Genomic DNA, 249,114 nt, shown 5'->3' with positions numbered 1-249,114 from the left:
TATTTGGCACCAGCTCTTTCCTTATCGTAATTATTCCCCCTTAATCTGCGCCTGGTTTTCAAAGTCTGACTCCCCATGTTCTCTCGGTTAACCAAGCAGGATCTTTCGGGTTGGTTGCATTAATATAAACATATGGGCAATTTCCACTCCATAGTCCTGTTTGGCTTCCATCCCAACCATGTGAAGGAGGTGTACATCCATGAGGCTCCCACCTTACAGATAGGAATTTATCTGGACCTCCCCTAGGAATCCAATCAGAAGCTATAGTTTTGCAACCCCAATAAGCATAATAGTAAGAGTCGGGATGGTTGCAATACCCCTTTCCAGGGTTAGAACTGGGACAAAACTAAAAGCCTAAGTTATGTAGACATGGGTTCCTGGGTATGATTTGACATAAGGATTGATTAAAGCTTGGGGCCCCGGCAGCAATTACTTGCTGTAGTATCTTTTGATCCTCCCACCTATAAAGCGTCTATTTGTAAGGTTGGTGGGGGTTCCCTTTGTCTTGGGTTGTCTCCATTAGCATTAGTAACAGTCCTATCATTCAAGTGTTTAATCTCAAGTTTGAGAAAAGTGGTGTCCCTTTACCCTTGCGACAGGTATTCCAAGGGTGCTGATAATCATTTTGATTTTTGTCTTCATCCCTGGTGAGAGATGGGAGACTTTGGGGAAGCTCTGAGGATGTTTTATTTGGGAGTAATAAGTCAAGAGGCTCCGTGAGCCTTCTCTGGAGGTAGTTCATCAACCTTAATCCCCACAGCAGTACGTCTCTGCCCTCTTCTCTGCCTACTCTGTTGCTTAGAGCAGCGAGGTATACTATCTTCTCAGCAGCAGTCGTATTCTTCAGGGGAACCTCCTTTATATTTACTTTGTTTTGACTTATATGCGTCCCAGTTTGTATCCTTCACTTCCCAAGCTCCCCACCCCACTCTGACCACTGTTCGTCTGCGGGATACTTGCACTATTTCAGTCTTCGTTGGGCATAACTCATTTACATAAAGACAACACCTCTCAGGGTTTATGCCTTTAGCAAAAATATCCCACCATTCTTTGGAGCCTTTTATAATTTTTCCAGTTGATATTCCCATACATAATGCTTGCTCAATTAATTCCTGTTCGTAATTATAACATTCGTGGCAAATGTCACTAGGGGAATACCCATAGGAGCAATGTGTCCACCACTTTTCTCTACAAAGTTTACACCTGTAACATATAAAGATAACATATACAGTGAGGATTTTTACAAAAGACAGTCTCACTCCTCCACTTTTCTTCGGAGCTTGATTTTCAAGCTGTCAGGGTCTTTGGTCACTTCTCAATGAGAACTCCGAATTGGTCCTTTGATCCTGCTTGCATGAGTCTATCCTCGTTCTGTAGTTCGGACAGCAGTTTCTGTGGTAAGTAAAACAAGAAAGGGCCCCTCCCACCTAGGAGTGAGAGAGGATTTTTTCCAGGCTCTTATTAATACCATATCACCTGGCTTTACTGAATTTCAGGGGTTGTTTTTCTTTGGTGTCCCTTAACATGTACCACAGTTATTCGCTTGGGCCCTCTTATTGCTTGTCTTGACTTCCTTTTCCCTGTTATTACTCGAGATGACCCATCAGCGAATAACTTTTCTCCCTCTCTCAATTTTACCTCTTCCAGATCTAGCCTAATTTTTGTTTGTTCTTCAATGGTCTGAAGGCAATTATGTGTTAATTCTTCTTCAGGACCCCCATACAAAAATTGCGCCAGATTTTTTAAGTTCGTTGTTCCGATCTCCAATTTAGGGGAATGGATTAGGATCCCCTTATATTTTAAAAGCCTAGCATCGGTGATCCATTTTTCAGCCTTTTGTTGGAGAACTCCTCGAATATTATGGGAGAACACCCTTAATTCACTTCTAAACGTTATCTTATTTGCTTCTTCCACTATCAGGGTTACAGCAACAACTGCTTGTAAACAGGTGGGCCACCCTCTACTGACGGGGTCTAATAATTTGGAAATATACCCTACAGGTTTCTTTTTTCCCTGTCCACTCCTGGGTTAAAACTCCGTATGCTGTCCCCTCCTCAGTGGCCACAAATAAATAAAAGGGTCTCCTCACATCAGGCAGACTCAAGACAGGGGCGTTAACTAGATCAGCCTTGAGACTCTCTAATCTCTCTTCATCCTCCGGGGTCCATTTAAGCAACCCATCCATAGTTAACTTTTGATACAAAAATCGTGCTTTCGCACTAAAGTTTTCAATCTACTGTCTACAATACCCAAATAGCCCCAACAATTGTCTAATCTGTTGTTTACTCCTCGGGGCTTTCAGTGATAAAATTCCATTTACTCGTTCGGGGTCTAACTTCTTAGTCCCCTTGCTTATCCAGTGTCCTAAATATTTCACCTCCTTTTCCACAAACTGTAGTTTTGGCCATGATACCTTGAGGCCTTGAAGGCCCAAGAAATTTAACAACCGTATGCTTTCTTTTCTGACTGTTTCTTGATTTTCTCCTGCTAACAATAAGTCATCCACATACTGTATTAGTACGACCCCATCCTGCAGTTGGTATTCCCGTAGAACCCGTTCTAGGGCTTGTCCAAATAAGTTTGGGGATTCTGTAAACTCCTGGGGGAGTACAGTCCACCTTAACTGCTGTCTCCTATGAGTGTCTGGGTCTTCCCACTCGAAGGCAAAATAATCTCTACATTCCTCCTTTAGAGGGCATGACTAGAATGCATCCTTAAGATCTATTACGCTATACCATTGGTTCTCGGGTCCCAATTGACTCAGCAGGGTGTGTGGGTTTGCCACTACCGGGAACCGGTTGACAGTCCATTTATTGATTTCCCTTAGGTCATGCACCAACCGATAGCTACTATCGGATTTTTTTTTTTTTTACTGGTAAAATCGGGGTATTAAAAGGGGACATGCAGGGTTCGAGTACCCCCTTTCCCAATAGTCTTTTAATCTCAGGTTTTAGTCCCCTTCTCCCTTCATTAGATAAGGGATATTGTTTAACTCTCACTGGAATCTCTGGGTTCTTAATAACCACCTCAAATGGTTCAATCAAGCCATTCCATTGGGGTCTCATCTTTTTCCTGTGAGCCGGATCCTGATTATTCCAGTTTGGCCGATTTAAGGGCCATTTTTGATCCGTCGCTGGGCCAGCCTGATGTTGCTGGTCCCACAGTCTCATCCCAGCCCCCCTAATCTTGTCCCTTTCTTCTACGGTAAATAATATGCCCAGGATAGACTGTAATTCATCCCACGTGTACAAATTCAGTCCCAAGAATTGATCCAACCTTTTGGCTACGCCCAGGGGATCATCTAACAGATTCCCCATTTCCTTCTTAAATTTTCTTACATCCCCTGTATTAAGGGGGACTGCCACATACCCCGTTCCCGGTCCCCCCTGTTCATCCTCACCAGGCACCAACATTTCCCGAAAAAGGAACAATCTTTCCTTTCTTCGTATTATTTTATTACGTGCAGACCTTCTGGGAGGGGGTGCCGGGGCTGAGGAATTAGGTTCCGAATCTGACCCTTCCTGGGCCTGGGCTATTTCCTGGCCTTGGAGTGGGTCCTGAGGAGGAGGGGCCTGAGGGGCATAGGGAGGGGGCCAAAGGGGGTCCTCATCATCTTTTCGAGGTTTATCTGGTCTGTTTTCTCTTAAGGCAAAGAGGAATGACATTTCCCAGGATTGGGAAATCCATAAGGCAGCATATTCACTTTCCTCTGGGCTGGCTGGTGGTCTCTTATTGTTTACCCATATATTTAATTGTTGACACACCCAATCCTCAGAGGACCCGAACACAGGCGAGAGTATATAAGGATTGCTGAGAGGTTTTCCACCCCAAATCTCAATACAATAACTAATCATCTTTTTCCTTAGACCTATCCTTTCTCCTTGGTGAACTGTCTCAATATCTTAACATCAGGCTTAGGGGACTGTCCGGGGGTATGTCTGGTAACTTATTTCCCTTCCCCATCCCCATGGGTCCAGAGGGCTTGCTTTTCCTCTGTCCCATCTTCCGAGGTGCCCTTATCCACACACACACTCACTTCCCCTCGGTCGTGACTCGCTCCCTCGCGGGCTACGAGAACTGCACTACTGGAGGGTCCGCACTCGTGTGATCTCAGAGAAACCTCTCACACAATTGCACCTCGGGATAACCACCCCAACCAAACGGCTCACGCTTTATATACTCACCCGCTCCCGGGGTCTTCGTTTGGTCTTCGTGCACAAAATTTAAGGGGTCCTGCAGGTTCTTTTGCTCAGTTATCATAATTTAGAGGGGTTCGTGGGTCCAGGGTATGGCGGCGGCACCTCTTCAAGACGGGGCTATCCGGGGATAGGGCGCCTCCCCGCTTGCAAGGGTCCGCACCAAAGAACCTGGATCCGAGTCACGGCACCAAGTTTGTTATAGACGCTCGTGACAAATTGGAGGAGCCAATTTGTATTAAATAAAAGATCGAATTTATTAGCAAGCGATAAAAGAGCAAAACAGCGCTGGGCGGCCGGGGAGACAGTGCTCCGCCACAAGCTCGCACCCAAACAGGGGAAGAGCCTCTTTATTTATACAGTCTTTTTAGTCCCTGATACATGAAGGCTGGCTGGTATCTTCGGTATCTTGTGCCATCAGGTGTTAAGTGGTCGTAATTTGCCTTCTGGTGGTTGTTGGGATGAAGGCCGAAGTCTTCCTCAGCTGTTCTTTAGGTGACTCAAGTCCCATTCATGCTCTGTAAACGTTTCTCTACATATGCTAATCATCGGTACTCATGGTCTTAGATAAGTGAAGAATATCCCTACCTCCACATGCGATTTCATGAACAAAGTTAACCCGTTCATTACAACATCACTACGTCTCCTGATATACTGGGGTACTAGGGAAAGGAGATGCTTGATCTCGAATAGGGGTGACCCTATCCTTTCCCCCATCCCTCTTCACCCTCCCCATGCACATTCCCACTTCCCCAGCCCCATGTCCCTAGCGACATATAATTTCCCTGTGCCACCGGTTTGTGTGCCTGTCTGAATGCAAAACTACTGAACGAGTTGCTGCAAATTTAGCTAAGCCTTGGATTTACTACTAGGTCTGCTAGTATGTAGATGTGGCCCAGGTTTCCTAATCCTGAGGAGCGAGGTACCTCACATCTCAGTGAAAGTGAGCTGGCAATGCTGCATGTAATATGGGATAGGAGAGCAGGCATGTGGGGAAAATCCCTCACGTGCCCCTGCTTGCTTTGTGGTGAGTGTTTTTTTGTCACCATGTCCTCAGATAAATTCTTGGATGCATTTTTCTCCAGCTTGTGGTTGTTCTGCTCCCACCACTGAGGTTTGCTCTTGTAAGGACTGATTTTTTCCTTAATGATGGAGCCGGCTAACTCAAGTTTCTCTCTGGACAGAAACACATGTTGCGTGAGATATCTCTATTCACTCCAGCTTTTGTGGATGAGTCTCAGTTTCACTGCCTTTAAAGGAGTTTGTGCTCTGGCAGTGTTTGTTTATTTTTGGTGTTTCTATGTTGAGATTTTTATTTAAATTACTCCACATGTTGCACTCTCACAGAGTCTGACCTTTTTCCTGCATTGCATTCAGGCTAATTTTAAAGGCTGATATGAATTCTATTTTTCATACTTACGTAATGATTCAGTTTGCTTTCATTTACAGATGTGTATCTATGCATTATCTATCTAAATGGCATTAATTTGTATTAATAAGTAAAATGAAAAGTCTCTCTGACACAGACAGACAGGAATGTTAAAAGTTTCACTTAAAGAAGGAAGATACCCAGCAAACAGGTGAGTAAAAATGCATGCAGCAAATGGAGCATGCTGAAATGGACTTGCTGAAAGAGCTGTGCCCTGAGCAGGCTCTGGAGGCATCTCCTTTTGTTCTGGGGCTATCAGCAAGCGCTTGTCTAGACAAATGTCTGGGAGAGGAAGATGGGGCAGGAAGGAGGGAGCCTCTTCAGGTGTCTCTGACTCAACACAGTGTAAACTTCACGTAATCCACCATAAATGGCAGTCAGAGTATGTTTTAAAGGTTATTACAGTACTCCTCATCTAGGAAAATTTGTCTTGATACCAAAATAGCGCCCTTGCCTCATCCATAACGGAGTCCTGCAGTGGTGGTGGAGAGAGAGGCTGTGTGCACGGTGGGGTGCTGGTCCCCGTGGCTCTTTGGTGCACATGCAGGCACGCATGCTCTTTCTCTGATGCTGAATCTTCTGAAAACGGGAAAAAGCTGCATCCGTTCAAGCAGGAAGAGTTTTGCTGCCACAGGTCTGGTCCAGAAATGGTCTTCAAGAACCCCGTGTTTGTTCCTAAAGTGCATGGGAGTGCACGTTGGTAACAAATGAGTGTCAGTGGTGATTACTTATCTGGATGGTGCAGTGCAGTGATTCAGGCTGTAGCAATGCATGAGAACTGGCTTCCTATTAGCAAATCCCAGCGTGTTAGTCAGCCCTCAGGGACAAGGAGCCTGTAATTTGGGCCTGTTTCGTGTGGACCGGCTATTATGTTGGCCCCGACCGACAGGAATGTGTGCCAGAGGGCACTGGGATGCTGACCTGCCTGGCAGCAGGCGGGCACTCAGCCTGCCCATGGGTCTGGATTTAATGTCCCACTCAGGATTGCGGGTGATGGAAGCACGAAACAAGCATCAGAGCTTTTGCTGAAAAAGGGAGAAGTGGGAGAGAAGCCAAGGGAACTTGCTAAACTGTCAGAAAAGAAATACTAAAAAAATATGTGAGTACTTTGGCGGCGGGTAGGAGCTGGGGCTGGAGCAGTCAGCGTGTCTGGCTGTTAAAGGTGACAATGCTGCTGCCATCTCCTGGCATGGCCCTGGTGGGCTGAACGGGCCCTGGCATGCTGGGGCCAGGCTGGGCTGCCCAGGACCTCCCAGAAACACACCTGGAAGGCCAGGAGTGGGGCCATGCTATGCTGCTGAGAGCAGCAGATCTGTAGCACTCTGGGTCCCCAGATGATGCACGGGCATCCTGCCCACAGCCCCAGGATGCTCCCTCACTGGTCCCAGTTAGCTTTGCCGGTGTATGTCTGCTGCTTGGCTGCATCCTGGAGCTAATGAGTGCCGCAGGCACCCCCAGCCACGAAGAGCATTTTCTGAGGAGCTTTATTTGGGATTTTGGTGCCCAGAACCTGCTGCATGCTCAGGATAACAGGCAGTGCCAGCAGTCACACAGGACTGGCTGAGCGCTGGTGGGTATGGGTGGATGGCTCCTGCAGAACTGTCCCCAGCCTCCGACCCAGCTCAGCGCCTGAGCCCGCAGCATGACTTACATGTTAGTGTAAAAGGGACAGCCAGTGTAACACGTACCACACCAGTACACATTGTGTTTCCATTTTGCAGGTGAGCCTGGAGTCAGATTACCGACGCTGAATTTTGTCCTGTATCTCCCGGTTGGGTCATTTGTGCTCAGAGCCTCCCTGGCTGAGACGGGAATTTCCTAGCTATTTGTAGGGGGTGGGAGGGCTATTTTGGCTCTGCTAGTTATTTCATGGAAGTTGGACACTGCTGGGAAGACAGGAAGGCACTGGATTACTCTACCATGCACAGCACAAATGCCTGGAAAATATATGCAAGATGCTTTTGCAGAGAGGTTAAATGTTACTGTGATTATCAGCAGTCAAAATGAAGCCGTTAATTCCCCAGCAGCCCTCCAAACACATGGCCCTGCGAGGTACACAGGGCTGGCAGGGCTCCTGTGCATCTGTGGCCCTGAGGCTGTTGCACTGTGTTGCTGCCCAGTGCCTGTCCTGGCTGGACAAACCAGGCTGCCCCAAGGGTGGCATGTGGTTAGGCATGTCCCCAGCTCCTCTGCGGGCTGTGCTGGCCCCCAGCCACGGGGACAGCGAGCTGGCGGCTTCTGGCCTTCTGATGTGTACACTGTGCAAGTATGCGTTTCCTGCGGCAAGCAGGGCATTCCCGTCATTTACTGTCCAGCCTCATTTCATTTATTTAAACAGTTCCAGGAAGCAATCTTGCTCTGCTATTGGTGAAGCAGACTATGAAGATGACGCTGCTGCCTCCTCTTCTACACGCACTTCACTCTGCAGTTGTAAAGCACAACTGTGCTGATGCTCAGCAGCTACGATCTCAGGTGAGGAGGACATACAAAAAACCCATGCTCCTCTAGAAACTGCAGGGGCCTTACATGGAACAGTGGTCAGGGAACTACTGTGCAGCAGACTAACATTTTGGAAAAGCAGTCTAGTGTTATATTTGCACCTAATTTAACACCAGGTGCTAACTAGCATAACAGTGACATAGCATTAACTAGTTTTAACTAGTTACTAATTAACTGACTAGCATTAACTAGTGACAGAAACAATTTTTGGTGCTGGGGGTGATGCATAATGTAACACCCCCACCCCCTCACTTTTACATCAGTCTGAGTCTGCTTACACAAATCAGAACTTTAGCCAAGAAGGGGAAGTTGTCTTTCCTCAGCTGCCACCCTTGAAGACTTTTGCAGGTGTGACCACCACTAGAAGATCCAGCTGTGCTTTTTCCATACTGAGCTGTAAGTTCACTGAAGCCCTGTGAGGGTCCTCCACCCATTAAAAACAAAAACCCCAAACCCTGGTGAGACTAAGGGTAATGTCAGACACAGCCAGGTCTGTGACTCCTTTCTTGGAAATGGGTCTGTGTGAGTAGACAGCATTACACCCTGCTCCTCGCTCGCGCAGTGTTCCTTAGAACTGTATTTTTGGACACTCTTCTTCCCCTTTTCAACAGACCTAAACAAGCCTGCCTGGAGCACCAGTCCCACATCTTCAGAGCACAGAGCCTCAGGCAGACACAGTCACCCCTTCCCTGGCGAGATCCCGGAGTACAGAACATGCACAGCCCTAGCCAGCAGTGGGAACAGAGCCAGGTCCCTGGGAGGGTAAGCTGTCTCACCACCAAGGTCAGCCAGTCACAGCTGACACCTATTTACAGGAGCAATTACAAAGGGAGCACTGAAGAACATTCACCTCCTGCTGAACTTGCCCATAGACCCAGCTCGGTAGCCTTCTGTCCTGGTATACCACAGTCATGTCTCTCTCAGGGAATGTGTCTCCATTTCTTGCCTATTACATACTGCCCAGACTCTTCTCCTTCTGTGGTTACTACTTAAGTCAGCCTTACAAAACACCAACTCCAGCACACAAGGTAGGTATAGAATTTTGTTTTGTTTTCTTTTCGCATATTATGTACTAGACAAATGCAACATTCAGGCTCAGTTGGGTAACAGAGGAAGACATTCAAACTGACCATAAAGTAAATTGTAGAAAGCAGAGTTTATATGACAATAAGCATGCAGCTTGCAAAAGAATGAAGATAGTGTACTGGTATTAAAACACATTTCCATACAGAGACAGCTTATGCAGCAATTTACAAGTTTAACCTCTGGCTGGAGTATGCAAGCCCTTTAAAGCTGGCATTCAAATTACCAGTAGCTTAATCAGCCATACTTACTTTAAATACATAGTAAAATTTGACTTAATGTTTACATTCACTAGCCATCCAATCCAGCATCAAGGCACTTTCCTTGTTAGTATGTCTGTCCCTGTGTCCCATGCCTCCGCCTACGTAGATGCATATATCAGCACAGCAACATTCGGTGACCAGTAACCTTGACCACAGACTCCTTAACCCCAAATAAAAGCATGTGGTTACTAGACAATCCATCGCTGCATCGAAGTGTCAGGCTGTATGTGACACTGTAAACAAGACTGGTGTGTTAAAAAAACGCGGCAAGTCGACTGGATCCATTAACGAATGTGCTTTGATATGAAGAAAAGCAATAGGTGCTACCAGTTTCAACACTGCAGAGAATGCTCATCCACCACGCCTGCAGTTGCCGGAGAAGAACAGCTGGTGCGGAGCACAGAAGACGCTTTGGTCTGAGCAGGAGGACATGGAGCTTTCCAGCCATCCGTCGACAGTTGTGCCATACGTGTTTTTCATCTATTGTTACAGAAGTGTGCTTCTGCAGAGTATCAGTGACTTTATTGCATATATCCCCTTCATGGTTGTCTTTGCAAATGAACACAAGTACTGGCTAAGGCTGCATTCTGGGAGGAACTTACTGCCCACCCACTCTCTGCGCTAAAATTATGGGGTGGGTGGAAGTGGACAATTGTTGAGATCTGGCCCTTAGTCATTGATTTTAAATTTGTTTGTATCAAATCTTGTGGCCTTAAAAACGCATCCTTGAGCATTAAGTCAGCACTGCTTTCATTTTTAGGAATGGCTCAGATTGCACAAATACTACAAAGGAAACAACAGTGAAAGCAAACACACATGCTTTTTTTTTTTTTTTTTTTTTTAACTGACCCTTTCACTTCTAAGGAAGAGGGAAGAGAAATGGGAATTTGTGAGTCCAGTGGAAGATACTTAATTTTACCCTTCTCCAGACTTTTGCACTTATACCTCCACTTTACTGCAGTTTTCTGGATCAAGAGCTAAGCTGAAGACTGTGGGGTTGGCTGTAATTCCCGAATAGCTGTTTCATGACAAAAGACTCAACATATTTGTTATAAACTGCTTCCAGAGAACATTAAATGCAACTCCTGGAATTTAAAATGCTATATGTATCCATCCTAGCAACCAGATGAGGTTACAAGGGATTAATGAAGTTTTACAATTCATCAGTCAGCAGAACTTTTAAACATAGTTAAAGGAATGTAACCAAGTAACAGTTAATCTCAATTACAACAACTGTCCCAGGGAAAATAAACTAGTATATTTAGTCCCATTTAACACACAAATTAGAATTTAAAATGTGTATGTCCTGGAGCAGGGGCTGACTATTAACAATTTTACAGTCTTTGGAGTTTCAGATCCCACTGTTAAGTCAATACTACAACAGCATATATTGATGTGAGTCTTGGATATTCAAGACCTGGCACTAATGAAACAAATTCAGTTACTGAAGTTTAATCAGCATGCTGATTCCCATATACTAGGCACGCTAATGAAAGTTTTAACCATCTGCCCATGCTCCTCCAGTGCCCAAGAACAGGACTTGGCCCTCACATGCAAACTCCCTCCTCCTCCCAGGGCCAAAGTTTTTTCCAGTCCTGATAATAAGCATTTTGCTAGGATGCTGTAGCACAGGCAGGCACATGCTTGTCACAAACACTCCAGAGCAAAGTTTAGAAAACCTTTTGCTCTGCTGTGCTTTGCACTGCCAGGTTAAGGCTTTAGTTTACTACAGTAGGGCATATGAAACATAATGCCAAGACTTTCACTACTGTGAGAGAGGACAGTCCCAGACTAACTGCCCTGAAAGCAAGCCAACACACCTCAGAAAACCACCACAACAGAACTACAGAGATAAAAATATTCACTTTCCTTGTAAACAGAGGAGCAGTTAGCCTGCCTGCACTTAAGAGATATTTCAAATATGCTAATACAGGAAAAATACTTTATATTTCTACTGGCTTCCCTTTCCTGCCACCAAAGTAACAAGGTCTTTACAAGTATTCTCCCACCCCTACCTGAAAAATTCCAGTCCAGGAAAACAACATGGACATGAAAGTATCAATAGTGAAGTGTGATTTTATTTTAATAATGCCTTTATTTTGTAAAGTGCACCACAATTATTGGGGCGGGGGGGGGGCGGGGAGGAGAGAGCTTTTTCTTTAATGACTGTGTTAGGGTCAAGTTCAGCGAATTTCAGTGGATTGCTCTAATTACATTACAGACACTCTAAAAACCTGTATGCAACTGTTTGATACAATTAGATAGTTATGATCCAAAGTACAAAATCAAGTTAAACTCTGAACACTGCATGATATAATATTTGGCACACAGGTTTATGAACAAGCTGTAAACCTGTTCTTTATATGTATTGTGGCTTCTACAAGCTGTTCACCCACCAGTATCTCCTGCTTAGTCTTTAATGTTTTAGCCCTAGATAAATGCACAAGCCTTAAAGACAGGGTACAACTCTACCAGACAGACAGAATTCTCTCTAGGCTACACTCCTGTACAACTCTGTGAGTTTATTACCACTGGCCCACAAAGAAAGAAAGATGCCAGAAGTGACAGGCCAGAACTCTTGTTAGCACAGACCTTTAAAAATACAAATCTGTTCATGCTGTTTAACATTGGAAATGGTCCATGATTAACAGCAACAGAGAGAACAAAATGCCTTCCCTTTACACAACAGAAAGGGAAATAGCAACTTCAGGAACAACTGAAGTTGTCCCTCAAATATGATATATACTATACTATCAAAAGTTACTATCACTGGATCACAAAACAACAATAAAAAAAAATCCCCAAAACTAAATCATCAGTGTGTTTTTGAAAACATTCAGGCATTTGAAGCAATGTTCATACTTAGTAGCCAGGTTGTGGCCCACAGTATTTCAGAGATGAGCCAGAGGTGGATTAGATGCACATGACTGCAGGGCAGTTCTAATATGCATGCAAACCACTCAGAGACTTCCCTTTTACTTATGGTTTCTACAGGCACTATGAAGTTTGCATAGAGAAGACAACTCATTCCCCAGTAAAGTAACTATTATTTTCCAAGAGGAATGTGTTCTGACAAAGGAATGCTCCTTCAGCCTCTGAAAAAACAAAAGACAGTCTCTGCTGTCTCATGACAACATGCTCTTCATTATGCCCTTGCCCTGTGAGACGGAGTTTGAAGGTGCTGGGGTGGAGTGGGGAGAAAAGGAAGGGGACTGATTTGAAGAAAGGTGTAGTTATAGTAAGCTGCAACATAGCCTTTTAGTTTAAAAAAGTGCCAATACAAAAAATACTGTTGGGAGAAAGGAACTGTAGAATACTGAAATGTTATTAAAGATTCTGCATTCTTTATCTGTTTTAAATAGTCCAGACTTCAAGAGGTAATCTTATGAATTTACTTTAGCATTGAATTTTTTTTTTAACAGAAGCAGAAGACACATGTGGACATTTATACGTATACCTGTCCTTCCATGCAAGCTGGCAGACAAGGACAAGGGAAGTTGAAATGATAGACACCTGCCTTTCCAGGGCCTTTAGCAACTGCTCTGCAGAACAGCAGCACCAGAGGTCACAGCAAAAAAGGTTTCAGGTGGTCTTAAATACATAGTTCTTTGCTGAAGGAGAAATAAAACCTTTGTTTTATTCTCACAACACAGCATTTAGTGTTTCAAATTAAGGTCTTACTAGTGTCAGATTAGAAAGCTGACTAGACTAAGTTAAGGTTAAAAAAAAAAAATCTTTACAAGAGTGCCATAAAATTTCTAGTTATCATTGGAGAAGGGGTTTATTTTAATGTAATTTCATTTTTCTTTAAACCCTGGTAGAGACAGTCTCCAAGAAATGTATCTTCTTCAATAAAATGCAAAGTCTATGAACAGGGGAAAATTGAGACGTAAGGAAAAAAGTACAGAATTTTAACAACCACTTAAGTGTCATTTGTGGCTCATGATTGCTAATACATACATACTACCAGTAACATTCAAATTCAGGGTATAGGTTTTGTTTTTTCTTCTGAGACCTTCAATGACTTCAGTGCTTTGGTTTTTTACTGCTTTCAGTTTCAAGGAGGTCCTGCGGCATGAGCAGTGACATTACAGCACACTAATCATTGTAGTCAAGGTAGGATGAAGGTCATACTCCCTTTCTTCTGAGCAGTTAGAAAAAAGATAAAAACTTACAGCTCATTACTTGCCTCTCAAGACGTATACAGCAAAGGTGCACGTATTAAACAGAGGCAATTTATATGAGCAGAGAGGTATGGTATAATCAGACAGCGATTTGGGTAAAAAAAGACTTTAAATAATCTGTTTTTTCATCTGGATTTTTAAACTTTTGAACATGAGACTGAACTGCTGTGCATCAAGTTGCAAGGCACATTTTTAGGTCAAATTATTATATAGTTCATGTGCACACATATCTAAATGTAGGCAGAATATCAATTACTATAGTAGTATTCAGAGTCAAGCAATCATGTCTTCTTATTTGCACACCATAGCAAGTTCTATTTCATTTTTGTAATTTTTAAACTGGGGTGAACATGATTTGCATGTCTAATAAGCTGGAAACTTGAGACACTGGGCCAAGTCAAAATTCAGAAAGTCAGTCAAGCTACTGAAAAGTATATGACAAGTATTCTTCCATGTTAGAATACTAAGCTTCAGTCTTACACGAAGATGCTCCAAGCAACTAAAGCTGGCTTTTTAGGCTTGTACGCTGTCACAAATCAAAGTATTTCTTCTAGGAGGTCTATTGGCCAATGTGATTAATTGAAACTTGCCATTTTCAATCATGTGTAAATCTGATAATACACAAAAAATCCAAGGTAGCACAAAGGCCTTGTTCAGCTATTCAGACATAAGATTTTATGTAGTGCATAAAAGTAAGTCTCCAGTAGGTCTGGACTGCAAATTTTCCACAAAAACACAGTCCTTATTGTACTTTGTCAAATTACTCTTCACTTGAATTTCAATATTTCTATCTGCATTCAGATAAATATACCTAGCTTAATTTATCAGAAACACAGGAGAAAGTGTGAACAGGCACTAATGAAGGCCTAAATAGAGCCAGTCTCTTCTCTCACTGAGGCATATAGCCCCCTTGTCTCTCAGTCTGTGGGAGGTAACTTTTTGGCATTTCATCAACTGACAGTGGATTTCCTTCCACTGTTTCAGGTCTCACAGTTTGTCCTTCAGTACTTGTCTGTAAAACACCTAAGAGAGCAGCTTCCTGGGTATTTTTTTCCAGCCCAAGGCCCAACAGCTGTGAACTCTGACCTGAGATCTGCAGTTGTGCAAATCCAACAAGATCCCCCTCATTAGCAGGAGTAATTTGCTTTGTTCTTTCAAAGCATGGCCTGTCTGTGTTGGTTTCATCCTGACCCCCATTTTGTTTGAAATACTGCTGCCTCTGTGTTGTACTGTCACTTCCTCCAGCATGATCCTCTGACCTCTCTTCTGAATCTAGCAGTGGCTGAGTTGACTCAGACCTTGAAAAGACTTGTACAGGTGTTTGGTCTCTGTAGCCATTAAGTACTACAGTTGAATACTGTACAGTGCTTGAAGTGTTTTGTGTAGTTTCACCTTCGTCACTGTCAGAGACACTTTGCCTAGGAGAAGACATGCACGAGGATCCTCCAATACCACTGCTGTGCCCTTCTGAAGTACTTTTTTCCTTTTTAAGCAAGTCAAAGGGTTTTAGATCTTGTTCTGAAAAAGACTTCTTGTCATCAGCTTCTATTTCTACGACGCTTACATCTGTAAAGCTGCCTTCTGGGTACATCTGATCTTTGGAACTAAAGTTATGCTGAAAGAAAGAGATGGATGTTGCCTAAGAGGAAGGTTATGTTAAAAATCAAAACCCCATTAAATATCTGCATTTTTATTCTGTAATTGTTTTGAATTTATTCATGTAAGTCTTCTTACTGAGTTTGGCAATATCTCCAAAGTATCTGTTAAAAAATGAAGGATGTAGCTTTGTTTCCATTATGAAGTCTTAATTATGCAGCTGCTCTAGAACCATAGTGGGTGTGCAAGCTTTGCTCTAATTTTAATTATTCTTAAGAGCCGTAAACACAGAACCATTTGCTATGCAGCACAGGAGCATTCTATATTGAGAGCCATACATACGTTACTCCAATAACGTATTCAACATCACAGCACTTCTTCATAGAAGTTAGCCACAGTTTATCAAACAGAATTTGCTATGTCATTCACCGCACATGGGGCATAGATCTCCTCACCCATGAGGAACTCTTAGAGCTTTCCCTCTCATTCATGACTTAACTGTACAAACAAGTCACTTCAGGGTTTTAAGAATGGGAATCATGAATTCTGTTTACTTACTCCCGATCTCCCATGAATAAGTAAAATAATTAGGACTTGACATTTCCAATTAGTAAACTGAAGGTAATTCACAATATTAAAGCCTGCTCTATGCTGTGAAATTGTGCTAAGGGCCATGTATTTCTAATGCTGAATCTATTGATGCAATAAAGTCTTCTAAATATATCGTATCACAGTGTCATGAAACTGTTTTTTTTCCAGGTTTTTTTTCCTTGAAATCCATGTGTGCTAGAAGACAGAAGTCTCCCACTGGTTGGTTTATTGGGAACCTTGTGGACTAGGAAGATACAAGATGCAGAAGGATGAGTATTACCTTAGCTGGAACTTGAGGAGACCACTGGGCAATGTTACTCTTGGATGGATCAGGGACAATAGGCCAGATATGCTTTTTAATTCTGTAAAGGATTAAAAACAGAATAAAATTGCAAGATGCACTCCCCAAATTCCTAAGTTGATAGGAAGTACTGCATAATCCAGGACACCACTCCCTTACATAGGAATTCTGCAAGAGTATTTATTTCCAAATAGGAATGCTTCCTGCACTTCTTTATATCTTTGTAGAAAGCTGTACTACTTAGCCAAACACAGCACTGTACTTACAGCTCTTCCACACATCAGACGTAGCCATCCAACACAAGGCAAACCAACCAATGGTAACTGTTAGTGAGGGATTTTCAAATTTACAGCACTCTAGAATCTACACAGCAATTATTTAGGTAAAGTCTATGATGCATGTCAGTATAAAAATACACTGTTGTTTCTTGAAGATAACTATATCACAGCTGTCAAAATCTAAGCCAACTTCACAGATAAAAATAAAGTGAAAATATTTGAAGAAAAACTTGCTTGGTCTTTTCTAACTCTGAACTCTTAAAAATGTAGTAACTGTTACTTAACAATAGAAGTTTCTGTAGATAAATCACATCCAACCAAACTAACTTCGGAACTGATACATCTATCCTGCTTTTTACAAAGAGGCTCCAACACCAGATCCTCTGTAGAAGAACTGTGAAGAAGGTTGCAAGATGGGCTTTTCAACTGATGTCCATTAAGAACTGATTTTAGGAGCAGCAGGGAGATCAGAAGGAAAAGGGCACAAAATAATGTCTTTAATTAGAAAGAAAAGATAGTTGACTGCAGGGGGTATGGACATGGGAGAGGTGCTACTCCTTGCCAGGGAAAACACTTCAGCAATACGCTCTCAGCTAAAGCCACACAAGAGCTCTGGCATAGAGGGAACAGGAGGAGGCACGATGTTTCCCAGCAGACAGTAAATAGGCACGAAGTTTGACTGAGGTTATGCAAGGTAAGTAAGATGTTAGCCTAATCTTTTTGGCTGTGAAGTGTAGAGTTTGCTAACACTAATTAAATAGCTCAAATACAGCCAGAAAAGAGATCCTCTGTGCTTCACAAACTAGGGACCATCATTTCACACTCATATGACAACTTAGAAAACAACACAGACAGTATGTCCCAATCAAAACCCAACAAACCTAATCCTGACCAAGTCTAACAAGAAAAGCAGGAATTTCCTTGCAGGATTGAGTCATGGAACATTTAGTTTGAGTGCTAATCCTTAACAGCAAGAAATTAGTACCAGAAGATGCCCTGATTTCTCAAGGAAAACACAAAAATGTTTATCAGCAATCAATGTATGCATGTTTTACCTTCTTTTTCTGATCTAACTGCAGAATATTTACTTGTTTGTATTGAATTATTGCCACATCTGTTATGCCCAAAAATATCAGAAGTATAAGAGAAAGACTACATTTATACTTACAAGTCACGTTTGTTGAAGCAGAACAAAACTCCAAGGAGCACAATCAACAGGAATGCTAGACACACAGGTACAACTATGGCTTCAATTTCTCCTTTCCCTGAAGAAAATGAAGAGAAGCAGTTATAGCCCACTTTGGCATTTAAGGAACTCAGCAGCAGCATACATTCCCAAAGTGACAGGGAGAATCTGAAACTGAACACACCCACAGGGCTCAGTCTTAAGCTTCACCTTCAGAAGAACCTTTTCACCATATGAAGACAGCCTGTTGGTGAAAACATGAAAAGCTCTCTCCCAACAGTCTAATGCCTTGCACCAACAAAAACCACACGTTGCTCTAGAAGCTGTAATACTGATGGAGCAAGTAATTTTACAGTTTGAACAGATATGACAGTAACATCTATCTGAATTAATCTGTGGTCCAGGTGTTTCAGTGGCCTCCTGGCTGCCATAACAACATCATGGTCAAGTAAGTAATGTAAGCAAAGTCACTAGTCATCCATCAGTTTATTCTGTACATGGAAACATCCTCTGCCTGCACTTAAGGCTGCATTACTGTTATGTATTCCTTCCAATGCTATACACATTAAGTAAACCTTACAGAATGCTTAGAGAAGAGCAACATCATACAGAAAAAAACCCCAAACCCGCTGAACCTAAAGAAGTGCTTTCCACAGCTAAGTTTGGTTAATGTTTTTGCTCTCACCATTACAAACAGGAAGCACTCTCTGAAGCTGAACATACAATAAATTTAACTCTTCAAAATGAGTCTCAGTAGAGAACTGTAGCAACCTTAATAGTGATATTAATGAGTATGTGGAACCTGAGGAAGGGCTGTAAGAATGGCACGTGCTGACTGGCACCTAGATTAGCACATCAAGATCCCAGCACACCTCTGCAGCTTCTCATGACACCCATGTATCAGGATAATAAAGGCCAACCTACTTTCAGATTAAAACAAAGACTCTGGACTCTTTAAGACCATGGTAGGAGCCATCAGACACCAGAGGAGAAGACAAGGGCACTGAGTAAATCCCAAAGACTCACACAAAGTTGGGGCAAAAGAATACTTCAACCTAAAGTATACACAAAACACTTCCCAAACCAGCATGTTTGCCAACATAAAAGAGCAATCCAGGGGACCTGCAGAGGACAGCTTGTCCTCTGTACAGTCAGAAGAAATCCTGACTAAACTACCTCTTTGTGATTGAGTACTAGATAGGCTACGTGGATATCACACACCTTGTGAGTATGACTGTGACTGAAACTTTTTTCTTTTAAATTAAATCATCTTCCCCTCCTATCAGATCTTACACACAGCCTTGCTATACTGTTGCAACATTACTTCTCTGCCTTACCAAATTTTTGTGTAGTAAATGTAAAATCGGGACCACTCCTGCCTCCTTCATCTGTGTATGCCATCATCCGCACCGTATACAGTGTGTCACTGGTTAGAGAAGAAAGGGTATACTCTGTCTTGGAAGGATCCACTGTCACAGCTAAAGAGAAGAAAAAATTTATACTACTTTTCCATACAATTTATTAGATCTCCACAAACACAGTAGCATTAGGACATCATGTCTTCAGTTGTACAAGATAGTTTTACTAGAACGCATGGCTGTATGGAAAATAGAGCTGACAGAAAGACTAAACTTGTACAAGAAATGCTGAGATTCATTTGCTTCTGTTCAAATGTTTGAATTTAGTCTCTTTCTTGATGGTATTTTATGTGCTAATTTCCTGTGGTTTTTTTTTTTTTTCCTCAGAGCATAGCTACCAACTGAACTAGTAGTGAAGTTGAAGCTTAAAGGTCTCCAATAAGCAGAATACGTGGCTAACTAGAAATAGCTAGCCACTAACTAGAAAAAACATGGTTAACTAGAAACAACAAGAAGTAGGGTAGGCATAAGTAAACGGGCCTTCCAATTTAAGCAAATCTAAAGAGTATAAGCTTTTGATAGTGCTAGCTCCCAGTCTTATGCCTGCAAGTCATACACACTACTGAGAACTAAAATGCACTTCAAACGATATGTTTTACATCAGTAATGCATTGATCTAGAGCTCCAGGAGGATTACCCCCCCACACACACTTTTTTTTAAGGCTTTATCATAGTTGAATGCAATCAATTCCTTTACAGCTCGAATGGTCTAGCTTAATCTTGCAACACCACCATCTTATCCTGTATTTAGGTAGAAAGATGGGAGCACAATACCCACAAATCAGCTTTCAGAAACTAAACTCAGTGCCCTGTTACACACAGACTGAATGTTCTGAATTCTTTATTAGTGACTTTTCTGTTCAGTATGGAGGAGAGCTATGCCTCAAACATCAGCTTTATGTCATCAGAACAGACTATCAGCCACACTTGATTCTGTATCTTTTTTTCAGGAACATGTATTAGGAAGGAGACAGATGGAATACTTCAATGCCACAAAACACTGCTCTGCTTTGTTACCTGTTTCATTTCCATCAATAGTTTTGTAAAATATGGTGTAACTTCTGATAAATCCATTTTGTTCATCCACTGTGAGATGGTTCCATGTCAGAACAGCTTCAGCTTTTCCTACTTTTTTTGTCTGAACGGTTGGTCCTTTTGAAGGACCTGTAATGGGAGGTGAAGATTAGTTTCTGTTGGGCACCTTCACATCCACAGAACCAGTGTATTAATGAGCACCAAGTTGCTCCTGCATAAAAACTTAAATGGAATAGCTAGACTAACTCATCTGCAAAGCATTATTTTCAGACAACACAGCAACTCCAAAGGTGTTTTAAAAGAGAAACCTCCAGGAAAAAAAGATATGAAAAACAGTAATCAGCAGATCACGTGAAATTGTCATCTGAAGTTAATTAGTCTTGGCTTTATACTTGGAATTTAAAATAAGTCAGTATGGAAATATTAGTATACCAATAAAATAACAAACTCAAGCCAAATTATCTGATAAAGGTTGGAAAAAGGGAAGGAGTCAGCCACAGATGTCTGTGTGTCATGGTTTAACCCCAGCCAGCAAACTAAGCACCACACAGCTGCTCACTCACTCCCCCCCACCCAGTGGGATGGGGGAGAAAAATCAGGAAAAGTAAAACTCATGGGTTGAGATAAGAATGGTTTAATAGAACAGAAAAGAAGAAACTAATAATGATAATGATAACACTAATAAAATGACAACAGCAATAATAAAAGGATTGGACTGTACAAATGACACGCAGTGCAATTGCTTACCACCTGTCGATCGACACCCAGTTAATCCCTGAGCAGCGATCCCCTGCCCCCACTCCCCCCAGTTCCTATACTAGACATGACACCACATGGTATGGAATACCCCGTTGGCCACTTTGGGTCAGCTGCCCTGGCTGTGTCTTGTGCCAACTTCTTGTGCCCCTCCAGCTTTCTTGCTGGCTGGGCATGAGAAGCTGAAAAATCCTTGACTTTAGTCTAAACACTACTTAGCAACAACTGAGATCATCAGTGTTATCAACATTCTTCGCATACTGAACTCAAAACATAGCACCATACCAGCTACTAGGAAGACAATTAACTCTATCCCAGCTGAAACCAGGACACTGTTAAATACTGTAAAGAAGCAGAATGGATGTTAATAGAAGGGACAAGATCAATTACGTCAGATGACCCTCAAGTGGAAGACCATTTTTCACTACATAGTCCACATTAAAGCAAAGGTCTCATTATTTTTAGTCAAGAAAGTCAGTTTATGTGCTCCAAGATAACCATTTTGTACTTACGATCCTGCTGAAGATAAGCCTTCACAGACTGTCCACTTCCTTGACCATCAGCATATAGAGGGTAAACAGTTATCAAGTAACACTTGAATGGCTTTATATCACCTAATAAAGGAAATTTAAAATGTGTTGTTTCACAGACAGTCAAATTCTTCACCATCCTTCTCATTTACTTCAGATACAGGGTTCTGGGTTTTGGCTGTTTTATTAAATGCACTCGTATCTAATGCAGCTGACTTTCTAGAGTTCATTGATATACTGCTCCAAAATATTAACTAAAGGAACAATATAATGGTTCACTTTCAAATGTTAAATTTAATAAACGGACTTCACAAAAGTTCATCCCTCCCTTTGAGAATACTTATTAGGTTTTTAAAGTGTTCTACAAAGTATTTGTAGACTTACGAGCTAAATACCTTTTAAATATGTTCCTTGAATATTTCCTGGTTCGTTCTGCCATTCTATAGTGCAGTCTGAGCTGTTGGACACCAGACACCATTCGATCACATATTTAAGAATATAACTGTTAGGAGCAGTCCACCCTACCCACAACTTGCCATCTTTAGGTAGTGTTCTAACATTCTTCACAGGAGCTGTGATGCAAGAAAACAGAAAAGTGATAAATACTGACAGTTCGTCCACTAGATATTCATAACAATAGCTATTTTGTCAAATGTGGATACTTCTGTGCTATTGTAATGGTGACAATTTGACAGAACCTAAGTAAATGTAAAAGCCATTTTCTGAAATTTGGAAGCTTACATCTGAATCTTTATATCAGAGATCCAAAATAAGCAGTATTAAGCTACTTGAAAACTGGAAATTAGCCTCACAGTAAGTTGCCTTATTGGACAGTAAAGAGATATTATGTTTCTTCCAAAAGAAGGGGTCAAGGTATTTCAGAGACAAATCAAACCTTGAGACACTTCTAAATTCCCATTCTAATCCTCACACTCATGTACCTTACCAAATGCTTCTCACTGCAATGCTACTCTGTTTGGAACATACCCTTAATTAGTTCACCTAATAGTTTTAGAACCTGTGGCTCTCCCTTGGTGTTTACACTAAAAGCAGCATCTGTCTATATACTTATTTTTTGCTTCCTGTCCTGCTTGTGTTCAGATTGTCTAAGAGGAGGCTGGAAGTAAGGAGAAACCAGCCTGTAGTTACTGCTACTGCACAGTGAAAGGAACTTAAAAAGGAACATGAACAGTAGGGAAACAGGGGAAGCAGATAAGGCAACTGGGCAAGATACTGGAACTGTGAGAAAGACAGGGACAAGAGAAGAAAGGGGGGGGGGGTGTGATCAGAAAGCAGAAGGGAGAGCAATGGTGAGATGGTATATACATGAAGTAAAGGATGCTTGCTTCCCCAACCCTCTGATTTTTTAAAGAGAAAACAAAAATGCCCACTATACTAAGAAAAGAAACAACAGGGACTATAGTGCACAGTAGGTCTAAGGATCAAAAAGAACAGCAAAATAGCACACATAACTTCAAATGAGGCTGTGGGTATATAAACCCGCACGTTCCCTAGTATACAAGTGGTGGCATAATTTTAAGGTGTTAAGACTGCAGATACATTCAGTAATACTTTAATTATGTGTCCACGTAAATGGTATAATTTTACAACACTGAAGATTTTTTACAACAAAAGCGATGCAGATGCATTTGAAACAGATATTGCTAGGACACTAACCTTTTGTATTACTTGCTGGGATAAGTAAAACTGATGGAGGGGATGCCCCAACTCTGTTATGGGCAATCACAGTCACTTCATAAGTTCCATTTGGCAGCTTTAATGTAAGGTTGGTGGTATTGACATTGTATTTCTCTGGTGGACTGGAGAGAGATGATTTAGCTCTGACAGTCACTTCATAGTACAAGATTACTCCACTGGCTTCAAATGGCTCCAATGCCTGTTAGAAACACATCTTTGATTATACTGGTAGTGAATAAATGTGACTTAACTTTTATTGTCTTTGATGCGTAATTTAAAATCAGAGAGCAAGACAAGTTACGTAGATCAAACAGCTGTATATTTAAGGAAAGCGCAAATAACCCATGTTCATTTCTAGAAAGCAGTAACTTCCAGAATGATTTCTGGTTTAAATCCTCTTTTTCTTGGCTCACAATCCTACCTAATAGTTTAATAAAAGCTATTCAGTAAAGACTGCAGAACACGTGTTGATAAAACCGCCATTTCATGTGACTTTACAACACAATGACATAAAAGGAATCTCACATCTTAAGCTGTGTTGAACCCGAATTCAAAACAGCCTGAGTAGTTCTCTTATTACACATGGTAAAATACTTGTTTCTGTTATCTAATAACACAGAAAAATAATATGTCTGTGTAAAAGTATTAGTTTTCAGATAACTTAGGAGAAAACTGTTGAAACTGTGAAGTAGCACCAGTTCTCCAGTTCCAAACTAAATAATGTCAGAAGTGGCACGTGGCATACGAGTTACATCAGAAAATGATGCCATATCAATATACATGTAACTTCACATAAGAAACCTAGTAATAGGGGAAAAGTAATAATAAAGAGACAGCTAGATCAAATGCGTCAGTTCATGGACCAAAAGAAAGCAGGAGATGGGGACTGACCATAATTGCATTCACTTTCTCAGCTTTGGACTAATCAGCCAATGAGACACAGCAGCCTACTGCATGCAAATGTACGGTGCTGTATTTAATAAGTTTGGCCTCTGGAATGTCTCTAGGCTTAATGGATTTTGCAGCTGGAGTATCCCCATCCAGACAGTGTTACCAGTTTTAGAATACAGCAGGAGGCATAACATGAAGGTTTACTTTGCTCAAGTGAAAGTTTCCAATTCCACAGACTCCTCAGGACAGCAAGTCAGGAATCTGGAAGTGGATTCTGTATACTCTGGATCACAGATGTGTGTCAGTTAACTGATGGCCTTTACATCTATGCTGTTATTATAATAATACTGAAGTCACTTCTTGTATCAGTAAAACCTGTATTATCCCAGCTATCTACTCGAGTTTGTTGAGGTAAATTTTGCCACTTAAAAACTCATGTTTTTAAAAGAATGCTCAATTCCTGCAGTTTATAATGTTGCTTTACCTTCCACATCAGATGCACAGTCCAGGAAGCTGGTGAGCGAGATGCATCAATGATCCTCCATATGGCTGGTCCTTTAGATGGTTCTGATGAAAGAAGCAATGCTTAACAGTAGAAGTATTTTTATTTAATCCGTTTGAATTAATCCTTTGACTATCATTAGAAGGTTATGCCCCCCCCCCCTTTTTTTTATTAAAAACATATACCAAAAGCGTTTCTTTAGTTCCTCAAATCAAGTAATGCTTGGTATATTACATGGAACACCTGCATGGAAAGATTTCCTGAAGGGATGAACAAAACACCAGTTCTGCTCTAAGTGTACAGTACCAAAATAACTGAGAGTCACCATGCTGAGCTTCTGCCACAATGGGCTGAAGGTGACAGTGCTGAGTGAAGCATGACCAAACCTACACCATGCAGCCTGTGTTCAGAGGCACAGCCCTGAATACCTGTATGCTGCAAATCCTGCTATGGTCTGTAACTCCAACACTCTCCCTACCACCCCAATATCAAGTCACCGAAAAAAGGAAAGTGCAGGAAAGTTAAAAAGGAGACAGATTTCTCCTGCCAGAATTCCCCGAGTTTCCTATATCCTTTATGCTAAAAAGGGTAACAGAACTGCAGTACTTTTGTATAATACTACAATACTTTCTGGTGTCAGTACTGTAAAAAAATTCAAGTGGTGTTTCCACTGCAAGTTTCACTTCAAAGTAGTGAATCAATCTATTACAGTGCATAAAGCAATAAAAAGTGGCCAATCCTTTGTTAGGGCCTTAGCCCTAACAGAAAGATGATCTTAAAATGAATTTACATTTATAATCTTGCTAGACTGTATTTTCTCTGGGAGTTTTTATTGCATTTTTTAATATTAATCAGTATGAGTTTTTGGCTGTTTTACCTCCAAAACCCAGTATCAAGTCTATAGTGTGCCTCTTGTCTCTTATGCTTTACATCAAGAGGGAAGGAGAACTGCGAACTGAGGCAAAGGGAGCTTGCTCTTAATCTTGAGTACCCTGATTTGATTCATATGAAACAGAAGCAATTATACATCTTGCCTGATATAGATCATGAATGCACCATGATCTGCCTTATGTTCATTTCCACTGTAACACCTTTGTTCTGAGGTTAAAATAAAGCCTGGGTACTTGATCACTAATAGCAGTATTTTTGCAAAGCCAGTCACCACAGCAGAACAGCAAGGCAGTCTAAATACATAGGCAGTCCTGAAATCCTCATTGCTCAGGTTGAGATAGTAACCACAGAAAACAAAACCATACCGTCCTTAGGAGTTGAAAAGAAGTGACTAGAATATCGAAAGAATATTTGACAGTATTTCCCCCAGAGAAAGTAAATTTTGCATAGAGCTGAAGCAATGCCACTATGTACACAAATTCCATTTTGTTTAAACAGGCAGGGTATATACTGTAATCTTTTTCTTACTTCTCCAATATAAGATGACATGTGAATTCAGTCCAAACTCATTATTGGGAGCTCAATTAGGATTAATAAGGAAGGATTTATGATTCAGTGCAGTTAGTTAAGCTCCAAGCACAAAGTGGTGTTTTGACAATGAAACTTGCATTAGTTTAACTCTGTTTAAACACATGCACTGAAATGCTGTGCTAAGTAGGACTGCTTAAGAGGGTGCCTTTGAAGGCACTAAGGAACAGATAGCATACTACAGAAAGGAGACCAGGAAGAACACAAGCAGGAAAGGCTAAAGCACATTTAAAAAAAAAAAAAATCAGGCTGACTTAGAAGCTAAACAGATATCACAAAGTATTTGTAGTAGTCAGAAGGAAGAATAGAGTCCCTGCTGGGTATCAAGCACACAACCAGAAGGTCCATTCATTGGCTCCATATGGGGTAGGACAAGTACAGGCCAGAAACAAAGCCAGTCTTCCAGGCTATCAAAGTAGAAATTAAATGGAAATGGGACAAAGCTAAAGTAGTTTCACTCCTCATAACCCTAGAATTGAAAGAGAAGAGTTTCTAACTGATAATAACTGAGGTCCTGGAAAAACAAGACAAAATCCCCACATCGTTTAAGTCTCTTTAAAGTCAGAAATCAGCAAGTGATTCCCAATGCTGTTGCTACTGATGATTCAGGAGGAAAACAAAAAAGCTTTTAAAAACAAATCCCTTTGAGGGTGATTTACTAATTCTAGAATCCCCAGAAATCACAGTGCATGTTATTGTAACATACACAGCTATGCAGCAACCTTGGTCTGCTGGATATAAAGACCCTTGGCTACAGCCACTATTTGGAGGTAAAAAGTAGATGTTTCCTGATAAGGATTACGTAGTAAAACAATTGCCAAAGACTTCAAAATTGCCAGAATGCTTACATTAGTCTTCAGCATTATGGTTGTATATTTGTGCCCTTGCATTTAAGGATTCTGCTGAAATTTCACTTGATAGTTACAGTACTTAACACTTGGAAACATAATCAAGTGGAAATATAGAAGTATACCTTTCTGAATATTGTAGTGGTAAATACACCCATACCTTGGTAGCTTGCTACTGAGACAAACACCAAATCTTTTGAATGCAGCAGGCAAGCGGATGTAGAATCTTCTGAGATACAGGTCTAACAGTCTCAGACAAAGCACAACATCTAAAAGTTGGTTTTATAATTGAGGGCAATAATAAAGGTATAAGTAACTTAAGTGTCCCCCGTCTGCTTGTTTCATTTGCAATAGGCAACTGTACAGTAAAAATTGATTAATAAAATTTTGATACAGGTTTTGCCAAAATTGTAACCTGAAGTCCCTTGTTTGAGCCTGACACTTGCTAGAAAAAGGATCAGGGAACTACGGACCTCATGAGCTCCTTTCCAACTTAAGTTATCCCACTATCCTATAAATTTGCAACTGTATCTAGGCATTTGCAAGAGGTGACCACACCTCTGAAGTTGTCTGTAAGCAAATTCAGAATAGGAAATTATTTTACTGTCAACTTATAGCTACAATAGCAAACTGATTAACAAGCAATGCAGAAAAAGTGTGACTATTTTGTTATCACTAGGAAGCATAGCTACAACAATTTGTTAAAATGCCGTTCTACCAGCAGAAGACAGACGGTATTTACATTTGCAGTGTATCACAACTAACAGCACAGGTATTGCTCAACAGCTTACTGCACACTGAAATTAGTTCCTTACCTTTAGCAAGAAGCAAGACACTAATGTAGGGTGTTCTGATACCAGTAGAGGTTCAGATTCAAGAAGATACCAGTTAGTACCTCTCAAGCATCTATTAAAGATGTTAAATTAGTTCCAGTTCAGTCTAAGGGTACTATTCAGATGAATGACAAAAGGAACATAGACCACAGAAAGTTATATATCAAAGCCTGGGGTTTTTATTTGGAGAGCAAATTAAAGGGCCAAATGCATAGGTCTAGGTTGTGTTTGTATACACTGCATGTATTTTTGTTCTGTTAATGGAAAATGTAAGAATCCACTATCTGAGAACAGGATTTTTCATACTGTAACAAATGCATGGGTATGATTTTAATGTCAGTTTTCCAATAATTACTGCTCAGTTATTGTGCAACTTTATTTTCTATGGGTTTACAGCTGCTGCAGCAATTGCTAAGTCATGAAATGCTGCAAAACAAAACAGCCAAAAAAAAAAAATCAGTAACAGAAAACACTAAACATACTCAACTAATGGTTTTGGCACAACTCAGTGGCAGAAGGCACAGTCTCTACTTAAGAACAAACTTGCAGGACAGCCTCTCTAGTGGGGAAATACTTTCATGAGCTGTGAAGTATATTAAATTCATAACACAGTGAGTTGTAGTTACTTTAATGTCACAGCACATTTCAAGCAATGCATGTGTTCATGAGCAACTGGAAGCAGTCAATGAAGTTAAAAAACATGCTGTTGAATAGAATGGACACAGATCTTAGAAGAGACCAAGTGCAGTAACAGCCACAGTGCCACTGTCCTGAAGGAATATGAAGGAGTCCAGGGCAACACAGCACACCTGCAGAACATACAGTTCAATGGAAACAGACAATGCCATAACAGCTGACTGGGGCATCAGAAGGAGTTCAAAGGCCAGTCAAGTCGATGAGCTGGTTGTAGTGCGAACAGATTTGGTACATGGCAGCAACTTTGCCATGCTGAGGATTTGCTCCAGAAAGCAGCGAAGGCTGATACTTGACTGAGGCTCTTCAGCAGTAATTTTTCCCCAGGGCTGTGAACCTAAATCTTAACCTAGTGGTTTGCTATCTTTTGCACATTGTAAGTAGTAATTGGTTTATACTTTGAAGTTGTATATATCCTGCTTGCAAAGTCCTTTTGTGCAAGACTAAACATGATCCAAATACTGCCCCCAACGAGCTGATGCTGGTAAAAGTTTTCCTCATTACATCACGATAGCAGTAATTCAGCATTCACCCCTATGGCAAAGGGACAGGATATTACAAGTCCAGATTTATAAGATGACAGCTCCAATGATTATGTCATCAAGACAGAAAATTGTAAGGAAACAGTGACTTTTGTGATTAAATACAGCTAAAATAAAACCATTTTTCACAGAGACTCAACCTTGCTTGAAGTCAGCAGTTAACAGATGGCATTCTCTTTCTTCTGCCTCCCACAGTGACAACTGGATCAGCAATAAGCAGCAAGACTCTTGATTACTGTGTGCAGCATATTGTAAACAAGTGGGTACAAGACCATGCAGAGACAGCTGTGACAAGCAAGAAAGTGTTGTGGACGCAAGATGTAACTTGGGAAAAGTTAAGAGTAAACCAGAGTGTTTAGATGCTTTGGTGCATAAAAGGCTAAACTTCCCATATGACATTATTTCATATCACAGCTTCACTAAATTTGTGAAGAAGTTTATGTACACTGTATGATTAATATCTTCTGCTTCATACTTATTGATGCTTGTTCACCTATGACTTTATCTAACGGTCTCCTAAACACTGAGTTGTTCATAAACTAAGGCAGTCTGTCTACCAAAAAAAAAATATCCTTTCACATAGGCAGACTAGCTTTATGGGAAGCTATTATCATGCTCCTTTGAATGCATGGGTCAAGTTGGTCAGTACTGAAAGTAACTCAGGAGAGCTTTGTTGCATGTGTAATCAAATAGCTCAAGCGAGGATACACAATTCAGCTGGCTATTGCCAAATTGCTGAGCACTCACACATTTTGAAAGTCAGTGACTTACTTTCATATATTACTTACTATCTTCAGTTGTGACCCCAGTTTTTTCTTCACTCCAGTCACTCCAGTAGCCCACTCCATCTTCCTTCATGCAACGAATTGAAAAGACATACTCTGTGTAGGGTCTGAGCCCTTGAACACTGAACGAAGTTCTCGGTGAAGCTGTATCTTCAGGAGGAACCTATAAATGGAAGAAAGATTTGAGAGGCACTGATCAAAAGTTGTAAAGCTGAGTTTTGTGCTACTACAGCTCCCATCCAAGAGGGCTCCCTACAGCACACACACCCAGTACAAACAACATAGTTTTTCTTCCCTATTTCCAAAAGCTTCAATTCTCAACCATGGTTTTGTAAGGGACCAGAGTTGTGTGTATTTACCAGGTATAATACAATACATACACTAGAATAGGTAAGCAGCTCAGGACAGTGTCTCATATTGTTTTCTTTTTTAATTAGTTCATGTCTACTTCTCTGTCCTTCCTATATAATTCCTCTACTTACTGATCTACAATATCCCCCCTCACATTTCAGAACTTTGTTACGTTATCTGCTTGATTGTTGATTGTAAAATACCTGTGCTAGAAACCTCCTATAAAGCTAGAGAATCCACAATTATTGCTTCCACTGATACACAACAGTGTTTCTTAACTGACATTGGACATAGTTTGTTTTAGAGTAGTTTATACTTTTGCTAATAAATGAGTTTATTTTCATAAGCTCTTCCCTCTATCTTAGATTAGCAACTGAATGCCAGAAAATATTCTTATTGTATATGTACAGGAACAGATGTGTGATGCAGATAATAGATATATGTAGGTCACACATACTGACTCATCCCATGTTATTTCACTTGCAATTAAGGGGTTTTTATAGTGAGCAACCCTGCAAGAGGAATGACTGCAGATTAAACACACATGCAGTACACTCAAAAGGGTAATCCTAAGTGTAAACAACTGTCAAAGTAGTCAAATTTTACCACAGCTACACAAGCTCAGTTGTTTTAAAAATTACTATTTCAATGGTCTTATGCATATGTTGAAAGGGCAAGACAAATTAAAATGACTTAATAGGACAACATGTCAATAGATCCTGGAGTTGCAGAATAAGCTGTGCAGGGCAGTGCTCTTTAAAATACCAATACAGGTGACCTTAATAATTAATGTCTGCATCTAATACTTGAAAAGTTCCTCCAAAGGAATACACTACATTAGTCACAAGTAGCTGTGTTATGCTACCTGCTTCAAACACCATATTTTGGTTAAGTCAGAAGCAGTCTTCCTTCCAACAAGTCATGAAATTCAGAATACTTTTGGCCATCTGTACTGAAACAAAAAATGGGAAGATCTTGATAAGAGTGTTCCTGGAATACTGCTGCTGTGAGAGAAGGCTTAAAGAGAGGCAGAACTGAGAAGCTATTGAAAATATGTCCATAGGCTGATGTAGAAGAAAAAAAACCCCAAAACTCTGGATGATATGAACATATTATAGTGTACTACAGGTAAGGCATATGCCTTACTCTCTTCCAGTTCCTTGACTGCATCAGGCTTAAGGCATGCATGCAGGACAACCATACTGTATAGAATCATAGAATCATTCAGGTTGGAAAAGACATGTAAGATCAAGTCCAACTGTAAACATAACACTGCCAAGTCCACCACTAAACCATGTCCTTAAGTGCCACATCTACACATCTTTTAAATACCTCCAGGGATGGTGACTCAACTATTTCCCTGGGCAGCCTGGTCCGATGCTTGATAACCCTTTCAATGAAGAAATTTTCCTAATATCCAATCTAAACCTCACCTGGCACAACTTGAGGCCATTTTCTCTCATCCTATCACTTGTTACCTGGGAGAAGAGACTGGCACCCACCTCGCTACAACCTCCTCTCAGGTAGTTGTAGAGAGCAATAAGGTGTCCCCTCAGCCTCCTTTTCTCCAGGCTAAACAACCCCAGTTCCCTCAGCCACTCCTCATAGGACTTGTTCTCTAGACCCTTCACCAGCTTCACTGCTCTACTCTGGACACGCTCCAGCACCTCAATGTCTTTCCTGTAGTGAGGGGCCCAAAACTGAACACAGTACTCGAGGTGCGGCCTCACCAGTGCCGAGTACAGGGGGACAATCACTTCCCTAGTCCTGCTGGCCACAGTATTTCTGGTACAAGCCAGGATGCTACCGGCCTTCCTGGCCACCTGGGCACACCACTGGCTCATATTCAGCCAGTGGTCAACCAACACTCCCTTTTCCGCCAGGCAGCTTTCCAGCCACTCTTCCCCAAGCCTGTAGCATTGCATGGGGTTGTTGTGACCCAAGTACAGGTGCAGCAAGTTCAAAAAAGCATCCCAGCACTGTACAGTGTTTGCCCAAGCTTTAAATGATATTTAGATCAGTAGTTTTGCATGTGCATGGGAAGTTCATGAATGTTCTAGATGTTGCATGTAGAGAACAAAAATTCAGAATAAACATACTGCAACATGATGGGGAAGGACAGCAGAGAAGTCCAAAGAAAAAACCAAGGTCAATGTACTCTAGATTGTGCCCAAAACCCCTAGATCATAGCCTGTATGAACAGGCCAGATAAACTACCTTGGGAGGCCACATGAGGCCTAAGGATAATAAAGCAAATCCTCTGAACTGCAGCAGTGAGGGAACTTTTGCAGTTTGACAAATGGCTGGGTTACAGCAGAAGAGTGGCAAGGGACATTAGTGGGATTACCTGCATCCAGTTTGTGTCACCAATGATCCTATAGCGAATATTGAATTTCAGCTTCATCACAGCTATAGAAATCCGATTCTCCCAGGAAAGCTTCAGAACAGTTGGTAGTATTCCTGAGTTGACTGATAAGTTGTGTGGAGACAGAGGTTTAACTAGAAGAGAAGGAGTTAGAGTCAACTCTACAGCTGTAATTTATCATGCCTCTAGCAGTTGGTACACTATGTTGTAACACTACTATTAAAGCCTTTCACAAGCTCAAATGGCTGTATTTCACACCAGTTTCTAAAGCAGACTACTCAACAAGAACTTGCTATCTGAATTGTGATCAAATCTCTCACCTTCCCTACCTTTGTCCAGCACAGTTCAAGTTCTAGTCACCAATATTTTGGCAGTGTTAAATTTTTATAGTAAAGAAACATGAACATACCAATTCAGCAATATGCACAGAAGCAGCAGTTATGTACTACTAAAGCTTTATTAAGAGGCATATAGTTACCAATCTCAATGGGATCAATAACAAGAGGATCAGATTCAGCCTTCCCAAGAGCATTTGCTGCTTCTACCCAGACCTCCAGGTTAACAAAGAACTGCACATCAGCAATCGTACAAGAATTGTTTACATCTTTTGGTATACAGTCAGGAAAGTTCTCTTGTGGCCTAAATAAAAGAAAAAACAAGGTACAAAGCAGTAAGTTCGATTTCCTTTATAGAGAATCTCTAAGTAAAAGAGAGTGATCCATCAGTTTAGCTCACGTCTCCCCTCTGCCATTATCTTTGTAAGCAGAGGCATGGGAAGAAAAGGTGAAGCGATTACAATGGCTTGTTCAGCCACAAATGCATGTTTGCATTAGAATAGAAACTAGAATAAAATCTCTTGACTTCAAGTCACATATTTTCAAAAGCACATGCCACGGTATTGTAATTATAAAGTTGTACAAAACCCTAACTTAACTTAAAAAGTAAAGATCAAGAATTGATACATTTAATCAAAAGCACTATGGCTAGTAACTAGAAGCATATTCATGCAGTAAAAGATGTAGTTGGTATTACCTGCATACCCTTCAAGCGTACAGTATTACAGCTACAACACATTATCACTTCTGTTCACCATCTTCTACTACACTAACAGCAGATAGTTCCAGGGGCATCAGGAGATTGGCAAAGCATTAAGGTTTTCTATCTTTCCATACTTTCTACTACACTTGTTATCAAAACAGTGTAGCAGAATGGGGTATATGGAAAGCTGTTGGCAAGTCGTTCCTGTTTCCAGAGCAGAGGAACAATTCTGTCCATTTTAAACTACAAGAGACCATTTGAAGAGTTTGAAAAATACTTAAGTTGATTTGCTTTTACAGGAGAAATACTTTTTCCAAAGCTTTCATGTTAGGATTAATTGTGGACAAAAACCAGAGTTCTTCAAAAGTACAGAGTAGATAATACCTGTACAAAATCCAGTCACTATATGTTGGTTTCTCTACTTAGAATCATAGAATAGTTTGGGTTGGAAAGGAAATTTAAAGGTCATCTAGTCCAACCCTCCTGCAATGAGCAGGGACATCTATCTGTTTAGAATGGGATAGAACATTCACCACAGAAAGAAGTGAAACATATAATTTGGGTCCAGCCACCTAATGATTAGGTGTATTGTACTCATGCCACACTACTCATGTATTTGAAGCATGGAAAAATACTAGAGAGCTGTTACTCCAAAACAAGTGCAGCAACAAAATTTCAAGTCTGACTTAGAATTACTTTAAATGTGAACTTCTTTAACTCTTCCCTTCCCTCCAAAATAGAGAGTAATACTCTAGGAAACTGGATTTATCAAAGAACTCTTCCAAAGTATCAAGGAATTTCAAGCCTACAAATATTCTTCAAAATTATTTAGATATTCTATAAAGGACTACTTACCATCTGTATTTCAACCTAAAGTGAGTGTCCAGGAACGTATGCCTGCCAGGGTTCCAGGTACAAGTCATAGGATATGTGAGTTTTGACACCTGATGCACAATGCAACTTAAGTTCTTGGGCTTCTCTGGGGGCACTGTACAGAAAAAGTTAGCAATAATTAATCTATATACACATTTCAATCCAGTAAGAATCATGCTAAGTGTCCCATCAGAGCAATTTCAGTGAACATCAGAAGTATTTATAGTCAGATTTATTTCTAAAGGAGGGGGCAAAAGTGCTGGATGCCATCCAGCAATGGAAGTTAAGATGCTTAACAAGCTGCTCTGAGAAACAGTAGGCTGCATAAGCAACAAGCACCTGACAGTAAGGAACAGCACAGAATATTTCTCATTCTTTGAGGCAGAAAACCTGATATCAACAATCTCTCATCTAAATCTATTTTAATTCACACAGAAAAAAAATGTTAGTGAGCACTAAGGTGGATTGGCATATGCTGACTTTGCCAATAACCTGAGCTCTAAGGCAACTGTGATAGGTCTATTCTCCCCCATCTGAGCTAGGAAAGAAGGATAATTTAGCTGCAAACACCTACAAGAAAGAGAAAGGATCTTCATTAATGCACATTAGTAGTGTGTAAGAAACTTTTTCAGAGTGCAGCTGAACTATTTTTTTTCCTCCTTAAATTGAAGTGACCGCATACAAAGAGTTTGTTTCTAGCTTTTAGAATGCCACTATTTAAAAGAGTATAATGCACTTGAAGAATCTTATTTCCTTTCAAGCAGAATGCTATTTTCAACAGAACTATGCTATGAACCTTACAGTTTTGTTCTTGAATAGCTGTATTCTTCTTAAACCTGTTGCTGCTCTCACTGTTTACAGAATTTTCCTTTAATTGACAGTATGAAAATACAGTATCTTTAAATACAAATGCATCTCAAGATCCATATGTGAATTACAGCTGTAGAATGTTATCTGTACTGTCATTCAGTTTATCATCTTAGGATATTGTATCTGTCCTCAACTTTCCATATATTTTGCCTGTCTTTTCCGGTAAAAAATTTACTCCTCAGAAGTTGAAATAGAAAAGATTGTTCTTCTGTCAACGCACGTTGTAACTCATGCTAGAACCACATTAGTTTAAATGGTGAACTCAAGCCAGCCTTTTGTACACAGACCTTGCAACAACTGCAATGCCTTTTGCCAACACTAGGAGGCAACATAATTCATCAGCCACTTATTTTATAAACAGGCCACCAACTAATTAAGTAGTAGTATATTAAGTTATTCATATTACTTTCTCAAAACCTCAGTCTTGCCTCAAAGTGCACTTGTTCAGAACTATGCAAGTGCTATCATGCTTGAACAAGGGAAGTTTATAATCAGTTAAAAGTATTTTCTTACATATAGTGGCAGAGTAATCCAAATAGCATGTTCTATCCTTAAGGCAGTTCAGGTTAGCTTTAGTGATACAGATGGACTAAATGTTTCTCAGTCCATTAATGAAGAAAACATCAATTTCATAGTGTTGTTATGAAAGCAGGACATATGACCTTGTGGTATTTCCTTGAACACTGAACAGAAGCAAGAAGTAAGGAAAAGTTAGTCTATTTCCTAGATCTATTTCAGTTGAATTCACATTTTCTTTTTGTAATTTAAATCTTCCTGCTTCAGCTTTTTTCTATTGTTTTCTGTTTTCTTCCCATTTCAACACTGAAATACTCCAGAGTATTTTCTATTTTTTGGAAAACTTTATTCTGTGCCTATTTACCAGAGCTTTGACGGCATGTAATTTGACAATGTTTTTATACAGTTATCCAGGAACCGAGGGAACGGAAATAAGCATCTCAAGAGATGCACACTTTCCATTGTTTGTATTCTCCTCCCTGTTTCTCAGAAGCAATTTTCTTAAGACCAGAATAAAAGGCAAGAAAAATGGTACTTACAGCCTATTGTAACTGTAATTCCATAAATGTTCTGCTCAATCTGTCCATCTGCTAAAATGTTGCATGTCAGAGGAGTAGCTAGTGAAGAAGTGTCATTAAACGTGACACTGGAAACTGTTCTGTTTATTTCACGATACTGTTCTTTAGGTACCACTTTATTTTTAATTTTCCAGATGATTTGATTAGCATAGATATTGCCAAAGTCAAGACAACTCTCATTCAAAATGCACAATGCTGTGAAATTGGAACCAAGGGCCAATACAGGAGACTCTGGGATGATGTGACCACATGACTGTACAAGTCCACCTGAAACTAAAAAGAAAAAGAATTGCATCTTTATTAAAAGCTACAGAGCATTCCATAATCAATATTGCTGATACAACACTAGTGTAATGTTAAAAATACTACATGTGTCTAAGCAGCACATGAATTAGTTACTTGACAGTTATAAAACTGAAATGCATTAGTGGACCACCAAGCAAATTTAAGGGGCAAAACCAGTGTAGTGCTCCCCAGGCTTTGCAAAAGCATTTTACCAAGCAAGAAAGCTCTATTAACAACAGGGGCCTTTACAGAGAGAGTACAGTCAAGGACTGAATGTTTAGTATATTTTGAAGGAAGAAGGTAATATAGTTGAGGTTACTTTTGTGGTTAAAAATGCATTTTCTGTAGAGAAAGTTAACAAAAAATTGGGATAAGTGTGCACCTTTGTTGTGGTGGACTAGTTTTAGAAGAATTGCATGCAAACAGTTGAATACTTGAGTTATCCATTTCAAAAGCTTCAGTGTGTACACTATAAGCATATTTAGGAATTATAGTGAACTCTGCACCTTTGACAGTATTTTTTTTTTTTTTTTTTTTTTTACAAAGGAACTTGAACACAACAATAAAATTGCGACTATCACTATAGAGCCACATAAAGAGAAAAGCATCAAGTGTTAAAGAAGAAATAGGTGACTGAAATACTGCCTTGAATCAATAGCCATACTAAACATCTTGAGGATGATTATTTGCTACACAACAGCAGTGGCCCACAGCTGTAACTTGATCACAAAGCCCACTACACTAGTTCACTGGTAGCTTATTGCTTTAACAGCATTTAGACTAAGATATGCTTTCATTTAGATACTGTTTGGCATATGTGAAATTAAACTTCAGTTTGCTACAGTGACCAGCTCCAGTAATGTCAGTGGAAGCAAAGCAAAATTCCACTGACCAGTCACTCTTCACCATCTCTGTACACACACGAGCAATGAATAGAAGCAGAAGTGAGTATTGGTTTAACATAATTTTACCATAGTATTAAGAGCATAGACTAGGTCTCTCTATCCTAATACACCTTGCTTTCTGCCCCCACCCCATAAGTATCTAGACAAAAAGCAAGTATGTAGTTCAAGCGCCTGATTAAAATAGTTGTACAAGTCTCTTCTGTTTGAGACACAGAAGTCTTACCTTCAAGAGAACAAATATTCAAAAGCAGATACAAGCAATGGGCCACCCAGTTCCACCCAGAAAACATGCTGCACAGAATTCCTGTAACAGAGGCAGATTATTTTTTAAATTTAAACTATTACTCTTTACCTTAGATCACTGTCAAATTCAGATTTGCATTCGATCTATGACAATTTCTCAGGTATGCACATTTACTTTCCTGAAACAGTATCTTCTCACTCTAGAGAAAGAACTGGCATATTGTTTCCATTTTACTCACTGCTATAACAAAATCCAAAGTCTACGTGAGACAACTGATGCAGTTTAAAGCCTCTTTAGTTACAAATTTGAGAAATGCAACAGCTTAAGGTTTTCATGTCATATATGGAAAGAAATTTCACTGGTACTTCTGTGGCAGGTTCAGTTAGAACAGAGAGCATAACATGGTGGTTCAGGTTTTAAAACAGAACCCTATGAATTTGATTATGGTTACCATTCTTACCTAGCTTTCAAGGGCACTGATATAAGTGCTTTGCACAAGGTTCAGAAGAACTCACCACAAAAACATGTCTCAATCACAAGAGTGACTTAGAATACATTTAAGAATTACGAAGCACACCACTTCCATATCAAGAACTGTTAGACTACTACAGAAAAAGCATTAACTAATTCTTCAAAACCTTACAAGGGAGTTTGTAATTCCTCAAAAGTTGGAGAGTTTTTTTAACATCTTATGTTCTTTATTTCTGTATTGCAGCAGAGCTCACTTGTTCTCCGTTTGGACAATTCTGCAAAACAGTTTAGAGAAAGTGAAGCATTCACAGAGTAGCTTTCACTCCAGTTGTTTTGAAGTCACACGGTCTCTTCTGAATTTCTCAACCTGCACTTATAAAGCAGCCCTAAATCACCAAAAGCAAGTGACCATTCCATTCTAAGCATATGAACATATTGTTCTTACAGTTAGAAACTAAACATAGAGTTTCTAGGTTTACTAAGATTTGAGATGAGATTGCCTGTAGCAATCCTGCTTCTTAAGTTTTATTTTCACTGACTTGGCAAAACTTCTTTGGAAACTGGTATTCTGAGCTTTACCCCTATAAAAGGCAGCTCACTAAGAAGTTTAATGGAATTCCACAGTATTCCATAGAAAGGAAAATTTAAAAGCTACATTTACTATTATCAAAAAGGAAAAGAAACTGCAATTTATGACCAGAAATACTCCTTTGCTTTGACTGCATGTAGTTTACTTTATAATAATGACAGAAAGACACAAGGCATTTCATACAGATCAATAAAACCAGACAACACATGTAAGCACCAATGTATCAATACCAAGCTACAACCTCACTCCTTAGGCATCAGCACACCTAAGCCTCCTCCCCCCCTTTTTTTTTTAAACAAATCAAGGTAAGCAGTATAATATAAAGAAAATATCTATTCATAAGAATTAGAAACCAACAACTAAATGAAAGCCAATCTCAAACCTTTACAGCAGAGTCTCTGTAAGGCTCACCAATGTAGATGTGTTTCAGTTAGGACTAAAATAATAGCCATCAGAATCACTCAGCAGTATCTTTATTTGCATCTATACTTGTTTGTGAGTTCATTACTCAAAGCCCACCAAAATTTCCTATATAGAAATTCTGTACTAGAAATACTGCTGATTAGGAGACTTGACAATTATATTAACAGGCATTTATATTTGTCACCAGAGGTTGTTTTTTTAAACTAAATAATGAGACTTATTTATAATCAGACTGTAGTTGTAGGGAGTTGAGAACCAAAAAGCTATTCATTTTTTTTATGTTACACTCAAGTACTCTCACTGGGCTAGATATGAAAACCATTATAGAGTTTTAAGTGCAATACATCTTTAGATATTTATTACAAGCATACAGTAACTAAACCAATTGATTTTTGCTTATTATGGACATAAAGTCTTCCAATATCTGAAAATTAAGGTTTCTACCCACCCCTGCCTTTCTGCATTTTAAAAACCCCAACTGGTTTCACAAATTTTAATAAATTCTCACAGTGAATACAACCAAACTCAAGAAGAGTATCCTCTTTTGATTTAGGTCTTTAGACAGTGAATAAAACCAGCATATAGGAATCTATTTTAGTGTCTTGACTTACTAACATTTATCAGAAATACTGCTTGCTACCTTGTTGTGCTCTATTAAGGATAGATCTTAAGATGCATTATTTTAAACAAGATTCATTTAAAGCTATTTAAGTTGAACAGCTTGCATTGCAGAAGATCTGAAACTCAGGAGAACCCTGAGGGCAACTACAAGCTAGGTGGAAAGAAGCAGCAGCTCCACTTCCCTGCTCATTGCCAAAAGCTGCAGAACAGCAGCAGAAACAGCTTCCACACTGAAGAGGAAAGTGTGAAGCAGATGTAAAAAGGCAAAAAGTAAAGTTTTTAAAAAGAAATGTTCAATATAGCATTTCTCTTCCATTTTGTATCACAATTGGTGCAACATTAGCATAATGGCAATGTCAGCTAAGATAAGTATTAGATCATTACAAAGTTATTGGTTTTCTTTTTGGTAATGATTTATTTCAGGTTAAACAATATTTCCACAAAACTATTCAAGAACTGCTGGTATTAAAGTCATTAAGTATGGCTGAGGTTAATAAAAAAAATACTATGAAGCACCTGAAGGAACATAAAAGCCAACACTTAAAAAGCAATAACGAACTCAACAGAAGTAAACAATAATACAGAATTATCACATATTTTGCTGGTAAGAAATCAAAATAAGATGACTTCACCTTTTTAAATAAATGCCATTTCTGTATTCAACTGTCTTCCAGACCTGGAATACAACATTTCAGTTGTCCTGAGCAGATTCATTTACACATGGGAAACTGAGGTCCAAATTTCTACTACTCTGCACTTTGGAAAGTTTAATAGCTGTTTTGAGGGAGCAAAGAAACCCTCCACAGTTTATAGTACTTATTCCACCACACTCAGCTCCTGAAAGGCAAGATAACTGAGACTCATGCTCCATCACCTGCAATGGAAAGTTAAGTGGGAAAGCCCACTCACCTACCGTACGGGAAACAAGCAGTTGTGACTGTAGTGTCAAAATCAGGCTACAGTTCAGCATGTATCTGCTTTTAGGCTGTTCTGATGTATTTTACTTTTTCCCCCTGCTGATCAATGCAGTTTGAAGAAGATTGAAGCTACACACCTCTGAACCCACAAAGGGGCTATTGCAATCCCTTCTAATGTGTGCTATTTTTTAAAACATTAGTCTCTCTACCTTTCACAAGACTGATTCTTAATCGAAATTTAGTTCTAGGGAAAAGAATCAGAGTTACACTAAGCACTTCCATCCATCTTGCGTAGATAAAAGCCATAAAAAAAAAGAAAAAAATATGGTGGGGCCTATAACTAACAAAACAGGGAGCCATACTTCAGATCAGAGCAAGGAAGATACTTCAATGGAAACTAGCATTTTCTAATCTGAGCATATAAACATGCTGAGGTGCAGACAGTGCAGAAACCCTGCATATTAGCTATACCAAAACTTTAAAACATAGTGCTATCATTCAAAAGAAATGCTGCTAAACACCAATTGTTCACCATTAACAACTTGAAGTCAGACTAAGTTGCAAGTCTGGACACCAGAAAATTCAATAGTTTCTGTGATTATGCAACACAGCCCAAAATCTTCTGTTTTACAGACTGGTGTAGTGTATTAGGAATCTAAGGTGAAAGTTCAACCTGATGCTGAACTAACATTGAAGCAGCTAGTCATTTCAGAAGCTTTTTTTTTTTTTCCTCCTCAAAAAAAAAAGCCAAATCAACATTTTATCTATACTATGTAGTTGTTGTGGACCACTAAGTGAAGAGGAAAGGGAGACAGAGAAAAAAACTGATGTTAGAAGTTTGTCAGGTTACCTCCATAGTTAAGTCTGCCAAAGTGCAAAAGGATCAAAGTCCATCTAAATACTACACAGTAAAAACAACATGTTCAATTTAGAACTGCTGCTTTTGACAGTCCTTAACTTGGAGCACGTAAGTTACCTTAAAGAGGAAAAAAACCTGTTAAAATGCTATGATTACTTCAGTAAAGACAGACATATGAAACTTTTATGTCATAAGATCACCCCATTTAACTCTAAATCATATGGGACTTCTATTATCCTTCACATCCTGCTGCCATTTTGAAAGAAAAGCATTAAGCCTTTAGGCCTGAACCTTCAACTGATGCTTCAGGCAGTGTCCTATGAAAAACTAATAACGACCCTATAGTCAAGCTTTATATGCACAAAGTAGCAACAGCATTGAGTTTTATGACTAACGTGTGAATAACAGCTTTTGAAGAAATGTCAGGCATTCATGCAAAATGGCAATCACTACTTATTCTGAGCAACAGAGAGAAGTCTTACAAATTAATCTTATTTCATAAATCATGAGAACTACCCCAAAATGAATTCAGGTATATGTCATATGATGAATTATCACCTCTCTATTTCAGGTCCAAGTAAACTTAAGTTGTCATTTGTAGGTCAAGACTCTATAGCCAAAATAACATGTTCTTGCCAGCAAAGCCAGCTTGCAAGTCAAGAAGTATAGGTAACATCATGACCACCACAGGAAGGTGTTAGGTCTATTAAGGCTCATCATCACATCAATTATGAAACCCCAAAGGTTGCTGGCAAATTGTTTTCCAGAAATTCCTCAAAAAAATAAGAGCTAAACTTACAGCTTCAAATGGTAATCTCTTACTAATAATCCACATAGCTCAGGAAGACAGAGCAAGTGATACTGCACATAGCAGCTACTGCTTGAGGTTTTATAACAAGCCAGGTAGTACTTAAAGCCCATCTAAAAGCTGTAACTATCCTCAAGGAATTTTGATTACTCACACTGTAAGTGCTTTCTAATTAAGACTACTTAATCTGCAAGCTTCCTTCCTTCTTGGAAATATCTGAGACTCAAAAACCCCCCAAACACCTCTAAGAAAATAACTTTAAAAATCTTATATAACATTATATGCACAGAATATTCTGAAAATTTTTCATATTTAAAATACCTATACACAAATGATACCTCTATCCCTCTCACCAAATAGATAAGTCATTTCTCCACATTACTCATTCTTTTGCCTCTAGAAGGAGGCTTCTCCCTGCCTCCGGGGTTTTAGTACAGCACTCAGAATAAAAAACCCAAACAAATGGCCACAGAGTAAAAAGATCGAAATACCTCATTACAGGCACCAAATATTTGCTTGCAAGAATTAAATTCTTCTTTCTGGTACCTTCTTAAATTGCCAATCACTTTCTCTGAAATACTTCAGATTTTTTTTTGCAGCTAGCAAGTAGCTTTAGTCAAAAAAGCAAGTGAATTTATACAAAATAATATCTTAGCATTCCATGTTCTCATCTTAAAGTCAAACCTTCAAGACTGACAACCACCAATGCTGGTTCTCTAATTTAGACAGTTCTTGCTAATCTAAGAATCATTCTAAAAAAAATGCCCAAGAGGTTTATTTATTTTCATACAACTGTGCTAGTGCTAATCCTCCAGAGAAGCAGCATGGGAGACTGCGTGTCTCCATTTTGTGTACAGACTTACGAATGTGCATGTATCTTACCCCCACCCCCCAAAAATGTATATATAGGCTTTACTTGAAGAGATCACATTTCTAGACATGTAAACAAGAACCAAGTATTTATTTTTCATGCTTAACATCTAGGAAGTAATCTCAAATTTTCATCACCCTCTTCTACTTTCCTATTGTGATACATCAACATATAGATTAAAGTTTAAGTTCAGAAGTTACATGCTTTCGACAGATAGCTTTTACATACTGTTATTCCTCTGAAAGTAACAGTATTTAGAAAGAGAAGTATAAATTTTAAGTTCTATAAGGGAAAAGAGGGTGTAAGAAAAAAGCCTCTAACTCCCAAAAGTATCCAACCTCTTCAGGTTGTGGACCCTTTTTTTCTCCTCTTCTCAGTGACAGGACAGGTCACTAGTGACAAAAGTATAACCCCACATAATTCTATTACCAGGTTTCTCTTTCAGAAATGCCTCAGAAGTAACAAGCAGCCACCAGCTGGCCATCACCTAATCAGCCTAAAACAGGGATGAAAACTGAGACTGGGATTTATTCTCCTCTGCACTGCCAACACACTTGGCAGACTGCTTTCCTTTGTGCCTCAGTTTCATCATCTGCAAGATGAAAATAATGACACCGTTTTTCTCTAGGAAGAGCGTCAGAGACCCACTGCAAGGAGGACTGGAGCTCAGGAGCACATTGGAAGTTAGCAGACAACCCGGGCTGCTTACTGAACCCACTCCTCCCTAATTCCTCGCGGAATCCCTCCGGTAGTTGGATCAGGTGTAAAACAAAGTGTGCCTTTCTTTCAAGGCCAGCAGTCTTCTACCTTCTTGGTGTACAGCCAACAAGAACAGACCACTTGTGGTGAAGGCAACAAAATGGAACGCTTTCCAACAAGAAAACGCCTGCCGACAGTATGGCCAAGCTTATCGGAGAGTTGAAAAAGCCCGCAAGACAGGAGTCTAGTGAGGGTCTCAGCACCTTTATTAACTAAGACTACCGGCTTTAACAGCCGCCGCACTAGAGAAAAACCCGGATACTCTTCAGTCTTACCCTCCGCGCCACGACAGCAGGTCAGTAAAACCGCATCAAAACAGGGGAAGGGTTGCAGAGGGGGCACCCCCAGCAGCTGGTACTACGCACACCGGCAAGAAAAGGGCCTCGACGGCCTCCCCGGCCCCTACACCGAGGAGGCCCCGGGCGGCCCGGCAGCGGGCGAGGCCATATTGCATTTTAAGCGCCACCGCCGGGCCAGCTCCGTCAGCGCCCGCCGAGGGGAGGCGAGACGCCGCTGCGGGGAGCGGGCGGCGGCACCCGCGCCCCCTCCCAGCCCGCCGGGCCGGGCCGGGCCCGGCCCCGCTCGCGGAGGACCGCTCACGGCCGCGGGCGGGGAAGACTGCCGCCGGACGCCCCCGCCGCCGCGGGGAAGGCGAGGGGTCGGCTCGGGAAGCGAGTGGCGCAGGGCTGGCGTCCTCCCCTCCGTCTCCCAGCCAGCCCTGGCCGAGCGCCCACCCGCCCGCCCGCCCGCCCCGGCGTCCCCGCCCGCGGCGCACGGCCCGGCCTGCCGAGCCCAGCTACGGCCCGCAGGGGAAGAACGGGCCAACGCGGCCGCCGCCGGACGCCCCTCGCGGGGGGGAGAGAGAGGGGCGCACAGAGGCGGCGAGGAAGCTGAGGGGGGACCCTCAAGAGAAGGGGAAAACCGCCTGAGGCGGCCAGCCTCCCGGTCCTTACCTGCCGCTGCGGCGCTGCCGCCGCCGCCGCCACCTCACGGCGCCCCACGCCCCACCGACAAGCCCCTAAATAACGGCTCCGCCGCGCCGCGCCATCGCGCCGCCGTCCCGCACGCGCAGCCCCACGCCCTGTCACGCCCCGTCACGCTCCCTCACCCCTCCCCACTCCCCCACCCCGCGCCCTTCCCTCCTCGACTCGCGCCGCCATTGGCGCTCGGCGGGCGTGACGTCGCCGAAAGGGGGCGGGGGGCGGAGCTTCCCGTAACGAGCCGACCGGTGCCAGGATCCCGGGCGCGAGGGGCGCGCGCGGCCGGCGGGGAGCGGGAAGGGCGGCGGCGGTGGTCTGTGAGGGGAGGCGGGTTCCCCCCCCCCTCCTCCCCCCCGCCGCCTGCCCGGCGCTCCTCGCCCTCCTCCCCTCGGAGAAACGCTCCCCGCAGGGTTTTCCCCTCAAGGTGTGTTACAGGGTGTGTAAGAACAGAAGACGGGCTGGAGAAGCCCCGCTTCCCGGGGAGGGGGGCGGGAGCGCAGTCGTCTCCGTCGCCCCCTGCGGCTCTTACCTGCGAGGTGCGCGGCAGCCGCGGGACCCCTAGCTGAGGCGAGCCGGCCTCTGCCCGGGCCGCCGGCGGCGAGGCCTCTGGAAGCTTCTCCCGGCCTTCAGCCGGCCGGGCCTGCGCCGGCTGTGCGGTGGGGGTGTCCTCCCGGGCAGGCCTGAGGAGCGAGCAGCCTTCCCAGCGTTTCGCAAGGCTCCCCTGGGAGCAAGGGCGGCTGGAGAATATTATCAACAGCAGCGGTGTTGGCAAAACGCTGTTACCGAGAGCAGTTCCCTAGAAAAGGTGTTTGTGGAAGGCTGGGTTGCTAGGAAATGGTCCTTAATATAGATCGTTCATGTGATCAGGATCCAGGGAAGCCTTTGGGTTCCCTCCATGGTTATGCTTGTACGTTTCTTCATTTGGTAACCCTGAAAAATTACTTTTGTAGATGAGACACAGTCATGTGCTCTAAGATGTCCTCTTCATTCCAGATTAATTTTTTCCAGCTCACGAGTGAGAAGGAGCACATTTCAGTGCCACATCCACTAACTTGCACTGTGCTAAGAGTGTCAAAGTAGGCTGTTTCTAGCCAGGAAAGTACCAGACATCAGTGATGCGTGCCCAAGTTGCTTCCTGCCATATGCTGCTTTATGCTTTTGCCCATTTACTTCTTAGATTATCTTTGGGCTTGAGTGGGATATGAGCTATATTATATTTTTAGTTACATCTTAGAGGAATAGGCAGATTAGCTACACAAGTAGGGCATCTACTCCCAATATCCTGTTTCAAACAGTGGCTAGCATGAGCTGCTAATGAGAAAAGACTAAGAACTTTGGAAAAAGATAGTGGACAATAACCTGTTTCTCACATGTTTAGTACCACTCTCTGATTATGTTTGGTTTACTTTCTGAGGTGGCTTAATATCCCCAACAAAAATACTGTTGTTGCTGACTCTGAGAATGTCGTATATTTTATACGTAACAATAAATCTGGATGGCCACTTCAGAGGTCATTTCCTCTGCTTTCCTCAAGACAAAATCGGCCATACTTAAATAGTTTCTGACAGATATTTATCTAACCTGCAGATTAAATTTATTACTTCATGTCCCTGCTTACAGCTGATGCTCCTTCTAGCAACCTTAGATGCTTGTTGTGTTGCTGTTTCTCCCATTGGTGGTCTCTACATTTAATAGACCCAGTCCTTTCTGTCTTCTTTCACAGGGTTTTTCATGTTCAAACCCTTCTTAATGTATCAGGACAACTGACATCTGGGCAATAAGTTTCACAGTTTTTTTATTATGAAAAAAAGTACTCAGCATTACAATTTGTCTCTTTTGCTTTCTCTTCAGATTATGGTTGGTGTGTTTGTTCTTAACGTTGATGTAAGATTACAGTTTGAGAATCATGTATAATTTGTAGATTTTCAGTTCATGTGGATATCCCTGCTTCAGTACCCTCAAAAAAATCTGTGTTTGGCAACAAAAGGTTAAGTGGAAGCAGGCTCCAACTAGAGGGACTGCAAAAATAATTGTTTTTTTTTCTCTTGTTTTAGCATATCGTCTGTGCCCTGTAAGATCATTAGTGTTCTGCTGCTAAACAGACATTCCAGGAGTAGACGCTCAACTCTTCCCCTCCTTCCCCCAGCCAACAGAAAGCCTCTTGTGACATTCTCATTCCGAAATCCGATAGCCTGAAGCGATTCCTGGTTTATTGCCAGAACTTGTAGAACAACACCCCCCCCTTCAAAACCAATCCCGTCTCAGGCCTCAGTTACATATGACATGTATTGTAACTCTTCAAATAAGCAAGAGCTCTTGTATTTCACAGACTATTTATAGACTCAATGTAAAACTATTTCCACATAGCTGAAGTTCCACAGAAGAACAAAACAATTTATTTGCAATTGCAGTTAATTTTTCTGTGTTGGCACAAAATATCATTACTATAGTAACAGTTTAGTTGCTGTATTCAGTATTGTGTGAACTGTCCTTCTAGGATGATTGGCTTTCCCAAAGATTATTTGTAGGTTTGGAAAGTGATGATAGCATGCTTGCCTATATACCTTATCTCCCCTTCATAACCTTTTGCAAACTCTGGATGCATGGAAAGATACCTCAGAAGTGTAAAGAAATAGCCTTATGGACAGACTGAGTCCCATTTCTCTATGGTATCAGTCAGCGGGTACAAGTCACTCCTGTATTTTCCACCAGCCCTAGCTGCAATGGTGACATGGATGGTGGGGTAGCCACTGTCGTTGTGGGTGACCTGAAGACAGTTGTAATAGCCCTGTTGATCACTTAGTTGATCTTGTTGATCCTGTTAGTCCAGTAATTTGCAGTCAGGGCTGCTGTTTGGCTTGCCTTATGTTACTCAGAGGAAATAATTTGACATCTGTGTTGCAAATGGAAGTAAGTGGAATTAAATGTGGTAAGATATATTTTTCTTAAATGATCACCATCTACCCCAAATGTGGTTTGTGTTAATCTTTTCCTTCTTTCACAGGCAGGACTGAATGTTTTGGGCAATTATGTTACATCATACATCAGGCTGAGTTTTGTTTTTATTCTTATGAAACCTAGGGTTTTAATCTGACAGGAGGATTGTTCATGTTACAGTGATTTCTAGTTCTGTGTCAGCATCTTCTCTAATGATAAATGCTTCATTTTGAATCTTGTTGGTGAAGGTGAAACTCATCTGTGGTCACAAACACTGGGCCAAAACCTCTGCTGGCGTAAACAACATAGTCCATGGGAGCTGTAAATGCTTACATTCTGGCATGGCATCTTGTAGCCTGGAGTATAAAATAAATTGTCTCGACTGTGGCCTTTTAAAATATACAGACTGTACTTTCAATGACACACCAAAAATTTGACTTTTTACACCATCATTAGACATTTTCTGGTGCAAGCAGGTAAAAAGTTAATAGCGTTATCACTGCCATTGGATAGAATCAGGACGTTTGGGATCCCAGGTAAAGAAAACAATTAAGTCCTTCAAGCATGTTGTGAAGTGCCTTTTCTGCACATGGATGATTTCCTGAAAGACTTTAGTTTGATTTACTGCATTATGTTCTTCCCTACTGATACACATTACACTGCTGTATACTGTACTGTATATACAGTACAGCACTGATATAGTATAAACACCAGTAATTTAAAGTTTCAACTGCTCAGAGACATTCAAAATTCTGGCCACATTTTAAAAATCTTCCTGCAAACCAGCATTTTAATATGCACATTGAATTAAGCATTATATGAAATAAGTTAGGCTATTGAATTCACTAAATATGTGAGGCAAGAATAAAAGGAAGTTAATTGTCAGGAATTGGAAGGTCTTTGAGATGAATTATCTATCTCTGCACACGGCAATTTGTGTTCAACACAGTGCTCAGATCAGGGCTATATAGGACGTTTCCAAACTCCCATCTTCCACAGCTAGGATATAAGTAGGTGGAGCATGCCTTCCCACCCTCTGTTTTTTCAACCCCAGGAAGAAGAGGATAGCCTGGGAATATGGAGATGGGCAATAACACTTGGAAAACATTCAGTGATTGGCAAAAGTTTCTGGGTAGCTGCTTGACTGTGGGAGCAGAGATATTTTTAGAGATGCTGTTAGAGATTGCCTAGGAACAAACTTGTACCACTTTTTATGGATCGTTTCAGCAGTTTTGTAACAAGTTGTGATGAAGTCTGCAGTCAATGCAAAATCTACTGAATCCAACCAAGTTGGTGAGGGGCCTGGAGCATAAGTCTTATGAGGAGTGGCTGAATGAGCTGGGGCTGTTTAGTCTGGAAAAGAGGAGGCTGCGGGGAGACCTTATCGCTCTCTACAACTACCTGAAGGGGGTTGTAGTGAGGTGGGTGCTGGTCTCTTCTGTCAGGTGGCTGGTGATAGGACGAGAGGAAATGGCCTCAAGTTGCGGCAAGAGAGATTTAGGTTGGATATTAGGAAAAATTTCTTTACTGAGAGGGTTGTCAGACATTGGAATAGGCTGCCCAGGGAAGTGGTTGAGTCACCATCCCTGGAGGTATTCAAAAAGCACATAGACAAGGTACTCCAGAACATGGTTTAGTGGGCATGGGTGATGGCTGGACTCGATGATCTTGAAGGTCTTTTCCAACCTAAATGATTCTATGATTCTGTGATTCTATATGCCACAGAGAGGAAAAGATCTTTCTGGAATGTATTGTTATTTTGGTATAAGAACATGAAGCATCACATAGATACATCAGGGGTGTGAAAAGATTCCTCAGTCCTGGATGCATGTGGTTTTGCTGGAGATGGGTCACTGTCAGAACAGGGATTTGGGGGAAGATTTTCAAAGTCATGAAGGAGCTGAACAACAAGACCCTTTAATGGAAATGTTCTGACCCATCACAAGTCAAAGACATTTTCTGTGAGATGGCTGAATCACTATATGTAACTATTTGTCTGGGAGGTTCAGTGACACATCCAAACCTCTTGCTGAAGTGATGATGTTATCTCAGCTTGTATCACTGTCCTGAACTTGAACTTATGAATATGGGTGTCAGTGTCCTTACACTCAAGATGGATCTCTGTTTTCTGACATTCTTTAACAGTAAGAAGAGTCACTTTTTTTTTCCCCCAAGAGTAGAGAGGAGTAGTCCTTTGACCTGAGCGGCCAGAACAGTGGCAGACATTTGTGTTGAAGCCATAGTCTTGTAGGTCATGAAGTCATGGTAAAGTGCCCTGAAGAAGAAGGCAGGAGGCAGGCTGGGAGGCAGCAAGGAAAAAATGGATGATGTAACTGTTGGAAATGATTTAGTGAGGGTTACAGCATTTCCCAGCTTTATAACTTACCAAACATGAGCTGCTCAGTGGCAGCAAAAAAACAGGCTTGGCAATTCATTACTTCCTTTTGAGGGAGATTGGAGGATACTGCTTTTTCCCTAGACTAGTAGGTGTTTGCAATCCCTGGACAAAGGGGAAAAGTTCACTGAGCCAGCCAGCCACTGTTGCAGCCAACCAAATACTTACAACCTAGGCAAAAGTAAGTCCACTTGATACTTGATGGCACTTGTTGCACCAAGCAATGAATGATGCATATGGCAACAGGGCTGTCCTCATTCTTTAGCATCACTGTGCCCAGTAGGTTGCTAAAATCTGAGACTTGGGACAAGGTCTTGCAAAATTCAGTCAGGGTGTGTAAAGCTTTAACTGGGCTTCAGCAGTTAGAAAAATCTTGTGCTCATTGGAAGAAGTTAGAAATGGGGACAGTTGACTCCTCCACACATGATAAGCTTGACAGGGAAGCATTGGGTTGTTGAAGAGGACTTGACCCAATTCTTCTGCTGTGATTCTCAGGAAGAGGAATGGCAACAATATGAAGCTGCGGGCACATGGAACAGAAACAAGATTGGTTATAGCCCACTGAAAAATAACAGCACATCTGACAGAGCGGTGTGGAACCTAGCAATCTGCTTGTTTTTCTGGGGTGGAAATTGTACAGCTAATGCCATTTTAGACCTAGGCTGGAAGCTTTGACAGATGGAACATATTGCTAGGTGGTGTTTTTTCCCAAAAGATAGTGAGCAGGACAATGAGAAAAAAAGGGGTCTGACCTTCACTGGGGGAATAAGGCCAAAGATGAGACCAGAAAAATGAAAAGGCTTCTAAATGTAAGCAAGCAAATATGAAATATCAGTGAAGATAAAATAAAAATACTGAAAAGGATGAAATTAATCAAACATAGAAGATGCTTAAGTTAGAATGAGTAATGGAGTGAAATTGCAGTTCACTGCAAGGAAGTGCTGATTCAGACTGGTAGCTAAGATGAGCTGAAGGTGTTGTGACACGCTGCAGTTGCCTACACCACGTGTGAGCTGCCCATGAGTTTAGTATACTTTTGGCAGCTGCTAGAGCTAAAAAGCCTTTGGAGTGGTTCTGCATACACAGCCCAAAGTGTAGATGTGTCCTTGGACAAATGCTTAACGCAGAACTCTCAGACAGTGGACAACAAGACCCAATGAGGAGTAGTGAAAGACAATTAAAAAGGAGAGGAAGATGTCCTCAGAATGAGTGGGATTGTCTTTCCTACCTGGCCACAAAGACTTTCATGAGCAGTGTGGCCAACAACAAATATGCCAGAAAATATAAGTCAGTCCTTCATTGCCCAGGTAATCTAGTATTTGAAAAAAATAAGGTCATGTGTGAAGAACAGCTGAGCTGAGCCTGAGTATGGGCTAACAAAAGTGATACTAGCAATAGAAAAAGGCATTCTGAAAACTCAAGGCCATGGTTCAGTCTCCTTTGTTATAGGATGTATATTCACAGCCAATCTGTGTTATATACATGTAATTGTGGATTCCTTTCTGATGTTGACCTGTTAAAAAACACATATAAGTGGCACTTTCTGTCCTTTTCAGTGAGCAAGGGAAGAGTCCTACTCAAACTGTGACTGGCCATAGTTATTCAGCCTTTCTCGTGTTTTGGACAGGCTGTAACAATGTTGCAGTTAGTGCAGAAAAAAATCATGACATGCCTCTTCAGGTTGTATGGTAATGCGCTAACAAGGCACAGAATTTCAAATGGAGCTCATGCTCTGGGTCCTCATCTGCAGAGCGTAGCAGGGAGAGCACAGGGGGAGTCTGACTCCAGGCTACACACTGTGGTTGCTCCACTGCAGAGTGGAGCTTTCCGTACTAAGGCTGAAACTTGTCTGTGTGAGGGCTGGTCTTAGGTAGTGGAATGACTCTAAACATGAAGAGCTAGTGCTGACCTCTTCATCCTTCCTCTGAGTGCCAGGTGTACTTCTTAATTTATGTAGGGAAAGCAGGATCACAGAACAACACAACACTAAAAAAGTTGCCGTAACTTAAACAGCGGGGTACCAGCTAGCACATTCCTGTGCACAAAGAGAAGCTGTAATAACGAACAACAGCTTTGTGCTTTAAGATGCTGTGTTTCATAACTGCTAGTCATGCTGTCTGATACTGGAAAGTACTCAGCAGAGTGGTTGTGGTATAAGAAACTGTATGCAGTAAAAAATAGTTCAGCTTGACTTTCTTTAACAACCATAAATTTGCTTCCTGTCAATTCACGTGTCAGGGCGCCGCCCAGCTTCTGAAGACCTATTCTGTTGTAGCATGCTGTGTATGAATTAAGCTGTTGTTACAGTTGAAACATTGGCGTTCTGATGCTACAGCTTGTGGCTTCTCGCTATAGGATGGTAGAGACCAAACAAACAGTGTATATGGAGCTTACAGAGATGAAATCTGCTACAGGCGAACTACTGACAAATCCTTCTTGTATTTTTCCACGCTACACCTACTGTTAGACAGAAATCAATACAGTGAGATACCACTTGATTTCCAGGAAGAGAGCTATCAGCAATGATACATAGTTAATTGCCTTAAAGTGACACATTTTAAAAAAGGGATCTTGACAGCTTTGTGCTTGAAGTTTTCTGCTTGAGCTGTTCCAAAACACTAAAGGCTGGAGCCTGCTGCTACAAGTAAAGGCTGTGGGACTCATGGGGAGGTACATTCTCGTCAGTAAAACTGAATCCAAGTTCTGTATTACAGAACCCCTCATTCACTGCTGCCTTATAGTTAAATTGAGTGATGCTATTCAGAGCAGTTAAGGCTGTGCATAGAAAAATATATTCAGTTCTGAGTATTTTACTGTTAGAGTAATATCGCCAAAAGTGAGTGCATTCATGAGAAAGAGTCACAACTTCATACCATGAAGGAATGAAGACTTGAGAATAGGAACAACTGAAAAAACAGTAACAAAATTCAGCATGCCAGGTAAATTTGTGTGTGAATGTGGAGAATATAGGCTTTTGGTAATAATTTCCCATTGCTAAGACATACTAGACTGTGGTATAGCTTCCATCAGCTACGGGTCTTAAATAATTTATATCTGGAGTGAACTATATATTTAGGTACCTAGGAAACCTATGCATTTACTGGAAAATAAAAGAAAATAATGATTTGTATTAGCCAGTTCATACTGCAACTTTATATGTGGTACGAAGATACAGATAAAGATCTTTGCCCCATATGCTTCACCACCTTTGAGGATCTGCTTTGCATTTTACATTTCTGGTCTCGCTGATCTATATTCTCTTCTCCTTCCTCTACTTCACTATTAAGAGGTCTTCCTTTCTTTTATCTCCTTGTGCTCGTTGTCTCCTCTTCATTGCCAACCTACTTTCTTATCTTTTCCTTTTTTTCTCTGCTCCCTTTAGCATTACCTTAAATACAGCTGTTATATTTACAACTTGCCCAGAATCCGTCTGTCAGAATAATGCCTTCTAAGGGTCGTCTTAGGGAGAAGGTTAATTGGATAAGAGTATTTGTGTGCTGTATTTATACTATCACTCAACTGTATAACAAACCAAATTCTGCCAAAAAATCTGAAATTACACCGAGTTCCTTTTTGTCTTGTCTCACCACTTGCAGTAACAAGTGCTTTGCAGTCAGAATTTAGCAAACAAAAATGATGTGGTCATGCATAAGGCATAGCAAAATCAAGGGCAGTTTCTTAGTACTGAAACTCCTCTGTAGTGCCAACAGCAGTGAAATCTTGCTTTAAGAGATAAGCCAGAGTTATGAATCATAGCCTGAAAGGATCTCCTACACTGAGCTGTGAAGCATTCTTTCTAGAGCCAAGGCCTCAATTTAGAAATTGTCATTGTTACTTGAAATTCTGATATGAATATTTGTAATCAAGCTTTAACCTTGAAGAACAGAATTTTGTAGGTTTTGTTATTTCTTTTTGGTTTTCTTGCAGCACTCAAATTTCCCAGACGGGACTAGGAGCTCATTGTCTTGCTGGTGTATAAATGTGTGGTAAAATGCAGACCTTCTCCCAGGATCAGGGATCCCAAAAGATTATATAAAATGGCAGACAAACGTTAGTGGTAAGAGGTGTAACATACAAACCAAATCGTTATTGTAATCGTAGACTAATGCTCCCTCATTCTTTACATTATCATTGTCTATTCCTTGTCACTTTCCTCCCTCTTTTCTTTTGCCCTTCCTTTCTTCTGTAATTAGGGCCACTTTTCATTCAGCCTGTAAATGTTGACTTTAATATACTTTGTCTATAGTTAATTAAGCAGTGGGAGAATCTTCTTGCAGATATATATATATACTCAAGATTGGGTTCAAGTCATGTCAATATCAATATATCCTGAAACACATAGGCTGCTCCTGTTCATATTTTAGTGCCTTTTCTGAATAGATCCCTTATGAAACTGCTTGCTAGTATTTGCTCCAAGTTGTAGTTCATAAAGTATTACTTTAATTTTATTATATGACTGTCTGTGATAATCAAGATCAACTAAAGGAATAATTAATTCACTAATGATAGTTTGTTGAACAAGAGGCATTAACATTTTCACTATCCTGGTATTTTATATGCAGTCCTTAGCAACGTGAATAAATGTATTTCAGAAATGCTTACAAATCTTCTGTCACTCATTAATTGCCTGATGAGCTTGAAACAAAAGGAGCCATTAACAAATTACTTTTAATGCACTGGATTTGATGAAAATTCTCAGATTATGATGACATTCTCCTGGTAGGTTCCTGTGGGCAGCTTCATACTGTATATTACATACATGTCAACATTTAACAGCAGTAGTATATGTAGGTTCTTCTAAATTAAATGTTTGAAAAACGTGAGTGTGAAGTTGGGTAATCTCATCTTTGGATGTGTTGAGTGCACTGTTCTCCCCTGAGCTGATGGTGGATAATATGAGCTTTGAGAGGAGGGCTGGACCACAGTGCCTTCAGAGCTTTCTTTCTGAATTATTTCCTAAATTATTTTACAATTCTATGGTAATCATTAGCTTATCACTGAAGATCAGGCTATTAGTCCATGTACTGTCCAATGCATACTATTTATAGGGTTATTGGAGTATATTCAACATGTCTTTTTAGATTTTTTTTTAATACTACATTTATGCATACCTTATTACAAGTTTAATTGTGCATCACTGAGAATATGCATACTTTATAGAGACTCAGATGACCATTAATGCCTGGAAATACAGCAATACATTCAGAATAAGCACCCATCTATTTTGGAGTGATTACATGTTTGGTGTAAAGATGTATTCCATATCTCATTTTGAAAAAAGCTGGCCTATAGTGCCTTTGTGTACTGCTCTGACCCCTGGGAAAGGTCCTCAAATGTTGTGTAAGTTATGGTCTAAAGTTGCTCTGCAGGTTATTTGTAGCCCAGTGTTTCTTAGACCATTCACTGTTCTCAGGAATGAGCTGGTAGTTGCTGTCTGCTCTCTTGCGGTGTTTTAGGTGTCAGGCTCTCCTTTTCCTGCCTTTTCTTCCTTTAGAGCTTTTTAATTTTATTTTTTCCTTGCTTGTTCCACTACATTTCCTTCTGCTGACTTTTCATCTGGCTTTATTTAGTGTTGTCCAGGGCATGTCTCAGTGTCAGGAGGCAAATTTGGTAAGGTGGGCTGGTATCACAGCCTGTGATCTATGGGAACCCTTGCCACAGGCAGAGGTACTAGGAGCAGATAAATACAGGGAAGAAAAGGAAGGTGTGATTAACAAGCTACTGCCCTCACTGCCTGAGTTAGGGCTTGGTGGCAGCCAGAAACTAGTACCTTACTGTGGACACATATTTAGCTAACGGTGGCAAGAGCATTCCAGAGGCCTTTAGAAGACCTTGAACAGAATAAACAAGAAGACAAAAAAAGAAAGATGCCAATTAGAAGAACACAGGTGTGCATTCCACGATAAAGGGAACTTGGCACAAAGAACCTCAATTCGGCAGTTTATCTTGACCAATTAGACTGAGACAAGTTTCGCATGTTTTAGTTGGTATAACCAATTATGTCCTATGTTTATGCGCATGTACAGAGTTGATAAAACCAATCATATTTTATGCTTGTGCGCGTGTACAGTGACTTTGCAGAATATGTGATTATAAATATGTGTGTGTTTTAGCAATAAACATCGTCTGCTTTCAACTTTACAGGCATCCGTTTATTTCTACCTCCTGCACCTTACATAAAGATGAGCTATTGACTGTATGGTGATGGGATCTTGCCTCTTGGGAAGCAGCAGTTCCTGGCTCTTGCTAAGTTCCTTCCAGCAAGTTCAACCACTGACTTAGAAAAGAAAAATACAATCTGACATATAATCCTTGACAAGTTGCTGACCCTTGTATCTGAGGGATGAGAGGAAACTATTCTCAGTGTTCACATAGTTCTTTTCTCTAGAAGCAGTAATTCTTTGTCCACAGCCTTAAAAAAAAAAAAAAAAAAAAGTCTGGGTTGAAGACAGAAAGTTCGGTCTCATTTCTGTGTGTAAGAAGTCCCTTTTACAGATGATTGAATTCAGCTGTGTCTGGGGTGAATGTAACAATTGTTTAATAATGTGAAGCCTGAAATTATATCCAGCTGATTCTGTAGGGGGATTTTGCAGGCAGGAGGAAGTTAATTATCCAAAGCTGGATCCATATCAATATTAGTCTTATTGGCTCACACACTGCAAGCTTGATAGCTCTAAAGTGGTAACTGACTTTTTTTTATATCATTTGTGAGTATATGCTATACTATAAGAAGGTACTTTTCCAGCCAGCTAAAGAAACAACTTTTTGCCTGCTCATTAATCAATTATGCTTTTCTTGAGAAAAAGAATGTAACCTAACATAATACTCCAACAGTTACTGCAAAAACAAATTTAAGTAGAAGCTTTTCAGGTCATGATACAGGATTTCGGAATGCCTTTTCATATCATGGATGCTGCCTCTTAGATGAAAAAGTTTTGTTGGTAATAATCTTACAACTGGTTTTTTTTTTTCCCCTCAAAACTAGTGAGAGTCACCAGGACCAGTATGTTTTCAGTGTTCTCATTGGTAGTAACGTGAAGTCATCTTGATGGTATGAATATAATGAAGAATCATAGCTAGGTTTTCATCATATTAAGGGCTAGCTGATTTGGTTCCTGAACTGTGAAGTGAAACTTACTGATAAAATTCTAGACCAGCAAAGCTAACGAGTGTTTTATAATTGACGCTGTAGGGTAAGCATGTTCTCTGAGGAATTAAATCTTCAGCCACTATTAGAAAGTTAAGCATGAGCATGAATGTATATTAATCCTAATTCTGATTTCATTTACATTAATAGAAATTTTCTGTTGAGTTAAATAACAGTTGGACTGGGCTCCTGTTGTCAAATACTGTAGGGTTCTGCTGACCTCTACTAACCCCTCTTGTTTATATGGAACCTAAGTGATCAGTACCATGAATTTGTAATGATTTACAGGAAAACGCTCAAGAATATGGATTGTCATAAAAATTACCTTATTTCATCTTTAACTTACAACTTAACACACCAGTTAAAAGATTTTAGAAGTTATAGCCCATACTTAAAGTGAAGTTGGTGTCCCCTTCTAAAGTCACGTCAGGGAGGATGAAGCTCAGACTCATGAAGGAGTGGAAATAAACCTGTCACTATGCTCTTAAGACAGGTTGCTGCTCGGAAATTAATAAGAAGAAAATACTTATTTGCAATTATAACAGGCAAGAAGTTTTGAATTACCTACAGACATATGGGATCATTGTGAAAGTATCTTGAACTATTCGGAAACTTTATAAAATACTGCTATACAAAAGTGAAGTCATTCCAAGATCCAGCAGTATCCTTTTTGTTTTTTTCCCATGATGTTAACTGAGGAGAAAAAGTGTTCTAGGATATATAAAGCCTATATCTGGTAAAATAAATCCTTACTTCAGCAGCAACTGTCTTATCCTTTATGAGACTTTTTACTGTTAATGCAGTGTATCTGTGTTAAATGAGGTTGATCTATATGTGCTAGTTTTGTAGAACTAATTTTTTTGCAGATGAGTCTAAAATGCAGACAAAAAAATGACATCCCTCTGGCAGACAGAATTCTTTTTGTGCAGGGGAATTTAATCTGTTGTGTTTACGCACAAAATACGTAATGACCAAATAATGTTTTGAGAAAGTTGCCCATGTACAAATGGAGGCTGAAAAACAAAGTTTCCTTGGAAAACTTTAATGTATAAAAGAAGAAGTAGAGGGAAATTCTGATCTCACTGAAGATAAATTTTTTCCATTGTCTTTTACAAGGTCAGTTTTCATCTTCAGTTTTCCAAGAATAGGCTACCTAAGTGAGTAAGTGAGATCTAACCAAAAATGTAAAGAAAAGTCATGGTAACAGAGGTCTTCCACATTTTGAGCCTTTAACAGTACTTTTTTTACAGTGCATATCTTTTCAGTTACTGTAGATTTTTGAAACATATCTTGATTTTTGAAACATTGATGACAGCACTAGTGTCAATTCCTTTATGAAATGAAGCTCCAGTATAATGGAGAAGTGAAATGGAAAAACAAGAAAACAAGGACAGGATACTTACTGCTTGACTGGCTGACATACACATGGCTTGAAAGGAAAGGAAACACAGCAAATCCACTTCCTATTCGAGTCAAACCCTAGTGCTAAAAAAAGCACTAGGGATAGTAACAGCAAAGTAAGTTGTCTGAAAAGGGCCCCATATTGTCAAGGTAAAAAGGAGGAAAAGGCAAGTAAGTAGATTATTGAAGAGATACAGAGCACATTGTGGCTCTGTCAACCATATTTTGGGTAGTGTATAAATTTTAGCTTCTGCAAGAAAAAGAAAAAATTTCTTTTATTATTTACCTTACACAAAGAATTATAAATTGCTTACAGTTAGCTTCTTTGAGCAATAGATTGCTTTAAAACCCCACCAGATTTCAACATTTCAGTCTTCTCTATTTCTTGCACTAAAACCTCTGGGGTTTCTGGCAGTTTTTGATTACATTTGTAAAATGGGCATACAACTCACTCTCCTGTGAAAAACAAATGTATTTCACTAATTATTGTTAATACGTTATATTTCCTAGGTCACTTCTTTGAATTTTGCTGATGATAGTACTTGTCTACTTTTGAAGAGTATATAAAGACCTGAGGTGATGACAGCAGGTACAGCAAACATTGTGTTGTCTAATGTTGGTATGGGAAATGCCTCCTAGCCTAGCAACTAATAACACAAGAATGAGATTTGATAATTTTATCACCTTAGTCTAATGTTAGTGGTGGTATACGAGTAGTAGAGTCAAACCCTGCACTGTTCCCCTCAGATACAAGTTTGTTAAGGCTTTGCCTTGCAGCCTATATTTCCTAGGCAACAATCAACTTTTAAGTGGGATCTGACATGCATTTAGACGAATGGTTTGAATTTGTGTGCCAGACTGTATAAATTTACTGACTCCAGACCTTTCAGAATCCGTAAAATTTTCATTTTTTTGGGACATCTGTTATTTTGCTAAGCCCGATCACCAAGCAAAGCCCTTTGTGTTCTCCACTAACCATGATTAACCATCTGGCAGCTATCTGTAGATTTAGTGTCCCAAACCATAATTTCTTTCCAGTGCTAAGCCTAGGAGGACGACTAGGGGCCTCCATTGGCGTCTGCTTTTTTGTTATTTTAAAAAATTACTTCCAGTATTTCTGCCCAGTACTTAGCATCCTTATTTACTTTAGAGTATTTCCAGCAGATGGAGAGGAATGTTCCATTTTCCTCACATTCAGCACATTTCCAAAGAATGCTGATTTCTTTTTTTGGGCTATAATGGAACAAGATACCACTGGAATAATATGTTTCATAAGGGGTTTCTTTGATGGTTGCACTTCTTGATGATCCCAGAGATCTCTTAGATGCTACTGTTCATCCTCTTATCTTGTGTTGCTTTGACTATGCCATAAAAGCAGAATCGTAGTCTGGAGAGCCAGTCTGCTCTGAAGAAGTGCTCCAAGTCTTCTCTACTGTGTCTTACAGCACTGCATTCATGAAAACCATGCTAACCATGTCTGACAATTACAATTTAGAAAACAAACAACTGCTCCAGCTTACAGGAAGAGCAAAATAGTGCTCAATTCCAAGATAATAAGAATTGTTAGAAAAGCAAAACAAAACATTGTTATCTGCTGTTTTTCTCCTGGTTTGGAAGAGTGCCAAATTTGCATGCTGTGGGGGCTTGTAGAAGCTTTAAATTATAAAGACTAACTCTACATTTTTAGTAGTGCTTTGTGTCAGTGACGTGGCTTCCACACCCTTTGCTACAATATACAGGATTTATATTCTAAATATATGAATCAATACCATTGCAAGGCTGGAAAGCACAAACTTTCCATGAACTTAACAGTGTTGTGAAACCAGTGAAGCTATGTTGAAGTTATGTTGCATTGAAGTGGTTTACTGTTACGGGTGATGTGGATGGTGATGTACTTTACCTTTGTAATGTCATGCCAGAAAGAAGAAAAACAGCTGCTTTCCACTACACATTTTGCGGCCCACTTGCAAGTTGTACATAGGTAAGATTATTTTGAGGAGTCTTCTCAGCAGCCAGATTACTACATTTGCAGTGAAACAATTCTGTTCTAAGCCTAGGAGGTACAGATAAGAATTAAAATAGAAACATTAATCTAAACTTTGTGGTTAAATAATTATTGGTAGCAGGAAGTCTGCCTTCCCAGTTTTTTCATCAGCTGATTCATCCAGATCAGGTCTTGTATCAGTTCTGAATAGGCTGAATTCAGTATAGTTTAGAAAGTGTCATAGGGGGTTTCTGAACTTTTTCAATGTATGGTAAGAGAGGCTGTGGGTAGTGTAGCTACATGATAGTCTTCTCTGTATGTGCATAGAGAATTATTATGCAGGACACAGAATAGGCTTAAATAACATTAGTAGAAAGTCGAAGGAAGGACCATGGGAATAGGTCATGGTTTCTAATCTTTATAGGCTGCAACAGAGGCAGAAGCTGTTTCAGAGTGTGTTCTGGGAGAGAGGGTGTGGAAGGTTGTGCAGTCCTCAGGGAACTCATGATTTGGCAGGTGAATTCTGCCTTCACAAACATGCTTATAGCCTGTAGCTCCTGGCATCTTGCCTGTTTTTCTGGTTTGAAAAGGGAGGGGTCAATGTCCATGTATAAAAGTACCTCTGTCTACAGTTCACCTCAAATAGTTTTTGAGTAGCTGCTACACTTTCTAGCAGTTTGAGGCCTTAAGCCTCAAAGTCTGTGATGGAGAAACTTTTTTTCTAAAAGCACCAGGGAACATAAAATATATATTTTTTGTGTGTGTGTGGTTTTTTTTTTTGGTTTTTTTTTTTAATATAAACACTTGAACTACATTGGAAATATTGTTCTGATACAAACTGGAGTTTGTCCTAAAGAGTATGAGAAATTTTTGGGCAAAAAGATGTTTGTCTTTCTATTTTCACTTTCCACATTAAATCATTCAAAGCTTGTGGGTGCTGATTATACTATTTCCTCTTCTTGTAATGCTCTTCTTTAATACACTCATGTAAGCATTACTGCAAATGGGTCTTGTATTTCTTTTTTCTTTTCACTTCAGGAGTGTAAATGAGTCTAAAGAAAGAGTTTTAAAATTCTAAAAATCTCAACTATTTAGAAAAATGCTTTAAATGCTTTATAATACTAAGAAAACATCAAGTATTTATACTAAATATATCTGGAGGCTCTTGTGACATGAGACAAAAAGCGTTCTGAAAGCCCTACTGCCCTTATCTGCTGGTATGTTTTGCAGTCCAACAGCATCCCAGAGCTCTACAGATGTTATTTTAAAACTGACTGGAACATTTGAAGCTAAATCACTTGGTTCTGACTGGCCCAATGTGACTCTACAGTGATTTCACACTAACATATGCAAGAATCCAAGCAGCTGTATTTTTCAACTGGCCTTTTTGTATCTGTCCTACACCAAATCCAATCTTCCATTTTAGAGAATACGTTTAAATCTCTGGCTACTAAAAATAGTAATGGGAATGAGGTAAGGGGTGAGAGATGGTCTGCAGGAGGATTAAAGGGCACTCTGTGTAAAAGATCCTTCAAAAGAGTGAAGCTATCTAACTGTTGCAAGAATGTGGATTTCCTAGTTTATATACAATGCTGACATGTTTGGAGGAGCACAGACTGTTATCATTAATTTTAAAATATCTAATCCTTAGAGAAAGCCTAAGGAATTATGCATATGTGATGATTATATTCTATCCAATGCTAAAATGCAGCCACTCCCTAGGGTGGAACACAGTGACTGTTAAAAAGGGCTTATCAGCACTACAAGGGTTGTATGTATCTGTGTTAATAAATCCATCCTGTCATTTCACAGTGAGAAAGGTGAAGTTCTATGCACAGTGCATAACTAGGAAGGACAGGCAGTGCATATGCAATGTCTGTAAAACTGATAAAATCCCACATTCAGATAAAATGAGATTATGACAATATAAGCTTATGAAAATCAAATAGCAAGGACATTAGTCTTATTTGGAAGACCCTGTTGCATTGCAATGACAATATGAAGGGTTTCACTCTATTTGAGAATTAAAAGGCCCCAAGAGAGTAGTGCTACAGGGAAAACAACCACCAGAGGTGTAAGAAAGAGAAAGCAGACCTTTCACACTTGAATGGTTTCATCAAAGTGTCATGTAAAGCACCATTTATTTCATTGTTGAACGTTGTTTCACAGAGCTCACATAAAGAAAAACACAATGGGGAATGAAGTTCATGACTTTTACGATTTTCTTACCATAGTTCTATGGAGAAACGGGTGAATTTTACAACATGCTATCAGCAAATATTCTTTCTGATTCATGGATGTCAGAAATGTATAAGCTTAGCCTTGCTGTCTCCAAATAACAGATCTATCTTTTACACCTGGAGGATCTGAATTAAGGAGATAAAAGGAAAAACCACTCCTTGCTACTCTGTAAGCTTCATTTCCTGTTGAGCCATGTTGATAACCAGAGTGACTGATATTGATGGAGAATGACATGAGAATACCACCATTTTCAGTCATTAACTGCAAACAGCCACCATATTTTCAATTTCAGAAAGGTACTAACAATAAGTATGGCTGAATCAAGAAACCAGCCAAGAAATCTTTGCTGTTTTACCTTGACCAAATTGTTTCATTTCACCACTGCTGTTACTCTCGCTACTCTATGTGTAGCCTGCTTATTTCAGTTCTAAATTTTGCGATTACAGGGTCTACTTCTTGTAATGTATTTACACAGTAAGAAGCACAATGAGATTTAAGTCTTCACTGGAATGTCCAGGTGCTACTTTGATATAAGTAAATCAATTACAAACAGTTAAATAAGTAGTCACGTCTTATGTATAAAAGATGGACTTTAGTGCAATTAGAGTGTAACGGAACAAGAATGAATAGTAAAGGATTTGCCTGCAGCTTGGGAGAGGACGGATGCAGTCTGAGGCAATGCTGGCTTCTGCCACAAGCTGTATTTCCAGTTATGCTTACTGCAAAGTGAAAGAGTATTTTGCATAATGGAATTTGCATTTTTTTTTGCTGTTCAAGCCAACCACACAAATCACACCCTAAATGGTTTCTCTTTTATAAATCCCAGTACAACTTACTGTCACGTGCCCCACTGCTCAGTGACATTCCACTCTCTCATAAACGTGTTTCTTGGTAACTTTCTTAAACTCTTGCTAGAGGCTATTAAGCATACTTGCCAGTAAGATCTTAATTTAAATTGGATAAGTATTCCCAGAAAGTCAAAACTGTTAGCACAGTCCTAGCACTATATGGCACAGCTGTACAAAGCTGAACAGTTTGCATGTATATAGAACACATTCCTGAGGTGGTGCCTGAGTTAGCTATGTTGGTGCTGGCCAGTATGAATGGGTGGTGTGAAAATCAGTGTGTGTTCACAGCAGAAGGTCACCAGGAATCCACAAGAAAAGGGAGAGTCACTGTTAGGATGACAATGGGAAGAGAAGGAGTAAGCTCCTCTGCCTGGAAAGTAGGTTCCCATTTTTGAATGCAGAAACTGGAACTGTTTTCTGGTGTTTGTTTCTTTGTATGTAGGAAGCATAGCCCTGCAGATATTCTTGAAAAATAATCAGATCAAGTCAGACACCATGCTGCTACCTCTCATGAATATCTTATTTTGATTTATTTGCTGGTCACTTAGGATCCAGTGGCAATAGTTGCTTTCACAACTACTGTGAATACCTCCTCGAAGCTCTTGATTTAGCTCAGATCACATTGTGAGCTTCACCTTGGAAATGTGGCATCTTGTGGTTGTTCCTCAGTTCCTTCCTTGCCCCTTGGCAACAGCTTTCCAGAGTGCCTCTGTATAGGCACATGGGACTCAGAGCTCAACACATCATTGTCATCTTTCCTTCCATTTTGTTGCTATGCTGCTCTGTTGTGCCGAACTAGGCACTACCATTTCCTCTTTGCAAGGGGTTGGGGTGGCAAGTGTGAGCCTCAGGAAGCAAGTTCTGATTTAAAAATAGTGTATCATACTAATCCATTGAGAACACCACTGAAATAAGTGAAGGAACATACCGTTTTTATAAAGAAAGCGACATTTTTTTCAGGGTACACAGCAGAAATGAACTGGTTTTGTTTTCCTAGAATTTCAACATTCAGGTGACACTCCTTTACCATTAAAAACAAAACAAAAAACCTACCCAACCACCCCACATCACCAAGTATTCTTATTCAATGTTTTCTTATTCACTGTACAGACAAGACTACATACTCTGGGAGACCTGCCCAGGAAGATTGGGTAATCAGTTTAAAAATGACAGACTGACAGTTTTAGTGAAAAAAAAAAACAAAACCAAAACAAAAATGCCTGAACAAATACATGTCATTACACTGAGGTGGTACACCATACCCTGATGTACTGGAACTAATTACAACCATTTGATGTTGTGACATGGCTGTTTGAGAGTTCATATAATGTGTGTTTCCAATAAAGCATCACATTACTGTCTGTTGATGTTATTAAGGAGTTAACACTAAGGAGTTAACACTAAGGAGTTAACACTGTTCATCCTACCATGTGTATAACATTTCAACAGCTGGAGGGTCAGTGCTGACTACTTTCTGGGATCTCCTGAGAACAGAAGAAAGGAATACTCCCCAGCAGAATTCAGACTCTTGAAGAAATCCAGATGGCTGCCAAATCAAAAGTGTCACTAGGGTATTCTTCTCCCTAAAAATTCTCGCTTGAGCTGAGATACAATTTCTGTTATGAAAATATATTTAAAAATAGCTCGAGAGTTGGTTTCTCAGACTAACTCTAGGATTGAGATTGTTGTAGATGTGCTTGAAAGGAAGTAGTTCACACCTGTGGTGGCATTTCTTTGAAGGTCTCTTTATTTAGAGAACATTTTGACACAGATCTCTGACATCTCTCAGCTTCAGGCAGCTGAGGAATTAAAATTTTTCTTGAAGAATGTTTGGAATAGAAAAATCAACTTGACTGTCGATGTAATACTATTACATAGTTAAATAATACAATGTGGTTATGCATAGCAATCAACAACCCCCCCCCCCCCCCCAACAACCTCTGTTGTGTGGAATGCAGAATTTGTCACGCTCTTGCAGATTGTAAACTTGCAGAAATGCACATAAATGTGAGAGTTAGCTTGATGTTCTGACAGAGTAGAGAAGATGGGCCAGAGGGTAAGTAAAGCTTCTACTTACATAATGGCATATTCAAAGAAAACCATAAACAGTGAAGGTTAGTGCAGAGAGGAAAGTCTACAGGCTTTATTCACATTTTAAATTAGGATAATTTAAGTCATCACTTGAAACAATTGGTACTTGTTAGTTTCAGCTGGCCCAGCTGTTGAACTTAGCCCAACATTTGGGTTAGTAAATTAGGATTGTGGAGTTTAGAACATTAAACAAGGGAGTTATGCTAATGTGGATTTTATTTCCATGGCTGCATGTATCTGGGTGGCACAGTAATACAAGAAACTTTTCAGAGTAGACTGCTGGCTGAAACAGAGCGTGTCAGTAGAGAACTGAACTCATCCTACAGCTTTCCAGTGGCCTCCATGGTTTGAGTTGATGATTTTGGTTCAGCTCACAGAAGGCAGTTGTAAGCACTGTTAGCACTGGCCTTTTAAACCTTAAAGGTAAGTCTGAGAAAAGAACAAAGAAACTTGTGATTTAAATTTTACTGCAAGAGTTTTCCATTTGTTGCAAATGGAGAACATGACAACCCTCCATCTCCTCAGCACTTTCCTATGGTTAACCTGTAAATACAGCTCTGCATTCCCAAGTGCTGGTCACCCCCCATCTTGTTTGGGTGAAAATGATGTGCGAAGGTGCTTAACAACCAATGCTACCCAAGAAAGGTTGTGCTGACCTCATGTACCATTTTTGGTGTCCCTCCATGGGCAGTACTACAGGGCAGCAGCATTTCGATTTGGATCAGCTAGAGGATGTGAAACAAAGCCGTTCTCTGTCTGCAGCTCTCCTATGTGGTAACAGTCATTGTTAGTGAGTATTACAGAAAACCTGCTGTAGGTGTTATACGATGAGTTCAGTTAGAATTCACAAAACATGTCAGGAGAGCAGCTGGAACATGCTCTTCACATATTAGCTTGTTTAATCTCTTTTCTGTTGTTTGGAATGGCAGAGTGGTACTGTGACTCCAAAATCTCTTCCATCCTCTAAGGAGATTGAGGAGATGAGAGGACAAGGAGGATCAAGGAGACGAAGGGAGAGCTAATGTCAGCTGGCAGGTAATTTATCCAATGCAACTCTATGCCTTTCTGAGCCCAGACAGTAATCACACAAAGTGACTGCCATAAAGAAGGTTGTCACTTAATTTTCCTGAAGATAAAGGCTCTTTCTCAGTCCTTTACTACTGGTCTGAGACTGTGGTTTCTGGCCAAGATGCCCAGCATCCTGCATGAACTGTCCATTGCTGTGGGTAATGTTGCTTTTCAGACTGTCAGTGATAGCACTGTGACTACCACACACTCCCCAGCAGGAGCTTTGCAGCTGAGCTGGCCAAGGTGGCTTTTGGCCAAGAATAAGCATAGGCCAGTGGCCAGGATCTGCTGTCAGACTCTGACACTCTGCACTGTGCCCTGAGGAGACCCATTTATAATCTTTACTTTTCAGCCCTTAATTTTCTTCCTGCGTTTCACCACCTGATTGTCATAAATACTGAACACTCATAAGCAAGTTCCCGTAAGGAGGGAAAACAGAAGCTGCATTTTGGAGGTTTAACACTTGAGCACTGAAGATAGCTCCCAACCCCTGTTCTGAGAAGCCACTATTGGAAATCTAGTGTCTAATCTTTCTGCCTTAATTTCTTCATGTGTGACATTGGGATAATATTATTTACTAGCCTACTGGGAAGGTTTCAGTGATTGAGTGATTACTTTTTGTTAAGTGCTAAATTTCATTAGAACTTGTAAAAATATCCTCCAGTTTGCTACAAGATCTCTGTGGATTTCAGTAACCAGGTGCTATCCTCACATAAAAGCTGAGAGGAGAATAAAACCTCTGTGAAAGCAGACTATCTTCCTGTTTACCACCTTATTAGAGAGCACAAGAAGCGTGCAAAAACTCGTGCTTGCTTTTTTCCAGTTAGATAAAGAGCTTACCCTGGTTCCTGCCACAGCTTTACAGTCTGTTTTTGCCGCTTGTCTGACATGTGCTGATCTTACATTTGCAAAAATAACATTGAAAACTGATGTTGATATATCTGATGGTATTGATGTCAAAATTTTCTTTGTGAAAAAGAATTCGGAAAAGTATTTCTTGCTGTTGCGAACCAAGAGACTTAGGACCTCATAATTACCGCGATTAAGAAGGTGGTGTCTGAATTCTCAATGACTGCTTCAAGGAAAGGTATAATATAGCTGAAAGTTCTGACACACTGATTTTTGCATTTCTGAAACTACGTAGTATGAGCTCTGCATCAGGAGCAGTGTAGGAGAGGCTTGAGCTCTGCTTTTAAAGTGCCTATAAATGCAGCATTTGATTAAGTGTACAGTAGGCATGTATATAAAAGTGAAAACAATAAAATCCTGATGTAAATTCATCAGGCATAAAAAAAACCCAACAGAACAGAAGGAAGTTGAAGGACAGCAAGGGCACAAATTGCTTCTCATGGCCTGTGCCACTAACAAGTTACTACGTCTCTGAGTGGAAATTTCCATGCACATTAATTATCATGAACCCTGTTAGTGGGCATGATTTTGTGTCTCATGAAGAATCTTAAGCAATGGCAAATCAGAAGCAGCTTTCCCAAGATAAATCTTGGAACCCACAATGAAAATAAGATGGCAAATCTACTTAAAGGAAATTCAATCTTTTAAAAATGTTTAGCTGAGAGGAAGACCACAGGGACAATGACAAACTTCAGGTGGCTTCAGTCTGTAGTTGCTAGAACATTCTGAAAAAAATGCCCAAATCAACAATGGGAGGAAAATCTCTGTAAGATCACAACATAGTGAACAGTGGAAGAAACACTAGACACTGTAACAGGAGAGGCCAAAGCACAAAAATATTTTTAGAATTTCAAGTATTAGAATTTTCAAAAGCATCCAACTCCTTTCTGATAAATTCCCTACACAGGATGTCTCTTTGGATCAACAGCCGGAGGGTGAATGAACCTTTAAGAAGCTCCAGACCTCCAGATCAGAAAAAAAGTACATCTGTCTGGTGCTAGGATTTGGACAGAATGGGAAGCAGAGCCTCCCTCTGGGTTAAGTTACCTTTTGACAGTTTGGTTTAGCTGTTCTTATTAATACATCTCTGCCTTATTTCCAAGAGTCTACCACAAATAGTCACTTCAGAAACAGGACAGGATTGGCAAATTTCAGAAACTGAAAAAGTAGTCTTTACAACTGTATATTTAGTATAGCCTTTCTGGTTAGACCTTATATTTTTTCCTTCATTGGATGATATTTACCCTCAACTTCTGTGTATGAAAGAAACAGTCCTATTTATTCTCCATCATTTAAGTGCCGCCAACTATTCATGCACTGTGGGAAGGTCTCCCTTCATAGTTTTCAGCAGATATGCAAAGCTACTTTCAGCTCAGTTGACAAGCTGAAATTATAGCTGAAGTTTGTGGCACTGTGTGAGCATGGGATCTGCCTCTGGCTCCTTGTCCTCACTCGTCCTTTTACCAAACTAATCTTCCTGATGTAATCTTGATGGGGAAGGCTATGACTGTGGGGTCTTTTGTGGTGGTGATGATGGCTACAGAGACACATTGGGAGGGCTGGACCGAGCCTTAGTGCATTGATGTGTTTAGACAGTTTCAGTCTGCTCCTGTGTGATACAAGGAACTCCACCACAGCTTTCTTCCAAAGGATGGGATCCCACATGCTGAGCACAGAAACATTCACAAAGGTGCAGGAAGGCACATGTCCTTGGAGTCAAGTATTCCTCTTGGACAGGTATGAACACCCCCTTGACTCTGCAGGTTCATCCTGGTATTTGCAGAGCAGCAGAAGGTCACACCATGATGCCAAGTAGCCTAGAGCACCGCAAACAGTGACGTGGGGAATGGAAAGTTACTGCAGGGGGCTGTACCATGTAGGTGTCTGCAGACCTTACAAGGCTCAGCAGTAGCAGCAGAAGGCAGGCCTTTGACAGTGTTGGCTGGCAGGGAGGGAACATTTGGACTTTAGGATCCTGATGGGCCTGGAATTTATTTCTTGGCTCTGTGTCAAGTGCTTCACATCAAGTACTACCCACTGCCCTTGGTTAGAGGTGGCTTTGATGCTGGACACCTGATAACCTCTGGTCTAAACTGTCTCTCTCCTAATGCTGAGCTTTTCCACTAATAGGGACAGCGCAGGAAAATCTTTGCTTTCTCTGAAACTAAGGAACATAGGAAAACCCTATGAAAATAATGAGAGAAAAATTCCACTTTTAAAATACAAAGGCAAATAATGTATACTTTCAATACTTCTGTCTTCTTCTAAACATTATTATAATGCAGATGCAGAGTAACAGGTCTGATGACTCGTGGTGATAGTATGATCAGATGAGCTCTTATAGACCTATTAGAATTGTTTGAAATGTTGCTATGCTTTTATGTCCTGAAGTGGTAACTGTGATGCTTCTGGTGTTTTGTAGTGGAAAAATATATGGATTGTACAGACTGCTCTTTGCTGATGGTAAAAGAATGCAGTGTATTTTGGGTGAAGGGTCAGAGATCTCCACCTCTGGCAGTGGTAGGGGTGTTTAAAATGCTTTATTAGGGCTGAATTTTAGAGGATATAGCTTCCTCTTTAGGTATTTATACAAGAAAATTAGCCTGCTCATCAGACACTCTGCTCATCAATAGAATAGTCTTTGAAAGATCCTCATAATACTGGATGATCCTTTGTTTTACATACAAACATTTTTCTTTGTTTTAAATAATGGACTAGTGTTAACCTCCTGCAGAGTTTACTGGAAGTGTGGACCACTCCATTTGGTATCAATGTGTAAGTAAATGGTCCTCTGGAATAAAGGCTGCACCATTTTTAAAAGCATTTTCAAATTCTGTTCATAAGAATTGTATATAGAATGTAGATCATGTTCCAGTGAGGAAGTATATTGTGTTTTGGTCAGAAAACGTATCCTCTATTATGTATATTTTCTTAGCTCTCTGTGCCAAGCCAAACTCCCCAGACACCTAAGTACTGCAACACTCTATGAGTTAACACTCAACTAGTGCCACAGAATAATGTGCCAGAGATATTTAATCACTAGACAGAGTCAAAAAAAAATCTCTGTCATGACCTTCTGACCAGACATTTCTTGGCAATTGCTAATCAACTGTGCTAGCCTTTTATTGTCTCTCCTGCCATTATCTTCCAGGAATGGTCAGAGCAAGAGGTTAGTGTAGCTGAAGTAGGTATTGGTTCATTTGTTATCTTTCATGCAGTAAGCTGCAGTCAACAGTCTGCTCTCCTCTGAAGGTGAAAGACTTCAACTTAATGTGACTTGTTTATTTACTGTAGAATTTGGCTATCAAACCCCAAAGATAAGAATAGTTCCTTGTGGGAACATTTCTGAGAATAATTTTTAGTGGTTTCTATGAGCATTAATTTTTAAAAGATATATATTTGGTAAATTGTGAACTACTTCTTTATTGACAGCCTACAGAAGAAACACATTAGAAAAGTGACCTGCATCTTAGTTCAGATTACCATGTATTTAAGACTGTCTCAGTTCAGGTAAGTACTGTATTCTATGCTTACTTTTGAACAGGCAATTAGATTTGCATTCCTTTCCTGAAAAAGTGTATTTGCTGGGTTGGAGACCCAAGGAAAAAAACATACCTTCCCAGAAAAAGATAAGGAAAAAAGGGGGAAATGATAGGAAAAAAATCAGCTAGCAGATGTCTCCTGTCACACAAACTGATTGTATAGAGAGGAGGCAGTGGTAATGTGTGTTTCTAGCTTCAAGTGAGTGCACCTGAAATTCTGCATTTTTGAGCGAAATTAATGTGAAAGACAGTGTTATCTTTGTTCAAAAATTGTTCATTATTCAGCTTTGTCTACCCATGCTGCGTTAACAAAGCACTGCTGAATAGGAAAACCAGAAAGCTGATTACTTCCTTTCTGGGAATGGAAGTGTCTAGCCTAAGGCATGGGGGAATGTCTCTCCCTTTCTCTCTTGCTGTAATACTGGAAACATTTGAAATTTGTTCAAGCCTCTATGGGAAGCCAACACAGACTGCTCCTGTATCTTTGTCTCCAGCATGGAACTGCAGCTGGCAAAGAAATGGGTGCCACCACAGCTTTTATACGATTGCCATTAGGGAGCCCAGGACTCTCCCGGTCCCTGGACAGGCAGGATAACACAAGAGATGAGAGAGATTCACCCCCTCTCTCAAAGCCAATAATAGCAATGGGGATTCCCTTCTACTCAGGAAGAACATGGAGTTGCAGCACATGACTTGCCTCTTTTGAGGCGTCCCAGTTGATAGCAAAAAGCTTGGTTTTCTTACCAACTCAAAATGGCTAGAGTGGCGATGGAGTTACAAACATTTGACCTCACTGGGATTTCCTTGCTGTGACATTTGGTCTTCTCTTCCTTCCACGCACTATACCCATTCCCAAGCAGTGTGTTAAACTAGAGATAATTAATCTCTGCCAGAGTGGTTACTTTGGGCTCTCACTCTGTGAAGACAAACCTTATTCTCCTCATGTCTACACTGACACAGTTAACAGAGAAGTTATTTGCTGCTGGCCAGAGCCATATGAACTAGTTTTTCTTTCTCCTCTGTGCAGTCTGCACCAAAACCATCTGCTCTGTACCATTTGATAGTGGCTTAACGTCTGCACTGGAGCTTGAATATTTCTAGGAACTGACTTATGAACCACTTGCCTCTTGTGTGAGGCCACAGGGTTGCAAGTGGTGGAGTTCCAGGGCAGACAAGCTTAGGGGCTCTGGAGAGCAGAGCAGCTCACACAGTGAGTCCATGGACCAAAAGCCAGTCTGATACATTGTAGGACGGACTCTGGACTTTTCAATGAGGCTGGACTAGGCAGGACTGGTCAGGTGCAAAGACAGAACATGACAGAATTGATTTTTCCTTTAACAGAGCGTGCTTCTGTCATGCCGTATTTCTTCTGTCTAGCCTCAGGGACTAGTTTGCCTGTCAGGCTGTCCTGGTTTCAGCTGGGATAGAGTTAATTGTCTTCCTAGTAGCCGGTACGGTGCTATGTTTTGAGTTCAGTATGTGGAGAATGTTGATAACACTGATGTTCTCAGTTGTTGCTAAGGAGTGTTTAGACTAAAGTCAAGGATTTTTCAGCTTCTCATGCCCAGCCAGTGAGAAAGGTGGAGGGGCACAAGAAGTTGGCACAGGACAGCCAGGGCACCTGACCCAAACTGGTCAACAGGGTATTCCATACTGTGTGGTGTCACATCTAGTATAGGAACCGGGGGGAGTGGGTGTGGGGGATCGCCGCTTGGGGACTAGCTGGGTGTCCATCGGCAGGTGGTGAGCAATTGTACTATGCATCATTTGTACATTCCAATCCTTTTATTATTGCTGTTGTCGTTTTATTAGTGTTATCATTATCATTATTAGTTTCTTCTTTTCTGTTCTATTAAACCGTTCTTATCTCAACCCACAAGTTTTACTTCTTTTCCTGATTTTCTCCCCCATCCCACTGCGGGGGGCAGGGAATGAGTGAACGGCTGTGTGGTGCTTAGTTGCTGGCTGGGGTTAAACCACAACACAGGCCCAAGCACATGAGCTTTTTACTTTCACAGATTTCAGCAAGAAGCTAGAGGTTTACATCGCTTGTTGAATTTGAGCTTTATACCCTGACATTTGGATTAGATGTTTAAAAAAAAAAAATCCTTTTATTTGTGTGCAAAAGTTCCCTCTTCGCTGTGTTGCATCAGAGCAGCTGTCGTGCTCTGCTTTATTCTTTCTCGGACTGTCTGCAACAGCCACCAGCCGTCCTTCTATTTACAGTCATTACCACAAGGAAATTGGAAACTGCAGCAACTGGGACATGATTACCTTCTCTTTCACGTCAGGTTTGTCTTTTACTGTGACACAGCAAAAGAAATGTTTGTACAGCTAATAAAACATTTAGAGATAAACAGAAATGCCACGTCCTGGTTGAATGAACTGCTGATGTAGAGCTACTGTAAGACAGGTTTATTAGCAATGGTGTTACAGAAGGGGTGACAAAAGGGGACTATCCCCCCCCACCCCCTGCCAACAGTAATGGCTACAGCCCCTCTGTAATCAGAAGCAGGGAAGCCTCTAGAATAACAGCAGCAAGATTTAGGTAAGAATCCTGAAGCAAGCAGAGGCTGGTGTCTTTGTCGGCCTCTAGGAAAGGACAGTCTTGTGAAATGTTTAGTCAAAGACTTATAACACTTGCCAAGGCTCTTGACTGAACAGCACTCTAGTTAGATTGCCTTCTTCAGTTCAGTGATCAAAGTGATGAAATAATGCATAATAACTCAGGACCATGCAGTCCTTGTTTTATGAAAATTATAATACACAATTGCATTTTTGTCACTGAGAAACACGAAGGATTAAATGAAACACATAAATCTGTCAGTGCAATGAACAGTTTTGAACAGTGTGTGCTATAGCCCTGTCTGTCCCACAGAGATTAGTGTTTCATTGTATTTTTTTAGCTTGTTGAATTCACAAACCCCACAAGCTTACAATGTAGAAAATATGTGAAAAACAAAGAGCCAAACCCCCTTATTTGCTAAAACTGCCTTTTATTCTGAGCTTATTGTTTTAATCTTAAAAAGGTGTTTTTGATGGCACACAGCTTCAGAATCAGCACCTTTGCATTTACAAACTACAGAGAATCCCTGTCAATTTATGTTTCCCCTATTCCGCCTTTTAAATCACGCAGAAAATCTTACTCTTTGTTCCTGTTTTCTGGCTTAACAGCACATTGCTGCAACAAGACTGCACAGTATGAGGGTTCCATTCACAAAATAGATTTACAGCACTGTGAAATAGTGATTTAGTTACTTCATCATAAATGAAAACTATAATGAAAATGCCTATATAAATGCACAGTGCGGCTTTTGTGATGTGCTACCCTTTCTTGGTTTTTGTTCATTTACCCTCCAGTTCACAAGAGCATCGTTAGTGCAAAATTAATGAGATTTTACTGTACAGTTACCTTGTAACAAGCTCTTAGATATATTTCAACTGAGTGAGGCCAGTGTAATGAGTTAATTTTCAGTGTCTGGTTTGGTGAGAGATTTCTCAAGCTCTTCTGCAGGGTTAGATTTCTTCTGGCTTGGGATAGCAGGTAGGACACAGCTTGGTTTCAGAGGCTCTCCTGATAGACCAGGCAAGAGAGAATAGAGCAGATGACTCTGAGAATGTCCCCTTTTCTGGGATCTGGAGGTTGGGGCTGGTGGGAGAGTAACTGCACCAGTCCTTAGGGAATTTAAAGGCAGTGACTTAAACTTCTTAGCACCCTGAGATGGTAGCTGGACTGGAGGAAAAAGAAAAAGAGAGAGAGTGCACAGAAAGTGAAAAGCATGACTTTTTTACAAATGAATTTGCTGCTTTCTTTGAACTGTTGTTTGTTTGTCTTGTGTTGTGTGTCCTCAAACCTGCATTTGAAAAATTTGATCAAAATATGAGTAAAAATAACACTAAAGCCTGGCAGGGCTAATATTCAACTGAAGAAAACAACTCCAGTGTTAAGTGATTTACTTTGTGTTTGGTGATCAATAAGACTCGATAAGTTCAAAGGTTTACTTTTGATAAACAGAGAATCTGTAGTTTGTCTGAAGGAGACTTGGTCTGTTTGGAGAGATTTCCACTAGACACTTTTTCATCAAAAAACACAGGCTGCCTGAAACAGAAATGTTCCATGGGAATATATTATTTTTAACAAAACCTTTGTGGGAGGATGCTGTATTAACCAGGGTAAATACTGATCAAAATCTTAGGAAGGTGAAATGGAAGAATGTGGGACACTGTCTGGGTTGTTTTAGGCACAGTCAATCATGAAGATAGGTCCACACGTGCTCTGGAAGTCACAAGCCACAAAAGTATCCCAGTAAGACCCACACTGAAACACAAGAGCCACAGCTGTTGTATGTCTCGTGTGTCAGCAGTCTTGTAAGAAACTGTGGAGTTAGATCACCCTTAATCTCCACCTCACACGCAGCAATGTAACATTGTTTGTGCTTTATAGTTAATATAGTTTTATATCTTCTCTAAATCAAAATGCTCAAGCTCCTTCATTCAGGCAACTCACTGACTAATTTCCTGATTTTTTAAAAGGAGAATTCAAAACCTTAATTGTAGACCTGTTTTTTTCTGCCTTGGAATTTATTGTGAATTGCATTAGTTTCTTTTCATTTAAATCTCCATTTTATTCACAAGTTCTTTTTATACAAATAGTTTGTGTTTTTCTGTTTAACCTTATGAAGGGTTCTCTATTGGAGATAACACCATCTCTGTTTTGGCTAGAGAATCTTCCCCGCAATTTTTCACATTAATTTTTCCTTGGTTGCATTCTCATTCCATCTGTGATTTCCTTCCATCTGCATCTGTTGTGATGAATATAGGAGAGGCTATTAACGTTTTCCTCTGATATGTTCTAGTTTGAGTTTCATCTTACTAGTCATGGCAGCCTCCAGAAGGTTATTTGGATTCTCTGTCTATTTCTCTGGCTTCATCCTTTAAAACTAACCACAAATGCTTCCTAGTGGTCAGGTATTAACCATTCTTTGAGCCAACTGCTTCTCTGCAGATTGGTATCATGCTTATGTCCTGGTTCTTTACATGCAAGAAGAATCCTGCTGTAAAGCGCTCTGCTCAAAAGGTGACCATCTCAGCCCGTCATTATCATTCCATTTCCTGGTGAACTCCAATGAAAACCTGAGTGGTCATGTTTGCATTTTTCCTGACAGCCCCTTTGGGTATTCCCTTTCCATAACCTCTGACAGAAATTTTCATGGTGCAGGTTCAGGGAAATTCTGCAGAAATGAGGAAAGGAGAAGAGTATTGTCTCTTAACACAATGAAAATTTTATGGAGTTCCAGAGAAACATCTGAATTTAATCTAGATTTGGACCATTTTAACAGAGGATAAACTGATAAATGACCTATTTTGTATTAGGCATAATAGACCACATAATCAGCTGGTATGAACTGAGTAACTACTGCAGTCAATGCACCTGTGACAATCTGCAATTTAGAAGTCAATTCTGATCTTAAAAAAAAATCCCCAAACCAAACTAAACGTTCAGCACACTTGAGGAACTCATAGGTAGAATAGTGGATGGAGTTTCTTGAGGGCTGTAGAATAAAAAGACAGGAAAAGAGGACTTGAGGAGTTTCAAGTCAGTTAACCTAACCTAAAAAATCCTAAATACCTAAAATCCTGCCCACAGTTGGTGTTTCTCAGAAGTGAATCTTTGAACCTATGAAGTCTGCCTTCTCACTGCTCATCAAGCAACATCAAAAAGAACATCTGGGACACTGGTGGAGTGGATGTAGAAGTGAGAAATTATGTAGTTTTAATAAGGAAGGATTATTAACTTTGTCAGAGATTTTCATAAAAAAATAAGGTAGATCCATTACTGTAACGTGGACACACACCTGATGAAAAAAAGGCACGCAAGGTGTAATTTCCCAGATAACAGGTTTACAATGGAAAATGACCTTGATATATTGGAGAAACAGTAAGAAATTCAGGTAGCAAAACTCAGCAAAAGCAAATGCAAACCACTACACTTAGGGAAAACAAACAAACAAAGAAATCCCAAACCACCAAAAGTCCAAAGGTAAGCTGGGCAATAACTGGCTAGGGGAGTTACAGTCCTGCAGGTAACTGGGGACACAGACTGTGCCCAAGTCAGAAATATATTGAAGAAGTTCAAGCAGAAACCCTGCAGCTTCTGTGCCTCAGCAAAGCAGAAGAACACCAGTGTTGCCACTGAAGCCCTTCTGTGTCTGTAGATTTACATAGTATATAATTAATAAGTCAGAAATTTACCCTGTTGAAAACAAATGTTACCTCTCTAATGTCTGCAGTGGGCATGGAAAGACCTTTGCATCTATGTATTTTTCTACTATATACATTTGCAAAAGAGGCTGAAGTTCTCCTTGCCATATTCCCCTGTACCATATGCCATATACTCATTTCATCATTCTTTATCAGGAGCAGTAATTCTCTAAAACTCCCCAGGTATCTATTTGGGGCAAAGCAGAATCTTTATAGAGAGGATTTAAAAAATGGGTAGGTGTTTTTTTTTTTTTTTTCTTATGCTAATTACAGTACAATTCAAGTTGTGATGACCTGAGCAGGCAGTGTTTACTAGAGCTGTGTGGCCTTTGGCAATGTAGTGTAATTCATAGGTAATATTCAAGGTTTGTTCATGTTCAGAAGTTCAGGAAATCACTTAGTTCTCCCTTCCATGAAAAAAAAAAAATAATACAATTAATACTTTTCTTTAGTTCATATTGAATTTCTGTGAATCAGGCAGGGCTAAATACAATTAATGGCCCATTAGTTTTCTGGCACATGATAGAATGCTTTGAGTTCATTGAAATTTTGGTGTGTAAACCAAATGCATATTGAGAGGCTCAGTTGTTTCCCTCTTTAAAGCATGGGCATATGTTCATGCATTCAAAGTTTACACCTGTGTAAAGTATCTCCAGAACACTTCATGCACTAGATAAGCCCTTAATGATGGGTTTAAGTAGGGCAAAAGCAGTGCAGTTTAACTTCACCCCCATGACCAGGTAGCCATCACAAACCCATGCTCATTCAAAGAAGTAAAAACCAGCATCCAAACATCAATGCTTTCCACTTAGTCCTACATACTGTACCCAGTTTAGGGTATTTGATAAGAATTTCAGGACTGGTAGATGGATGGCTTTGAAATAATACATATAATGACTGGTATTAGTATATGTATTGAAACACACGAGCCTGGACCCAGCACTGGGGTGTGTGAGAGACAGAACCCTTAAGGCTGGTTGCAAAACTTCCAGAAGCTACATACAGCAAAAGCACCAGTAATTATTCACATTCAGAGGGAAGAGTCAGCTACCAAAGACCTAGTGATACAATAAGAGCTACTAATTTGGGGAGCCTTTTCCACTCAGCAGTGACTCTCGAGTGGCTGCTATTAAAAATTGCAGAGGCAAGAATAAGGCTGTTCAGGGAGGCATTGCCCAAGGAGTGTGTACTCCAGCAGAAAGGATGGCTCTTAGACTCTTCCTTTTGCAAGCAGTGGATGATGGTGGCCCTCTGCATAGAGGAGGGTGCTTTGTGGAATCCTTTGCTGTTAACTTGGGAAAGAAGAAACTTCAAATCATGGTGAATAACAGCAAAAACAACCACTGATGCCCAGAAAATATTGTTAAATGACCTGGAGAATAGATCTTTTTTTTTTTCCCAACAAGTAATAACCTCACTATGGCTTCAGACCTTCTAAGCCACATGAAGAAGTAAGAGCAGCAGTTCTCTAGAAGTCCCATATTTGTTTGGAAATTTCTTCTGGCTTTGTGTGAGCAGTGTGTGATAGTTGTAAGCCTGTTTTCCAGGGGTCTTTGGGCAAGTCGCGTGATGAGATAGAAGGAGTACGCTGGGAGAGGAGCAGCAGCATGCAGAATAACAGGGATGCCAGGCTGTGCTGAGGCTACTCAAGAAGCCATGTGAGGGACCTCTTTGGCCCTGAGAATATCTGGAGGGTGGGAGTGTATAAACTATGGTATAAAGTCACTCAAGTACTCTTTTCCTAGGCTGCTGTTTCATTCCTATTATCCTCTTTCTAACTTGTATTTTTAAATGGTTTTGCTTAGAGATTAAAGCATCTCTTCCTTATTTTCATTGCCCTTCCTTTTTTTGGGGCGATGTTTCTTCTTTCTGTTAATCTCCGAGTAGTTTCAGTTCTCTTTCTAATTTATGCTTATTTTATTGTTCTAGCTCCCTGGTTGCCTTTTTTTTTTTTTCCACTGGCTTTGTTGTCTGTTTTTAACACACATTTTATGTAATGAAAATATTAGAGAAACACAAATGTTTATATTCAAACTTCATTGGTGGAGCCATTTGCCTGAATAAAGGCTGTGTCCAGAACAGTAATATTTTTAGGGCTGGATGGAGAATGAGTGAAATCTTGGCTCTGAAACAGTTATTTGGAAAGCTCCAGGTCAAACATGTCATTTTTGTTAAGAAAGAAGAAACGTAATCTGTTTTGCAAATAACTTTGCTTTTCTGTTATTGGCTTGAACTGATGTTCAAGCAGTAATGGCACCTGGATAAATGTGCTGTGTTAGTTAATTAAACCATGATTATTAACTGTGATAATTGTATCTTATTTGTAAAACACAGGTTTTGGCATAAGACTAGAATTAAAATTCTGGCTGTATGTAGGAATTACTGCAAGAACACCAGTGATTATGAAATAATTTTTTTTAGGATTTTGCTTACAATTATGTTTTAACTAGAAGACACAAAGAACATCAGTAGAAAGCTTAAAAATAGAAGACTTGGAGCTGGGTTTTTGAAAGCAGTTAGATTATTCTCTTCTGAGCAGACAGAGAATACCACCTCAGTATTCCACATATCTCTACTTTTCTTCTTCCTCTCTTACTGTGCAGCAGCAGTGCAGGATTCTGTATTTCCCCTCCCCAATCTGATGTTCCCTATAAAGCTACCTCTGCTGTTTCGTTTTTAGTAATATTGTTATAGCTGCAGAATTGCTTCTGAAACTCAGATTGTAAGAGGCAATGAATCTTATATTTAGCTCTGAAATGTGAATGCTTTAGGACCTGGCTGATCTGCAGGGTGACAAATAGTAAACTGCAATCCTCATCCAAAATACACTGGGGGATATGCACTTAGTGGAGCACAAGAATGTGAGGCCAGGACACTGCTGGGAGCAGGGCTAGTGTTTGTATGTGAAGAACACCCCAGTTCCTGGCTGGATGCAGCCTGGGACACTCACTAAGTCTTGACACTGCCAGGGCTGTGGGAATTGCGTAAAGCTTTCTCTGCTTTTCAGGACCTTGCTTCTTACTGTCTTGGGAATGAGGACCTGGCTGAAACTGCAGAGGAAAAACAGGCTGCTGCTCTCTCAATCCCTTTATTTTAGCTCCTGTGTTATAGAAGCTACCGAAGCAAGTTGCTGTTAGAATGAGAGAAATGAATGATTCCCACCCTCATGTAAAAGCTAGTGTATCCACTGTTCTTAAGACAGAGAGAGATAGAACATATTTCACCTATGTAACATTCAGAAAATGACAAAGATTTTGAAAACTTGATGATCTTGTTCTAATCCTCTTCCCTCAAATTTTTGCTAGCAAAAGGACACAAAAATCAGTGTAATGATATTTTTCATGCTGTCTGCAGAAGAGTCATTCCTTATCCTGGCTTTCATCTCACATACCCAACTTTTCTCTGCCATGCAGTCATTAGGGTGTTGTCATCCATCTCTTTACATCCTCTAAGTCACCATGTTACATCATGTCCTGCCTCCTGTGAAAAGCTACCAGGGTCATACAGGCATATGCAATCGAGAGTGAAACCAAGGGTGAAAAATCCTGTGTCTGTGAAAATTCTAGTCAGCTTTGCTCTGGAAAACAAATGCAGAACCAAAGTCCCTGTATTGATGTACATTGCTTCTACTACGCCAATGCTATGAAACTCATTGGAGAAAAGGGTTGTGATCCGCAGCACAAAGTCCAGCTGGAGGTGGGCTGGTCACTAGTGGAATACCCCAGGAGTTGATACTGGGGCTAATACTATTTAATGTCTTCATTAGTGACTTGGATGATGGGGCAGAGCGCACCTTCTGCAAGTTTGCAAGTGGTAGGAAACTGGGAGGAGTGGCTGATAGAGCAGATGGGTGTGCTGCCATTCAGAGAGACCTTGACAGGCTGGAGAAATGGGTGGACAAGACTCTTACAAAGGGAAATGTAAAGTCCTGCACCTGGGGAGGAGCCCTGCACCAATACATGCTGAGGATCAAACAGCTGAAAAGGAGCTTGTCAGAAAGGGACCTGGGGGCCCTGATAGACAACAAGCTGAACACAAGCCAGCAATTTGCCCTTGCAGCAAAGACAGTCAACAGCATCCGCGGCTGGATTAGGAAACACATAGCCAGCAGACTGTGGGAGGTGATCCTTCCCCTCTATTCAGCACGGGTGAGACACCTCTGGAGTGCTGTGTCCAGTTCTGGGGCCCTCAGTATGAGAGAGACATGCAACATACTGGAGCAAGTCCAACGAAGGGCAGTGGAGATGATTAAGGGATTGGAGTGTCCAGCCTCAAAGGGGAGGCTGAAAGAGCTGGGACTGTTCAGCCTTGAGAAGAGAAGGCAGCTCAGGGGATCTTGTCAGTGTGTATAAATGCCTGACTGGGGGGAGTAATGAAGAGGGAGCCAGACTGTTCTCAGTGGTGTCCTATGAAGGGGAAAGAGTCAATGGCCACAAATAAATAAGAAGAAACTTTTTTACTCTGAGGGTGGTCGAACACTGGAACAGGCTGCCCAGAGAAGCTGTGTAGTCCGCATCCTTAGAGGTATTTAAAACCTAACTGGATGTGATCCCGAGCAACCTGCTACAGGTGATCTCTCCATGGACAGGGTGGTTGGACTAGACAATCTCCAAAGATGCCTTCCAACCTCAGGCATTCTATGATGCTGTGAAAAAGGAATATGAAAATTCTCTCAAGCTCTCAGATGCCAGTGATGGAGGCACACAGTATGATACTGTAACTGAGACTTGCCTGTACTTACTTTTGTGAGCATAGTGGTTGGGTATGGGAGCTAGGCTGTTCTGTACAGGAGTAAGATTTTTTATCTTGTGTTGGTCTACAGACATCTGTTGAAAATTTTTACCTGTGAAAGAAAAAGATAAGCTGTTACCATATGAAAATAATTGTAGATAATACAGTGCACTGTAGATCTCTGGCTTCTAGAAGAAAAGAAAACTTACTTAGTAATTGTCAGAAATATGTAATAACAAGAAACCACCAACTGAAAAAAGCTGTTGCTTTATTCTCTTTACATTCATTAGAGTGACTGATTTAATATAACCTTCACATGTACCATTATCCCTTCCTCTCATATAATATAGTAATTGGTCTATAAGACAGGCACTGTCCAGGAGCTAGGTCTATGTAAGAATATTTGGACACTAAATTTGTAGAAATATTCAACTAGATGGATTTGATTTCAGAATCAAAGCTTTAGTTTGCACACTTTTCTAATAGGGTCGCAGCCTTTCTAAGTACTAGAACACAAATGGAGTTCAACTGCTGGTTGGACAATGAGACTGGTGGAAGTCTATCAGCAGTAAAGATGAGTTTTGAGAGGGTTTTGCTGCAGATGAAAACATAGCAGAACTGATATAAACTGATACTGATTCTTATTAAACTCTGTTTATGGCAATTTCATTTTTACCAAGAAGAATAGATAACTGGAAAATGAAAGGTTAATTGGCTAACTGTGGCATTCATTTCACTGGCTACAATTAAAGTTGACTTTCGTACAGTACTATTAAAAAAGACAATATGTTAGAAGATGTAATGCATTTCACTACATAAAAAACCCATCAAATGTTATTAAAAAAGTAGAAACTGAAGCACCAAATCAACATTTTCCCGAGATCCTTTTCCTGAGTTTATCTTATTCTGTGATGTTTGACTCCATCAAATTTTTCTTTTTTGTTATCCTCAGATCTGAGATGAGCCTTGTAAGGAGTCTTGAGTTGTCTTGCCAGACAGCTGCTCATCCAGCATGGCACTGCAACATAGCTCATTGCAGAGCAAGCATATGCTCTGTCGACACACAGAGACGAGGGGAGACATGGGCTGGATGTAGTAGGACATCTTAAGCAATAGGAAGAAATGGAACGATATAAATTGCCTTTGTGGCTTTTTTAGTTGGTACTTGAAAATACCTATGTATTACTGGCCTCTGCAAGATAAAGCTATAGGAAAATAGTTGTAGAACAGTTTTGTAGAGGTGCACTGAAGTAGTTGTCAAGACTGCTGTACTATGTTACTGACTAAATGGTTTCTGTGTGAACAGAGCTAAAGTGGTGTTTATCAGACAAACCCCCATGTTACAGTGCAGGCTTCAGCTCCAGATGGAGCAAGATTCTGGTCCAAAGACCATGGCAGTTGATAGACATTGGATCAATCTACTGGATCCCATGGGTAAAGCTGATGCATATTGGGCTAAAGCATGAAGAGTCTCTTATGGATGAGCTGTATCTAATAAGAACAGACTTTGGTTTCCTTTTCCCATGTTTTACTCTTTAGTCTTTAACACTTCTCCAGGGTGATCAAAAAGTGGGTGTAAAAGTTGGTAAATTTCTTCTATAGACATCGCATCCAGTGTGCACAAAGAAATAAATATATCAATTCCAAAATAGCAGAGCATCAAGCCTGCTGCTCCCAACAGTGCAATTGGAGTTATATTGGTTTCAGTGATGCTTTTGCTGAGAACTAATGGCTTATTATGTATATACCATTACAGCTTTGATGATGGGAGGTTGTTTTTTCCATCAAGAGATATGTTTATTTCATAAATGGGGATATCTGGCAGCAAAACAACAGTACAAAGCATAATCATGTTTGCAAGGCTGATGTGAATGCTTGGAAAAGAATCCATGTCTAAAAGTTCTGGCATCAACTGGAAGTATTCTTCTGCTCTTCCTTTCCATCTATTCCACATTATACCAAAGAAAAAAAATTTTTCTTTCTTTAAGACATCATCTTTGTCATCCCCAAGAGTGTATTTATGATGGCATTTATTTTTGAATGGAAATGAGGCAATTTCATTATTGTAAAATGCAGGACTGTTCTGCATTTCATTTTGTTTACTGACATTTTTTACAGGTTGTTCTTTGATTTTCCTTTGCATTTAGGTAGGTGAAGCACATTGTGGTGTGTTTTGTGGAAAAGTTGTAAATGTTACGATGAATGTCTCACTGTAAACCAGTCCTTCAGTTTGAGAAAGAAACAGCCGCACTGATCAGCTTTGCTCTACTCTTTCCTGGCCAAGAAGTGATTCCTGTTGGACTATACCATACTGCTTATGCCAACATAAGCTTAATAACAGCCTATTTTTTACATTACCTGTTCAAGCAAATAGAAGTACTGGGCTGCTGTAATACAACATGTAATAACGTATCACCTCAGACCTGGAAGGTTAGTAATCTAAGAGATGAGTGGGTGACAGAAGGAGGCTCCAGCTGGTTAGGGAGTGCTAAGGGCTGCCTTACATTTGAGACAGGCTTCCTTTTACTCATATCACTTGGAATTTCTCTACTTACACCATTTTCCCTGTGGAAAGTAGATGGCAGTACATTTTGCAAAAAGAGATGATTGCAAAGCTCATAAATACAAAATGCTTCAGATTGTCGATGCCAGCTCAGCACTGTGGCTGGCAAGCACTCTTGCAATATTGACAGTAAGTTTTGGTATAGCCTATCTTTGTTCTCCCCAGTGGAGGGCAAGACAAAGTAGTTATTCCGAGAGAAACCAGTGGCATGATAGTAAGGTAAGTCTCATTGCTACCCACAGCAAACTCTCCTCTTTGTATAACTTCTAAGGCTCAGTTAGTAAATTGACTCATCTTTCATTTCCAGGAGCACAGAAAACAGAACAAAAAAACCTCCAAAAATCCCCATCTATGTGCCAGCTGCCTTAGTAGCAGTGAATGCAAAAATTAGCTCTGACTTTAACAAAAGGCATGGTCATGCAAGACAATCAACACTGTGTGTCAGCTGAGAAAATAATTTTCAAATTGAGTTCCCCTAGGTTATTGATACCCATAATCCTGCCCTGGATATTCAGTGATTAGGAAATTACATGTAGCCCCCACCGTCATGACTTGAGAAATGGAGTATTAACACTTCAGTGTCCTTCAAAGACCAGATGCTGTTTTTTCCCACAGCTAGGCCTTGTGCAGAAAAAAACCAACGAGGAAGTATCTTTCCTCAGAGACAGCTGCCTGCACAGTGCCGCCGGCTGGGCTGGAGCCAGCCTTACTTCGCTTCTGATCCCTGTAAGTCCTGCAGGCACAGTGCACTGGAGACCTGGAAGACCTGGAGCTCATACAGTAAATGCAGTTCTAATTCATAGCAAGTCAGGTGGCTTTAATTCCAGGGGCAGACAGATCTAAACCACACACATAGGCATGAAGAGGGATAAGCAGATCTTTTTATCGTGAAGAAGTGTTAGACAGTATCTGGGTTGTGCAACGTATTCCTGTCAGACACTCTCTGCCTCCTTACAAGCTTTTAATTCACATGCTTCAATGGAAGTCCTTTTTGCCAGCTACAGGAATCTTTTTATTGTTGGAAAGGGCAAGTTTTGTTAAAGGGAGCTGGTACACAGAGAACTGGGCTTGAAGCAGACTCAGGCTTTTTTTTCTCTGAGGGAGGTAATAAACTATCAGAGATAAAATGACTTACTCTTCCTTTGGACATGCAAAGACAGCTCCCATTGTAACTATTAGAAGATTTCCCATAATTGATATGATTTTGTCCTCATTCATGCATGCAGACTGCTGGTGCTATACTGAATCTCTGTGGAGATCATGGAGCCCTGAATGGATGCCCAGGGTCTGTCCTGATTCAGCTGGTTGCAGCTTTTTGTCATAGGATGTTCATAGAAAACCACCTGTCCTTCTGTGCAGAGCAAACAAGAATTTAACCATACAGTATTCTACAGTCTTAAGAAAAATCTATAATCACATTTTAAATAACATGGTAGTTACTTCCATATCAAATGTATTCATAGTCTAGCTAATTCCACCAAGAAATATTTCCCCATAGTTGTCCTCAGGCTTGGTTTATGCAGTTTGGGTTCATTCCTTCTACTACTGTCAACATGAATGAACTCAGATATCTCAGCCTCACTGTTTCCTATTATATTTAGGTTGTAAAGAAGCCCTGCAGGTTTTCTTGTCTTCCACATGTGAGCTGAACCTTGCAAACTTCAGTGTGGAAAGAGTCATGCTGGAGCAATCCTTGCTAGCCACGTGGAGTTTGGGGTTTGTATGGTTGAGTGAATAGCTGAAGGGTGCACAGTAAAAAAGCAGTGACACCTATAGATCAGGTCTATCAGGCTTTCAGGAATGTGGCCTGATGTTCAGGAAGTGGAACTTTTTGAATAGCTCCATTTTGCCCTGAAAAACTATTTCCAGCCTTTATTTGCACAACTTAGAATGACCTGTCATTCTGAAATTGCCATCTCTACTCTCATTATTAGAGATGTGAACAAAGATTTGCTATTTTATAGATCCCTTCGCTTAGGAGTCAGTACAGTTTGCACTATTGTGCAGGCTTAGATAGTTACCTGACCTAACTGAGGGTTCTTCTCGGACAGGGTTTCTGTTCACTCCTCTTTCCACTGGATGATAATGGCTCATGTCTGTTGGGGTGGAGGTAGATTAACTTGTTGTGTAATGTTTACTCCTCGTAAAGCTGTACTGTTAAGTTTGGGGATTGCTTTTGCTTGCTTCATTTTCAGTTGGATATTACAGTGGTTGGAAGGCATGCTAGATGTGTTTTACTTTGGCATGGAGCTAATCCCAAAGGAGATGAAGTTGGAGACACTGATATGTTGAAGTAAACTCCAGTATGCAGGCCAGCCAGCCAGATTCATTTAAACATGGATGTGAGTCAAACAAAGTACTCAATCCCAAATCCTGCCAAACCCTCATTTTGAGTTTACTTCAGAATTCTGATGCTCTGCTTCATTACTGTTGCATTAGAGTTTCCAAACCACAACATAAAAGCATTTACTCTGACTCTATAAATTTAGCAACCTGAATTCAGCTTTGGAGAAACCATAAGAACAGCACATTAGACCAAAGAGCTGGCATTCAGGGTGGGAGGAGTCGGAAGGGCTGACACTACAGCCTGGAGTTGGAATTTGTCTGTAAGGGGAAAGAGGCATAGTGCAGAGCCGTCCAGCATGGCACGTGTGGACTTGCCTGGTTGGATCCAGAAGCAGCTCTCAGCACAGTTAGAGATTTGAGTGCAGTACTGTTCCCTTGCACATCTAGTTCTAGGACAAAATGTGGACACAAGGCAGCAGGCATGGCAGTGGGTGTTAACATACAATTCACAAAGCACATATATAATCTGGAGGCACTTACCTTGCTCAGGTACCTTACATGCTTCCTGACTACCTGCATTTTTGCTTGCTTATCAGACCTACTTAAATCTCTTATTTCCCACACCTAAGCACCTTGCTTCAGCTGTCAGCTGATGTCCTATCAATATGCTATCTGCGATTACTACTATATACAAGGATAAGAAGCTGAAAAAGATACTAAAGAAATAGAACTGTCATGGGTCAGTTTTACCTATTTTTTCAGCCTCAGCTTGCCACATCAGTAGAGATTATAGGATTTGGGAGATAGAGAAGAAATAAATTACCTGATGGAGAACTGGGAAGTGAGGGAAGGCGGGGAGGGCACAAAAGCACATGGTGAGATCTATCAGAGTTTAAGCCATTTATCAGTTTGTCTGAAGGAGTCCGATTACAGACTTTGTAGGAGAGTGGTTGGTTAGAGTCTGCGTTCCAGGGATCATCCAACAAAGCCTGGCAGCTGCTTCTGTGGTCCAGCAAGTTGTGTTCACTCCTACTCTTTTGAGACTTGTGTGCAAAATGGTGGGTGCTGGTGCTGGAGGAGAAGCTTGAAGTTGTGCTCTGGGAAGCAGTTAGGAAGGAATTGCCTGCAGTGACTGGGGGGAGGCTCTGGGTTCTGACGGGCAGAAGTCCCTGACACTCTGGTTGCTTCTTTTCTGGTATAAGGTACTTTGTGTCTGTGCTCCTTCTTTTAAAGTCAGTGGTGGTCACACACTCATCTGGAATGTCTCTGCAATTTGTGTCCATAATGCAGTCAAAAGTGGTGATGATGTCATCTACTTCTGAGGTCTCTTCTGTAGGATATCGGTCTCTGCTTCTCTCCTTCTGACTAGTTTTCTGATCATCTTTCTTCTTTTTGCAGGAGAAGATGTGGTTCAGCATACTGAATCGTCCTTCTTTCTTTAGGAATCTGTTGTTCTGGGAGGAAAACTGATGAACTGGCTCAGATCTACTGGAAGTACAAATCAAAATGTGATGTCATTATTGCCAAATTATGAAAAAAATACTGCCTGTGAAATATGAATGTGAAATACTGCACAGAAAATGGGGTATATACTGTTCAGATACATTTGCAGGGGTGGTTCAAGGAGGCAGAAAATTAGGACTCCAAATTTGTAATTAACAAAGACTGAAAATGATACTGTGTTACTTCACTCTTTGTTATGGAGTTCATTGCGTTATACTCATCTTAATGTAGGCTCAGTGCAGCTACCAGGAAAAACCCCAAACTGTTCAGGCTTCAGCATCTACCAGCTGCAAAATCATTATTCTTAATGGTGAGGCAAGATCCAATAACAACAACAACAACAACATCATCATCATCCTGGGATCTTTCAAACCAAATGGTCTTTGTATTACGTCATATTTGGAAAATGGTATTTCCAACAGCACAGTCATTGCTGACATTGTAACGAAGGCACTAGTTCACCATTCCTACCCTTCCTTTGCCTTTCACTTTTCCTTTCCCCTTCCCCTTCCCCCTTCCCCTTCCCTTGCTTTCCCTTGCCTTGCCTTGCCTGTACTAAAGAGGCCCAGCACACTTTCAGAAGATCTATCAAGATAATTACCTACAGTGGTGTTGCTGTAGTGGTTTTTAGATGAGATTTTGGCTAATCAACATTTCAGACCTACTCCGACAGGCAGAGCACAGGAGGAAGAGGAGGAGGAGGAGAGGTAATGTTACCCATGTCTCACAATTTGTAACACAGGAAATAATACTAACTGCTGACTGGAAAGGAGGGGAAAGCACAAAGAAATGTGATGATAAATGTCTTTGTAAGTGCATGCTCATTTACCACAGTTGAAGAACTGAAATTAAATGACAGCTGCTGAAACATGAGAAATACAAAGAGAGAGGAAGACCATAAGCAATGGTAAAAGGATTATACTTTTTAACATAAAAAACCTCAGAATAAGAAGAGACAATCCAGGCAGAGAACAAACGAAGGCTAGGAAAACACTCCCAAACTCCTACCCTGAGGATTGAAACTTGAAATTTATTTTATTATCTGTCTGGCAAAGACGCCTTTGTGTTCAGTCTACCCCTCTGTCGGATTACATGAACACACAGCTAGTGCATAGAGATTTCAAAAAAGTGGAAGGCATATATCTGTGGGCTGAAATTACTCCATAAAATAAACTTTCTGCATGAAGGTGACTGAGCAAGAGCTATACTTACATCATCTTGGTTCAGAATCCTCTGCTGATCGACAGACTAGCACTGTAACCGCAGTGATGAGTCTTCGGTAGATGACTAATTCTAACATTGCTATTTTGGTGGAAAACTTGAACTGAGTATTGCATATGAATTGAGGAGACATCACCCAGGGCTCAAAGCCTTCAGTAGCATACAAAAAGCAATAACTTTTTTTCTAGTCAGTGGCAACATGTGAGCAAGAAGTGAACTTCTGCTTTACCTGCTCTCCTGAGACAGCAGCTTGATGCATGCTGTGTGCCCACAGTACACTGCATATGTCAGAGGAGTGTTTTCATTGATGTCTCGAGGGCTGCTGTCTATCCCCAGTTCTAGCAGTGTCTGCACACAGTCAGCTTTCCCTGCTGCTGCAGCCCAGTGCAAAGGCGTCCTACAGAAAAGGGGGAGTATCATTAAAATAGATGAATAAATTTACTATCAAAACTATTAATGACATAATAGGTGTGCTCCTATGCTACTCGTCCAGATTCATGACATCAGTTTTAGGGAATTCTCCAGCAACTTATCCCACATTGATGTAGCTGCCAGTGGCAGTAATAAGGCCATAGAGTGGCATCTATGTGCATCTATTTAACTGTAGAGAAAGTAGATACAGGGCTGCAGAGTGCCTATACATGCTATATAATAGCATCTCTTCTGCTGCTGGAGTTGCAGACAGGGAGGAGTGCCTGAAGTTTTCAGAGCAGAATTTGAAAAAAATATTTCTAGTGTCCACTGCATAGGGACAAGCTCTTCTCATCTTTACACCAAACACAATTAGCAATGATTGGCTCAGGGCTCTCCATGAAGGTAGTAGGAGAAGAAGCCTCCCCCAGATGAATGAGAAGGACTGGACGCATCTACCAGACTGTCATCACCCCTCTGCCAGTTTCTCCATTCTTTGATGGGCACAGACTGGAGCAGATATAATTGTTTTGAATCTGTGTAGGAGAATCAGATTTTCTGCTTGGCAGAAGATTTGCGTCTTGTCTTTGGAAACTTTTGTCCAGTAGTTTCCAAATGGTAAGATTTTGTTTTTGTGAAAAATCTGAAAGCCCAGAAAACACCATAAGAAAACTGTGCAAGAATAAAGAACAAAATTGACTTTTCTCTGCCTGTTTCTTTGCAATCCCAGGGATTTCGAACAGGTGCAGTCAGAAACACAATAGAATGGAAATGTACTGTGTGTTTATAGTGAACAGCTTATCTTTTCCCCCCTTCAAGTATAATACCTTCTATGGAAATATCTGAGAATGTGTAATAGGAGGTTGTGTCTTATTGAGCTCTTAAGTGTAGTTAAACTCCTCCCTTTGCTCTTCTTTCCATAGAAACACAGCTTTCTCAACTACATATTACTGCTGTTTAGAAACTTCTCCACAACCCTGTTGGTTTTATTTCTGTTCCATTTTATTGCACTTTTCCATGAAGAATGCTATTATTTTAAGTATGTGAAGGCCCACGCCAAGAAAATCTTGGCTTTTGCTCAACTGAGCTGGATAATCAATGTGAGCAGCCGGTTGGTTCCGTTTGAATTAAATTTATGAGCAAAGTTCCAAGGGAGGTAGGTGTGGGGTGAAAAAGAGGAAAGAAGATCACTCTTCTGCACTTAAGATATAGGGATTTCATCCTGGAAGAAATGAAATGCCTTGTCAGAATGGAAGATGAAGGTCCCCTGGTCCTATAGGAATACTGTGTTAGCATCTTAAATGCAACAAGGGAACATTGCCATTTCTTAAATACAAATAGCAGCAGGATCCCAGCTTCAGGTTGTAGGATCTTGCTCTATTGTTTTGAAAGGAATGTTCAATTTTGATTGAAAGAAGTTAAGTCAGGTGGTGACAAAGTCCTTTCACACATAATCTTATCATTTCCTACCAGAAACACAAAAGTTAAATAACATTCCTACTAGTCAGTTATTATACTAGATATGATACACGTGAGCTGGACTGCTTTGCAGTGTTTCTGAGCAAGCATGGTTCTCTGTAAGTGCAGTTCATTAACTAGGCCATGGCCTGTGAAACAGGAAACATGATTATAGAGTAAACAGAGCTAGTCTCAGGTTAATAGAAAGGAAGCAGCAATTTCAGTTTCAGAGTTTCCATGGTTACCTGTCATCCACATCAAGGGCCTGCAGGTTGCACTCTGGGACTTTAGCCAGCTCACTGATAATATCACTGTAGCCTGCAGCAGCAGCAATGTGCATACATGTTTTGCCATTCTCATCATCGTAGTTTATTATTGATGGTCCCTGGTAGTGGTCCAGAATGATGGAACACAGAATCCTGTTGCCACTCTGGGAGGAAGTTCAGAGAAGAAAAACATTTTACAATGGAGCTCACACCAAACTGCATTTTCTCTGCTAGAGAAGGCTAAATACAATAATGGTATTTTGTTTTGTGTGTACCAGACTCCCCAGGTATGAAAGCCAAAAGCTTCCAATCTCCTGCTGGGAATTGGGTTTGCTTTATGAATTTCCTAGAACACTTTGAACACTGGAAAAATAATAAATAATGTACCATTACAAATATCTCCAAAAGTTACAGAGTGTAAATTACTCAACAGTCTTCTCAGAAATAACTTGGGGTTTTTGCTGTTTTGCTAAGCCAGAGTCCAGAAAGATATGAGCCTATATTTTCTCATAGAAATTTAGGGTTGGAAAGGACCTCAAAAGACCAACCCACTTCTGTAAGCCTGTCCAAGTACACCTAGAAAAGCCATGTCAAATATTTGCTCAAGTGGTTCTGGATGACTTTCTTAGCTAGTTTGCTCTAGTGCTTCAGTATCTTAATAGAAGGTTGACATTGTTCTCTAACCTGCAAACAAAACTGAACATTTTATATCCAAACTTGGTAGAAATAGAGAAAAAGAATTCATGATTTCTTAATAACAACATAGAAACACAAGGCTAGGAAGGTCTTTCTAGATCATCAAATTCAATCCCTGCAATCACTTGCAGCTATGTTACATCATCCCTTTCATAAACTTACTCTGTCCATTAAAAGCAATTAGGTTTTTTGTCCCCATTACTCCCAAAGGAAGGCAGTTCAAGAACTTGTTTGCTTTAATGATTAGTATCTCTAATTTGTATTCATACTTATGGCTGATTTATGTCCCTTTGTTTCTGTGCCAGCATTATTATTTAGATTAAATACTTCTTTCTTCTAACTGGTTTTTGTTCTTCAGATGTATTTATAGGCAATCATCATATCCCTTCTGAGCTGTTCTCTTGCTGCTCTAATCAATCAAGGTCTTTTAAGTTTTCCTTGTAAAATAGGCTTTCTATTTCTCTCATCAACATACTAACCCTTCTCCTTTTGTGTTTTAGTTGTGTATCCTTGGAGATACACTTATTAAAATTGTACCTAGTCATACACAGACATTTTTGCCAGGTCTTTGTACAGTGACACTAGATCTTCCCTATTTGTGTTAGAAATACTGCTTTTGGTATGTCACAGAACAGCGTTTGCCTTATTCACAGCTGTGTCTCATTAGAAGCTCCTAGTTATTTTGGAATAACCCTTTTCGCCTCAGTACTTATCTTCTATAGTCGTTTCCAAACATAGAGTTTCCAGTTTCTGGGAGGACCTTCTGTTGTTAGCACCCAAGTGCATGACTTAAATGTTTTATCCTATTCAATTTTGTCCCATTTGTATTACTCTAGACTTGAAGGTGATCCAGCTTCCCCTGTATGATACCCCCATTCTTTTCTGTTAATGTCTTCCAGTTTTTGTTATTGCCAGATTTCGTCAGAAAGCCCCTGTGTTCTGTGCCAAGTTATGAAAATACTAAGCAAGATTGATTTCAACCCTTATCCTTGAAAGTAATTTCCTTACAGCCTCTATTCAACATTTAATTACTACTCTTCACTTCTTGAATTTGAGATACAACTTCTTTTGCTTCTCCTTACTTTTGCCTATTATTTTGTAAGATGTCTACTTATTCTGAATATATCTTTTAAAGATGGATGGTCATCCGTTATATCTCAAGCCTCTTCTAAACACTTTTTTTCTCTGCTCTTGGGATACAGATTCCTGCTACATTTTGCACCATTGACAGGATACATTGCAGGTCCCTGGAACCTGCTGGTCCCAGAGCTTCTCAGTCCAGCTGAGAATTCCCTTAATTTACCAAATGTGTCCCTCTGAAATCAGGAATTTTGTTTTGTATGTACTTTGTTTACTCACCTGTTTAGAGTCTACTCATGATCATGCCATCCAAGCTTATTTTCTATGACCAGGCATTTTATAATGTCCTCATTAACCATGTTAAAATTGTTAGTAATTTATAGTTGTCTGAATAGCTAATGAAAAAAAGAGTGTTGATCTTCATATTCAGCAATACCGAGGTCCTGTGAATAATGGTTGGTTTTATTCTCCAGACCCTATGCCAAACATCGATGTCCTCCGTACTGGCATAATTCTCCGCTATATTTTTTGGTCACTAGCATCAGAGAAATTTAGTCACATCAGGGCTCACTGAATCTGGAAGTCTATTTTATACTTCTAGTACTACCACAATGAACGTCTATTTATTACCATCCTTCTCCAAGTCAGTTTTGATACAAAAAATTATTAATGTACAGTATCTTACTATTTCTGTATTCGTGTTCTAGTGATGCTACTATTCCTCTAATTTTATACTGTCTTGCTAAGTCCCATTTTCACATCATGCACCTACAGTTTCAGTCCCTCAATGTTCTTGCACAACTCTTAGCATTTGCATAAGAAATTTCCCACTGTTCTTACTGGCATTTTATACATTTGCAGACTGTCCTGTCTCCCACCAATCTTCCATTTTCTAGACTAAACAAACCATTTCAACCTCTCTTCGTGGGTCAAGTTTTTCAACCCACTTATCATACTTAGTGCTTGCTTTTGGCCTCTTTCCAGTGTGTCTACAGCTTCCTTCAACCATGGCACCCCAGACAACATAAATTATCCAGCTGAGGCTTCTCTCCTGACATTGAAAATGACATTGCTACTTCCTGTAGCCCACATGTATCACACTTCTGTTAATATGTCCCAGAATGTTTGTTTTGTATCAACACCATAATTTAAACTCCCACTCGCTTTGTAATCCACTAGTCTACCAGTGTACTACTCCTCATTTTGTGCAAACTGCTTTAATTTTTCACAGTTCTGTATAGAGTGCTATTTTATTAATCTCAGTTCATTCCTACAATTTATCAAAATAGTTTTGAATTTCATCTTGACCCATGAAGTGCTTGGTGTCCCTCTCTCTAATTTGGTTCTAGCTGTGGGTTATATATGTGTTCTATATTTTGTCACCTCATTATGGAACAAATAAAAACATTCTTATGATAAATCACTGGTTGGACTGTCTGTGAGATGTCCACCTCCAAAGATTATTTGAACTGTCCTGAATGTGGCTGATGATAGAGAATATATGATGTGTAATATAAGTCCCTGGACTGACTTTGATTGCATTACTCCTTATTCTTCCCCACTGGGACATCCTATCTTTGGACTGAATTCTGGGTCCATTATAGCAGGTTGTGCTTATACAAATTGTTCTGTTGACATCATTCAGTGTGATTAAAATTGCATGTACTGCTCAAACCAGAAAGGGACAAAGAACTGGACTTTTTATGATTGCTCTATTCACCACCTGCTTAACAAGCTTTCTGTGCCACTTTATTTTATTGGCACTTTTCCAGTATTTCTCTGTTTTACTACATGGTATTAAACTGATTAATTGACATTCAAACATACTATATTCAGTAGGTTCTTATCTGAGGAAGGAATAACTGCTTTGAAGATGGCTATGAAATTTCTGTCCTAACAATTCAATCAAATTGTTAATTACATCTTCTAAATAAGCAAAGGGTATTTCTTAATATTTTGAACCTTCTGCTGAAAGATATCTCTGGCCAACTGCTCTGTGGCTTTCCAGCTCTCTCTTCTTAGGAATGCCTTCTTAACTTTACATTCATGTTGGCTTATTTAAGTCGCACACAAAATTCTCCTAAAACGCTTACACTGCCCTTATTCTTAGATTGATAGCTTTGAGCTGAGGTCACCAAAAATGTAGTCTTCCTGTGGTAAATGAACCACAGTACTATTGTTAGACCAGGATGTTCAGTGGTAAATTTACCATAGGAAAATTACATGGTTTTGTAACCTTACTGTATGTATCCCTAAATTTCATTTTCCCTTTTTGTATTCAATTTTTTTTCAGCAACATTCTCAGAGATTATTAGTTATTTCTGCTATGTGTTTCAATATAATTCTGCTGGGGTCCCCCCACAGTTTTCTTTATACTTTTGTCCCATCTCACACCTCTATCTGCTTGCATCCATTATTCATTCACCTCAGTGAACTTTTCTTTCTTTGACCACTCATCTAAATTAAACTTACTTCATGAAGAAGAAATGTCCTCAAGCCTCGATCCAGGAGCCCTTGCAAGGCAAACTCTCATTGTGCTTTATACAAGTTTTTTGTCTGAGATTTGTGTCATCTCCAGACAGCGGCAAACAACAAATTCACTAACGGGGTTGTTAGCTCTCACTTTCAGTTTATTACAACTCCATTTTCTTTAGGTTGGTTAATAAAAAGCCAGCCTTCTGATAGTTGCATCTCTCAGTGCTTTCAAAATAAGAAAATAATTCTTCAGGAAGTATCCATCGAATCACGTACCATGAGGAGAATCCCGCAAGTTTGGGACACTTTTCTGGTTTTGACACTTTTTTTACCTATGTCTACTCGATTTACTGTTACTACAGCCATTGTTCTTATACTTCAGCCCTTGTATGTCTGACTGATATGCAGAATGATAATTTTACTTCAAAGTTTATTGACACTTAAGTAATATTCTACCATAACATTGCATTTTATTCTGCCAGGTCTTCAGTCGCACATACTACAATGTTTTCCTTGTTCACTGCACAATATAGAGGGTTAATTTTTTCCCCTTGTCAGAATACTCTAGTGAACTAGGTATTTCAATGTCAGAGAAGAATCTTGTGAAGGGAGTCTGCTAAGCTGGCTTGTGGCTACCAGTAATGTAGAGGTGGGAGGGGGAGAGGGACAAGCTATGGACGACTTCTTAACTGTTTTCAGGAAACCCTGACAAAGTATTTTTCTTCCAAGTGAATGCCTCTGGAGATTATGTGGTTGGGTTGTATTAGTTCTCCTATATTTTCTGTCTCTTTGTATTAATGTGCAGTATAAAGCCTTCCTATATCTATGGCCAGCTTTGCTGGATGGAAATTCCCCACTAGCAGCTCTTGGTGTTGCTTCTTATCATTAGAGTTGCACTTCAGGGCTGTCTGTGTTTCCTCTTCCTCTGCATTCCCTCCTCTTTCAATTCCCCACCTGTGAATCCAAAGCTTTGGCCTTCTCTTTGATGTCCTTCTGCTCTGACCCTGAATAGCTTGACATTTTAACCATTATTTCACTCCTTTCTGCAGCAACAAGCAAATACTATTCCCATTGCAGCACTCTGGGAGGTGACTTTTACTTTTATAAAGGAGCACCATAAATTACTATAGATTAAATAAAATCTGCATTAGTACTTCTGGCTTCCTCATGGAAACCATCTTTGTGTATCATTGGGTGCTGTTTCGGTTTTACGTTACAGAATGCTGGCTGGTCTCCCAACCCTTTTATCTTTCCTCTTATCCTTCACAAACAGACACACATAGCATATTATAATATGAAATTGACTGTAACAACAACAGGGCCATTGAAAAAAAAAAAAAGCATAGATCTTTTTCTCGTTTGCACACACAGGAGCTTTCTCCCATTGTTAAGGACTTCCAGCATCCCCCCTCTGTATCCCAGATGAGGGAAGGCTGAGGAATGGAAGCACATTCACTCTACCTCCACTGCTGCCATGCCCTGGCTGCCAGATCGCTGTGTTGGCAGTGGAGAACCAGCAAAAATTCAGAGCACCCTGTGGTTTCTCTGCCCTCAGGGGACAGAGACAACTGGGCCCTGTGCTGGGGAAAGGAACAATCTGTAATACAATCCCTCTTCAGCTTTCCTCCTGCCAGGGAAACTTTGCCAGAAGTTGCCTGGATGCAGCCCAGGCACTTCACAGGGTGTGTTTCTGATGGCAAACCAATATAAATTAACAACAACTCTACTGAGGCTGCTGTAGTTACATTGGTGAGATGCAGCCATCTCAGAGAGAAGCTCATTTGTCTTCTAACCCTGGAGAAGCCTCAGACATGCACTGACACAGTGTCTCTTGCAGATTCAGAGCGACCCAGCTTGGCTTGACTTTGTGGTGCTCTTGGAAAGAGAACGTGTTGTTGTTGTACAGGATACTTTGTCCTGTGGTCCTTAGAGCACTGCTGCCTCTGATACAACTAGGGGACACACTGTTTTTAAAATATTTAGCCTCTCAGCAGCCTTAGTGGGTGTTGGAAAAAGCTACCAAATGACAAAGGCAGTCATGGAGGCATACCTCTACGGCTATCATATGTCCCTGCCTGTCTTACCCTCTCTTTGCTCAAAAAACTGCATGAAATGCTGGCAAAGTCTCTCTGAGAATTTATTTTTGCTTGGAGTCTGCTATAAGTGTGTATGATTTACTGTGTAAATGACTATGGCTATGACTAAAATGACTTGGCAGCTTTCCCCTGCTAGTATATTGTTGTGAGGACTGATTTCTCTGGATGAGCTGTTTATGTGCTTTGAAAAAGAGGTCATCTTTTATTCCACAGTAGAATAAGGATTTATTCCTTACTACTACCGGACAAATGGAAACATTTGTCTTCCAGTCAGGCATAGGAGATCAGGACATTTATAGATATGCAAAAAGTGTGATGCATGTACATTACTCATGTTCTGGCGTCCACTTGAGGAGTTACACATAGACTGTGTGCTGGGAAGAGGTCTGGCAATTATCCTGTACTCACCTACAGGTTTTGCCCAAGACAAATTCCTACTAAGCTTAGTGGGAGTTCTGCAATTGATTTTCTTGGAAATTTGATTGGTGTGAGTAATTACATTGTTAACAGCATATTTATACTTGAAGGACTTACTGGTTAACAGTCAATTATTTCAGGTAAAGGTAGTTTTTTCTGATGATCTGCTTGTACTGATGAGTTTGTGTATCAATACTGCTGTACTGTGTACAAGTCACAAAAGGGGCTTTGGCTTATGAACTGACATAAATGAAAGTGGAGAAATAGGTTACATCTATATAAAAAAACTAAGTAGCACTAGGGAACATACATGAGCATCAGAACTCAGTTGTCTGTACTGTAAAATTTTTAAAATCCTGTGCCATAAAATTTTTAAAAACCTCCCTGGCATAGTTTTGGCTTGGGTCGGTTAACACTTTCCGCACCAGTTCCTGGACATAGTTCAGGAGCTAGCATGGGCCACAGACCATTCTCAATAAGTGGTCTGCATACAATCATCCTGTTTTAGAGAATAAGAGAATTTAGCAGTAGGGACACAGGCTGTCCTGTGATAGTTGGCCTTGGTGCCAGTGCCAAGACTCAAGCACATTCAATTTGCTATTGCAGACATTGTCACAAATGTTTAGGGCACTTTTTGGAAAAAACTTCTGATGGTATTGGAGGAAGTTTATTTCTTACTCAAAACTATTTGCAAACTTTCTTCCTCCTTGTTTTGCAACTTGGTGGCTCACTCTGTAAAGCCCTGCTGCTATGCAACATTCCAGCCTCCATGAGCAACAGCTGTACCTTTGCTGGAATAAGAATATTTACACAGGAAAGGGATTTCTTAAGGCTATGCTTTAAAAATGCAGATTGAATCTGTTTTTCATTTGTTTGCTAACAGTCAAAATAGTCTTTAAAGCTTAGTGACATAAAAAAAGAAATCACTACTCTCTCTTTCTAGCTATCTGTAGAAAACTGGATGAATCAAGGAGCAAACAAGTACAATTCTGCATGAAACCAACCAGACTGTGAACCATGCCTAACAAATACACCTCTTCTGGCCTAATCCAACAGCAAAAATGTCTGCCATGGAGAAACACCCGCTAAGTTTTAAGAAGTCTTTGGAAGTCTCTCTGAAATTTTCCACCACAGGCAGCCCACAGAAAAAAGATGGGGTGCTGGGCAGAGAGAAGGAGCGCAGTGATCCCTGGGGAGACACCCTGGCCCTGAGCCACCGCTGCCTTCCCTGGCTCTTTCCTCTGCACTGGCTGGGTGGCCAGGCCAGCTGTGTCCTCAAGATGCCCTGCAGCAACAGAGAGATTCGTTCCTACAAATCCTGAAATTTAAGTGTGCTCTCACCTTCCAAGTAATTACAGAGAGGCTGCCATGCTTGCTCAGCCAAACACAAATGAATAATTGCTATGCTTTGCTTTTACAATGTGTTTAAGATATACAGGTATTTCGCTCTGCTCTCAGGAAACAGGGGAATGAAATAATTGCATTGTTGCTATGGAGCAAATATGCAGGCTTGTAATTTTTTAAAACTTTGCACTCTGAATCAACCTATAAAAAAACTATATGTGCAGCACCACATGGCAGAATATTATTTTTAATGGCTTCTTTTTTGTTGCCTTCTTTTTATCCCTGGAGGTTGCATTTCTTCACTTTAGAAAGAGATCTTTGTTTGATTGTTTGTTTACTCTTTAAATGAAAGCTGATATTTTTACATAGTCATATGACTTTGGCAGCCAGCGTTTTGAGAAAGAGACAAAGAAACTTCTGGTAAAAATCATGACAACTGGCAAGGCAATCCAGGAAGACTCTGAATCTTCCCAGGCTATTTCCAAAGTGCTACTAATACTATTATGATATGGTAGTATGCAGTATGATAGTGTATACTGTATAGTATATACTATATTTTACTAGGATTTCAATGACATCATTATCTAGAATTGTTAGAACAGCTTTACACTGTTCCAGTATCAGTTAATAGTTTTTTGTTACAAAGGTGTGTTTCATTTTCATTACAGCAGTTATTGCTGGCTGCAATGAATAGAGAGAAATACCTCCTGGGACACTTCTAATATAGCCCTATCTGCACCAGCTCTTTAAAATATTGCATGTGTAAAAAAATTGACAGGAGATATTCTCACTTCAAACAAGAATGATCTGTGTTTTTGACACCGATGTAACTCATTTGCACTGAAGGCGTGAACTTGAGCAGCAGGAGGTTTGAGCAGACCTTGGCGTGGGCAAAGTCTGTTTAGTTACACGGCTGGGACTCCACAGCCACCGTTTGTCTGATAGGAGACCATGCAGTAATTGAAACAGCCGGCGTGGAACAATTATTTCATACGAAACATGTCTGAGAATTTGGTTTCAAATGGCAGGCAAATGGTTCAAATGGTTTTTATGTGGTCCCACTCTGTGTTTCACCCCAGCATGCACAAACTGCCTCTTTCCTGCAACTTCTGAAACAAGTTTCTGTGCAGTGCCTGGTCTTTCCCTTGCTGCATTTTTAAAAAATGAAATTAAACACAGGGCCCTATTCAGCTGAAAACAACCCGTGCAACTGGTACTGCCTGAGCTCTGTGAGTCTCTTGTTCCCTGAAGATATTAATACAATTCTTAAAGGAAAAATATCACCTTTCCAGCAGCCACAGTGGAGGCTATTAGCTGTAACGATAATCCCACACAGCAGAGCTGTTGTTCTGCTCTCTGTCATAGCAGAGAAAGTCATGCCTGTCCACGGTATCTGTTTCTCCTGGGCCTAACAGGGCATCAGAGAGCACTGGCTGAAAGTATTTTTTCTTGTCCAAGCTTGAATAAGAGAAATATTAACAGACCTATTCCATGGTGTGGTATTTCAACTACACCTTCTGGACCTAGAATATGGAGAAGTATGTGGATGGAAGAAGCCATTTGTAAGGCTTCATAGCAGGAATCTCTCAAAATGAAAAAAGGGTGTTCATCCTGCACGTTTCCTCTGTTTTCTGGGAGCAGCTTAAAGGGAGAAAAAAGAGGGATTTGTGATTTGCCTCCACCTGAGGGCAAGTGGGTTTTGTGCAGTTTTAATTTCTCCCTTTCTCAAGAGTTATTCTGCATGTTTGTTAGAGAAAGGTGGAGGTGGGCGTTAACGGTGAATTAAATAATAAAATTTACAAAATACAGAACCAGGGAAAGATTAAGGTATGAGAGAAACTGAGGGTCCTGATATGAAGGGGATTCCCTTTTGTCTTTCTGTTTGGGAGACAGCTTGCTCCCAGAGATACGATCCAGACCACTGCCTAGCCTGCAGGAGCTTCCATCAGTTTCAGAGACTTCCCACTGGAAGCAGCCTGCATTGGAGTAAGCCTGATGAAAATGCACAACAGGTTTTTGAGTAGATACCTTTACTCTTCTAAGGCAAAATAGCAAGGGATGCAGCCCAATTTCTGTCTGATTAGGATTAAAGAAGAACAAAACTAGTGTTGAAATAATACCAGTTGCAGAGGCAAAAATATACCTCTACTTCAGAAAAATAAAAGTTGAGCCTATTGTACATGAACCATCTGTGGGAGGTTGTGGTTGAAGGAAACAGATTATTGGTTCTCAATGTCCTTACTCATTTACAAATATAGTATGTGGCACTTCAGAGCTTTTGAATTTCTTTGTTGACACATTTTTTAAGATGACTGAACTTAGACCAAAAGGTGAGGATGCAAATATTTAGTCATTGTAGGAAAATGTTACTGGATTTTTGTGCAAGTTCTATTTCTGCTTATCTGGTGTGCAGGTGTTTTGAACATTGATACCGGAACTTGCTATGGCAAGTGAGCAAGTAAAAACATATTTATATAACTTCATCTGGGAAGTTTTCTGCAGTAAAGTTTCGGCATAACTTAGTAAATTATGCTATATGGTAGACTACTAACTACCAATTATAATACACTGTTTAATGCCACATTAAACCTGTGTGTTTTAATTCTCTAATGGTGGCCTGAGTAATTTTTAGTGATTTGACACTTTTTTTTTTGCATAGGAGATAGGAACATACAGCTCAACAGGAAACGTGTTTGGGTCCTTGTCTTCCTTATTCTCCAGAGAAGGAGGGCCTCAACTCTTCAGCTAATTATTCCAGAACCATAGTAGTTTAAATATGTTTTAGCTTATGTTTACATTATTTTATTCCAAGAGGCCTTTGGCAAGACTAAGCTGCTGATGTCTGCAACCCTGATTTAGTGAAAAAATTTAAGCATGAGTTCAACATGAAGCACACACATAGTGCCAGTGAGATAAATGATAACCTTGTTTAGGGCAAGAGTGCTGAGCCTGTGTTAAGTATGCCTTCCTCTCCAAAAACGATGTTAGATCCTTGATCCATGCCCACTAGCAAAATGCTGGGGCTGTTAGTGGGCATTCCTAGCATCCATTTTCCTCACTTCACAGCCAAAATAATTGCTTTTGGAGTATTTAGGACACTACAACAGCCAGCTCAGCTCAAGCAACTGCCTGGTGAAACAGTGGCCGTGGCTCACCTGTACTGCCCAGTGCAGAGCTGTTTTGAAGTCTTTGTCCACCAGAGTCGGGTCTGCTCCCTTGTGCAGCAGAGTCTGGGTGTGCTGGGGCCTGTTGTGGAAAGCAGCCCAGTGGAGCGAAGTCATTCCCTGAAATCCACAAACCCGGAGAGCAAATAATCATCACTCACAGGAGCACCTTTCAAGCCTCTCTAGATAAGCTAGACAGTTCTGAAACCGTTCGGGACTGACGGACTCTTCCCTCTCCCTCTTGTTTTGGAATAATTAGTAACAACTTCTAAATTAGTGGAGTCATAAGGGGGAACCGAGCAATTAGCTTTTTGGAGTTATTACAGAAAATGGATACAAATGCAAATGCTTCTTTGGTATGTGACTATAGCCTGTTACAAATAATGCATGGTCAGGACCACGCCAGCTGGGGGATGGTTCCTCACTGCTCAGTTTGGATGCTGTGGGAAAAGCCTGTTTTGGACTGGTGCTTTGACATGACACAGTGTGATGTTTATTTTAGGTCTTATCTTTGATCCAAAATAAATATTATAAGCTAGTATTCTAGCTGGCCCTAATCACCAAGCAAAGGAACTGGCCCAGTGATGTCAACAAAAAAGTCATAATATAAACATCTTATGTTTACTGTTTAGGGAGAAAACAAAGCAAATGGTAAGCTATTGACCTGCATTTTCATTCCATCTTAGCTGTGTTCAGCCAGTCTTGGTAGATCAGAGAATTCATGGCCTGTATTTGCAGCTTCATCAGCATTGTTATACACACCTATATTTTACTCTACATCCATAACATTAGAGATTTTCTGTATGAAGTTATTCAGAAGTTACTCATTTTAAGTTTCTTAAAAATTGGTAGTGGTGTTCAGATGGGGTAATATTTTACTTTAGGCAGGCATTGTTTACTGTCTCTTATCAGGGGAAATGCATTTCAAGGGTCTTGCCTGGTTTCCAAAATGATAAAAAGCAAAAAATATAGAGTGGAAAAGAAATTAAAACTTGACATAGAACCCCATAAAGCCAATTGGCAACAACTCAGGTGAAGTGTGAGCTATAAAACATTGATGCGGACAGCTTATCAGTGCCTTAATAGTGGAAGTTGTTAGCAGTGATTTTCTAACTGAAAGCTTGAATGCTCTAACAATTTCTCTCACTCATCAGACATCTTTAAGGCTTTTCAAGTCCCCATATGGCTTAAGTGTAGGAGATGACAAAATACAGCAGTTGAACAAGAGCAGTTTTGTTTTTAGTTAGGGTTTGCAAAGCTTAATCATGGGGGTTTTGGTTTTGTAAAACCAAAAATGAGGGTAAAATCCTGCCCTAACTGAAATTAATGGGAGCTGTGCTATTGACGTCATTGGACCAAGGTTTTGACACAAGGGACTTAGCACTGTTGATGGACACTAAGTATCTTTGAGTGCTGTGAAGTGAGGCTTCCGTGAAGTGATTTGCAGCTGGGAAATGGGTCCTCACCCCTAGTTCTGGAGAGACAGAAAAATCACTGAAAGAGGAGAAGCTACAGTGTACCAGGCCAGTTTTCTGTCATCTGCTTTCAGTCTGTTGATATGGACAAAAAATCCTTGAAAAATCAACTTTCTCTCTGTTTCTACTGTAGCAACCAGCAGAGTCAGCTGTAACATAAGAGTGTGAGAACTGTGGGTAGGGATCAAAGACCTCTCCAGTACAAGGACACAGCTCAGAGAGATGGTAGCAGATGCTTAGGGAGAAAATTTAAGAAACAAGGCTTGATAAACAGTAACCTAACATTTCATAATCAGTCTAAAGACTTCCTATGACATCCAGACCTCCACAGGGTAATGATGCATTTTCTGAAAAAGTAATTATCTTCATTTTCTTTAAAACTGCTGCCTGATAATTTCTGTAGGTGTCCCCATCATTTTAGATGTAAAAACCAGTTAATAGAATTCTCATCTTCTCCATGCAATTTATGATGCCATGGACTTATCTTACATCATCCCTCTGACACAGTTGCCAAGAAAGTCCTATTGTAGTTAGTTTGTTCTAGTTGCTAGCCTGCCCATGAAAGGAAGCTACTCTGTAACTATTACCATCTTTGTAGTCCTTTTCTGTTCCTTTTCTTGTATATCCTTTTTCAGATTACTCTTGCAGCCGACATGATGCGGATGTATCAAGGATTAAGACAGAGCATAATACTGCTTCCTGTTTTGTTCTCTATTTCCTTTCTAATAATTTGTACATTCCACGTGTCCTTTCGGAGCACCCAGCTGAGCAAAGAGCATTGAGCTGGTTGTAGTGGCAGCTCACACATGTGGGCCTGCTGCAGCAGGCAATGGCTGTCAAGCCCGCACCCATCTGATTTATGCATGGTGATACCAGCCTTGAGTGGCATCTGTAGATAGACTACTGTTTCTGAGAGGAAGCATGAGAGTGATATCAGAACTGTCAAAGATGAAGATCCAGCAGAATATAAAATTAAAGGTGAGACAGCCAAACCATTGTGCATTTATAAAAAATAAAGAGTAATAGGGGACATAAAAGGAGAAAAAAACCCAAGAAATGGCTGTGGGAAATAGAGCGTGACATTTGTTTTGCCCAGATTTGAGGCTTTTTCAGGGAATGTTTCTTCACATTGTCATCTCACAGGGTTCATAAGTAAACCCACAGAAAGCCACAGTTGTGGAAACTATGAAACCTCCAGATGTATTTCTTACTGTTTATGTGTTCATGCATTCATTGGGTTGTTTTTCTCAAGTGTAAGATGGGAAAACTGAAGTGTTTTACTTATGCCAAGGGAACAGCTCTATTAGCTGCAATCATTTGTGAGGATCCACTTTTTTCAGAAGACATGAATATTCAGGGCTTAGTACTGACACTTGAACAAATATCTTCTCAGTGCCAAATGACAGCAAGCTGGACTAAAAGTTCCAGATTGCAAGTAGCAATGCATTACAGCTTGAAATTATGATCCATGGTTCCATGCAATTCATTAGCAACATAATTCTACACCAAGACAAAGCATATGTCTGGTTTAGTTTGTTGTGAGCAGGGTCTGCAAACTATCCAGTGGATAGGGAATGTTCATGGGAAGAGGGAAAACTAACAACCCTGTGGTGATTCTGGCACCGTGGAGAAGAGATGCATCCTTGAACAATTATTAGAGTGAAGAGAAACATATCAAAAGACATCCAGAGTCCCTCTTGTGTCAGGCTTCTCTATTTGGAGAAGAACACATTTGGGAAGTTAACACTCTCCTGTGTACACTATATATATACAGGGCTTAATTCTTTAAGAATCAGAGGATAGCATAAATTTTTGTAGCTCCATGGCTGTTCTGTGTAATACCAGCTTTCCGACATTTTTCCTGAGAATTGTACTTTAATAATGGGATGATTGGTAAAGGTGAGGATTTAGTCCAATGTCTAACTTCAGAAGAATCAAAAGCAATTAATGTCTTGGCAAGTGAGTGAAGAGACTGATTCAAGGTACCTTATAGCTGGCAGTTTATGGAAAAGGTTTATTAGCCTGAAGGTGCATCATGTATACTAGGAAAAATGAGGTAATGCTTTGCAGAGTTCAGCAAAAGCATTATAGAAATTTTTGACTAGTGCATAGTCTCATGATAAAATTGATAGTACAGTGGACTCTTTCTGAACAGCATGACTTGTATGCCCCCAGAGCCTGGGACTTTGACTTGTAGCACAAGCTCACTCACCTCATTGTCCTGATGATTAATTTCACTAAGATTTGACTGCTGCAGAAGCACATTCAGAAGCCTGCGGAAGCAATGACATAATCAGTGTGCTGTACTCCTGACTAAACCTGAAAAATTGACATTTTTTGAGAAACAAAACATGCAATTTCAAGAAAAATCAGTATTAGTGATGGGCACAGGTCAGAATCTTAGGTCTAAACTTTGTCATCCTAGAAAAACAAATAGGACTTTATCACTTACTGTAACAACAGAAGTTTAGTGCTGGGAATGAAAAGTAGATCCACTAGGAAGAATTCTTGTGCTGATAGCTAGGCTAGAATCAGAGTGTGTAATACTATATGTGTGTGCAGTTTTTGGTAGCTTAGTGATTCGTTGTCATCCTATTTTATAAAGTTTTAAACAAACAGAAATGCAAATGACCAGTTTCTAAAAGGATTTTTCACTCTCCTTAACTCTTGGATTAATGTGATGTTGTGTACATATTTGCGTGTGTGTGTATGCATGCATACTACATATTTATACACACACAAACCGACAGTATTTTACAAGGCCTTACAGTGGATCTGCGGGGATAGGGCCATTGCTATCTTATAAAATATAGTCATGCATTGGTTCACATTTTATAGAATATCAGACTACAAACACTCCCCTCTGGTGGAGGGAACAGTTACAGTAAAATAGTTACATGCAATATTATTCAAGTGCAATAATATTTTTAACACTGCATGGATTTTTCTTTTCTTTTCCTTCTGGTATCCTATGAAGATGTTCTGAAATCACTATAGGTTTGGCAAAGATGGTTGCATTTTTCAGTAGGATGCTAAGTTTTTGGATCATGTACATGGACGGATCATGGAAATGAAAAGGACCACCCTGTCACAGGCTGTAACAAAGCCAAATAGTACAGATCCTAACATGGATGTACAGTTCTTATGATTCTAGCAAAAGGAAAGATATATACTTAGTGTATCTCTAGATAAGGTCATAATGCAAATTTGCAGCTCATCTGAAGGTGTGAATTTGCTAGAAACCTTCAAAACATGGACATTTTAAAGACATGCTGTTTTGCAAGGAAATGAAAAGATGATGAAGTGTCAAGGAGGGAACTCTGATAAATGTACAAATAATGCAGAAATAAATGTATACAACCACACATTGATTCCCATGCATAGGAGACTGAATGAAAATCTGCTGCTTTTCATCAGAACAATCTTCAACAACTTTCAGTATGTTTTCTGGATTGAACTATGCTCAGGTGTGTGGATCACATCAAGTTGAGAAAGTTGCATGACAATCCCTGCCCCCCAGTAATAAACAACTAGATAATGTAAATTATTCAAAAGAAAAACATTTACAGTTGCTTAGGGATGATTCAGGCAATTCTGCAGGTGAAAAGCCTATCTGTTGTTAACGCCATCTTCAGATGCCAGAAGTCCAAATTTATTTTTTTTCTAACTAGAATATCCCTAAAGGGTGAAGACTGGGCAGATCCTAGTGCTTTGCTGGGACTTCAAATTAATTTGTAAATGGATACAAATACTTGTAGAAAAGGGGTGTTACACCTTCTTTTCTGAATCACACAACCAATGGCATAATGGAGTCATACTATAGGAACTCTGAAAAGGATGACATTTTAGGATTGCTGTGATTAGTTTAGTAAAAATTTGTAAAAGGCAAGATATTCTGTGGTCATTTGGCATAAGGACTCAGAACCTCAGAAATTCAGTATCTGAAAACAGGTCTGGGTAAAAATGGACTAGTGAGCAGAAAGAAAATGAGATAACCATAATATGCTTGTAAAACCCATTTATCACACAGCTTTGTAACCTGATACACGGTTCTGTAGTTTAACCCCAGATATAATGTAGTTTAACCCCATATATAATCAATGAAACCAATGTATGTGAAGGAAATCTCATTCTTTGAGTGTAAAACCTCTATTAAGAACAAACTTTGGCTCACTTACTTATATCCTTAGACAATTATGGCAACATAAGTACTATCACTCAAATATGTAGATATTCAGCCGAGATTTCTCTGATATCTACTCTTAAAGGCATAGATCAGAAAGTCCATGGATTCTCTTTCCACCTTTCCTCTTAGGCTCTGCGGAATGTCCTGAAGCACATAAATCAATTATCAAACCAATACACAAATTGGCTGATCACTATCTCTGTCTTTCCGTGTGGTCCATGTGCTGCCTCCAGCACATGGGGTTGTAGCAGCGGGCTGCCAGCTTTCAAACTTGGCTGAAAAAGCATTTCATGGCTGACCACTGCATAAACCCTTTTGGCAACAGCATGGGATTCAAGAGTGACAATGACGGTGATGGAAAAGCCTCCTCCTCAGCGCTCCAGGCATGTCTTCTGGGCATGAGGCAAACCCAGTGAGAAGACAGAGGAAAAGGAATTGAGCAACTGGTAAACTCCTGTGCAGAGCAAAGGTCTGCCCGTATCCATGGAGAATGTGAAAAATGTTCAGGGAACCCTGTGTGCTGCCGGTAAAGTAGATTACTGTTCCCTTTCAAGTAGCAGCATGTGCAGTGTTGTACAAACATTGTCTTCTTTCTGTGGAGGCTTTGTTTAATGATAGTGACCCGTACTTCTGCAGAAACCTCAAACTATTCTCTCCAAGTGATGCATGAAAAGCAATGATAACGTGGAAAATGAATAAAGCTGTTCGTTAAAAAAGGCTGGAGAGTAAGATCAGCAGAAACACACAGAGGTCTGGGCTGGTCTGATATGGTGACAGCAGCAACACCATAGACTCAGTGATTAAGTTACATGAACATTTTGCATGTACTGAATGTTTCACCCATCTCTAATGTCTTCCTATCCCCCCTCCATGCATGATTTACTTAGGAGAGTTTTTTGAGTGAATTTATTCAGATGTACAAATCAAAATTTCTTAAACCTTCCTATTATCACAGGCTGGAATGAGACAAATAGGATCTTTTTAAGACTTCTTGTGAAGACGCTTTGTAGTTGTTACTCCACCTTCAGTAAAAGTAGTTAAAAATGAGCCACTCCACCAAACCTCAGCTTCCCCTTTACAGTAGGGGCTCTCAGAGAGGTTGTCGTGTGGAAAACTTTTCTCACATTTGCCCTGCTACTCGGAGAAGTCCAGAGAAGGAGCTTCTTGTAATATTTCTTCTGGGGAGGTGGCAGAAAGGTAATTTGTCAAGGGAAACCCAGGGTTTCAACCTCTATCATACAGTTTCTTTCCCCTCCTGCTGTTGTGATCTTAAACCAGGCTCCTTACCTTACTTGGCCGTGTATCTCTGTTACACAAGTGTACAATGCTTTTCCTCCTCTCCACCCCCTTTATGATAACCACTAAACAAAGCAGCATGTCATAAGTGTAACCATCACAGCTAACCTTCCTGACTTGGACTCCCCTTTGGGCTGGGTAGCCTGTGTTAGTGACTACCTGTTCAAATTTAACCAGCAAATGCCGTTGGAGCCTGGGACATACCTCACGTCAGGCTCTGCAGTAGCAGCATGTAGTGGCAACCTCCCATTTTTGTCAGGTATGTTTTGCTTAGCACCATTTCTGAGCAGGCTGACACAGCCTTCCAGCCACCCCTAAAAAAGAAATTAGAGCATGTCAAAGAGGAAAACGAAATGCATCGGGCCAGATCTTTGCTTGGTGGTTCTGGCATCTGTGTGTGACTGTAGCTGTTTCTGCCAGCAGAGGAACTGATCTTTGTTTCCCCAGTGGAGGTCTCTCAGCACTGAGAGTGGTTCCCCTTTGGAGTCTGAGTCTCAGACTAGCTCGGTCATTCATTTCTGTGATAAGGTGTTTTCTTTACACAGCATTTTGGTTTTTCTGCAGCTGTGGCAAGTACCTACTGAGTAAACAGTGATAAAAAACCTGCTAATTCCTGTATCGCTAGCAAATGCTACACATATTCCTGCACGTGGATTTAATTATGCTAGGTTAAAGCAAGAACATGAGTGCTTAATCTCATTTCCTTTATGAAATTTTAGCAGGGATGGCAAATCAATAGTAAAAAGCCTTAGAGTGTGGTCTTACAAACATTGCTGCGGAAGTTTGAATTAGTGGCAATGTTAGACTGAAAACAGCACCAAAACACATGGGATGGATCAGTTCTTGGACTAAAACCTTCTATTGATCACCTCAACAAAAAAGCAAATAAACAATTTTGTTGTGACTGCATAAATCTTTCAGAGCACACTTAAGTCCCAGGGAAATCAACCATGTGTTTAAGTGTTTTGTTCAAACTTCCATGGGCAATTGATAAAGATCGTTGCCTCCTGTGTGAGCTATGTCAGATTGGCATTACCAGCATTTATAGGGAAAAGGTGTGGAACGATAGAATCAGAACATCCATGTTGCAGGTCTCAGTGGAAGTACAAGACCACCAAATCTTGCATGCGATTGTGACTGTAGAGCTCTGCTGAATTCAGTTCTCTGGACAGACATCACAGCCAAATGCTCTCCAGACCTCTGATTATATCCATCACAGAAACAGAAATGGAAACTTCGAAGCCTGGGTGGTTTAAATCTTTTCCAGTCATTTCTTTTTTTCCAAAGAATAGTTTTTCCCCTCTGGGAAAAGAGGAAGGAAAAAAGGAGCATGACACTAATTGTGGGATTTTTTGAAAATATCTGGCAGACGAAATGTTTATTCCCAAGTAAGTGGGACATGCTCTTTGCACTGAATGAGATTGCCTGTTTTGCTATTTTCTACACTTATTTTCTGGCTGAATATTGCATAGCTGAGCAGAAGCATTGTTTTTGTCCTGAATTTGCAGGAAGAAACTAGATGCAAGGGATGTGATTTGATTAGGCTGCCACAGTATCTGTTTAAATGAACTGGTGGTCCTCCAGCCATAACTCATACTATGCACCATGGGTGAACATTCCTTCCTCCTTTCCATCCAGCTAATAATGGAAGCCCATGGTCAACCCCTCTGCCCAACTAACTTGGTTCCCATCCTTTCTCTGAATCCTGAATTCCCTCCAGTGAGGAGTAGAAGACTAAGGAGAAGAGGACCATCCCTGTGTGCTTCAGACAGAGCGCACCACATCTCCCTTCCCAAACTCCTGAGTGGGATGTCTGCCCCTACTAACCCTTGCATGTGGGTTGACTGGAGGATTGGGTTGCTTAGGAACTGAGTACCTGCACTGGCACCTGCAGCACCTTGAACTTAAGTTCTTAACCTGGCCATCCAAGGTCCAGCACTATAGTAAAAAAAGCAATGCCCTGGCTCGTGTGGTGTGCAGGAAAACATGCCTACTGACCACCAGAATTTGAGATAGGAATGCCCTCTCTGGAGCATAAATATCTGATGCTGACAGTGGGAGGGGAGAAGTTAATCTGTGTATTAAGAACAAGAGGGGACTTTCCAGTGCACAGAAACAAGTGGCTTTCTTGAAACCACACAGAGGACCCTGGACCTAGTGAGATCCTCATACCATGCACTGATTTTACAACCTGAAAGAGAAAGGACACTCTGACAGGAGTCCTGATCCTTTTATAATAATCATTGCTTCCAGCTTTGCATTATAGTAAAGTTTACAATTTCACTATTGTCTAGAACTAAATGTTTTGTACTTTTTTTCTTTCTGTAGTACAAGGAGAAATCTTATTCGGTCTGCACATTTACTCCCTTCACTCCATCTATCTTTCCATCCTTCTCCCCCAAGTCTTAGTACCAGATAAGTTGCCAGAGATAAACTGGTACGTCCACAAGCATCTTGAATATTAATATTGGCTCCCATCTTCAACAGAAGCTTCACTGTATCAACCTGGCGTCCTGACACAGCATGCATCAAAGGTGTGCAACCTGGGGAAGAAAGTCAAACGTTCTTTTACAATTTTTATTTTGTCAAAGCCGTAAGATAGAGATATTTTCTTATTTGCTAATGTTAGCACTGGCAGATTAACAAATCCTTTCTCTGACAACTGTCTAACAGTTGTACTCAGCTTTTTGTAGGCAGGAAGTAACTGCTATGCCAGTTACTGACCACCGATTTTAAAAAGAGCATGACTTCATCAGCAAAAGCCTTGCCTCATTAACTCTGCTTCTGGAGGGAAAAGTGTTTTTCTGTTGACAAGCTCCCGATATGAACTGCTGGCTTTGTACACCATTTTGGAGGCTGATATTCTTCAGAGTGACTATTATCCAGATGGTGCTTGGCTAATTTTCTCAAACCCCAGCTTCGTTCTGTCTCTGTGTATTCAAAAGATTTTTGAAATCAAGCCCCGTCCTGTGCAAAGGTGTATGTGTGTGAGTTGATGCTGTATGTAGACAATAACTCATTTTAAAGACTGGATTTGCTCTAGAATATTTTCTTTTCTGTTGTCACGAGAACTTTTTTTTTTATATTCTGCAAACAATTTCTGTGCTGGAAAAAACCTGAAATCTACACTCAAACGTAATACTCAAATTTCATCGTGAAATATTATGATATCTTTTAATTGCTTCCTCTTCCATCCATCCTGTTAACTGCTGAATAGCAGCAAGAGACTTTCCTGCAGAATCTGACAAAGCAATTTAAAATGACTAAGCTGGGAATAAACATGAATATTAGAAACTGTAAGACTACTAGAACTTCAGACATAACTGAAGAATCATGATTCTTACTGGATTCAATGAGACTGCTGAGCAAATGCGTGCTACTCAACCTGAGGTTATGCAGACTCTGCCATATGTGCAGGATATGAGCCGTATGTTTTGTCTTGCAAGACTGATCTTTAGCTACATTTGTATGCACAACCTAGTAAACAAGTTTATTCTGGAGCTGAAATACTTCCATTTGCTCATCAGTCTATCTCCACCCACTGCCCTTCATACCTAGTCCCTCTCCCATTAAAGGTCTGGACTGAGAGCATTTTAGCTTGATTAAGCATTTTGTCTACTGACTAACAGATGTTCTAAAGGTAACAGTTAGGATGTCTGGTTTAAAGTGTAGGAAAAATTGGTAAATTGGTGAAAACTGGTAAAGATTAGAATAGACAGTGTTCATATGGGTCCTTTAAAAGAAATTGCAATAAAATACTTTTGAATAAACGAAGTCTTCCTTGAGAGAAGCTTCCAGAGATCTGTGGCTTTAATTCACTTGGGAAATAGATGCATATAAAACCCAGCCAATGGACAGCACTTTGTAATAACATTAAATAGTAACCTGAACACAAAATGAAAAGGACCACAGTCTCACAGATAAAACAGATTATTTAGATCATTACACATTGTACAACCAACCCTTTGGCAAACAATTACAAAATCCTTCAAACTGTTTCTGTACACATACTTTTTAAGTGCAAAAGACTGGAACCCTCTACTTGAGACATGTGCAGAATGTATAGCATTTGGCTTTGATAAAAAATGTTCTTTTCCCTTCCCTGAAATGACAATTTCTCAGCATCTCCCTAAAGAAGATAAAATAGATTCATGATAAAGTACTGTCTGATTATAGCAAAACAACTTAATTGTATCCATATAAAAACCTCTACAATTACAGGGGGAAAGAAGTTTCCAAACTGAGCATTTCCAGTGGGTGTTCCAAAGAATAACTCAAATTTCCCATATTCTGCTACTAAACATAATTTGCTGAACACAAAAATCAGGATAAAAAAATGGCAAATCTAATTGCAAGCTGAAGCAACTAATCCCCTGAGAGCAAGCTCAGCCTTCATTTACCCTCGCTGTCACAGCACTCCAGGATGGAAGGATCTTCTCGAATCACTGCTGTTAGTGTGTTCACATCACCATTAGCGGCTGCTTGGTAAACCACAGTCAAGTCAATCTCTTCTGCTGCATCACCTGCAGGGGAGGAGTATGTCTGTGAGTAAGCAGAGAGCAAGTACAAATGATTAACAGTGAAAATAATGACACTTATTTCACTGAGTTTTTATGACTATGTAACTCGAGGTGGAACAAATTGTATCTAAACAGCACTGTGGCTTTTGTTAGTCATCTGAAACTTGTTTTTCATCATAACTTCTTCCAGAAACTGTCAGAAACTGTCAGACATAGACACTGAGAGGACGTAAGAAAACTTATGGAAAGTTTCCACCTTTTATAATAAATCATACTAACATTAATGTAACATGACTTGAGAAAGTGAAGTAATAACTGAACTAGCTCATAATATTGCTGGCTACACTTTTGTGAGATAGGATGAAATCAGGACACAGGTGTTTTCAGTTCAGGTGTTACCCTTGCACTGGTCAGAAGACTGAGGCTTTTCACCTCCTGTCCCTGTGGTGTCCAGGGTAATTCTCTTCTCAGGAGAGTGAATTTCTGGCAGCAATGTTTTGTGTTAATAATTCCTGCAAAAAAGAAAGGTGGACTATTGCTTGGAACCCAGGAGAGGTTTATTTTTTGTTTGGCAATTACAGTTTGAGTTATTATTTAAAGCAGATGACTTTCAGGACCTGTTCCTGAACACTCCTCAGATTTTTCTTTCTAGAGAAATTAATGCGATGATTTTCTCTTTGCTTCTTTGCTTGTAACTTCCTTCCAGACTGGTCATCCCATGCTCCACATGCCTACACCTCCTTTGGCTTCAAGTGGACTATTAACTCCAGGCGTCAAAAGAGTTGATTTTTTGGTGCAAGGTCAAATGTGATGTAATGGTAAAAGCCCTAGATGTGTATTGTTGGTCAGCCACAGTCTCATGTCTAATTTTAAAAAGAGTTTCCAATCTCTATTAATTCAAAAAGAAGTACAGCTGCAGTGAGTTGTGCTGTTTTTTACTGTGGATGAGGGTCAGAGCTAGAGAGCATAACATTTTTCCTGCCACTGCACTACCTTGTTAGCCGGAGAAAGTAAAACTGCCTCCTAAATCACACTAGCGAATTGATCGAAAGAAAGACAGATTAAGTGACTGCTGACTTATCCTTACTGTTGTGTCTTCTGGAGATAGCGTAACTACGTAAGCTGTGCAGAAAAAAGGGGGATGGTTTAAATAGAATTTGAAAAGTTAGTAAAGTCTTTTTCATAATCAAATAATACATTAACACATTGATATAAATTATATTTTAAACATTGTCATATATATTTTTGAGTGATAAAGATCTTTTAAATTTAAGATCTTTTAAAGCATTAGCCACACTATTCATGTTGTGATCAGATGTTCTTGCAGCTGAACTCGTATGAGCTCCACACTGGGGTTCACAGTCCAGCATAATTCCCCACATGTGATCTCCGCTCCCCGGGATGTGATCATCACTCTCAACTTCAAAACTTGGCTGCCATGGAAACGCAATCAGCTCTTACCCTGGGAAAGGTTAGTCTGTCAAAGCTGGAGCTCTGGTTGTGGGCTTGGGAAAACTAGAAAGCTGATGTTATATCTGCCTTCACCAGTGCAGATTCCATCACTACTCAACTGAAGAGAATTTAATTTCTTTTCTTCCTTCTAGCTGGTCTTTTAAATTACACATTTGATAAAATTTTTAAATTAAAAATGTTGATTTGCTTTTTATTCTATTGGGCAGTCTATTGCTGAGGGAACTGTTCATTTGGCTCAGAAGCTTTGACCTGTGTGCCTGGGAGATCAGGAGACTAAGAGTCATTGCCTCTGGAGAGTCATCAGCAGTGACTACTATATGAAAAAAGAAGTGACTTTACCACAGGGTCCATTAATCAGATTTCCTTATCATGCCAGATATGCAGACTGCTCTCGTAATTGGTAAGCTCAGCAAAGACATGTTAATAACAAGCTCAAGTCTGAGCTAGTCCCTTACTCAAAGAGGGGTGTAGCATGGGCTGGGCGGAAGGCAAGGAGACAAGGCAGAGGTTCATCACTTGTGCTGCTCCTCTTGGCCAGTCTCTGGAGGTACACAGAAGGTGCCAGCCACAAGCACCGACATAGCTCCTCTCACAGCTGCATGTAGTGGTTATTATATGGGAATGGTACAGAAAAGTTACTGCTGGCATTGGGAAAGAAACCATTAGATGTTCTGAGACAGACAGTGGATCAAGGGGGCCATCACCTCCTTCATGCATGACACATGTCAATTTTGTACATTTTGCTGTTTAGCCTTGAAAGTACTGTTAAATTTTCCTGCTGTGAGTCAGGAGCAAAGTAATCCAGACACAAAAGGAAAGTCTCCATCTCTGGAGGAGAGCAGTTGCTTACCCAGAGGGCAGGATGGCAGGAAGATGGATGGACACCCGCATGTGGGTCCCTGTCTCCCTCTGCCTTTTTTCATCTAACTAAACCCAAAACACCTTCTCCCCTGTGCCTTTGCTTGTGGTGGCCTGAAGCTGCTTTCCCCAGAGCAATTATCGTCCTGAATGAGGAGAGGAAGCAAAACTCTGAATGAATGGATGAATGAACAAAGAAGTCTTCCCCACACCTGCTCTTGCAGAACATGGGCTCCACTCCTCTTAAGGGATAATGGCATGAAGCCACATCTAAGAGTCACACTTCCCCACCCATGAGTCCTAGCTGTCAGAGCAAGGAGAGGCAGGTGGACCGGGCTGTCACCCTGCTGGCGAGGGAGACTGGGCCAGGAGGAATTGATGAGCGCCCATATTGTGCATCCAACATAAAGTAGACTGGCACTAATTCCATTTGTGTAGGGTGATGTGATTTCAAGTGGGGTGTCTTTAACATGACCTGTGTGGCTTTGGGTGGGGGACAAGCGGAAGACAGACGCGTAGTCTTCTGATGCTTCACATGACAGGGAGCAGGAAATGCCAGGAGGGCTTGGATGTCATTTATGCTGGATGCGGTTGGCTCCAGGGGATACAACATCTCCCACTTCATCTTCCTCCAGCTTACCCTACCTATCAAGCAATGAGGCGGCATGGGCGCAAAGCTTGTAGGCCATTTCTTTTTGCAGACACCTTCCTGGGCAGAAGAGGCATGGTTTGGAGAGTGGGTGTTTTGCAGTGAGGTACTGAGCGCTTGTGTCCTGCTCTGTGAGCTCACCCTGCTGGGAAGCTCGGCTGCGGCTGGGGCACCTGCACCATGTGGGATAAAGGGATTGTGAACAGCCAAATGCCTGACCCTCCATCTTCGAATGCGCTAGCGTCACTTCATTTATTATCTTGCAGTTCTGTAAATGCCAGTGAGTCCTGGTGCCATTTTACATTTTATTTTGGAAAATTGCTGTGCTACTGGTGAAAGGAAGCTGCCAGTCAGCTTCAGGAAGGCAGAAGGTCCAACTAAGAGCCTGCGTATGGAGCAAGGGTAGGGAGGAACTGCAGGCTGGCATAACAGCGGCATAGAAGGGTCTGGAAAAATCTTAGTGAGCAAAGACCAAATGACATACAGGGTTGTGACATCTTCTTTTGTAGCTAAAATTCTCAGAAAGAATCAAAGTTAAAAGTCAATCTATCTGAAATAAGCTGCAGTGTTTAAAAAGTGCGTCATTTCTTTAAGACAAAGTAATTGTCTTTTGGTCGGAAATGGGGGTATATAAAGAAACATGCAGAATGATCACAGGATTCAGAGCAATGAAATTACACTGCTTGTGACATTAATTCTCCTCTGACTCTCCTATGAAGAATGCATGTCTTACTCGATTTGCGATGTTGGCTGATGTGTTGTTTTACAAAGTGCATGCTAGATGCACGTAACCGCATGCTTTCTCCTGCATTGGATTTTTAAGGTCTAAATAAATTTGCTGCAGCTTATTGTATGTGGTCTTGAAAATGACTGATTTAGACCTTGCTAAAACACTAAGTTTTGAAAACTGAAGGCTGGATAACAGGATAATTTATGTTCATTGTGAAGAAGAAATATTTATGTATATAATTTACTTCCCTCTTTCCTATAAACCCTCTTGTCTCCACCAGTAGCCAAATGCCTTAAGAGATTTCCCACAGCTTGTCAGCAGGACACAACCCTAGGCAGTTTATTTGATTTCAGCATGTCAGTGTCAATGGTCAGGGGGAGGTGGATGAGTGCAGTTTTTGGAAATTGTAACTCGCTCTTTAATATTATGGATTTATTGATTGCTTAACGAAGTAATAAACTCTGTGTGCCTGGCTGTGAATATACCAGTCCAGGCCTTTGTCTAGCTTCTCTGTTTAAATGGTAAACATTTGAAGCCAGGTACAGCACACATTCAAATGGCACCAAGCAGTATTAGGAGGGGAGGGGTTTCTGATGTTGGTTGGCTTCTTTAAGTCCCACATTGCTTCTGCTGTTGCAGTATATTGGTAAGATGTTAATGAGAAGTATCGTAGGACGTGTTGCAAAGAGACAGTATGATTTTCAAGGCTGCAATGCTGTTTTATTGATCTGTAGCTGGGATATTTTTCTAATGCGTGGGGTGGAGAAAGGGTTTGTAGGTAGGGTTGGATTATTTTATTGGACCAACAGATATTGATCTGGTGTGTTTGAAAGCTACTCCGTATTCTTCTATTGTTATAAATTGCTCCACTGAAAGATATTCCCCTTCTTACTAAAAAAATTATGCCTGCTTAAATCAGTAACGTGCCAAGACATTAACATGCTATTTAGATAAAATCCACCATAAATTTTAAATTTTGAATAGAGCTTTCTTTGCCTAACAACCAAGGCATTCAGCGTCCCATTACTGTGTGTTGCCTGCTTCTGCTCCCCATCCGCCTCCCACGCAGCTAGCAGGGAAGGCAAACAGTAAGTCACAAACCACCTAATGAGCCAGCATCCCTGCAGTGGTGGTGGAGGAGAGGTGATAAATTTATCTGGAGGGGACCCTCTTGCTGGGGAGGTGCTGCAAGTGGAGTGTGACATGGGGCTGGAGATGATGCTGGATAGGAATAAGGATGGGTCAGTGTGGAGAGTGGCCTGGCAGGAGGACGGGCTGCACATTAGGAGCAAGGGGAGGTACAGGCAGATGTTGCCTCCCAACTCCCTCACTTCTACCCAGATAAGGTGGTTTGGGTCAGTGGTCTCCTGCATTGCTGTCTGCCCCCTTCTCCATCTGGAGACTTGACTTCTCCTTCCCCAGCCCTGGTCATATGCCAGCCTCATTCCTGGCACCACTTCCATCAGCTCCCTGGTAGCCATCCCCACGGCACTGAGCATGCAGGTTTCCCCTCTCCCACCCCAGTCTGAGCACTGCTGGGTCAGCGTGTGGCACAGGGCGTACTTGTAGAGCATGCAGAAGGAGAGCTTGAGGATGGCTGTTTGGAGCTGCAGAAGCTCAGTCAGCCCCACATCTCTGCCCTGTTGGGGGAAATGCTCCTCACGTCATTCGTACATGACCTAGGAGCACCTGTCGCTATTCCTGCAGTACAGATCCCCCTTCTCCCCTCCTCCTTTATCCTTGCTGGTAGTATTTTCTGTCTCTTGTCACTCAGTTTTGCCTGATGGCCTCCCACTCTTCCCCACCTACTCAGGGTGGGGTGCCGGCTGCCCTGGTGTAGACCAGTACTCTCAAGACTTGCTTCAGGCTTTGACCGCTACTGTGGCTGAAAGGGGGCCGTAAGTCCACTGCTTTACATGGAATGTATTTACTGTGGGATCACCGAAGAAGCATAGGCAAGCACAAAAATACAACCTGTGGGACCCAGCTGCTCAAAAGGCACCGCAGTGTCTGTCTGCCTCCTGCCCTTTGTCTTTTTTCTACAGTCAGCACCTTCACTGTGGGGCCAGCACGGCCGTGTTAGCTTGGATACTTTGCAGGCATGCACTGGACACTGTGGCCACTGCACATGAATTATTTGGCAAGCTGACTTAAAGAGAAATTTGTTGCAACATGGATAATCAAGCAATGACAGCTTCCTGCTTTGGGAACGTAAAAGGAACGCTGCTACACACCTTATAGTGGAGTAAGCTGTAAGACATAAAATCTTGTACTGGCAAATAAAGACAGGAAATTCAACCATTTAACTTAAAAACAGACAACAAAGACACATTTGTATTTCCACAGCAACCTTACCATGCAGAAAATCTTCATGTTGGGGCTTTTAAAGATACCTTAAATTCACAATTACAACAATACTTTACCCATACAGTTAAGATTTGCCAAAGAAAAGTCGATTGCTTGTGAGCATCTAGTCCTTTTAATGTATACAAACTAGTAGACTTATGAAAATCAGCTTTTCCTAAATTTTTACTCCATTTTAAACTGCTTTGTTTGCTAATATTGCAATTGTGTGTGTATATATATTATCTCCATTAGAGGACCAATATATAATACAAACAATAAATATATACATACATCTCTCAATGCTAAGCGTAAGAGCAATCTTATGCAAGATGCTGTTGCTATTCTGCTGAAAAATTTTATTTCTAAAATTCACTGTAGCAATAGGCTGAAATATCCGCGTCTAAAACTGATGGAAGAAATTCATTCACGTGTAACCAAAATGAGTCTGCAGGAGACCCGATCTTTTCCAAAAATCCTTGTTGTTCATTCTGTCAATCTTAGTAGATTTCCATGGGAGGCATGGGAGGACCAGAGGATTTTGAAATTAGTAGCAGGCGACTTACCTTTGTGCTGATCAAACACCGACGAGGAGCTGAAATCCATTGCGGTCTGTCTCATTATTTACAACCAGACAAATGCCACCTCCGGGGTTTTCAGGGAAGAATCCCATTTATCACAGTAAACAATGCCACGGCAGCTGCCTCCAGTCTTCTTGTCAGAGAATTAAACTCGCTTTACGGCTGCAGGTTCTTGTCAAGGCAAGGACGTTAGCCCTCGCCCGATGGGGACGGTATATCCTATTTGTCACGGGCCCTCTTAAAACGACATCCCCGGAACCTTAACTGACAGGCGCCTGAGCTTCAGCGAGTGAAACTGCCTACGAGCAGCCGGGAGCCGCGCTCCACCGGCCCCGGCCCCGGCCCCGGCCCCGGCGCCGGCAGCCTGGCGCTGGCCGCAGGCAAACGATCCTGGCAGGGCGGGCGGGCGGCGCATGCGCGGCGCCGCCGCGCCGGGCCGGGCCGGGCCGGGCCGGGCGCGGGCAGCCGGGCGTTCGTCCCCGCCGTGCCCCTCCGGGCGGGGAGAGGAGCCCGGCGGGGAGGGAGAGGAGCCCGGCGGGCAGGCTGCCCGTACCGCGGTGCGGTCAGCGCGTCTCTCGGGGCGGTTCGTGGGGTGAGGTTCTCGGAGATTTCCCGATGTAACTCCTGCACGGGCAACACAAGCGAGCGAGCCCTTCCCACCTTAGTTTAGCACTACCCAGTTACGGTTAGTGCGAGTACGGTGGTTAATGAAGGGGTAATAACCGAGGGCACATGACCATGGCTGAGGCGGACAGCGATGGCTCCAACAGCACCCTGCAAGAGGTGTAGTAGCTCACGGCGGGTGCTCCAAACCCCGTGTTTGCCAAACCAGCGGTAGACCCATGACTGCACGCTGTTTTTTTGACTGGGCCTCTGCCTCCCTGGGTTGGGGGAACTCGGACTCTGCACCGCAAAGGGGGACCCTGGCGAGCTTTGCCTTTTTGCTGGGTTGTTTCCATGGAAGAAATAGCAATAAACGCGCTGACTTGCAATTTACCTAGAGCGGTAGACGACCAGCAGTGCCTAGGGGCTGGTGGATGGGAGGGATAGAACAAGTTTACTGAGTACCGGTGCACTGGAAGAGACACACCATTACTGCTGAATAAGGCAAACTAATAGATGAAAATTAGGAAAGGTAGGACACTTTTGACCCAAAAGTGCAGGCAGGACCTACACTAAAGCTATGCCTAAGTTTGGTCAGCCTAACACGCCCCTAGACTTTATTCACTGTATTTATTCTGTTCTGGCGTTTGGACCGATTCCTGGGACTATAATGGATGCTAGAGATGTAACGTACTTGTGGACACCGTAGGAGTTGTATCGGGAGCTGATTCACATCCCAAGCATCTGCTTCTGAACCTGAATCCAAACTATGTGTTTGGAAAAAGATAGTATGGTCCAGGAAGCAATATGGCTTGAAACAAAAGGCCAGAGCTGAAATTCTCCAAAATGTGGCAGTGTGATCTGCTCAAGGGTCCTTAACTGTGGAGAGGCATGTGCTAGGACTGTGGAGCCAGAGATTGGCTCTGTTTGTTTTCTCTGCTGCTGGCTGGTTTATGCTTTGGTTCATCTCAGGCCTTTTTTTTTTTTATGGAGGAGGGATCCACCGTGTGGCAAGTGCTGTCTGTGCAATCTGGGAGCAGAGTATTAGTTACGCTGACGGTCAGCTCCTACCTGGCATCTCCTTTCCAGGAGGGTGGCTCACGGGGTGTCACCAGCAGGTGACAGACAGTCCAGTCCGTCCAGTTTAACACACTGGCTCTGCTCAAAATGCTGCCATGGCTGCTGACTTCATGGAGGAGGAACTGGAGCCGAGACGTGTCTGTGGTCAGGCATTTTGAACTGCAAATTATCACCCCTGGTGATCTTCAAAAGACCCCCAAAGTGGCCTTTGTTTCCTGTGTGTTACAAGAGGCCCTTTGACCTCTGTGTACACAGGATTTCTGACTCTGGGCACTGCTGCAGTACAGATTACACAGTTAGCTGGCCGCTCCACCATCCTCTACCTAATCCGATCAATTAAAACCTCACAGTTTTACCTGCCTGTTTACTGTTACTGGGTCTCTGTCCTTCCATTCTGCTCCTGACATGGAAGCAATGGGCTCTGGAGATTAGTGGTCTGGTCTCACTCCTGCAGTGCATTAGCCTGTGAATTAGGTGCATTGCAGATACGCAGCCAGGGAATTTGGGGGAGAAATACCTGGCAGCTGATTCCTTGTGGGACCCATGTGGGGCACAATATTCCTTATGTCACTGTGTACATTTGCCAGGGGCTCAGCTTGCCTTCAGCTATGGGAAAGCCAGACGCCTCCTCTGAGATAGGTGTCCACAGCCCACAGGGACAGGGTGTGTTTGAGAGCCTGCAGCTCCTGCCCTCTACATCAGAAGAGAAGCAAAGCTGCTCTTTGCTAAAGCAAGGCTTTAGCAAAACACCTGTCCCCATGTAGACACGGGGGAACACAGTTCTGTGTCTCAGCTATAGTAGACATATCACAGCTCAGAAGCTGCCAGAAAACCTGAGATTTAGGAGTCGGGCCTGAATCACTGACTTCTCTGTAAGTATCTTTTTATTGGTTCTTTAGAAGACTTGAAGGAAATGTCCCCAAATTCCTCAGGGCCACCTGTACTCAGTGGCTATGAAAGCAACCCTGGCTAAGGACAGCAAAGCTACAAAAGAGGTAGAGCCTTGTCTAGGCAGCAGGTAAAGGTGATAGCTTTAATATTATCAATTTAAATTATTCTTTAATTTAAGCAAAGTGTTCCTGACTTTTTACGCTGTCAGTGGTAGTTGGATTTTTTGGGGGTGGGTTTTTTTTTTTGGTGGAAGAAAGCCCTGGTACAGAAAAGTGATGAAAAGAGAGTAGCAGAAACACAGAGCTTTTTTTGCGTGTTTGCTTGCCCACATTTGCCTGTGCATCAGCATTTGGATGTATGTAGGGTAGTTAACTCTCCTCCTCCTTCTAACTGTTCTTCATTAGGTGAATGCAAAAGTTGTGGTGAGACCACAGAGAATGGTCGAAACATACATTCAAATGCTATGTAAATGTTATTTACTGGGGTGCAGAACAGGGCTGAAGACTGGCGTTGCAGAGACTGAGAGATCATTGGTGCTTACAGCCGACAGCACCTGCTCTGTGTCACATTGCCATCATGAGCATAGACTCGGCTTACATATCTGCTCTTCTGCTGCCCCTGCAGAGGACTTTGGCAAGTGGGCAAGGGTCCTGCATCCATTTTCACCCTGACACGGTCAGTGCTTTAGAGCAAGGACAATCTTCTACCTTTGCAAAGTGCCTGGAGCAGCAGTCCCCCCATATGGAGGGAGCACTGCCAGCAGCCAGCATCGCAGAGTCGGCGGCTCCAGGCGTGAAGAGATTCCCTGCTTTCTTCATGGGTGTATTGCAAGCCTGAATGTTTACACCCTCAGTATTTCTTGGTAAGCATGTAATCTAGTGAATGGGAGTCAAAATGAACAAAGGGATACCATCAGCCTTCACTTTCCGTTCCTAATGAAACCCAGTAATAATAATTTGATTACTGTCATGGTTTCCAAGTATTTAAAATACCAGGCTATATATAAGCTAACTCCTGACGGGATATGGAGTTCCATCCTCAATGTTGGGAGTGTTAGCACCAAGCTCAGATGTGTGTGGAGAACTCAGAACCCTAGCCAGGCAGAAGGATTCAGCTGTGTTCTCTGGTGGGGACTGATCCAACCCAAAATCTCCATTGAAACGTCAGCAGATAAGCAGTGACTAGAGAAAGGAGAATAAAGTCACAGCTACATCTTAGAGGTTCTCACATGAAATGTAAGACAGAGTGAGGATCTGTTCTGCTCTGCTCCCACTTTATAAGGCCAAATGCATCCTCTGCTAAGTCAATATGACTTTTTGCCCTTGACTTCAATGGGGTCAGGGCATCTCTCATGGTACGATTTATTGGGATATCACTAGCGTCCTGTGAGAGAAATTTAGTAACAAGCCAATCACACCTGAGAGTCCACTCTGTAATCAGAGTAGGGCTGTTAAACAGTAACTGGTTTTGTGGGTATGGTTTTCCCAAATGATAATCAGTTTGTAATTAACTAAACCAAATTTAATTTTTTTCTCAGACTGATAGTTGTGCCCACTTCAGAAGGAGTGGGGAGTCTCCCACTGCATTTATCACCCTTACCATGCTGTAGCTTTCTCTCATTACCCTCCAAACAATTCCTCATGATATTTTCAGGTCTAAAACTGCATTCAGTACCTCTGGCATGGTGTAAGGCTGGTTTGAAGAGGCTGGCAGAGTGGGAAAGGCAGATGTGCATGTGGAGGAGCAGATGGTGTGGGTGTGGAGATCTGCTGAGTCAGGAGAGTCGAGGTGCAGGTGTGTCTGTCCTGGGTACACACACCCCTGTCTGCGACACCAGGGAGCTGGCGCTGGGGCATGTCAAATTCGTGGTATTACACTGGTAAAGGGAAATTTATGTGCAAAACCCTGCTTTTCAATTTTTAAAAAAATTTATTCTGTTATTGTTCTATTGTTCTACAAGATTAACATAAGGAAAAAAAAGAGTGGCTGTTCCAGGTCAGATCGAAAGTTCACCTAGCCTACTAATGCAGTGCCTAAATAGCACTCGCCAGCAGCTGTCTGGCGCACTGCAGGACAAGTGATAGTAGTGATATTTCCTCTGAGCGCTGCCCTCCAGCCTTTTTCACATCGTGGCCCGCAGAGCGAAGTCTGTAAGGCAGTCCTGTGATTCTGCAGAGTTCCAGTAGATGGTGGGGTGGGATCAGCACTTGGCTCTTTGCACCGGCACAAGCTGCTCTTAAGTAGAGACACTTACATTGTTTTTCTATTAATCCCTTTTCAGTGAAGGAAGAAAAGTTGATTTGTGGAAAACCGGTAATCTCTGACATTATGCAGTGCATTAAGAATGCTTGCAAATTAATGAAGTCCCATTCCAGATATGAAATAACAGTACAGAGCATGACTAATCATCCATGAATGGTAAGCTTTGAGAGCCTTGCTGTAAACCTTCGTGATAGTAAATTTGCATTGGTAAAATACAGGAAAAGCTTAACGTGTGTTTTTACCTCTTCAACTCCAAAATGCTCTATCTTAAACAAGAAAAGTTAGTCATTTAAAGGTAGATAGCAAATTACAGGTGGGCTGAAAACCATATGGAGAAGAGTGGATCAAAAAGACAAAACAGACTGACTGGTGTATCTCTGTATAGTTAAAAGGCGAAGGGACAAAATCACCCCTTGCAGCACTGAATCAGGAGAAGGCAGCTGCCTCTTCCGCAGTGGATGGGAATGTACACATTGGGAATCCCAGTCTCGCTGTGCCACTGACTTGCTGGGACAGCTCGGTCAACTCATCTTCGTACTGGATTTGGAGTAATAATACCCGATGGATGTGTGAATGTCTTTTTAAGGCTATTTTGCACCATTCTGCTTTTGTGTGTTTGCTGTAGCAGTTTTCCTATGAGACACCCAAAACTGGGCTAGTGAGGGAGTGTCAGCCACTTTGAGAGCGCTACCTGCCATAGCAGTGGTTGTGTCCAGACTCTGCAATGGGACGCGTGGATGACACTGGCAGTGTAACAAATCCAAACGGGCACAACGAGACACAAAACAGGAAATTCAAGTGAGAAGTCAATTCTTAGAGGAACTACTTAAAAAAGAAACTAGTTCTGAGCACTTTTATATTATACGAAAGGCAAATATAAAGCATCCAGTGAAATTAGCTTTGGTTGTAGAAACAACAGGAATCTATTTATTGTGTCATAGGATTATTATATCACACAGATCTCCTCTGTTCCTCATTAATGCTTACAATATACTGATACCAGCAAACCACGCTTCATGTTTTTTTCTGCAGCAAGTCATGGAAGCATACGCCTTCTTTCTAGTCCTGTTTCTCTGAATGTCTATCTCTGTCTCTTAATGCAGAAATCAGAGGGCAATTACAAGATTAAATCCCACACCCGTATCTTTACATCATGTTCTTTCTAACAGTTTCAGTTTCATATAATAGTGGGTGTTTCTGTGCCAGAGTAAGTGCCTGTCTTTGGGATGCTGGCCCCCCTACTGTCTGACCTGTGAAAACCCAGAAATTGCTTACAGCCCGTACCCTGGTATCTCACCGCCTGACTGGGAAGGTAGCATGCTTCAGGGAAGCTGGCTGGCATAGTGAGGAAGTTGTCAAGGCACAGCTACTGTCAGTGACAAATTAGATTCATACATAAGAAAAGTGGTTGCTGGAAAAAATAGTAACATGAACAAAAGCATTTTGATGGGGCCACCTTGCCATGGCAGATGTCATTACAAAGTTGAGCATCAGAATTTACATGGTGCCAGGAGAATAACTTTTTGCTTCCTCCATTCATGTCTTGTTATTGTCTTATTCAATTTTTCTATTTACAACTACAACCTGGAACCAGTTTACCTTTTCAGCTGCTGATCACTTTTCTACTGTACATTATCTCCAGCATATGCAAGCAAAAGTAAGTACAATGCAATGACACATGCCAGATTGTTACTTGTGCAGCTTTAGCAATGACCAGGGTAGCACAGACATAAACAGGTAAATAACGCAGTTGCATAATATTGCATCAAAAGCTGCTCCTCTGACTCTCTTCAGTGTGATTACAGTGAGGTGTGTAATATGGCGTGAATGAGTTGATGACGTCTGTCTTTTTTGTGTTTGGGGTAATTGAAAGTATGTGTCCATTGAAGTCGTTGATCAGCAATATTTTACATTTCATTGCCAAGGTATGTTGAAGCCCCAGATATGGGGGGAAAAAAAAAAGAAAAGATGTCTGTAACATGCAAACCACACACTGTGGCACAAAGGGTTTAGTCCTGCATTCCTTGTGTACCTGGGACTCCTGTTGATATCTCATCCCAGATTATGAACTTTACTTCAGGTTTGGAAGGTGACAAGTGTATTAGGAGTAATGGAGCACACAGGTCTGTGGTTTGGTATTATTATACTTACACAGAAGTGGCAATTTAACAGCGTGCCAATTAAACTCAAACAAAAATGCAAACATTTAACTGGTATCTCAATACACGTAGTGCACTCAGTGTCAGAATTCAAAGTTAAGCAGCTAAGTAGGCCACAGCATCAGAGGTAGGTTCAGAAGAAAGCCAAGCACACTGGACAAAGCAATGCTATTCTTTTGAAGACTTACACTGTTACAGCTGCTGAAGGGGCATCAAACTTGCAACCCAGCAGGACTCTTGATTGCAGCAGCATTTATTATTGCTTTGATATAGCCAGGATAGTTCCCAGACTTCGAAGATATGTTTATGGATGCCCCCTCCACCTTTGCATAACTACTGCAATTATTGTGAAATTATGGTGGTACTGGGAGGGCCAAGCAAGCACTGCTGCTCCCCTGGTGTCATGCAGGGCTGAAACTCCATCTGAAAGTCTTTTGAGGTCCCAAGATTTTCCAGTCTACCTAGACAAGACATGAAAAAGTTAGGAAAAGTGACCAAGGTGAAGTACATTGTAGAGGTCACTTGGAAGGCCAGAGCAGGGTCACACACCCGGCTAGCGGTCCTGGGACTAGCAAAGGGCTTCCAAATAGCTGTGGCAGCCTAGTGCTGGGTCACTTGATATCCTGGCTGTGGCAGCAAGGGTTGCCTTACTGGTTAAATACTATATTGGGAGATTGCTGTGTTCTGCTGCAGTCTGCTCTCATAGGGTCTGCTGTTCCAGTTTACTGGAAATAATAATATTGTAATAATATTCATTGGTTATTCATAGAAAGCAAAAGATTTGTACACAGAACTGATGTGGTTTTGAATGCTTGAGTGGATGTTTGCAGGAGGGCTGTTGTAAAGTTCACCCATTTCTTACTGTGATATCTAGAATCAGTGTGCAACAGAAATGTAGAAAGCATATTTTGCTGCTGACAAGTGGCTTTTATATGAAGTAATTTTTGAACTTCAGCAGACCTTTCCTGAGACTACAAAACCATCCAAGTGGGTCAAAGTGTGGATACTTTAACTGGCAAGAGAAACTGGAAGCTCTTTGGGACCACTTCAAAACTCTGTGTGTGTTTATTCTGCGTGTGTTTATTCTGCATTTGATGGGCAGGCATGAACTCGCTCAGTTTGTGCACTGACACAAAGACAAGCCTGGTTTGTTAGCTCAAGCCCAGCATTGTTACTAATGCAGTCACACATTTTTCAGCTTGGAGTGTCTGTCCAGTGTATCCCACATATATACATGGGAAAAATAAGCACAAGGAGGAACTTTTACTCTACAAATGTAACTGAAACCTCCAGATAAGTTGGTCAGAAGCAATTAACGGATTACACACATAGATGTGCAGGAATAGGAATAGGAGAGCAGACGAGAGGAGGTGCTGAGGGTACCTCAAGCGACGGCAGCTGAACGGGACGCAGCCCCTGGGCTGCTCCGCAGGGCTGTGCCACGGGGCCCGGGCTGCAGTGCAGCGCTCTGCATTGTGTTGGGTTTTCCGTGGCACAAGAGGTGACAGACAAAACCCCACGGCTTCCTCCCCGCCCTGCGGAGCCCACGCTAGGCGTGCCTCCCCAAAGGTTAAACAAGCACAGACCTTCCTTGGCAAAATCGCCCCGCTTCAGAGTTTTTTCAGGGAGAGGGAAATGTTTTTCAGGCTGGTTAGGCAGGCTTAAAGCAAAAAAAAAAAAAAATCCTGGCAAAGAGTGAAAACAGGTATTAGCTAAGCAAGAGGCGAACGTGCACAGCTTCGTTGGAGACGTAGCTGGTAGGGAAATGTCTTTGCTGTGCGTCAGCTGGCTGAGAAGACAGCTTTCACGGCGGAAGCTGTCAGTGATGGCAACGCCATGTTTGCAGGCCCAGCCTGGGCCAAGGAAGCCGGCGGCTGCAGGCGCACGGGCAGCCGGCTGGCGTCGGGGACGGTCCGCTCCTGCGGGCAGCACCGCGGCCATGCAGCCGTCCTGAGGTGAGCGCGGCTCCTCAGCCAGCCCGGCGTTCCCAGCAAGGCCCCAGCAAGCTGCCAGCAAGGTGCCGCGGCTCCGGGCTCGGCCCCATCCTGATCGTCAGCCTGGGGCTGTGCTGAAGCCTGATTTTTTGGACGAAGGGGCTATTGCATCACGCACATTTGTATGCCTGCACAGACTCTTTACCTAGCTGACGTGTCTACGGCATCTTCAGGACAGCAGGGGAGTATGTAGAGGAAAGCGAGCGTTGCCCATGCCCCCATTAATTCTCTTTTTCTTGACTGTCAGACTGTGTGGCTCTTGTTTTGGATGCTCGCTCACTCCTCTGGTCGCCTACTGTGCTTGTTGGCTGGTGGGTGGGATATGGGGACAAGAGCACGTCCCCAGCCTGCCGGTGGGCTCCATGTCACGCACTGTCCTCGCTGCCTCAAAGCGCTGCAGCCCGGTGTCACCCAGCCAGCTTTGGGGCAGTGCTGCCGTATCTAGCAGCAGAAGGGCAATGGCTAGAGGGAAGTGCACTAAGGCAGCGATGGCTGTTTTCTCACTAACTTAGGCACTAAAAATAAACAACCTATGGACCCACCCCTTCATCCGTCATGGACGCTTCACAAAACAACTTGAACAACCTTGAAAAATCCATGCGAGACTCTAAAAATGGCTTTGTGATTTGCTGTGTGACTGACTAAAGGCAGAAGCATTTTAAAGTTCTTTGAGCATGTTTCTGTTCTTGAATTATTTTGAAATTATAGCACTTTCACATGTTGTATGGCTTCTTCATTCCTGACTGGAGTCACTGTGGCAGTCTGTTAAGTCCTAAACTATTTGTTATAACATTATCAGGAGTGGATAGGGCTGCATAGAAGTCAATATAACAAGTACTTTAATTTTTAGAAAAAGTGAGTCTTATGGAATAGGCCAAGATATTTTTAAGTATGTGAAAAGGCATCCTTGATTTGTTTGTGTTAACATTCAAGTTGGCTTAATAGTAAAGAAAGTCCTTTGCAAATATTTTTTTCTATTTCAGAATGGGTTTGCTGTGAATTGTGAGGTTGGTTATAATCCACAACTGTCTTGACAGCTGCATGAATATGGATTTGTCATGTCTGCAAATCATGAAAGTGTCATAAGTCTCTACGGATGAATGAGAATTTTAGCTGGTCTTTATTATTCTGCTATTCTAAAATATCAGTTATTACCTACTTTTCTGAGTTTTCTTATGCTTTTTTTTCCAAAAGTGATAAGTACACATAAATCTTCTAGGACAATTCTGACTGTGCAGGGATTTAAATTTATGCAAGCAAGGCTGGAGCTTTACCATTCCCAGGAAGCCTTTGAGCAAGTAAGTTTTGTTATATGTAATGCCCTTAAATGACCACTCAAACAAGACGAACAACAAATAGTTTACAGTCATTTGCCTACTGAGATTTGCAAAATCATAGACACACACACATTGTATTTGTGCACAAACACACAGTAGGGCCTTTACCAATCTTTAACTGGAAGCTAAGGCAGATTATAGAAGTTCACCAAAAAAGACATTGCAGTGGGCTTAGATGCAGGAAAAAAAAAAAAAAAGAGATCTGTATGAAATAAAGCCAGATAACAGACAACCGTTTACTGCTCTTCCTTAATCCAGGAGGAGATTTGCTGGTGGATGGTGGGGAGGGGGCAGGAGACAGTCTCTGCTCCTCCTGTGTGGCACATGCTTTGTGTCACATGCAAGGGGAGCAGCTGTACAGCCTCTTCAATCCACCCCGTGGCTGTAGTCATCTCTGCCTAATCCATGGCAGCTTTATAACTCACCCGAGGTAGGGCCATGTAAAATCGCTCCATCAAAACTCTACAGCCAGGAGCAATTGTCCAAAATTAAGACCAAGAACACAAACATGCATCCTTGGGTTAATTAATAAAACTGCTGAGAGGCTGTGTACCTGTCTGGAAGGACGTCTTGTCAGAGGTCTGATCCATACTACCTGATGGCAAAGGCACTGGGGGACTTTATCTTCAGACCTACTACAGCATCTACAGTATTTATGAGACCAGCAGGCCAAGTGCTTTAGTGTCTTCTCCAGCAACAGTGAAGCAGCAGGTGCTTACAAGTGTAGGAACTGAGCAGATAGATACAGAAAAACCTTTCTCTAGTACACCTTTCTACTTTCCAGCAATTACTGCTTTAGAGACTGCCTGTGCTGGAAGTTGTGTCCAGATCATCACAGATAACTGTAGTCAGTGGATCTGTTGCTCATCAGTCTGTCTGTTGTGTTATTAGACTTGCATATGCTTTTGGCTTCTACATTATCCTAAATTACATGGTTAAATTTCTTGTGCCCAGTAATCTTGCACTTTCAGAAACAGTGGTTGTTGTTCTCTCCACTATTCCTTATTTTACAGATGTCCATCAGCAGCGCTCAGGGACCTACCTTCCTCTGAGGTTCTGGCTCTGGCTCCTTTTACATAGATGCTGCTTAAGCCAGCAACTAGTGTTAGATGTTTTGAGTTTGGTGGATGTCCGCAACAGTGAAGAACAGCAAAATGGCAATTTTTTCCAGTAGAAAAAAGTGCATTTTCTCTGTAAAATTTTTACAGCTGAGAACCAAGAAATGAGATAAACTGAAGGAAATTATGAAAAGACCTTCCTGAAATAAATACCTGTGTAGCAGAGGGAATGGGGTACAGATATTTCTATGAGCATTTTCTCAGGACCACATTGTCAATGTAGAGCTGAGCCAGAGCAGGAACAGCAGCTGCTTAAACTTGGGGATAGATTTATCTAGGAGGGTCTGCTGCTGAATCAGTGGAGTTCTGGCAGTGATGAATTTAGGCCAGTAATTACCAAAACAAATGAAAAATAGCAGCCAGAGCTTATAATACAAAATAGCTGCCATTAGTATCTGTCATGATGCCAGAGAGGCTTCTGAAGTATCTTAGAGCAGGTTTGCTTTTCTTCTAGTAGGAGGGTACTCAAGAGAAGAGAGAAGATAAAGTTCTTTCTTAGACAGTAAAGAGGCTAGAAAGCTTAGCATACTTAAAATTGCTTAGCAAACACTGGCAAACTCTAGCTTACAGTAAGGCCATTTCTGTGCAATCTGCTGCCACACTTTGCTTTGAGCAGGGAAAACAGTATTTCACAGAACTGTTATCGGTGGTGGAGAAAATACACCCCCAGGAGTCACTGGGACACACACTATGTAGTAGAAAGTGTGTGTTCACAATGCGAAAACAAGTAGAGTCAAAGTGGCAAGAGGTGAAGGGGATAGGGTACAGCAGTTGTATCATGGGATACAGCACTCTTCAAGCTTTGATTCTCCTAGTTGCACAAAAGATGCAATTAATTTGGTGTTCCAGTCAATATTTCTGTCTCCTGGGTGCTAAGCATCTCGTAAACACAACAGCCAGCCTACATATATGTATGTAGGAATATATGTATACACCCCCCTCCCGATACACATTTACATACCCATATATGGTGGCCAACCTAACATATATGTACAATTGATATATATCTAATACATATAGCTTAACTGAAATGCTACTGAGGGCATACAAGATGGTGTAGTTGCCTAAAAGCTGTTGTGAAGTCTCCTGTTTCTTTTTAGGTAATGCTATTTTTGAACAGCCTTTGGAAGTAAAAAGCAGTATTTTATTATTTGAGGACAATTAAAAATGCAGATTTTCTTTGGATCCATGTTTTTACTCATCCCATTAAATTGTGGTCGCCTGGACATTTTAATCAGGATTATGGTGTCTAATGAGATTAGTTAGATAACACTTCTTGTTAATTAGGGTGGATGTCCACTAGACTTTTTCTGAAGGGCATGTGGGTGCATGTCCTGGTTTTGGCTGGGATAGAGTTAATTTTCTTCCTAGTAGCTGGTACAGTACTGTGTTTTGGATTTAGGATGAGAATAATGTTGGTAACACACTGATGTTTTCAGTTGTTGCTGAGCAGTTCTTATGCTAAGTCGAGGGCTTTTCAGCTTCTCATACTGTCCTGCCAGCGAGGAGGCTGGGGGTGCACAAGGAGCTGGGAGGGGACACAGCCAGGACAGCTGACCCAAACTGGTCAAAGGGATATTCCATACCATATAATGTCATGCTAAAACCATAAAGCTGGGGGAAGTTGGCTGGGGGCTGGGGCCCCACTGCTTGGGGACTGGCTGGGCATCGGTCAGCAGGTGGTGAGCAATTGCATTGTGCATCACTTGTTTTGTATATTCTTTTATCATTATTATTATTTTCCCTTCCTATTAAACTGTTTTTATCTCAAGCCATGAGTTTTCTCTTTTACTCTTCTGATTCTCTCCCACATCCCACTGTGGGGGGAGTGAGCAAGTGGCTGTGTGGTGTTTAGCTGCCTGCTGGGTTAAACCACAACAGTGCATGAAGCAGAATGATCTGGAGGACAAGTGACTGTGGGAGACCACGGTCAGAAATAGGATGCTGTGGGGTATATGAGAGTGCAAACATGAATGTTAACATGGTACTTCTTTTTAAACCAGTGGATTAAAAAGGCACTAACAGAAAAAAAACCACAACAGACATACTTTTATAGGAGTGATCATGTCTATTCAACTACTATTCAAATGATATTCAAATTTATCTATTGAATATGAAGACATGATGTGCACAGAGTGCAGTAAAAAAAAAAAACACACCCAAACAAAATTACAATGAGAAAGCTCATTTTAAAGAAACTATTAGAAACTAATTATTTTCTTGCTCTGAATAGTTTTGAATTGGAGATTTGCATTCTGCTGGGCACCATAATTGTTTGAGAGAGTTTCAACTGGATGCACTGGAGACCCACTTACATTTTCTGTCTACTTAAGTCCAGTATATTTTGCACTTCCCAGGAACACAGAACACAAAGAGATCAAATTCTTTACTTAGAAAGAAGGACAACAATTCAAAATTGTGGGCTGAAACACAGCATAGGAAAATGTAGGCTGAATATCTGGATAGATGTCATGACAGTAAGACAAATTAGACTGTAAAAGAGTCTGATGAAAGCCTGAGCATCATTTAAACTAGAAAGAACAAAACTGCCTGACATATACTGCAGAGAACAACCCCACGCTCCTGGGGAGAGACAAGATGATATCATAGGTCTTTTCCATCATTTATTTTCTAATGTCTATAATCTGTGATAAAGCATACTTCTGTGGAGAGGAGCCAATATTTTTAAGCCTAGGCACTGACATTTGGATCTAGTTTAAAGAAGTATACAGAATCAGTCACAGGGAACCTTTCCAAAACTCTAAGACATGATGCAAGAGGAGCTGAGAAGTTACTGTGTTGAATCAACAGACCGTGCTTGAAAAAGCAAGGGCTGCCTAGGAGCCCACATCTGTATAGAAGTTAGTCTTACAGTGCCCCATTTGTGGTTGTCTCCTATGTATTACCATAACAAAAATCATAATGATTAGAAATAACAGGGTATTGCCTTTGCGATACTGATAACTGAACCCAAAGCCTCCAAACCTGCATGTGGATCTTGCAGAGCATGCTATGGTTTTAGAATATATGAAAAAAAGATTTTGTAGCACTGGAGTTCTATCCTTTCCACAGTTACAAGACAGCACATATACCTTTTTCTCGTGTCATAAGAATTAACACCAAGAGCTGACAGCAAAAGATGCAGCCTCTGGCTACTGCATGATGAGTGTAATCATACTGTTAGCTGCTGGCCTGAATGTACAACACACATGAGAATATGTAATAGCCTTGTAGCTTTTGTGCTCATAACATTACAGCAATATTGCCTCCTCAGCCTTACAAACATGGCAATTACAAATACCTAAGGTAGCATGTACTGCAGGAAACTACACACAAACTTTTCTTATACTCTTTACGTTGATTCTTTTCTTTTTTTAAATAAAACATAGCATGTATGAGAAGAACATAATTAAAGAAAAGTACATTTGTCTTACCTAAAACTAAATGATTCTGTAAAATCTATTCAAGGGAGGACAAAGTAGAACTGATGATTAAACATAACCTCAGCCACTCAAAGAAATGAAAACTTCCAGGCTATGTATTTATAGTGGAAGGAGATGGTACAGTGGCAGGGTGGATTTTTCCAAGCATTCAGCCCGCATTCAGCCCACATTCAGCCAGCTGTGTAAGCCTGAAGTCCACCGAAGTCCTTGCCTACTGCTTCCTATTTGTTGGCTTCAGCTCTTCAGAAACATCTACCCAACATGAAATGGAAAGCTGGGAAACTTAGATGCAATTCTGGCCATTTGAATTTGGAAGTCTCTCTTCTCCCACTGATATCAGTATAAGTTGTACATTTATTTAAGAGGCAGTTAAACAATATGTTTTTTAAGTCTCACTCATGGCACATGGGTAATGCATATCTTTATTTCTGAAATATCAGCTCTGGACTCCCGAGGAGATGGTATGAATCACGAGCAGTGTTGCCAGGCATGGCATTTACTAGGGTCATGGCACCCGTCATCTGTTCTGGATAAATCCTCTGCTGTATGACTCAATGTCACGAGTCACAAGTTACTTTCTGAAACAGGCTAACCATTCTCATCTTTACCTGGGTATTTCATTTGGAGTCATAATACTTTATTTTCAACTTTGTAAGCTAGAAATGCAAAGTTGCTGGTTAGCATTGCACTGTCTGCACACATTTATTTACCTAATAAAAACTACACAACTACATTGCTAAAAACAACTCAGAAAAGAGTGAGCCTCATCACCTCCCAGTTATTTAAAGTCTGAATTTACATCTTCACTATATTTTAATTTGAACATCTGAAATACCTTAAAAATTATTTGTTTATTTGTTCTTACTTTTCCAGTAAAAGAATAGCTCCAGAATCAAATGCATTCATACATTAATGGGATTTACAGGTGTTTTTTCTAGTCGATGTCACAGCATAGCCAGCCACAAAATGTGTGCTCGAGAATTCTCGATCATTGCTCGAGAAATATTTAGCAGTTGCCATATTTTAGAGTGGAGACTCTCTAAATTCCCTTAGAAGTTGCAGATGATAGAGAATGCAGATAAGTTAATAATGCCAGATTCAGGGGACACTTGACAAACAACATTGCAGATGTGAAGCCTGGACTGAGTTGCATGTGTTTCTTGGAAGCCTTTCAAGAGGTTGATTATAACCTGCCGAGCCTCATGCTGTAGGCTTTGAGAGGTGCTTGAGTTTCAGTACGTGCTGGTAGCCTCAGTTTTTTTCAGCTTTTGTCTGAGGAAGGTCAGGAATATTTTAGCTTAATTTAACCTCAGATAGGGAGGGGCAATACTTTTCCTGTGTTTGCTGATGTGGTTTGCGCCACATTTCTGGAATCTGGCTCACATAGTCAGAGTCAAGGGCAATCTCAAGATGTCACGATACATCAGCAAAAGTAATTAGAGAAAGAATGCGAGCTGGCACTTGCATTGATGCTGCCTAGTAATTAATAGCATAGCTACAATCTTGCTGGCTCCTGTAACAATCTGCAAGCTTGAGCCAGAGCTTCTGCCTTCCTTTCTGCCTGCCTGACCTTAAGTAACTATGCTATCCCACCCTTCTGAGCAGTTGCAGAGGAGACTGTTTTGGCTGGATTTAGACAGCCCCAGATGGTACTCTAATGTTCAACACCTGCTACAACTTCTTCAGTTCTTATTATCTCTGCCACAGCTTTTATATATGCCTTTTCTCAGTTTGTTTAGTGGAGCAGGGAGAAGGAGGGAGGGAGACTCACTGCCCAGCTCAAGGCGGATGGAGGGACGTGGTATTTGCTTGGTGTTTCACCCACACACCAGTTGCAGCACAGTGAGCGTGAGCACCCTGCAAGCCACAGGGCAGTAGTAACTCTGTTCCCTGAGTCATTTCTCTTGTGTGCTGATCTGGGAGAGACCAAACACTTGCATCTCAGCACAAATATGTTACCTGGCTACCATGTCTCTTCCAAAACTAAAAGTTTTCATGGAGGTTTTTCCCTCCTCCCTCCATGACTCCAGATATTGAAGGCACTGCGAGCCACCGTTCCTGAAAGACTGCCAAAAATATGTTTATGAAACAACCCCATGTTTACATTAGTTTTAATAAAAAGACCTCTTTTGTACAGCCCTCTCTTAAAACATCTTCTGATACCTCCTGGCTGAGTGTCTTTTCCAATAGCTGCTGAGGATGTGCCTGACATTACCATGGCTCACAGGAGGAGACTGGAGTTGTAGCCCAGCTGCGTCCTGAGGCAGCCACAGAAAGAAATATCAGCTTAGTGGACCAGACTAGTGTTGTAATTAAAATGTTCTATTAAATCAGGCTCCCCCACTGATAGTTCCTGTAAGGCAAATATAGATCCATGTCTGGAACTAATAAATGGTCCTCCTGATAGACCTGGTTTAGTGACTCGTGAAGGTCATCAGATTGATTTTATTTCAAGGGCATATACATTTTTCGTTCCTCCTGACCAAACAGTGGCAGCAGAGCAGGGCAGATCCTCAGATGCTGCAAACCAGCATAGCACTGCTGACACCATTTTACCCCAAAAGAAAAGCTGGGTTAACCCTAAGCACCCTGTGTTTGGCACACAGCTGTTTGTGGGTGAAATGTGCCCTTGACTTCTGGACCTAGTAACAGCCTGAAAAGGAACGGGTTGTCTGCAGGCAGTTGTGACTGCCTCCTGAGCACATCAGCAAAAGGGTAGCAATCCTGCCACACAAATCAACATTACTAAATAGCAATGATTAAAAAAAAGGGGCACAGGGTCAGGATAGTGTGACATGCTTGCAGGCATCTGCTAGATTTTCAGCACACATTGTCTGATTCCTTGTTAGCTGATCCAAGTATCTGATTGCTGGAGACAGCTCAAACAAGTTTTGATCAATAAATTAAGAAATGTGTTCAGAAGAAACTTGGCATGAGAATTTCAGTTCCAACAGAAAGCAGTTATTGTCTGGTTTATGGATTCCCAATACATGACATGGTCTGCGAAATGGTAGAATATCTTACATAGCCAGGGAAATACTTTACTATCAAGAAAGATTAAAACAACAAGTTTCAAGATCTGCTCAGGATAAGTCTCTTTAGACCATGGGGTTTGTTATTGCTGATCATTTTACAGATCCTTTATGGGAAAAAAATATTTTCCCTCCATATATTATAGCTCCAAATAAAATATTCTGCACAGACTAGACTTAAACAATATCTAGTATATACTTATATAAAATAGGAAAGCCATGAAAGGATTGTGAGGTGGTATTCTTCCAAAGTCTCTGTTTTATTTACCTCAAAAATGACTGTAACTTGTTATTTTAAGACAGCCATGTTGGATTTAATGAAGGTTACTTGTTGGTGAGTGCTGATGGTGTATGTCACTGTGCAGACATACAAATGTAGAGCTCAGCTAATTTACTCTCTCTCTGAGATTCTTGTCAGGGAAAATGACTGACTCCCATTACTAATTATGATTCTAGAAAACACCCAGCCACTGCTGCAATAGAAGGCATTTTACTTTCCTGGAGAAGGTAGCTGGACAAGTTACTTTTTGTTATCTTTCCTGACCAGGGTAAATTCCTGAGGCAGAGTTTCTCTCCTAGAAACAAGCATTGTTGTTGGGCTGAGATCCTAGAATGAAGAGATTGAGTTGCATGGCTTGTAATCTTCTTTAGTTCAGGATAAGTATGCACTTGCAAATAAAGCATGTTGTACTTAGAATTCCATAGATGGGATTTGTCTGACTAAACTATGCTATGGATATTTATTTGCACTGTAGATATCAATTTCTGAGCCTGTGACTCTAGAGTTCATTAGATTCAAGAGAAAAATAGATGCTGCTAGCACACAACTAATGTCATCCTAAAGCAAATGTGAAAAGGAGGTCAGATGAATGGCATCCTTAATATGTAGGACACATGAGAAATACATGAAACAGAATTACACTTGGAGAAACAGGAAGGAGTTCGTGTGCTTGTCTTACATGACTTCAAAGTGAAATGAAACCAGGTCCTTCTGAACTGTGAACACTAAAGCATTCATGGTCCTCCAGGGGCCCCTGGTCTTCAGTCCCCATTTTGATGTCTCCACACACTCTTGCACTAAGACATGGATCCTATGAACTTCTGTGGGAATTCCCATTGTTAAGAACTGACATGGGTGTGATGTCATTAACAGGTTTTTTTTGTTGTTATTTCAAAGATGCTGTCAAATTACAGCCATGTTATCCAGGTCCACTGAAATAAAAAATGGGCTCCCATTTACACACGCTTTTGCTTAGACTTATTTCAATCGTGTGCTGTTGTTCCAGTTTCAGTGACTTAAAGATCCATGCTGATGGGTCATACAGGTTTGCCTTTCAATCAGGTTAAGTCAGTTGAGCTAAGATTACTGGAAAGACTAATACACTTGAAGGCATGTTATCTGTTATCATTGAAGCCACATGTGAAATACAAGCAGCTCCTGGAAAGTCTTTGTGAATTTCCAGAACAACTTGATAAAAGTTATCTTACATTTAGCTTCCAGTCCAAGCCAAGATAACCCTATGTCTCTGGACGTATTGCTTTTCACACTTCCATATGTACTTCACCTTTTCACTTTGTCATGAATTCATTAAGTTCAAGGATCTCAATATCTGAAGACAATGAAGACATTGTGAAGACAACTTCCACAATGTCAATAGGCTATTTGTTGTCATGTGAAACTCATCTTCCCAGGGGTAGCCTTGGCTTATGCCAGTAAATATCTGCTAGCTTCTTATGTGTGTTCAGTTGCATAATTTTTTTCACATTTTGGTATATGTTTTTAGTATTTATAATAAATGTTGTGTTTATAAATACATTATTATGCTTTTCACCCAACAATGATATCTGATTCCTCAATTTATTTTTATCAGCTGAGGGCATGCCAAAACCAGAATGCTTGCTTCTGTATTACTGGTAGGTCTGCTAGCAAGCTCTTTGTGATGTACTGTCATTAGCATACAGAAATATTTCTTAATTCTTCTGTGTATTATGCTTGCAATTTACTTTATCCAAACCTTTATTGAACTGGATTTTGCTAGATACCACTGACAACTTCAATGTGTTCATATAAGATGTTTATGTTGCTGTTTTTCCTCCAAGGTCTGTACATCTTAATTTGTGCCTTCTGTCCTTCCCAGATTTTGAGGGTGATGAAACTAACCGTATGTGTAAGTTCACTGAATAAATTCTTCGGTGCTCACTGGCTTGATAAGTTAATTGGCTTTCAATATGTTTGGAGCACTTACAAAATAAAGCATACCAGCTGCAGCTAAAGCAACTTCATCTGTGGTTTGGCTTTTCAGAACATGAAGAGGGAGAAACTTGCTAAAATGGAACTGAAGTCGTCAGGTCTGAAGGCCAATAAAGCTAATTTGAAAGTATGCCTTTAGTTCATTAGATACTGTAGATCTGAAAGTGACTTCAGTTCTTTGGTTGCTTTTTTTTTGGCAAGGATTTTATAAATTGGAATGCCTCATGATTATATCCCTTGAAATTTGCTTCCACCTGGTTTTACAGTGCCTACTGTGGCTTGGTATTGCAACTGAGATATGATGCATGCTATTTGCAGAATGTTGAAAAGCTCATTGGTCCAGATGTTATACTTCATTTCATCATTAGCTTTGGCAACAGACACAACTAATGCCTTGTACTAACTCACTACCAAGTTACCAAATGTTTTGATTCTCCTTTAGTATAAGAAGACTTCTTGCTCTTTTTTTTTAATTTCTTCATTTCGTGAGTTGTCTTATGGTAATGGTTTTTATCTTATTGTAATGTTTTTGGTAGCAAAGCATTGGAAATACTTATATGTAATTCTGCAACTTTTAACAGGATGTTTGTTGTATTTTGCTGGCATGTCTTCCTCTAAGTATCCTCTTTTGATTATCATGAGCTGCTGCTCTTTTACTGTCTTGAAAGAATTCCATGGAAGTCATCATGAAAGAGAATACTTAGTTTATCTAATAATGGTTGGGCAAATCCTGAAATGCCTACCAAGCCCATAAAACTGCTATTTTCAATCTTTGCCTCAAGATATTCTCCTCAATCACAGTAACTTCTGGATTTACCCAGGCATTAACAGCTTGCACATTTGCATTCATAAACACAGGCTGGTGGTATGCATGCTCCAATGTGTATTCTAAAATACTGTAGTGATTTCAGTACTGAAAGATAGCCTATCTGCTTTTAATTAATAGATTGAAGTTCCTGAAAAGACAATGAAATAACTAAGTAGATAAAGAAAGTAATTTTAAAAAAAAGCATCAGTCTTTCAAAAGGGAAGAACATATAGCAAGTGCACCAATTGATCACAAATAGCAGTCTCTCTCAAGTACTTCCAACACAATGAATGTCTTCTTGTAGATCACAAAATAGCAATGTCACTATAAATTGTATGTTATACACACTATTCACTCTTCACTGAACTTGGCTGGCACTTAGGTTCTTCATTCCAGCTCAGGATCTATCGTCTTCAGATTAAAGACCTGTTATAACTCAGTTTTTAGAAACAAATTAATGATATCCCTCCTGTTTTCTCAGAGGCAGACTTTATTCTGCCTAGTGTGAGTTATTAAAAATTCTGGCTTTGATGCCCTAGCTGAAAGATCAAAGATATAAAATCAGCTAACTTTGACATAAAACAGATGCCATATTTTACCTAAAGTTCCATTTGATATAGGTTCTTTATCTACAAGGTTCTACTGATAAAGACACAGCATACCAGAGATAAGAAAAATAGAATGGCTGTGACTTTTGCACAGACTGTACTATATTTGATACAGCTGGAAAACAGCATATTAAACAGACAAATAAAAAAAATTGTTTTAGTTCCCAATCAGCCACTTACCTCTTTTTCACTTTTTGTAAACAACAACAGATTAAGTGTAAAGAGATTACGGCATGTAATTTCTTTGTCTGGCACTGCCACACTGCATCATCACTGTCATCATCACCATCATTGTAATGCTGCCCAATTTGTGCCTGATATCCTTCTTCATTCATGAATACTTTCATGTAACCTTTTCCCAATTCTTGCCTGGAGTTGGTGTCAGTGACTTAGCAGGTCTGCTTTGGCTTGGCCTCTTGTCAGGCTACATCTATATTGCAAATAAAGCAGAGCTAGAGGATGGTCTAAACCAGATCCCTGACTAGCCATGTTCACACTACATAGTGTTTGACCCTGGTGTGCTCTGGGTCCCATGCAGTTCTTCTGGCCCACAGGACTATCCTTTGTGTGCTTTTTTTGGTTTTCAGCTCTAGGTATCTGAGATAATGTGATCATTGTTTTGCAAACTACCAGTGACATCACCAGTATGAAACTGAGGTGAGGATACAAAGGTGGCTGGGATAGTGTTGGAGGAGGGGGTAGGGTGGAGAAAGCCAAACCCTATACAGTGTTGACCATGCTGCCTAATGGCTTCCTAGTGCAGTGCTGTAGATGCTGCCTTCTTCTGTGCTCCTTTTCTCTTGGAGGCTTTGTGAATACATGCATTGTGCTGGCTGTAGAAGTAATAATTTAGCTTTTATACTGCCTCATAAATATTGATTTAATTTAGAAAAAGAACCTCAACATATTACTTTTCCTTCTGTCCTGGCAGGTTTAGCCCCAAAATAGAGCTTTAAGCTGAAAGGAATGCACTGTTATTAGTCAGTTCTGGTTGCCAAACAAGAAACCATTATTATTACTCTTTCATCTAAGTTTGCTCATGCCGCTCCAAAACAGGGTCTTCTGGCAGCGCCGTGTGAGAAAAACTTGTGTCTTGACATTCAAACCTCCTGAAAGACTCTGCCACGAGTCACAGCTCCCAGCCTGTCCAGCCAAGCCAGCCTGCTAGCACAGGTCTCTCCTGAATTTGCAAGCAGCTGGGACTGTACCTGCATCTTTACAACCTGCTTTTCTAAACCACGTGAACATTTCTGTCAAAATCTGTATTCGTCTTTCTTCTCACGTTGTGTTCATTGTTCTGTAAAATCAAAGTTTTCCCAGTAGGTATTTTTTCTTGCTCATTGCTCTTTCTTGGCCTGCAGGCAGTGGGACGCCTGCAGCTGCGCAGCCCTCCATCTTCTTTGTTTTTCAAGCTCTTTCTGCACTTTCCGCTCATGCATGTGCACATTTTTAAAGAGTTGTGCTGCATTTACTCCCAGCATATGGTCAAACATGGGAATCCTTGCAGCCACTAGAAGCCTCTTCGAGGTGGAGGTTGACCAGAAGTGAGTGGCTACGGGGTGGTAGCCTTTCCACCAGCACTGGTGGTGCAGTGCAGTCCCCTGCTTCACACAGCGTGGTGGGGTTGCAGCTACGTTGCTCTCCCATTTTGTTCACAACAGCATCTGCTGGAGGGAGTGCGTATTATTGAAAGTGGACTGCGTTAAGAGCGTTATTTTATGCTGCCACGAGGGAGGACTGAGGGTAAAGAAGAATGTGTGCAGCCTGCAAAGCATGCCTCTTCCCCTGGAAGCACAAATTTTTCCTACAATGGGGCCATTACCGAAGCTCAATGGATATAGTTAAGTGACCAATCCGGATGTCTCTGTATGTTCAGAAAGAAAGCAAAAATGCCCTTCAGAGAGAAAGTAAAGGATTCAGTGCCCACAGCAAAGCCACCAAAACCAACAAAACCCTTCCTGCAATTTCAGAAAGTGCAGATCTCTCCACTCTTCTGTACTGTCAGGTTAATTTGTGACAGCCCACACTGCTGACATCTTGTCCATTGCCACAGTTTTTCTGGTCTGAGCAATCAGTAATGAGAATGGCAAATTCCACCTGCCAGGAGGCAGCTCCATCCTCTGGCTGGGAGCATCTCTGCTCCAGGGCTCTTCAGCTTCAGCAAGATCTGGGACAGATCACCCCATGGTTGCCTCTCTGACCTAGTAGGATGTGTTAACAAATAAGTATTTAAGAAAACTGTGAGCAACACATTCCTCAATCTATTGCAGGGCTAGCATCAGTGCCAGTAAATTATATGCATGCAGACTGAAGACAGTCAGACTTTAAGGATCACATCTTCAAGACGCTTCCAACTGACCACTAAATCCAGATGCTTCAGTATTTAGTGCCAGTGCTTTTATCTTTGCTATCTTACACACTGAACTGTTTGTGCTTACAAGACAGGATATCATAACTGTCATATTGCCTCAAAAAATATATGCATTTTTAATTAGAGTAGAATTTTTTTCCGACAGAAACCAGAATAATAGAGCAGCATCTGAAACTTTAGTTTTAAATTACTTTAAATTATTTTAGTGTCAGTTCTGGGCTAAGTCTATGTAGGTCAAGAAATATATCTTGATATCACGCATATGAACTGCACATGCTTTCAAAATATTTTCACTGTACTGAAGCTGATACATTGGTAATTCCTTGAATTGTTCATAGGGTCAAATCATATAAAAATAATCAAAACCATTTGTGAGATACCAAAAATATAAAGCGTCTCTTATTTTGTCATGCTGGATGGATGTTGAAAATATATAAAAGCCTTATATGTGAGAAATTCTTAAAAACTGTCTGAAATAGGCCAGCGTCCAAGCTGAAGTGGAGGCAATGAGAGAGATTTGGCAGATAAATAGAGATGACAGGTAGAGAGAAAGCAAGGGAAAAGGAATTGATCAGTTATAAGTGAAATGTAATTGGCAAGTCTCCATGACATCTCTGTTGAATAACTTTCAGCTGTGGTTTGTCTTGCTCATCTGTTAAAGCCTCACATGCACATCTGCTTACTCTGTAGAATAGGCCTGCCAGGAGGATTTGCACCAGGAATAAATACAGCTTTCGCTCTCTTTAGGCATACTATATATCTATGTACACATGCACCCACATGTGTGGAACTAGATACTGTTTTACACTAGAAAGCCAGGAATCCCAAGAAACTCAATGACAATACACTTATTTGCTTATTCCATTTTTTCTCAGTTTTTTTTCGCCACTTCCCACATAGTCCTAAGCTTGATGTCTAGTTTCTGTAGGATTTGTGTGGATGTGGAAATTTATTAAGGATGCTTGAAGGTGTTAGTCTGAAGTGGTAAGAATTCCATTATAAACAAATATGCAGAATACAAAAATTAAGTATTTTTTTCAGAAATGTGGACTGGTTTACTTGTCAGAGCACAAATGGAAGGGAAAACGCACATATATGCAGAAGGTGGCAAAAGAAAAAAAAGGTCAAAGTCTCCTGTAAGAGTTCCTCAGAGCACTTTGCATCAATCTTTCATGGGTTCATGCTCCTCTTCCTATATTGTTTCCCCAACTCTGCTTATACTGTTTATAATAAAACATAGCTGCTAGAATATATGATGAAAGATAAAGGTGATTTTAAAGCAGTTCTGCAAAGGCCTGTTTATATTTCCTGTCAGTTCATTTTTCAGAAGAATAAAAAGAAATAATACTTGCAATAAACTGTAAAATGTGGTCCTTTCACTAATGTATGACGCAGGCCTCTAAGTTCAAGAAACACTGCTCACATTTTAACCTCTTCATTCCTGAATTCAGATTTTTTCTGATCATGATATCTGGTATGCTTTATATCCACTGCACCTTGCTGTGCTGTATCAAACATTACCACCCCCAGAGAAAAGTAGTCGAAAATCATTGTTATGTCAGTATTTTCTGTATTTAAAATATTTCTGTCTTTGTTAAGTGCAGTTAATAAAAATGCAGTATCAAAACCAAAGTGAACTTTATGTTTGCTCCTGCAAATCTACCATTTTCATCCCAGCTAAAGCAGCCCTACCCAGGAAAGGGCTGGAGGCTCACCTCAGTCCCGAGGGATTGAAACCCTCATCTTCCCCCTGTTTCCCAGGGGTTGCTTTAATCATTAGCTGGACAATAATTGGGGAAAGGAAGGGAAAAGATTAACTTCAATCATTCCCACAGAGGTTACTGACCCTTGTGAAAATGATGTTAAGACACTACAGAGGACTCAGGCTTAGCTGATATAACGTTGTTTGGGACCGTGAGATGTAGCCCTGTCATCTGTCTGGTCAGCCCTCCACTTAAGAGGATGCTTTGGCCACATCTGAAACATTCTGTTTAAACTTGTCATATTTTCCTCAGCAAAAACATGTTCTGTATGTTGGAAGTACCATACCATGGCCCTGATATTTGGACTGGATTTTTACCCTGTCCATAGTACTGTTAGGTCAGATTTATACAGAATCATAGAATGGTTTGGGATGGAAACCATTTAAGTTCAGGTTAGAGATTCCTGTGGCTTTTCCAACATTTAAACCTTAATTAATATGTCAAGAATGCTAGCAGACAGTTAATGGATTGAGACTAGGGCCCGGCCAAAGTCTTGCACCTGCACCCACTTTTAATTCCATATAGGTTGGATCTGAATTTTGATGCTGTGCTGTAAGAAAAAAAAATGAATGTCACCCATAATGAGTAAAACTTATCAACTGGATCTTTACATCAGAAAACAATTGATGAGCTGAAATCAGAACTGTGTTTTAAATATAAAAAGCAAATACTGTGCTTACAATGAAGAATTTAAGATGCCTAATTTCAGTCTGGAGTAAGTTTGCGTATTAATGTTCACATTGGCTGTGAACATGAAGATATATGTGTCTACATCTGTGTACATATTTATGATGAATGAGGATCAATTTACTCAGAAACGTGCACCTGGTACCACTATAGAATTTGTTGGATGTTTGTCAGAATAAGGCAAGTTATTTTCTGACTTTATTCTAGATTAACCATAAATATGAGAAATGACCTGGTATGGTATACAACCTCAGGAAAGATCTGTGGAATGAAGATATCCAGTTAATGTAATCAGTCATTAGGGGTTACTTTTACTCTATGCAAACAGGATAGAGAGAACATTTGTCTGGCAGTGAACCTCACAGTTTTATAGAGGCACTTTTATGTGTCAGTTGTCATTTTCTCTTTTTTCCTGCCGTCCGTCCCCTCCCCCCAAAAGTGATCTTCCCAGGAAAACCTCCCTGAACATATGTTGCTTGTTCTTACTTGTTTGTCACTGACTGTTGCTCACAAAGGCCACCAAAGTTTCTCAAGAACAAGGGTTGTTTATCAAATCCACCAAATGTCTGGGCACATGCATAGTGTTTACTAATGACCATGCAGTTGCTCTGTAACAGAGAATTCCAACAATATCACGTGAGAAGGGAATCCTTATTATTTCAGCCACTCATAATTAGTTTAATGATCTGAGCTTACTTGGTTGATTAGGCTGTGGTATACATGGATCTAATATGTTCTGGCTTCTTCATTGATTTTTAAAGTATTCCATATAGTGTCAACATTTGACAAGTGATTACTCAGAGCCTTCACAATGTGTGGAGAGATATTTGCATCCCTTGGCTACCCTTCTTTGCACGCATATCTTAGATAATACATCCCAGAGCAGCACCACAGCTTGGAAAGTTTCTGCTGCAAGTCTTCCGCTTTTTGTTTTTATTATGTAGGGAGTAAAACATAGTGTTATGCTGAAAAAAGTGATACATAAGGCTTCTTTATTATGTAGTTCTTCTGTTTATGTGATATTTAAGGCTTTTGTACTCTTAGCTGGACTGCATTCATAGTCATGTATTCAATAACATGCTACAAACCGAATCAGTGGTCCCTTTTACTTTCTTTTTCAATGTCTGAAGAAACATTAAAGAACATTCCTTTGACTCAGCTGAGAGAGGAAAGGGTAGGAAAGGAAATGGAGTACATGAGCATTATGCATACCATCCTCACACTACCCAATTCTCCTGGTCATGAAACAGTGGTGGGGCAGGTCTGTGCATCTGGCCCTATGTCCACATATGGCCACTGATGGCCAGTACACAGACCAGCACAGAGCTGCTGCTGGCTGATCTTAATTTCCCATGATCCTACCCACTTCATTTCTTGTACCCTCTTTGAGGGGAAAAAAGTCAGTCTGCTCTGTACTCTAGATCCACATTTATTTGATCAAAAGACATAGCTGTCAAATGACTGAGATCTTTTGAGAAGTTTAGGACTTGTATTTTTTCCCGCTTGGCCGATTGTGGAGCTCTGGATTTCTTCTAGCCTACTTGCAAAAAGCTTTGCGTTCAGTTCTTGTGTGTAGTGTTATAAGTCATAATTATTTAGACTACAACACAGACTTAGTTCCAGATGCTTCCTATAGTGGGGAAACTTCCTGTCCAAAGCAATCTTTCATATGCAATTTATACGCAAGCATGCTGTGTGTGCTACATCCGTAACGTATCCGAGTACTGCAAAACAGCAGGTTGACATGTAAGGACACAGGTCCTTCTCCAGGAAGCCAGCCTTCAGCCTTTTCTGCAACCCCTGGCTTTGGGTGCTTCATGGCAGGCTTTTAGGAGATTTCATTAATTTCTGATGCTAAGTACACCAGTGGTAGCAGCCACCTTCATGGCAGTTGTTGCAACACTTTCAGTTCTTCTTAAAAGCAGAAACAAGAAGATAAAGGGATTTGCTTTGATTTCAAAACTTCTGTTTTCTCTTCTACCATATTTTCATGTGAAGATTTTTTCGGTGTCCTTATTTATGGCAACTCTTTGCCAAGTCCTGCTGTTTAGACCTGTATTTCACGGACCTTCTAACTTACAGAGGTGTGAGGCAGGCAGTTGGTAAGGCCATATTAACAAAACTGTACGTACCACTGGGAATTATGCACCTGAGATCTGTGAGCTTCAAAAGCCTTGCCTCAGTACCTGCCTAAATCTATGGGGGCCTTAAGTTCAAGATGGGAAATTCTTATGTTCCCAGGGATCCTTAAGTTCCCTTTCTGCAGCAGTCTCAAAACATCCCAGACTCAGGGAGTATAAACAGCTTAATCTGTATATTCCACTAACTTGCCATTGGGTTTCACAAACAGGGTGTTCATCTGCTGTTACTGGAAAATAGCTTCAGAGCACATGTAGTGCATATCCACAAGATTAGGCTTTGCATAAAACACAGTGGCAGAAAGTGCTTTTATTTAAAATGAAAAGACAGGAGGAGCTATGAAAGAGCAAGTTCCTTTGATACAGCTGTGCAGTGGCTAGAACTGGTATTGGACATGCGAAGGATGACATTTTAATTCTCTCTGCCCTAAGCCACTGAAGGACACACTGCCCACCTGAGGAGGATGCCCTGAAACCCAGGCAGAAGACTGCTCTCCTGCTAACTTCTAAAGGACATCTTTAAAGATTAACTGGGTCAAAGAAGGAATAGCCCTTTAGCCTGGTGGCTGGAGCACTCAGGAAGAACAAACCTCGGCCTTGGAGCCTAGTGCATGGATTGTTTCTGTATTTTTACAGAAGGGCAGAGCAGAGAGCAGAGCCGAGAGCAGAGCCTTGGACTCCCCAGCCAGCTCCCTGACTGTATGCCCACTGCACAGCTGTTGCTCAGCCTTTCTTCTCTCATTCACTCCATGCCAAGATCTACATGTGTGATTGAGTGTTTGTTCCTGCTTCTTCCTCTGCAACACACACGATAAATGCATACAGCATATATATATGTGTGTACACATACACTTACTATGCACACACATACTCAGGCACAAGAAGTGGCAGCTCGGGCCTTCATTCTCTTGGCAGATAGGAAATGTTTTGCTCAGATCAACATAGCAAAAGCAGGAACCATGACTGCAGACCAACTAATAAATAAAGTAAATGGCAAAAGGAAAATTTTAGTCTGGTCACCCAACTGAGAGAGAAACAATACAGTCACTAATCTAGCTGTTACACTTTTGAAATGGAGCCAGATGCCTGGAGACTGATTTGTATCCTGTAAGTGTTTAATATATAAAATTTAGGTTTATATTAGTTTATGTGATCTAATCATGAATTGAATGACTGTATAAACCTTAGAATTTGTTGTTATTTATACTGGAGGAGTCTAGAGAACTTCCTTGTGTCAGATAGCTAGCTGCTTGCAGGTTGTTTTTCTACTAGTAAGTTAAACCATTTGTAGTAGGACAGTTTTCAGTTTATGTACTGTCTTCCAAAACATACTCACTCATCAGAGGGACAAGCAGTATGCTTGGCATGAGGCTGCATGTGTGGAGCTGCCAGGGTGTTCACTGACATCCAGAAGTTTTCTGGGCCAGAGGAACTCAAAATAAATTCAGTCTAGATGCCAGCAGGCTCTGTGCTTGGTGGTTGTGGTCAACAGTCAAGGCAAGGGGATGACTCTTCCTCTAAAAGGTGTGTTCAATTGGCTTTTCACCTGCGAAAAACATCCAACAAACACTAAATTGTGTGGGCGGGCCCCTTCTGTTTTCTGTTTAGCAGATTCCCTCAGGTGCTGGACTTATTTCAAAAACCTTTGTATAATTTTCTTCTTGTGCCATAATATCTATGGCCCTTGTTAAAGCCCATATAGTAGGGTCAGCTTGGTAGGACGACCAGTTACTTTAATTAGAGAAGACAGAATGTGTCAGAAACAAAATAGGGGAAAACGGGCTGAAACACTTGCCCCAGGCCTAGTTTTGGTCTAGTGGTGTTTTTCTGGATGGCAGTAGACTGCTCTGTCCCCTCTGGATGCTGTGGAAGTCCCTTTCCTCCTGCCACGGCTGAAGTTTGGCGTTTTGCCTCTTGGCTGCAGTCTCTGCTCCACGGCCCACACTGAGCTCTCCCCGTCATACCCTGTCTGCCAGGCTGCCCACGCTGCCCTGGGGATGCTGGCTGGGAGCGGTCCCCCCCACATCCCCCAGCACAGCCCCCTGACGCTGCGGGCAGGGCACGGAGCCCTCTACCTCCACTGCTGCCCTGGCAAAGGAGCCTGAGAAATGGAGCTGAGGAAGGAAAGGGCAGACCACAAGGCAAGGTAGCAGCAGCAGTGTGGTCGGGAGCCAGGCTTTAGGTCTTTGGCCAATAAAAGCATTAGTAGTAGCAGATTGGAGATGCTTAAGGGAGCAGGCAGACCTGGGACATGGCTGGAAGTCAGCTAGGTGCTGGGACCAGGATGGGGAGAGAAGAGGAGACAGGGGACAGGCTTGGGACGCAGTGGCAGGACAGACCTGCTTCTTGTCCTAGCCTCCATTCCCCAGGTATTGCAGACTTTTTGCTTTCTTGATCTTCTCTGACTACATTTTGATCTTGTCCATGTGCCGACAAGACAAGCTGGTTGTGTTCTGCCAGCTGAGCAGCAGCCTCCTCAGATCATCCCCTTCCGTAGCAACCTAACCATTGGCCAAGACAGCTATATTCGGGACAAGATTTCCTTGTAAATCAAGTGTCCTGAAGCAACTAGTGGGCTACACTTGTATAGGAGATAGACACATATTACATCTGTGTGGCCTGCTACAAGCTTAATATCCTGGGTGGTGCCTGGTAAAGGGTTACACTGGCCAGATGCAGTCTGTGATTCAGTTTTTGGGCTAAACTTGACTGGGGCTGGTGGATGTTCCAATGGGTTTCAGTAGGCGTTTGTTGGTTAAGGGCTGGAGAATGTTTGGTACCTTTGAGCACATTGAAGAGAACCAATGTGAATCTCTTTCTCTGTGTCTAGCATCTCTCCCAAGCTACAGGGATCACAGAAAGGGCCACAGGAGAATTGCCCAGATGTTCAGGGCCCTGGGTGCAGGACTGACTGTCATCATGCTGACTTTGTGGTGAGCGTCATAAAAAAGTAAGATTAACCAAACCAGATCAATCCAAAGTTCCTTCTAGCCAAGTGCCCTGTCTCCAACAGTGGCCCACAGTGAATGTGTTAGGAAGAGAACAAGAACAAAACCAGATTTGTGGTAATAATTCCTAAAAATGTTCCTCCAGCTTCCAGCATGCTGTGTGGCAGCTGGGGGAGTGCATTAAGGAAGAGGGAGAAGGTCGGAGCTCACTTGTGCTGACTTCCATCCACAGGAGACATGGTTTAATGCCACACTGCAAAAATATATCACAATAGGGATGGGAAAGTAACAGCTATTTTGATTGTGACCTGTGGCATTCCTGAAACTAGGGGTGGGTGGCGACAGTGATGAATAAAGGCCAGAAAATATTCCAAGACTTTCCAAAAAGAAGAATGAGGGGTGGAAATCAGGAGGTCTTTCCATGCTAGTATCTTTTGCTGCTGCTGTTTTAAAAAATATGAGTTGACTTCATATATTTCCTCAAAGCAGGGTTCAGATGTTATAGGTGTTCATAGGTGCTGATTTTCAGCACCTATAAACAGTGATTATCCATTAATGAGATGGTATTAGTCAGTGTTTTGCAAACTAGCATGTCTCAGTTAGTGCAGTTCCTCCCTGTACTTAGAATAGAAAATAACTACGGTAACTGTGGCCTCTGCTGTCAAACACTGACTTTTGGAGTCATGCCTGTTGTACATTGGCTCCTGCAGTGAATGTATCTATATGTGCTCCCTGTAATAAATAAGCAGGGAAACAACATATAGAAAAGATTCCGGTCAGGACTGCAAGGGGACTGCTGGGTTCATGACCGTTAATTCTTCCTCCTCAAACATTTCTTGCATTAAAAATTGAATGAAGTGATGAGCCAAGGAAGAGGGCTTGTGAAAAGCTTATCAGGAATAAATATTTAGAAAACTTTGCTATTATAGCATCATTCCTGACAAGTTTATCTTAAAAACTCTTGCTTTATACTATCTTCCAGCCCAAAACTTGCACAAAAATGGACATTCAAAGTGGTTTCATCTGAAGCATACTCAGGCTTTCCATATGTGTTTCTAATGTTTCCCTAGACACCACTTTGAACTATTTAGGAAATCTCAAGGGCGGTGTTTGTTTAAGATTGGTGAACAGAATGGCACTGCAGCCTGGGAACTATACAAGCAAAAGAGAAATACTGTCCTCATGAAATACACTGTGGATGCCTTGAATTACTTTGTATTATAGCTAATGCTAAAATTAGTGGCAGAGTGTTATTGTTGTGGGAGCACAGGGAGTGTGTTGTGGCACAAACAGAGCTCCAGCGGCAGCACACAGGACTGGCCAGAACAGCAGCTCTCACTGTCCTCCCTGCCTGGAAATGCCATGTTTCTCTTACATTTCATAATTTTAAAAAATTGTTATGTTCATCCTGCATCGCAAATATGAAGGGCCTCAATTTTCTTTCTTCAAGCACACTAAAAAGTCATCATTATTGTTGTGTGCTTAATCCTTTAGTCCTTGCAAACTCTGTTGTGAGTAAACACCTCTCACATGAGCAAAGGCTGTAAGGACTGGTCCTAGTGTGAGCAGGGACCCTTCACATGAATGAAAAGAGAGTTTGCATTTTATCTGTACCTTCCAGCAGTGGCTTGTTATTAGCTATTCATAGTATCATCCAAATTAGATAAAGACAAACAGTGAAAGATTGTTTTCTCCCAGGTTGTCATAACTATTTATTTGTTATGTTTTTCTTTCTAAAATAAAGAAAACTCTGGCTAGATCTTTCAGCCCAAAGGCATGTTCCTACTTCTAGCTGTGCTCCAGTCCTCCTGTGCTCGTATGTCCTCAGACTCCTTGGGAACGTGGAAACAGAGATTTTTTATTTAAGGAAACAGGAAGATGATCAGGAGAAGATTGGCAATGCTCCCTGTGTTTTTCTACAAGAGAAAGAACAGGACAAAAATGTGCAACCACAGCTTTGCCCATCATCTGGAAGCAAATAATAAATGCCTAGCTTTATACCTCAGACATCCCAGTCATATTTCCAGTTCCTTCTTTCTCCAGCTCCCTCCTCCAGGAGCAGGGCTGATGCCACCCCATTATACCTGTTACCTGCTTTGACACTTTCTGTACCAGCTGTTAAGCCAAATCCTCCTGTTCAGTTCTGTAATCTCTCCTGTACGGGCAGACACTGTCATATCTACATTTTCACTATGACTGGTCAGGACTGGTTTTGCTATCAAATCAGCTTCAGATCAGCCCTGCTCTTGGATCTGTCTGCTCCAGTTTTATGGGTTCTTTCTAGACAGAGGATAGGTATGGTGTATGGAAGCTGGTCAGAGTGGGGCTTCCTCTTCACAGGGAGCAGGCAGCTCCATCACTGTGCCACGTAACTCAGAGCATGCCAGGGAAAACAGAAATATTTGCTAAGGGGAATGATTGTGAGCCATTTCCAGACATCACATGTAGAGCAAAGCAAATCTTCTTCATTGCGGAATATTAACCCCTTTTACCAGCACGTTGTCCTGTCTGTCTTCCAGGCAGCAGGAGACGTAGCTGGGCTTGCAAATCAGCCTGCAAGTGAATGAAAAATCAGCTAAGAGGAACCTGGGTGTTTTGCAGTGTAGGTCATTGTATTTAAACATCTCCAACAACGCGGCAGAAGTCAAACTGCCAAGCAGAAGATCCTTTCTTTCTGGAACGTCCCCTCAGCACTATACCCCTGTTGCAGGAAAATGTCTTTCCCTTAAAAACCACTTTGAGTCAGAGATGTTTTGAACCCAGTGCATGCAGAGAAACTCTTGTGAATTTTCCACTACATTTTAAAATGCTATCCTTCCCCTGGGCCCACGAAAACTGTCTGCTCCACTGCTCTGCCAGAGGTTGCCACCAGGACAGGAGAGACGTATAGCAGGTCCAACCTGCTTATGCCTACCACAAATACGCAGATACTGGCTGCAGGTGGCAGCACACAATAGGTCTGCTTTAAACTCGGTGCTCCTAGGTCTCCAGGGGTTGTGCAAATATTTGCTTTGCTCCACAGTATCACGGCACTCCCAAAGTTTCTGCTTTGAATGGGCCCAAAACGCTCAAAACAAGCTCAAGTGAAACTGGCATTCTTCACGTGGTTTTGCACTGAAACCGTGTCAAAATACATGGGCGCTATTTCACAGAGGAGTGTGGAAAGGTATATTTAGAAAAGCTAAAAAGGGCAGTAACATTTTGGCAAACTGGTATTAAGGGCCACTTTACACTGAATGGTAGATCCAGAGCTCTCATGTATTAGGATGAGCAAAAATACGCGCTGTCCATAATCACTCAGCTGTATTTTCAAGATGGTCTTTCATCCCTCACCATTTAGCTTAAAGATGTGAAACCATCAGGAGAGGTCCTGACTCACCTTCACTCCTGTCAGTCCAAACACCTTTTGCAGTGTCAGCTATACCCACTTCCTAGGGCAGGACTGGGGCCACAGGCGAAACTCAGGCTTGACATTAATGTTATCAGAGAGTATTACATGGGAGGAAATGTTGCAGATGACAAGCTGCGATTAAGTGTGCTGAAACACCAGGGCTGGAAACAATGATTATAGAAAAGAACAAGATTAGCAGCACAGAGTGACCGGATTAACTCTTGCTGAGCTACTGTAGCTCAAAGCTTCTCAATCCCCCCTCTACCTGCAATACAAACTTGACTGTTGGAGACTTGACTTAAAACTATCCACTCTTGCCACCTTAGGTGAGCTCAGAGACTATATGCTTTGCTTGCACTGGGACAAACTTACATTTAAATTACAATGTTGTATTTTTCCTAAACCCTTACATTTTTGCTAACAAACCTCAATCCCTCTTTTCAATAGCAACACTCTGAGTAGAGTTCAGTAAGGATTTAAAATCCTTTTGAAAACAGGACATACATGTCAAAAGCATTGGCAGAGCCCTGAGCAGAAGGAGCATTGTCTCTCCCAGAAGGAAATAGGTGGCTGCACGTGTCTAGACTGAAGCTGCTTAGCTGCAGGGTGCAAACAGAGCTGATGGGCAGCTGTCCATTCCCAAACCTGTAGTCGTAGTCTACAACATGAAGAGCTTAACACTGCATGGAGCAGTGGCTAAATGCCTTTAATGTCTAAATTACCTTCAAAAATGTAGTATAGGCTCTCAAGTTGCTTCAGCATATCTGACCATGTTATCCTAAAGACAATTATGATGCTTAAGGAGCATTTGGTGACATGTCTGTAGAATGATTTGATTTTTCTTTAGATAGAGCTGTCATGAATAAAACAAAAATAATCTGTGAACAGTAAATAGAGGCATAGATTGAGGACTGTTAACACTTTAGGAAAACAAAGACAGAGGTAAAGGTGGGACAGCGTACCATGGAAAGAGGCATCATTTTTATCAAAAGGATGGACAAAGAGGAGATAAAACAAGCCTACACAAAGCACATCTTGAAATGTCTTGAAGGACTAATACCCCAAGAGACAGGTTGGTGATTAAGACTTGTGTTGACATTTAAACCAGAAAATAAGGGCCACATGTCAGTTATGTCTTTATCCCTTTTGGATCTGATTAAAATGGAACTGAAGACTGATGCTATGGTTCAGCACTATTAGGTTGGGCTTTCAAAGGGATGATGTTGGTATAGAGGAGATGAATGCCATGGCTCAAACTGGATAGTGAAGGGGATGCACTACAGCCAGGAGACAACAGTTAGGCAGTGCTTGCTAGTGCACACTGCATTTTGAGGTAATTATAACATGTTTTTTTCCTCCAGATAAATCATAATCTCCCATTTGTATTTATCCAGTAGGCCCTGCAACCTGCTGTAGAAAAGAGGATCAGAAGATGATAGCTACCAGTTTCTTTCCTCCTCCCACGCTACACGCTGCTCCAGGTTGCGCTCAGTCACATACTCTGGCACAGACTTGTGTTTTGGTGTGACTTTTGCTTTCTGACATGGCAGACTGTGAGGACTGGCTGGTATTTTTAATCCATCTGCTGCTAGTATCAGTGAGGATTTCTTGTCCGGAACCACTTGCCTGTTTGTATTCCACACAAGGATTTACAAGAGACTGTAAGAAATAAAGGAAGAGATAAATGGGGGGGAAAACGGCAGGGAAAAAAGTGAAAAGTGATTCAGAAATGTGTCTGTTCTTTCCATTCAAGCCACTGTACAGAAACTATGCTTCTATTGTGGGACAAAGACCTTTGAGCACAGTGAGATGTGTTTATGCTGCTCCTATCAAAGAGCCTTTCATCTCCACAAAGCAAATTATTAACACATTCCACTGAAGATGTGGGGGTGGAGGACTGGCCTTGGAAAAAAAGCTGGCCAAAAATGAACATTTTTTTTATAAACACTTTTAATGATAGTGAATGGCACCTTGCCAAGACCCTTATGCCTAGTGAAGCACTGCAGGCTGATTGTTTGTCTGGAGAAGTCCCGTGGGCTGAGCCTTTTGTGCCGAGGAATTTCTCATTTGAAAGGCAGTGGTGTGGGAGGTGTGGGCCTTTCCAGGTTCATCGAGTTAAGGCCTGTACTGTCGGTTGCCTTAAACCTGCACCAGAGACTAATTTTTGTTGGATGAATGAACACCCGCCTCTGTTCCAGGCAGTAAATCTTGGCCTTTCAGGAGAAGCTCAAAACATGAGGAGTAACATACACAAAATATGCAGAACAGCTCTGTTAATGGACTACTCCCCATGTACTCCTAGCATCCTGTGCAGATGTCTGGCTACCTAGCAAAAATTTTGCTTACTGTTATTCTACAAATGAGTAAATATTTTATGTTTTCTCCCTTGCCCCATGGATCAATATTGGCTTGCTTAGGAAAAAGGCTCATTGTTAGCAAATGGAGACCTGAAGTTAGTTTATCAATAAATCTGTTAAAAACCTGTTGTTTTTTTTTTTCACTAGCTTTTTCTGTTTCATTTGAAAGTAGTGCCATTATTTGCATGAGAATCATATTTCTTCATTGCTATTATTGTCACAGCACAGGATGTATATTTATATACATATAAATGGATTGCAATGAGCTTTACAGGTTCCTGTGATTCAAAGGACAGCTGCTGTCCTTGGAAGACAATATATTTCTTCTGGGGCAGCATTTAAGTAGAGCTCAACAGGCTCCAGGAAAGGGGAGTACCCATGGGTTTCTGTCCATGCTCAAGTGCCTCTTTCACACTTACCATTAAGCCTTTGGGCAGTCATGGCCCCCAGGGGGGAATTGGAGTTTCTACATGCTTTAATTTCTACATGCTTGTACCTATCCTGGATGTTTATGTCCTTGTGTTAGCTGATTCCCAGTTACCTTAAGATGCTTAAGGGGACCCTTCTTCAAGTGTTTTTTTCAAGATAAAAATGTTCGTATTGAATTCTGGGAAGTAGGTCTGGAGTGTGAACTAACCCACTTGCCAGCGATGGTTTGCAATGCACAGACTGGCCTGCGGTTAATGTTGAGGAATAGTGCCAGGTGAGATGACAAAAATTTTCAGCTTCCAGCTGCAAAGATGGACATTTCATGCTTGAGAAAGTGATCAGCACTGGGTGGAAAAAGCAATTCCAATTTGTGGAAGACATCAATATTAAAAAAATTATCTTGTTCTGATCTCTGACAAAACTAGGAGTTAAAAAGTACACTCTGAAAAGAGGGGAGATCCTGGCTTATAGCGTATATATGCCTGGTTTATGGCATATATAGTTTCTGAGCTGTAGGCCACAGCAGCCCCATAGTCTTAAGCTGAAGACCTGAGGACTTAACAAAGCCTGGCAACTGCAAAGAGCTCGTCAGCTGGGAAGCCAGAACTCCTGGGTCCTTGGTCAGCCTTTGACCCAGGCAGACAGCTGAGGAGAAATCAGGAAAAAAATCTACCAAAATCACACCATGTTCTTGAAACTTTTGCATTTATGCCAGTTGGCGATTTCAATTAAAAAAACATCCTTGTCAGAAATTTTACAGCTCTCTTAATTTGAGTGAGAGCTGAGTTAGGTACAGGCTAACAATACAATGTTTATAATCCAAGGGTTGGTAAACCAGCATAATATTTCAAACACAGGTATTCTGGTCCCTAGACAAAAATAATCTCACTCAATGAGTTTTGCTCTGTGTGTATACATGCATATAGATGTATAACACATGTATACTCTCTATATGTTACTATGATATTAATGAATAAAGACTTCATTATTTTTGAAGCCCAAGTGGGTAGGTTTTGTCAAAGGTGAAGTGTACCTTACTGACAATTTGGCAGCTGTATCTGAACTTTAGCAGTAACAATCTTAATGTATCTCTCAGTAATGCCCGTTATAGTTGTTTACCTCAGATGGAAATAAAGTTTCTTAATTTCTTTGTAATGCTTTCTTTATACTTATACGTCTTTATAATTCATCCAAATAATGAATTTTCAAAATATTTTCATGATGAATTTTTAAACTCCCAGAGAGAATGCTGTTTATAAAGTGTATGTCCTCACTGAACTCAAGTGGTTAAAGCCTGGCTCCCCCACAGCCAAAAGCAAAGCTCCTGTTTGACTGTGGCAATGCTAGGATTTCACCCAGCCAGCTTCACTGACAAACACATTTTCCCATTCACTCCTAGCCTCATTTTAGCTTTTCTCCTCCAGAAATCCAGTTATTTGGCATTATTTTTCCTCAGTCAGCTCTTCTCTGTTCTGCTGGAGGACAGTTGAGTCCAAGGGATCAAAAGATTCCCAGACTCTTAATATACCCTTACTTAGAAGGATTTGTTTTGTTTTGTTGTTTGCTTGCTTTTCCACTGAAAGCTGTTTCCCTGCTCTACTTACTCTGCGTGAGAAAGTCTGAGTAGAAATAGTCCTGAAAAGAGCGTCTCCACAATATTTGTGATCAGAGGCATCCTGTCCCCAGGCCGATGGAAAGCTATTGTTCAGAGAGAACTGGTTTTGGGATTGACACTGCCGAATCCATCAGGACGTCGCCTTCTTTGCCCTGCGTGCAGTGCAAACAGGCACACGGGAACAGACTCTTCTTCGGAAACCTTACCTATCTAGTCTACCAATTTAGGCATTAGACAGTAATATTAGTTTATTATGTGTCTTACATACAATGTTTTAAGAGGCTTTTAAATGTTAGGACAAGTAAGACTCAGTTTTTTCTCAGATGTGTCAATCTGTGTAACTACACTGCAGCTGATAGGTTACTGAGGCTATAAACACAAGTAAGCAGCAGTTAAACTGTGAAGTGCTTAGTAGCCAAAATGTTTGAACACCTGTGCTTAAAACTGAAGTTGGAATCCATCTTCATGTTCCTAAGTAAAATCAGAATAAATTTAAGAGCTTCCTAGGGCTCTATATTGCTTCAATAGGCTCATCTTCTAATTTTAATCCCTATTTCCTACACTTCAAAAACAATGAAGGTCCAATGGCTATGGGGGATCCCATGACTCTTTGGAGTTTGCTAACTCTTTAGCTGTCCTTCAATGTGCATCTTATAAAAATGTTCTAGGCAATACAGTTCGGTTTGTTGCTTCAACTTCTTGTCTCAACTCTGCTTGCAAAGCCAAGCCCTTGCTCAGCCTGCAGTGGTCCCACATTTGGTTTGGCTGTAATACTAAAAACCAGATCACCATTTGGACTGGGACATTTGTTTCTAGCTGTCTGGTCTTCTGCACATTTGTTCTCTCCAGCCCTCAGGTGTGGGGTGCTAGAGTTCTATGCAGTTTGTGATCCATAATCTAGGTGCTTAATGTAGCCACACCTGGCTTTTAAGGATATGTGAAACCTGGTTTACAATGTAACAGACTCTGGTATCATCTAAGCAGATATAAATTCCGGGTTTCCCTTAATATTTTGAGAGGAACAGGACTGAGGTGGTTTGAAGTAAGGCTACGTTTAAATAAATTCACAAATGGATTAGTGATACAGGCATTATCATCTGAATGGGACTGGTGTGTCAGTCTGCTCTCCCTCCCTTTGGTATGACACTGGAAGAGGGAAGCCCAGTGCTTGGAAACAGATGCCTGCTATCACCTGCAAAAGTTGAACTCCAGGATAACAACTGCGTGACTGGCTCTTGCAGTACTGTATCTGAGGCATGACAGATAAGGATCCAATCTCATTAACAGTAACGTCTATGCAAGTTTATTTCAAGCACTTTCCTCCCTACAGTGCCCCAAGGACAGACAGACTTCACATAAAGACATGACAAACACCAGCTTTTTGTGATGTTCTCCCAGTCTTTGGCTTTCCGACTTAGTTTCCAATTTCTCTTTGATTTTTTTCTGTTACAAATTTGTCACTGCTGCTGGCAGCTGACTTCCCTGATGGGAGGCAGGAAGCTGCTAATGGGGAAACACCTTTCTCTGTGTTGGTTGATTTTTCACCAAGGGGATACTTCCTAGGATAGGAAACTGTCAAAGGAAGTGAGTATGTTGAGAGGCTCGGAGGAAATGGAGAAAGAGGGAGTCCTAGATGGTCTGCCAACAGCACTGCAGCTGCTCCAGCCCTTGCACAGTTAAGATCTTAGAGTGGTGATGAAGCCAAAACTTCAAGCAGTCAAGCAAGTGGGAAAAGATTCTGCCTGAGGAGAGCAATTGTCTTGGTGACATTAGTGAAAGGAAACTGAGATGTGAGGAGGGAGATGGTTAGATCCTCACAAGGGGAGCAGAGACTGGTAAATGCTGGGGGAGAGGTTCATTCCTCAAGGAGAGGGAGGAAGGCCCCAGAAAATCCTCCCTACTCATGGGTTGCCCATGTAAAAAAGCACTTGCACTCACATAAAAGCCATGTATGTATTTATAAACTTAGGTGGTGTACTACAATCGACCTTGATCTTTTTGATGGCTTTATATTGGCTCATCTCTTCAGGGATGAAGAGGAGGCTCTTTGGAAGCAGTCAGGTGCAGTGCAAAGCCAGACTGAACCCATGCTTAAGTTTATGACTTTATGCCTTCACTGCATACAAAGCCTACATGGAGAAGTCTGACTTGCCACTTGCTAATGCTGTGTGATTTAAACATATCAAAGCAATTGATGCTGGCAAAAAAGAGAACAGGTTGGGTCTGAAAGCAAACTAGCTATCCCAGCACCTTGCCATTCAGAAATAGAAAAATCCAGAAAGTTGATTGGCAAAAGGCATTTCCCTCCTAGCTGAGCTAAAAGAGACCTTTCCTGGGCTGAAGGTACCAAAGGTGACACAGGAAGACCAAACACAGCAGCCAGTAGAGAACAACAGGACATGCAGGGTCAGCCTTGGCTGCTGTGTGTTCCCTGAGTTAGTCTTTTGGTATAAGTCATTAATATTGATCTGCGAGCTAGGATTTCAACTACCCCTTTTGAAAAGGGAGAAATTATGCAAACCATACTTTTTGCTAATTTTGGACTTGTCGGGAACAGCTAAAATGTTCTTAGATATGCAAAATACAAGGGAAAAGCCTCTAGGTTTTTTTGCTGTATTGAAACTCCTTTAGAAATAAGGAAGTGAAGAACTCACAGAAATCAAGTAACTGAAAAAAATAGAAAGCATTAAATGGTCTATTTATATAAATGCTTTTTTATATATTTTGATTTATAGGTAACTGCCTAGCTGGGTTAATTTTAGATCAGCTGTGTTATTCATAAGGCTTTGTCAGGATGTGTAGTATGTTGTATTATTTTTAGTCCAGGGTAAGCCAGCAAGTTAATAAGAATCACTCTGGGCTTCCTGCTCTGGCATGCAGTGGCTCCAGTTTCAGAGAGGGCTGAGGAGAGGAACAGATGCAAACTGTTTGTCACAGTTTTCTCCAGCCATTACCTCCCTCCCTGGCCTTGTGATAGTGGAGCAGCAAGAGAGTCTACCAGGTATGCAGTAGCAACCCATTCCTAACAATACACAGCAGTCACAGCTTGCAGAAGGACTTGTGCTGTTGCTTCCTTTAGGGATGGCCAGAAAGTGGACAGGGTGCTAAGTTAGTACAGGCACAGATCCCCAGCAATGCTTAGGATGGCATCTCTGTGTGGTCTCACCTTGTGCCTCCTAATTATACCCCGAAAAACAAAGTTCTCCATGCTGCTCCGTGCTGACAGCGATTGTTTCTGGGCAGTACTGAAGCAATGATCCCCTCCGCTTTGGGCCTGTTACTGTTCAATAACACAGGCTGCTGCTTCGCTGGCACTTATCCATCACGTTGTGTCTGGAAACTAGGTCAGAGAAGACTAGCTTTTTGACATACACTTTATAATCATCACACTTCATTGTGAACTGCAAGGTCACACAACTCAGTGGCCTGAGGAGGCATAGATGCACTGAACTACTGCCAGAGCAGCTGAAAAAGAGCTCCTATTCATTGCAGATTACATGTTTTGACCTAACTCTGACAGAAAAGCATACCTGTCAGCTCCATGGCAGGCTGATTAGGTTAATTAAGTCCTTGTCTATGAGAACAATAATTAGAACTGTCAGTTGTTTAAATGATGATAGAAGAAAAGCAAGATTCAAGGAGAAGCAGTGGAGTTTGGAAGTACTAACTGTATAGGAGGGAATCCATAACAGGCAGTGATTTAATACTTCCCTTCAGGCAACCTCATTTATAAATAATGCTGAGGGGAGGAGAAAATTGTGTCCAGTGGGGTTTGTTTTGTTTTGCACTTACGGTAATGAGAATTGAGATGGTCAATGAGTTTATAAATTAGATTTATAGGCTGCAAGCATAAGTGTAGCCTTGGGGTAACCTTGGAAAACTTCACTCTTTTCACAGGGAAGGTCTGCAGAATGAGGAGAATAGCATAAATTTTCTCATCCTCTCAACAAAAGTATGAGAAGCCATCTCATGTATTCTTGTAGCTTTGGATTTGCCAGTAAATGCTGTGCACCAGGGTGGTAAGTTATAGTAGTAGCATGCTTAGTAGCACAAAATGGGAAGGGAGGGAAGCTGAGAGAAACAAAACCAGGAGAGCCATATGTAAGGCTAGATAATATGACTCTGCTCAGTCCTGAGAAGCCTCTTAGGAAGTTTGATTTTTATGCCTTGTGTTTTTAGATGTAAATACATTTTCAGGAGACCAGAGAAAAGAGAAGAAAATGACAGCAGGCCTGGAAAAGATAACTTGCTAGGAGCAGAGTTGGATTTGCATAGTTCAAAACAAAGAGAAGACTGGGGAGAAAGAGAGGATGCTCATGGTAACACCATTCCAGTGTGGTAGGTAGAAGCGTGACAATCACTTGAATCCCATGGCAGCTGGGGTAGGCACAGAAAGAAATCACCTTACATTGCAGCAGGAAAGAGTATAGTGGAATGGGAAAACTTTATAAATGTTACTGTGGTCAGATATTAGAGAATGGTGTCTAAGGGTGTGGTGAAAGTACTGGAAAGTGTTAAGAACATGATAGGTAAACTTTTATTTGCATTAGTGGAGGAAGATACCTTGCCGCCTCTTACAGCTTTATCCACTGGTGATTCTGTAGGGGATTATGATTTAGCCATGTTCAGGTTAAGATGCCAGCAAAACATCTCCTAGAGGTCAAGAAAAAAATAAAAATAAAGATGGAACAGGATGGAGGAAGAAAGATCAGGAGCAGCAAGACAATTTTGGGATCTGGGGCTAAGAGGAGGTTTGGAACTATGGATAGATCAAGTTATCCAAGGAGAAGTGCAGAGTGGCTTGATAAAGAATCCAAAGTCTCAAAAAAGCAAGTAGACACCCTAACAAAGGCAGTTGTAATGACAGATGGAGAATAGAAATGAAAAGGTGGAGAGAAAAGCAACGGAGACTGGTCACTTTTTGTAGAAGGGGGTATGACTAACAGCAGAGCTGAGGAAGAAGGGAATGAAGAGATGCCTGAAGACCTGGCCATGGAGAGGTCATTGAAAGCCTCAGCCATGCAAGTACTAAGGTACTGTGTCCTGAGGTACAAGAAAGTCTTTATTTTAACCCTGCAGCATTAAAGTCAGATTTAAAGAATGTAATTCCATGTCTTTTTTTAAAGATCACATCTACCCCTGATTTTTTAGCATGCACGCATACACCACAAAGAAATAATGTAAGCCAAGCGTTAATTAGAAAAACCTTCCAGAAAACATTAATGACTTGTCTTTGTGGAACTGAACAGTTTCTCATCAGACTAGCTCAATCAGAGAAATGTACTGTTAAAAAGTCTGTGTAACCATAAATGATGTTTGATTTGATCTGGACATGGTTTGGAGAAGGAGAAGTAACACACAGATCTGAGGTTCTCAGCCATTTCCTCATATTGCTTAAGAAAATACAGTCATTGTACCTCACAACATTTCCTAAGTGTGGCAGTGATAACAACCTAATTTTTTACTGACACTAGCTAACTTTTCTGGGAGGTTGGCATCAGATGCTAGAAGAAGCTCATGAGTTATATCGATCTGGAAGTGCCAGAGCCAATCCCCTTCCCACCAGCAGGGACTGTTGACATCTATGAGCAGCTTTACCAGTTTAATGAATTGGGTCATTAACAGCAGTGATTCCTCAGGGTAAGGACTGCCTGTGCTGTTTTGTGTTAAGTGGAGGTATCTCCAGCCACCACCGTAAATCACGCTGCCTGCCTGCTGCCAGCTGTTAAATGCCAGCTGAGGAAACTTCACTGCGGCTTTTTTTCTATGGGAGAGAGGTAAACAGTATTTAAATGGCACAATGTCACACTCTGCTCTGTGACTATGGTGAAACTCAAGAGGCTTTAGCTGGGAATCTAAAGATGAAAACCAGGGGTTTCTGATAAGCATGGCATTTTGTTATTCCAGCCCTTCCCTTCCCACACAGTGCTCATCCCTGGGCTGCACGCAGGTACCCATCTCCTCTGCTCTTGTTGATGAATGCAGAGACAATTGTGGAGCCTCTGCTTTATAATTAAAAGATGCCTAAGTAATTAAAAAGTTGTCAGAGACTAAGTCTCCAAATCATGGTAATGCCCTGAAATCAAGTTAGAGAGAGAGCGATGCTGTTTACCTTTCTTTCAATGCTATTTAGGTTAAGGGAGCCAGGGATGTCCTTGCTACTGCACCAGGAATAGGAAGCACTACAATTTTGTTTTTGCACATTTTGTTTCCTACAGATCTACATGCTGTCACACTCCACATACTAAAATCAGGCTAGTGACTGCCTCACACAGTATTTTATAAACTGCAAGTACTTGTTAAAGAAAAATTTTTTCAGGCTTCGACACACGAAGACATTACCACAGGATCGTGAGTCTCTGCTTCTTGACAGGGAGGGTGCATGTGCATTCTCTCACCTTCCTGCAAGTGTGCAGGGAGCTGAGGCGGCTGCGTTTCACAGTGAAACAGGGAGAAGGCACCTTGCATTTACTGTGGGGAAAGTGCTTCATCACAGGCAGCACACGGTCACTGAACATGGTGCTCTAATGAGATCCTGGGGTTAAGGGCTCAATTTTTACAAATCACTCAGCAAGTGGAAAAAAAGATGTTTCAGCTGCAACTATAGTAAATCTTGACTGAACTGGGCTACATCCCTTTTAATTTTATAGCTTCTGAAAACTTGTAAAAACTCTTAGCTTTGGCCCTACACTGGGCTCTCAAGTCCCTGTTTTGAGACATCTGCATAAAAATGGTATGTCTTTCTTGGGTGGTGGGCGCCTGGAGTGATGGTGTGAGCAGAGCTGGTGCAGTGGGTGCAGGCTGGGAGCAGGTTGACGTGGGTACCCAAGTGCAGCCATCCAGCCCCCGCACTGTACAGTGCAAACAGACAAGCACTCACAGACCTGCTGAACCGTGCAGGCTTTGGATGTGCTGTTGGTATGCTATTATGAGGACTTTGCCTGTGTAGGGTTGTTGCTTTTGGACTTACCAGAGGTAACAGACCTGCAATCCGAGCATCCACCTGATTCAAAAAAGTACCTAGGTGCAGGGTTTAGCCAGAGGGAATTTTGTCTTGCAAATGGCAATTTCAGGGAGGACATTGTGGTATTCTGGAGGTATTGGACACCCAAGCAGGAGGATGAGAATGTCTACATTCATCTGGTATAACACATGCAAGATGCTGATGACATGAACGAAACAGTCAGAGTTAACAGGAGGCTGGCTTGTAAAAAAAGTAACACAAGAACCAGAGGAAGCAAGCAGTAAAACCTCTGATAATAATGACAGGCTTTAACTGCAAGATGGATATCAAGACCCAGGATTTTAACCCTTCCTAAATTAGAGGCTGTTTGGATGTGCAGTTATATTTTGGGCATGACTCTATTTATAAATAACAAAAAGGTCTTCATGCAACCTGCCAATTTACGCAGATGGACGAAGACAGCTTTGGAGGCTTAATAAATGCTTTTTTTGTCTTACAATACTACATCTGTTTTAGATAATGCAGGCACACTGTTTAATAAGATCTTTCATATAAGCTTCCAGTTTAATATCTCTCCATAATCATTTCAGATAACTCATATTAGAGAAATTAAACTAGACAAATGGTACAGTGACAAGAGGCGGATCTGAGCAACGACATAAACCAGAGAAGCAGATTCAATCTGTAGAAATGCCCTGGTCAACAAACTAATAAAATTTTCTTTTCTTCCCCCTTGACAAAGGCTACATTTTATTAAGCAAGACCCTTCTGACAGCTGTGTTAATACAGTTAGATGTTGTTGCTGAGAAACTAATCAGAGAAATGTCTGGAAATAGGTTAGGTCTCCTCTTTGATTGAAAAGCAGAGTGAAATTTGAAATATGACCATTTAAAAATAGATTCAGCCTCTGAGTTGCCATTGTGAATAACTCAAAACTCAGCGTTTGACTAAAATCTGACAACTCAGTCAGAGTTTTGACAAGGTTGCAAAACCAATGGTGTCCTTTCTTGTCTGGTCTCACAGTCATTCAAGACTTCGTCTAATATTATTATTTGGAAAAACCCAGAAGGGTAAAATTTAGAACTGAACCTCCACTGATATAATCTCATGTAACTTCTTTCACACTAGTTTACCTCTGAAAACCATGTGCCCGTTTACAATTTTACTACATCCTAAATCCAGTAAGGCTAAATCTTTACTTTCAGGACTATTCCAAATGCCAGAGTTTAAAGATCATTAGCAAATATATTTAATTATGCCTATATTAACTGCACTGCCTCCCTGCCTCCAATGACCAAGTTTTGCATGGAAAATAGGAGGAGGCAGAGACTGCCCATGAACATCAGTAGAACTTTGCATGGGTAGAAGTGGGTGTCTCTCTTGCTGTCCCAGACATTGCTGCAGTTTGGTGCAGAAAACATTTTCTCTTCCTGCTAATTCCTTAATAGTAGTGCGCTAGCCCACTGCATTGCCAGCTCTCTGCTTTAGAAGGCTTTACAGAGGCCTTTTGTTAGCAGAGATTGCTGGAGGAAGTTGCTCAGGTCCACCGAGATCCACCCAGGTCAAGTGTCGGACCCGTGCAGCTGATGCTTACAGTAGGGGAAAAACAATCGTAAATGGCTCCTCCGTGGGCTTCTGGAAACTAACGCCAGCCCTTGGCTGCGTGGAGCATATTCCCTCTGCGACGCATTCGCTGCGGGCGGCTGCCCGCGGCCGCAGCAGCCCTTCCCGGCCGGCCGGGCCGTGGCCCGCGTGGGGCGGCTGTGGGTGGGGGTGAAGGGAGCCCTGCTCAAGTGCCAGGACCTGCGAGGAAGGGCTGCCATTCACACAGTCCAGCTTGCCCCTGAGCCTCGCTGACACATTTGGCACACGGTGACAGTCGCCTCAGTTTGTAGCAGCGGCTCGTTGAGTCAGCGTGCATTTGGAAAGTCAGCTTGCTTCAGGGAGGGTCGCTTTGGTTGGGGCAACTGAGGTGTCCCCGCGGAAGAAATTCCCTCCTCCCCACAGTCATTTGCAGGCTTCGTGGTCCTTGTGCTGGCTAGGCGATATCTTAGATCACCTAAGTGTTTCTCATGAGTGACTCGTGCAGAAGAAGCAAGGCAGGTCACACCTGTGCTTGTGTGTGTGCATGCATGTATATGAAACCTAAATTGCACAGAAAGGACCATGAAGTCTGTGAAATCAAGGATTTAAAAGGTAAAAAAAAAAAAAAAATCGAAACCAAGCAGGAACAGCGTGGAAGAGCCGAGACTGTTGCAATGACAGCCCGACAGGGAGCTTGTTGCATGATCTCTCAGCCTTTTGCAGACAGTGCCAGTCCTGCTCTGCCGTTTCTCCCTCCCCTCTCCTGCTTTGTCCTCTCTCCATCCCAGGCATCCTGCTCCCAGCGCCAGCGGGGCAGGTGCTGCCAGCACAGCCTTAGGCTTGCTGCCAGAACGTCCTTGGCAGCAGGGAGAAGTGACAGTCAGAAGATGCCTCCCCAGTCCCTGCAGCCCTGAGCTACACTCGGCTGCACGGTTTGCACAGGTCCTGCCAGCGGTGCTGTCTGTGGGCGAGGAACTGGGAGGGCTGGGGGACCAAGCCCTGGCGCTTGTCAGAGGGGAGCAACTCCCCGATGGAGGAGGTCAGCAGAAACCAGCAGTGTTTTGACAGGACTGTGGTATTTTTGTTGTCTTCCACAGTAAAGGATCCTGTCTAATGTGGGTAATCATTAAAGGTCTTTTATTCATCATTAATGAGTGAGGAGTGGCACCCCAAGCATCTCTGTTCCTCAAGGGCTGTTTCACCTTACTCTGCGAGTCTGCCAGAGTACTGCTTTTATGTGTGTGGCGTAAAATCAAAGCAGCCCTATTTAAAGTCTCTTCCTATAGGTTTTATTGATTGTAAAATAGATACATTTCTGAAGTGCTGTTCCACAAAACATTTTAAGCTCTATTTTAGACTAGCTACCTTACCCGCTATTATAATCTACTTAGATTCTGTAAGGAAGTAGTGAGTGAGAGGGTTTTTGATGAAATCCAGTTCCCACCATTTTGAACAGCGTTTAAACAGCAAATGTTTAATGTCCTCTGTTACTGCATTTTAATATGTATTTAATGAAACTCCTTAAAATCCAAGCCCCAAACCCTTATCTGCAGATCAACTGTCTGATGCACAGAGGGCCCTTGTATCATGGCTTGTTTCCTCACCGCAATGGTGCTGATGATTTAGTGTCTGTGGTCTGGTGAAGCTGTTCTCCACCCTAATCTGAGAGGGAGAAGCAGCAGCTCCCTGATCTGACACTGGAGCTGGTAATGTGAAACAAAAGGTCCTGATTTTGCTCTATTTCTTGTTGTCTGCCATCACTTACCAGGAGCCACTGCTCCAGCTGGATGTCATAAAAGGCAGCTACATTTTGTTCTCCTTCTTCTTAAATTTGGCCATGACAGAAAAGATGGTGATGTAGACATCTCTGAAGAGTATGAAGGGAGCACAGAGAAGTGTCCGATCTCTCTGCATAGCAGGAGGTGAACTGTTCACTGGCCAGCTGAACTGCCCTAAAGTCTCCATGGAGCTTCAAACTTGTCCCTCCACTGTAACAAATGGCTGTATACACCATGGGGAGGAAATCAAGGGAGCCAAACCTGAGGATGACTATTTAGATGGGAATGAAGCAGAGGCTGATGTCTCAGGAAGCAAAGTCTTGATCACCTCTGATCTTTAAGCTCTTTTGAACATCACTGAAGAGAAGAATTATTTCTCATCTGGGTAAACCACTCTTCCTACCTGTAAGTCCCTGGCTGGATTGAGTTGGCCGTCGCGGTGCTAAGCAGGTGCTGCAGTCCTGGCTGGCAATAGTGGTGGGGTTTCTGTGTGTGGTTTCAAATCCTTTGGGAAAATAATTGCTATTCTAAGCATCACTCACACGTGCACACACAGGCATATCACGAGTAGCATGATGTCATGTTCAGTTCCTGCAAACTGTTGCTGTTATAGTGGATTCTCATCATATGGCAGACTACAGTACATTCATTTTTTCTTAACAAAAAATCAAGGGAATAAAACATACTCTCTCTGATTAATAAAGAAGCCAGATGTTCAGAATAATTTTTGAAGCATGAGCAAATTCAAAGCCAAATGAAGCAAGTATGTCTGCACATAGTCTTTTCAAGCTCTGCTTTCTCTCCCTTCAGTCTCTCAGCATGAAAAAATAAAAATTTTGCTGGGTGGTAACACAAAAGTTGATGATTAATTGTAACCTTCTCTCAGGGGTATTTCATTGCTGGGAATCATGTCACACATAGCCCTCAATTGACTCTAAGCATTATCCATATGCAGTAAAATGTTATAAAGATTTCTCCCTCCCTACATACAACCCATCTTATGATCTAAATAATGTCAAGGGCTCAATTCTCCTTCCTTATTTAGAATTTAAGCACCGTATTTGAAGGACACTATTGGCTACATTTTCAACATGAAAGGCAGAGGCTCATGCAGGACATGTTGTTGCGGGGGCATGGAAGAGTGGTTTAGATTGCTTAAAGAATCACCTCCAATTTTATTAGCAATAGAAAAATGATTTAATAGAAATTTATATGAAAGTGTGACTTCACAGAACTCGATGGCAAGGTTCACTGTATTACTTTGTATGAAGTAATGGATGAAATGCACTCAGAAAAATTAACTTAGAATCCGACTAAACTTATGTATATAGAGACAGAAAATGTGATAGGGTAAAAGGAAATATTACAAAGAAAAATCGAGTTAGAATTAATTTTTTGTAATTTGTGCAAAGATCAGGAATGTGGAAAAGTAGGGGAGACCCTCCCGTTGAGTCACAAGATTCAGAGAAGACCCCCATGCTTTCTAAACTCCTGTTGGCGTCTAGGTGCAGCTGGATCAACTCCTAGTGCCAGACTTGGTCAATGGTTTATATCTAAAGGGATTATGAGTATAATAGCAGCCTAAAATTCATTCACAGTTGAATAAAATTCACGATAGTAATTTAAGTATAAATTTGAAAGTAATAACTTATAATATACTTGCTGTAATATAGCAAGTTACTATAGTAACTATAGTAACTATAGTTACTATAGACTATTCACGTTAGTACACACGCATGAATAAAGACACTGAGGTATACTTATAAGAGAGTGAAAGAGAGAAAAAGAGGTATACCCATCAAAAATTCCCCTCAAGGTCAGTGAAAAGATTCACTTCGAATGCTTTGGCATCTTTCTCAACAGGCAAAGGGCTGAGCCTCGAGGAGAGGAGAGTATCAGCCCCGGTCCCGTTGGCTTTCAGCAACAGACTTCCTATTTTCACAAACAGGAAAGTTTGCGAGAGGCGTCCCACTCAGAGGGAGATGCTGGTCACAGCCCACTGCAGTCCAGTAGAGCTCAAAGGGCCTCACTTAGTACCACTGTTTTTAAGTTCGGGACATGATTGACTCTAGTCATCAACAAATTGCTGGAATCCCAGCTGCGCTGGTACCAGCTCATGTGCAGATAAGGAAAGCTCCAAGGCTGTCTGAGAATAACTTAAAACACAGACACAGGATGCTCCAAGATTGTCAGGAGAGGGCTGCAATGTCTCAAGGCCTAGCGTGACTTCCTGAGTTCGTAAATCAGCCTGGAGAGGGGGAAGAAATGCAACACCACATGTCAAACTTACTCATGACGACATTGAATGGGTTATGACTCTGCGTGAACATTTGTTAATTAAATTTTTTGAGAAGTGTAGATGTTTGGTGAACAGTGTGCATATTTGTATACACAAACATGGTAACTGGGCTTTCACAAGTAGAGAAGTTCTTGAATATATGGTTTTGTACAGGCCTTATAGAACAATTAGCTCTTCTGTTCTGTAATCAAGGCAAGCACAAATTCCTCAGGATAGTGGTTTATGTCTTTTATACAATGAAAATATATGCAGCTTTCTAAGTCTAGGAGCCTGTCCAGAAAGGAAATTCAGCCAGATTGTCAGTTTGGGGATATGCAATCAGTCAATCCTTTAAAATGTTTTAGTATATATCTTTCCTAATGTACTATTTGAACATGCATTGCACACTGCAATGCATACAGATGCACACCATTACTGTACAGGAAGGTGTTTATTTTAATCTAGAAATAATTTCTTCTTGTGGGTTTGGTTGTGGTCTGGTTTTGATTCATTGGCTTTGTTTAGGTCCCTAAAGGGTAATTTAGGAATACAAATAACTTACAGAAGCTTTGTAGGATGTAGGCTTTGGAAAGTAGCACGATTCGTTGTACCAGTCAGTATCTACTGCTGTTGAGCATTAACTTCTTAATAATGAAGTCTTTCAAATCAAGCACTATTGACACAACAGAGCACTTGAGTCTAGTGGCTTGGCTGAACACAAGATAGAGATCATTTCCTTTATCTTTTTGTCCAATATATTAACTTTGATCTCTATGTATGGGCAATTCTCATTACACTACACTTTACTTCAGTATGAACTCAGTACATATATGTCATGTATATTTTGGGCTATTCAGTCTGTCCACCACATAAAAAGGGCTGATCAGCTAGATATGGATTCATTTATGCTAAAGGAGGTAAGGACAAACTGTGCTTTCCTTTGTTTATCTTAACTGAAATCTTATCACAGATTATTTTTCATTAATCTCAAATCCATAATATATTGCAGCAGAACTAAAAGCCAAGCTGATATCTTTGCTGGATCTCCATTCTTAAATAATGTGCAGACATTGTCATTTTATAGTTCCATAACCCTTCTTAACTTGCAGAAATGAAGTGTCTTTTCTGAGTGTTGAAAGAGGAAGAAGGTTGTAGGTGTAACACTCACAAACTGGAATGAAGATTGACCACTACTGTGGAGTCCCAGTTTTGAGGCAGTAAAGATGTGCTTTCTCCCCGTGTTCAGCTTTACACAGTGCTAAAAGCAGCAGCAATGTCAATACAGCTGTGAATACTCAGCATTTATTCCAATCGGGGCTGAAAGTCTCAAGCCAGGCACTGAAAATCAGACCATCTGGAAGATGTTAAGTTAAACCGATTTGACTCTATGGCAGAGACAACGAAAAAGCTGTTTTTCCAGACTGACCCCAGAGCTGAGCCCAACTGGGCGGGTGTCTTGTGAGGAAATTGTATATCATCAGTAATGGAGGGCTCAATCCTGTGTTGAGGTGGAGTTTGGGAAGAAGAGGATTTAAGGTCTCATAGGCTGTTGGGCACCGGGAAACAAACTGGGAAAAAAAAAAAAAAAAAAGTATGTAGGAATACCATCATCCAGCATGACATTACTGGCACAAACTGCCAGGGTAGGTAACATAAGTCTCATGGCCTGGCCTCTGCCACATGAGCTGCTGCAGTACTGGTCAGCAGTACTGGTTATCACTCCCTGCCTCAAAGCTGGAACTCTTTTCGGTGTACAGAACATTTTCACTGTAGCTAGGCCAGCCCAAATCTCCAGAGACAATTTTTCATCCTTGCCTGCTTGGTGTAGGACAGGTTCTGGAGGAGGGGCACTGACCAGCAATGCCTTGCCCAGGGCTGACCATGAGCCATGGGAGTGTGAGGAGTCCCAGTTTTGGCTCTGGCCCTGGAGGGGAAGGGACATGAGCACACACTGTTCCTTCCCAGTGTGACCCTTCTTTGTTGTCACTCTTCACTTGTTTTCAACATCCTTCCCTCATCTGGCCAATTTCTGTATCCAGCCCTTGATTTGAACACCCAGTTACCCAGGCTGGACTTGATATTACCCAGGGAAGCTGGGGTTAAGACCACAAGGAAAAGCCTGCAGAGCTTCAGGCTAGACCATACATGGTAGTGGGCAAAATCTTCAGTAGGAAAAGTGCTGAGACATGTGAGGAGCTACCAGGCATGTGAAAACTGTAGATTTGAAAGGTCTGTATCTTTGCCAAAAAGTCACAGACTTCATGCAAAGCATTGTTGCCTTACCTCAGCAAAAATGCAAGTGATGGTCTTCCTACCTTTCCAGAGTTTCCAGAGTTTAAACCTTTCTGGAGAACATTTCGGTCACAACACAATTATTTTTGAATACACTCAAAACAGTTTTCTAGGAGTAAAAATGGTCCAGGGCGAGGTAAGGTCCATGGCATGGAAAATTGCAGCCCAACACTTAAAGTTTGACAAAACTCTCTGCAACAGAAAAGGGATACCTCTTGCAGAATGAGTCCCGCCAAGTCATGCATCCGAAATAATTAATCCATGGAAAAGCAACCAGTGGAGCTGCTGGTTGCCCATGGAAGCCCCACGCGGCTGTTTCAGCGCCCAACACGATATTCCCCTGGGAAGGCGGGAGGGGATTAGGCAAGCGGCCAGAATTTAGCCAGGACTGCACCGGGGTTAACATACCGTTTCCCTTTCCCTCCTTTCCAGCCCCCGCAGAAGCGGTACGGGCTCTCTCTCTCCACCACAAGAGGTCAGGGCCTCCCAGCGCAGCCTCTCGCCGCAGCACCCCGCCGCTGCCGCCCCGGCCCCGGCTCCCCGGCCGGCCGGAGCGACGGAGGCTCCGCGGGCAGCGGCCAGCCGCCCTGCGGTAGCACCCAGGTGCAAGAGGGGGATTGAAGAGCCGAAGCTACTTCGTCTTCAAAGCACGGCAGCCGGGGATGTGGCTACCGCCAGTTCAGGGACCGCTCTGTCCTCCCTGGGGGCTGAGGAGGGGTTACTGCTGTATTTCGCCTGGAAGGGTCCCTGGGGACCTCAGCTGAGCTCATACGAATAGTGGCCATCTCTGCCATGGGGAGCCTCCAAAATCCTGCTGGACAAGGGAAAGAGGAAGATGAAGTGACTTCTTCGGTGCCCATCCAGTAGAAGGATGTCACACCCTCTGGCAACACCTTTGGGAAATCACCCTGTTCTTTTGTGTACCTGAGGGCATCACAAAGCTTTGGGGTTAATCCTCCAGTAATGCTAATTTTGGCTGATGGTACTGAGAATCTTCACTAATTTTAGGTAGACAGGCCTCTACTTCAAACAATTTTGTCAAAAATCCAATGCTATTGCTCTTTCCCTCCTTCCCACCATCCGCTCGCTGTTCACGAATATTCTCTTGTTGCTGCCTTCCTTACACTGGACAGCTGTTTGCTGCAAAATCTCTCACTTCATTTAGTTATGCTGTGAGCAGAGCAGAGGGGCACAACTGTTCCTGAGTCAACGAATTTTATACTCATTTAAAAGAAATACAACAATATTCTGGGAAGCTCTTTTCAACACAGAAGGAACAGCCTTGCCCAGAATCACTAATGTTTTAAGATACTCCTGACACCAAAACCTGTTACATTTCAAGTTATTGCTAAACTATTTCTGTTCTGACTTTAGACCAGTTTTTTTTGCTTTAAAGTTAGCCAGACTAATATAAAGAGCTTTTTCAGTGGTAGAAGTTTGTTTGTTCCTAATTTTTTTGGTGTCGATTCTTAGGCAAACAATAAATAATTTTTAGAACTTTCTTTCCTGTTGCAATTTTACTGAGTACTCATTTACATGTACTCATAAAATAGAACATAAAATGAATAGATATCCAATTATATAAATTGCACCCCTGTAATAGCTGTGCCCTCTTCCTGGGTATTTATAGAATACAGTGACTTGAGATGCAAACAGGAGTCTTAAAAAGAAGTAGTGTCTTAATTTTTTCTGCATTTTTTATATTTTGAACTCCTAATGTACCCAAGAGTAAAGTTATTTAAATGCATGTTTTTCACACTCAGACTGAAATCCAGCCATATGACCTTAGAAAGTCTTATACAGCTTTTGTATATTGGAGAGTAAATAGAGAAGGAACTTGATCATGGTCTATAATTGACTGCAGTGGGACAAAATATTTGAATCCAGCAGGATCTGTAATCAAGTAAAGAGGCAAATTGAGCCTAATGATTCAAAGGTGAATCTGGAGAAACTAGAAACTAGCGGATGTTTGTAAAATCAGAAGTATCTGCCTATCTGAACAGCACATCAAGGGATGCAGGAGGAAAGCAGGGAGTTTTCAAAATGTCTGTATCTGCCAGGGATGGGCAGGGGACATCACCGGGCAGCTCTGGAGCTGATGAGCAACTCGCACCTGCTAGAATCCACTGGTCCTCGAGGGGCAGCCGGGTGCAGTGACACCCAACGCGGTGGCCCAGCGTGGGCCTTTGATTGCCACATGAGCCCAGGCTATGTCTCTACTCCCAGCTGAAGTCTGGGTGGGAACCCCCGCAGGTGAACATGACAAGCAGGAAACAAGAAAACATGCGGAATTAATCAGTTCCAGTGAACTGGCATTTTCTTAGTAAAATGTGTTCAGTCAGGCCCATGGAGCGGAGGATGGCTGCCATCCCTAAAATTATACCCTGGTTCTCACACAGCCTGTTTATTCAGGAAATGAAAACTGGATGATGGGTCCTTCCCACTTCTACATGAATTCCTGGCACTTGTTTACATTTGTGGCAAGTCTGGATGGTTTCTCGAGTTCATTAGAAAGCAAGAAGCAGCCCTACAATTTTCAGTGACCCATGCTCAAAAATGCTTTGCAAAGGCTTAGTTGTGAAAATATCAGTAAGATTTTGTTTTGAAAATAACAAGTCCAATTACACTTCTTCAGCAGTTGTATCACTTAAATAAGCTTTAACACAGTTTCTGCATTCAGATTTAAATGCTAAGGTCAGAGATTTGGTGTTTTGTCCCTTACTTCACTGAAAAGAGAACATATTCATGTATTATTTATCCATGCACATTTTACTATCAAAACTAGTACAAAAACCAAGACATACTGTTTTCTTCTGTGTGTGTGAAACATCCGGATTAATTGTAGTCAGATGCTGACTTGAGATAATGGGAGTGAACAGGTTGCTTTAACATAGAAGTGCAGCAGTTTGGAAGGAGAAAAGACCAGAACTTGTTTTCCAGCAAGTTCAACACAAGAAGTATATTGTATTCTAAATAAGGGATCCATAAACTGCTAAGGAAGAAAATACGACTCTGAGGGACCTGCATGATACTAAGAGGTTTATATCAAACAGATTTGCCTCTTGGTTTTTGGACTTAATTTTCTTGTTTATTCCAATCTTCTTTACCCCTAAGTTTATGTTAGCTGGTGTGAAAAAAATCAGTGTTATATCTCTATCTCAAACAGCAGCATAAACCCAAAAGCTCACAGCCAAGGTCTCTTATGCATCCACAGACAGGATCTTGTTGCAGGGCATGACTGAGGGGAATTAGAGTCACCTCCAATGCTGGGGCTGCAGGATAATGTGGGAGGCAGTTCTCGCCATGTTCCTATCCTGGAAGAAAACCATTTCCCCAGGATGGCCAAATGTGGAAGTCCTGAGATTGTCTCCTGGGACAGCAGCTCTGCGGGCATATCCGACTTTGATTTACGAGGCTATGTTGGGGTACACCTGCATGAAACTGTAGCAATTTCTTCTATCTCATTTGCGCGGGAGGGGCAATCTCAGATTTCATGACACTGGCTCTCTGTCCTTCATTTGCCCAAGGCCAGCGTGGTGTACCTGACACTCTATGCTCAGGAATGGCTTCGTTTCCAGGGGAGTTCACCCTGGGGCTTGGGATCTGTAGAAGTCCAAATTGCACCCCTAAGGCCACCTGGGCTTCAGCCTGCCCCGAATGCTCCGGATGCCTTTCTTCAGACTTGCTCACCCAGCCAGGTAGCTGTGTCCTCCATGTGCCAGTGTCAGGGCAAGGTGCACTGAAGATTCGCAGCATTCATGGACAAAGGAACACCTGACGCTTTCTCTGCCCTCTGCCCTGCTCATGTTTTATGCCAGTCACCTGCTCTCGTGCTTTCAGTGTATATCACCATCATGCCTTTATCCTGTCTCTCTGCTTTCATCTCTTCTGAACACTTTTCCCATTTTTATTTTAACCCATACTGACAAGTGTCAGTCCCATGTGAGTACATTTATGCCTCAATCATATCAATGTCACCAAAACATCATTAGCATTGTGCTGAGCACTTCGTAAATCCTGGGCTCAGCTATATCCTTGCTGACACTGATGGAAATTAAATGTTACTTTGGGGCATTCGTCAGAGTTGCAGTAGAGTAAAACCTGTGTAAGATGTGCTGAAGCGCAGCCTGTGATTTTACATATGGCTGTAACAAGCAATTTCGAAGGTTTTTCTGCTGTGAGCTCAGCTGATGTGGTAAAATCTCTCCTGACTGAAAACAACTCGAGAAATGCTTTGTGTTTCTAGACAGGCACCTTCAGCACCGGTAGCTGCCTCGGTGCCTGTTGAGTTCAGCAGAAGTGGCAGCGGTGCCTCCGAGCACTGAGCTGCGCAGTTCCATTGCAACTGCCTTTGTTATCAGATGTCTGTGCTTAGCAGTTGCTGGGCAGTTTGCTCGGAGAAAATAAAACCTAGGAGCTGGGGTAGGAAACGTGAGCATCTGAGGTGCTGTTTCTGATAGGACACGCTACTTCTGCTGTATCGGTCATGAATACCTACAAGCTAGGTTGTTATCTGGAGAGGCAATCTGTTCCTCTAGCTATGGATCCTCAATCTTCGGTGGTGAGCTGACTTGGCTTCTCTTTAAGGTAGTCGGCAGTATGGCTCCTTTTCATTTTGACCAGAATTCAAACATGTTCCTGACAGCCATAGTGAAAGTAAAAATATAGTCATATTCATAACCACAAACTGCATGATGAAAAAGTCACATGAAGTTTTCTCTGCAAGGCATTTAGCCCTGGAGTGCTGCTTTAACTGCTAAGCTGCACTTACATATACAGCTAAGAGCAAGCCCTCTTGTCATGCATTTGTGCACAAACATCCCACATTGCCTCTTGTAACAACAGCCACATTATGCTTCCTTGCACAAAACCAGCTGTCAGTTTAGATTTCCTTAATCCTGTCAGATTCCAACTGAGCCAACTAACAACCATTATCTATGGGAAACCCTTCTGCGAAATAAAGCAATGTCCTTACTGAAATGACATGTCATAAAAATTAGTTTGGTCACCAATCCAAGGAAATACTTTGTTTAAGTTTGAAAATTACGGACTTGTGGTATCATTTTTGCTGGTGCTATGGATCTCAGAAACGATGAGCAGAACAGCACAGAAACAGCACACAGGACCAGATCCCCGCTTGCCCTAATCACATAACACACTTAAACAGTACAATTGTGTTTTGCAAGTTGTTGCTACGTAGACAGGGCACACGTATGGGCAGTGGCAGGATACTCTTGGACATAACCTTTCCAAACTCCATCAATGTGAACAAGGAATGTGAACCATGAGGATTTTGACCTGGTAGAGTTAGGATGGCTCATTCAAAAGCAACACGCTACTATCAGTGAAAGAGTTAAAGGTGACAATCATTCCCCAAAAGGGCATGGTAATGGTTTTTATGGGCTCCTCTGGGAAAGGTTAAGGAGAAGCCAAATGAAAGGTGCATACTGCAGAGCTTCTTTCTGCCAGTGGTAAACGGGAGGCAGAAGGAAACCAGGCTATGTTTCGTGGCCCTGGAGACAGAACACCATATGGATCAGATCAGTGAATGACCATGAGCATCTTCAGTGCAGTGGTTCTCAGCCTTCTCAGCCCACAGTGAACCCTCCAAATAATTTATGCTTCCCCATGTACCTGACTCACTGGGCAGGAGGAGGGAAGGAGACTGGATGTCAGCTCAGCCCATAAGGACCATATCTTGCTAGCTGAGGAAAGGAAGCCATCCCAAAGTCAAGTTAAACGGTTCAAATGTGTTGCCACTGCCAGGCCTATAAGCACATGACACTTTGACAAGAATTGCAGCTTCTCAGGGCACTGACTGGGGAAAGCTGAACATTTTCTCCAGGTTTTTCTGTTTTGCCATTATTTTTTTTTTCATTTGTAGCATAAATGGATTGCAGAGTTGCTAATGACAATCAGTTTAAAGCCAGGGGTCAGTTTTCAGTACATCAGTAGATTGACTTAAAAAGACAATTCAAAGCTATGGGATTTTTTTAGCTACTTTGTAGATACCATTAAAAGCAACTAAGGAAATGTTTTCTGCCTTTTCTTCCCTCCACAGCAATGAGGGAGATTTATTTTTTCTTTGTAGTGAAAGCTGCGACCTTTATCTATTTGGCATCAGGGACTTTCAGAAAAAAAAAATCATGATGTATAATGGGACTCATGTTAAAATCCCGAAGGCTGCCAATCCATACATGATCTGATAATCCTTTTGCAGCCTGGTCATCAAAGACAGTAAAGTTTTTACTGTGTTCAAATGTGAATCTCTTCATGACATTTCAAACCACTTGATAGTATATTTGTAAAAGCAAGGGACCAGATTTTGTTTTTGGTTCACGAAATAGAGTACAGCCCACAGCTGTGCTATAACCACACAAATAAAAACGTACTTCCTTGTTTGGGAGGAATATCATGGCTTTTTGAAGATAACTTCTATGTTGAAAAGGGAGAGGAGTTAGTATCTTTTCCAATAAATGCACTAAATACCATTTTATGAGCTTTCCTTTAGAATTTTGCTTTTCTAAATTAAAATGATGCTTCTTTACTAATAGTTACTTCCAACCTAATTATTTTGGTTCTATAGAGTTCAAACTGCTATTTAGAGAGGAAAAAAACCCCTGCTGTGGCCTGTTCCCTGTAGGTTGATGGAGGCCTCTAGGCAATCAAACTAATCAGAGTGCTGTCTCAGGGTCAGCCTGATCTCTGCAGAGATCTCTGCAGAGGCTGCAGCTGAGCTCTTCACATCATGTTTGAAAGTTATGCACATTTTATATAAAAGGTGACAGGCATAAGCATGCAAGAATCCAAAGCATGCAAGAAAGGTGTTTTAACAGGACAGCAGTGCAAGCCTGTTTTCAAAACACAGTATTGAATCAGATATAGCAACTGTATTTTTGGGAACAGAAAAAAAAAGACTTCTCCAAAGCATTGTTTCTAAACTGAAAGCAAACAATAAAATTATGGTCTCATGGCAAAATGGTGAGAAAAAAGTGGGGGGTACAAATCTGTTTCCACTACAGACCTCCAGTGTGATTTTATGGCAGTGTCTGTGCTTATATTTCTTTCTTCTGCTGCTGAAGAGAGACAGCAGTACACCCTTTCTGGACCCCTTTGTCTATCCAGTCGATTTAGCTGTAAGTGCTTAGTGGCAGACACTCTCTCCTCCTCAGTGGCAGAGCAGCACCCTGCACAATGAAACCCTAATCTCTGCTGAAGCCCAGCAATGCTGTGAAAGCAATAGTAAGAATGAAGCAGAAAGTGCAGCATTTAAAGGCAGCAGGAGAACATGGTTAGGCAAGATCACCTCAGATGAAACCTTTCCAACCGGCTAACTACTGCTGTGATGGGTGAGCAGTACACAGTCTGGCTGATTATTTTCAAAGCAGAGATGGCTTTAGAAGTCTTACTGCTCATGGACATTGGCAGGGCTCCTGTCAGGGATCACAGCAGAGCCAGAGCTCCTTGTATCCACTCTGATGGATGAAAAACTTCAAATTTCTATACATGGCTCTTAAAACCTCAGTGTGTGCATGCATTACAGCAAAAAGTTTGTGGAAGTTGTTAAAGTTTCAAAGTCAAACACTCAAATGCCAAGAAAGAGCAAGAGAACTGCAATTCAGCCCTCTTTATATATGTGTTATGATAGTGTCTGAGCACTACTGTTTTGTGGTATAGTCCCTCCCTTGTTTAGTGCAGATGATGGATAGTGGTTGAGTGGTGCTAATTACAACTGCTGCCACAGGAAAGATTTTGGAAAGACTGCATTTACTGCCACTCTACACTAGGGTCAAGCCTACAACTGTCCAGAATTAAAAGCCCTCCCTGTTAGGAGGTTTAGGGAAAGGGGCACAGACTTAGAAGTCCAGATGAATTTGGAGAACTCTTCTATAAAAAAGTCAGGTGTGAAGGTAAAAGGCAGTGCTGGGTGCAAAAGGAGGAAAAGAACTCTGATGGCACCCTTCGTGGCCGGAGATATCTAGTGGGCAAAGAAACCTATTGGGAGACTGAGCCAAAAGGGCCATGTCCCACCATCCCAGAAAACCCACCAGCACTTGTCCTGAAAGCTTGCAGCGGGCAGCACAAGAAGTGCAGGAGAGAAGAGATGGCCTCATGGTAAGGGTGATTTAAATATTGCCCTGGAGAATTGGATTCTGTCCCTGCTCATGCCACAGCATTTTAATTGCTAGGAAAATCACTTGAAACACGTGGAAACGCTCTGTAGGTTCCTCCTCCTCCTCTGGCGTCTGTTTCCTGAGACATCTGCGTCTGATTTGTAGGAGGCCATAGTAGACGCTGTAGCAGCTAAAGGCAGTGGGAACTGCCATCACATCTGCACGGAACTGACCCCAGCCTGCCTCACTGGGCCTCAGTGCCCCAGCCATGACAAAGACATCAGCCACTTTCTCATATTGTGGCAAGGGTGAATGACTTAATACTTGAGCATCGAGGTGCAGTTGTGAGCACCACAGCAGGGAATGAATGAGCCTGTCATCAGAGCAGCAGTTGGACACTGTGCTGGGGACAACTCTGTACCGCAGGGCCACACGCTGTCAGCAGTGGGACATAAAGCAGCCGTTCATTCCGTGAGTGCGGTCCCTCCTGCGCACTGAATGGGTGCAGGGACCCCGTGGGGATGAGGCACTTCAACATTCTTGTAACATCTGTCTGGCATAGAGACCAATTACCGTCTGACTCTGCCTTCTGGGTGCTTTGCTTTGCCATTTGGTTATTAATAACCTTGTACTTAATAAAATACAAGCTCATTTTCCCAGGACAGTATGAGAAGTATCACTGCTTTAGGGACATTTTAGGGCCATTCAATGTAAAGAAGAGCCTGGTCCCATGCAGAGTGCACTGGACTGGAGTTCAGAGAGTGCAGGTTCATTCCTGGCTCTTGCTCTCATTTCCATGTTCAGATTATTCCTCTACAACCTCGCAGTACATCTGCTTTCCCATATGGGGCATGGACCCCAATACGTACCCTGCATTGTAAAGCTCTTGAAATTACTTGCTTTGAAGTTGCAGGGCCTGTTTTAATTTTATACATTAAAATACTTGTTAATTCCTGCACATGTCCTGGTGCACTGACTGGACTGGATTTCCGTGGCAAGGCCAATTACAACAAGCTGAAAGAGCTGGAAGTAGATCTATGGAGATGGAACATTACAAAAGCCCTTGAAGTTCAAGAGTGACCTATCCTATGCAAGAAAGACTCTATTTTCTGTGCAAAAACCAAGCAGGTAGTACTGTGCAGAATACAGATGAAGGGTGCTTATACAGCTCAGAACAAGTAGAAATAGAAAATTTGAAAGAAAAAGTTTTTTTTTCTTTTTTCACAGACTCTTCCTTTGAAAGGTTTTTCTCAATACTAGAAAAGCAGGAACATCATAAACAGTAATAAAGAAACTTAATTTCATGGAACCAGAATACAGCAACATGGGTAAGAACAATGTTATGCAAATAGCTGTTGATTTTTCTTGTGAGTTTAAGTACCTTCAAAGCCTTGAATGGGCTGTGCAGGAGTGAAAACAAATGGGAATACATGGCAAGTTAGGAGCAAAACTAGCCAGTGCTGTAGGACTGGTCCACTTTGCTTCTGCTGACAGAATGGAAAGATCTATTTCATGTGGCAGTGTATTAATGCTTATTGGTTTATCTTTTCCTCTGCAGGTAAGGCAGAGGTGTGTCCTTTGTTTCCCTTGACATCCACATGGCAATTTTACACACGCCCCAGCTGTACCCTGATGTCCCACTGGTGGAACCTGTGCTTACTTCGGTCAGTGTCATCTGCAAATGTGCAGCCTCTTGCTTGAGGGAGCATAGGGAATATAGCAATATCCAAATTCTGCAAGCAAAGAAGAGGCTGAATGCTATTTTAAGCAAACATTTCCTGTACAGACTTCCGATATTTCTTCCCTTCGTGTTTGCATTTCTCTAAAAGTATTGCATGTGGCCACAGAGGCAATTTTCCCTACTTATTTACAGTACGTTGCTATTATTTTGCAAGACAAACCAGCTGGAAAAGTTACATGAGTAAGATAACTTGAAAATTTTGCTCTTGAGAGCAACCAGACCTAGCTTTCCTTTCCATTTGTAACTGTAAGTCTCAACAGGACATTTCACATATATTAGTTCAGTTCATAAAGATTTCACCTTAATTAATTTTATTTTAGTTTTTAACTTTACAGCTTGAAAAAAGGAGAGGGATTTTTTCAGAGCTCGTTCATGCAAAAGGAGAATAGAAACTGCAGACAAATTTTTTTGCTTCCTGATTTGTAATAGAATGGCAAGGAAGAAAGATAACATATAAAATGTCCTATACTGAAGACAGATGATTATGAATGGAAAGTGGGATGGCATCTGGGAAGGGAAATGAATGTCTCTCACCATCATCTTTTCCACATAAAGCTGCAGTTTCATAGCTCTATAGGGTCTTTGCTGTACAGATGTTTGCATCAGTATTTCTGATTCTTGTTTTGGATTGGACCCATGTTAGGGGTGATGTGTCCAAGCTAGTTTTAAAAATCTGTAGGTTTGTCTTTGAAAGCAATTCAGATGAAGAAAAGGCTGTTTTCCTGAATTCTCTCAGTGGCAGAAGTTTGTGCCCTGGTTGCTTTGCTTGACTGCAGAAACTGGCCACCAGAACACTGCTGTTGTTCCCATTGAACAGCTTCTGCCACTGAACAGATTTCTGACGAATCCCAGGAAGAATACCCAAAAAACCTGAGAGCAAGACAGTCTCTTTGGGATTTCTGAGCTTTCTAATAGGGCACTCAAATTGGTCTTTTTGTATAACATACCCTATAGATTGTATAGATGCATATATTTATTGTATCCAACTTCTTTGTAGGTTGCTGCATGAGTTGTGCTCTCTTTCAAGGAGAATGTGCCATGGTACAGGAATTCCCCAAGCTAATGGGGAACAGACACTGGACTGGTTATTAGATGCACTGAGGTCTAAGCTTGGTTGCACTGTGGTTCAATAACCCATGGAAAAACTTGTAGCCTTTCTTTTTTGCCTTCTTTTCTCATCTTATGTTCTATTTGTCTTTAGATTGTATTAGTCCTGTGCTGTGCATGTACCACAGATACCACAGGAGAAGTCCAGGCTTGCTCAGGTTTTTGGGCAGTAACAAAACACAAAGATTAACTTGCCACTGTGGCCACTCGGCGACTGTAAATCTTGTTTAAACAGGAACTGACACACATTTAAATTCAACAGGAGGTTCCAGCTCCAACCAAGTTTCCTGTGAATTCTCCCTTGTGCTTCACTCCCATAGGCCAGGAACCTCCCCAGAGAAAGCATTTTCCTCTCTCCCTGATGCTTGCTTCTTTTTCAGGGGTTTTGTATGCAGCAGTGATATATGAGGTGTTACAAATTTCACTCCCTGGAGCTGATGTGGTATAACTTGGGAAGTTAATACGTTCACACGGTGAGGATCAGTCTGAGGTATTTTGAATCCCCTGGCTCTACTTTTGGTGCAGGTGTACAGTGACTCCATAGGGCATGAGGGGTCTGCAGGCTGAAGGAGGTCCTACACGCAGACATGATACCAGCTGCTACCAGTGCGCAGACCCTGCTCAGCATTTGTTCACCACTGCAGGAGTGGCAGCCACTCTTTTCCTCTGGCACAGGCTTTCCGTTTGCTTACTTTACTGCATATTCCTTACCCTCGGTAGTCAGCAGAAAGGTCATTCACTAACCCAGGGATTTACACACAGCATGAGCACAGTTAACTAGCAGACACTGGCAAGCAGGGGTTTGTGGGCAGAGGTTCAGAGGAACGTTGCTGCTGGCTGGTGGTGCCTGTGGCGATGGAAGCGAGGCAGCAGCAGGGCTGAGCTGTTGCGGTCCCTCCTCTCTCCTGTAGTGCTGTACAGCTGCATCCCGTCCTCCTCTCTCCTGTAGTGCTGTACAGCTGCATCCCGTCCTGCAATCTGTGCCTGCGCTCATATCTGAAGTTTATGTGCTTAGCTATTTTCTTCACTTTGACCCTCCCAGGCAGGCTGGGAGCCACCTCAGCCAGGGCTGAGGACAGCCCAGAGACCTTCCTCAAATTGCCTCGCTGAGGCTAAAGGCCACTTCCCCAGCCACTTGCTGGCTGTTCCCACTATTCAGCCACAGGCACACTTTATTGCTGGTTCATGGAAGCAGGCTCCAGAAATACACAAAAGCAACTTAAAAGCCATGAAATTATACCAAGTTATAAACCTCGGGATTTTTAATTCACTTTTGGGGTTTTAGATTTTGCCTTGAAACTACAAGGACTAAATATTTATTTTTTCTCAAATAAAAGCTGCAGTTCCCACATAATCATACACAGACACAAGCCAGACACCAGAAAGCAGATGTGGGAAACAACCAGAAAAGGAGGGCAGTGTAATTAATGCCACTCAACAGGCTAACAAGGTTGTTAGACCTCCATTTCCTGTAACAGTTATCTTGCTGTTGAGACTGTAATCTTAAAAAGGTAACTGGGGGTCTGTCTCAGTTGTTGGCGCAAATAATGGTACTATCTTTGCATCCTGTCTGGCCCAGCCAGATATGAGGCAATGCTGGCTGAAAAAGCTGTGCTGCTATATTACCATGCCCCCATGCACAGAAACACACACTTGTAGACTCCTGTGCAACACACTGATTATAAAAAAAAAAAACCCAAACCCCTACATGTCTATTCACATATAATGTCAAATGGCCATAGTCTATATTAGATAGGTGAACTAAAGGGTATTAAAAAGTGGTTGTAAATGTTGAATCCTCATCCAACGGAAGAACTGTGTGGGCAAACCTTTGGGGATGGTACCTGAGCCAATGGTATTCAGTACCTTTACCCACAGTCTGAAGAAATAGATGTGGCTACAACTGGTGAAATCTGCAGGTGCCGCAAACATGGGTGTTGCAGTGAATAATGAGAGGAACAGATTATGCACGCAGACAAGCTGGATTGGCTGGTTAGGTGGGTCCATCTGGGGAATACGTGCTTTAATATGACAAAAGGTGGTGTTGGTCCAGGGAAGATGAAGAACATAGAAGGAAAGGCACAGCACTGGAATAGACTCCGGGAAATAGTGGATAATCCACAAAGCATCAGCTCCCAGGACACTGTTATTGTAAGTCTATGAGACTATGACTCCAGGAACTTTACAATAAACATTGACCATTACAAAATCCATGATAAAGTCATGAGAGTTGGCTACATTACCAGCCCCCACCCCCACCCCTCCAGGGATGCCTCTGGTGTCAGGGGCTCCTGTGTGTGTGAGGGAATATGTCTGTCTGTGGTTTCTGCAGAAGGGCTGGTGTGCTCAGTGTGTTTCCCAGAGACTTGTGACTCCTTCCTCAGGGCTGCGTGCCTTGGAGGGGCAGTGCATAGGGACGAACCTCTCTGTAGCGCTCTGAGCACCTCAGCTCTTTGACTCGCTTGCTAATGAAAATGCACTCTAAGATGTGACATATGTGTTATCTTGCACGACTCTAATGACAGAGAACACCGTAGGACTCATATTTCCATTGTAACCTTTGCTGTGCCCATCCAGTGGGGTTGCTCTCTTTTCAAGGGCTGAAGGTAATGGCAAAGAGCCTGTGCACATACCCAGGTAATGCACGCTTACCCTGGGACCATGAAGCAAGGCAAATGGGTGCGATTAGGATACACCACTGCTATAGTAATCCAGAGCTAACTTCCAGGTTTGTTACAAGAGGGTGCAAGTCAGAGAAGCCTTTGTAATATTTGAGCAGTCTGGGGGACCGGGGACCTTGGAGCAGGCAGCTTGAAGAAGACAACCAAATCCCCAACTCACGCTACTGCAGCTTGCACTCTGATTCCTCCAGAGGCTCCAGCACTGTCTCTTACCTGAAAATGTTTATGCATCAACACTTTGTATAACACCTGCGTCAAATGGAAGGGCTGTGTATCTTGCTCCTCTCCCTGAGGTGTGAGGCTACAGGTTTTATGTGCTTTGCCTTCCATTCCTTGCAGATAGATGTATGCTGCCTTCATTTCATGAGATTTTGGGATGTTTTTGAGTCTCTTCCGAGCTCTGACAGAGGAAGCTTGTGATAGTGTTTGTCTCTCTGAGCCAAAAATATCAGCAATATTACAGAACTCATAAAATCTTGGTCAAGTTGCTCCATTTTTCCTATTACTCTCAGGTCTTACATAGTGTGCAATTTCTCTTTGAAAAGCCCATGGATATTTCCATAGTGAGAAAACTGCACAGCTATGTACACAGAAGTCAAGCTGTAGTAGCGCTTCAGTGGTGCCAGCCAGGGGCAGGTATCTGATAATCGTCTTGGTGGCACAGAGTACGCTAGCCAAAGAGATGGTTTCTGGAAGAAGGGACACAAGGCAACTGCATGAAGAAAGAGGAACAGAAAGTGTCAGGAGGAACACAAATGAGAAACAGCAAAATGGAGAAAAAGGAGAATTATGGAGACAGAGCCAGACAAATGTGGCAAACATTAAGGGACACTGAAAAAAGTGCAAGGGCTCAGACATAGGATTCACGTCCTCATAGTTTAGCCATTTTCATGTTGTCTATTTTCAATTATCTGTTTTTAGAGGTCTCTATCTGCTACAGAGGAGGCCTAGGGAGTTACCACAGATCAGACATCTAACCTCCAAATGGCTCATTTCATCTCAGGGGAGGGGAATGGCACTTGGGAGCAAATTTCAAAGCTGCTCAGCCTCTTCACATGAAAGAGCTTTGCTTTATGGGCCTCAATAACTTGAAATCACTCCTAGTCAGGCTGCCATATCATGATGTGTAATTGTTACTGGCCTCTGAAAAATGCTCAGTTCTCAAGTACAGCAATACTGGGTGCTATGAATCCATTTGCTGTTGCCATAGCTCAGTCTCCATCAGGTAAGGAACATAAACATGTCAGGCAAAGCACCGCTTCTGCCTTTCTTCACTGGGAGACAGAGCAGGAACTTGAGCTTTTAAGCCCACTGTGAATTCTGCTTACATTCTGTTAGCAGGGGACATGACTTACTGATGAAAATGGAAAGTAAATATATGTGAAAAGTATTAACATGTTAAAACATCAATCTTTTCAGCTCCTGGGGACCCAAGAGATAACAGGTCCTGTGCAACTGCAAAAGCATCTCTGAGGGCCCCTGAGCAATGTTTACAGCAGATGAGGTTTGCTTAACAGAATATAAAATGAGGATGAGCATAGAGAGAAATTTGTGGAAAGTCTGATGAAAAAAGGGTGCTGTGGTTTGTAGTTTGGCACAAATAAAGAACATGGCAGGACTTGATGCATTGCTACCAGTACACATAAGATGCCAGCTCTGTACTGTCACTTCTGGGCAAACCAGGAGTCCCTGAAGTTGCTCTCTTGTCACACATGGCATATTGCTCTGTCTCAAGGGCAGAACAAGTCAAGAGACAGGAACATCTTGAGCCTGAAATGTAAGAGAGCATCTTGCAGTGTGAAGTATGCAGCCAGGAAGGGATCACTTGATATCATTTGTCACAAGAAATAACCCAGAAACAGAAACCATATTTGGAAAAAGTCTATGGTATTTCCATTCATAAGGAGAATTAATCACAGACACAGTCTGCTAACAAGTCAAAACTACACAGCAAACAGTAGAAGTCCAAGTCAAACAAGTCCAGAGAAACGCAGTTGTCAGTACTGTTGGAGATTGACCAGTTCCTCAAACATGAATAGAATCTCCAGGGAGGATGGACCACAGGGCAGCCACACTGGCAGCTGAGTGCTGATTTGTAGAGGTGCAGTAAATCTCCTCCTGTCCCCTAAGACTGCTTTGCCTTCCTCAGTGAGCTTTCACACTCTGCACTGGAGGGACACTAAGTGTGGCCAAGACACTCATTGCCAAGTGCTAAAACATTATGGGCAAAATTAATTCCTGACAGTGTCCAGTAGAAAATGCACAGAATAAAGTAGAAGTGCACAGAATAAAGGGATGCCCACTCTTGGGGGAGTTTGCAAAGCTATCTGTGATGGAAGAGAAAGACACTGCAGAAGTTACCCAAGTCTAACTTTGTGCCCCAAGTTAGCAGTGGAAATTTTTTGCAGACGTGGCTGCAGTTATGGGGAGAAAGGAAGGCAGCATTTCCTGCAGTTACAGTCCCCAGTGCAGCCCAAGCCCTGTGTAATGTGGAGAGGGAGTGATGTTAGGCACACTCCATCACAGCTGTGGTCAGCTCAGATTCATAATGTACATTATGCATTATACATCATTGCATTACAATCAGGTGAAAGTGTTCACATGTGTGTGGGTGAGTTCAGTACCAACACTTAGAGGGTTTTGCTCTGAAGTCTGCATCAGGACTCTGCCAAGCTGTGACTGAACTTTTGGTCTCTTTTACACAGCTGAACATTGCCTGGTGTTATTTGCTATTAGTCATAAAGAAAACAATTCTCAGAATTAAAAAAATCTTCTTATTTGGAGCATGGTCCCATAGAAAGAATTCCTTTGGACAGAAATAACCTGGATAACCTGGAATGTAATGTTCTGCTTTTTACAGTGGGGCTATATATGAATTCAGAGGTAAGAGAGCATGGAGATTGATGAGACAAATAATTGTCCTCTCCTGCGAGAGTAAGTCAGGACTTTGACAGTCAGCATATTTTAGATTTTAAGTGTTCCACTATAACTCTTCCAGGCCTAAACAAAGGCTGAGAAATCACATAACAAATAATGAACTATTAATGCACATTATGTATTTTCTTCAGAGAAAGATCTTACAAGATGATGCTAATAGTTGAATGATACTGTTTTCTGGCTAAACACATGTTCTTTAATGGGTGGATGCAACAACCATAATGCTTTCTTCTATTCACTTGTTTTTCAGAGTAAAACAATAGCAAAGCACAGCACAGATAACCCAACATCATCCAATGCACTTAATCCAAGGCAAAAATCCAGGAGGCCATTTAGGAAACAACAGGCAAGTTTTGTGCACATTGTAGATCCCTGAAGAAGTGCAAATATCTAGTTGAGTGGTGTACTTTCAATTTTGTAATAATAGACAAATTGATTTAAAAGGAAATATCTTTAATCTGGAGAAGATTCAGTACTATATTTGAATCAATCTTAGAAACCAGGCTTTAGCTTTGGGGAACAAATCACCTGACCTGTCCATTAAAATACCCCTGTAAGCAAAGACAGGTAAATAAGAGATCCAGCGTCTATCCAAACAAGGATTTTTTCCTTGTTTTTTGAGGCATGAGTTCTGTAGAATGGGGAAATGAATCAGATTTCAGCATTAATATGATACAGCTTTACTAACAAGACAGTACCAACAATGGAGCCATCAAAATTAGGCAACAGAAAGGAAAAGGGGGCTCCCCTGTTGGGATTCCAGTCAAACTCTTGAAAGTGCCATTGCATCTTAGAAAAATAATCTTCACTTGCAGCTGATACCCAATCATTTACTGAAGAGATGGGTCTGGGGCAGGCAGTTATACAAGGATGTCCGAGGCTGGAGAGGACTGGTGAGGATGCAGGAATGATGTGCAGCACTGTGTTCAGCAGAGACAACCACTGCCAATTTCCTGTGTAAAACAAACAGAAAACTCATCCTGTTCCCCTTGCCTCTCTGCAATCGCTTCCTATTTTTAAACTGGGTTTTGTTGCTGACTACAAAAGAATGTAGCAATAACCTGAAATGACAAAATTCCTCATTCGATGGGTATGTGCAAGCTTTGGAAAGCTGCTTAGGTACCTAATTCCTTCTGACATGGGTGGAGTGCAGTGCCTGAGTGCCGCTTATCAGAACCCAAAGTTTTCTCTCGCTGTTTTCACAGTTTAAGTGTCTCTTCCCTGGCACCCCCAGGCAATCCCCTTGTGTATCCCAAGAGAGGGGATTGGATGGGGTGGCAAGGCTTTTTCTCTCATGCTGACCTGATGGGCACAGCAGGCACCCCTGCCACCATGCCTCATCACTGCTCTGCCACAGCCACTGCCTCCTGCCCACAGGAGGAGTCTGCCCAGGGGGGACACTGCGCCTGGACACATGTGTGTCTTCCACGTGTCCACCAGCGAGGATCTCCTACCTGTTACGTGTGATGAAAAATTTGCAGGAATGCTTGGTGCTTGTTGACCATGAAGCTGTCATCTGTGCGCCTGTGGTACAGGATTTAAAAGAAACACCCTTTCCTCAAATTTAATGACTTATCTTCATTTTGGTGGTTGTTATCATGAGGCCTAGCCAGATATTTGCGCTTTGTGTACAGTTTGTTTTGGTGATCTCCTAGGCACCGTGATATAACACCCTCTCACGTGAAATGTAAGCACAGTAATGCAGCTGTAGCTGTAAATGGGGGAAATTAGCAAGAGAGCAGTTCTGCCTTACACCATGCTTCACTTGAAATCCATCCTGTGTTGAGCAAGCCTTTGCTTGGAAGACCATATGTAATTGCTTCTGTCCGTGGTGGAACATGACAAGTGTGCTGTTCAGTCAGCAATTCCCACACGTGGAAACCTTGCACAGCCCTGTTTGTGTCCCCTCTCCCTGGAGAGAAGGCTGGTGCCCTTCCCGCTGGTTGCTCTTGTTTGCTCAGCCTGGTCTCTGGGCGGTATTCCCTCTGCTAATTCCAGCTGAAGTCACCTCCTGAGCTGACAAAGCTGGCCAGTGGACTGCCCTGCCCAGACTGCTGTCATTGCTCATTCCTCTTGCCAGAAAAATACTTTTTTTTTTTTTTTTATTTTCAGATTTGGCCAACCAATAAGTAAAAACTTTGTCTCCCAAGCAGAGGTGAGGTCATGCAGATAGGGAGCAAAGCTGGGAGTCTGAATGAGCCAGTTATGTCAGCCAGTTAATAACTTCACTGTTGTCATTTATTTGTCATTCATCCAGAAGAATCCAAAAGTGCTTTACATTCTTTACAACCAGATTACAAACTCTTCTTGCTAATGGGGGGTGTGTGTGTGTGTGCTTCACACCCTGTTGAAAGCCCATCACCTCTCGGGAGCAGAGCAGAGGAGAGGTGCTCAGTGGTGTCCTGCCACAACACTCTGTCAGGGACGGGAGGCAAAGAGCACGCAGGGTCACTGCAGCAGCCAGGGAGTTTGGTGCATGCCCAGGGACAGCCCAAGTGGCCACTTGGATATTGCCCTGCAGTCCTGGGCTAAGGCTTCCCACCGGTACAGAGCACTGCAGAAACGGACCATTGTGTGGGGGTCACTACCCCTATGGGACAGAGCCCTCTGATGCTGTGCAGGGACCCTGACCTGCACTGCCTGGGCTTCTCAGTAACCTGGGCATGTGCTTAGGGACTGGGCTGTTTCTCGGTGTGGTTATAGAAGTTATATAGAAATTCAGTACCCAGAATCACTTTCTTCTCTTGTTACATAGGGAAAATATCACTGGCTGGGCTACCTCAGAAATAGTTTGTACTGAGGAATTAATTAACCTTTGCATAATGCTTTGAGAAAGGCTCAGAAAAAAATAGTGCATGCCCTGCCATGGTACATGTTACTTCCCTCTATTTAGAGAGGGAGACAGAAGCTGAATGAGTGAGTACACGGTACATTAACTCCCCAACCCAAATCACAGCATGCAGTTTGTTCAATAAATTTTGTGTCCCTCCCTTCTGGCACCTCTGCTCCAGGAACAGGCTGCAATATTTTCAGATGTGTCTGCAGTCCAAACCCATGTTTCTTTTCAAGAATTGACTAAAGACAGCTTTTTCCATGACAGACACTCTTTTTTTTTCTTTTCCCCTCTACATCTGAATGGTTTATTTAGTGAAACAAAGTAGTGAACACTTGTCTGAAGTTTTCACACTGCTAGCTGTTTCCCCCTGAGCTGGGAAATTGCTCAGTACAGCTCTGTAGGGCATTTGTGTGTGGGTCTCGGAGCAGTGTGCTCTGAGAGCGGAGGGCTCGTGTCCCCTGGAGCTTGGTGGGGCCTGGGGGGAAAGGGATGCTAAAGGGAGGAAGAGGGACACCCCAGATCCCACAGCACTCTCTGAGGTCACGCTGACCACTTTGGGCCAGCTTTCCAACCTGCCCAGAGCCCTTCCCTGACACAGTCACTGACCCATCCTAACTTTTCCCCTGTCCTCACACATGCCCCAGCTCACTACTACTCTTTTCCCCCTCCTCACCCTGGGAACCTCCCTGACTTCCCCTAGTACCCACTCCATCTCTCAAGAATTTTCTCACAGTCCACTCCCCAAGGAGCCCATCCTGCCACTGCCTCCAAAAGCAGTTTCAATCACACTGATGGGAAGTCCTCAGTCGGCAATTCATAAACGGTTGAACAGTTGAGGTTCCCCCCTTCCTGCCCCCGCTATGAATGTAAGAGTAACTTGCATGGGTAAATACCCTTGGACAACAGCTACAGAGCTCACAGCTACTGCCTGTTTCTGCAGTTCATGGAAGGCAAGTCCAAATCCTCTGTAATCTGTGACAAAATATCCAGAGGGCTTCGAAGCAAGTTTGAAAACCATCTGCTCACACTTTTCCTAATGACTCCTTCCTGGAGGAAGGCCTTTATTCACTAGATGAGCTGATGAAATCCTTCTCAAATCAGTAATGCCTGAGGAGCTACAATTACCCTAGGTCTCCTTTGTTGTTTTTTTTTTTCTTCTCTTTTTTCTCTTTGTATGCTAATGGAAGTGCTCCAGATAATTGAACTCTGCTTCCCTGTGATTTATTTTATACTCCTCTGTAAGAAGTGATACAAGAAATGGTGCAATACTGTGTTTGATTAGTAGTGGTGCTGTTATTAGTAATGGTAAGCAAGAACAGGTAGACAAAAGAGCTTTGGAACCTGCCTCGTAAATCTTTCTATGGCCAACAGTTTTGGGTCCTATCATGTGCGATATCTTAAAGCTCATGAAAAAACCTGGCAAACTTAAAGGGAAATTCCTAGAATTAATGATGATAGAATTAGAGTCAATTCTGGAGTTAATAAAAAGGAAAACTACCCACAGAAAATACTTTGCTATTCTCTTTTTCTTTCTTTCTTTTTTTTTTTTTTTTTTTTGATAAATGTGAATACCGACATTTTTTGGCTGACATAAAAATATTTGTCTTGGAAAATGAATCTTCTATTCCCCTTTGCTTTTACAGCCTGGACTCGCCTGCCACACTATATTTCCTGTGTTGCATTACACTCTTGCCTCAGGGGAATGAGCTGGTGAGATGGGATCACAGTTGCAATGCAACAAGGGAGATGGGAGATGATCTATGATTTAGCAGACATTTTTCTTGGAATAAATACATTTAATAAAAACCATTTTCCTTAAAAATATATCTTCAGAAGGACATTTAGGGATTTGTAATTAATATATTTAACCCCATGGGTCCTGCTTCCATTTCTGAAAGCTGCGGGGAAGGAACAAGTGTTGGTTTGGGTTGCTTCAATGGGTTAGCAAATACTTGGGGTTCGGTAGCTAATTCAGGGAAGTGTAGGATTAGGAAGAATCTTGGTGAATTGGAAAATGTGTAGATTCTTCCTATCGCTACAGTCTCCACTGTTTCATTTCTGTTTCCTGCTTCTTTGCTGCCAGTCTCTAACACAAGAGCCAGACAGACTGAGACACTGATGCCCACAGGTAGATGTTTGAGAGGAATCCATGTCAGTCCCATCCTCTGGCTTCTACCACCCACCTGTCTCAGCCAGTGAACATGCCATTCAACCACTCTCCATTAGTTTTGCTGAAATGAAGAATACAGCTATTGCTGGGGATCATGGTATCTGTTATTTCCCTCTAGATCAGTACATTTACTGTGGTTTAATCTGAAAGGAGAATGTCCAGCCTCAGTGCACATTTCAACCAAGCTCTCTTGCAGAGTTTAGTTTGTCTCTGCAGAGCAACTGCTGAAATCACAGCTACTCCCCAAACCTGTTGCTAAAAGCCACCTATGACAGTACTGTTTCCAGCTCTGTGAGATGTGTTATCTACATTCAGCACATCCAGTGGCTATTCGTCCTTACCAAAGGGCAACAACCAATGGCTAGGGCCTGCTTGGCAGCCCATTGCAAGCAGGGTACCCTATCAACATATTGGGACCCATATTGTTCAATGTCTTTGTAAATGACCTGGAAAATGACACTGAACATACTCTCTGCAAACTGGAGGTGGCACTAGACATGGAGCATGGCTGAGATACAGAAAGACAGAACTTCAGCCCAGAGACACCTGGATAAATGTGCCAGCTGGGTACACTGCAGCCTTGTGAAGTTCAGCAAGGAGAAGCACGAAGTACTGGAGCTGGGGTGGAATAACCTGATGCATCAGCACAGGCTGGGCAGTGACAGGCTGAATGGCACTGGGATAAAAAGGACCAAGAATTTACGGTGGATGCCAGAGTGAACAGTAGCCAGCTGTGCTCCTGTCATGGATGGCAAGCTGGGCCTCCTGTTCAAGGAGGATGTAGAGAAACTGGAGAAAATCCAATGGAGGGCTCCAAGGTGTTGGAACCTAAAGCACAGAATATGTTAAGAAGGGGCCAAGGGAGCTGGGCTTGTTTAATCTAATGAAGAGGAGGTGAAGGGCTGATCTTATAGCAGCCTACAAGTTCTTAAAGGGGAGATACTAAGGCTATGGAGCCAAACTCTTCTTAGCTGTGGTAGGTGATACAACAAAGGGCAACGGCAACAAGCTGGAGCACAGGTTGTGCAGGGTGGGCATTAAGAAAAGCATTTTCACCAGGGGGTTGGTCCAGCACTGGAGTAGGTTACCTGGGGAGGTGTTCAGATCACCACCCTTGAAGGTTTCCACCACCTGGATAGATAAAGCCACAGTTGACCTGATCTAGTGCTGGTGATAGGCCTCTTTGAGCAGGAGGTCAGACTGGAGACCCCCAGAGGTCCCACTGACATTTCTATGGCTCTTTGATTCCCTCACAAACTCATGTTTGGAGCTGAAAGTCCACTCTCCCATACGCACATGTAGGAGGTATCTCTGGGCTTCTCTGCCTCCATACCTAGCACTGTCCCCCTTCTCCTGCCCTGGGCTGGCACCACCTGATATTAATTTGATGGCATGTCAAATTGGGTCTATGATTACATTTGGGTTAAAGATTAACTTGGTGACAGTCATCAATTGCTTCTGGAATTTACCACTTAGAAAGTTTTGTCTAGGTTAGATCTCTTATACACCCTTGTCTGGTGGAAACCAGCAGGCCTGCTTATTTATCTTAATTCCTATTTCAGGCCCGGCTTTTAAACCGAGTATGACGTTAATTTGATCAGCCTAGACAACAGCTGCTGACTGGAGGTGTAGCAATCTTAAAGCCATCTTGTGCAATGAAACAGATGGGACAAGTTGAACTTGAATGGGGTTTGATGCAGGAAGGTATTGAAGAGTGCTGTTCCAGAAGCTCTGTGATTAATATTATGTTGATGCCTGATGAATACACAAAAGGGCAACATCACACTCAAATTCTTCCCAAACCAGACCTGTAGGCCCATTGGTTTTACCTTCTTAATATTTCCAAGATGCTTTTCACTACTAGAAGCCACCTGTGCCTATCCGTTATCAAAAAATCTGCTTTTGATAATGCCCTTTCAATGGGCTTTAATATGTGAAAAGGGTATTGTGATTTTTTTTTATTAAATAGATAAAGCTTCAAACAGCTCCTCCAGATGACCTGCAGACCTAGCAGCCTTGGCAAATTTCCTCATGTAATTTGCTAAGAGTGTATTACCTGCAGTGCTGATAAAGGTCCCACTTCCAAACTGTTGTTAGTTAGTCTTTAAATCCCTGCCAAGACCTGCTATTGAAAGACTGCCTTTTTGTGATCGCTCTCTTGGCATACCCAAGAATAATGGATAAGTAAGTTTTCTACTTCAGCTGCTAAAAACCCCAAACTGCTTTTTCTTAATAAATTAAGTCAAAATCCAACATCTCAATGGTAAAATCTTTACATTCTGCAGCATCCTATCTACAAGCCATTTTGCATTTTATAACCAGCAAAATAAAACCTACTGACTGATTTTGTTTTGAGAAATAGCAGGGTAATTTCCTGTGAAGCCATGAGTCTTGCATTTGCTTCTGAATATGACTTATCATGTGAAAAGAAAATTAACCTAGATTAACTGGGACAAGTACTTTCTGCGTATGAATGCTCTATACATGATACACTTCCCTTCTTAGGATTAAAATATTTCCAAGCTGAATTTGGAAATTAGAGTAGAGGCTGTGAATACTGATATGATAACGGGATGTAAAAAGCCACAATAGCCAACTTGGTTTAAGAGACATAATTCTGCTTCCATTTAACTCCATTAGTAAATAGATCACACTCATCAAGACACAAAAGCCAAAACCAGATAACAGACTGAAGTATCCAGTTCAGTGTGCAGCAGGATGAACCTGTTTGTGTCTTTATTCCTTGGCGGTAATAGATCTCTAATGCCTTATTGATAGATAAAACAAATCAAGAGCACTATTGCTCTCATTTCATTAGATAGCAGTGTCTGTGAACAGCAACTGATGGGCATATTTTTTTTTAACCTTGAATATCTGGTGTCAGATGTAATATAGGTCACAAATTAAGTGGATTTCTTGTAAACCTGTACTTCTCAAAGGTTTTGCTTGCATCCACCTCCTCTGTTTTGTGCCATGTTTGTGCTTGTCCTCCCCAAATGGAGCAGTGGCTCAGTCTGGCTAAGCCAGGGCAGACTGGCTGCAGGGTGAGCCTCATGCTCCTACCCTGCAAATGTCTGCGGGCTTGTCTGCCACCAACAGTTAGGATCAACTAGCTGTCCTTGGCTATACCAAGTTATGCTTAAAATCAATAAATAGTCACTAGTTTTCTTCAATCTGTTGGCTGTTATATCATAACAAGGCAAGGAAGCAGAAACTGATTTTTTTTTATAAAGCTGTAGAGGAGCAAGAGCTAGAAATGAGGGAAGCAACTCTTTCCCATGCATCTTTTCAAACAGAAAACAGTGAGCAACGTGTGTTTCAAAACCCCAAAATAAGACCAGACATTACTGGACACACCAAAGTTGATGAGAAGGCTCCTTAGTCAGCTCCTTACTTTGGGTACACTGTTATGCAAGTATATCACTACGATTAGGTGCTTCCATGGATTTCTTTTCAAAAATCATGTTACAAGAAATACGAAAAAATGGGCTGAAAAGGGAACAATCTTGACCATGAAAAAAACTACACCTAACTAAAGCAAGCCTTTACTAGGCTTGTTATCTACCAAAGGTGGAATTTGGATCTTAGTAGTTTATTTGGTGCCCAAAGTTTGTAGAGGTAGGTGGTTTCTCTAATTGATTTGGGCTTTGCTGCCTCTCAAGCATGGTGTGGTGTTTGTTTAGCAGAGTCTTGTCAGGCTAAGGTTTGCTTTTCAAATGAGTCAATAACAATGGTAATAAAATACTTCTCGCTTCTAAATGTCCTTTCCTTTGAGATGCCAAAGCACTTTGCACAAGTTAAATGCTTCTCACAATACTGAAAGGTAGGTATGAATTATTATGCTGGTGGTGGCAGCAATCAGAACATAGGAACAGAGTGAGAAAGTGGTTTGCTCATGCTGGTGGCAAAAAAGGAAAGAAACTGGGGCAGAAGTTACTGCACACACAGAGTGGGGGAAACCAAGCGGGGTTCACCTGCAAACCTACTGCCCTCTGTGTGTTGGTGCTGAGACAATGCTCAGCTTTTTTTCTGTCTCGACCATTACACCGGCTGTATTTTTTAAGTTATTTTTGTGATGTTGATTATTCAATGCAAGTACAATTTGCATAGAAAACATCTCATTTCCAAACAGGAAACATGCACACTCAAGAGTGAGGGAGAAAACAAAAATGTTGATGGCTAACAAAAATAATCTGAATTCCTACCTCAAAAAGCCAAGTGCATCTTATTCTAATAAGTAGGGACACCCGTGCTCCTTGACATTATGGGTAACTGCATGCAAGTTGGATAAGAAGGTATTTGAAAGAAAAGGAGTATTTTCTCTCTCCTCCTTCTCCACCCCTCACCTCTACCTCTCATGAGACCTGCCAGCTGCCAAAGTGCTTAAACTCCTCTACAGCTAGGATTTTAGACTAGTGATATGTCAAGAGAGTTGTCACAGCCTAAACCACTATTGGAGTCACTACATAAACTGCAACTTCCAGTGCAAATCCAGGTAAACTGAACACATCCTAAAGGATTTGATCTAGTGAGACTGGGTAGACTGAGCAGAAGCCTTTCTGCAAACACCCTCGCTCTTGTGTGCTGCTTTGATGGTGGTGCTGGAGCACAAAGTGCAGCCGAGCTCAGCAAGAACAATTGGGCAGCACAGGTCACGTTGCCCCACACTGTGAGCTGGCTTGGGGAAGAGGCATCACCATGCCAGAGATCCTGTGGTCCGTAACTCCTGTGCTCTCTGTCTATGTTGCTGCCTGCAGTTGTGCTGCAGACAGGGCTCAGAGCCTGCAGGGTTGGTGTGTGCTTGGCTCTGCCTTGCAATCACCCAGATTGTGTGAAGAGGCAGGTTGGAGCCTGAGTGACACAGGAAATTCTGTGGCCCACTGTGTCCAGAGCCTGCTGGAGTTTACACCTCAGTGACCTCTTAGATGTTATGTCTGAAGGGGTGCATCATAGACAGTGAGCAAGCCCAGTTTTGACACAAGCCTCAAACCAAGCTTAATGACCCAAGTGAGAAAATTGTTCTGTCACTGCTTGAAGTAGCTGAGAACACAGCTCTGAAAGTTTGGCTGATACCAAACTAATAATTTTTTGGCATGCTTATCCCAGGTGAGATTTGCACTTCTCACTCTGTGTTTCAGTTGCTTGGAGTCCAGGAATAGGCCACCAGGAGACATGAATGGGTGATGGAGAAAGATCAAGCCATTCCTCCTTTCTTTACCAGTGCACCGATGGCCATGATGTTTTGAGAGTACCAGGCTTTGCTGCAGCCTGTCCAAACCTGCAGATTATTTTATGATCCTCAGCATGTTGGGGTTTTTGGTTTATTTTTGGTTTTAATTTAACATGAAAAGGTAGGAAAAGTGGAGCAGACCTTAACTACTCAGTGAGTTGTTTGCTATTACATTTCAGCAGGTATTAAGAAATCCATTTGGATTTCCTACTAACTGAAAAGCACCCTCTGTTTCCCAGTGTCATCGGGATACTGCTGGATTTTCTACTCTAATGGCAATTATCTCAGTGGAACAGCAGTTTCCCCCCTCCCATCTGTGCTCTGCACTGAAACAAAGAGGAAACCGGTGTCTGCTTGTTTTACGCAGCTGGACCCCCAGCCTGCAATTTTTATGATTTGTGTGGCAGTGAAAGGCAAAGAAAGGGGAAAAAAGCAAGAGCACAGGAAAGACAAGGAGAAAGAAGCTTCATTTTTCCCAAGCTGCCCTAGGACTGACCGCAACTCAGCTAGGGCTGATTTGTGGCCATCGAGTAAGCGAACACAAAAGCATCAGGAAAAAGGCACAAAAGGCTCTCCTTAGAGATTGACAGCTTGTTAAGGACCATTATTAATACAAGTTCAACTTAAATGACAGGGTCACCTATATGATGCTGTTTGGGCTCCCTGTCCTGGTCTAATAGCATCTTGCCATATACTTATTCAGAGGGTTTATCTGACAGGTACATAACCCTGAATTAACCAACATTTATCCTCAGTTATCTGAATATATAGGCTCTGCACTAAATCATCACTAAACGACAGGCCACCACACTCATCACTATCCTCCCTCATCTTTAGTGGAAGGAAAAATCACGTGGATAAGAATCTGCTTTTTGTCTGAAGTTTAAAAGCCACATTTCATTAAGAAAATGAAATCAATTAGTGGCAAAAGACTACATGAGAAGTATTACAGTGGTCTATTATTTAAAGGCATTTTTGCAGACATCTAATATAGCAGCTGTGTCCTGGGGATCCTGCAGTCCAGGATGATGACTTGTCTCCTGCAGGACCTGACAAATGGAAGAACCATTCCTTGTCTCCAAAATAGTAGGACCATGGCTTAAAAGAATTTACCAAAAGAAAATGAAATAGTTTAATGTTTGCTGTTGTTAACGGATTCATTACAAATCCCAATCTAATTACCCTTATTTTATTACCTCCTTTTTGTGAAGCACTTTAATGAGACCATTCTGGAGAAGCTTCAGTTAAATTAGACATTAGCATTTTGAAATATTATAGATGAAATTTGATGAGCATCTTATACATGGGAGAAGTAAAGAAAAGAAAATTGCATGTTTTCTGAGCAGCATAAACTATTATTTGGTTATCAGAGGCCTCCCTACTGACAATCCCTGTTAAAGAGCAAGATATTAAGTGCTTTTTTTTCCTGCTAGAAACAACTGAAAAAGAATGACTGAACAAAGCACGCAACTTCAGTGTCTGGTATAGCCAGTCCACAACACTGCCCTGTTTCCCAGCAGCATCCCAGGAAGGACGCATACAGGGAATGGAAAGTTAAGGGTAAGGTCATCTAGTCCAGCTCCATCCCAATTTTTCCTTTGCTAAGAAGCTGTGCAAAGTCTCTGGCTCCTACACATCAGTACCAGCCATGGACTGCTTATCTTAACTCACCTGTCCTGGGGTTTTACAGTCTCTCAGATTTTGCATGAAAGACAATCCTTGTTTTAGAAAACCACTTCCTTTGTCCTTCAGAAACCAATACTAATTTCAATAAAGAGTAAAAACTGGTGACAGGGCGAAGCCAAAAAAATAAATGAAAGGCTCAGCACATGTAAATTAGCATGAATCTATTGACTTCAGTGGAGCTACACCAGTGTGGACAAACTGAGGTTATCATCACCGTTATCACTGAGGAAATGTCATTGTTTTGGGGAGAAGCTTTATCTGCAACAGCCTATTTTATTACTTTTTTCCTGCTTAGCCCGTAATTGCTTGGCATTTTATTGTCATCTCCTCTGTAATAATCAAGCTCTTGCTCTTTTAGGTACTGAAGTTAAGCATCATGTAACTTTAACAGTGGTCTGAGTTGGGGAAGAGGCCACTGGCATCTTGTGACTCTTCCATGATGTTTGTGCATTAAAATAAAATCTAAGAAACTAGGGCAATTTGGTTAAGAAAAAAAAGGTTGTGTGAGTTTAAGGCTGCTCAAGGGCAACCTTAATTTATGTGCCAATAAGTTACACAAATATTTTCTCTACTATTCAATTAAGAACAAGTAGTTTCCTTAGCAACGGCCACATTACATGGAACTTACCCGAGCTCTGAGTTCCAGCAGAGTACTTTCCCTAAGAAAGGAACATACTCATCTATCATGTAAATGTCTAATTTGTACACGGTTTTGAGAGAGAGGGGAGAAAATGGAATTTCCGGCAAATTAACACAGACCTTCTATTTTACTAGAGTCAGATTCATGCTCTTTTCAGTAGTTTTCTCCTGCTTTTCATATATATCTTGATGATAACTTATTTATTAAAGTTGTAAAAAAGTAGGATTGTGAGCTGGGTGTATTAAAAACTGCAAAAGGAGGGCAGGCTGATGATGAAAAGGATGGTTGGAGGGTCTGGTTTAAAAACAGGAAGGTGGCAGTCTTCTTCCATGCAGAGCCGCTACTGAAAGTGTGCTTTGTGGTTCAGTTATGATGATGGTGATTAGTCCTTTTGTGGGCAAAAGTAAAGGATCTCAGCCTGATTACACATCAAATTGCTATTTCCTTTTAAACTATCACCTTTCTCAGTGCTGCAATTACTCTGCCCCATAACCCTTGCCAGGCTCCTGGCATTTTGCATCAGGTCCTTTCAGAGACATGTGGGCTGCACATACCTGGGAGCGAGCTGGGGATCTGTGTGGCTGTCGCTATGCTAGTAGCCTTCTCACCCTCCTGAGGTGAGGGTATTCCCCAAAACAAACTGAAAAGCTGCAGTCGGAGCCAAGCCTAAACATCATCTCTGGGTGTGGAAACATGCAGCTCTGTAGCAGGGGGGAAGAGCCTGCCCCACCTTCACCTCAGAGGGAATGCCTTGTTCCCTTTCCATATGCTTCTGCTCTCTGATTGCTAACTGCAAGAAAAAAATTTTGGTAAAGGCTGTGACCGGCTTCCCCAGGAAAGTCCTGGTTCTGCTCTCCCATTTGCAGAATGCTGCCATGGAAAATGGATTTGGCGTTGTCAGATTTAATCTCCAAGGGAATGTTTCTGCAAAGCTGGAATTAAATCTGTCCCACTGCTTTCATCCTGTGGCTTACATTCAAGCCATAAGTCAATTTCAGGTTTTTAAGGTGTTCTACAGCTTTTCCCCCCATTCCTGTGCCTATCAACAGCATGAAGCTGGAATTCATTCCTTTGCTCTTGGAAAAAGACTTTCATTAGCCACTCTTCAAACTTTTACACTCTTTGAAATGACAGGTACTCCTTGTATTTGAAGATTGCTCATGGGAAGACAGGATCCTTTCCATACCCTCTGTGTTAGTGGGAATTTTGCTATGGAGTTCAAAGGTGGCAGAATACTGCGCTGTCTGTGCCTATTTGACTTTCTTCCCATCTGTTTATTTGCTTTAGTTCAATTAATAAAAAAACTAAAAGAATCAGATTTAATCATATCTTTTATACTTTGCATACCCACGCTCAAGTAGGATTATTTGATAGATGACTTATGGTAGCACTTTTCCTATTGAACTGTGTTCTGCTCTGAAGGAACAGCATTTCTGAGCAGATTTGCAAGATTTTTTCTTGCAGTTAGCAATCAGATTAGTTATTTCCTGTTTTACAAGCTCCTGAGGTACCAAAACCCAGAGATAATATGTAATTGCACTGCTCCAATTCCAGGTCAGTGTGAAGGAGTGATTGTGATGAAATACATGTTTCTTCTTACCTGATAAAATGTACAGGGTTGGCTATTTGGTGGCTAACATTAAGATTTATGGACTCTGTCATAATTTATTTCCTTTAAGTGCCTGAGCACTGTAAATGATGTGATAGATAAACACATTCTCATCATGTAGTGGTCTTATCTAGTTCTGCTCCGTTCCCTCCCAGCATTTAACTGCACCTGTCCTTCAGTCAGCCTATCTCTCCCTTAATTACATTCTGTAACATATGAATTTTTCTAGCTGCTTTGGAGGCTGGGAAATAAAAAGTCACTGCAAAGTCACCTCATCTGTAAGCAGACAGCTCAGGGTGAGACAGGAAACACAGGTCACTGCCTGTTGCTGTGTGTGCAGACAAGGTCTGATTTTTCTTTTGTCCAGTGGGAGCTGACACATTTTTGCTAACTTTGGGGTATTTTTTCCTTGCCCTGCTAACTCTAGTGAGAAGCTGCTGCAAACTGGGATTTTGCTAGCTCAGGAGGTGTGTGAATCTTTCCCTCATTTTCTGGGGATGAAGTAAAGGCAGCCCAGGATTAGTATGGTGACTCGCAATTAGCCTATTTCCTTGAATGTGCAAGAGTGTGTAAATATCTTGCTGTTTGACTGTTTTTTTCAGTATTGTAATGGTGCTAAGTTACCTGGTCTGTTCATCAAATACTGTGCTGTGATGCTATGCCAAAAAGAAATAACTTCTAAGACCCATTTTAAAATAGAAACTAAATATTGCCCTTCCTCATTCTGGTTAAATTGTTTGACAGCATCACTGGGAACTCATAAAAAAACTGCTTTGTCTCTTCAATTCCTAAACTCATCATAACCTTCCATGGAGCTCTGAGCCATTCAGCCATGCCATTCTCATAAATCTGGACATATTTTTTAATTAAAATCACTCTGACATACTGTAAATTCTCCTTCCTTTGGGTCATATAATACTCCAGGCCACAACACTGAACATATTGAGCAATATCCTAGAAAATGCTTTCCATATCCCTTTCATACACTATCTATTTTTAAAAGGAAAAGTTGTGGTTGGGCAGCAAAAAGATGTAACAGAAACCATCGCTGTGTGTAATGAGGTCACTAAAATGGCACGCACACAAAATAAAAATCCTTTGACCTTGCCCATCAAAGAAACCATAATTTAAATGTTTGGGGAGATGAACTGAAGTACTTTCTTAATGCCAGTATGTTCTTAAAAGCCAGAACACACCTATATGTCTTTTGATATAGGCAGTGCAAAGTCTGCTCACCTCTGGTCAAATTAAATCCAGCTAGGCCAGTGTCTCTAATGGTATTCAGAGACAGTGGACAACAGACCAACACATCCAGGCATGTAATAAGATTCAGTTATGATAGAATCATATAATGGTTTGGGTTGGAAGGGACCTTAAAGATCATCTAGTTCCAACCCCCCTGCCGTGGGCAGGGACACCTTCCACTAGACCAGGTTGCTCAAAGCCCCATCCAACCTGGCCTTGGACACTTCCAGGGATGGGGCAGCCACAGATTCTCTGGGCAACCTGTTCCAGTGTCCCACCACCCTCACAGTGAAGAACTTCTTCCTTACAGCTAATCTAAACCTACCCTCTTTCAATTTGAAGCCATTATCCCTTGTCCTATCACTGCATGCTCTTGTAAAAAGTCCCTCTCTGGCTTTCCTGTAGCCCCGCTTTAGGTACAGGAAGGCTGCTGTAAGGTCTTTCTGGAGCCTTCTCTTCTGAAGCTGAACAACCCCAACTCTCTCAGCCTGTCCTCTTAGGGGAGGAGCTCTAGTCCCCTGATCACCCTCGTGGCCCTCCTCTGGACCAGCTTGAGCCCCTCCATGTCTTTCTTATGTTGGGGGCCCCAGAGCTGGATACAGTACTCCAGGTGGGGTCTCATGAGAGCAGAGTAGAGGGGCAGAATCACCTCCCTCGACCTGCTGGTCACGCTTCTTTTGATGCAGCCCAGGATGCAATTGGCTTTCTGGCTGCAAGCACACATTGCTGGCTCACCTTCAGTTTTTCATCAAGTCCTTCTCCTCAGAGCTGGTCTCAATCCACTCACTGCCCAGCCTGTATCTGTGCTTGGGATTGCTCCCACCCATGTGCAGGGCCTTGCACTTGGCCTTCTTGAACTCCATGAGGTTCACATGGGCCCACCTCTCAAGGCTGTCAAGGTCCCTCTGGATGGCATCCCTTCCCTCCAGCGTGTCAACCACACCACACAGCTTGGTGTCATTGGCAAACTTGCTGAGGGTGCACTCAATCCCACTGTCCATGTCACCAATGAATGTTAATCAACGCCGGCCCCAATACCGACCCCTGAGCAATGCCACTTGTCACTGCTCTCCACTCAGACATAGAGTGCTGGAGAGCTAAACCCCCATACGGACACAGTGAAAACAACCACTCCTCTGTGAACTTCATCAAAATACAAGATTTTATCTGAATCACAGCAAAAGAATAATTTACAACCATTTTCACCTTGGTTTATGATGCCGTTCCTACTAAAAGCTTGAAGTTAGGAAGAATGTAAAGGATGAGAGAGCGTAAGATAGCTCTGTAAAGAGCTAGGAGTCACATATGAAAATTGCTATTTAAAAGATGACCTTCCAGCTCTGATCCTGAATCCTCTGCTACCAATGGGAGTCTCTCCTTTATTTTGAAGAACCCCCTTAAACTGTTAAAATGCTAGAGCATTTCAACAGACATGTGCCACAAGCACAAAAGGAGTCTTTACCATTAATCATTTTCGCTTAAAATTCATTTTCTGAGGAAGGGAAGTAGTGTGTAATTATTTATTTTGCTGATAAATTAAATAGGTGACTTAATATACTTGTTGTGCCTGCATTAATTATTCAGCTGTCTAATACACTGCTTCTCTTTATTTTCAAGGCAGCTTACTGTGCCAATTCTTTTTGATGTGGTCTTCATGAGTACAGAAAGCCCATACAGCAACTCACAACTTGATCTACTGGTTGTAAATGGAAACTTTTTGGAACAAGTTCCGTGAACCTTACAATGACCGCATTGATCATATTATTGAGACAAGAGTCTGCTCTTTTACATTCACAGAAATAATGGGAAAGTGGTGCGTAGGTAAGAAGTTACATGCAGAAAAGTAGAGACAGATGAGCTTTTTGCCCTATTCTCTTCGGGAGCAAGGCACAGCTATTTCCTTCATACAAATAACACAGCAAATGCATCCCCCAGTTACTTCAGTGCAACCCTATTGCATTTTTCGTTGCAGTGGCAATGATGTAACTGAGACCTGGGTTTGGTACAATGTGCTTTGTTCAGCCATCTGCCAATTTTAATGAAGTGATAGGGATTCTTTTAAGCTGGATTTGGCCTGCATCGTATGATTAAATGGGGGAAGTGCCCCTATGATGTGTTAGATGTGCTCTTGAGTAAAGGTCAGTTTTGCTTGGTTGGCTGAATTCAGGGTACTTTGCCTTTCTGACTCCATCAGATCCAATAAAAAATTTCAGAATTATTTTCTGCCCCTTTCATTTTGATGGCTATCTTTCATTTTGATGGCAAGAAGCCAAATTCCCTGCATGTCTCACTCACCTTTACTTAATGTCCTTTATCTTTTGACTTGTCCTGATTTTTATCATTTTGAATTGGTGTCTTTTGATTTCGTGAGAAAGACCATTTGCTCCAGAAACCAACAGACTGCATGAAGATCTATGCCTCTGCTAGCCACCTGGAACCAGTAGAAACAGGTTTCTTACTGGAATTTCCTCTTGCATTAGGCAAGTCAATACATTTAATCTGGATGCTGTTGCTCCAGAGGCTTGTGGAGGCAAAGGTACAATATTAACAATTTCTTCCACTTTTGGGTGACAGCTCAGAACTTCCCCAGGGCAGAAAACCTTTGGTATTTCAGCAATACTGGGAGGAGAGTGTGGTGGAGGAAAACCTCAGCCACTATGAAGAACATATTGTATTGTGTTATTATGATGATAGGGTCTGAAATCCTCAGCTGAGATCATAGCCCTCTTTTGGCAGGCATTGTAGAAACACCAAGAGATACAACCTTCAGGTGTTTGCTATCTGACCAGGAGAGGCATGGATACCAAGTGGATGTAGATTCAAATTCAGATTCAGTTTCATGCCAGAAACATGGCATAGACCCAGCTGGAAAAGATGAATATTTTTGTTGGTGTCACATGGAAGCCTCTGACAGAGTGAGGAGCTTTTCTTGGGTTTCCAGACTTCCAGTCTTCTGCATGGACCAGAAGAAAGTCCTTGCTGCTCTGGTGATGCTGGCACCACTGTCCACAGGTGGACAGGCTGGTGGGAAGCCCTGCAACACCACCTGTGCCGAGCAAAGCAGGTCACACTGGAAGCTTGGTTTGCAAGCACATTTTATTACTTGGGGAAGGAACTGGGGGACAATTTAACCAGGGGAGGACAAACTGACAAGCACTGGTCACCAGGTTCATGACAAATTTTACTTGCGCAATATGGGAGTGCAACCACTATAACACAACTTCAGTGGAGTGGAAACACTGCCATGCATTGCTGCTTGGTTTCGGTTATGCAGCTGGTATGATTGGGTCTTATATTGCATTGTGGGGGCTCAGTGCCTGAACCATGTTGTGCTGTTCTAGCTGCTGCTGCTGCTGCTGCTGCTAGCAGGCACTTCACTTCCCTGGCCTCCCTCTTGCCCAGAGCTGCACAAAGAAGCCTGAGACCTGGTGGATTAGATACAGTGTTTTTTCTGTTATTCAGGATGGTGAAAACAGTGATCTTAGAGGGTGTTTCCCGTTCTTACGTGACAGTTTTGGCATAAACTTTTCTCAAACTTGACAGGCATAAAGGCTTTGCAGCTGCGTTTATCACTGTCCTCCCTGTAAATACAGTTTCCTCTGGAGAAAGGGCAGCACTGGGTGGCATTGGTATTTCCCAGGCTAATGACAAAGCGGCAATGTCACCAGTGCCGTGCGAGGTAACATTTGAGAAGGAAGCAGTAGCTAACGGCCAAGGCAGGTTAACTGAGGATAGCTTGGTGCTGAGCTGGTGCTCTGCAAAATGGCATCTCTGCTTTGCATTGGGAGGTCCAACTGGAAGAAGCAACCAAGCCCACAGAACACATGGGCAGGGGCAGAGGCTCGTGAGCTGCCTCCTGGTGAGCCAGTTCAGGCCTGGAAGCAGTGCAGTCACCGCTGAGGGCTGCTGTCAGTAACGAGTCCCATGGGCAGGCAGCACAGTGCTTCGCAGGTGCTGCTATGGCACTTCCAGGCTTGAGCCGTTATGCTGTGCAGAAGTTTGCCATCCCTCGCCTCCTAGCCCTGCAGGCTCCCAGGAAGGTCTGCAGGATGCTCCGTGGCACAAAGCAGGTGGGTTTTGGGTGTCCCAAGTCTGGTAGCATGCAGCTGCTGGATGGGCAGCTATCGTGTCAACCCAGCAAGCACAGGTATTACTCTGTGCTATTTACACAGAGGAAATAACCAACTTTCTTTTAAAATCAAATATAGGAAGTGAGATTTCTGAATCAAAACAAGATAATTTTACAGAACCTGCCAGATTTTGCATGTCCTAATAATGGCAGACTGAGCACCTCAGATATCTCTTGAGGAAGGGACCACATACAAATTTACAAATTAATTTGCCGGTCAGATGCAGGTAGTTACCATACAGATAATCCCTGTTCCCTTTCCCCCTCCATAGCACCAGAAGTCTGTACATTCAGGTACAGGACAATGACCTGTCTTTGACTGCTCAATCCTATATGTTGGCAAGACATGAAATACTACAGAAACCGTAAGGGTCATGACTTACAGCAGAATGACACTTTCACCATGTGACTGACATAGAAGGAGAGACACAGGGCTCAGATCTTTCTTCCTTAGCGTCAGGGCTGTGCCTCCCCATAAAAGCAGCCACTGAGAGAAATTGCAGTGTATGGTCAGGACAGGCTGAATCACACCCATAATTTTCTCACTTGGTAGGCGAAGGAAACACGGTTTCAAAAAAACAAGGGTCAGTGCATGCCTCTGCAATACGATTCTTCCCCCGGCAAAAGTGTACTTTCACCTCCACCTCTCCCTACCATTTTGTGTAACTGCACTTATATTGATGCATTCTGGGTGATCTGGGCAAACTGTCCTACGCCAGTGCGGTGGGAAGGATGATGCATCCCCTGGGGGTTGTGCCTGGGGAGTGGCACGGAGGAGGCAGAGCATTCTGGGGTGCCCTGGCCTGCAGGCAGTGGGAAGGAAAGGGGACTGGCAAAACTGATGATGCAGGCACTGGTAGGGGGCCTTGCCCACACGCACACACAAAGGGTTATACTGGGCTGGTTACAGGGAGACAACTATATGCCAGCCAAGACTCCTGGCAAGGATGAAACATAGTGAGCTGTCATGATTAATAATAGAGTTTAATCCTACACTGTGAGGCATAAAATATATTCAGAGCCCGCCACGTTACTGACGCGCTAGAAACTCATGGCAAGGATGTGCACAGAATTGCCAGATAGTGGCAGACTGGGAGAAGCATAAACATTTCAGCATTCTGCTTCCTGTAACGCAGGGCTTGAAAGCTGTTCTGCTTTTGGATCCAGCTTCTTGCATCTCCCAAACGCAATGCCCATAAGCACATGGTGACAGACCTATGGCGCTCAGCAGTTGCACTGCTGCGGTCATTCTGGTCCTATCATGGCAGGCAAACCCTAAGAGTTTGAAGGGGCTTAGGTTCATACACAGCTGATGCGCATTGTAAGATGTAAAATTCTGTAAAATCCTCTTCCTTATTTTAGCGGTTATCTTTTCTCTTGATCTGTTACAATAACATTGGAGCATCTTAAAGCCTTGCAACCTGTCCAATGCCACAGCATGTCTTCCACCAACTGGTGTAGTCTTAAAACTGGAAAAACTACAGAGAAAGTAAGAAAGAAATGTGCTGTAACAGTGAATTGAATTGAAGTCTTTGAGGCCTAGGTTAGTGAATCAGAAACTAGTTTTTGCACCCAAAAAATGCTAATTTTGCTGCCTTCTGCTTTCACAGCTCTCTTCTGAGGTTGACCCCATACTGCACATGGATAGGACCCAAAAGAACGGAAAATAGCTGCAAAATCTTACTGTGAACTCAGCCACCTAGAGACTGGTGAATTTCTGTGAAATCTCTCTGAAACCAGTTTTAACCAAAACATTCCTGAATATCTGTCAGCTAAATATTTTCCAGTTGTTATTACACTCCAAAATATAAGCTTTACCACATACAACCCAGACTTATTAACACATTTATTGTTCCATTTACCCATTCCCTTCTTTACTGCTAATTGAATACATTTCCATTCATGTTTTCCAAACAAAAAGTTTGTGCTTGGGTCTACTACAAGTATTATAATCCCAGCCTCCAGAAATGGGTGCGTGTTAGTTTAGATTGTCTCTGAATTCAAGTATCCTGACCACAGGTGTATACTGACGCTGGCAGTAAGCGAGCTATAAGAATTTTTGCTTTTGATACTGTAATCTTTTTGCTTTTGATACTGTAATCTTTTTACTTACTTTGTAGTGTGTAGCCCATAAGCATTTGAGTTGTAATGAGTTTCTCTAAAAGCACTTAGACAGTTGTTTAAAATAATCTTTGCTGTTAGCTGGAGAACTTTGGGAGTAGGTTGTAGCATATTTCATTCATATAGCGAAACTTCCTAAAAAGCAAACTTCTCTCAGAAGAATTCTTGTGACAGCTTGCAGCCGCATCCATGCTGCATAAAATAAGATGCAGAAGTGGAGAGTTTAATGGGGAAAAGAAAAGCTCTGGGGAAGTCTCCCCGATGAGTTGATTATATCTAGCTATAAACTCATACTGCTGCTGATTCTTTTTGTTTTCTTGTTTAAATGTGTAACCATTAGTTATTGCATAAAAATAAGGTACTTCATCCACCTTGTAATTCATTATAATGCATAAGAAAAGACAGAATCCTTTGGCATTGATATAGTTTAGCACATAAACACACAGTACAGGGATTTTCCCTGTCCCAAGAACTAGCAGTAAAACTGCCTATTGTCTCTTTTGAAGTCCTATATATTTGTGATATTTTGAGTATAACATTATAGAAAAGATCTTTTATAATGTGCATTCTTGTGAAAGGGGTGTATATATACACTGCAGTCTCTTCAGAGGAAACATTTGCTTTACAAGCACAATCACATTTTAGATGTGAATATTTCCAATGATTTTTATTTTTAAACCATGATCAGATGTTTCAGGGTACATTAAAGGGAGAACATTGTAAACAATTCCAGTTTAGGGCAAGAGGAGTACAAACCAAGGTATGAGTACAAAGAATTTGGGGGGTTTGTTTCATTCCTACATTGTTAATTTAATTTAAAATTTGTTTCTACTAATTTTAGACATATCTGAAACCAAGTTTCAGCCCAGAGCATTTTTCACAAGGAAAAGATGAGGGCTTACAGTGGAAATGCTGAACAAGCACCTCTAAGCGCCACTCAGAGAGAAAGGACCATGTAAGGGGAAGGTGGGGGATGCAGGAAAACACAACTCCCTGCCATGCTTTTGGGATTTTCTCAGTCTCAGGTTTTTGTATCAGGGATAATCCCTTGGAGTGCTGCGAAAATTGGTTACTGATGGTGAAATTTCCATGACTGCTTAGAGGGGTTGCATGCTTCAGTCCCACTGACTGTAATACAAATTAGACATTTAAATCCTTGAAGTGCTTTTGAGAAACCGATACTGAAATGTGCTCAAAGGTTACAAGTTCAACTCAAGGCTGCTTTGCAAGTACTGGGAAAGCACAGTCCAGGCGTCCGCCACTGGCAATTTCATGAGTAATATCCTGAGCATTCTCACTCATTTCAGCAGTCCCCCCTGTGTCGTAACGAAGACCTTGCAGCTTCCTGATGAAGACCGACGTGCGCTCTGTGCATCTTCTGCTTGGGTCTGATGCCACATTTCCCATCCTGAAAGAACCAAGTGTGAAATTCAGAGAGGCTTATCAAACTCTGTGGGTGGCACTAAGGACTGCAACTTAAATCCCTGCCACACAGACAGGTTGAGAAAGGGAGCAGCTGACTGTAACCTTTTGAACTTTCTGAGAAAGTCAAGTATTGCCTCACAGCCTAATGTTTCTGTTTGTCCCCTTGGTAGCTGTTTATAATCTTCTCTATGGAAAAAGCAAGATGTTTGAATCTTGGGGACTTTTTATATGTGCTTCTGAGTTGCCCCAGTGCACAAATAAACTGTGTAGGTGCTTTGTGATCAGAATAATCTCACATGATCAGTCATACATTGTTCTCTTGTCAACAGCAGCCATCTAGGACCAGCCTTGTGTCCTGGACTGAATCCAGAATAAACAAGCACCCTGATGGAAATGCTCCATAAACACCCAGAATCTGGAGACATTCTTAACTTGCAGGATGCCAAGGTTTTTTTCTGGGAAGAAAAAAACTATTATATTCAACATAAGGCCATTTTATTGGATGAAAGATTTAGATATGGAAAATTTCAAGCAAATTTATGAAGAAAGTTTGAGAGTTGTGTGCAGGTGTTTAAAAACTGTTTTTTAAACCCCATTCTTTTCTATATACTGGGTAGGATATACCTAAGGGCAAATCTCTGGTAGCATAAATGAGAAAGTATACTGAAGCTAATGAGGCGACTACTCATTTGCATCCCTAGATGTTATGGTCCCCTCATATTGCTCATAGGCCTATGGAAATTTATGATTTTAGCATTATACCCTCTCCCTCCCAGTTCTTGGAAGGCATGTAGCTACTTGTCCCATACAGCCAGGTCACAACATTCCTCTTCACTTCAGGCACATTTGTAGTGGATAAAGATGAAACTGTTTATCTGGGAGTTGTCCTTCAACAAACTGTTTTTCCATGTGAAATTATCTATAAACAACTTTCAGTTTCAATTAAAAAAAAAATGGATCCCAGACCAGAGTCAAACCTCACCTACCCTGGGATCCATAACATTAATATGATTGTGGGACCCCTACCTTGCAGGTAAGGGCCTGTCAGGATTTTAAACCAGCTTGCTGGGTCTTTTTTCACTGATCTGCAAGCTCCTGGTGGAGATGTTGAAGATCTGCCCTAGCAAATGCAATATGCTGCTGCTGCTTTTTGTTCCCCAGCCAGTGCAGGGCTGGCTCAGGACCTTTGCAGGGCACTCATGTTAAATTGAACAGCAATACCCAGAGTGGCATAGAGCACCACTGAGATGCATAATATAATCTGCACCTAAAGCTGTAGATTAACGATCCCCTGGAAAATAACAAAATACTTTATTAAAAGGTGTCTAAGCACAGGGGTAAGCTGAAGCTGTAAAAACACTGTGTCCTCTAGTGCTGACCTACTGAAGGGTGGTACTGTCATCACAGGAATGAATATTTGGACCTTAAATTTTTTGCTGTGATTGTGCACATGGCATTTCTTGTAATCCTTCTGTTTCTACCAATGCTTCACCCTAGAGAGCGACAGCATTTAACAGCACAGGTTCATATCTGACAAAGGGATCTCTAACTACTCTCCAGTATTATCCCATTTACGGAAATTGCTGCTTCTCCATAAAATCAGTAGTGAGAATACTTCCTCTGAGAAAAACATTTCCATCCTCAAACTGCCCAAGGGAGGAATTAAAGAGAACAGTATATACATCACAACAGGATATACTCCAGTGTGTTACTGCTATTTCAGTATGCAGGCCTTTATCTCCATTCCTGCTTTTCCACTCATCGCTGTTCATTATCTTTCCCCTTGCAATGAAGCTCTGAGGCATTTCCATACTCTCTCTGCAGTTGAGAAAGAAGAGATGCTGGCAAAGAATTAGATTAGTGTGTGGAAGGGGGAATTCTTCTACTTGGGGTTATGCCCTTAGCAAGCTGTGTCGCAACATTTGTATGTTATTATACTGCAGAGTCTATCATTCTACCCCCAGGAAAACCTCCCACCTGCACTGCAAATTTGCTGGTTTTATATATTTGATTTGATTAAAACTATAAAAAGTACTGGTTGAAACATTTGCCTGTGACACCAGTGATAGGGCCAGGAGAGTGTCAGGAGAGTAGCAGAAACATCTGAAGGGTAAGAAGAAAAAGAAACAAGATCATTGATGCACTCTTTCTTCATTTCCTTCTTTCTGAACTCTGTAGAAGAAAAAGGGAGCAACCAGGACCATTATGATTGTGTCACGTCCTGGCCTGAGAAACTAGTGTGGGTTGGGGCAGTTGCTGTGTCACACGAGTCACAGGAATTTGTATGCAGTGTGGGCGAGTACAAGTGTGAGCCTCCTTGTCTGCTCCCCCTTCCTCTGCCCACGTAAATCTGTACCTGGATCAGGCACAGCTACAAAGTCATCGTTGTTTCTCAGAGGAAGGGTGGAAAGATGGGAGTGTACAATTGCCTTATTTTAGATGACTGTGGTACTGCCAACATTTGCTCTTTGCAGAAAATTAAAAATGTTGTTTTTCAGTCTTGAGTTTGGGGGTGGGGAGGGGAACTGCATTAGAAAGTCTCAGGCTGAGTTTCCCTTGCTGTTTGTAACAAGGGCTGGCAAGCGTGGCATGCACCATGTTCTGGCAGGGATCCGCACGGTACCAGGTGTCAGCCTGGAGGCTGATAGCGCATCAGTACAGCAACCCATGAGACCGGAACAGGCAATATAAGTCATCTCATGATCCCATACAGACGTTCAGCGGCAAGGAGATATTTGGCATGAGTCTTATTCATATAAAATGCAATAACAATCCACAGTGTAATATGGTAGCACTGATTGTCCAAACGTTTTTAGGCAGGACTGTCTCTGTTGTAAATACAAGGGCAGGGCTGGAGATCCTTGCTTTATATGCAGGTTTGGGAAGGCCTGACATGCTGTGTGCATCTGAGAGGTTTATAAGTTGGAGATAAATTAAAGAAAATAGAATTCAGAAGTGAGGAAGTTAGAAGAAATGATACAGGCACATCCACTGTCTGGGGTAAACAGGGTAGGAGGGGCGAATTCAGTGGATTTCAATGGGATCTTGAAAGCAAGAAAGAATAGCATGTTAGGAGAATGTTTCAGTCAGGAAGTGAAAGGCTAGACACAACAAGGCAAAAGAGTAGTCTGTATAGTCTGCTGGATTATCAAGGACAAAAATTAAAACATCCAGACCAGAATGCAAGTCCAGAATTGTCTCCCGCATCTCTAGGATTCCCTGGGGAAACCATCTTTGCTCGACTCATTTAGAATGAAATCAGCACAACGGTTGCTGGGCAGATATTTGTGGGAATAGTGCCCTTGAGAAAGCAGGAATATCAGGGCTGAGCAGCCTCAGCTCGTGAGCTCATGCTGCTGGTGAGCAATACAAGCCGGGCTATGCTAGCCCAGTGCCTCTGGGTTAATCCTAGGAGTAAGGGCAGCAAAGCTGGCGGGGCTGCTCAGACCAACCTGGCAGGGCTCACCCAAAGCCACTGGCATCTGGTGTCTGTGAAAAACTCCCAGGTGTCCGCCACCCTGCACTCCAAGCTCTCTGAGCAATGCCCTATAAGTCTTTAGGTTCTAACTACCCAAACATTTTGGGCACGTGGCTTGTAGGATGAAAAGGGGTGCCCACCCTGCACAAGATGGTGTTTTAGATGTCTCACAGCTCCGTTTCCTCCAGATCTGAAAACTGTGATGAATCCAGTAATGTCAAGTGTGAGTGAGATGGTGAAATGAAAATAGTATCTTTGCCTCGAGCCTTGTCTCTTTTGTGTAAGATTATTCATGCCAAAGGGTTATTAGTTGCCAGATGTAGCCGAGACTCTGCTGTATATTTATTTATAGTGACTTAATGTCAAGACAGCAGTGAACTGAGTCAAAGGTAAAATTAAAATATTATCTGAAAAAGAAGAAAAATGACAAGAGAACATCATTAATGCAGTGAGGTTGATAACTGACAAGCATGCACACACAAACAGATTTAGAGGTGGCACTTTTACTTCCATCAGATGGCTTTTCTATTTTGCTTGGGGACTTTAGCCCAGCAAAATTCCTAAGTATTTTCCAGAACTTGAACATAATCTCCGTAACAGGTATTAATATTATGTAATTGTGGTTCTGTTCATTAAAGTCCTGATTCCAAAAACTGGTCCTTCAAGAAAATTTAGTATAGAAATAGTGGTCCAATTCATGCATCCTTCTGAAGACAGAGAGCCAAAGTGCATATTCTTACTTCTCAGGAGCTGTAATGGCCTGGTGGACTGCAGGTGCTCACTCATTCTCCATCTCTTCCAGCTGTCCAAATCTCCCACACAGACCACCCTAACTGCCCCAACCTCTGTCTGCTGGGTCATTCCCCTACCCATACTTGAGATGTCTTGTCTTTCTACTACGACTCACATAGCTTATACACATGCAGGAGATGAAAGAGGGTTCCTGGAGACAAAGACAGCAAAGATCAAGACTTTGAGCTATGTTTTCTTTTTACCAGTCTTCCTGGTTGGCTTGCTTTTGCCTTGACTGACAAATACAGCTGTAGAACATCATCTCTAACATTACCCTGTCTCACAGCTCTTTCCACCTTTCAGCATAACCCTGTTTGTAGAAGCCATCCACCAGAACGATATTACTTTAAATCTCTGTGTACATACACAGCTATTCAGGGTGTGACGACAGAGTATCAGCTGCCAAAGTCTGAGGGTTTATCTGTTTTTTATATCAGCTGAGGGACTAGCACAGAGCATCTTGCCTTCCCGGTAAGACTCAGAATGTTGTCTGCCCAATTCAGAGACCCAGCAGACCAGAGTGTGTAGTCCTGAAAGAGGAGCTTTATGAGCACCACAGCAGACCAAGCACTGAGTTGTTGAGAGCTGGACATACTGAGTGTCACCAAATACACACATGGTCACATCCTGCCCTGTCTCCAATGAGGGCATTAGAGGAACCTATAGAAACTCCTCAGGGCGCAGATGGAGAAAAATCTGTCCCCTGGGAGTCCTCTAATCCTAACAGAGGCTGGTCAGGTCTGAGACGTGAGCTGCTGCAGCCCTTCTGAAAAGAATTTTCTATTGAAATGTTTCACATTCTTGCTAGTGTTTAAAGATCCACCTCTTATTTGAATCTTGCTAAGTGTAAAACATTTGTATTGGAAAACTGTCCCTCTCCTACAGGTGAGCATCCAATACGCATGGCTGCAGCAAGAGATCTGAGAACAGGTCTTGAAAACAGGATCCCCTGGGATCTGACAACCCATTGATCTCTCAGCTGCCTGGTTGGCAGTTTTTCACTTCACTGTACACAATTAACATTAACCTAATCCACCGCTGTTTTGCAGAACTTAATTAACTTTAGCAAAATGTGTTGTGAGACCTAGAGATTTTTATGTTTAGTTCAATATGAATTTGTTCATGTATTGATCTGGTAACTGTCAGGGTTTCATCTATTTTAGGATTTAACCAAACCTATATTCACTAGCGAAAAAATATGGTTGTCTTATTTTCTTTATTTCTCTCCTTTTGCAGAGAAGGATGTCAAAATAAAGCAGCCAAACAACTCCACCCTTGAGATGTTTTCCTAGCTGTTGCCTGTGGAGAGGCATGGAGAGCAGAGAGAAGGAAGAGAAGTAGGGTAAGGGAGGGGAAGGCTGTGCAGAGAAAATACATTTAGCTCTAATTTGCAGGACTTACAGAACTGCTGTAAAAGGAAAACTGTCCAAATTTCAAATGTAAGTCCAAATTCATTTCTGGTGCTTCTCCATCAGCCTCCATGGAGTGCCACCAGAAAGAGCTTTAGTCTAGTGTTATATACCAGGAAAATGGGGAGCTTGTTCTTCCACAGAGAAATACCTGAAAAGATCCAACTTTGCACTGTTAAGCCTTATTACTTGGGAGCCATAAATCCAGTTGTTATAATGGATAAAGGGTAAAAAGCTGCATGGGCAAATGCCCTGCACCACGTGTGTGTATACATCCATGGCTGTCGCCGTGCACCCCAAGCACCCAGGCTGGCCTCCCTGGGGGCGCAGAGGCAGGCATGCCAGCTGAGACAGCGTGGCGGTGCCTGGGACCGTCCCTCCCTGCACGCGTGAGTGAGACGGCGTGTCGTCAGGAGCAGCCTTGACCCGTACTGGTGGGTTGGCAAGCTGGACGAGTACGGCTGTGCCCTGAGCACGGCCGGGGAGGACCGTGCTCCTGGCCGGCGGCGCCTCGCAGCACACGGAGAAGCTGTGGTCACTGGGGCAGGAGCTGGCGCTTCCCACCAGCCTTTGCCTCCTGCGGTCCAGCGGCAGCCACATCCTCTGGCTTTATTAGCGTGCTCTGGCTCCCCAGCTAGCTTGCTGAGAGGTCGCTGCAGATCTCAGCAAGGGCGTTCACTCAATCTGTGCCTCTCTGAGTGTGAGGGTGATGCGTTGTGAGCCGAAGACTGAGGAACATATTCAACGATAACCTTCGCTGCAAACAAATACTTGTTTTGTCATTGCGTATGTGCTCTGTTAAAAGCCTTGAATTTAAAGCTGTGTATTAAGAAGCAGCAACAAACTACAGCACTTGACAAGTGGCAGACATGCTAGAAAAAATGGCACCACATTTTGTCAAAAAGTTGCAAAATTCAAAAAGGTTTGACCAGTACTACTGACAGAAAAAAATATCTGTGTTCCTAATGCAATCTTGAAGACAGCTACGTGGAGTTAGTTAGAGAACTAGATTTCTGCTTTACAGTGTTTGGAGTGAATCAAAAAACCCCCGTACACAGAAGACACAGCTGTTTAGGACTTTCTTGACTTTAAAGAGCAAAGGCACCCCCTCTCTGTTGGATTTCACAGGACTTTCCTGAAAGGTTGCTAAGAAAATATTTGCAATGAGTTACTGCAAAGTCAAAATTGTTGTGTTGCCCACATGCCTGCCTCAGGCCCTGCAGTTTGCTTCACTTGTTCATGCTTTTGAATAAAGACTGCTGCTTGCGAAAAGTGCTATTATTAACCACATTTATCCCTGGTGCAATGATTTCTACAATAAGATCTGGCCCCTTGGCATATGACCTGAACAAATGTACATAAGCTTTATCTATAAACTTTCAGAGTCTTTTTTTATGAAGTTTTCATTAAACTAGATAACAACAAAAGAAATGAATGCCAGTGGAATAAGCAAGCTCTTCATCTACTGCCAAAAGAATTATTGCCAGGTCTTTTTATTGAAAAAAGAATGAGATTCTTTGTGGAAATCCAAACAAGGTTGCTTCTTAGATGAAGGCTGGCAAGTGGCAAATTAAAGATTTCAAGCCGAATCCCATTTGTGTAACAACAAAGCTCAGAAGGATTCTGCCTCTTCTTTTGCCTCCCATATCAGCTTTGTTATAATTCTGTCTTAGATACTCCGATTTAGATTCAATATGACTATGGCTTTTCCAAATCATCTAGAACAAACAGAACAGCACAAGTTCTTTTTTTGTACTGCCAGAACATTCACGTACCCTTTCTATTACAAAATGCCATCTTCATATTTTAGGGCCATAGTCTGATATTCATGAAGGGTTTTTATAAACATTTCCTAGAAATTATCTGAGTTCAGTTTCTTAGCTAGTGTGAGGAATATCCAGTTAGCTACCAACAAGGTCCAGTACAGATTCAGCTGCCAGAATTCAATAAAGCAATATTGTCTGTTGTATCTACATAGTGTATCTGTAATACTTCCACATATATATATATATATATATAAAATATTACAAGCAGGATCATCAAAATACATTAAAATACTTAATGCATAATAGCATGCTGAAGCTTGCGCATGAAGCCTATCGTTTCACCTTCAATAACTGTGAACTGCAGACATGGACCTGGATGTAGACATTAAGATCGGGATATGAAATATTTTAAAATAGAGAGTGTCTCTGAAAAACTAGGAAAGAGGGATTCACCTCACAGGTAATGAAAATGCTGTGGGAATAGTAATGTCCTGATCCTGCGTCATAACCAAAACTCTTACTGGCTTGTGAACGGGATGGGATCTGCACTGACCTGATTTTCAGCCCCTTTCTCCTTCTGGATTATCACAGGAGTCTGAAGATCCTTAGCACTAGAGGCCAAAGGTTTCTGGTGTAGGTGGAGGAAATGCAAAGCAATGCAAACCAGATGAAAAATCTAACCAGATGAATGTCGCAAGAATTAGTGGATATTATTAAAGACTAGTAGCTGTTTTCCTGTGCAATGCACGTTTGCAGCCCAGCAAACAGAGTTATTTGAAAACCAGCAATTTTACTCTGGCAAATGTTGTTTCTTCCTACGTTAATGAGCGCTCTTAAGATGCAGGGAGGATTGGAACATTATTTTAGTTTTACAGATGTATAAAAAGAGAACATAATCAATTAAAGCTGCCACTGTAAATACTTCAGAGCCAGGATGATTCCCTTCAACTGTTTGTCAATGAATGGCATTATTCAATATGTGTAATCCTTCAGAGATTAAGAATCATTACCTAATAAGCTATGCCTTAGTGCATCTGTAACATCTGCAGTTTCCTGGTCACAGAAATGCATTTGTCACAGCGAGCACAGAGAGGAAACAGGCAACCATTCCCCAGCTGAAAACCTTATGAAAGCAGGGACCTTGCAGAGGAGGCTGAGGGGGAGGGAGCCGGCTTTGCATGCTGCTTGTTCCTTTGCACAGAAAAAGCAGAGATGATTAAAAAAAATCTGCAGAGAGCTGGGGCTTTAAAAGACAAGCCCCCAAAACCCCAAACCCAACAAACCCAAATACTCATGGTTTTTCAAAGGAGCAGGCTCAAAAGAAACCAACTTGAAAGCAGAGAAGGCTGCTAGGCTCTTTGCTGCCCTCAGCATCCTTGTAAGTAACTCTCTCCACAATTATCCGTGGAGTCTATTTCACCACAACGGATTTAATTGTGCATTGACGCTAAGAGGGAGGGAGGGAGTGAGATGACAGGCAGCCTTGAGGAAGAGATTTATCCCCTCCCGTCGGGCAGTTTGATAAGGGATGTTGATTCTCCGTGGTCTTACAATGGCTTTTTTATTTGTTTGCTTAATACTGGGCTGTTTCAGAAACGCACACAGCTGAGCTGACAGGAGATGCAAACAGAGAGCACTCGTTTGGGAATTACGGGGGTGGCGGTGCACAGGAAAATAGCCTCTGTCTTCTTCACAGGAAAGTCAGCTGATAAACTGATCTTCAGACAACGTATCTTCCTTCCTGTAAAATGCAATAACAGGCAGATCTTGTGACCTCGATGGCCTTCTGCTGAGTTTATTCCTAACTGGGGAGGGAAAGGGGGAAGCTTTCTTTGGCAGACGTAGCACACAGCTCCTATGTGAATCATGCGGCTGCGCTTAAAACGAGAGCCAACAATACCAGCATAGTGGGCCACATATCTTTCAAAGCAAGAGAGTTCACAAAGAAGTCCCCTGCTCACGGAGATAAGCCGCAGCAGCCCTTTCATTAAACATCCGCTGTGTACTTCCCGTCGGAGCCGCGGGCTTGGCCCAGGGGATGGTCGACTCACGAGAGCCAGCAGCCACTCTCATGGCTTCTCGTTTTGCTATTTAGGCCAGATTTTCCCCACAGCACTCGGCAGAGGGCAAAGAGAAACACACCATTTATGTCACCCTATTAAATACACACAGCTTTTGCAGCCCTGCATCATGCTGAAGCCTTTCTCATCCCTGTCTTGGCTCTGCGCACCAGAGTAAACATCATAAAGAACATAAAAAGGAGTTTTCCTGAATTTTCCCTGAACTTCCCTGGCAACAGAAAGCTTTAACGGGGCGAGGTTTTTTCCCCTCGAGAAAACATTCCTCCCGCCCTCTTTCCTCCTCAAATAAAGTTGGCAAAAACTCAAAGTCTGGTGCTTGAGGGCCATGCTCAGGGGTCCCTCCAGGAAACTCCGTTCAACAGAGTTAATGCAGCAGCTCACTTGCCTGCTTTGAAACACACTGTGCCCATGCTCACTTTTCCTCCCCTTGAATTAACTTTGCTTTGTAGTACCCAGATTGCTATGGCTCACTCCTACCATACAGGTTGCTGGCAGTAAGCAGTCATCAGGCCAGGCTTTCTCCTGCCTTGCACCACAGATGGCCCTTTATATATGTGCTGTGTGAGTGTAAAACCCAACCATCTTGGATTTATTGGTATTGTACACCCCATTGCTTCTAAATACCACACACCCTCCTCTAAAAGATCCCAGAGTGCTTCCACTTAATCCTCTCAGAATTTACAGCTGTTAAAGTTTGTGCTGGTACAGAAGTAAGAGCCTAGGGCAGGACCTAATTTTATGAGGGGCTGTATGTGAGTCCTGACTCAGGACCTTGTGAGCCAAAAAGAACTAGGGGAGACAAACAAGTCAGGATGGGGTACAGGCAGCATGCATGCACTCAAAATAGCGTGCATACATGTCTTAGGTCTGTATAGAATTGTCCTTATTGTTATGATGGGGGAAGAGAGGTTTAAATTAAAGTGGTTGAGTTATTTTCTGAGGGAGGCACTGTGACTGAGGTCCCATTATTGCAGTGCAGTGATTGAAAACGGCATCAGAATTCAGACAAGTGGGTCTGTGAGGTCTGTAATAGGACCACAGGTCAGGTATTCCCAAACAATGATATTTAAACTCCAGTAAGACTGTCCATGGCTTGACATGGAGCTGAGAGCTACTGCCACCAGTAATGGTGCTGACTGCCACCACCAGTGGAGGGATTTGGCAGCAGAGGTTTGTGGACCTCAGGGTGAATTGTGTTCCTTGTAAGCAGATTTGTATTAAACAGGAAGGCCAACATTTTTGATCATAACTAGTGACACCTCCTTCTTGGATGTCCTGTTTGAAGACTATCTGCTTGAGAGGGAAGTGGGCACGCAAGCTTCTCGCCGGCAAGCTGATTCCCATCCCCTTCCTATCCTGGCAACCTGGGCTGAGATATGGCACCCCATTATCCACCATTCAGTGCCCACATAGCATCACCCAAGTGTGACACACCAAGGGGCAAAATTCAAAGCATAATTCTCTGATCTGCCTGCTTTTCCACCTGAGGTACCAGGTGTAATCTGCATTTTGTGGCCAGCCGCCCATCAGTGGCTCACCTACAAGTGCTGTTCACAACTTGGAAACTATCCTAGATCTAGGATATAATTTTAAATGGAGAAATATATATGTTGCAAGTTCAAGAAACACTTTTGGCTATTGGACAGCATGCACTGCAGCAGTGGAAGTTCACGTTCAAAATTCTGTCTCCTAAACCAGGCTAAAGTAGCATAAAAAAAAAAAAAAATCCAGTGCTGGATGTCTGCCCATTAAGGAAGTTTTGCCACTTTCCTCTCTTTCTTTTTGTCCATCTGGAAGGATGAAAGATTCACATGTAGCCTCTCCAGGGCATTTCTCAGGATGAGGAAAGCATTCTCTCCCTCTTCTGTGGTGCAGTTTAACTCATGCAAACATAACACCAGTATATCTGACCCCAGTAAGTCTCTGTTCAGCTCAAGGGTTATTTTGGCAGAACTCAATGTGGATCTTTTACATGGAGTATGAAAGACACCTGACCTATGTGGTGTGCGCCAAATGCATGGCAGGGAACATGCTAACAACTAATCTGTAAAGATGACTGCAGGGCCATGCGTGATCCTCTGCCCTGGCCTCTCAGGTTTGCTAGAACATAACCTAAATGAATGCATTACTGCTGCAGAAAAACGTGCTGCAAAAAATCACGCAGACTTTGCTCTAAAATTCAATTCAGCTGGCACAAATCCACTTGGCTATGAAATCATCACATTTTTTCATCTTTGAACATAGAGTGAATTTCTTCTAAGATTACAGATCTTTACAGGGTGACGTGGAGGGTATGCAAGCGATGACTCATAAAGGTTTTGCTGAATGTATGTCTAGTTTGAGACAATACTACTATACATAAGGTAAAGATACCTAGGAAAAGCAAGAAAGGACTTTTTATTAATACAAAAAAATGAAAAAAAGAGGGAGAAGAGAGTAAGTCTTTTCCCCACCTTCTTGTTACAGCATAGTTGGGAAGGTTGAAGTTTGAATCTTTAACCCCCATAAAATTTCCATGTGAAAGAAATGAATTCATTTAAAACAGTTCCATCTTTCTGCTTGTTTCCTCAGCTGTAATAAAATTACTAACATGACCCAAGGACCTGCCTTAGGTTCCTGCAGATCGGATGTTTCATACTTCCAAGCCAAAAGAGGACAAACCAGAAAGTTTATGTCAGTCATTTATCAGGGTTCCCATTTCAATTCCTATTTCTGTGTTCTGACCACAGAGTGATGAGCTTGCACATGTTTTCACGGAAAAGCATAAATATATTGGTGGGTGATATTTGTAAGACTTGTTATTTATTAGGACAGTATGCCCCTGCATGGGTGGAAGACAACTCCAGCCTCACTTGGTGGCTCCCCCTTACTCGCCTGGGTCAGGTCCATGGGAACGTTTTATGAAATAATACATGAAATAAATAGCATTAAAGGGAATGTTTCTTCACAGTACACAGATTTCATGATCCGTTTCTTAACTGGACAAGGCTAGCTTTTAGGACAAAACCTCAGTTTATGCAATGCTAGATGATAATATAATGCAGACTAGCTGCAAGCTCTGCATGGGGAGTGGGCTGAGCTGGGTTCTGCTGCAGACTGTGTGGCATAGGGGAACACATGTAATTTCAGTGCATCTGGTATCCTCAGCTGTAAGGTATGATAGCACTTCCTCTTCCTGAGTCTTTATTCAGAGCGTATTTGCTCTTTGTGAGGCACTGCCTTTTGCTACACATTCTCTGGGACCTAGCTCTAAGTGTCTGCCTCAGGTGCACTGCCTTGAGATGATACTTTAATATCAACACTTTGGTGTGAACAGCAGCTCTCCCACCTCAGAAAGAGGGGTGTGCAGGTGTAGGTTCTTCCTTTTGACCTCCCCTGAAAGGGAATGAGTTGCTGTTGGAGCAATTATATCATGTCCTCCTGCTTCTCCTCCTAACATGTACCCTCTCTCTTGACTGTGGATCATTAGACACTCCAGACATCCTATAGAACACTCATGAAGTCTCTCATTAAGCTAACAAGCAAATTACCCATGACAGTCCTGGCCAAACTCCTGATAAAGGTTCTGAAACACAATGTCACCCTCACTCTTTCTTTCTCCCTTGTAAAATCAATCAGACTTACACTTTAAATAGACAAGTGGCCTAAAGGAGAAATTTTCCCAGACTGTCAGGGTCCTGGGAAGGGGAGCTGAGGAGGGTCTTTCTGCTCATCTGTTTATTGTTGAAAGAAAGTGGGTTATATGGGATTTATAAACCTTCAAATGCAGATAAATATTTGTAAATAGTCCGTAAATGACTGTCAGTCTCTTTACGCTCCTGGCTGTATTCAACATCCTACATTCTGTAAATCAGACCTTTCTGATTTTGCTGAGGTGACAAGTCATTGCTAGAATGTGTTAAACTCAGTTACAGGAGTACATGAGGTGACTGATGTAACTGAGCATGATGCTTTGGCCTGGGAAATAAAAAAAAACCCCATAGAGTATGCTGAAAACCATGACTAACAGGGCCACAGATTAAAAAGCAGCTAGTAACCCTATAAAGACAGTTACATTAGAACCTCTCCAATTTGCACAGCATTAGTTGGCATGCCGTATAAATTGCGCATCATACCTCCTTCTCCTTCCCAGTCCTGAGAGATTTCCCCAGTTTCTCAGCATTGCACAGGGCTTCCTCAGTAAGGCTTCATGTACTTCAAGTGCTTTACAGAATTAATGCCATTTTGCACATAAGTGATCAAAGTCTGTTCTGTGATTCAACGACTTTTCTAGTGTTTGCTCATTTATGTCTCACTTTGCAAAAAACTGTAGTTTGCTAGGGGTTTCCCACTCATTGGTGCATTAAATAAGGCTCAGCTATAGAGGTTCATTGATTTTAAGTCAGAACTGCCAACACAAGACATTTGATATATTGAGCCAGGCCCCCATTTTGTGTGAGTGACTGAAACATAACCTTTCCCTCCCTGTGCTTCTTTTTATGTGCCTTTTGGATTCTGAAACTTCAGCCAGCACTTGGGTCGCCTTTTCAAGCTTCTGTTCACAACAATGTGATGCTCTTGCAGAAAAGACAAATGTCACTCCGAGATGTATTAGCAGGAATGCTGGGTATAAGACAAGAGAGGTAATTATTCTGCTCTACTTGGCACTGGTGCAGCTTCAGCTGAAGTAGTGCATCCAGTTTTGGGTTAGAAAGGTTAAGAATACTGGGATTGTTTAGTCTAGGAAGTAGAGACAGAACGAAGATAATAACGCTTTGCAAATACATAAAAAATATTTTAAAGAAAGCAGAAATCAGTTTTTCCCTTCTTCACAAAGGGTAGGACATGAAGTAATTGGCTAATTCACCACTTAAATTTAGATTAAATCTCAGGAAAAATAGTCTGATTACAAGTACGGCATAGCATTGGAACCAGCTTTTCAGAAACATGGAGATCTCCTTTACAGGCGGTTTTTAAGAACAGATCAGGCATACATCTGGCATGCATCATGCAGGCTGTGCAGAGTCCTGCTCCCCTGCCCTGTGGGAATAACCTGCCAGTGTTTCTTCCAGTTTTCCATTTCTAGAATTTGGTCATTCTAAGACTGTAGGCAAGAAGCAAATATTTAACAAGAAAAGAAATAAAGTAAGTTGAGACTGCAACATAGCTGTTTACCTGCGGGCCTTGGCTTTGCATGTAAAACCTGTAGTACTGTGAGAATCATAGTAAAATCCCCCAAGTCCACAATACTCTGGATAGCATGTTGTGACCCTTTACTTGGACCTCATACATAGCACAGGCTACTGAATGTCCCTCCTTGGGTGTCTCATTGAGCTTCACAATTTCTGATCGATTAAACACATATATTAGAAAGATGTCCAGTCTATCTCTAAAAAGCCTTTGTTTCTTTCTCTAGCAAAAAAGATTCCACCACATTGCTTTCTGTGTTGCTCCAAAGGCTAATTGACTTAATTGTCAGAAATCTACTTTTTATTCCTATATATCCAGCTTTATCTGGCCTCTACTCAACCTCATTAAGGTTGCTTCTGCTAGCAGATGTTATCTGTATTTAGCGACTTAGAGAAGGTCAGGTTACCACATGGCCTGCTGATCAATAAGCTGAACAAAACTTGTGCAACTCTTCTGTCATAGTAAGACTGTTTTTCCATTATTCTAAAGACTCTTGGTGTTCATACCCGACCACAATGTTCGATAAACTTATCTGCATAAAGCCATGACCACAAAAATGCAACAGGCAAAATAGGCTGGTGTGTGGCATGTTATCATGTAGGCACTTAACACCTGTATGTGCCATGACCACAAAACGGAATGCAAAAGCAAAATAGCCATTATATGTAATTCTTTGGTGTAATGTTGCCTACCACATAAATAGTCTCTTGCTGACTTTCTTGCTCTGTCTCACGTGTACACACATACATATTCTTTCATTTTGGTCACAGACACCAGTGTGAATTAGTGTTTCCCCCTAGTATGGTATATTGGAACCAAATTGAACACAAATATGAACTTTTGTTTATACCCATAATTAAGTTGTCCAATTTCCAGACTTGCTGACTATTTGCTCCTGTGAAGGGAGCAAGAACTGTGGGTACTTGGGATTGCTGGAAATCAAACTACTCAATTAAATTTCTCAGCACTGATTTGAGAGGTGAACTTTAAACTAAAGACACCGAAGTTGTACGTATTTCCTTTCAGGAAAATGTAACAGTGCTAAGCAGTCTGTTTTATGCAGAATCTATATTCCTCTTGTAGATTCAGATATCCAAACTAAAAGCTTTCATTCATGTCCTTGTCAACAAATCCTAGCCCAGAAGAACCCCTTTAATAAGGATCACAAGGCATTTTAGTGTCTTTGCTGATTAAGACCCTGGACAGAAGGTGAGGTTACTAACTAGGGCTAATGCTGGGAGTAATTTTCCTGCTGACACTTGTCCACTGTCTAGGAAATTAAATGAGACCACCACAGCATTTTAGAAAGTCTGGTAAGATGCTGTTAAGACAATTATGCCTTTCAGTATCTAGGATCAGCCTTTGCCAGATTTGAACTAATTATCTAGAGTAAAAGTTGGGCAAATACTTTGTTTGGAATGGGTTTTGCCAGGGTGATTTTTTTTAACCTGGTCCCCAGTTTTTCAGCTGAATTGACTAGTTCTTGAGCTGTGGATTATTTGCAAGCATGTTAAATGAAATAAGACATTTTGTTGGATGTACTATTAAAGCAGTAAGTTTCTTCTCTTTGCTGGACAAATGTAACTTTAAAAATCAGACCCTGCTGCTACAACCACACATAATTGTGAACCCAGATTTGGCTTTGATCACATAGTCTGTAGATCTACTTTAAGCATTCTTTGCTCTGGGGAACATTTCCTAGAGTTGATGTATTCACTGGAGTATTTGCAGGAGGTGAATGTGAATGAGATGGAGTTGAAGGAAAGAGAATTCACTTCAGAAATGTAAGGAACGCATGTGTGAGCTATTAAAACCAGCAGGAGCCTTTCTATCTACAGGTATGTGTTGTTTCCAAAACTTCTACAAAAGACACCAAATCCTTCTGCTAAGCCTCCAATCACTTCCACAAAACAAAGTGCTTAACTGTTGACTTCACCCTCAGCACCAGGTCCAAGTATTGGGTATCAGTCATTAAGTGCTAGTTACACAGAAAATTGGGGCATGCCTCAAATTGTCAAGTCTACTTGTGCAAACTCAATATTTATATTAATTGAGGTGAGAAGTGATTCACAGTCAGGCAACTGCTGTTGCCTTTGTTCAGATCTGATTGGCAGCGCTGGATTATGTTGTGCAGTAACTGTCAAGGCGAGACAGGACATGTATCAGACCTTCAACTTTAAACTGTTTGATGAGAGCTTTCATGATATAAACCTGTTTCATGCTGGTATAGATGACTTTTATTTAAACAGTAACATTAAATGAGTGTAAAAGCTTTTATTTAAAAAAAAAAAAAAAGTTACCAATTCATTTAACAATACTAATAGAAGTATGCCTGTCTTAGACCCACATTTCCCTTAGTTTTGCTGCTTGAATCCAGAGGCTGAGACTGGCTCCATTTCTCTGTAGTATACCAACTGCAACTGCCACGTCCAAAAGACAAGGATCTTCAGGTGAAATCAGTAACACACTAGGGTCCTGATTAGCCACATGCACCATGTATTGTAGACAGAAAATATAAATACCTATATCTAAGGCTAGTCAGGTGTGAGTCACAAAATAAAAAGACTGGTAATAATTTACAGCATGTTCTTAGAAATTACTATAAAAGGATAGGGATGGCATGAGGAAAAATTGAGCCTGAAGCCTTTTCTCCATTTACGCTCATTTGAATGAGCCTGCAATCAATGGAATTCAGTCCAAAGGAAATGGTGTGCCATGTCAGGTGGTAATTATGTATTGGTGCTGTTCATATTATTTATACCTTTAAACACGTATGCCAAGAATCTTCAAGTTGCAGTATACCTAACAATCTCCTAATTCATGATAAAACAGTTCAGAAGATGATCACTAACTCCCAAAGAGTTGCAGAACATCCATTGCTTGCCTGCTTTTTAAGGAATTATTAATATATTATATCCTTTAGAAGTGGAAGTGAACTCTCAAGTGTATAGGATAGGATGGTCAGAGATGGGACTTCTAATGACACATAAGAAAAATAGCAAGAAGCCAGTGTTTTTCAGCTGTTAAGACCTTTACTTCATTAGCTTCTTTTTAAAATTTATTTTGCTTTTCCCCGAGAAGCAAGGCTGACATCATATGTAGGCTGGAACAGAAAGGAGAGAGGTTTGCAAGAAAAGACCACATGCAAGGAAAATAATTTGTCAGAGAAAGAAAAAAGGCAAGTTTAAGAGTGCTGGTAATGACCTAGATATCTCATTCAACCACAGGATAAGTGTCTGTCCACTCAGCAAGCTTAGTTTAAATTTTACTCCAATGTTTCATGTTACAGATGGCAGCAGGCTGATGCTGGGGGTTATTCTATCTGAGCCGGCTAGTTCAGCCCCTGTCTAAAACCACACTCTTCATGTTTCTCAAGGTTTCTAGTATTTCTAGTTTCTGCTTTACATAATCCGGTTTTCTGCACCTGATGAGGTTCTAAAGTAAATCATTGAAACTTAAGTCAAAAGGGGAAATCTCTTAGGCTTATGTAAAGTGGCATCTAGTAAGAGACAACTTAACTTGTTGGAAAAAAACAAACCCCAAAGCCAAGGGAAGCAACGCATGATTCATGGTTTCTCTCTAACGTGTCACTGGAAATATCACTAGGACCAACCAAAAAACTCCAACAAATTCCTGGTGTCTTTAATTAGAGCTAGAAAAGTTCTAATTAATTTCCTCTTACTCTGCAAGCACCATTTAAAAACATTTACAAAATTAATGGCCACTGATAGACAAATCATGCCCAAGCAAACAGATGGATCACAAAATTGCAGTATCCACTGCTAGCACTGTTCACAGGCATGTTAAGGGTGGGGTTGGTCCAGCAAAGAGAAAAAAAAGCCCTATTTGCTTTTGTTTCTAAGGGAACCTCCACTCATGTGTGTCATCACGTACTCTTGCACAGGGGCTTTAAGAATTTGTGCCTTGAGGCTAAGGGATGAGTATTGTTTTAAGTTGCAGATATGAGAGGGATGATGTACTTAAGTGTATAATGGTCAGTATATGCAATATTGCTGCGCTTTACTTGCTAGTACTCTTACAACCAGGTGAATGCTCCCCAGGAGGTTTTTGTGATATTTTTCAGATGCTGTGTTAATAATCTTTGCTTTCTGATTTTCTTTTCTTTTTTTTTAGACAAGGGAGAAAGACGGATGCAAACTTGAAAAGAGAATTGTGAGCTTACCTGGAAACAAATTGCCTTGAGAGTGTTTGTGCTCTGGTCAAGTCATCTTTGCAGGCTCTCTTGTGTTTTGAACAGAAAGACAGGCCTATGCAGCAGAGAATCAGAGGAGCTTGACGCACCCAGTAACTTGCAAAACAAGCCAAACACTCAAGCACCATGTGCTCCCAAAGCACACATCAGCTTCCATACTTGTAAGTCAAGGAATCTTCTTGCTTCTCTCACTTTAGGGTAGTTAATAATTTCTGCATTTGTGAAATCTCAGTCCTTATCAAAGTAACACATCCCATATGTTACTCTGATCTTACTAATACACTTAGCCGTCTCAATTGCTTGGTGTCATTGCCCAGCTTCACAGACTTGCTATAACACAAAACACTAGGGTCCTGTGAGTCAGCTTACTCTTTTTTTAAACTTTCCTTTCATTCTAATAAAATTCCCATTGTCTTCTAGTTCATATGTTCTGGGAACAAAGGCTGAATAAATGTGGAACAAGGACTGTGGGCACTGACTAGTACAAAGCTAAAAACCAAAGACTGATGGCCATTTACAAGTGGTTAAACGTATTTGTTGCACTCAGGAAGACCACTTTCTATTTATACAAGTTTCTCTAACAAACTGCTTTAGCAGCTGGAGAAACCCGCACAATTCACGTTGTGTTCTGCTGTTGCTGGTGCCATACCGCACAGCAACCAAAAGCTTTTGAAAGTGTTTTTAAAGGGCTCTACTTCTCTAGCACAACGCGCTGCATCTAAATATTGCGGCTGGCTGATATATGATAGGCACGGGCCCACGGTGCGCGGTTTCCTGGCAGAGAGGCAGAGCCTGCTCCCCTCAGCGCGCCGATGAGCGGAGGTGCGCAGGGTGGGACGGGCTGGGTGTCAGGAGGAAAGCGGTGTGCGGCATCGCTCCCCCACTCCTCCCCAGGACAGGCTACTTCTGCAAAAGTACCAGGAGAAAGCAGTCCCCTGTGCTGGAAGCCGTGACGCTGAGGGAGGTGCGAGCACGCACACAAGTAAATAAACAAATGGCAGTCCTTAATAAGTTAAAAGCTCTAACCACCCTTAGCACTGCAAAGTGACATCCCGCTGCAGCCTCCTTGCTGGGCTTGGCAGAACAAGCTCTGCTTACACCAGGGCTGAACCTGGCCCAGCACTGCTGCATGAACCTTCTATAAAGTCCCCTTTGCATTTCCACGGAGCTGTAAAAATAGTCATGTATGACTCAGAGATGTTTTTATGTTCTTTCTGGAGGGTGAAATGCTTCTGACATCCAGAGAAACCTTCACCTGTGCTGCTCTCTGGATGAGACAAAATAACACCTTTTGTTCCTGAGAAAGTTTTCAAGGACAACGGGAATTGTTGAAGGCAATGTGGTGCTCGTGGAACTTTTTGTCTCTGCTAATGTCGATGCTGTATTCATTATAATCAGTCAGTGTGAAGCTCTCTGTGATAGGTATCAGAGAGACAGCTTACTCCACGCCACTCTGTCCCACTGGCTTCCAAATCACTTTCCCAGCAATCACATTTGAAAGGACTATCATTTTTGCATTGGATTAGTCTAAAAGCCTTTCTGTCATTAACCGATTTTTCATCCTGTGCCTGAGGCAGTGTGAGATGAAAAGCTATGGATGTTTCATATTTTTTTGTTTGTTTTGTGATTTTTACAGCACCTTCCTCAGGAGAAGGACATCTCAAACACAGGCATGGCCAGGCCCTCTATTCCCTTCTGGAAACCCACTCCTACTTGCAGCACTGTTCATTTTAACACAGCCCTATGTGTTGCAGCCCAGACTGCATTGCATCAGATGCGCAAATGATTTTAAATGAAAATGAGAAAATTACACCAGAGCCATCCCAAGTGTGTGGAGAGGAAGTTGTATAACTGATTTTTAAAAAAAGGAGAAAAGGAGATACAGCTGGCAAGAAGGAAAAAATGAAACCCAAGGGCAAAAAGGAAGTGCTTGGAAGACAGGAGAAAATACTGGTTTAGTCATCATGCATGAAGGGCTTTTAGGCACAACTCAACAGTAAACCAGCACTCAGGAGCATGGAGGGACCAGTTTCATACCATGCACCAGGACTTATGCTAACACAGAGTGCCACTAATCAGCAAGAAGGAAGGCAATGAGGGAAAAACAAGGACACACCTAGAGAAAATTGGATTAATGGGAAGAAATAAAGGCAGCAAAGAAAAGAAGCCACTGAGAGATGGGGAAAAAGGAATAAAATAAAATGGAAATAAATGTGTGAAAAAGGAAGAGACAGGAAAAGAAATTCAAAGAAGAATTTTTTAATTTATGGATTTTGCTTTAGATTTCTTCAATTTATATACAAAGTTGTCTTCCACAGTGAAGTTTAACACAGTGGGCATCTTCTTTTAACTTTCAGGGTTGGGGAAGATAGGGTAAAATATGTAGGTGAAATTCTCTGTCTTGTCCATTAACAGACATAGACATCAGTTGGATCAAATCAAAACAGTAAATGACTCAAAGTTTGGGCTGTTGGGCTTGGTTTGCTCCCAGCAAAGGGAACACGGCTGATATAGAAAATATTTCCTCCTGGACTGATTCCATGGAGAGACTAACTGCTGGCCGCATACCAGGAGCAATGGTTAGTGCAGGGGTTGCAATGTACATTCCCAACGCAGTCTGAACAGTAGTTTCTGGGTAAGTGCAAGGCCTGAGTCACGCTGTGAATGCTGTTTGAATAATCTGAACAACCAGCCTGAAAAAAGATACCCTTTTCTTCTGAAGAAGGGAGCTTTCTCTCTAGTTTTAAGGAGACAGGAACATGAAAAGCAATTAATATGCCATTGTAAGGATAAGTGTAAATGTGCAGATGTTTGAGTGAACTGTTAGGTTTTATCTTGTAATCCTTGCTAATTGGAAGGCACAGAATGTTATTTAGAGTGCACGTAGAGGACCAGGTTCTGCAATATACAGGCATGGCGTTATGTACAGAATTGACCATCTTTGGACCAGACCATGAACTAAATTCATCCCTAGTGACCGACCTGTAGACTTTACCAGGTCAGCATGTAGAGGATCAACACTGCAGTGAGGTCTAATGATCAGCCACACAAAAGGGAAAGGTTGCATGGGGTGTACACGTATTCCCATGGGAAGTCTGCAACCTTTGTCAATCCTTGTTTTGTACTGGTGCTATGTAGTTCAAAGATGAAAGCAACATCTGTTACTAATGAAAGCCTTAAGTTGTGACAGTAGTCACAACAAAGTAAGAAGTCTTGCACTGATTTTAGAAGATCATGTATTCCTGTGCACTTTAAAGAAGTAGGGTATCTTTTTCACTTTTTAAAATGTAAAATAACGCTTTTGTGGGTGAGTTCCATTTAAAGAAATATCACCTTGACATTGAAAGAAAATGCCAGTGATGTTACCATAACTATATTGATAATAATTCCTGATTTATATGTGCCTATACATGAAAAACTGTCTTTTTTTTTTTTTCCAAGGAAGTGAAATCAGTACAAAAATGAGATATTTTTAGACTATTTTCTATTGACAGCATTCCCTGTAAACATTAACTCATTATTTATCTATCCCAAGGAATGGTATGCATTGGAAGACAATTGCCTTGCAGTGGAATGTGACCTTGGCTAGTCTATAACAGCTAAAAAATGCCATCCCTCTGACGTTATATTGTTTTGATGGGAGGGAAAATTAGCTAACTTATTTGGAAAAGCTGCAAAGAAATCTTCAACTTCTTAGAATGAGTTCAGCTAACCTTTAGGCTCTCTCTTTGGGCATGCCATGAGTTTGCTCTTGCGCAGTGTCTTTTACCTAAGAGCTTTTTACAAAGAATTAAGGAAATATTAATTAAGGTTACAGCATTTCAGGGGAGAGGTAAAAGTTATTAACCTCACTTCAAAGATCAGACTCTGGACCTGGTTTGTCCCTTTGCAGCATCCGGGGCTGTGGATGGACCCTGGGACCAGCACCAGGCTCTGCCCATGGGTTCAGATGCTGTGGGATGTGTCAGGGTGGGCACAGCTAGAACTGGGGTCACCCTCAGCTCCTCGCTCATCCCTTGTCCTGGAGCAGCCCTGCTCTCACTGCTCCTGGGCACGTCTGCAACGGAGTTGAGTTTGTCACACAGGCTGTGTCCACAGAAAACAACAATCTGTGCCCTTTGCCATCTCAGAAAACAAAGACTATGTGGTAGTCCTGCCGTTCTGTTCATGGTCTTTCTGCAACAGAGAATATCTCCTCTGAAAGAACAGTGTCACAAAAGCTCTCTGGTGCTTCAGCAGATGCTTATTCTGGGGATCTTGTTCAGGTGTCAGGGAAGAGCCGCCGGGATGCATGGGTACACCTGTTGTGACACTGTTAGCTAGTGGGTGGGGTGTGCTGGGAAACCAGCCTCTGCAGGAACATGGTGCATCTCCAAAGTTATGTGTGGGTCAGAGGAAAACGTTACAATCAATGACTACAGATACATTTTGCCTAGTGTAGATGGGACTTGAGGCAAAACACACTGTGTAAATAACTGTTGTTATATGGTGTTTCTGGAACATCTCCCCATGGTCATTCAGTTTGCCAGATATAATATCTCTCTCTCAGTCACAGCCTCAGTGATCTCAGAATACAGCCATTAACATAACTTATTCTAAGCTCTGAAGAGAAACCTATCTCAACTCTGGTAATGATTTTCCACTTGAGGCATTGTCTGTTAGTAGCTGAGCTTTGGGTCTGGAGCCATAGCAAGGAGCCTGTGTGTTGGCACCATGGCTGAGCACCTCTCCCTGAGTGAACAGATGCTGCTGGGCATCCAGTCCTGGAAATCAGACTGGGACAATCAGGGAATGAAGGTCCATTTAGGGTAACATCTTAGATTTGGACTAGGAGGATGTTTTTGAAAAAAAATTTCCCAGCTGTCTCCATTTGCTTTGCTTTTGTTGACAACCCACAGAGCAGTGTCAGAGCACCCAAACTAGATTCCCTTCAGGTAAAAACCAAACTGAAGGATGCACTCCAGAATTGCACCTAATACCCCCCTGGCCACCATGGGGTCTTCACTTCCTTCTCTCTAGTTTGGGGAAGAAATAATAGTCTTTTTTGTATACGCTTTAGGAAGTAAATAGATCATGCATGTGTAATGCTTGGCGTGTATGCAAAGAAAAAGATACCTCCTTCTTTTGTTACTTTTTCTAGTCCTTCTACATGAGGTAACCACATGCTTCCCTCACTTCAACTGTCACTTTAGGTCTTGTAGTTTCCTTGTATTTGGATATTTCTGTCTGAAATCATGCTACCTCAGGTGAGGGTACCTACTTGTTAGACAGTGGCTTGTAGAGAGCCTGTACCATCATTTCCCCAGCTACTCCAGCTCCCTCAAGGTTAAACTGGTTTCCTGCAGCAGTTTGTGCTTCATTATGTATACCACACGAGGCTGTTTTTTCTCATTATAAAGAGTCATTTAGGTCTCCAAATTCACATGGCTGAGTTTTAATCTTTAAATCAGTCACACATGCATCAAACTCGAATGGTTCAAATTGTGCTGGACTGCACATTGGAAAACAAAACAAAACAAGACTCCCAAAAGAATCACTCCCTCCATCCCTGTCCTGTCCTGTCGTCCTCCCCCCAAAACAGGGCTCATCAACTTTGTCCACCAGATTTTCTTATCAGAATCTCTTTATATCAGATTTTTATCTTCTACTGGTTTCTCTGTCAAGCATCATGACAGCTGCAACATTGCTGAGCTTGATACTACTACACTATGAGTCTACAGAAAAGAAACTTAAACTGCAAGCATTTCCAATTATTCCTTCAAAGGATGCTATTTTTTGCAAGCTCCTCTTGCAAATCCAGAGGACTTAGAGACTCTATAAGGCCCATATTCCTGTTATATGTATTGCTTAATGAGTGCTCAGGAGGATAATTACTGGAGCCTTAGATATGGTTGCAAGGCTAGAAAAATATTAGGATAATGACACATCAAAACATAGATTCACCAGGATTTTGGCACTGAGAAAAATTCCATAAAATTTCATTTTTATATCTACCTATCCACCAAAAAATATATTTAACTTAATTTCCTGTTTTTCAACCTTTTTGTTAATCTTTAGTTTCAAGTTAAGATTAAAATGCAAAAAATATTTTTGAAATATCATAATTAAAAATGTAAAAACTTACCATCCATCCCACAATTTTTCATGTTCCCATATCAAGATTGCTGAAGAAAAACCACCACATTTATAACTGTATGCATAGTGAGGCATCTAGTTTAATCACTTTGAGGGTGTAGGGAAAAAAACACAGAAATATCACCTAATTCTGCTTTGCCTTACAGCGTGAGTCATTGCTTGTGAAAAATGAATAAGAAATGAGACTATATGAATGAGAAAGCATGCCCAGCAGGCCAAATCTGGATGTTAACAGCACAGTTAATCTTACACTAAGGTTACAACATCTGATGAGCATACCATCAACCCCTTATCAATCCATACACAGAGACAGCCATACCATGAATCCCACACCACAATTTGCATCAATTAGCCACATTGCTGACAAGCTTTGTCAAGAAGCCAAAGACTGAACAGACCTGGAAAGTGAACTCTCCCTAGTCATCAAGGTGGTCCCATGAAAGCTGGCAAGGCAGAAAGGCTTTCTATGGAGAAGCCTGTATGCCTGCTGCTTTCTGCATTAAACAAGGATGCTGTGTCTGCCTCTGCTACACAAAAGCCTGTTACTTGTATATGTACATCCTCTAAATATTGTAGTGAATGGCATTTCTGCTCTATGCTCACTTTATGAGGATATTGCAGATAATTTGCAGAAATGAGATTTCAGACTGAGTTGCAAGAATGTATTATGGAAACCCGATCGTCAGACTGCTGTTTATCCAATCAGGAAATATAGCAGGGTCGTGCAATCTGAACAGGTCATTTTTCAGTGCTCCCAAAGAGCTACTTACAGAAATAGCTATGACTTAACAGCTATTTGCCACAAACTACTTAGCCAGTAATTTAAATACCAACTGAATTAGTGAAAATCATTACCTGTGCAGAAAGGTAACATTTGCAAGATTAATAATTTCCTACAAATTATTTGGCCTACGCTAATCTCTCTTATTGAACCACTGCAGTCATCTTTTCCCTCCAGGTTAGTTGCTTTCTAATTGCAAGCTGACCTTGAGGTATAAAAGCTAATGGCAACAGCTACGCAGAAGGTAACACAGGCGCCAGGGGTGGAGCATCACCAGCAAAACAGAGCTGTGGTTATTACTCAGGTATCGCATCTTAGCCCTGCTCTCCTGACTGCAAGTCTGCTCTAGCACCTCTGCATTGAAAGCAACTACTGCTCTTTATTGATTGAGTTTCTATTTTGGCAGCACATGAGAAAGCATTAGAAATTGCCTAGCAGATGTAGTGTTTCATTAGCCAGTGGAAGTTCAGTGTGAATCGCTCTTGGCTCAAACATTAGCCAGCCAAATTCCTCACTCAGCTTCAGGCTCTCTGTTGTCTGAGATGTGACCTTTAATTAAGTCAAAGTAACAAGCGAGAGTGCCTAATACCATGACTCAGAGACAGGCAACCTGAGTCTCACTCAGACGTGGCCAGAAAGTGTTACCTAAGTGTTATCAGAGAAAGCCTTAGCTGTTATTATCTGTGACCGCAAACTGGTCTGGTGGCACTAGCTACTGCCTGGGGAAAGGGTTGTTCAGGAGGAGCTGTGACCATCTGCCCCTTAACCTGTATGCCTGCAGGTCACTGAAGACCTTTGGACAGCCAAGTTCCTATGCAGGTGGATGAGAGACTTCATCCTGTGCGGAGTCGAAACCTGAGGGCAGGCTTTGCAGGTGAGAGCCCGGCAAGGAGAAGAAGCTCTGCTCCACATCTCCTGCAGGTTCATCCAGCACCATCCTCCCCAGGCACCACAAAGGACCCTTGCTCATGATGTCCACCCAGAGCAGGGGCTGTCAAGGAGGGGGACTTGGGTCTGAGTGCCAGGGGAAGCAGGGAGGAACTGGGAGCCAGGGCAGGGGTGTGGGGCTTCCCCCCGTCCTCCTGGGGGATCTCCTGTGCTACGTGCAAATCTGCAGGAAAGGGGAGCCAAAGGCTTTGCTTTGCTTTGCAAAGGGGGTGGATATTTGGCACAGTCCAGGGAAAAACTGGCTTTGGAGTTGTTCTTTTCTGGATTTTCCTGCACAAGTGAGTGAGACCACTTCCTTGTTTATAAAAGGCTCCTATTTTGTCCTTCTTCTGTACAAACAGAGAATTACGATAGAAAATACAAGGTGTTGTGGAAACTTGTTTCTGAAACATGAATTCTGGAACTTAAATAAGAACTAGATTGCATTTCCAATTACCGGGGCAAAATCCTTCTTTCATTTGCCTCCCACAAATCCAGAGTAATTACCCAGTGCAAGCAGAGTTATTTCAGATACTTCTAGTGTGACAGGAAAAGTCATGTCTGCTGACATTTAGAGTCACCGCAACATTTCCCTAACAACTTTCAGTTGCATTTAAATGACTTTTCTAGTAGTCCAACAGAATGGATGCTGTTCAGGGAGTGATAAGTCTGCAAATATTTTCTTTGTTAAAAAGAAATACCAGCCTCAGCCTTGTCCTCTGGGAATGTGGCACTGACAGGTGTTAGGGTTCAAAGATCAGAAAACAATAGCATTAACTTTTGGAATGGACATGGGTTCCTGACCTGCAGTGTGGTGAGTGGAAAACTCACTCATCAAAGCCCTGGGAAATTACACACCCCCCACTCTTCTGACTCTTTCATACTGTATTAGCTTTCCTTCAGAACATTTACTTATCCTTGCTTATTTTGAAGCAGGTCTGAAGATTTTGTTCTTGGTATTGCATCATATGGCTTCTTCTGTAAGGGTTACTGTGGAACAGGACTGTTCAGATCCTGAACAGTTAGTGTCCTAAAGGGTTGCACTGGCAAACTAAGAAGCTTGTGTGTGTATACACATGTGTATACGCACATGCATGTATGTTTGCGTGCATGTGGGGAGCAGTCATTCTGTATTGAGATAATACATGTGCTTTTTTTCTCCTTAATCCTGCTTTTATTATGTATTTATGACCAACTGCCTGTATTTACGCAGTGAAGCTGTTCTATGATATCAAGATTATGACAACTCAGCTCAGCAGATGACTACTCCATATATCACTAGAAGGTGGCAATCCCCACAATGTAGGAACTGCATTGTCCAGCCATCGCTGTTTCAGGCATTATACTTGTCCTCTAGTTCTTTGAGTTCTGCAAAAGGAGCATGCATTATATGTTATTTGTACATTCCATTGTGACAAATTCAGACATCTCATGTGGTTCTGCTTTAAGTACAACCCATATTTATCCCCAGAGAATGTCTTTGTATTTAAAGTTCATAATTTAGTCACCAGCCTTTCTTTATCTGCAGCTGGAGTTTTCTCTTTTCCCTTGCAAGTGCATCAAACTAATCTCTTGAAGGGATAGGGGAGTCTGAGATTTGAGGGCACACATTTGTGTGTGTGGGTGAGCAGGCAAAGTTCCCACCGGCTCTAAAGAGAGTACTCACATGCTGTACGTAGTCCAAACTTGCCTCCTTCCTGGCCTTTATTTGCAATTCAAACAACAACAATAATAAAACAAACCTCTGCCAAAGTTTTCTCTTCAAACTTGGCTAGAGTTTCTCTGCACGGATCTCCTCTGTCCCAGTCCCTTGTTTGTTCTCTTTCAAAGAAACAAACTCTTCTCACATTCTAGGTTGAGCCAACAGGATCCACCTGCCAGCACAAGGCAGCTCTGTATTTTTGTGCAGGAGACTAGTACCTGAGCAGAGTACAACTAAGCAAAGTTGCTCTCCTTGTGCAGGAAAGGGCCATCCAGTTACAGAGTTGTATCCAGTTCCTGTGTCCGCTTCTTAAGGACAATATACAAAATCAGAAAAAACAGCAAGAGAACTGAGAATACTTCCTGAGGGAGAATTATGAAGAGCTAATAAAATTATTTTAGTTTATGAAAGAGAACTTCAGCAAGCGCATGGATCACAGTTTGTAAGGCACTGTACAGAGGGAAGGTATCCGGTACCATGGAGATATTTAATCAGGCAGAGTCTTAAGATTTAATGTCTAGGTGTTGAGGTTAGACAGATTTACACTGGAAATAAAATGCATATTTTTAATAGCAGGATTAACATATTCTCAGATTAATTTACTAAGATGTGTGTCAAGTGCCCTATCACATAAAATCTTTTAGCCCCTCAAGAAGCTGTGTATTTTCATGTAGACATTCCCCCTAAAATGATGGTAGAAAGTAGTAATCCAAATCAGACAGCTCAGAAGTTCTGTCCCTTGCCTTTGAAATGACAGCTGGTCCTCCCCAGCACACTGCCAGAGCCAGTATCATGGAATACCAAACCAGCAATATGACATTGCTCCTTTGTTCCAGCCCACTGACAGTATTTTTATTGCTGATCCCACTCATTAGCTATATCATTCTCCTGACTCCAGGACAAAAAGGCAGAGGTCAGTATGTTAATATGCTTCAAGGAGAGGTGCCCTGTTGCTGCCCCCACTTTGAGTGTGGTTTAGGAGTGAGCATTCCCAGAAAACACCAAAGAAAGATCAAAGGTCTTCCTTATCAGCTGGAGTGCTCGGTGGTGTGTGTTAGCATTTTACAACATTGTCCCAACACAGATGAGGGATGAAGTGACAGGTCCTGTCATTGTGCCCAGGAATTTTCACTCTGTGACCAGAGTTTTGACATACAATACGGACAAAGCAGTAGGGAATGAGGGTGCTGTGTGCGCTGACCCCTCTTCTGTGGGGTTCATTCCTTTCCCCCTTAAAAAAAAAAAAAAAGAAATCCTTACTTTACACTAGGTATCTTGAGCACCTCTTCCCACAGCAGGTATCCTGGACAGCCTTATTTCATGCTCCAGCAGAAGGACATGAAACCTGTAGGAGTCAGGACTTCTGCATGAAGTGATTCCTAACTGACCGGAGGGACTCTCCAGGATGGGGAACTCTCTTCCCGTAAAAAAGGCTGTTCATTTCACATTAAGTTTTAATTTAGCAGAACAATTGCTTGCTTTCTTCAGAGGAGGAGAACATGTTCCACGAACAAAGACTGTCTATAACCATTAACTTTGGCCCCACTAAGCAAGAGGTCAGGTTTATTTTCCATCCACTGTGCCTGCCAGACCTTTTTTCCCTTGTTCAATTCTATTGCTTTTCATCAGGTCACCCTTATTATAATTCATCCGTGAAAAAAAGGGAGAAAAAAATCATTCCTTTAAAGCAAAGTTAATTCAAACATCAACATGCAAGAAGGAAATCAAACAATAGCAACCAAATTTAGGAATAAGCTTCTTTCTTTGACCAAGCAGAACATGTCCCACAGCTATAACAGGACAAGATCAAAAATTTTTCTAAGATCCCAGAAAATAGCAACAAAAAAGTATGACAGTTTTAAAGGATGGAGAAATTTGGATTGGAGTTAGCTACACGTTGCTTTCAATAAAGTGTAGTCACAGGCAAGGGAAGGACAGAGGGAGTAATTCAAGGTTTATTTTTGTCACCAAATTTTACTCTGAGCAGCCTAGATTTTGGCATTACATCAAATGATTAGTCCATTAATCACATTTTAAATAGTCTTTGCTTTTACATTTTCCTTTTTTGATGTCATTTTATCAATGACAATGATATAAAGTCCCATATGTAGATTCATTTAGCAAAAGAAATCCCACTGACAGACTCTTAAATTTATTTGTGTCCAAGGGAATACGGTCTTAAGATTCCTAAGAAAACCTGCAGAAGGAAAGATTACCTCACGCTTCAGCATCTTCCAAACTCTGCAAAGAGCAAGCTGGGCCAGTTTTGGTGTTTGGGGCTTATGAGTAGCAGTTCTAACTCAGCTCAAAGGCAGGAGGACACCAGAGGTCACCTTGATCTGGTGCAGACTTGACTCTAAAACTCACTGCAACTACCAGAAAGACTGTGACATCTTGGAAGCTCTAGTGCAAGTGGGCCTGGGCAGCTGTCTGGCTAGCTGAGACCCATGCAGCCAGCAGGAGCTGACGGTCCATCAGTGGGTGAGCTGTTCTCTGGTATTCCCAGGGGTGAGAAACATCCACCTGTGGGCATGAAAACATGTTAGACTGAGGTGCTGACTGAAGTCTCCTTCTCATCTGGCTGGAGGACAGCATGCCCATGGTATCACTCTCATCAGAGCAGGATCTGGCCCCAGAGAGAGGAGGATGAGTGAAAGGCAAAGAGAGCTCCAGCCCTTTGCTTAGGCACACAGGCCTCTCCTTGTGCTAAGCTCACCTGAAAAAAGAAACACAGCACCAACGTGCTGAAGAATAATTCATCTGAGCTAAACCACAAGCAAAGCTAAAAAGAGAAGGCTGGGATAATGAAAGGCGATGTGCCCATCATGAAATCCAGATATAGCAGTGACATTGAGGAGGTTGTTTTCTCAGCAAATAAACCATCGAACCCCAGCTCACATCTTCCCCTTCGGAAATAGGTTGCCCTCAGCCATAGGCCTGTTATTCCCAAGTTCAGTTTGTTTTGCTCAGTTTTGTTTGTTCTGCAGTTTGTTCACAGTTTTTCTGAAGAGGACTTTAGCACACAGACACACACAAAGTGGAAAAAAAAAATGTTTTGCTTTCAGAAACCCCATGGCTAAGAACAGCTAAAATGTCAGCTGCCAGTTTATTTAGACATGACAAGGCGTATGGCTAGACATGGGACACAGCTGAGACCAATTCTACTCCTTTCTTGTTATTATATAAATTCCTGAAAAAAAAGAAGAAGAAAATTGGCAGGGCATTGAACTGGGGAGGCCTAGCATTTCTAGACCCAGTCTTCTCTTGCTCTTTCCTCTCCACATCCACCTTCTCCCTACAACCAAAGTTGGGGTTTACCTATATCCTCTTTTCCTCTACATTTCACAATTGGTTAAAATCATTGGAATAATTACTTCTTCCCTCCCCATACTGCTGTTATTCAAAAGACTGGGTGCGGAGAAAGAGGAGGTATCTGCCCAGTCCTTTGGTCCGCTCACATCCCAAACCCACTTGTGGCAAAACTCCCTGTGTTCCGGTGGACACAGAGATGATAAGTTGAGCTCAGGTTTCTCTGCTCCTTGACTTGTGTTTATAGGCCTGGCTGGCTGGAAGGGCGAAACAGGGAATGCGCCTGGGAGGTGAGCTCTGTCCATCTAGCAGGACATGGCTCCAAGCCAAACCCCAGGAAGGAGCACATTTCATCCTTGCTCACTGAAATTATCTTAACTTCTTATTTCGAGATCCATTAAAGGAGAGACTTAATGCTAGATGGCAGAGTAGGAAGAAAATGCTTCACTACATGAGTTATTCATTGGGTGATTAAGGTTATCTCGCACCAGTAAGCAGGACCTGGTGATGCACGCAACCTAGGAAGAAGATGCTGAAGCCCCTTAGGGCAATGCAGACAGGGAATCCCATCTGCTAACAGTTATCAGGGTATTACTTTTCGCTTCCTAGATCCTCCACCGCTATGGCAGGACTAGGCAAGTTGCCTGGCTGCTGTTGCCTTTCATGGGGTAAAGCCCTCAGCCATCACAGTGGCCAAAGCAAGGGTGGGTCTTTAGCTGGTATTTGCCAAAGACCTGTGGAAGCAAGAGACAGTTTCTGCCCCTGAAGACTGCAGAACATGGCAAAGGGTCCCTGTGCCTGGCCTCTGCTAAAGTCCAGGAGGAGATGGGGCCAAAGGGCTGTGGGAAGAAAATTTGTCAAAAGGTCTGCCATCGCAGTCCAAACAGGTACAGGAATTACAAGAGGCCACAAGTTATCAGAGACTTTGTAGCTCAGTGGCAGACCCTTGAAATTCACAGGGGAAGTTATTCTGTCCCATCTGTGAAACTGACTAAAGAAATGCGGAATTTCCCAGCAACATCCCCTTTTTGTGTGTGTACTAAACCAGCACTGCCACATGAAGTGAGAAAAACATAATGTGTCATTTTGAAAGATATATCAATGTGCTAAGGAGCTGCTGGCTCTCAGAGCCACTGACTGTGCTATAGCTGGTCGCTTCCCCCACCAAGGGGCCCGGGGCTGACGGCTGGTAACGCGTGGCTGGGGTAGTGCAGGAGGTAGCCGGTGCATGACCTTTAATTCCTCAGTTAGAGGAAACTGCCTGCAAGAATGCGGGAGAAATTAGAGGAATTAACTTTGTTCTGTTAATGCTAGATCTGTCAATCTAGTTCCTTCAGGAAAGTGCACGGCAATTCCCATAAACAACCAATGGCTTTAAAGGCCTTTTGCTAGAAATCTGGTCACCTTCCATCCCACTTTTCCTGACCTTGAGCCTTAATTAGAAGCTCTGTGATTCATGACTAAACAGCATAATTGCATAAAGCAAAGGAGAAAGGCATCCAGACATAACTGGATTTGCTCTAAATGTGAACGTTTGTGCATGTACTGATCAGCACTAGGGTAATAAGGTGGTACATTCCAGATCTCTGTATACATTAGTGCAAAGCAAATGGCCCCAGGTGGTTTCTGAAATGGACAAAATCCAGCTTTCTGTCTGGAACTGTTAATTGTTAACTGCTCAGATAGGCTTACATTCCTGTTACTTCACAAATTAAACCCACTTGTCATCTGTTATTGATTTCATAGCTTTAACATTCAGGGAAGGAAAACAGACTGGGGAACAGAAAAAAGCAAATCTATGTCCGGATGTGCTCCACTGTGCGTGCCCTATAATAAAAGACCTACAAACAGCCCATCCCTTTGGCATTGGCCAGCCTCCTTGTCCTTCACTCTGACTGCAAAGCAGCAGAGGAAA

The 249,114-nt window shown here is 41.7% G+C and overlaps 2 protein-coding genes and 1 long non-coding RNA gene across 21 annotated transcripts; 1 reads left to right on the top strand and 2 right to left on the bottom strand.

The window, feature by feature from the left end:
- Nucleotides 1–9,153: 9,153 nt before the first annotated feature.
- Nucleotides 9,154–45,487, bottom strand: IL6ST (interleukin 6 cytokine family signal transducer). 3 transcript variants are annotated; one of them, XM_041120615.1, is made up of 16 exons: nt 45,469–45,487; nt 37,621–37,701; nt 36,169–36,480; nt 34,226–34,358; nt 32,811–32,971; nt 32,315–32,466; nt 29,620–29,779; nt 24,419–24,501; nt 23,023–23,242; nt 21,741–21,917; nt 21,328–21,429; nt 20,042–20,188; nt 18,944–19,084; nt 17,589–17,685; nt 16,122–16,203; nt 9,154–15,269 (listed from the first exon to the last, which is right to left on the bottom strand). In XM_041120615.1, exons 2-16 carry the CDS (start codon nt 37,685–37,687, stop codon nt 14,544–14,546), a joined length of 2,760 nt encoding a protein of 919 aa, XP_040976549.1. In that variant the 5' UTR covers nt 37,688–37,701; nt 45,469–45,487; the 3' UTR covers nt 9,154–14,543. The 3 variants fall into 3 exon arrangements, with proteins under 3 accessions (XP_040976549.1, XP_029861327.1, XP_040976548.1); XM_030005467.1 differs by lacking the exon at nt 45,469–45,487 and adding an exon at nt 44,913–45,035; XM_041120614.1 differs by lacking the exon at nt 45,469–45,487 and adding an exon at nt 38,285–38,415.
- Nucleotides 43,785–91,177, top strand: LOC115337292. 6 transcript variants are annotated; one of them, XR_003922077.2, is made up of 6 exons: nt 54,201–54,328; nt 59,330–59,395; nt 60,265–60,800; nt 66,913–67,018; nt 71,393–71,470; nt 88,742–91,177. It is a non-coding gene; the product is annotated as an uncharacterized LOC115337292 (long non-coding RNA). The 6 variants fall into 6 exon arrangements; XR_003922078.2 differs by lacking the exons at nt 54,201–54,328; nt 60,265–60,800 and adding an exon at nt 43,785–44,254 and having other exon boundaries at nt 59,330–59,408; XR_003922076.2 differs by lacking the exons at nt 54,201–54,328; nt 60,265–60,800 and adding an exon at nt 45,246–45,363 and having other exon boundaries at nt 59,330–59,408.
- On the bottom strand, nt 62,912–121,974 carry ANKRD55 (ankyrin repeat domain 55). 12 transcript variants are annotated; one of them, XM_030005474.1, is made up of 11 exons: nt 121,571–121,974; nt 114,832–114,954; nt 112,844–112,974; nt 110,636–110,745; nt 107,162–107,222; nt 103,466–103,594; nt 92,182–92,366; nt 90,297–90,464; nt 88,167–88,831; nt 82,505–82,606; nt 62,912–66,412 (listed from the first exon to the last, which is right to left on the bottom strand). In XM_030005474.1, exons 1-11 carry the CDS (start codon nt 121,623–121,625, stop codon nt 66,282–66,284), a joined length of 1,860 nt encoding a protein of 619 aa, XP_029861334.1. In that variant the 5' UTR covers nt 121,626–121,974; the 3' UTR covers nt 62,912–66,281. The 12 variants fall into 12 exon arrangements, with proteins under 12 accessions (XP_029861334.1, XP_040976550.1, XP_029861337.1 ...); XM_041120616.1 differs by lacking the exon at nt 62,912–66,412 and adding an exon at nt 74,482–75,235 and having other exon boundaries at nt 111,468–112,974; nt 114,832–114,973; XM_030005477.1 differs by lacking the exon at nt 62,912–66,412 and adding an exon at nt 74,482–75,235 and having other exon boundaries at nt 114,832–114,973.
- Nucleotides 121,975–249,114: the final 127,140 nt, after the last annotated feature.

Source organism: Aquila chrysaetos, chromosome Z (genome assembly GCF_900496995.4).
Source record: "Aquila chrysaetos chrysaetos chromosome Z, bAquChr1.4, whole genome shotgun sequence".
Taxonomy (NCBI): Eukaryota; Metazoa; Chordata; class Aves; order Accipitriformes; family Accipitridae; genus Aquila; species Aquila chrysaetos.
Note: the sequence above shows the minus strand (reverse complement) of the source record. Positions and strands in the feature narration are given on the sequence as shown.

Bases quoted from the DNA above. Each gene is read 5' to 3' on its own strand.
- IL6ST (XM_041120615.1), bottom strand. From the start codon at position 37,687: ATGTTTTCTGGGTGGAACTGGGTGGCCCATTGCTTGTATCTGCTTTTG. The intron at 21,918-23,022 runs GTTAGTGTCCTA...CTTGCATCACAG, and splicing joins CCCAGCAAGTAATACAAAAG to CTCCTGTGAAGAATGTTAGA. The intron at 16,204-17,588 runs GTAAGTATAAAT...AATCCTTTACAG, and splicing joins TGCTTCAACAAACGTGACTT to AATTAAAAAGCATATCTGGC.
- ANKRD55 (XM_030005471.1), bottom strand. From the start codon at position 121,625: ATGAGACAGACCGCAATGGATTTCAGCTCCTCGTCGGTGTTTGATCAG. The intron at 107,223-110,635 runs GTATGTCCCAGG...TTGCTTCCGCAG, and splicing joins ACTGCAGAGCCTGACGTGAG to GCTTCTGAATGTGCTTCTGC. The intron at 90,465-92,181 runs GTAACCATGGAA...CCTTTTCTGTAG, and splicing joins GCCCTTGATGTGGATGACAG to GACGCCTTTGCACTGGGCTG.